Source organism: Sciurus carolinensis, chromosome 7 (assembly GCF_902686445.1).
Source record: "Sciurus carolinensis chromosome 7, mSciCar1.2, whole genome shotgun sequence".
Taxonomy (NCBI): Eukaryota; Metazoa; Chordata; class Mammalia; order Rodentia; family Sciuridae; genus Sciurus; species Sciurus carolinensis.
In genome coordinates this window covers 16,744,637-16,983,285 of record NC_062219.1, presented here as the reverse complement: position 1 = coordinate 16,983,285, position 238,649 = coordinate 16,744,637, and the positions used below count along the sequence as shown (strand labels likewise).

At 39.5% G+C, this 238,649-nt stretch overlaps 6 protein-coding genes and 1 pseudogene across 15 annotated transcripts; 2 read left to right on the top strand and 5 right to left on the bottom strand.

Moving 5' to 3' along the window:
* Positions 1 to 18,320: 18,320 nt before the first annotated feature.
* Positions 18,321 to 45,247, bottom strand: Zc3h12d (zinc finger CCCH-type containing 12D). Of its 4 annotated transcripts, none has more exons than XM_047558434.1 (6): positions 45,116 to 45,247; positions 36,688 to 37,068; positions 29,009 to 29,148; positions 25,140 to 25,374; positions 22,334 to 22,440; positions 18,321 to 21,242 (listed from the first exon to the last, which is right to left on the bottom strand). In XM_047558434.1, exons 2-6 carry the CDS (start codon positions 36,996 to 36,998, stop codon positions 20,410 to 20,412), a joined length of 1,626 nt encoding a protein of 541 aa, XP_047414390.1. In that variant the 5' UTR covers positions 36,999 to 37,068; positions 45,116 to 45,247; the 3' UTR covers positions 18,321 to 20,409. The 4 variants fall into 4 exon arrangements, with proteins under 4 accessions (XP_047414390.1, XP_047414389.1, XP_047414391.1 ...); XM_047558433.1 differs by lacking the exon at positions 45,116 to 45,247 and adding an exon at positions 44,928 to 45,029; XM_047558435.1 differs by lacking the exon at positions 45,116 to 45,247 and adding an exon at positions 42,282 to 42,404.
* Positions 45,248 to 73,892: 28,645 nt separating this feature from the next.
* Ppil4 (peptidylprolyl isomerase like 4) lies at positions 73,893 to 118,864 on the bottom strand. The gene is made up of 13 exons (XM_047558438.1): positions 118,738 to 118,864; positions 114,650 to 114,717; positions 114,504 to 114,568; positions 114,150 to 114,267; positions 107,326 to 107,468; positions 106,370 to 106,466; positions 105,549 to 105,665; positions 97,422 to 97,546; positions 95,504 to 95,570; positions 92,429 to 92,540; positions 88,376 to 88,472; positions 82,108 to 82,255; positions 73,893 to 76,062 (listed from the first exon to the last, which is right to left on the bottom strand). The coding sequence occupies exons 1-13, from the start codon at positions 118,805 to 118,807 to the stop codon at positions 75,811 to 75,813; spliced, it is 1,479 nt and encodes a 492-aa protein (XP_047414394.1). The 5' UTR covers positions 118,808 to 118,864; the 3' UTR covers positions 73,893 to 75,810.
* Positions 101,168 to 101,677, bottom strand: LOC124988407 (CDKN2A-interacting protein-like). The gene has a single exon (XM_047557905.1). The coding sequence runs from the start codon at positions 101,675 to 101,677 to the stop codon at positions 101,168 to 101,170; it is 510 nt and encodes a 169-aa protein (XP_047413861.1).
* A 4,940-nt stretch (positions 118,865 to 123,804) lies between the features above and the next one.
* Positions 123,805 to 138,893, top strand: Ginm1 (glycosylated integral membrane protein 1). Its single transcript, XM_047557955.1, is given in 9 exon segments — positions 123,805 to 123,966; positions 129,373 to 129,432; positions 129,961 to 130,057; positions 132,247 to 132,398; positions 132,920 to 132,941; positions 132,944 to 133,075; positions 134,015 to 134,145; positions 135,532 to 135,695; positions 137,740 to 138,893. Coding segments are annotated over 9 exon segments (990 nt in total). The 5' UTR covers positions 123,805 to 123,843; the 3' UTR covers positions 137,849 to 138,893.
* A 1,027-nt stretch (positions 138,894 to 139,920) lies between these two features.
* On the bottom strand, positions 139,921 to 185,584 carry Katna1 (katanin catalytic subunit A1). Of its 3 annotated transcripts, none has more exons than XM_047557952.1 (11): positions 185,322 to 185,584; positions 170,368 to 170,542; positions 168,271 to 168,428; positions 163,241 to 163,419; positions 151,136 to 151,259; positions 149,706 to 149,811; positions 148,421 to 148,579; positions 142,844 to 142,970; positions 141,865 to 141,999; positions 141,425 to 141,551; positions 139,921 to 140,297 (listed from the first exon to the last, which is right to left on the bottom strand). In XM_047557952.1, the coding sequence occupies exons 2-11, from the start codon at positions 170,527 to 170,529 to the stop codon at positions 140,099 to 140,101; spliced, it is 1,476 nt and encodes a 491-aa protein (XP_047413908.1). In that variant the 5' UTR covers positions 170,530 to 170,542; positions 185,322 to 185,584; the 3' UTR covers positions 139,921 to 140,098. The 3 variants fall into 3 exon arrangements, with proteins under 3 accessions (XP_047413908.1, XP_047413909.1, XP_047413910.1); XM_047557953.1 differs by having other exon boundaries at positions 185,326 to 185,584; XM_047557954.1 differs by lacking the exon at positions 170,368 to 170,542 and having other exon boundaries at positions 185,322 to 185,583.
* A 1,030-nt stretch (positions 185,585 to 186,614) lies between these two features.
* LOC124989799 (uncharacterized) lies at positions 186,615 to 186,713 on the top strand (annotated as a pseudogene).
* A 3,569-nt stretch (positions 186,714 to 190,282) lies between these two features.
* On the bottom strand, positions 190,283 to 236,078 carry Lats1 (large tumor suppressor kinase 1). Of its 5 annotated transcripts, XM_047559534.1 has the most exons (9): positions 235,616 to 236,070; positions 220,998 to 221,492; positions 216,447 to 216,594; positions 209,679 to 209,960; positions 208,447 to 209,429; positions 205,934 to 206,516; positions 203,032 to 203,214; positions 202,734 to 202,840; positions 190,283 to 194,376 (listed from the first exon to the last, which is right to left on the bottom strand). In XM_047559534.1, the coding sequence occupies exons 2-9, from the start codon at positions 221,346 to 221,348 to the stop codon at positions 193,867 to 193,869; spliced, it is 3,147 nt and encodes a 1,048-aa protein (XP_047415490.1). In that variant the 5' UTR covers positions 221,349 to 221,492; positions 235,616 to 236,070; the 3' UTR covers positions 190,283 to 193,866. The 5 variants fall into 5 exon arrangements, with proteins under 5 accessions (XP_047415490.1, XP_047415488.1, XP_047415492.1 ...); XM_047559532.1 differs by having other exon boundaries at positions 208,447 to 209,960; XM_047559536.1 differs by lacking the exon at positions 209,679 to 209,960 and having other exon boundaries at positions 235,616 to 236,068.
* Positions 236,079 to 238,649: the final 2,571 nt, after the last annotated feature.

The following is a 238,649-nucleotide window of genomic DNA, read 5'->3' as shown; positions in this document are numbered from 1 at the left end:
GAAAAGGCGGACCAGCTGTGGCCGAGGTGAGAGAGACCCAGGGCCCTCCTCCTCTTTACTCAAGCCTGTGCCCCATGAGAGGCCGGGAGCCCTGCCCTTTGCTAGTCCTGCCTGTTGCCGTTCGTATGAGGCAGTCAAGTGGCTGCAGGTACTGCCTCTCTCCAAGGCTCTCTTCCTCGGTTGACATTGAGCCCTCACTCAGTTCTAGGCACTGGAGATACACACGAGCAGGGCCAATGGGCCTGGGGGTTCCCAGGTTGTCAGGCTCAGAGGAAGGCAGCCCCCAAGGAGCACAGCAGCCAGGCTCACGAGAACTCCTAGTCAAGGGACCCTGAGGTTCCACACTATGGGCTGGACTTTGAAAGTTGTAGGAGTTGGGACGAGGGGGTGGGACATAAACAGAGACTGCACCTGAAGACCCCAGGCAGGCATCTGTGCTCTGAGAACTAGCACCCGCCCTGGCAGCCGGGAGTCCTAGGAGATGGAGGGAGCAGCACCAGGCCCTGCCTGGCCCTGGTGGAGCCAGAGGAAGGAGCAGCTGGGGCCTCTGGAAGGTCTAGAGGTCCTGGAGGGATTGGCCTTACCTGGCCAGAGCTGCCTCTTCCAGCAGATCACTCAGGTCACCAGTGCAGGGATGGGTGGGAGGGGGCAGGAGGTAACGAAGCAATTCAGACAGAGAAAATGTTCTAGGGAAAAGATGCTCAGTTTTCCTTGTAAACAGGAATGTGCAAACTAAAACCGCAGGGAGATACAGTTCACAGCCAGCAGTTCAGCAACAGTGCAAACGCTGTCAGTACCTTTTTGGTGAGAATGTGGGAAAGCAAGCTCTCAAACCATGAAGGCTAATGGCTTAGCAGAATCTAACGCTTGAGGATGTGTCTACTCAGCAATTTTGTTTCTAGGGAGGAAAACCGTGGAAACTCGTATACATGCTGAAGGAGAGGAGTGTAAGATGCTCATTAGAACATACTTGTAACGTCAAAAAATACAAAAATGACTTCCTGCTCCCCACCAGGGGAGCAGATGTGTGAATCGGGGTAAGTTCATACTGTGGGATCTATTTATTCAGCAATTAAAATAAACTATAGCCACCTGCACTAAACCTCAATATAGCATGTTAAGTGAGAAAAACAATTGCAGGCAGAATATATGACATTTGGCACAGCTTAAGGCAAACGACTATGTATTTTCAGACATATGTATGTAGCAAAAGCACAGAAAATAGACAAAGGATAAACACCAGCCTTGGAGTCCTGGTAACCCTAGGAAAAGGGGACAGATGGCAGGATTTAGAAGGTCATGGGAGCCTTGTAACAATATTGACAATATGCTCAGTCTTTTAAAAATTAGATGCATTCAGTGGCTAATGTTAAAATCATAAAAATCTGAGTACTAGGTAGATAGGCCTATGTTACACATTTTCTGCTATTTTCTATTTTATATGCTGCAACAGTTTTTATTAAGAAAGTTTAGGGGGCAAAAAGATGATTTGAGTAATCCAGGAGAGAATTCCACAGAAGACATCACAGAGGGGATGAAGAAGAGGGCAGGATATTAGATATGAAAAGTGGAGAAAGAGCGCAGGAAGCCCAGCAGGTGTGGGGGAAGGCATCTGCTGGAAGAGGCCTTGAGCTCAGGGTGCCAGGGAGCTGTGCAGTAGAGCTGCCGCAGCCAGCCATGGTGATGTGCATCTGTGGTCCCAGCTCTATGCAGGCTGAGGTGGGAGGATCCCTGAGCCCAGGAGTTGGAGGCCCACCTAGGTAACACTCCATCTCCTTAAAAGAAAAGAAAAGGGATGGAAGGAAGGAAGGAAGGAAGGAAGGAAGGAAGGAAGGAAGGAAGGAAGGGAGGAAGGAAGGAAGGAAAGGAGGGAGGGAGGGAGGGAGGGAGAGAGGAAGCGTTGTCAGGGAGCATGTTATAGGGGAGAGAGGGTCACCTGTCAATGATGGACAACAGAAAGGGACCAGAGCCAGAAATGCGCAGACGACCCAGCACTCAGGGCCAGCCAGAACAGCAGAAAATGGCAGAAAAAGGAGAATTGGAAATTTCAAAATATCAAAACAGCCACGATTTAAAAGCAAATAGAGGGAAATGTTCACAACAAATGAAACAGACAGAAGATTACTGTTGTTACCGGCTATGGTGTTCTCACAATGAACAAACACACTGAGATTTTGATAACCAAATAGGGAAAATACTTGAACAGACAATTCACCAGAGAGGAAACATTAAATACATGGGCCAGATGTTCATCAGAGAAATGGAGTTTAAAGGGTTGTTTGCTTGTTTGTTTCCTGTACTGGGGATTGAACTCGGGGTGCTTTGCCAGGGAGCTGCATCCCCAGCCCTTTCTATTTTTTCTTTCAAGACAGGATCTTACCAAATTACCGAGGCGGGCCTTGAACTTGTCATCTTCCTGCCTCCGCCTCCAAAGTTGCTGGGATCACAGGCGTGCACTGGCGCAGCTGAGATTGTGTCTATTCAGTGGCTGGTGTGGTACTTTGGAGGGGAGCGTGGCTTTTGTTTCTAATGAACCCTTGGCTGGTGATGGCAAGAAAAAGCGCTGTACACCTGCGCGCCTTGCAGGCAAGTGGTTTGGTGGCCAGAGGCCCTAAAGTGTCCATGACTTCACGTCCATCGAATCATTCCACTTTGGGTAGATTCTGAAAAGTTTCATACCAAAGTCACTTATATTTATAATAGCAAAAAAGGAGAAATAAATCATATTTATTTATTTATTTTATTAATGAATATTTTATTAATGAATTGTTTATTTTATTAATGAATATTAATGAATATTTCTCCTTTGAGAAAAATCTAGTTCTCACAGATCATGTTTGCAGAGTTTATGATTAGATGAAGAAATGTACTCATGTTCTAATATTATAAGAAAAAAATCATCTTAAATTATATCAGTAGAATGATCTCAACCGCATCCCTAACAATGGGAAAACACATATATTGAAAATACACTGGAAGAAAATACACCAAGATGTTAAATGGTTGATTTTTTTTTTCTTGTCACTACATTCTGCATTCCCTGTATAGGATACTTATTTCTTTAATAGATGAATGCACACACACATTTTCTTCTGAAGAAAAATTCATATTAGGACTTTTCACCTAAAATGTATATTTGGGCTTTGGTTATAGTAGGCACAGAATGAGGTAGGGTGCAATTTCCCCTCTACTGCAAAGGAGCACAAAGCAAAATCTCTGGACCAGTGAAAGTTCCAGCATCCAGCATGGGGCAAGAAATCATGGGACTTTTTCAAGGGGTCAAGTTTGGGGTCTACTTCAGTGGTTTTTAAAAAATATTTCTCTAGGGAAATGCACAGTCTTACATTCTGGACCCTATTTCCTAAGGATTGGCAGAAATAAGGAATGAGAGACTAGATCAATAAGCTATCAGCCAAGAGCCCATGCAAGTGAGGAGAATGGGAAGATAAATCCCCAGCAACGTCACATCAGGTGCCACCAGGCACACAGCTGGGTCCCACACTCCAGCATAGCAGCGCCAAGCTGCATGTGGCTATTTAAATTTATAATTAATTACAACTAAATAAAATTTAAAGTTCAGTTCCACGGTCACACTGACCACACGGCAAACCTTCAGGAGCCACGTGTCTATGGCGGCTGCCCTTGAAGATGCGGCAGGACCTTCCAGTCGGCACAGAAACAAACACATGTTGTCAGTGAGGTTGGAGGAAATCAAGGGCTTGTCCTGTGCAAAGATGACTCTACATTAAAAAATTATAGAAAAGATGCACATTAACAGATGAAAGACTATAATCTTCTCAACTGATAAAACAAAGCATTCAGGGAGTTCAAGATTTATTCATACGAAAATAAATATAGCAAGAGTAGACTGAGAAAAAGTGAAGGAAAAAAGAATCCCCTTATAACCATAATAGCAATAAAACCTACAAAGTACCCTGGAATAATGTCAATAAACAAGTTCCAATATCTGTTTAGAGAAAAATTACAAATCATTATGAAATGAAATAAAACACTAAGAGAAAACCATGGCAAAATATTAATATTCAGTTTGGGCATCTAGTATTCTCTGTGATTTTCTGTACGTTTGAAATTTCATCGTGAATTTTAAATATATTTACTTCGCCTTTCCAGGACACCGTGATAGCCACAGCTACTGCATCTCCCATCACGAAGAGCCACAATTGCTGGAAGACAAGTGTAGGTGTTTTTCCTGTTTTACAGTCAGCAGGTAGGTGTTCCCTGGTTGCTTCCCTTTAGGGGCCTTAGGGGCTGCTCTGAGGATGTGGGAAGGTGTGCCGCAGTTAAACTTGAAGTGTGGTCCCACTGTCTCCCGCCCAGGTCAACACGTGTTGTGCTACAACAGTGACACCTAGTGGTCTTGAGGGGAATCGCATGCGCTCTCAGATGGGAAGGACTGGGGACCACCACATCAATACCGTGAGTGGTGTTGGTGGCCTGCTCCTCCAACCCCTGTGTGAAAGAGCAGGAAGGACTCGGGACTGGACGGGATGACAGCTTATTAGCTCCTTTCTCAGCAGCACAGACGTGCTTCCCCTGAAGACCTGAACTACTTTAAATGTTTCCTCCCTTCCAGAAGTTAAGAGAGTGAGGTCTACTCTCTGCAGAACTTTCTCCTAGTGAAAGCCAACTCTGCAGCCATGTGTGAGCCCTTTAAAAATAATGCCTCAATCCCACATTTGAAGTGAGATTTGAGGGAGAAAACTATCTCTGTAGTTGGGTAGGGAAAATCTGCATGGGGTGGGACCACATTCCTTTCCCATTTCAAAGCAAGTTGGTTGTGATGCTCCAGAAATGCACGGGGTGGTTTTTAAAATTCATCAGGACAGGGGTGGGGAGATAGCTCAGTCGGTAGAGTGCTCGCCTTGCAAGCACAAGGCCCTGGGTTCGATCCTCAGCACTGCAAAAAAAAATAACAACAAAAAAAAAAAACAAAAAACTTCATCAAGACCGGATGAATTGTAGAGTTCGCACAACCAACTCCCTACGGAACATTTGGACGTGTTGAAATGTCCACAAGTACACGGGACTAAGGACAAAACCAGGATAAGTAGAGAATGGATTCCCAAACAGGGACCACACCACAGTTGGGGCAAACCTTTCTTCTCCCACAGACACGTGCAAGCTCTAAATCTGCAAATAACAGACTGCTAACACAACTGCTTGCTTGCTTTGACATTGAAATCATGAACAGACCCAATACTTTGCCCTTTAAACTTATTGAAAACCAACCAGCTATACTCAAAGCATGGCCACTACTCACTGCCTTCTGTTAGTTTTATAATTTACTTGGATCACAATACAGTAATAATTGCCAACATACCATACAGTAACTCTGTCAGGCACTTCATGTGGGTCTCCATTTACACTATCTTATTTAATCTTCTCAACAATCCAATATATCAGTGGGCTTTTTGTGTCTATTTTGCTGGTGAGAAAATTGAGTCCAGAGAAGCTAAGGAACTTGCCCAAGGACACATGGCAGATGGTGGGAGGTAGAGTTGAGGTTTGCACCTAGGCCACCTGAAACCAGGACCAGTTCACAAAACAGTGAGTAGCAAAGAAATCTACCCGCTCACAGCTTGCAGGTGTAATGGAAGGAACCAAGACTGGCCCCTGGTCTTCAAAATACTTACCAGCTGAGTAAGGCGTACTTGTGAGCCTCTGTTTATTTCATCTATAAAAGGGTGCTCATAACCTACCTCACAGGATCATGAATGAATCCAAAAGCTACGTAATGCAATGCATAGAAATTTAACGAAGGCTGGTGTGCCATACTACAGTGTTGCTCCCCGCTGGGTTTGGCTAATGATCCCATTTTTGGAAGTTTCTTCTTAGCAATGACTAACTTTAATCAGAAAAACTTCTGAAATTTTGCTTATTTATGGTCTTACGAAATGCTGCGCACACACTTTATGATCATCTCAAACACCAGTCATTCCTGACTCATTTTTACCAAACATGTTGCAGGGGAAAAGATTTGTTCTGGTTCTTAATTTCACAAGCCATTTTGAACGGGTGCCATGATGTGGCTGAGTTGGGTTCAAGGAATGGGATCAATAGGTAAGATCTATCTGGTTGATTATCTCATGCTCTTTCCCCTAGCATTCAATTGTCCTTTCAACAAACTCTTTTAAAAAATTAAATAGACCCATTACTGAATAAATTAATGATATTGCTGCACTAAGGTATCTTTGAGCCTGAAAAGTGTGATGTGATAAAGATGATATGTCATTGCAGATGGAATAATGTTACAAGCAATGATGCAAAATAGAAGCAAGATATTTCTTGTCATTGTTGTGGTTGTGGCTGCTGAGGGGAATGTGCAGGTTCTCTGTCGGGACCTGGGGCAGGACTCCTGTGCTGCACCCTGCAAGGAGCCCACCAGGCACAGACCCTGGGAGTCACTGTGACCCCAGCTCATGTGAGTGGCTAAAATAAGAGCAGAACCAGCTTCTTACAACCTGGCTCCAAGACTTGGAAAAGTTCCCCTGCCCTAAAGTGATCCCCTGCCCAACCTCTGAGAGCTGGTTTCAACAAAGACCTGAAGGAAAACAGTGGAGAGCACAGGGTCAGCCCAGGACCGATGAGAATCCAGTGTCTCATGGCCCCGGGATTCAACAGCTGGGTCAGCTGCAACTAGGGATCCAGATGTTTTCTCCATGGGTAATAAAGACAGGTAATTGGCAGCTGCTTTTAAAGCCCTTGAGGTGGTAATAACACTGCCGTGGATCCTAGCCCCCAGGAATGGCCAAGAACAGTCAGAACCTGGGTCTGAAGGTCACACCCATATTATTGCTCCCCGAAGTCCCCTCTCCTGTGCATGGTTTCTGCCCTTTTGGCTCCCAGATGAGCCAGGTCCTGGTAAGCTCACCTAGGAAACTGTAGCAGCAGCCTGGTCCCTCCCAGTGTCCCCACACTGGCTCCCACTCATCTTCTGCTCAAGGAGCCCTCTGAGCAGAGTCCTTAGACATTAGCCAAGCACAGTGGCGCATGCCTGCAATTCCAGCAACTCAGGAGGCTGAGACAGGGGGATCCCAAGTTCAAGGCCAGCCTCAGCAACTTAGTGAGACTCTCAGCAACTTAGTGAGACCCTGTCTCAAGATTTTAAAAATTAAAAAAGCAGGGAGGCTGGAGATGTGGCTCAGTGACAGAGCATCTCTGGATTCCAATCATAGTACTGCAAAAAGAAAACGAAAAGAAAAGAAAGCATCCCGTGCCCTTTCTCTAACACCCCCTTATCTCCCCCAGCTCACCCCAGCCCCAGGAAACCACTCATCCGCTGTCTCTAGAGAAAGAGCTAACTATTTCTTTTCATGTGTAACAAAACAACGTGTGCCTAACACACAACCCAGGATTTCATAGGCTCCGGTACTTAGGAGAGCGTGAGGCCAAGCTGGGCAGACATAAAGTTGGTTGTGGAGAAAGGCCAAGCCCACCATGGTGCTGGCAGCCTGTGCCTGGCCAGAGCCAGGAGAGGGTCTTTCTCCAGCCTGCTTTCCCTGCTGTCACTTCCCACCGTCCCCTGGTTTTTCAGTCATTCCTGGAGCCCTTATTTAGAATGCTGCCTGTGTGGCTCCTTGTCTCTCCACCAAATTGGAGCTGGGCCTAAAAGGGGAGGGGTAGGACCCACAGGGGCATTTATCAAGGGGCCAGTAAGGAGGGGAAGGGCCTGGGTGGGAGTCAGGGGCGAGGCCATCACTGCCTCTGAAGCCAGCGCCCAGCTCCAAGGGGACCCTGAGGGAGGATGAGCCATCTGGGAACAACCAAGGGCCCCGTGGCTCTCCACAAAACTCCCCCACTCACCCCTGGGCTGGAATGGACCCATGCCACACCAAGGGAGCCCCATCCAACAGAGACAGGGCAGGCAGATTCCTGGGAGAAGGCAGGGCGTAACTACTGGACGAGACGCAGGGAAGTTCATCCACAGCAGACAGGACAGGAAACTACCCTAGGGACGCACTTCATACACAGGTGTCTTTTTCTTTTAGCAGCTTTATTAAGGTATAATTGACACACTAAAAACTCTACATATTTATTTACTCATTATATTTTTTTATTTTTTATAGGTTCTTTTTAGTCACACATGACAGTAGAATCCATTTTGATATAATTATACAAGCATGGGATATGTCTTATTCTAATTAGGGTCCCATTCTTGTGGCTGTGCACCATGGTGGGATTTGCTGTGGTGTATTTGTATGTGTACCCAGTATGAACACATATTTAAAGTATACAGTGGATGAGTTTTAACACATGTATACACTACAGGTATCAATCACTACAATCACCATAGTAACACATCCATCATCCCCACAATTTCCTCAGGCCCCTTGGTAACCTCTCCCACTTAAACCTCTCCACTCCCCAATTCCAGATGACCATTCATCTGTTTTCTGCCAACAGAGATTGGTTTGCATTTTCTAGAGTTTTGAATAAGTAGTTCCTGTCTCTCTGTGTTCCTGTCTCACTGGTTTCTTCCACTCAGCATACTTATTTTGAGATTTATTAGTGTTGCCTGTATCAATAGTTCACTCCTTTATTTTGCTGAGTTGTATCTCATGGTGGAAACAGGCTGCAATTTTCCTATCCATTCAGCTCTTGATGGACATTTGGATCATTTCCAGTTTGAGACTATCAAAATAACTCTGCTATGAAAACTTATTTGAAGGTCTTTGTATCATCACGTACTTTTGTTTCTCTTGAGTCAATATCTAGGAATAAAGAGTTGGAAACACATGATAGGTTAATATTTAACCTTTTTAAAAAGCTTTAGCTTATTTTCATAAGTGATTGTACCATTTCACAAAATTGAGAATTTTGGTTGCTGTACATCCTTGCCAACACTTGGTATTTTCTTTCTTTTTAATTTTGCCCTAATATATGTGTAGTAGTATTTCACTATGGTTTTGATTTGCAGTTCCCTAATGGCTAATAATATTGAGCATCTTTTTATGTGCCTACTCACCATCTGTATTTTCTTTGGGAAAATGGCTTATCCAACATTTTAATTAGTTTATTATTTTGGTTGTTGGCTTTTAGGGGTTCTCTATGTATTCTGTATATGCATTCTTTTGCAGATACATGCTTTGCAAGTATTTTCTCCAAGTTTGTGGCTTTTCTCCTCTCTCTCTCTCTCTCCCCACCTCTCCCCAACTCTCTTCTCTCACTCTTTTATTGGAGATTGAACCCTACCACTGTTCTACATCCCCAGCCCTAGTTTCAAGTTTCACGTGTAGTCTGTGATCCATTTTGAATACATTTTTTAATATGGCACAAGTTCCAAAAAATAGTCTAAGACGTTGTGTTTTACATGTAGATGTCCAACTGCTCCAACACCATTTGTTGGAAAGATTATTTTTTCTCTACTGAACTGCCTTTGAAACTTTGCCAAAAATCAGTTTTCCTAGGCAGGGTTTTGTATAGTGTTTATCTTCCATCCTATTCCCTCATAGATGAGAGATGAGAGCCCCAATTACATAGCAGTTGGGCAGTTTGCTCAAGGGTGGAATGTTATTGCCACACATCATTCGGCCCATCTTCTCTCCCATCATTCATTTATTGAGTATGTAGTTAGTCTCCTCACTACAGACCCTGTCCTAGGGATGAAGGTATTTGCTGGCTTACATTAACTGGAGTAACCAGTCCCAAAGGGTCACCCTAAGTCACGTTCTCAGTTCTTCAGCAATTTAAGTCCTCTCCTGAAGACTTCCATCTCCCCAGAGGTCCCAGTTGTCAATCAAGTTTTCTGTTTCACAAAGGGAATCATTCTCAGAAAGAAATTCTTACACTTCCTGCCCTACTGGCCACCACTCCATACCCACAGTAGTGTCATGCTATCCCTACAGGCTAGAGAAAGAGCCAAGCCTTTCTAATTTCTCCAACCAAATTAAAGGAATCCTACACACAGAAGAGAAAACCTAAAAAAACACAACCATGATAGTATTGGAAAGGGTAAATCTTACTAGAAGAGGAGATAAGCAAATGAAATTTAGGAAATAATTTAACATTTGTAATTCAATAAACCTTCAAACCTCTAAGATGAATAGGGAGAAATGAACATAGAATATTCAAAGCAACCAAAGAAAACAAAATGAAAGGAACTAGTACATATCTTCACTAATAACACTCAGTGTAATGATCTGAATTCTCCAGTTAAAGGATGCAGACTAGCTGATTGGATTAAAAAGCAAGATTTAACTGTTTGCTGTCTGCAAGAAACTCACCTCATCAGCAAAGACATACACAGACTGAAAGTGAAAGGATGAAGAATGACATTCCAGTCAAATGGAACACAAAAACAAGCATGCAAAAATTAATAGAACACTTGTACACTGAATTCACCATCACATTAAAAAGATCATACGCCGTGATGGAGTTGGTTTCATCCCAGAGATGCAAGGTTGGTTCAGTATTTGCAAATCAATAAATCAGACCCCTGTTCTTGCCCTCTACAAAATTCAATTCAAATTTTAAAAAGACCTTAATGCGGAATTTGAAACTACTAGAGGAAAACATAGGGGAAACACTTTAAGATATTGTTATAGGCAATGGTTTCCTGAATAGGACTCTAGTAGTTCAGGAAATTAAAGCAAGAATTGACAAATGGGATTATATCGAATTAAAAATCTTCCAAACAACAAAGGAACCAATCAATAGTATAAAGAGACAGTCTGCAGAATGAGAGACAATCTTTGTTAGTTATTCATCTGACAGAGAGTTAATATCCGGAATATATGAAAAACTCAAAAAACAAGATCAAAAGAACAAGTAATCCATCAATAAGTGGGCAAATGAGTTGAACAGATACTTCTCAAAAAATGTACAAATAACCAGTAATTATATGAAAAAATTGTCAACTTCTCTAACCATCAGGGAAATGCAAATCAAACCTACATTAAAATTTCATCTTACCCCAGCCAGAATGGCTATTATCAAGAAAACAAATAACCAGTGCTGGAAAGGATGTGGAGGGAAAGGAACCCATCTACCCTGTTGGTGGGAATATAAATAAGTACAGATACTATGGAAATCAGTATAGAGTTTCCTCAAAAAACTAACAATATGGGCTAGGGATATAGCTCAGTTGGTAGAGTGCTTGCTTCACAAGCACAAGGCCCTGGGTTCAAATCCCCAGCACCACAAAAAAAAAAAAAAAAAAAAAAAAAACTAACAATATAACTACAACATGATCTAGCTATACTACTCCTGGGTATATATCTGATAGAATCAGTCAGCATACTATAGAGAAGTCTACATACCCATGCTTATCACAGCTCTAATCAACATAGCCAAATTATAGAATCAGCCTAGATGCCCATCAGCAGATGAGTGGATAAAGAAAAGTGGTATAATATACTCCATTGTATAAAGTATGTATGACTCCAGTCATAAAGAAGAATGGAATTGTGTAATTTGCAAGAAAATGGATGGAGCTGGAGAACATCATGTTAAGTGAAAAAAGCCAGACTCAGAAATACAAGTATCACATGTTTTTTTGCCAAATGTGGAATATGAGGGTCAGGGGAAGACAGGATAAAAATGGAAGGGAGACTATTAGGGAAAGGGAAAAGATGGAGGTATGCAGGAAGGGTAATAATAGGGAGCGTGAATATGATCAAAGTGTGTTATGTGGATATATGAAAATGTCACGAAGAAACCAATTTTTTTATAATTATTATGTTCTAATAATTATTTTTTTAATTGTGCATTAAAAAAAAAACAAACAAGACAAAAAAAAAATGGAGTGGGGACAATGAGACCCTGAAGAACAGTGGATCAATAGCAAACAGAGCAGGTGGGACTACTTGGATCTGATATTGATCTGCCTCGTGGGCTTTTCCAACTTGCCCTGCTCCCCACTCCCAAGTTCTGGTGGAGGCAAAAGGCGTGACTGGAAAGTGGCAGGAGAGGAAGTCAAATCTTCTCATTCTCAGTAACAAATCAGCACAAGCAGCACGGAGCTGGAGGTGGGGTCACACACTCACCTCTGCATGGATGCCCGCTAGTAACTGCTGTTTGCTTTTGCAAGCAGCTGGGCTGGTAGTTGCAATCTTACATATGTTGCAATGGGGACCAGGAGTTGAGAAAGCAAAAACTGGACTTGAGAGGGGGTTTTTGTTTTGCTGAGGGGTAACGGGAGGCAGCAGCGAAGCCCTGTTCTGCACCTCTCCTCACCCACTTCGTCCAGTGAAGGACTTGCATGGAAATCATGGTGCCCATCCCAAAGGTGACGGTGAGGCTTACCTGGGGCAACACCTAACAGCACGCACAGGCAGAACGACCATGCATGGTTCACTTTAGCTTGGTTCTGACCTATGAGGTAAGCTTGGCAAGGTTTGGATTTTCTCAAATGCCTAGAACAATCCTGGGCACATAGCAGAGGACTAAAAAATACGCTGGAAAGAAGAATGAATGGAAATTTGGAATGGACCCACCATTTGACCCAGTCATCCTACTCCCCAGTTTATATTCAAAGAGCTTAAAATCAGCATACTACTGTGAGGCAGCCACAGCAATGTTTACAGCAGCTCAACTCACAATAGCTAAACTAGGGAACCAACCTAGGTGTCCTTCAACAGATGAATGGATAAAGAAAATGTGATACACACACACACACACACACACACACACACAATGAAATATCACTCAGCTTTAAAGAAGAATGAAATAATGGGATAATATGGAATAATGGCATTTGCTGGTAAATGGATGGAGTTGGAGAATATCATGCTAAGTAAAATAAGCCAAACCCGAAAAACCAAAGGCTGAATGTTTTCTCTGATATGTGGAAGCTAATTCACAATAAGGACGGGGTTGCTAGGAAAGAATAGTTACTCTAGATTAGGTAGAAGGGAGCAAAAGGAGGGAATGAGCTATGGGGGAGAAAAGATAGAAAGTGAAACAAACATTATTACCTCATGTTCACAAATGACTGCATGACCGATGTGATCCTATAATATGTACAATCAGAAAAAAGAGAAATTACACTCCCTTTATGTATGACTTTTCAAAATGCAAAAATGCATTCCACTGTCATGTATACCTAATTAGAACAAATTTTAAATTTTTTTAAAAAGAATGAATGGAGGTTTTTTGTTTTTTTAATTTCCCCAGAAATCCAAATGGAACAGCCTTGGGGCCACAAGCCCCACAGCAAGTGCCTCAGCCTCCCTGGGCGACTCCCCCGGGGAACTCTGAGTTTCCTTCCATTCTACCATGACATGATTGTGCCGAGTCTCTCACTACGGGCTCTCTCACCCACAGGCCCAGAGAAGGAGGCCCGGGTTATACCACTCACTCTTCCCAACCCCCATGAACCCTCCGGCTTCACAAACCAGCACTGGTTGTACTCAGACTCTCTAATGAGGTTCATCCATCAGAATAAATAATAAAAATTCATTCCATTCTTCCTCAGCCCCTCAGCAGTGGAGAGGCAGGCACCTAAAAGAAGGGGAGAAGCAGCCAGGTGGCGGTGGCAGGGCAGCAGCTATGGGGACTCTCACTGGGGATTCATAGAAGGGTTACAAGAACAGGAGGGATGTGATCCAGGGCATCCAAAGGATAACTGTCACTTTGTATAAAATATGAGACTGTGTCCCGCCCAGGGTGTGAACCTGGTGGCAGGAGCCATGAGGTCAGGTCTTGGGGCGGAAGAAATAGGGAGCCCTCTCGGCAGGACAGCTCCTAAATCACTCTGGGTAAACAAGCAAAGGAAAACCTCCCCAGGGCCTCGGCTGGGCTTTGCCAACATCTCAAAGGTCAGCAAAGCCATAAATCAACTGCATTTGCACCAAACAGATCATGAAGAGTTATTTTGAAAACGACTTGGCCAAAAGAATTCCCTGGAACAGGATCAACTCAAAGAGCACAGCAGGGAAGTGGGAAACGCCATCGTCCTCCTGGTCCAAGGCACGAGGCCTTCAGGCCCCAGGCCAACGAGCTCACTCAGGACAGTCCTCCGGGCGTAGGGTCCACAGGGTGATGCGTCTTCCCCGGAACACCCACGTGGCCAGGGCCTGTGCTGCCCTGGGAGTGGCCTTCTGGGATCCTTCAGCCCTCCCAGGAGCCAGGGCCTGCACAGGTTTCGCAGCAGGGGAACAGGCTTGCCGCTCACATAGGTTCGGGACTGACATTAGCCCAGGGGTGACCAGGAACCTGGCCCATGAGAATTTCCTCTCAGTTAAACATGCATGTTTGGAGAGAAGGAAAGCAGTCTGGAAGAATTCATGCTTTGGTGTTAATCAGATGGCAATTCAAAATGCCTGAATTTTCTTCATAATGAATGTGCTTTTTATATTTGTTAAAGATAGCATTGTTCAGCAAGGATTTTTTTTTCATGTCACCAAAATGATCAGCTGTAGAAGATCTATAAAAATAGAAACCAAAAGGGAGGAAAGGTCACCGGCCATCCTAATCCCACCATCCAGCTCTATTCTGACAATCTTTCAGGGAATTTCCTCTGGTTCTTGTCCATAAGTATAATATGTATTTGTAATAACAAAGAGGTCATATGGTGTTCTTTTTTATAACCTACCTTCCTGCTTCACAATATATGCTCAACTCTTTCGATGTCATTAAGGTCCTTATACAATATCGTTTTAATGACTTAGAGTGTTTGTGGCCAAGGGAGCCAAATGTGCTGGGTCTTGTGTGCGACAGCCGCTGCAGCTGACAGAGGTGCCGTGTTTCATGGAACCCGTTCCTTCCCTTGGTTTCCAGTCATACTATCTCCCTCTGGGCCACCACACATACATCGTCATGAGAAGGCTCTCCGAGCATGTCTACCCCATGCAGACGTTCAGGCCTAGGGTGCTTTCCTGCCCCAGGAAGTTAGGTGCTGCCATGTGACTTGTTAGGGTCAATGACATGGAAGCAGCAATGATCAGGCAGAAACTGTGAGGAATGGTGCACATTTAAGAATGTTCCTCTCCCACCAGGAAGCTGGAGACGGAGCCTCCCATTGCCTGGAGCTCTCTGTGCACAGCCCTGGCCACCCTGTAAAAAGCATGCAGCACCAAGAGGACATGAACTCTGTGGTCCTGACCACCGGGATCCGGGACCTTGTTGTTTCGGTAATGTATCCTCCCTGGTCCTGACCGACAGGGCTGTTGAAGAGACAAGTTTAAGACAAGCCCACCCCATTGTTGAAGAGTCCATCAATGAGCAACAAGTAGCCATTCAAAGCAGAGCCATTGTAAGGGTGCCCCAGAGCATCATGGCAGTGCGGAAAGGCTAGCTTTAAGCAGTCTGAGGGGCGGTCTCCCAGTACTAGCATGGCCGGTGCAGACTTCCAGGAGGAAGGACCAAGAGGCCTCAAAAAGATGGGGATGTTTGTGGGCCAGGTGGGTGGGACCGAGGAGGAAGGACCTAAAAGGGTTATGTTGGAGCAAAACATGGAGCCCAGAGGGCTGACAGGTAGGTGATTTTGCATGAAGCAGGACCCTTGAGGAAATGAAAGCTGGAGACAGTCTCAGAGAGAGAGGAAGGAGTCAGACAGGGCAAGAGGAACCACATCCCCCTCCTGTGATTCCTGGGCTTTACTGAAGGGGAACTTTCCTCACTAACTGCCTCCTTGAATTACAGCATCAGAGGAGGCCTCTACTGGAGCTTGCTGTGGCCAGTTGTGATCACAGATACTCTGCATGCAAGAGTCAGTTTGCAGAGGAAGAAGGGCCTGTCACAGTTTGCTAATCCCGGTTTGAACCACCACACCCAACAGCTGTAGGTGCTGCCCACGCTTCGGTCTTGTCAGTCAGCATCAATCAGTGTCACCCAGTCAATGCCAGTCCGAATCAGTTGGTGAATCAGTGAGTGTCTGTAGGTCAGTCATTGTCAGCGTCATCCAGCCACTTGTCAGTCATTGGGTCAATGTCGCTGAATCAATGTCAGCCAGTCCATCCATGTTCGTGCCAGGCGGTCAGCCAGGGTAAGCATGACACTCACTTGACTCCTGAGCACTGTGCCCATTTCCCTTTTTGTTTATTTACCCAGCACCTTTCCAATTTCTGGAAATTAGGTTCAGTGTGTCCCTCCTCCATGAAGATAGAACTCAGGACAAATTAATTCCTGAGCTGGGACAGGCCCCAGCCCCTGATTTCCAGCTGGGCCTCCCACCACCAGACTGAACTGCCAGGATTCCAAGAGCTTTCTGAGCCCTGTTCAGAAGTGAGTCGGAGGGAACAAGGTCAGCTTTGGACCTGAAGAGCCTCTTCCTCCCTGCTGAGAGGTTTTAGTGGTGTTCACCCAAGTGCTCATTTGGCCCTGGGCCCAGGACTGGCACGATTACCAGGATGACACCTCAGGCTCCACCGCAGCAGGCCCTTTTGCCTTCCCCAAGGAAGGCTGTGCTGACTGTGGATGGGCAGACTGGCTTTTCCTAACCCAGCGCTTCTTCCTCAAACAGGACCAGAGCTGAGGGGGAGGAGTGGGGGCCTTGGCCTGGTCCCCAGGTTTGAACATGATTGTGGGTGTGTGTTTTGTCTGCCTGAACAATGTCCCCCTTTCTTTGAGAGAACTGCTCATCCCCCCTCTTGCACCCCAGTCCTCCTGTGGGTTTGTGCAGAGTTCACAACCACAACACAGGCCCCTATTCTAGCCAGAGGTGGGTGTGAGACCCAGACTGGATTGATGGAGTGCTTCTTCATCCCACAGTGATTGGTCCAGGAATAGTCACATGACCCAAGCCAAGCCAATCAAAATCCTTCCCCCAAATTTCTCTGGAATTGCCCCATAAATCCTTTAGTTGGAAGGATATGTGCTGGCCAGCAGAATGGCCCACATTGTGTGTGGGAAAGCTTAGAAGGAGACAATAAACAGAAGGAAACAGGTGCAGAAGGAAACAGACAAGAGGCGACTTACAGGGTTTCCAGCAGCTAATTCCAGCCAACCCCACAGCTGCCTCCATCCCTGGCCCCCTGCCATTTGGTTTGGTGAACCACAATTGTAGCCAAAGAAACTTGCCTAATACAAACTGTATAATTGCTGCCAGTTTTAGGCATCTCTCTTACCCATTTGGAAGTAGATAAACCAGTTTGGGATTTTCCCAAGCTCCTCAACTCCTGCCCATTAGCCCCTTGTATCAGGAGTGGGCAGGAATGGCCCAGGGAGCCCCTCAGTCCTCAGGCAAATGAAGTGGGCAGAACCTCCAGTAGAGGCCCGTCCCCAGAGCTCACGGCCTTCCCTAGCTATTAGGTGTGCGCCTCCTGGGCTCTGACCTCTTTCACCCTTGTTTTGCTATGAACACGCTGTAGAAATTGAGATGTTCTTTTGCTTATCTTGGTGACTCCAGGGAGGCCGGCTTCACAGGCATCAGGCCTGTGCAGTGATCACGCAGGGTCTTGCACTTAGAAGTACCTCACGCTGTTCTGCTGGCACCATCTTGAAATTCTTAATCATTTTGAACAAGGGGCCGTGAATTTTAATTTTGCACAGAGCCCCATAAATCATGTAGCTGGTCCTGGCTCCATGCAGTCCCTCATGGTGGAATTTGTGATGCAAGTGAATTGCTCCAGCTCCCTCGGCCTCTGTTCCCTTAGCCCCATCTTGTGTCCTCTATATTCCTCAATGCCACTCACCTTCCCACATTCCCACTCCACCTCCATAAGTGGACTTTCCTCCCAGAATGCCCCATAGCTATGGCCTCCTCCAAACTGGACCCACCCTGTCTGGCAGCTGGCCCATTGCTCTGCATTTGAGTTCCATGAAAACTCCAAGCTAGAAATCATTTTATTTGGAACAGTGCCCAAAAGAGGCTTTTCTTGCTTCTACCCCTGAACCCCCAGCATTCTGTAATTTGGCCTCACACCTTCCAGATAGAGTCCTCTGGGAAGGCTGAGCTGGGGCCAACACCGGACAGCCTGAGCTCCTCTGACGGGACAGGCGGGAACTCTGCTGCAGGTTGCGACAAGAAGAGCTGCTTTAAGAGACTGCTTCATAGGTCTGTAACGAGGATTTGAAAGTCTAGCAATTAGGTCTGTGTCCTTGGGGACAGCCTGCTGAGCAGCCAGCAAAGGTGTGTGCCTCCCACGGCTCCTTCTCCAAGGGAGGGAAAAAAGTGGCCTGGAGCCTCTCACATCCACTCCCAAGGGAGGACTAACACTGAACAGCAGCTGTGAAACCAGCCATGGCCCCAGGCCTCACACCCACGGGATTGACTGAAAACCCGTGAGGAGGGAGCCTACCCTAGAAACTGCTACACAACTTGACAACGGAGTCCAGGTGTGGTAAAAGTGATTTATTTCTGGAACACAATAACAGCTATGCAACTAGAACATTCCATTTACCCACCCCATCCATGTTTTTGTCACAAAGACATACTAAGACTTTGGAAAATTTCCAAAGGGGATTACACTTGAAATGTGCTGTTTCTTCACGTTTTTTTTTTTTTTTCTTTTGTACTTGTCTTAATCACAGCAGACCAAGGAAAATAGCTTTACAGCTTACTAAAACTCAAAACTTGTCCTCATAGGAAGCAACTTAAACATTTCCAACTGTAAATTAGCAATGTACTGATTCCCCATCAAAAGCCAGGGAAACAAAAAGCAGCCCTAATCGAGAGCGTGTCTTGTCCATCATGAGGAAAATCTGATTGATATAGGAAAAGGCAACGCCGTGGGTACAGTGTCCACCTTGAGAAAAGGAGGTGGGGAACAGATCTTGCTAAAACCATGCTGAGAATGATTTTTTTGTTTATTTCCCTTGTTTATTTGCTTTTTGCGGTACTAGGGATTGAACCAAAGGCATTATGCCTGCTAGGCAAGGCCCTACTATTGAACTACATCCCCAACCCATTTTAAATAGTTATTCTGAGACAGGATCTAGCTAAGTTGCCCCAGATGCTTCAAACCTGCAGTTCTCCTGCCTCAAGCTCCCTGAGAATCTAACTTAAAAAGAGGAAGAAGTCACGGGAAAGCGTCGCATTGCTATATCTTCATGGTCAGTATTTCTCACAGATAAGAGGGCTTGTAACAACCTAAAAATACACCGGAAAGAGTTTCCCAGTGCATTTGCCCAACAACAGGAACTTGCAGGTGTTGGGGACTGGGTTTCCATTGGCAGGTGCCTCAGCTCTCTCTGGATGGCTGCGTTACCAAGTCTGCAAATGAACCCACGAGCCCCAATCTGGAGAGCTGCCACCGTAACCAGAATGGGTGGGTGCCACCTGGATATGCCAGGGCCCCTGAGGATGCAGGGGTCCAAGCTCTGGCAGCACTGTCCCTTTCTTATCTCTCCTTAATGGGTGGGCCTCTTCTCCCAAAGCCCTAGAGCAGTAGCAGCCTGCAGAAGCAACACAAGTGGGAGGTGGTTCTATACCTCCAGGAGAGCCCAGCCCTCCACTGACTCACCTGGAGGCTTTAGAGAAAAAAAAAAAATCGTGACTCTTGGTCACCAGTTTATTGTAAGTGTGGCTTAGAAGGGCTTGTTCTGGAAACTACCACGATGGATGACTTTAAAAAAATAGAAGTGAAACCCTGAGTGAAGAAGTGTATGTATGCATACGTGCACACGCTCGCGTGTGTATGTGTGTGATGTGTTATATATCTGCGTGATGCTTGGGTGGTGTGATATGTGTGTAGAAAGTGGGTGAAGGCCCCATAAGCAGACCCTCAGGATCAAATACACCTCTAACACCCTTACCCAGCACAGTCACACAAGGCTGGGTTCCCCTTGTGAGTGAGGTTAGCAATAGCGAACGTCCAGATACCAGAACTTCCCCTGGCCACCTGACTATATATTTCAAACATTTCTTGATGCAATGAATTCAAGATCCTTTCCCGGTCTCATTGAAACTTTTGACCATGACCCAAGTTAAGTTTACACATTAACAAGAGTTGATATGCAGTCTGATGACATGCACTCTGCTCCGATAGTTCCTGTTCTGTTGAGTGTGTGTGTGGTGACCCACCTGTGGATGCCACTTATGGCTAGGCACAAACACAGCTCTGTTTAGAGCTTGGTGTGGAGCCGCAGTCCTATAATCTCAGCAACTCCAGAGGCTGAGCCAAGGCTCACAAGTTCCATGCTAGGCAGTTTGACGAAACTCAATCTCAACATTTTAAAAAGGGCTGGGGGTGAAGCTCAGTGGTGGAAAGCCCTGGGTTCAACGCCCAGTATCCAAAACAAAGATACTTTGTTTTGGACAAAGCCTTGGAGCTGCGGAACCTGCAGTCTTGGAAGCACATCCGAAATCACTCCCTCCACACAGCAGGCCCAGACCTCAGTGACAGTCACCAAGTGCCACCATGGGGCACACACAACTGAGGAACAGGAAGCAGGCTCCCCTGACCATTTGGCAGGCGAAGGGGCTGACTCAGGTCCAGGCTGGCAACTGTCGTCCACAGTCCAAGCTGCAAGGCAAGACTGGGCCATTCCATGCCGTGGATAGGTCCCTTAGGGGTTTCCCAGTGGCGTGCCAGCCCTTTGGGATCGCTGCATGACAACGAGGATCCTGGCCAAGTCGGAGAGGGCGGGAAATGATGCCAACACGCTGTCCACCTGGTCTGGAGGGAAGACGCTGCAGAGCGCGCTGCGCACCCTGGCACGGGCGTCCACCTCACCGTCAACCGCCCTGGGAGCAGACCCCAAATTTCCCCCAAAAGCGCCGTCGCCCCAAGACGACTCCGCCCAGACCGAGCCACCCAGAAAGTGGTCGGATCCGGCCCGGCGGGCCCACGGGTCGTCTGGCGGTCTGTGCTGGGGAAGCAGGTCACCGTGCAGGTCCCCGCGCCCATGTCCGCCCCCTGGCTGAACTTGCGGCAACGAGAGGTCGCTCGGGGAGAACGGCCTCTGCGGTCCAGGGAGGCTGCGCGGGCCCGCCGCCAGCGCCCCGGGGCACGTAGGCCCCGGAGTGGCGAAGATGCCCGCCCGCGAGGACGAGGGCCCGGGCGCCGGGCCGCCGGGGGGCACCCAGTCAGGCCCGAGAGGCGGGAGCGCGAAGCCGCAGGCGGGGTCGTCGCTGAAGGCCAGCCTGGAGAAGCTCGCTCGCAGGGCGGCCAGGTCCGCGGCCTGCGACGCGGGCTGGAGGCGGTGCGCGACGGGTTCCGCGGAAATCGGCCGGGCAGCTGCGGGGCCGCCCCGGGCGCTCGGTGGCCGCGGTTCCTCGGCGCCCCCGCCAGGCCAGGCCCGCGTCTTGGCGCGGAGCTCATCGGCCACAGCCAGCTGCGCGTGGTGGGGCCTCTCAGGGTGGTAGAACTTGCACTTGATGCCGTAGGTGCATTTCTTGCCTGGAGGGGCAGGGCAGAGAGGACGCAGGGTGAAACCCGGGGCCAGAAGCTGTGCGGTCCCGCCAGTACCGGCCCCTGGCTTCTCTCCATGGAGATTGCCCAGGAAGACCCCCAGGACCCCTCGAACTCTGCCTCCTACGCCCCCCAGAAGGGCTGACGATCTGGACTGGTGACTGAAGTGGGAAGGGTTCTGAAGCGAGGGCAAAATGCCCGGTGGTGCCCTGGACACAATAACCCCCAAGGTCTGCAGAGTGAGCATCCACCGGAAACTCCCTCTGACCCCCGTCTGAGACCAAATTTCTGGATCTGATGACCTTCGGCCTGTACTTCCTTAGAGACCCTGTGGACAGGGCCGACCTTGAGGATGCGGGGGAGTGGGTGCCTCGTGTGTCGGACTGCTTTTCAGTGCTACCCGGGTGTCCGCCACTGTCCACGTCCCTTGTAGTAACCACTGTCCTCTCCCTACACGCTGTTCTAACAGAGGTGGTCAAATGGACAAAAATTGATCATCTAAGCCCAGGTATTTTAGAGGGTGAAAGAGGGAGGATGGGCCAGCCTGAAGCATGGTTACCTTAATTCTAGCAAGAAAAGACTCTGAGCGCTATCCAAGGTCTTCTTAGACCTCTGGAAGCACAAAACCAAGACTTGGAGTTATTGAATAACTTGCCAAAGCAGGTTAAAGAGCTTGCTAGAAGGTCGTCTGGGATAAAGCCCTTGACTTCCTGGATAAGGTGTATAATGGCCTGGGGGAACCGAGGTGCAGGAAGAGGACATGAGGTGTGAGTGGACCAGATGGAAAGACAACTGGAGCTGGTGCATCCTGCCTCCCTGCTTCTCACACTCAGCCTGGCCCTGTGTCTGAGGCCTACATCCAGCCCTCAGACGTCCCCAGGAAATGCATCTAGGATATCTGCTCATCCAGGAAATAGCAGTCCAGAGAAGTTAAGTTGTCTCTTCAGGGTCACACAGCTGATTAAGGCTGGAACTTGAGCTGGAACCCAGACTGCTGTCAGGCCAGGACTTTTGACTACTCCTGAGCTACCCCACACCAGGCCCTGAAAAGGGCCCAAGAGGCCCAGAGAGCTACACACCATAGGGGCAGTGCTGCCAGGATGGCTCTGGGGGCCTCGGCTTCCTGCTCAGGAAGTTACTCAGGGTGGGTCCACGGCGGCCCAGAGGGTCATCAGGAGGCATGAATCTAGAAAATAAGCACAGAGGGGCAACTGCAAGACCACAGTGGGACTCACCACTGGTATTTCTATGGGGGTGGGAGTCACCCAGAAAACACCAGATGTCCTAGGCCATCCGTCCACACAGGGGGTTGTCATAGCACCTTAAAAAGCACACCCTTTCCTTTACTGAGCCCATGCAGAGCACAGCACCACCGGACCTCTCCCTGAAGTTCCTCCAAATGTGGTGCAAGCCAGCAGGGCCAGAATCAACCGGCAACTTGTTTAAGATTCAGTCTATGACTTACTCCACACCTGCTTAATCAGATTCTAAAATTGTTAAGGGATCTGTATTTTAACAGCAATTTTTATCCAGGAAAATTGAGGCATAATTGCTCCAGGGCCACCCCAGCTTCCCATTGTCCTGATACAAGATGAGGAACCTCTGTGGGGCTGAGAGCTCCTGGAAGATTTCGGAGTTGTACAAGCAACTGAAGTTTGGGTCTCTTCCTCCTGTGTGTCTTACACCATGCCAGTCACAGCTGGGGGCATCACAGGCCAAGGGTCAGCCCTACAGAGTCTGAAACACCAGCAGTGAATGGACCAAGATGCGGATTCAGAGCCTGCTGCGCACGGTACCTCAGCACGGAAGGCCTGTCCTCTGCACACCCTTGGGGCTCTGGGCCTGGTCTCAGCTGCTGGGGCTGCCATACTCTGCACAGTATTTTTCTGACACCGTTTCCCCTGCCTGCCCCTCCTCCTCCCTGGCATGGAGCCCTGACAAGAGAGGGAATGCACGCTCAGCGTGCTTAGGTCTCAAAGGGGAAAACAAAATTCCTCAGAAGGAAGAATCCTATTCAGTGATATACACCTTTTTCAGTGGATGCTTCTGTTCCCAGGAGAGGCCATACAAAGGATTATAAGTTGTAGGGGAGCTGTTTTCATGGGTCACCATCCGCCCCCCAATCCCCTGCAAAGTCAGAGAGTCATGCTGAGGTCCCACCCTGCAGAGAGCTGGGCGATTCCTGGCTTAGTGCAGCCTCTGTGGCTCAGCTCCCAGCTACACAGCCGGCTACTCAGAATTGGGTCCTGACCAAGAATCTGGGGAGCCGCCCACTGCGGTTATTAAAAGTTCCCAAAGGCTTCACTTCCTGCTCCCTCAGGAGCAGGAGCTGTGCCAAGAGGGCCCTGTGGACGTGCCCAGGGCGCCAGGGTGAGTGCCCTCGATCATAGGCGGGCAGGCAGGCCCTGCCTTCTGGCTGCCCCTTAGCAGAGGCCAGTGCATCAGGAGGACTTGGCCTGGGCCCCTGGCTGTCACCAGGCCAGCAGCAGCCATGACCCACCAGCCCTCAGTGAGGATTTCTGGAACCTACAGTTGCCAGACTTGCCAGATTCCTCTAGGCCAATACTGGACAGGGAGAGCCACTGGCCTTGTGCATCTGGAAGTGACAAAGGGGATACTGTGGGTGGCTGCAGCTGAACACCTGCCCTGGGGTCAGGAAAGCAGCTCCACCTCCTGTGCTGCAGAAGCAGGTGGCGGAGGACAACAGCCTGGTCTGGTCTGGCCTGGGAGTAACTGCCACCACGTCTGGGGCACAGTTCTCTCTAGGGACACAGGTACTCCTACTAATCCCTTTTCAAGGTGAAGAACAGTCACCTCAGGGAGGCGATCGATTCCCATGCCACACCACCTGGCAGGGCAGGGCCTCCACCACACCACACTGCCTCCCTGTGGCGCTGTGTGGCCAGTGCCGTCCTCTCCCCTCCTCCTCCCTTCCTGGAGCCAGGGTCACTCATTGGCTCACCCAGGCACTCACACACTCAGTCGCTCCTGTACCACCCGTTACCATGTGCCCCTTATGTGACGGGCAGGCTGGGAACATGGCAGGTAAATAGATACAGTCCCTGCCCTACACGTCCTGGAAGAGCCCAGCATGGGAGCTAAGCTGTGGGCGCCTGGAACAGAAGCTGCAGTGCGAGTGTGAGCCTGGCTTGCTCTGCGCCGCACTGCCTGGCGCCCAGGCCAGGCCGCTGCGCCAGGCCCCAGTGCCTGCCCTGGCAGAGGACGAGCCATCAAGTCCTCCCCACCTTTGCTTGGGCCAAGGGCTTTCTGATTTGTGCCTTGTGACCCTGATGTCCTCTCCCTTCCCCCAGCAGTAGCAGGTTGGTCCCAGGTTGGCCTAACTCAGAGGACCAATCTAGGGGTTAGGCAAACCAGGGGGTTCTCCTGACTGCTTCAACCAAGAGGTGTGGGACTGGCAGTTCCTGGCAGGTTAAGATTTTTACAGCCCAAAGAAAAGATCTGTTGCACATTCCCATATGTAATTCAAAAATTTAAAAAAAAAATTTTTTTTTTGAAATAAGTGAAAGGAAATATAACAAAGTTCAAATTTTTCCCATGGTGGCTATTCTAAAACTTACTTGAAGGATTAAATCCTAACACAAAAAACAGTTTGGGGGGGGGGTGCTAAGCATGGACAGCTAGATGTGACCCTGGGAACTTCCAGGTCAAGGACAAACTGCCTGTGGGAAAGACTGGGGCCTAAGAGAGAGGACACCCAGAGAGACAGAGGCGATGATGCAGCCTGGGGTGGCGAGTGGGTGAGCCCGGGCTGGCTGTGTCTGCAGGCTTGGCTGTGCCCACCGCCCAGAGCCCGCTTTGCCTGGGCATGGGCGGGGCTGTCTGCCTCTCCCTAGGCCCCGGACTCCCGGACCCCAGGCCCCGTACCTATCATTGACGAAGGAGAACATGAGCAGCCTCTGCTCGATAAACCACTTCCACTCGGGGTTCTCGCTCTGCAGGTCGCGGTAGTTGTCGTTGGAGACGATGATGCCGTCCTTCTCGTAGGCCACCTTCACGATGTAGCGGTCATCGTAGCAGACCACGCGCTTGCCGTTCACCTTGCGGGACGGGGTGTACACCAGCACGGCCTGCCGCTCCAGGTCCTCCAGCACGTGCTGCTCTGCGGCCACACGCAGAGACTGCACGTCAGGGCTTTGGGGAGGGACACCCCGAACCCAGGGACCTCCCCGAGCCGCTCCTGCCTCCCCCCAGTCCCAGCGGGGTATATGAAGGCCGCAAGGTTTTCAGGGAAAGAGGAAAAAACACCAGGCACCCCTCCCATTCCCTAATATCTTTTCTTCCATCAAATTTCACTGAATTTTCCAGTAGCCCAAGGTCAAGGGGGCTCTTAGCTGGAGTCCTGCTCATGTCATGACGGAGTCCAGAGAATGGTACCAACAAGGGAGAACCCCTTCAGAAGGAAGATTTCAACCTGAGCCCTGTCGTTTTCAGTTACAAGTCACATTGTCCCTACTATCGTAGACACGGAGGTCTTCTGGAGAGAGGTGTTCCTGTTTTAAGTGGAACCTGATGAAGCCTTGGCAGTGACCAGCAGCCTGGCCTCCACCTGGAAGGCTTCTGTGTGTGTCCTTCAGTGGTAACCACAGATCCATCTTCCTGACCACTCAAGAGTCTTCTTGGCCACCGTTGAGCTGGAGCATCCGGCAACTGACATCTCTGAGTGACTTGGGAATGTAATAGAAGAGTCCAGGATTAAGAACACATAGGATTCTGGGCTGAGCTCCAGTCTTAATCCCTCTCTGATGTCAGGTGGTACCTTCATAAAATGACCACAATAACACCTCCTTTACCTTCCTCACAGTGCTTGTGAGTAGCCTGAATAAGCTCAGGTGTGGGAGAGTCCTCGCCGAAACTAGGAAGGAGATGGACGTGTATCAGCTGGTGCAGATATTCTGATATCTTTCCTATGGGATCAAAGTTTGCACTCCAGGGTGTCTAATGTTTGGTCTTAGATTTGCCTTTGGAGGCATGCAGAGAAAATCCCTGCCACATATAATAGTTATTTGGAACTTAGAAGAGTATTAGCATATTCTTTATATATTTTTCTTCCCTCGAGTTTAAGTACTTTCCAATATGACATGATTTCCAGACTTGGAAAAGGTAGATAGTGCGTTTACGGGACAAAGTACAGTAATAAAAATAATACCGTGGACTTTGAGAAGTAGAAGGTGGGTCCTGCTTGGGAAGTCCCTGCCGCCAGTTAGCAGCCCTCTCCATCCCCCTGAGATGGCCCAAGTTCTGGAACTCAGTGCTTTTAAGTCCTTTGCTTTTATGTTTAGAAATGCATATGTACCAGGACCATTTTCAATGTGGTGGCAAAGTGGGCCATCGTACACACGCCCTTGCCCAGCAACTGTCTTCACTGACCACTGTGTTTATGAGGTTTGGTCCCACGATCAGTATGTTCACTGCTATTAGTTTTTGTGTAAGTCTCTGGCACAGAAGTCCAAGGAACTCTCCAGAGTATGTCTCTAAGAATTTCCCTAACTTGGTGAGTATAAAACAGCTTCTTATGGTGGTTTTATTTTGCATTTCTCTGGATACTAAGGAGATTGAGCACCTTTCATGTGTTTATTGGCCATTTATATTTTCTCTTCTGCAAAAGCCTTTTTCTTCCTTAGCTCATCTTTTTATTGGTTCATTGTCCTTGTCTCATTCATTTGGAAAAGTTCTTCATAAATGCCCCAGTTTGAAATTTACCCTTTCTTCCTTCCTTCTTTCTTTTCTTCTTTCATATCGCTCTTAATGAACAGAAGTTTTTATTATGTAATCAGATTTATTTATCCTTCTCCTATAGAATTGCTCCTGTTGTAGCTTATTAAAAATTCCTTCCCTACTCCAAAATAATTTTCCATTCTTTATCTATATTATATTTCAATATCACATAACTGAATGGCTTAAACCTACTAGTATCCTTGTTCAGACCATAAAGAATTCTTTGGGTAACCAATTCATGATGGAGAATGGAACACAAGTATGTATCCCTCCCTTCTTCTCATAAGTCCCATTGAAATGACAGTTAAAAAGGAGAGATCCATAATCACATTCAAAGTGGGCTTGGAGACAGCAGCAAACCCAGGCTTTGGACAAATTTTAGGAAGACAGAAAGCAGAGAGGACCATGCTAACCCTACCACCTGGAGGGAACCACAGCCCAGAATGTGCAGAAGACTGAAGTAGACACAGGAGTCATTTTCCCTGGGAAGCTGCAAAATACTCTAGGCAGTGGAGTGGGTAGCCGTCGGACTGAAGCAGGATGGCCAGTGGGAGGGCTGCTCACAGGCAGCTGCACAGGGACCTGCTCTCACTACCTAACCCTATTGCCATAAAAAAAAAAAAAAAAATTGAAGGCACAACTAGCAAGGAGCATGCCTCTCATCGTTTTGACCTGCTAGACTAGAACCCTCATCATTTTGTCATTGGAATATGTGACAGGCAGAGGTGTCCTATTGCCTGCCTGCTCCATACAAAACGTGCAGATGTGGAACCTACCAGTCAGCACCAATATCAGCCCTGCACCATCCCAATCTAGGAGAAAACTCATCCCAGAGGCTCGGGAGGCTGAGGCAGGAGGATCACAAGTTCAAAGCCAGCCTCAGCAACTTAGCAGGTCTTAAGCAACTCAGCGCGACCCTGTCTCAAAATGAAATATTAAAAAGGGCTCAGTGAGAAGGCACCCCTGGGTGCAATCTCTGGTACCAAAAAAAAAAAAAAAAAAAAAGACAGAGAGAGAGAGAGAACTTGTAGCACTTGCATAGGTATATATTTAACCAACCTAGCTCTTCATTCACAATTAAAACTGATTACACAGATCACCAGACTTTTGAGAGGAAAACCAGGGTGAGAAAGAGAGAGAGCTGGGGAAAGAGAGACACTAAGATGAACAAATATAGCCAACCCCAGAAAAATTTAGGTAGCATTTGTGGAAATTATGAGAACTTTTTTAAAAAGTTTTTATAAGTTTATAGAAATATTCAAGAATATACTGCATCCATAGAACAAGAACAATATTTTATTTACCAAACAAAGAGAGGTTAATAGAGACACAGCAGCAACTGGTAATCATTACCAGAATTAAAAAACAAACGGAAGACAAAAAACAACCTTTGCTAAAAGATGGGAATAGTCAAGGAACCCTCCCAGAATGACCAAGAGGCCAGCCCTCTGCATTACTATGAGCAGATGCCGACAGTGCCTCAGTATCTTCCTGTTATGAGAGCTAAACAACAACAAAACCCTGCCTGTTTAAACCACCATGTTCTATTATTTGTAGCTTAAAATATTCCTAACTTATTTGAGAATTAAAATTAAACAATTTCCCGGTTCTCAATTTCCATTTTTTTTTTTTTTTTTTTAATGAAGAGCCTGGACGAGGTATTCAGTAAGTAATGAACATTACCTACAGAAGGAAAGCCTCTTTCAGATCCTACAAACTACGAGGGATGGGATGCAGAGCCAGTCTTTCTTCAGAGTGCTAAAGTTGTGAGACATATTTGGGGAACTTAATCATTCTCAGTAAAAGATAGAGTCCTTTTCATTTATCTGTTCAACAGCTATTGTTTGAGAACCAACTATATATATAGAGAGAGAGAGAGAGTCTATATATGTGGGGTGCTGGGTGGTAGGGCTAGGTGCTAAACAACTGCATGGAGCTTTGAGTGCAGGGAGGCAGACTGACATCGCTAGACCACAGAAGAGCACACAGTGCTCCAGAGTATACCTGCCCCAGCATACCTCTGATAGGGGTGTCAGATCGTGATGGCTCTTTCCTCCAGGATGGGACGAAAACCTTGATGTAGGTGTGTCCTCTGTCCCTGAACCAGTCCACAGCCAGCTGGATTCCTCGACAAGAGAAGGCTTCTTTATTTCCATGGCTACAATGGGAAGACAAAGAAAGCTGAGGAGGCACAGAGAGCATTCCTAGGAGTGACTTCCCCTGGGAACATTCTGGATCCAAGCTCATACCCAAAAGGGAAGCAGGCAAATCTGAATTTTAAAGATAGCACATTCTCTGCATGAACTATAGCCTTTAATTAGATCCAGAAAGCTGGTGACACATACATATGGGATCCCTTGCTCCAAGGGGGAAATATTCCAAGGATTAATGGATCAGATCAGCTCTTTAGCTAAACTAAAAAGGATCCACATAAAATGGAGGAGAAGAGCCATCCACAGGAAAACTCTCACCCTGAGATGGTTATATATGCATTATTGGGTTTCCCAATACTGGCACCCAGCAATGCCACCAAGACATTGATGAGGCAGTAAGGAAAGAGTGGTGTGGGAACAGGCAGGGACTTGTGGGTCTAAGAGGCAGGAGGAGCCCTGGAAGGATTTTAGATGGGAAGCGGAAGTGAAGTGATAGTGTGGCATGATCCCATGGACATTTCTCAAAGATCAGTCGGGCAGCACTGAGGACAAGGAACTGGAAGGAGCAAGAGCGTGTGTGGGGTACCAGCTGAGAAGCGGTTGAGGCCATCCAAGTAAAATCGACAGTGACTTGGACTAAGGTGCTGGTGGTGGATGAGGGAGAAAGCAGGTGAACTTCAGAGGCATGGGGGGGGGGGGTGGAGAGCTCCATTTCCAACTGGATGTGGCAGAGACCGGAAGGCACTGAGGCTGCCTCCAGATTCACTGTGTAAGCCGATGGTGTCTGTTCGCTGGCACAGGAGTTCTGAGAGGGAAAGATCACTTAGAGGTTCGGTTTTGGACAGCTACTCAGGAGAAGGCTTTGTGACCCCTACATGGAAATGCTCAGTAATCAGGGAGGGTTCAGAGGCCCAAGTGATTACAGTGACAGGTCAACTGTGTTTAAACAGTCATCAAAGCCGCAGCGTGGACTGAATGATCTGACTGCCAGAGAGGAAGCAAGAGGCCCAGGCTGGCCCCGGAGGAACTCTGCGATGCAGTAGCTGAGGAGAGAACAAATCCTGCACAAGAGACAGAATGGGTCTATCAGAGGAAGAAGAAGCTGGGTGTCGCATCACAGAAACCAGGGGCAGAAGGCAGTGGAATGCTCTCCTAGGGACCGGTGAAGCCTAAAGGCATCCATCCAACTTAGCCAATGGGGGTCAGTGGTGTTTTGCTGGACAGGGAGACAAGTGGGTGTATATGAGATATCAAGAAGGCAAAATCAATTGGACTAGCCACAGGACCTTGGTACCAGCTATTCCTTCCCTCTCAGACTGTTCACTCTTCCTCCTCCTTCAGATCTCTTATTTATTTATTTATTTATTTATTTATTTATTTATTTATTTCGAGACTGGGTATTCCTGTGTTTCTTAGGCTGGTCTCAAGCTTCCTGCTTCCTGTCCCCTCCTCCCTGAGACCAAAGATGCCCCTGCACCAGCTCTTAGCTGCTTCTTCAGTTCCTCAGGAGAGTGTCTGCTGACCCCCTATTCCAAGCATTGGCAGTGCCAAGCCACTGCTCCCTGGCATTTAAGAACGTCAGCCCTCAGCCTGGGGTAACTGGGCCTCCCTCTGCTCTACACCACAGCCCCCCACCTTGCTCACCACTGAGTTCTCAGCACCTGGCCGCGTGCCTGGCAATTGGTAAGAGATAATTTGAATTTGTTGGGTAGACCAGTGACTGAGGGAAAAAAACCCAGGTTTGTCAGCAGCTGGAGAAGGAGAAGCCCGGGAAAAAGGGACAGTTTACTTGAAAGACCCCAAAGCAGGTGGGACATGGCATGCTCCAGGGACAGAAGAGAGCATGCGGAGTGAGCAAAGGGGAGACAGAGGCAGGGACAGGTGACTGGGTCCTCGAGAGCCGAGGTCCTGAGGGCCTGGGCAGAAGCAGCCAGCCCACTCTGGGTGGGCTACACCAAGTTTCCCTGGCCGTGCTTTCCGGTGTGGGTGAGACCTTTGCTACAGGTTTCTCGGGGGGTGGGGGTGGGTTCAGGACCGTCACGAGTTTGTAAAGCAAGAGCAGAGGGAAGACTCTGGAAGCACTGATCGGCAGTGCTGCGAGGCAGGCCCGACGGAGCTGGAAGAGAGCCGCCAGCTTCCCTCAGCCCCCTCACGTGGGAGGAAGCCAGCTGTACTGCCTGCTCTGCGCTCCCTGGCTTTGGAGAAGATCCCTCTGGCCATCGAGTCTGCCCAGGAAGATTGTGCAAACAGAAGACAGAAAATGCTGAGGGGATATCCGTGGAAAAAGGAAGAGCGCTAGTCCCTCCTGCCCCAGCAGAAGCACTGAGTGGAAGGACGCTGGGGAGAATGAGGCCGTTCACATGGTCCCTCAGCCCTGAGTCCCTGCTCCTCCCCGCTGAGCCCGGGAGAAGGGAGATGTGGAAACGCGGGTGAAGCTCCATGTTTTCCAGCACAGACTGGCAGGCTTCAAACCCCTCAGGAATCCCAGTTTCTGCAGGGCTGCCTTGGAGGAAAGTAGCCATTAGGTGATCCCAAAGCAACTCCCGAGGCGCCCTGCAGGCCTCAGCCTGGCGGGGTATCAGAATCCCAGGGGTGACCAACAGGCACCTACCAGGAGTCAGTATGGCTCACAGAAAACCTGCATGGGACCAACGACACGCCCACCTTCATCTAGCCACCCTCGCAGCAGTGCCTGGTGAGGGTCAAGACCAGCCCTCTTGTTGCCAGCAGCAGGTCTCAAAGCCCCCAGAGGCCATTCGAGGAAAGAGCATGGGGAGGGAGGGGAAGCACAGAGCCTGAGACGTCGGGAAGACGAGACGCAGAGGCCCCCGTGCAGACGAGGATACATGTTAGACTGGCCCTTCCCCTACCGAAGAACTGGGGAAGAGAGTGTCTGTCACCAGAAAAGAGGTGCATTTCCAAGCACGTGGCCGAACTGTGGGCAACGGCTGACGCCCTGCAACGCACGCATCTGTCAACTGCAGCAGTCTGTTCCATTGATTCCAAAGGAAAAATGTCACTACCACACTGATTTTTTTAAAATTATGTGCTAACTGATCTCTTTCCCAGGGCTCTTCACATGTCGTTTTAACCACTCAAAAGCCCACTCTTACTCCCTGACACTTTCAGTGGGTGCATGATTAGTGGGGGGCAGGGAGGACGTTCAGTGGTGAGGGAGAGGGAGGGAAAGGAGCCCTGGCGAGCTCCCAGTCAGCTGAGAGGCACTGACAGGCACTCTGGGCCCACGCCCAGCATCCACTGGGAAGCACATAAGCCAAAGGCTTCCGTTCCTCCACACTCCCTCACGGCCTCCGCGTGGATCCGTGAGCATCGTCCTCCACAAGGCTGTGGCTGGCCTGTCTGCCAGGTCACTTGGCACATTCATCTCACTTATCCATTACAAGCCTTTGAGGAAGTGACCTGCACCCCCATTTTACCCTTGAGGAAATGGAAACAAAGAAATGTGCCCGGCTGTCTGCCGTAATGTCAGCCCAGAGGTCAGCGAGCTCCTTTGGAGCAAAAGTGACCTGCAGTTAAAATGCTACTGCAGGGGGAGGGGAGGACCCTTCGTGGGGTTATGAACAAGCACCAGGAACCAGCTTCTCAGGCAGCCTGCCCAGAGGCCTTAGGGAAAGGGAAAGGGGAAGTGGTTGGTGAGTCAGGCAGATTTCTCCTACACGACAATTGTGCCGGGGGCAGCTGCAGATAGGGTGTTGTCATTTACAGAAACTAACTCTACACCCCTGCATCCTTGTCCCTGCGGAATTTAGGGACTTGCCAAACAGCAAGCCCCTTGGTCCCCATGGGGACCAAGGTTACAGGGAGGGAAGAAAGGAAAAGTTGAACAACGGTCCCTTGGGGGTTTGAGATGTAAAAGGACACCATCATTTCCACTCTCTTTCTTATTTAGTAAAAAAATTACCAACATGCCAAACCTTCTCACCAGTAGATCTCTGCCAGATCCAGTCAGGGGAAAGAGAGAGGGTGAGCAGCAGCTGACCTCATCGTAAGAGGAGAACTAGGTGCAGATTTAGACAGGACCCAAGGCTAACACTAACAGAGCAGATTCAGGGGCTCAGAAGCCAGTCTGACCCTCAGAAAGGGGCAAGATGAAGACAGGTGCCATTTCAGCCTGAACTCTCTTCACCGAATGATTCCTTCCTCCAGGTGTTCTGAGTTTAAAGATTAAATAACAACCAAAATGAAAAGTCAAGACATGCTTCCTTCTCTGGGGAAGGAAGAGGAGGTGAAGTTACCAGGCGGCTTCCCTCCAAGCTCCACACTTCCAAATCCCGCTGTTTCTTGATTTGCCTACAGTATGTAAACAGGTGGGGCCCTTGTGAGTTTGCCACCCCCAGCCCCCACTAAGACATGCTGCACCTGTGGCTACCAAGAATCTATGTTCTTCCATGTACCAAGATGCAGCTTCTAAAAGGCTTTCGAGGAAAGCCACCTCTTTAAAAAGTTGCTGCAGATTTTTCTTAAAGCTAGGTGTCCAGTGACTTAGTTATTCAGCAGAATGACCCAGGCTGACACAGAGAACACTCTCTCTCTCTCTCTCTCTCTCTCTCTCTCTCTCTCTCACACACACACACACACACACACACACACACACACACACGCTTAGATCTTGAAGGTACAGGAATTGTACTTGGGAATGTCTCTGGGGTGCTAGTCCATCAGAGTCACTGAGGAACACACACATGTCACCTGCAGATCCCCAGCCTTGGCAGCAGCAGGCTCCTTCCTGGTGAGGGGAGTGGGGACCTCCTGCCTCCCTCTGCAGCTGTCAGGTCCAGGGCTCATCCTGCTTGGGCAGGGCTCTGGTCAGCACAGGCAGGCTCTGGACCCAGGACAAAGGCCCAGGTGAGGGGTGGCCAGATGGGGGTCAATCTACTGGAGGTGATGGGTGGCATCGGAAACAGTACAAAATTCAGAGCTGGCACTTACTGCTCTGGGACCTTGGAAAAGTTATTAACTCTCTCTGAACCTCTAAAGAAAAAGAGAAATCCCTTTATAAGAAAATTTCACTTATGTCTTTCTATTACACATAAATAATCACCTTGAATCTTAGCAGGTTGGAGATGAAAAGGCCAACCTCTTTATTATCCAGCTCTTAATTGTGTAACTGTGTGACCGGGACCCAAGAAAGTCAGGGACTCTCACAACTGGTAGCTGAAAAGTGAGAGCTGCTCTCTCCTCATGTGGCCTGTGGACCTGGCTCCTGTGAAACCCCCATTGCAGGACACAGGAGACGTCACAGTAGCAGAATGGACAGGGAACCGAGTGCAACCTTGGACCCCACTGCCTCCCAGAACTTGCCTTTCAAAGGAACAAATTCAGTTCCCCGACCAAGTGGTTGTGTAATTTCCTTTTTCCTATCTATGGGGACCCAGGGTTCAGGGGCAAGAGATGTTTATGGGTGTGTATGCATGTATGTGTGTGCGTGTGTGCGTGTGTGTGTGTGTGTGTGTGTGTGTGATGTGTTGTGTGTGCATGTGTGATGCGCCCACAAAGGGAAGACATACTGATTAATGGAGGTGTTTTGTAGACCCCCAGGTGTGTGAAGACATTCAGGCTCTGACACATTCTTTGCAGTGCATCTGAATAATGGTTTCCATTTATATCCCACACAGATTGAGCATAAGAGGGGCAAACTAATTACAGTTGTGGGAGTGAGGCTGGAGGTGATGGGAACAAATGGATTTACCCAGGAAGCTTCATGATCATGTGCAAACAGAAGCGTAGTTTGAGTTTGAATTCCAGGCAGCAACAGAGACTCCCATCAAAAGAAAACCCTCCACTGCCACAGTATCAGAACACTAAAATTCTTCTCTGGTCCCCAAGGAGAATGCCCGTGGTCCTTGAAGTAGTCTGTTTTCCCCACAGCTATTCTGCGGTTTTGACTCGGAACTATAGACTCAAATAATCTTCTGATTTAGGCAATACCATCTTATAACCAAAACCCTCTTAGCAGGGCATGGTGGTGCACACCTGAAATCCCAGCTACTTGGGAGGCTGAGGCAGGAGGATCACAAGTTCAAGGACAAACTAGGCAACTTAGTGAGACCCTGTCTCAAAATAAAGTTTTTTAAAAACAGGGTTGGGGATGTAGCTCAGTGATAGAGTGCTTGCCTCGTATGCACGAACCTCTGGGTTCTGTTCCCAGTAACACACACACACACACACACACACACACACACACACACGCACATCTTTCTATTAATGCTCAGAGAGAAAGGAGCTTTTCTCAGCTCATTCAGAGACCAGGCTTCCTCTTACATCTCTCCCACACTTTTGAGAACCGTTAGAACCTGCTGGATTCTAAAATTGGCTTTAACAACCCAGAAATCTTAAATCGAGCAGGATTTCACAAACTCCACTGTCTGGTGCTTGCAAGGGATGTAAGTTAGAACATGAAAGTGACCTGGTGGACCAGCTCCTAGGTTCTAGGGGACGGTGGGGCTCCATCACCTGCTGATATAATTAAGCTCAGGGAGACCCAGCTGTCTAAAAACAGAGTACACACTTGGTACTCACCATGCAGGGTGTGTAGGGACAATTCCTGAGGCTGGGTTGTGTTGGGTGAAACATTTCAAAATCATGTCCTGCAATGCCAAGTCCAAAGTGAACTCAAATCCCCAGGGAGCCCTTGGGGATGCCTGACACATTCGGAGCTGCTGATAACTGCTTTTCCAAGCTTCCACCGGTAACGACTTTTAAAAAGGGAAGTGCATATATTTACAGCCATGAGTGAACAATTTCCTATGACTCTGCCCTTTGCCTGCCTGTAACTAAGCCGAGTGGTAGAAGAATCCATTTGTTTGGGCAGTGCCCCTCCTCGCTAGCTCAGAGTGCAGGAGGCTGCAGAGACCCTGGCAGGGGAGCTCAGCCAAGCCGGCACCATAACCACGTGGGGCATGATGCTCGCATTCCTGAAACACAGGAAGATGCCAAGACACAAACAGGCACGCAGCCTCTGCAGCACAAGGCGGAGGGGAGGACCACAGACAGACCCTTCTGTCAAACCTAGCAAGGGAGCTGCAGCCGGTCAGGGGCTTCTTCCCATCTGAGTCTCTGACAGAAGAGACATCTACGGACCTCTTTTGCAGAAGGGGAACCGAGTAGTTTTGCTTTCCCAAAGTCACGCAACTGGTTAGGGACACAGTTCAGAGAAAAAGCCATATCTGTCAACACCTGACCCCAGGTCCTCCCCATTACCCACTACTTTCCCCAAAAGAAGCAGCTCCTCTGGGTGAGCATTATAATAGTTGTTGAAACTTACATCAGCTCCAATCCTCACAGCATCCCTAGAAAGGGTTAATTCCAACATTACAGAGGGACAAAGTGAGGCTCAGGGAGGTTCAGCGATATACTGAAGGCCACATAGCTATTCAAGAGGTGGGACAGAGATTCAAAGCCCAAACCATTGGCTCTGAAGCTCTTTGGACTAAACCAGAGAGAAGGAATGGTTCTCAGGGCTCCTGAGAACAGGTCTCTCACCCTGCCCCCAGCTGCAGGATGAAGGAAATCAGGACATCTACCTCATCGCCACATTGCTGCCGTCGATCACTATGGGCCGCAGGGAACTGGCCGAGTCTCCGCAGTCTTCTAGGGCCGGCCTCAAGCTCCGCTGGGCAGAGTCTGGGACCCCGCAGGAGCCCCGGGGAATGAGCAGGGGCCCAGTGCTGCTGGCAGGGCTCTGCTGGGCCCCAGGGCGGCTGCCTGTCTGGATCAGTTCCTGAAGCACATCATTGACCAGGGCACCATCTCCAAGCTTGCCCAGCACCCTGACCACGTCCTCCCGGCTGTAGCCCAACTTCTGGAAGAACTCCATCTTGCCCGGGCGCTCCATACTGTGCCAGCCAGCACCTGGCGTAGGTCCTGCCCCCGACTTCCTCCTGGCCGAGTCCCACAGGCATGAGCTAAAAAGAGAAAAAGCGCCCATCAGGTATTTTCCAGGCAGTCTGGCAGCCAGGATCCCAGGTGACCGAGGGCAAGTTGTGTATCTGCTCTCTCCCTCCCGGTCTTATCTGTCAGGAAATCATGTCGAGCCTGGTCCCCGCGGGGATTTTCAGTTGCTCGATGTGGTTTGGGGAGGCACAGATACAATCACACTGCTTTTACTATGCGTTCTCTGTGGCCTTCACCCCAGCGCACCTATGCAGGGAACAGTGACCAGACCCCAGGGTGGCAGGGGCTGAGCAGGGCACCTGAAAGTCAGGACAGGCCAAGGAGATGTTTCCGAGGCTCTGCTACGGGTTTCCACCCAAACCCCCACGAAGCCCTTAGCCCCTGTGCCTCAGCGCGTGTCTGCATTTGGAGACAGGGCCTTTACACTGAGGTTGTTAGGGTAGGCCTCATCCAATGACTGTGTCCTTGCAAGAGGAAATTTGGACACAAACACACACAAAGGGACGACCACATAAAGAAGCAGGGAGAAAGGTGGTCATCTGTGGGTCACAGAGACAGGCCTCAGGAGAAGCCACCCGGATCTGGGACAGTGGATTTCCATGGTTTCTGCCCAGTCCCTGGTGCTTTGTTATGGCAAATGAACACAGGCTCCAGGATTTACACAGGGAGAAATGCCCTCTGGAAAGTTCTATTTCCAGAAAGGCAATGCTTCCACCCACCTATGTGCTTTGGCACAAACTTTAATTCAGATCACACTGAACCTTGAAGATAGAAAGTCCTAACCCATATTGGACACTTCCCCTCCGGGCATCCCTCCCTTGCCCACACCTGAGGGGTGGTGCAGGGAGGGGCTGCACCCTACAGATGTCGGAAGAGAGATGACTAAACGAATAGGACCGCTCCAGACAGACTCGGTCTGTCTTTTCTACCTCAAAGACCTACATCTTACACCTTTCAAAAAACATTTATAAGTACAGACATAACCCCCAAAACAAATTTGTTGTGAACAATTTGAACAATGTAAAAGTATAAAGAACCGGGCACATAGCACATCCCTGGTGCCTCTCCTGCCAGTAATCTGTTCCCATCTCTCCAGCACTTTCTCTGCACTGGCCTGCATGTTACTAGATCACACACATGATCTAGTATGGTTTAGGATGGTTTTGCTTGCTTTGTACATAAATGACACCATATTATATATAAAAGCTATGTGTTTTTCTTATCAAAAATGCATTTTGGGGGCTGGGGAGATAGCTCAGTTGGTAGAGTACTTGCCTTGCATGCACAAGGACCTGGGTTCAATCCCCTGTACCACAAAAAAAAAAAAAAAAAAAAAAAAAAAAAAATGCACTTTGGAATCTTCCCAGCCAGGTTACCTGACTGACCAGGTTCTGCTGATCCAGAACAGTGCCTGGCACAGCTGAATCCCAGTGCATAGTTGTTGATGAATGAATAAAAGAATGAATGGCGCTCTCCAGCATTTAACCATAAATCAAACAATGGAAATTCAGTTTTTCGCCGTTATTGAATCCTGCATGTTGAAGATATTTTCGCGTCCTCTCTCCACCCTTCCTCTTCTCCACATTTCAGGCTCCTCACCTTTAGGTGCTATCTCTGATCTGAGTCCTTGGCAGCAGTCATGCCTCTGTGGTAGGTCCCCACCTCAACTCTGTGTCCTCCGCAGGCCTCTGTGGTGCGGGGATCAGAGCACAGCTAACAATGTCAGGGTTTGGCAGGGGAAGGGCATTTCACAGCCAACCTTCTAGGCAGAGAGGCCTCCACTGCGGCCCCCACCCTCTTGCCTCCCACCCCGCTTGGCCACTGACAACGGGCACCACTGCTGAAACACGGAGCCTGTCCCCCAAGGTCACCAGTCCCTTCTAACTGTAAATCCATCAGAATCTTCACAGTCTGCCTTACGACCTTCCTGCCACTGCTGACCACTTCCCAACTTGTCGTTTTAAATTTTTGAAATTATGAACTTCCCCCAACTTGAAACTCTCTGCTCCGCCAGGTTGTGTTACTTGGCCTGCTTCTCCTCCTGTGTGTTTCCAGCTCTTTCTCTGTTCCCGCCATCAGTGCGGGGTTCTGCCCAGGCCCTCCACCAGCCCCTATATTCCAATGCGTCCCACAACTTCACATCTGGCTCCTGCAGCAGCAGGACACACACAGTTACAAATCTGTGCAGCATGCAGTTCAAACAAATTACGGTGGGACTCAGACGCTGTCACTTAACAAGCATTTGCTAAGTGTCTACGTCAGTAGCTCTCCAGGGAAGTTGGGTAGAGCACAAGCCATTTTCAGCAAGTTTGAGAGGTAAAAACCACTCCCATAATAATGCTAGGATATAATTTGTTTATTTCATTCTCATCCTCTTGAGAGTGTACAATGAACTATTCCAGAGATTACATTCTGTGTGCTATCGCAGCAGTTTAAATAAAGAAGCAGATATGAGACTCCAGCTGTCGCCTATTAAAAAGGACATTAAAGAAACTTGCAAAAAATAAAATAGGAGCTGAAGAAATAGCTTGTTTTGGAGAGCCCTCGCCTAGCAAGCGCAAGGACCTCGGTTCGAATCCCTGGCGCCTCAGAGGAAACAAAAAATAAATTAATTAATTAAATAAATCAGGGCCACTCTTCTTACTAATTTTTGTTTGTTTGTTTTGGAAAATAGAGTTATTTCTCATAAAAAGCATATCATTTAATGTAATTGATTTATTGCTATTTAAAAATAAACATTTAAAAAATTAGATTCTAATAAAGTACATTTTCTATAGACAGATATAATCTTTTAAAAATATTTTTTAGTTGTAGATGGACACAATATCTTTATTTATTTATTCTTATGTGGTGCTGAGAATGGAACCCAGTGCCTCTCACATGCGAGGCAAGCATTCTGCCACTGAGTTACAACCCCAGCCCTATAGATATAATCTTCATAAGGAAAAGCTCCTTGGGGTCCTAAGTCATCTAAGAGTACAAAGGGTTCTGAAAATAAAAGTTTCTTCTTAAATACAGACTGTTCCCACGGACATTTCCACATATGTGGTTCTATGTGGGGACCCTGGAGACAGGTGGCCATCCTCCTCGGTCCCAGGCAAGAAGCCCAGTGTGTCCCCAGCTTCGTCAGGACCTCTCTCTCAATCCCTTCCCCCATGACTCGCCTCTCCCAGCCTTGCTCTTGCAGCCTCCTTGGTTCCTTCCTCACCCACCAGCTTGTGGCTGGCTGGGAGCCAGCGTGTCTGACACAAATGTGGCCGCAGCAGCCCCTGCTCATGGTGTCCTCCCCCCACCCTTGATGACTACAAGGACACTAAATTCCTGAGCCTGCTGTATGCTCTGCCCTTGTCTAGGTGATGGTCACCAATGGCTCACCTGGCCCCTTCTCTAGGGCCACAATGAGTCTGTCCTTGCTTCTGAAGTATTCCAGAATGTTCTCATGCACATGCTCTTTCTGGTTTTGCAAACATCAAGATTCAGTTCACACATCACTCAGAAGGGACGTGCAAATGTGACCCTGGTCACCTCACCTACCACAGCACATGATCTTTGCTATCACACATCAAATCATCATGTACCTGTTTCTCAAGAGACTGAAGGACTCTGGTGTTCTGACCTCTGAGTCACCAGCACCTGGCATGATACCTTGTATATCTAAGGGGTTTACTAGATTTTTCTTTAATAAATCACCAAAACTGGAGTTGTCTTCTCTCCTCAAATATACTGTTCCTCTTGGGTTCCCAATCTGATTGAACAGCATCCCTCAGAGGCCCAAAGAAAACATCTGGAAGTCCTGTGACTCCTCTCTCTCCCTCAGGTCTACATCCGATGGGTCATTAATTCTGTTTCCTGGGCATTTCCCATAACCAGCCTCCCTTGGTGCTCACTCTGCCACCGCCCAGATCCACTCACTTCTTCCTGGAACAAACCTTGATTGATCACCTACTCTGCACCAGCACTGTGCCGGGGCCCAGCTCCATAAAAATAAAACAAGACACAATCCAGTTTCAACTTGTTCACAATCTACTCAGGAAAAACAGACCCCAAAAATGTAAACAACAAGCTGTAAATCATAAAATAAGGACAGTTCTTTTGATTATAAAAATGTGGATTCAAGGGCTGGAGCTACAGCTCAGTTGGTAGAGTGCTTGCCTTGAACACACAAGGTCCTGGGTTCAATCCTCAGCACAACAACAACAAAAAAAAATGTGCATTTCAAAATACAGGTGAGAAATGACTTATCTTCCATTGATGGCCAGGACAGGCTCCTCAGAGGACCGGGTAACAAAGGGAATGACTGGCTTTCCAAGTCATAGAAGGGCAGTGCCATCACTCCAGGGCCTCCTGGGGGGCCTCCTGATGGTGCTCCTGCTCGGCCCCACCCCACCTCTGCCAGCCCACCGCTCAGACACTTCCACGTGCCTCCATCCTGTGCAGAGAAACAGGCCAAAGCTCTTCTGCGTGGGAGTCATGGCCTTGCAATCGGGTCTCATCTACCTCCTACCTCTTGGCCACAGGCCTCTGGTCCAGCCTTGTCATCTCCCTGTGACTAGCGACCACTTCTTTCCAAACCATTGCCCCCTTAGGCTGGGGTCCAGCTTTGAACTAAACTCCAGGCAGGAAGAGGATTATTATCCAAACCGACAGACCAGCTTCACACCAGGGGTCACCCAGTGACCTGAAAGGCCTTTATTCAGGCTCCTTCCCCTGCCCAGAACATGGGTCCTTCCACCTGGCTAAACCCACTCCTATGGCGAGACAGAGTAGATGTGTATTCTCCTTATGCAGATGAGGAAACAGAGGCTCAGGGTGGAGCAGAGGACAGGTTCTATAGCTAGTAAACGGCAGAACCTGACAATCAGTAGGCCTCCAAAGTAGCATGTCACTTCGAAAAGTGCTCAGAATGGAGGTTGCATCTTATTCAAGAAAATGGAAAACAAGAATCCAATTGCCCAGGTGATTTTTCTTTGATCACAAAGGAACAGCTATGAGTCTGTTTATTTCGTAATTCTTCATTCAGATGTGACAAAACCACCAACCATTCTAACATGAAAAGATGTGGCCTTTACCCTGAGTAGGCAGGTACAGTGACCACGCAGGACCCTGGTCCAGTTTTCCACCGAGCCCCAAAGTTACCACCCAAGACTCCTTTTCTGAGCACTGTCAAAAGATTATGCATGGGTCCAGACATGTCACACAAAATTAACAGAAAGAATTCACCTACCTCAGAGACCACCCCACACACACACACCCTGCAACTTTAAAATCAACTTCCTTTTCTCTTACAAAAAATGTCTTCTAATAAGGGAAGAACCAGGGTCAGGGCTGTTCTCAGGAGCCTCCTTTGGGTGACCACCTTCCCCTTGGATGCAATGGTCCTTGAGCTCCCACACACCAGTTGCTTGCTTGGTCTTTCTATTTTTAGGACCTGAAAGTCTGAACAACTTTATCTCGTTTCCTTCCTCAATCTTGACTGGAAGTCACAAACAGCACAGATTAGTAACACAATCTTCAAAGTTGCCTCACAAGCTGGCCCAACAGTCAGCATCCCAAGGCTTTCCTCCTTGTGGTCAATCAAGGCGACCACACCCTGGGCATGGTGTGGAACCCAGGGTCAGAGCCACCTAACAGAACAGCCAAGGGAAGTGGGGGGCTTCACAGGTGGAACAAGGGAGTCAGATCAGATCTGTTTCTTCCACAATCAGCAAACCTAGGTCAGGGATCCCTAGGCCAAAGGTCTGTGACCTCTGACTGACTGGAAGAGGAGGAAACCGTGGATAAGGTAGCAGAGACCCAGCAACGCACGTGTGCAAGCCCTTCACCGTTGTAAGGCGCCACCTTCTGTATTGCAGGTGGAAATTCCAGCCTTCCTGGGGCGGAATGTGCTACCTCATTCCTCAGGTTGCAGTTGAGGAAACAGAGGGAAAGAGAGGCTTTGGTGACAGCCGGGGGGGCCCCCCTCTAGCCAATGGGAAAGACCCGTCCAAGACAGCCAACGCCCAGGCTAGAGGGCGTCCCCCAGCGGCCGCCTGAGGCCTCGGTGCAGGGCCTCAAATAAGCGCACTCCGCTGCTCCCTGCCTGGCCCTCGCTGCCACTCGGAAATCCATGACATTAGGACCACCAGAAGTCTTCCAAGTCGGCGTGCCCACAGCTTCTCTGCAGAGTCCAGGCAGAAGTTCAGGGGTTCGGCTCAGATCTCCAGTCCCTCAGCTGAGTTGTCAGTTCAATTTTGAGGAAGTCAGAGTCAGGCAAGGATTGCAGCCCACAGGACTGGTGTTTTTACTGGGTGTTTTTCTTTTTTTTTTTTTTAATTTTTCAAAAATTGTGATAAAATATACCCAAACACAAAATTTACCACTCTAACCAATTTTTAAATGTACAGATTTGCAGCATTAAGTACAACTAGTCGGGCAACTATCACCACCTTCCAGAACACTTCATCTTGCAAAACCAACTCAGGGGCTGGTATTGTGGTTCAGTGGTAGTGCACTTACCAGGCATGCGTGAAGCACTGGTTTTGACTCTCAGCACCGCATATAAATAATACATAAAAAATAAAGGTCCATTGACAACTAAAATAATACTAATAATTAAAAAAAAAAAAACTCTGTACCCCTTAAACAGCACTTCCCCATTCCCCTGCCCACCAGGTCTAGCAACCACCACTGGACTGTCTCAATGAATATGACCACTTTAGATTCCACGAGTGCAATCATAAAGCACTTGTGCTTTTGTCATGGTTTATTTCACTTGGTAGTTTCTTTGAGGTTCATCATGTTGTAGCATGTGTCAGAAAGTCCTTCCTTCCTCAGGCTGAATACAATCCACTGGGTGTCTACAGCACACATTGCATCAATCATTCATCCACCCAGGGCACCTGGGTTGTGCTCTCCTCTTGGCTGCTGTGGATCTTGCTGCTACAAACATGTCTATGCTGCCTAGTCTTTCGTTTTCTCCTCAAAACCAGTCCCCTGCTCTTCTGTATGGCTATAGGTTACGTAGAGCCATACATACAGGTGTTTACAGCCCTGATCCACATCCCAGAGCACGTCTACTCCATTCTACATCCCGACCTAGTCAGGTGGCAAGTTTTGGGCCTGGGAAAAAAGTCCATAATTGGGGCAGGGGGGGAGGGTCAGGCAAAACTAAGATTTCTAATGGCTCAGCTGAAATTTCTAATATCTTCACCTCAATCAAAGTAAGACTTACTTCAATTTCCTCAGTAGCTACACGAAGCCTATAGAGCCCTCTTAGAGAAGAATAATGTTTGGGGCCGTTGCCCAAACTTCCTGATTTAGTTTTCTCCCAGAAAAGCTGAACTACCTTCTCCCAGAAAACTAGATGCCTAGAAAACAAGTTCCAGACCAGAGAATGCTTTCATGGATACAGGGTAAAATGAGTTCTCCTTCTGATTTCATAACATTAAGATATCTATTAACAGGGCTTGCTGGGCACAGTGGGACATGCCTGTAATTCCAGAGACCTGGGAGACTGAGGCAGGAGGATCTCAAGTTCAAGGCCAGCCTCAGCAACTTAGAGAGACACTGTCTCAAAATTTTAAAAACAGGGCCATTTTCTGCCCTGAAAATGAGCCACACCAGGGTTCTACAGATTGACTCCTCACTGAATACCGATGAAAAAAAATCTTGCTCATCCGAAAAAAAAAAAAAATTTTTTTTTTAAACAGGACCGTGGATAATATTCAGTGATAAGCACACCTGGGTTCAATCCCCATTAGTGCCCCCCACCCCCAAGGGCTTTATTAAAATACTTCCAGTCTACTTACACGGAAGAGCTTAATCTTTTCCCCATAAAATCTTTGCTAAAATCGAGCAAGGATTGTTCTTAAAGGAAATTAAAGATGCTTACCTTGTTTTTTGAATTTGAGAACTTAAAATAATTTCAGGTGTATTGTTCAGGAAAATATTGACCCAAGGTCTGCTCTCCAACCTGCCCTTGTCCGACCCTGAGATTCTAGACTCTCTCTTCCCGCCCCCTCGGCTGAAGTTTGCGCAGTGCCTGCCACGTTGACTGATGGTCAGGTCACCTGCACTCACCAGCAGGGTGTGTCCCTCCGGCTCTCACAATGGACACTGGCCCAGCTGCCTGTAGCTTTCACACTGATGCTCTCCAGCCATGAAGGACTGAGCCTCCAGGGGTCCCTGGAGTCAGGGGTGAACAGAGGGTCTGGTCCACACTACTGCTAGAAGCTGCTGCATGCCAACGCTCCACTTCCTGTGTAAGAAGTCACGTTCTGCTACAAAGGTAGTTCGGCTTTTTTAAAAAAAAAAAAGGAAAGGAAAAAAAGCAATCAGATGTGGGAGGAGGGAGGAGAACTCGAAAAGAAGTTTTGCATCTCAGCATGAGTCACCGAATCAAAGTTCAACAACTACATGCAAAACATATTCCCCTGAGGGTGACAGCTCCCCGCCCCCCAGCACATACACACACCCAGGAAGGCCAGGAGAGTCCCAGAGGAAAAGGTGAACAATCTGAGGGTGAGAACAGCGGCTCCGGATTCCCACTCCTGCCTCTATCTGGGAAGAGCATCTGCTCCTGGAAGCTCCTAGGGAAAGCTGGTGCTCACAGCAACAAGGTGACAACTTGCAAGGGAGAGGACAAAGATGGCGGCAGTGTGCACAGGGCACCGGGTCATGACAGAGCCCTCCTCCACAGAGGGGAGGCTCCAGCAAGTCATGAGGTCCTTTGGAGTAGGAACCAGACCTGGGGCTCCCTCGTGGCTCTCCTGCTGCTGCCCGTCATGGAGCAGGTGGCTGTGTCTCTCTCCCTGGGGCAGGCGAAGTCTGGCCCAGGCCCACCCAGCCACAGCACCCTGCAGCTCATCTTGCTGCCAGCGTTAGGCAGCACAGAACTCTGTCTAGGTCCTGAATTTGGCAATGCCCGGCAGACTCAGGTTAAGAGGAAAGAACACAACGACACGCCGCAGCAGCCCAGCTCCTAACAGTCAACAAGGTGGCCAACAGTGACTGGCCCAAGGACACAGCCGGCCAGTGGGTCACGCCAGAGGAGAACCCGGGAGCTGGTGTTGAGGAAGTAAGAATGGAACAAGTTAACTGGGATTTATTGCTCTATTTATTTCCTGTCTCCCAAAGAAGAGTTGAAGCAGTCTAGAATATTCAAACACATATAAAATGGGGGAGTTGAAATACAACTCAAAGTGCAATCAGAAATCAATAGAAGAAAAAGAACAATGAACTAAAAGCTAGATTAAAATACTCACTGCATTGGAATACCAAGTCTATTTTTCCTTCTCTGGCATCCTAATAGATTTTCTAATAACTAGTGTCATTTGTTTACCATTTGTAACACATTTGATATGCTACTTCAAAGTGTCCCAAGGAATAATTGGGCCCATTTTGAGATGAGGTCACTGGGGTAGAGACAGGCACCTAAATTGCCCAGATTTACTCAGCAAGTGGTTGAGCCAGGATTGAAACCCAAGGTCATTGGGTTCCAAAAACATTTTTTTCAGACCGTATATACTGCCTTTAAGCTCTCAAAACCCAGAGAAAGCATGCAGAATTTTCAAGAGAAATAGATATTTTCCTGGTGTTAAATTTTAAGGGAGAGCTGGGGTTGTAGCTCAGTGGTAGAGCACTTGCCTAGCATGTGTGAAGCACTGGGTTTGATTATCAGCACTGCATATAAATAAATAGATAAATGTCCATTGATAACTAAAAAAAAAATTTTAAACAAAATTTTAAGGGAAATTTAAATCATAACGTTGAGTACCATAGCAGACAATATCTTCAGCTCCAGCCTCACAGAAGATGCTAGGGTGTTCTCCAAATGCCCATCCTTCACTGGAAGTCCAGGCAAAAGCCTCATGCCTTATCTCAGGGTGGGCATTTCTATGGGAGAAGTGAGCCAGTGTTGCCCAAGAGTCATGTTCTCTGTCTAACTAAGTAAAGGAACAGAACCTACAGACGCCTTACCTGAGGTCCCTGGATGAGGCCTTTCAAGCACATACAATATTTTTTAGGTACAGGCATAGGATAGCAACCAAGAAGAAATCCTCTGAGGGAGTGCCAAGTGGCATGGTGCCATGCACTTCATAACGGTAAACCCAGGAGGATTTACCTTTGATGCAGGAGGATCGGGAGTTCAAAGCCCACCTTACAACACAGCGGGCCCTAAGCAACTCAGCAAGACCCTGTCTTGCACTAAAATATAAAAAAGGGCTGAGGCTGTGGCCCAGTGGTTAAGTGCCCCTGAGTTCAATTCCCAGTCCCAGGAAAAAAAAAAAAAAAAAAAAAAGAGAGGATGAACTAAGGCAGCCAAGTTCAAGAATCCCAATGCGCATTCAGCAGAGGTAACACTGCTTCTGAGCAGGACTGGGGCCAAGCGGGCAGCACCTAACTGTTTCTCAAAATGGTGGGATTCGCTTAGCCATCAGACAAGGGCTTATTTGGTAGAAGCCCCTCAAATTCTGTATTTTAATTCCTGGGGAGATTATTTAGACTAGAAAACTTGTTCTTCGATTGTTTCCATTAAGAATCGCCATGCAGGCCCTTTCCCGTATCTGATCTGGGATCCGTGGATGCCCTCGCAGCTGGAATGATTCAGCCGCCACGACTCCAGGAAGCCAGAAGAATTAAGCCACCGTTTAGGTGACTTGTTGCCCACTTTATCAAGAAATGAAGTCTGCCACGGTGACAGTCCAGTTACGGGGGCAGCTGCCCTCCCGCAGAGGTCCTTAGACACAGAGCTCCGGTTCCAACCGTGCAGGGAGAAGAGGGAGAGCCAGCCCAGAACTGGCCTCGCCCGGTTTAGACTTGGCGCTGGGTCTACCCAGTAGCCATTTCTGCCCACTCTGGCCCTTGTGGTGAGACTGAGGTCGGTGCTTTCAGGAAGTGGCCCAGAGGTGACGAGACAGTGGGTGGTAAGTGTGTGGGTAGGGACCCTCACCACGGAGCAAGGCACGGATGTGCACAGGGACCTGCACCACAGAGCCCTGGGAGCCCGTCAGTGGGCCCTGGCAGCAGCCCTCTCGCTGGCTGCGTCCTGTCTGCAGCATCAGTGTATACCACAGTCCTTGGTGGTCAAGTCGTTTCCTCAAGGAGCTGAAACAGTGCATAGCTATTTGCAGTTGTGACCAGGTTGTGGTAGTTTTGACCCTTACTCTTCACTGCTTAGCTCCCCATCCACGTGTCCACCAGCACTGGGTGTGAGAGTTACTGGTCCTGCCGACATTTGGGATTGTGAGACATTTTGCTTTTGGCCAAAGTGGTTATTTTACCTTTGTTTCCTTGGCTAGTGAACTGGAGAATTTTGCACGTGGTTATTGGACATACGATTTCCCCCTTTCCTTCCTCCACTGCCCATTTTCCTATTATATAGCCTTACCTTTTTATTTGTATCAGTTTTTATATATTCCTCAGACTAAGTCCTTATCTTTTTTTTGTATATGCTTCGAGTATCTGCTGCCAGTCTAACATGTGTCTTTCAGTTTTTTTTATAATGTTTTGGGCCTACCGGTGCTTTTACTTTTGTGTAGTCAAAATTACTGACCTTTTCCTTCCTACATGTGCTTCTCAAATAAATCTCGTTTAAGAATTCTTTCCCTATCCTGAGATTGAAAAGATGTTTTCCTGTATTTGATCTATGGTTGTAAAGTTTCATTTTCTTTTTATAATCAGGTCTTTAATCATGACCTAGAGTTTATTTGATAAACGATCTGAGAAAGAACATAAGCTGCTTATAACAGGCAGTTCAGTGTCATGAACTTGGACTGTTCTGCTATTTATTAGCCAGGTAACTTTGAGCCCATTTATCTAACCTCTCCATGCTTCAGTAAAATTTGGATAATAATCTTATCTACCTGATAAGGATACTGTGAGAATTACATTCATGCTGTAAAATGCTTAGAATAGTGCCTGGTTTGTGTTCAGTGCTCAGTAGATGACTGTTAAGATTTTTGAGTACAAGTTCTTTTTTAAAATTTGTTCTAATTAGTTTTACATGTCAGTAGAATGCATTGTGACACATCACACATAAATGGAGTACAACTTCTCATTCTTCTGGTTGTACACCGTGATGTAGAATCACACCTAATGTATAATCATATATGCACATAGATTAACAATGTCTGATTCATTCTACTATCTTTCCTACCCCCTTGAGCACAAATTTTAATGAAGATAGGAATACTTGAATTTATATGGCAAAGTCTAGCACCCTAGAACACTGAAAAATTGTCAGAAGAACTATGAAGAGAAACGAAACCCACTCCCAGTTATCAGTAGGAGTGTGGGTACCCGTGACACAGAGAAGCAAGGTGGAGCAGCTGTTTCAGCACATTTGATATCTTAACAGTGTGATTTCACACCATCCACTGTGCTGAGAATATAATTACCAAACGAATGAAGTTTCTGCCTAAGTGAGTAGAGACTCGATAGCACACAAATAGTAACTGTCACATGGTAAACATGAGGCTACGCAAGGCTTGTCACCCTCTGTGCTACGGACATCTGGAGCTGAATGCATCCACGGGTTCTGCATCTGCAGATTCAACCAACTGTGGATGGAAAATACTTTTTAAATGTGTCTGTAACTGAACATGTACAGGTTTTTTCTTTTGTCGTTATTCCCAAAGCAGCACTAAATATGTACATAGCATTCACATTGTCTCAGATATTCTAAGTAATCCAGAGATGACTGAAAGCACACAGGAGAATGCACATAGGTCATAATCAAATACCATGCCAATTTACATAAGGGACTTGAGCATCCTGGGATGCCCCAGCAACTGCCCCTGGACCTGGAGGACACGTGTAATCGTGTGCTGTGGGGACTGTTCTGGGCTTTATAGGATGTCAGCAGCTTCCCTGGCCTACCACTGGCTACCGATAGCACACATTTTTCCTCACGGTGACAACAAAGAATGTCCCCTGATGTTGTCAAGTGTCCTGCTCTGAGGAGAATGGCCCCTGGTTAAGAACTGCTGAACTAGAAGGCAGGTCAGCTGCCAAAGCCCCACTGAAGAGGAACAGCCTGACTGCAGGAAGGGGTGGGGGGGATTGTGGGGAGGACTCGAGGGCTCTGTTGCCCTCAGAGGATGAGCTGCAGTGCCAGGGGAAGACATCTGGGGCTCTGGCACACTCCAGGTGGAGGCAAAGTCCAGGAGTAGACTCAGAGGCACAAGGCAGTGTGACTGGTCCCAGCGGCTGGGACTGAGGCTCTTGGTGAAATAGCTCAGCTCAGGAAGAACAGCGAGCTTTTTGAGAAAGCATTTTCACTTAAACAAAATTAATTGGATTTTTAATTGCATGAGCCTTGACACATAGGCTATTTTGTTTGGGTTTTGGGACAAAATGATTTCTATTTCTAGTGCTTGAGGTTGATAAACAGGCCTTGGTGCAGGGACGGGGTCTGGCCTTCCAAAGACTGGCGCAGCTCAGAGGATCTCCTGCCAACCACGGTGAGGAGGTAACCACCTTGCAGGGCACTCTCCATCTTACTCTGTCCTTTGTCCAACCTTGGCTACTGAATTCATGACCCTAGTGTCCAGTGTCTGGTTTACCTGGGTCTCAAACGTCTGCCCAGTGTTTGATCCTGGGGCCGTCTTCTACCTAGACAGGGAGACCGAGACTGTGTAACCCAAGTAAAATGACATTTTGGAAAATCTAGAGTTGTTATAACATGTAGCTCTTTATATATCTATGTGATCTTGATAACTATTTTTTGACAGTGATATTTTTAAAAAATTTTTCATACATGTAAAAAGGGTAATAATGTCCAGCTCATTCTACCATCCTTCCCATCCCCACCACCCCACCCTCCCCTCACTCCCCTCACTCCGCTCTGCATAATCCAAAGTTCCTTCATTCTTCCCTACCACCACCCACTATGGATCAGCATCTGCTTATTAGAGAAAACATTTGGTCTTTAGTTTTTTAGGATTGGCTTATTTCACTTAGCATGATATTCTCTAGGTCCATCCATTTACCTGCAATTGGCCATAATTTCATTTTTCCTTAAGGGAGAGTAATATTCCATTGTGTATATGTACAACATTTTCTTTATCCATTCATCTGTTGAAGGGCATCTAGGTTGGTTCCATAGTTTAGCTACTGTGAATTGAGTTGCTATAAACTTTGATGTGGCTGCATCACTGTAGTATGCTGATTTTAAGGCCTTTAGGTATAAACCAAGGAGTGGGATAGATGGGTCAAATGGTGGTTCCATTCCAAGTTTTCTCAGGAATCTCAATACTGCTTTCTAAAGTGGTTGCATCAATCTGCAGTCACCAGCAATGTATGAGTGAAGCTTTCCCCCCACATTCTTGCCAACACTTACTATTGCTTGTATTCTTGATAATTGCCATTCTGACTGGAATGAGATAAAATCTTAGAGTAGTTTTGATTTGCATTTCTCTAATTACAAGAGATGATGAACATTTTTTCATAAGTTTGTTGATCAATTATATTTCTTCTTCTGTGAAGTGTCTGTTCAGTTCCTTAGCCCATTTATTAAGGGCTATTTGCTTTATTGGTGTTAAGTTTTTGAATTCTTTATATATCCTGGAGACTAGTCCTCTATTTGAGATGCATGTGGTAAAGATTTTTTCCCATTCTGTAGGCTCTCTCTTCAGATTATTGATTGTTTCCTTTTCTGAGAAGAAGGTTTTTAGTTCGAATCCATCCCATTTATTGATTATTAATTTTACTTCTATCACTTTAGGAGTCTTGGTAAGAAAGTCCAGTACTAAGCTGACATGATGAAGATTTGGGCCTACTCTTTCTTCTATTAGGTGCAGGGTCTCTGTTCCAATGTCTAAGTCTTTGATCCACTTTGAGTTGATTTTTGTGCAAGGTGAGAGAAGAGGTTTAATTTCATTTTGTTACATATGGATTTCTAGTTTTCCCAGCACCATTTGTTGAAGAGGCTATCTTTTCTCCAATGTATATTTTTGGCACCTTTGTATAGTATGAGATAATCTATTTATGTGGGTTTGTCTCTGTGCATTCTATTTTGTACTGTTGGTCTACATGTGTGTTTTGGTGCCAATACCATGCCATTTTTGTTACTGTTGCTCTGTAGTATAGTTTAAGGTCTGGTAGTGTGATGCCTCCTGCTTCACTCTTCTTGCTAAGGATTGCCTTGACTGTTCTGTGCCTCTTATTTTTCCAAATGAATTTCATGACTGCTTTTTCTATTTCTATGAAGAATGTCATTGGGATTTTAATACGAATTGCATTGAATCTGTATAGCACCTTTGGTAGTATGGCCATTTTGGCAATATTGATTCTGCCTATCCAAGAGCATGGGAGATCTTTCCATCTTCTAAGGTCTTCTTCAATCAGTTTCTTTCTTTAGTGTTCTGTAGCTTTAATTGTAGAGGTCTTTTACTTCTTTTGTTAGATTTATTCCCAAGTATTTTATTTTTGTCGAGGCTATTGTGAAAGAGGTAGTTTTCCTAATTTCTCTTGCAGTAGATTTGTCACTTATGTATAGAAATATATTTGATTTATGGGTATTGATTTTATATCCTGCTACTTTCGTGAATTTATTTATGAGTTCTACAAGTTTTCTGATAGAATTTATTGGACCTACTAAATACAGAATCATGTCATCTGCAAATAGTGATAGTTTGAGTTCTTCTTTTCCTATTAGTATTCCTTTAATTTCTTTCATCTTTCTGATTGCTCTGACTAGAGTTTCAAGGACAATGTTGAATAGAAGTAGTGAAAGAGGGCAACCCTGTCTTGTTCCAGTTTTTAGAGGGACTGCTTTCAAGTTTTCTCCATTTAGAATGATGTTGGCCATGGGTTTAGCATAGATAGCTTTATAATGTTGAAGTATGATCCTACTATCCCTAGTTTTTCTAGTGTTTTGAACATGGAGAGGTGCTGTACTTTGTCAAATGCTTTTTCTGCGTCTATTGAGATAATCATATAATTCTTGAATTTAAGTCTATTGATGTAATCTATTACATTTATTGATTTCCATGCATTCCAGGGATAAACCCCACTTGATTGTGGTTCACTATCTTTTAAATATGTTTTTGTATGTGATTTGCCAGAATTTTATTGAGAATTTTTGCATCTATGTTCATCAGGGATATTGGGCCAAAGTTTTCTTTCCTTGTGTCTTTGTCTGGTTCTGGTATCAGGGTCATACTAGCCTCTGCGAATGAGTTTGGAAGGGTTCCCTCCTTTTCTATTTCATGGAATAATTGGAAGAGTATTGGTGTTAATTCTTCTTTGAATGTCCTGTAGAACTCAGCTGAGATCCATCTGGTCCTGGGCTTTTCTTGGTTGGTAGGCTTTTAATGGCATCTTCTAATTTCATTGCTGCAACTGATCTGTTTAAATTGTGTATGTTCTCCTGCATCATTTTGGGTAGATTATATGTCTCTAGAAATTTTTTGATGTCTTCAAGGTTTTCTATTTATTTTGAGTATAAATTTTCAAAATGGTTTCTAATTATCTTCTGTCTCAGTAGTATATGTCATGATATCTCCTTTTTCATCATGGATTTTAGTAATTTCAGTTTTCTCTCTTTGTTAGTGTGGCTAAGTGTTTATAAATTTTATTTGTTTTTTCAAAGAACCAACTTTTTTTTTGTCAATTTTTAAAATTGTTTCTTTTGTTTCAATTTCATTGATTTCAACTCTGATTTTAATTGTTTCCTGTCTTCTGCTTCTTTTGGTATTGATTTGTTCTTCTTTTTCTAGGGCTTTGAGATGTAATGTTAGGTCATTTATTTGTTGACTTTTTGTTCTTTTAATGTATGAGCTCAAAGCAATGAACTTACCTCTTAGCACTGCCTTCATAGCATTCCAGAGAATTTGATATGTTGTATTGGTGTTCTCATTTACCTCTAAGTATTTTTTATTTTCTCCTTGATCTCTTCTTTTATCCATTCATCATTCTATATAGCATGCTATTTAGTCTCCAGGTAGACTAGCTTCTATTTTTTATTTTAATGTTGATTTCTAGTTTCATTCCTTTATGATCTGATAGAATGCAGGATAGTATTTCTATTTTTTTGTATTTGCTGAGAGTTGCTTTGTGACACAACATATGGTCTATTTTAGAGAAGGGTCCATGTGCTGCTGAGAAGAAAGTGTATTCACTTGATGATGAATGAAATACTCTATATATGTACATGAAGTCTAAATCATTGATTGTATTATTTAATTCTGTAGTTTCTTCGTTTAGTTTTTGTTTGGAAGATCTATTCAGTGGTGAGAGAGGTGTGTTAAAGTCACTCAGTTCTATTGGTGTTGTGGTCTATTTGATTCTTGAAATTGAGAAGGGTTTGTTTAATGTACATAGATGCTCCACTGTTTGGGGCATATACATTTATGATTGTTATGTCTTGTTGATATATGATTCCCTTAAGCAGTGTGAAATGTCCTTCTTTATCCCCTCTAACTTTGGTTTGAAGTCCACTTTGTATGATATGAGGATGGAAACCCCTGCTTGTTCATGCAGTCCATGTGAGTGGTATGTTTTTTCCCCAACCTTTCACCTTCAGTTTGTGGATGTCTTTTCCTGGAAGGTGAGTCTCTTGAAGACAGTATATTGTTGGGTCTTTTTTTGTGTGTGTGTGGTGTTGGGGATTGAACCCAGGGACTTATACTTGTAAGGCAAGCACTCTACCGACTGAGCTCTCTCCCCAGCCCTGTTTGGTCTTTTTTTAAAATCCAATCTGCCAGTCTTTGTCTTTTGATTGATGAGTTTAGACCATTAACATTCAGGGTTATTATTGAGACATGATTAGTGTTCCTGGTCATTTCGTTTTATTTTTTGTTTTTAACTTGACTTAGTTTCTCCTTTGATTGACCTTTGCTTTAGTGTAGTTCCTCCCTTTGCTGGTTCTCATTGTTTTCTTATTTTTTTTTTTTTTCATTTCTTCCTCATGGGATATTTTGCTAAGAATGTTCTGTAGTGCTTTCTAGTTGTGAATTATTATAACATTTGTTTATCATGGAAGGTTTTTATTTCATCTTCAAATCTGAAGCTTAATTTTGCTGGATATAAAATTCTCAGTTAGCATCCATTTTTGTTAAGAGCTTGGTAGATGTTATCCCAGGACCTCCTGGCATTGAAGGTCTGGGTTGAGAAATCAGCTAAGATCTGAATTGGTTTCCCCCTATATGTAATTTGATTTTTTTTTTCTCTCACAGCCTTTAAAATTCTATCCTTATTCTGTATGTTTGTCATTCCCATTATAATGTGCCTTGGTGTGGGTATGCTGTAATTTTGTACATTTGTGGTCCTGTAAACCTCTTGTAGTTGATATTCCATCTCATTCTTTAGATTTGGTAAATTTTCTGATATTATGCCATTGAAAAGATTGTGCATTCCTTTGGTTTGTATCTCCACGCCTTTGTCTCTTCTGATAAATCTTAAATTTGTTTTTTTCATGTTATCCCATATTTCTTGGAAATTCTGTTCATGGTTTCTTACCATCTTCTCTGTGCAATCAACTTTATTTTCAAGAATATATTTTTTGTCTTCATTGTCTGAGGTTCTGTCTTCCAAGTGGTCTAGTCTGTTGGTGATACCCATTAAATTTTTAATGTTTTATTGTTTCCTTCATTTTAAGGATTTCTAATTGATTCTAATTCCTTTTTATAATTTCTGCCTATTTATTGAAGTGCTCTTTCACTTCCTGTATTTTCTCTCCAATACCATACATTATTTCAAAGATCAATCTAACCACGTATTTTCTAAACTCCTTCTGTGACATTTCTTCTACTGTGTTGTCTAGGGATTCTATTACTGGAACATCTTGGTTTGTTTGAGGCACTTTGTTCCCTTGTTTTTTGCATATTGTTTGTGTGTCTTCTCCTCTAGTGGTATGGAGTTGAGGCAATACAGATTCTATGCTATAGTCTTATAGTGTCTCTGAAACCTTCCAGTACCTCACCTTTAAGAGGGACACTAATATTAACAGACCCAATGCAAATGATATACCACCTTAAACCAAATGGCTCCTATTAAGGTGTTTATAGTTTTGTCACAATAGACAGAAATGAAGTTTGCTAAAAGGGTTTACCGTTTCAAATGATGGGCAATGAGGGAACATAAGTAGTGTAAGATGTGATGTTTATGAGGGAGAGGGAGAGAAGATAGAGGTAAAAATTTATAGTTAGAGCAAGGTAGGAATTAATAGAGGTTGGTTGTTAGTATGAGAGAAGTGAGAAAGAGCACCCAGGGAGACAGATAGGTGAGAGAAAAAAAAAAATATATATATATATATAAATATATATATATATATATCTACATACACACGCACATACAACAAAACTCACATACTATTCATACATCCTATTCTTCAATAAATTGATGCATGAAAAATATTTGGATTCAAAGATGGTAGAGGTGTGAGAGAGAGGGTGAAAAAAGAAAAAAAAAGGAGGAAAGTCTCAATGGAAAATGATTGCTTCCGTTGGCTTTCAAAAATTTTCTCAGCTTCCCTTCTCCACCAATAGGTGGGGTTGTCTGAAGTTTGATGTTAGCTCCAGTCCAGTGGGTGCTGGGCTGGTTGGGTGGGTGAGCCGATAGCAAGATGCCCTCACAGCCTCTTCCAGTCCTCCCACCTGTTGTAGCTGGTCCCTTCCATCCCTGCACACTTCAGGACTCACTGTGCTGGAGAGAACCCGGTTTTCCCCAGTTTCTCCAACCTGTGCTCCCCCCATGGAACTGCCCCTAGTCTCCTGCTTTCCACAGGCTTGCCAGACCCAGACTGGCCCTCGCAAACCCAACACAATCTGATGCACCTGGGCTTCAGCTTCCCTAGGCCCTGTCTTGCTGCAGTCCCAAGATCTCAATGCCCTTTCAACTTGTAGAGATACCAGCAGGGATGCACTCATATAAAGGAGTGACCCTGCAAAGAGGCAGCCACTAGAACACCAAACAGAAAGACCTCAGGTGCAACCAGACCTGCAGCTACCTCACTATATCTCCAGGCCCTGGCCTGTGTCCCCGGACCGAGGTAGCCACACCCTGAGATGGGGTGGTAAACCTGCAGGCGCTGGCTGGTGTCTCAAGATGGTGGCAGCTGCATGTAACCAAAACTGCAGGTACTGTGACAATGGACTTCCAGGCAACAGTGGGCAGCAGGTGATTCACTGGCGGTCTGTGGGAGGTCTGCAGACTAACAGTGGACAATCGGCAGGTGGATGTCGGGCTGTGGGTGATGAGTAGGTGAAAGGTGGGCAATGGCCAAGCAAGAGGTGGGGAAATGGGCAAATGGTGGATGATAGGTGGTGGTCACCTATCGCTCAATCACTTTTGAGTGATTCACACTCAAAAGGCAGGTGATATGCTGGCAGAGGGCAGGTGATCAGGGTAGATGAATGGAGTAAGCAGCAGGGGATCAGTGGGCAGCGAGGACTGCCTCACAGAGAAACAGTATTTCCTCTGCTTGAATCCCGAGTTATGAAGCGACAAGGAAGGCAGGCTCCCTCTCATCCGCCATCTTGGATTGCCTTTAAAGCATAGCTCTTATGGGCTGGAGTTGACTCTGTAGGAGCTGCCATTTCTAGAATTGATCGTTCTCTCTCCTAAAGCCTCAAAGAGGGTAGAAGAAGGTTTCTGCTAACACTCTTATCAGTTGCTAGGAAGAGAGACTATGAATGAAAAGACACCAGGACTGTGGGAAACAGGTAGAGGAACCCAGGTTGAGGGCAAAGACTGATGAGTGCCGATCCACATGAACAAATAAAGCCCCAATGGTATTAGCTATCAGGGGTCCTATTTGAACACTTGGTACATTCCATGTGAGAAACATGGCACTAAGGCCCAGCCCAGTGTTCTGCTCAAAGCCTTTGCTGATCCCTGGTCAAAGTACTGCAGAAGTTATTTTCTTGACCTCTGTGTGAACACCTCACTCCTGTGGTGATGGAATTGTGTCCCCTAAAAGATATGTTCCAGTCCTAACCTCCCCTGTGAGTGTAAGTTTATTTGGAGATAAGATTCTTTGCAAATGTTGTCAAGGTATAATGCAGTCACACTTGTTAGAGTGGGTCCTAAACCCAACCACTCGTGTCTTTATAAAAGAAGGGAGAGGGAGACGTAGATACAGAGATAGAGAAGGCCACACAAAGTCAGAGACGGAGATCACAGTGACGTTGCTATAAGCCAAGGACCACAGGAGAACTAGGAAGCAGCAAGGAACCATTCGTTCCTGGCGCCATCAGGAGTGTGGCCCTGACTACACCCTGATTTCAGACTGGTAGCCTGCAGAACTGTGAGAGATACTCTCCCACTGTTTTCAGTAACCTGGCTTGGGTCATTCATTATGGTGGCCCTAGGAAATGAATGTGCCCCTCCACATCAAAACACCTTCCCTCAGAGTCTTAGCTGTGGGGACCATGCAGTCCAGCTGAGCACCCTCCTGCTGTGCAATGGGAAACCAGGTAGGGCAGCTGTGGAGTGGCCCCTGGGCCTGAAGCAGTGACTGGCAGGCCAGTGAGAGCTGTGTGTATGCCGCAGAGGTTGTGCAGGAGCGGGGCAGGGTGGTGACATCTTCCCATAGCACCTGGGTGGGGGGGGCAAGGATATGGATATCTGATTTTGCTTGTTCTCAGAGAGTTACTAGGAGAAAATCATCCATGTAATAATAAAACATCTCTCATGATGAAATTAGGAATGCACCTGTCACCCACTGGGGCTATGGTAGGTACCAGGTTATTTTCTACAACATGTGAGACACTGCCTACATGCCAGGTATGTCTGATGAGGCACCTGTCCCCAGGATGCTAGCAGGCTAGCCCTCTGCCACCTGGTCTACTCAGGAGGCACAGACCACCTTGACCCTGTTTGCCCCGTATCAGAGAAGCTTTACTAAAACCTGTCTACCCATGGCCATTCCAAAGACATTTGAGCTGTTTTCTATAATGACAAATGAGTTATTTTGTGGCCAAGACTGCATGACTTTGTAGAATTATTGTTGTGATGCCGGTTCTATGTGTTAGCACTGCACCAAATGCAGCGTAGGGATGATTTCTCATCTCTGGGAAGCCTGCTTTGATGTAAATCTTGGTCTGGGGCTGTGTGGAGCGGACATTGAATGAACCATGTTCAATGCCATCTGAGGAATCTGGAGCTAGCCCTGGGTGAAGATCCTTTACAGAACTCCTAGAATCACCTTTTCCAACTCTCTGGGGCCTCCTTCTTTAGAAATGTGCTCACATTTTCTCCTATCCAACAAATCAAACCCGAGATTCTTGGTTTAGGGTTTGGTTTCCTTCTGGTCCCCATCTCTTCCTCCTATGGGCTTTCATTTCTCTCCACAGTCCTTAGCCTCAGTGAGACCCTCACACAGCTCTCCCTCTCCATCTTCATGGTTGCCACCTTCATAGCCTTTGTTCTTGATTTAAAATTTCTGGCCTGAATCCCAAACTCTCCACCAGATCAAGTAAAGGATATAGAACAAAACACTTGTTTCAGGAACCAGAGGTCATTGTGGTCTTGTTCTAGATTCACAGCATTTTTCTAACTTCTCCTTAGATACAAACTCTCTTTGCTAGTGTGTAACTCCATGTGCTATTGGGTGTGTGTATGCATGTGCACATGTGTGTGTGAGTGAACTGGTGTTCTAGGAAAAATAAATAATAGCAATGCAACTTGTTTTTGTTTTTTTCCTTTCTTTCCTCTTCTTTCCTCTTCTTTCTTTCTTTCTTTTTTTTTTTCTTTCCTTTTTGTGGTACTGGAGATCAAACCCAGGGCCTCATGCATACTAGACAAGGGTTCTACCACTGAGCTGCAGCCCTAGTTCCAGCAATACTTGTTAATTGCACACAAAACAGTATTTAAAAGCCCTACCCTTCTGCTTATTCAATGAATAAGGAATAAGAGTAGAAAAACATAAAACTGTTAACTCTTGGCAGTTCCCCTATCCGTTGTCCTGTGTGGGTAAAATTGGTAGGAATAAAAATTACCCCATGAGCAAGAAGAGTACCTGAGGTTACTTGCTTTAAAGAGACAATTTTGAAAATGAAGGGGATCTCCACATTCTATCATTTAACAACAGGAAGCTCAAACTTCTCAAATTTCCCATCAAAACAAGGTTTCATAGCAACAGTCACAGAAAGGTAGGGCTTCCGTGATTTCGATTTTACTATTTGTTATGCGTTCTTTGTGACTCAACCTTGCTGGGTAAGAAATGTCAAACTCGAGATTAATATTTTTTATGATGAATGGAAAACAAAGATGAAATATATCTTCCTGTAACAAAAAGGCAACAAATTTATTAAAATAACTTGTGAAATTATGATTGCCAACCCTACACAAAGTTTCTTTCTTACTTATCCTTTAATAGTCTCATCAAAATCTTTGAAAATTCAACTGCTAAGAAAAATTAAGCTGAGACTTCACAGTGAAGTTATAATTGATCAGCAATTTTAAGCTCAAAATAATTATTTTTAACACACACACAAAATCTGGCTACCCACAGCTTACTCAATTTTTTCAGCTTTAACAAAATTGGTAGGAATTATCACTGATGCCTACCTAGTTTAAGAGTTTCCCTAAGCCAGGCACACTGTTACATGCCTGTAATCCTAGCAGCTCAGGAGGATGAGACAGGAGGATCACAAGTTCAAAGACTGCCTCAGCTATTTAGAAAGGGCCTAAGCAATGTAGCAAGACCCTGTCACAAAAAAAAAAAAAAAAAAAAAAGGACTGGGGATGTGACTCAGTGGTTAAGCACCCCCGGGTTCAATCCTCAGTTAAAAACTGAGAGAGAGAGAGAGAGAGTTCACCTAGCAACTGGGGCTGTAGTTTAGCATGTGTGAGGTCCTAGGTTCAATCCCCAGCACTGAAAGGGAAAAAAAAAAAAAATCCACCTAATGTCTAGAGAAAGTAAAATTGAAGAAACAGGAAACGTGGTCGCTTCACCCCAGATATTGGCAGGAGTACCACAGAACTGAGGCTGCCCTGGATGGCATCAAGGATACTTGACTAACACTATGATTAAACTCACTTTCTGATGAATGTAACCATTTCCATGCCCATGACTTGTTAAAACCAGTTTCTCATAATTTGCAATTAAGAATAACTCTTCCTTGAAATGCTAGATCAGAAATTTTTACTGCTTTAATTTTTCCCATGAACTTATTAAACTTGAGTTTCTTATCAGAATGTTATTTCTTCTTTCTCACTGATACTATTGATACCGCCAGTCACCTTGACAAGTCCTGCTTCCTCAGATGTTGAAGATAAACATGAAAGAAGTGTGCTGAGGCAAGCGTAGAGTCGAAAATAAGAAGCTTTATCAAAGAAAAGTAGAACAGACTTCTCCTGGGTGGAAGAAGGGGACCCAAAGGCAGAATCCCTGGGATGAGCAAATCCCGCCATTTTTTTATAGGTTTGTTCTTCTGTTTCTACCCCCTTATCTCTCCCCTCTGCCTACATGACCAGGCCCGGAGATGCAGGTGAGATGGCAAAAAGGTGAGAAGCAGATGGAGGGGGACAAATGGAGTGATTTAGGCAGGTAGCAGCACAGGGGCATTAATTAGCAACTCCTTGCCTGCAGTCTTTTGAAAAAGGATGGTAAGGGCAGGTAAATTTGGTAATCAATGGGCTCCCGAGGTCTTTGACATTCCATGCTCCCAGGGTGAATCTCCAACTTTCCAGACACAGATGGCCTCCATTTTCTCCATTTGACCCAATTTCCTATTCTACACTAACCGCCTGTCCTCAATTCTGGCTTCACTATCACATATAACCGACATTTCTCTCTTGCTCATTCATCCTTTCAGACCACATTCTAGAATCTTCTAGATGGAGGATACTTTGATTTCTACATTCAGAATGACAATTTCTTATCTAATTAAAGTTTTTTCTGTTGATGGTCCAAAATTGTGTACAATAAGTGGAGAGGCATCTGCTTGGAATAGGGCCCACTGGGTATTCTGAACTGCAACCACCACTCCCCACACAATACCCTCATGCCAAATAAATCACAGCTAGCACTCTTTTAATTGCATTGATGAGATTGCAGGTTAGGAAAATTCTTTGCAACCCAAAAATACACTAACAAAATGGTAAAAAAAAAAAAAAAAAACAAAAAAAAACCTACAAGCCAGGGTGACCCTGCACATAGAGCTGAGGACTGGGGCCTTGGGTCACTGTGGTGAGGGCCAGTGATAGAGGTGAGGTGCTGGACCTGAAGGAGCTGGGAAAGCTGACTCTAAGATCTTCATAGACAGCAAGGCAATGAGAAGGGCTCACCATCGGAGAAAGACTAGGCTAGGAAGAACCTTGTGCAGGAGTTGTCCCCAGGTCTGCCGTGATGGGGGTGTAGGTGGGGACCTTACTAACAGACCTGTGTTCCCTGGCATTTTGCCAACCCTAGCTGAGGCACCCAGACCCCTCTGGCCTTCTGTTTCTGTGTGCTGTGGCAACGTTGGGGGTGGGCCAGGGTGTGTGAGAGGTGCACAACATGGCCAAGAACACGATGCCGCGACCCCTGGTCTCTAACACGCACCAGGCACTGGCTTTCACCCTGGGTCAGGCCTGGGTGGACCAGCGAATCTTCCACTCAGGACCTGGAACACTAAGGCATGTATATTGTGGGCCTCCCTTTTTCTCAGGACCAAGAGTCCCCAGATCATTCCTGACTGAACTCTGTGCCCTGCTCTGACCCCCATGCTTCAGGGCACCACCCCTGCATTGACAGTGCCAGTTCTGAGCTCCAAGAGGGTTTTTCATCCTTGCTGAGCTCCTCTGGCTTTTCTAGGACCCTGAAAACAAGCGTGGCAGTGACCCCTTGCTGCCTCCTCCCCTGGGCACCTGTCACCCGGGCAGTAGCTCAGACACTCCCGACAGCCCATCGGCAGCAGGGTCTCCACCACCTTCCCACAGTGCCCCTTGTCTCTCTGAACAGTGCCAGTTGCTCTTCCAAATGTGTCTGGTGATTTGGGCTCACCTCCAGGCCCGTGACTGAGACTTAGAATGGTTCCTCCACCTGGAACACACCCCACCCTCCTCCTTCCTCAGAAGGAAGTTCCTCCTGGAACTTCAAGGGGAGCATGGTCAGCAAGTGGACCCCTGCTTGCATTCTGGAATTCTGCGTCTGTCTTTTTGATATCCTAGTTGCTTCTGCTTGTGTGCTCGTGATTTAGTGCTCCTCTTGTCATCTGTGGCAGAGTGAAGGCTCCCAGGACAGACATGAGGCCCCAGGGTCATGGCTGGTGGTGGGGGTGCCATGACCCACCGGGCACAGAACAGGCCCGAGGGGGTGTCCCTGGCCTAGATTCACCTTGGTGTCAGTGGGGCCTCGTGCAGATGTCTCGTGCAGAAAAGGCATGTGTTTTTATGTATTTTACTGGATTCAGGACTCATAGGTGTTTTCAGGTCATAAACTGGAAGGGAAAGAGAAAAGTGACTCCCAGCCCTGCTCAGTGGAGACCCCACGAACACACATAACAAACCCTCACTTAAAGTCGTGGGCGAAGGGCTGCAGTACACAATTCCGTGGGGTGTGTGTGAATGTCGTCTGCCTAAGGAAGGTATTGATGGGCACCTGGCTCAATACGACATCACGAATCATGAGTGACCCCTCTGGACCCCTGCCCTATGAGGTTAGTTTCCTTGAGACTTGAATGATGCCAGCTGCCACCTCTCCAGTTGGTTTTCTTAGCCTCTGTCACAGCAAGGATCTGTGTGCTTTTTTTTTTTTTAACCACAACTCTGCTTTTGAATTGATATGCACTATTTTCCCCTGTAAATGCAAGATCAGATGCATTCACTTTTCCTCAATGAAACGACTCATTTTAGACCAAGAGGAATTGACTCATTGTCCTGGGGACAGTGTGTTGTCTGCTTTTGCACTATTCAGAGGGAGGTTCTGGAAGCCCCTTAATCTGAACCCTCTAGGGATGAAGAAGTTCGTAGAACTTGGATTCTGAAAAGAATGGAGAGAGATGGGGAGGTGAGAGAGAACACTGAGACTATTCAAAACACAAACCCGTTCTGCAGCTGAAAACATGCTCTTTTCTTTCCTTCCCATCAAGTCCTCAAAATGAACTCAGTTAATGTTCAGTAATAGTTTATGAGTGTTGTCTCTGGGTGGGGCCATGCTTCATCTGCCAATCAAACCCACCACTTCAAGAGAATGAGTATTGCTCTATTCCTTCAGCTGGAGAAATAGCAAACAGCTGGCCTCAGATAACACAACTCCCCAACAAGAGATATCACACAAGAAAACCTTTGCAAGGCAGAATGACCAGTGATGCTGATTGAAAATGCAGATTCCTGTCATCCCCCACCACCCCCCTTGTCATGCTTGATTCTGTTGTTTCCAGATGGGGCTCAGGAATTTGTATTTTTAACAATTTCCAGACTCATTTTAATGGGCAACCTGAACATACAGCCTCTCAAGGAAATAGAACTTCTGCAGGCAGCCAGTGTCCAGGCCAGTATCCACTTCCTAAGACTGAGGACTGGACTTATGGCTCAGTGTTAGAGCACTTGCCTGGCATGTGTGAGATACTAAGTTCAATCCTCAGAACCACATAAAAATAAATAAATAAAATAAGAGTTGATGAATGCATGAAGGTTTTGCTTAGAAAAATAAAGGAAGAGGTGGTTTCACATGGCTTACTCACTGCTGTCTGGGACTCTGATGGATGCCTGGCATATTTCAAAGGAACCAGAAAGTGACTCTGGGCTGACAGCAGAGTTAAGGACCTGAGGACTGCTGGCGTTGGGAGGAAAAGGGGCTGCTCTTGGAGAAGGGGGTCCCAGTTACCAAAGAGTTAGTTGGAACCCAGATATGTAAGCAAAAGCAAAAGCATCTGGACCAATGAGATCCAATTTTTGTGAACATCTCCCTCATTACACATTGAGGCAAGAGACACTTTCTAATTAACTCTGCCTTTTTGCCCCAATTTCAACTGAGAACATACACTTCATTTTGTTCGCAAGAAGATATGAAAACTGCTGAACGTGGTGGACAATGTTGGGAGTTTATGTTGTGCCAGGTAAACAAAGGTGGGCTCTCAGCCTTCAGGGTGGCCCGGAGGGGCACTGAGTGACAAAGAGGACCTGAGGTTGTCTCCTGAAGCCCTGTCCCACAGTACCTAAGGACTGAGTTTGTGTTATAGGAGGCGTGTCAGTCAGCTTTCCCTTTCTGTGACAAAATGCCTGAGAAATATAACTTAAAAGAAGAAAATATTTATTTCAGCTCAGAGTTTCAGAAGTTATAGTCCATATTGCGTGGTCTATCACTTTGGGCTTCTGGAAAGGCAGAACATCATGGCAAGAAGCACCAAGCAGAGCAAAGTCACTCACTTCATGGTGGCCAGGAAGCAAAAAAAGAGGGTGAGGAAGGGGGCTAGGGACAAAATAACAAAATCTACCCTTCAAGTGAGTTTATATCTTTAGACCCATGAGCTCATGATGAAAGAAGTATGACCAATTATTGTGATCCCCTTAAGATATTTTTTGTATTGTCCCAGTGCAAAGTGCTTAGCTTCTTTCTAAAAGTGTTAATCTCTTCAGAAACAACAGTCTTCATTGCCTCAACTTTAAATGTGCTCCTTTTCTGGTCAAACTGCAAGTTTTTCATCTTACTGTGTACTTGACTAAAAGCAGTCAGCAATAACCAGACCAGAGTCTAAATGCTGTGCTGCCTTGAAATTTTCTGCACCAGATTAGTCCATCACCTTTAAATTAGCCTTACACAAAGTCTCATGGAGTGGACGAAATACAGACAAGCTCCTTGCTACTGTGTAATACACGTGGCCTTTAACGCAGTTCCTAGTAGAGCCCTTATTCCCATCTGAAACCTCATCTGCACAGTCTTTACTCTCATATTCCTATCAGCCTTCTGATCTACCACCAGAATTGCTAAGCTCCACTTACAGAATTTGAAGGTTTTTCTAGCCTGACTTTCTGAACTTTGCTAAATTCCCCTGGAAATGAGTTCCAAAGGTCCTGAACCACAGCAACATCACAGCAATGACCTCACTTCTTGGTACCAATTTCTGTGTTAGTGAGCTTTCCATTGTTGTGACAAAATACTTGACAAAAACAACCTAAAAAAAGGAAAGTTTTTTTTTCCTAACAGTTTCAGAGGTTTTAGTCCATGATAGCCATTATTAATAAATTGCCCAGCCTAAGGTATTTTGTTTTATCAGTACAAAGAGATTGAAGCATCTTGGAATGCCTCTATTTCTCACTCCTATGGTAAGGGCAATTTTTCTGGACAAAGTATTCTTGGCCGACAGGTTTGTTTTTCATAATTTTGAATATATGAACCCACTGCCTTCCTGGTTCCAGGATTTCTGGTAAAAATCTGATGAAGACCTATGGAAAAGTTGTAATGAAATCTCCCTTCTTCAGAGTCCATAGGTGTTAATAATGTGCCACATGGTATCTCAGAGAACACAGCATTTGTTACAGTGTCACCATGTGAGGTACACTAATTATTCAAGTTGAAAGAAAAAGGAATTGACTACTACTCCAGGTATCCTGTTGGATAGATATGATGAACTCTTTAAAAGTCAAAAGTTAGGAATTTTCAGAAAGTGAAAGGAAAAGCCCATTGAAGCATCCTACAAATTTTTAATATCTAAACAAGTAAATATCAATCTTACTACAGAAAAAAAATCTGGAATCCTTTATTATTATTAAAGTGGAAAAGGTTCTAAAAGTTAAAGGACCATTTCATTCTCTGACCTCATAAAGATCCAGTGTAAGGGAATTTCAAACACTACCTGTTAGGCCCTGGCTACAACTGTGTTTTTGTTTGTTTGTTTGTTTGTTTATTCCATAAGCACAGGGAGCTCTTGGTTGGCGACCTGTTGGGAATCATAGATATTTAGCTTGTTTGGTTGGTCTGGTCTTCTGACTTTGACTTTTTGATTTGGGCGTTTACTTTCCTGGCTTTAGATTTTAATTATTTGTTAGCTTGTTTTTATTTTTTAGCTACCATCCTTAGTTGGTGGTGCCTCTTAGGATGTAGAGTGAGAGGTGAGAGCGGTCAAAGTAATGAGATTAGGAGCGTGTGGCAAAGCCTCTTGGCCAGCTCCTCCCATGAATGAACCATTATAGTGTCCGGAGGGACTTCAACCAGGTCAACTTTGCCCAGGTGCAACTGGCCTGCCATATCCTCACCCAGACAAGGTATCTTGAAAGTTCTGCCAAAGGTAGAGTAGCGGGCTGGGGAGATAGCTCAGTTGGTAGAGTGCTTGTGTCGCAAGCACAAGGCCCTGGGTTCAATCCTCAGCACCACAAAAAACAAAATAAAACATAGTGGGCTGGGGATATAGCTCAGTCGGTAGAGTGCTTGCCTTGCAAGCCCAAGGCCCTGGGTTCAAATCCCCAGCACTGCAAAAAGACAAAAAAAAAAAACAAAGGTAGAGTAGCACTTCCATCATTGTATCTGAACTGGATAAAATGAAGACTGTGGAACATTTAAATGTGACCCAAGTTTTTATTATTGTTGAAATCATTGAAAACACCCACCTTGTGATGGAGCACGCAGGTGGGGAACACACCTAACTCTACCACATCCCCGAGCCCATCGGCATGCAGGAGGAAGCCCAGAGACCATACAGGCAGGTCACATGTGCCGTGGGCTACTGTCACAAGACCGTATCGTGCACGGAGATCTGAAGCTGGCGAACAGCCTGGTGGAGGCCAAACTCTGCAATTGTGTCCTGGATGGCAGGTTCACTGCTGGGCAGAAGCTGAACATGTTCTGTCACTCTTCCATACCATGCCCTGGGAATCTGGCAGAAGAGTACAGTGGCCTTGCAGTGGATATCTGCAGCCTGGGTGTCATTCTGTACTTCATGGTCACCTTTTTACTGCTGGAAGAGCAGGGCCTGTACACGAGGTATGACATTCCCTTTTATATTTCCACTCAAGTGTCAAGTATCATCAGCCAGTCACTGATGGGCGGAACCATCACACAGGCCTACGATAGGCAAAATCATGGGGCACCTGTGACGGAGCGAGGGTGACCAATATTTAGTGACATTCCAGTGAGCCACACCCTAACCACCTGGACCCCACAATAATGACCATCTTGTTTGACATGGGTTATGACCCATATGATACCTGGGTATCTTTAGTAACCAGATAATTTGATGATGCAATGACTGTATTTCTGATGTGCCAGCACCAGACAACCCAGGAGGCAGGCTGTACGTTCTAAGTTAAGCCTGCGTCCAGAGGTTGGGTTTTGCCCACCCTACGCAGATCCTTCTGCCTTCTCTCTCCTCCTAAGGAGGAGTGCCAGTGAGCTGGCCCTTCATGTCTCCCACTTCCTACCCTCTAAACACCAGCTTTTCTTTCTTTCCTTTTTTTTTTTTTTCCCGGTGCTGGGCATTGAACCCAAAGCCTTATGCTTTCCTGGCAAGCACTGTACCAACTGAGCTACATCCCCAGCTGCCTGGAGGCCAAGCAGTAAGGGTAGAAGGGCAGCAGAAGAGCAGCCTGTCTGCAAGGGTACAACCTCCCAGCCTAGGAGCATGCTAGGAGCATGTTCCTGAGGCCACCCCACCCCAGCTGCTGAACAGTCATCAGTAGGTGTGTGCAGCAAGTAGCAAGCAGCAAGTCCTCCCAGGATGCATCATAAGAAAACTCCCTCTCCACTGGGCAACATCATGCTGGGACTGCAGCCTGTACCAGTGACACCACCAAGGGTAGAAAGCGGGGAGTAGGACTGGTGCCTGTATTCTACAAATATGTTGCCATGTGCCATGTTGCTAGCTGCTGGCCTGAAATATAAGCTCTGGATTCAGAAACAAAGTGACTCCAATAAAAGTGGACAGGTGAGACACAGACAAAACCAAGTAGGTGGCATAGTCCAACATTTTATTTTATATATGTCAATGTCATTTTCAATTGATAAATCATAACTTATACACTTATGGGGTTCAATGTGATGCTTAGATCACCAACAGAATCCATTTCACATGTATCCTTGCATTTTAAGTGGACAGCCAGAAGACTGAGCTTCATGGATCCTGACATCACAGCATGGGCATCCGCAGGCATGGACTCAAGTCGCTGCAGGAGGGAGGTGTGCACACTGCCTCAGGCTTCTCCCTACGGATCCAGTCACAAGGGCATCTGGAGCTGCCTGGAGAATGGGCCTCTCTTCACCCACCTGGGAGAGACATCAGACTGTTCTTCCCGGGACACTTTCTGCCTGCCTTGCTCTTCTGTTACATTGTTTATTCCTCCCCTGTTCTGTGAGGAGATAGTTTCTTAATAATTTTTCCCTCCCAAATCTTAGAATAAAATTGATGTTCCTAAAAGATGATCACAGGGAAAAATTAAGATATTTTAAGATATTTAAGATATAAGTAGCCAAAGCAATGTAAAGTAACTATGTAAAGAAAATAGTGAAAATGAGCAAGGAATAACAATAAAAAACAACTAGGAAAACTTAAAAAAGGAATCAAACAGAACTTCCAAAAATGAACCACTGAAGTTAAAAATTCAGTGAACAGGTTAAATAGCACATTGGGCTTACCTGAAGAGAGATGACCTGGAATACAGACCTGAAGAAATTACTCAGAATGTACCATATGAAAAATGTGAGAGTTAAAGATACAAAGAATGGAACAAGGAAGCCAACATAAAGTGATTGATGTTGCAAAAAGAAATAGGTAAAATAGAGGAGAGGCAATATTTGAAGATAAAATGGCATGGATGATTCCAGAATAACAATAAACATGAAGCCATCAGACCCAGGAAATGATATACCAGGAAAGATGAAGGCAATCCACATGTAGACACATTGTAGTGAAATTCTAGAATGCCAAAGACAAAAGAAAAAACCTTAGAAGCACCCATTCTTTTTAACAAATGGTGTAATGCAAGTGGGAGTCCATAAGCATGCACGTGTGCAAACACATACACACACACACACACACATACACACACAGAACTAAAGTACCCATAGTAAGATTTATTAAGAACATTTAGGGGCCGGGGAGATAGCTCAGTCGGTAGAGTGCTTACCTTGCAAGCAGAAGGCCCTGGGTTCAATTCCCAGCACCCAAAAAAAAAAAAAAAAAAAAAAAAAAAAAAAAAACCCAAAAACATTTAACTGAAACAAAACAAAACAAACGAAACAGAAAAACCTCAGGAGCTAGGACTCGGCTGAATTCTTATTTTTGACACAATTAGCACAGTCCATTAAAGTCCTCCCAGGGTACATTATCAGAAGAAAACTCCCTCTTTCCATCATGTGTGGCTCTGTCTCAAAATAAAATTTTATAAAAGGACTGGGGCTGTAGCTTAGTGGTAGAGAGAGCACTTGCTTAGCATTTGTGAGTACCTTACTTAATCCCCAGTACTGAAAAACAAAACAAAATGAAACCCAAAACCCCTGAACATCAGCAAAATTGAAATATGCTGTTCAGCAAAGACTATTAAGAAGATGGGGGGGCAATGAAAAGACCAACCACACAGAGAGAAAATATTTGCAAATAATATACCTGATAAAGATTAGGAGCTAGCATAAAGAACTCTCGAAACTCAAAAGTGACCCCCACCCAATCCAAATAGCATGAAGTGACATTTTACCTAATAGGATATCAGGATATGCAGATGACAAGGAGTATGAAAAGGTGTTTATCATTAGCAATTAGGCAAATAGAAATTAAAATTAAAATGAGACACACACACACACACACACACACACACACACACACACCCCTATCCGAGTGGCTAAGATAAAACAGCAACTACACAAAATGCTGGTGAGGATGCAGAGAAACTGGATTGCTTTGTATATTGTTGCCAGAACTGTAAATGGTATAACCCACTCTGGAAAATAATTTAGCAGTTCCTTAAAATCTAAATATACAATTACCATATGACCTACCAATTGTACTCCTTGCCAGTTATCCAAGAAAAATGAGGACTATGCTCACATAAAAACAACAGCAGCTTTATTAAAGTTCCAATGTGTAAACAACCCAGATGTCCTTTAATGGGTGAATGGTTAAATAAGTTGTGATATATTCATACCTGGGAATCCTATTTAGTTATGAAAATAAAGGAACTACGAACACATGCAATAATCTGTAAGAATCTCTGGGGAATTAGGCTGAGTGAATGGAAAAAAGAAAAAGAAAAAAGAAAAACTAATCCCAATAGGCTATATACTAGATAATTCCATTTGCATAAAAATTTTTTTGAACAAATTACAGAAATGGAAAACCAATGAGTAGTTGCCAGGGGTTAAGGAAGAAATAGAAGTGGCAGGGAACAGGCAACATGAGGGGTTCTTGCAGGGATGAAAATGTTTGGTGTCTTCCCTCTGTCAATGCCAACATCCTGGCTGCTCCCTATACTGCAGTTTTGAAAGATGTCCTACCGGGAGACACTAGGTAAAGGGTACATGGAATCTCTCTGTATTACTTACAATTGCATGTAAATCTTTAATTATCTTTAAATTTAAAAATGTAATTAACAACAAAAAAGCAGCCAGAAAAAGTCACATTACATCCAAAAGAATAACATTAAGAATGACAACAGATTTTTCACAGAAATAAAAAGTGAAAAGACAGTTGAATGATACCTTCAAAGTACTGGAAAAAGAATAACGGTCAACTTAGAATTGGGTAATACAGAAAATAAACTTTAAAAAACATGGCTGAATTGAAAAATAATTTTGATAAAGAAAAACTAAGAGTTTACAATCAACATATTGTTGCCAAAGGAATATGCTTCGGAAGAAATGAAAATTATCTTAGGTGAAAGAAAGGTCTGAGATGCAAAAATGGTGAGTGAAGAAACCATTTAACACATGAATAAATCTAAACAATTATCTAAATTAAAATAGTAATATTCATGTGATCTAATTTTAATATTAAAAATCACAAGACCAAATTAAAATACTAAGTGATTACAGCACAAAAGTTGAAACAGGGTTGACTTAAAGATTTCAAAGGTTCTTAGGAAGATGAGAATATTAAGTTCTGTCATCCTAGATGGGGGTGCTATAAAAATTTAAATTGAGCAACAAATATACCACTCATGTAACTTTTGAAATAATGTTTTTAGAGTTCTATTCTTTTGAGAAAAATAGGTGAATGATTAGAACACTTTCAAAAATATTTATTTCCATGTGTGTACACGTATATATATTACATGGATGTATATAAAGGATATATAATTTCTAGATTATGATTTCTAACCTATTTTAATGCACCTGTGTTAATTTCATTGACATATTCATAGAATTGAAAAATTGGCCTTTAATGAGTTAAGTATGGATGGTAAAAGTCAGAAGCAATTTCTCAAATGTGTGAAACTAACATGATTTTTAAGTTAATCTAAAAGAAAATAGAGTTGGGGGAGCCAGAAAAAGCACAAAATAAGATGGCCAGCAAGTACTATGAGAATACTACCAGCTGCTAATGTAGCTCAGTAGTAGAGTGCTTGCCTAGCATGTGGAAGGCCCTGGGTTTGATCTCCAGCACTGCAAACATAAAAACAAAAATAAAGAACACTACCACATTCAAATATGTCAGTAAACATTACAATGCACTAAACTCATCAGTTTAGATTAAAAACTTATCTAGCTATATGGTATTTATGAAGCATAGTCAAAAGAGTAATGTAAAAATAAAGGAATAGTAAGAATTTATCAGATAAGCTCTGAGCAACTGTCAATCAATAAGAAAAACTTCAATATGACAAATTCCAAAAAAAAATGTAATCACCAAAATGCTAACAGTAAAGACATAGAAATCTAATAAGAGCTGAGTTTTTTTTTCCACAAAAAGAAATACAATGTTCAGACAATTTTATAGGCAGACTCTATCCAACTTTCAAGGAACAGATAATTTAAATCCTTTTCTTCTTTTCCAAATGAAGGGTGGCAGTGAAAAGCATTCCCTACTTATTCTATAATTTGGACATTAACACTAGACAAGAGCAATAAAAAAACAAAAATTGCAGGCCATTTTCAACACTGTATTGGAAATTATAGCCAGTTAAAATCACTGGAAATCACCAATCTAGTCAACACTATACTAGAAATTTTTGCCAGCAAGCACCATATAACCACAAATAATATATAGTTATTTTAAAGTTTTAATTAAAAAAAGACTCATTATTTGCAGCTATTATTGTTCACATAACAGACCCCTAAATCCTATAAATTTTAAATATAAAAACTTAGTAAAATGGCTGAATTTAGTAGTAATAAAAAAAACTTGTCAGCAAATCAAAAATTTATTTTTAAAAGATGCCATTTACAATAGCACATTTTTAAAAAGGAAAGAGAAATAAATTCAACATACATGATCAAAAGCTTTATCAGGAAAATTCTAAGAACTAAATGGAGAAGTATGCTAGCTTAATGAATAGTGAGATTCAATATTATGAAGATTATTTTCCTGAAAGTAATCAACTATTTTAATGCTAATACAATTAAAATCCCAACAGAATTCTTCAGGAAACTTGATAAGATGGTTCTAAAATTATAAAGAACAAAGAGTTAAGCTATTTCTAACAGACAGAAGAACTCATTTAAATATTGAGACTTTCTCTTAAGTCATAGAAATAAAAGTGTTTGGTGGATCTGGGATAGACAATAAACCAATGAAATGACAAGCCTATGAAACAAAACCCACACGTCAGAAACTCATGTGACAAATAGCACTGTAGATCAATAGAAACTGGGCTAAGCTTTCAATAATGGGCTTCAGGCAACTGATTATATCCACATGTTAAAAACAAAACGAAACAAAACAAACTAAAGTAAAAAGTGAATTTGGATCCCTCAATCATAACACACACACACACACATATACACACACATAATTCAATATGGATTTAATTGTAAAAATACAAAGCTTTATATTTTTTAGAATATAATCTACTTTTATTACCTCAGAATAGGTAATTCTTTTTTTTTTTTGTGGCACTGAGGACTAAACCCAAGGCCTGTTGTATGCTGGGCAAACACTCTACCACTGAGCTATCCCACCAGCTCTGTGAGATTCTTCAACAGAATACAAAAGCACAAGACACAGAGGGAAAGGCTAATGCATTTGCCACTAGATTCTAAATGTTCTGCCTAGAATGTATACCCTAACTCTCTAATCAAACATCTACACCTAACTTCTCATTTACAGAAAATAGAGATTAGAGGGTACCATGAAGATTCCATCAAATAATTCCAGAATGAGAAAATTATAACCCAATATTAGGATAGGGGTAGGGAATGGAGGTAGGAAAACAGACCGTAAATGATACAGATGACAGAATTAACAATGAATGGTTTAATGAATAAGTACATTAAAACTGCTATTAAAAATAAACTACAGATGTTTCCTTATTCCTCAAAAACACAGAAGCAAGCAGGAGTATGTTAAGAGACAAGACAGAAAAAGGCCCATATGGAACTTCTAAAGATTAAAAATGTAATGTCCAAGGTAAACATGCTTTGGATGGGATGAAAAGACTAGATCCTTCTCAGAAGAAAACATTAATGAATGGATGCAGCAATGGAAACTACCTCACATGAAATAGAAAAAGACTAAGAAACTAAGTTTCTGTGTACTACAGGATAACTTCAAGTGTCCTAAAATACATGTCATTGGAGCCCCAGGAGAAGAGTAAGAAGGAGGGAGGGACGGAAAAACATAATTGAAGGAATAATGCCAAACGATTTCTAAATTTGATGAAAACCATAAACCCACAGGTAAACAGTGACAGAAGAAATATGAACAAAACTACACCATGCACATCAAAATCAAATTGTATACATGCAGTGATAAAGAGAACAGCGGCCTGGAGGAAAACTGACAACTTACATATAAAAGAACAAAGACAGGAATAATAGAAGTCTTCCTGATGGAAATCACAGTATCACTTAATATCCACTAGACTGGTAAGGTTTTAAGTCTGAAAGTAAGAACTGTTGGAGATACAAAGCAAAAGTAACAGAGCAAAACAATGCTGATGGGGGTGTAGCCAGGCCAATCCCTTTAGAAATATAATTTGGCATTATCTTGTAAAGATCAGATTCTCAAACCACATGACCTGGCGATATCACTCCCAGAGAGGATGTTCATAGCAGCACTGCCTGCAATAGCAAAAACAAAAAGAAGCAAACAAAACCCAAATGTCCATCAGCAGAGGAATGGATAAGTTATGGTATATATCAGTACCACACTACACAGCAATAAAAATGAAGTACTCTTAAAAAAATGCTAAACTGAAAAAAAAAGTCATAGAAGTAAACATACGTTGTACCATTTATATAAAATTCAAAAACATACAAAATTAACATTTCATTTAGGGATACATACATATATTGTAAAACTACATCAAGAAACAAGAGAAAGACAAACACAAAACTCAATAATAATTACTTGAGAGGGATATATGTTAAATGTAGGCAACATTCTATTTCTTATGCTGGATGAGGGATATACAGCTACTTATATTTATTATTCCTTATACCTTATATATACATGTTTATGTATTTTAATAATATGAAAGATGTGACTTTTAAAAAAGTAAAATTGTGAAAGATGAAAATGAATTATGTCATTTCTGTATAACAATAAAATTAAGTGTTAAAAAAAAAGGATGCATAGAAAATGTTCACCTCTGTATCTTTTGGTGCCCTATGCCATCAGTATTAATCTAAAAGGGCCATAATACTAGAATGAAAACAAACACACAGTCTTTAACTGCTTTGACACAACATCTAAACACCTGCTTTCTTGGTATTCTAAGTCAAGAAACGTGTCAGCCATTCATTTCTGATTCTTCATCTTTCATCTGTACTTAGATTTTTCTTTGTCTTTGGATTTCTTTGGACTTCTGCTTCGGTCCCTCTTTTTACTCCTTTCTCTTTCATAAGGATCTGTTTGGTACTTGGGTTTGTGACTGTTACTGTAGTGGCCATCCCTTTCTCGAGATCGGCTCCGACTTCGGTTCTGAGGTCGGTCTCTCTTTTCACTCTTTTGTTTCTCCCAACAGCTTTCTTCTTCTTCATAGTGACCAAACCCCATTTCCCTGTAGATATCCTGTCAAAGAAATGCAGAAAGAGTTAAGAGTTACCAGTAAAATAATCACTTTGTGGGCACTGTTGGTTAGTAAAACCTAGAAAAGTCCACTATTAGCAAGCTGTTATAACAACTCAAATTTAAATACTACTGTTAATGCCAAGAATCTCAGACATAAAAGCAAAATAATTCAGAAAAAAGATTTAACCATTTTACTTCTCAATCTCATTGCTTTGCACCTGCTATTTGGTTGAACTGAAGAATCAGATCCCTAACACAGAACTGAACAGCCAACTAAAATTAGAATAAGCATTTAAGGGGGATAGAGCTCAGTTGGTAGAGTGCTTGCCTATGCCTAGCATGCACAAGGCCCTGGCTTCAATTCCCAGCACCACCAAAAAAAAAAAAAAAAAAAAAAAAAAAAAAAAAAGCATTTAAAGTAACGTTATACTCAAAGTTCAGATTATTATAGTCACATTTCCACTTTCCCTTCCTCCATTCCCCAAAAGTTTCTGTCCCATCACTGATCTGCAATGAAGCTACTAATATTCCCATAAGAATTCTATAAAGATATTTAAATAACAGCAGGAAGAGGCCTTAGGTAAGCCAATCAGTCTAAAATGAAAAGAAAATAGATACTGCTTTACTTTGATCTGGCTGATTACTTTTTTTTTTTTTTTTAATTTAAATTTGGGTTCTGGGGATTGAACCCAGGGTCTCCCACATGCTAAGCACAAGTTCTATCACTGAGCCACACTCCCGGTTCCAATTAAGTTTCAAAGGGTCTTACTTCGTAACACCTCCTCTCTAGATCTTCAGATATATTTTCTATGTTTAAGCCAGGATGATACATATTTTTTAAAATTATCATTACACATTTTTAAAAAATGAGTTAAGAAACACTGGAATGCTCCATTGCCCTGGAGACAACACAATGGGTATGTTTAAAAATTCTATTTTTCGTGATTAAACAGTAGTAGTAATGTTTCCATATACAAAAAAAGCTAGTTAACAACAATTCTTTTTCTGCTGCATCTTATCTTTTAATTCAAATAAGTATCTCAGCCAGTGGTTGAAATCCAGGAAGACCAGAGCTAATCCTTTCAAGAGAGTCTGCAAAATTTGACTTTCTTAAACATTTTTTAAAGAAAAGGCAAAATTCTAAGGATTAAACTCCTAAAGCTTCCAATTCCTCCCTGTCAACATTATTATAGTAGATATAACAGTCAAGAGTGATAGATACTCATGGTTAAAGACTGGGTTTTATGCAAATGATTATTTCATAAACTGTACACCTTGCTTTGAACCTGGAATAGTTTTTAATATATAAAAATAGATCTAACATAATTATTATAATGACGGTGTTTGTGGAATATAATATTATAAACCGATTCATGATTTTCCACACAATTCAATAGCTCTTGTCATTCTATAAGAGTACGTGAAGTAGATGGGGTAGGCATATGGCTCAGTGGTAGAGTGCTTCCCTAGCATGTATGAGACCCTGGGTTCAATCCTTAGAAAAAAACACACACACACACCATACAGAAGATGAGTAAGATTTTGGTTTAGTTTTTTACCAACAATTCTCTAACAAAATACATTTGTGGGATGCCATATTTTGAATTTTGGGGGCTTCTTGCAACATATAAAAAATATAAATATCTACGTACTATTTTGCCTAAACATCTAGTATTTATTTTTATATTGGCTGAGAAAATGAAGTTTTAAAATGCAGACACTGGCCAGGCGTGGTAGCACATGTCTATAATCCCAGCAGCTCTCAGCCACTTAGCAAGCTCTAAGCAATTTAGTGAGATACTGTTTCAAAATAAGAAATAAAAAGGGTTGGGGATGTGGCTCAATGGTTAAGCGCCATTGGGTTCAATTTCTAGTATTAAAAAATAAGCAAATACTGTCAGCTGATATATAAAATTCTCAGCACATTATTATACACATAGGCACTTTAATGCTTTAAGTGTTGAGAAAGGCGGGGTGGTGGGGGAGGGAGAGAGAGAGAAAGTTATAGGGATAGGGATATAAAGTACTTGCCTAGCATATATGTGGTCCTGGGTTTGATCCCCAAAATCAAATGGGGAAAATGTTATGAAATATTTACTTCTTTAAAAAATTGAGGAAGCTGAAAAATCTGAAAAGGACCAACACTTTCAAATCACTCCTACGTGGAGTAGTTGTCAAAGCTACACAAGCTTTGTAGTCAGGCAGATCTGGGTTCAAATGGTCTTTGCCATTTAGGAGATATATTAAACAAAAAGTACTCTTGAGGTTATATTTATCAGGGAAGGTTTCATGAGGAAGTTAGAATTTGAGGTGAAGCTCAAAAAATGAAAAAAATTTACTGACTCAATTTAAAAAGTGAAATGCAAAATAAAGAGAATATAATCCTAGTGTACATATCAAGGCAGTAAAAAAAAATCCACACGTTTTCTTTAATGAATATTTAACCAAGGTTACTGGAACAATAAAAGGAGGTAAAGATGTGTGTATGTGTCTGTATTTGAGGGAAGGATAAGTCTTCATCTTGCATTATAGGAGATTAAAATCTAAAACATTTTAAACCTTAAATAAAATTTTAATTAATACTGGGAACATATAAACACACTGTTCAAACCCTCCTGAAATCCATTATGAAACCTAATCTCAAAGACTGAATAGTCAATGTAAATTTCAAAGAGCAAAGTTAATTTCAGATAAATCCCAACATAGAATTTTTAAAAAGTAAAAAAGGTTTGGGTTTGGATTGGCTACAGTAAGACTGATGGAAGTAGTGCCTGTGAGAACTGAACAGCAAGGAAGAACCAGCACTGGGCATTTGCAGGAAGACAATCTGAGGGCTGGACAGCAGAGTGGGCCCTCTCAGTATGTGCTAAGGCGCACTGTGTCTCAGGAGTGCAATCTTAACCTCATTCTAGCCGTAAGAAGAGATACTTGAGAGATCCACACAGTTTGGAGATAATTATTTAGCTGACCAAATCAAAATAAACATTAAAGTTCTAGGTCTCTCCCTAAAGTACAAGTCTTGGAGCTTATGGGGCAGCATCTTCATATCTAATCTCTGGGATTAAATCAAATATTTGATTGAATTTGAATCACTAAAATAACATTAAATCATTAAAATGACAACAAAAATACTCAAGTGCCAAATTACAAGAATACACATATTACAAAAACCCCAGTGGAGAACTGACACCGGTATGAATTCGTGTCAGTCTGGCAACCCAAAGCTGACTACTCATTTCCTGTAGCCCCGGTAAAACCCAAACTTCAACATAAAAACAATCTTTGGAATTAAGACATTGGGTGGAAAAACATAAACTTTCAAATTGAATATTAAGGCTGTCATTCAATAAAAACAATTTTAAGAAATAAGTTAAAACTTTCTTAGGAAACGACTTGCCCAGAAAATACCAAGAAATAGGAAAATCTGAGCTACACCTGAAAACTTAGATAGTACTAAAGTATTGTTGTCTTTGGGACTGAAATAAAACATACAGGTGCTGCATTTTATTAAAAAGAAGAGAAAATTAACATAGTTATGTTATTTAATCAAAATATAATACCTAAAACATTTACTTTAATACACTTAGAGGAAAGTTAGAAAACTATTATTCAGAATTTAACAAGTTTATAGTTACCAAATCCCTTAAAATTCCTCTAAAAAAGTAGTAGTGTTCCCCCCAAAATGTGATGTTTTTACTCTATGCCAAGAAGAATGTTTGCCACTGTAAGATTTATAAGTAATCATTAACAGCAGCATCAAAAGATTCATAAAGGTTAGGTGGGGACAGACTTAAAATGAAGCCTGTCTCTGAACTGTTCAGACCCTGATTACCTTAAATACACCAATGTTTATCTTAGGCTTCACTTCACCAAAGATTCCATGTACTAGTGCAGGATAAAGAACTGTAGCTAAAAACAACACATGGTTGCAGGGGAGGAGTAAGGGTTGTTTTAGCGGAAAATGTGTTAAATATTCACAGGAAGGTGATATAACCACCATTAAAAAAAAGTCTGGGATAATCTCTAAATTAATAGAGTACAGAAATTAAGAGCAAGAGACACTTCTGTTAAGAGTCTACCAGGATACTACACATGGAGTGAATTGTCTTAGACAACAGCACTGAGGAAAGAAAACTGACAAGAGTATACTCTATGTAAGAACGGCTGGAGAGCTGAGTCTGATATGAATGTTGGTTCTATTATTTACTAGCTATGTAAAACTAGCGTCCAGTAGTTTAAAGTTTTTTTTTGATTTTCATTTTCTTTGTTGTGTAATGAGAATAAAGAACCTACCTTACATCGTAAGGACAACAATGATGTGAACTATTACTGCTTTTATTATTACTGATTCACGTAAGGAATATTTGGAGAAATAGACAAAGGTGCAGTACAACTGGGACAAGGCATGAAGGAGGATAATCTGTAAACAGTTAATGAACTCTGGAAAGAAGAGATGATAACTCTGCTACACAATAGCAAAGGGTGGGAATGTATGCTTTCTGGGAAACAGGGAACCAAGAATACTTGGCAAACATTTTGCTGAACTTTTTTTTAAAATGAAGATAAACCATAAAACAGTTACCTATAAGGAGAAAAAGAAGAGGAAGAAAGAGGTAGAGAAGCTAGGTTCTTTGTATGTACTATATTGTGATTTTACTTTTGAAGCATATAGTTTTAAAAACTATAAACCAAAAACTGTTTAAACAATCCTTTAACAACAAAAAGAAAATGAAATAAATTAACTGAAATGTGAGCCCCATTAATGGCATAACCACAGGGAAACCATTACAAGTGACAAAAACAGAAACTTGACTCTAATAGTAAAAGTGGTGGAAAGAATAGCCTGCACAGAAAAATGTTTGCATACACTGTTTTTTTTTTTTTTTTTTTTTTTTTAATCTTAACAACATGCTTGTGAAGTATTATCTATTTCACAGAGGAGGAAACCGTGGCTCAGAAAGTGAACTTACTTGTCATAGTCACACCAGTGACTAGAAGTATAGAAACATGATAAGCCTCAATCCCCTGAGAGTGCAACCTTTATTCTGTCTACAATACTACATTTCTCCATCTGTGTCTTTGCTGGATATTCTCACCTTCTTCCTTAATTTCTTCCCTCCTCCCCTCAGGTTACTGAAGTCATGGTCAACCAGGGCCCAGCTCAGATGTCTTATGCGTGGTAAAACAAAATCAAGCCGGGCACAATGGTGCATGCCTGTAGTCCCAGCAGCTTGGAAGGTTGAGGCAGAACTGTGAGTTCAAAGCCAGGCTCAGCAAATTAACAAGGTCCTAAGTAACTCAGATTGACCCTGTCCATAAATAAGCCTGGGACTTGCTAAGTTGCTGAGGCTGGTGGCCTCAAACTTGTGATCCTCCTGTCTCTAAATAAAACAGAAAAAGGGCTTGGGATGTGGCTCAGTGGTTGAGCACCCCTGGGTGCAATCCCTGGTGCCAAAAACAAAAAACAAAACCAAGGAGCTGGGACGTTATTTGCTTTTTAGTTAATGGAGAAAAAAGCCTCACATTAGAAATGATCTTTTATAATCAATTCCTTCAGGGAATTTTCATTATTCTTTTAGAAAATTTGCTCTTCAGAAGAACTTTGGGATGATCAAGTTAATTATAAGTTCTGTTTTTATTTCATATATACAATATGGAAGGTCATAAATTTTTTATAGGCCATAAAACCTCCAGGTCTGCAAGCTCTGTATGTGAAATCCCTGTTGGCAAATTAAGGTAACAACCGACAAGCACATTTTTAGCAGTTACACTTGTTTTAGAGAACTCACAGGGATGGAAATTGCCCTAGTTTCACAATGTGGAAATGTATGACATAAATTACTCTGAAAATAATCATTTATAACTTAGAATAAATATTCTTGAAAAAGTCCATTACCCCTGTGCAACCATTCTAATTTTAAAGCTAGGAACTACATACCTATCCCTGTTCAGAACTATCCCTCACCTCCTAAATTATACTACTAACATGTCATTTACAAAGGGACAAAATATTTCTTTGAATCTAAGACTGGACATCTGAAGTACCTGGTTAGTATTTCTGATCGGCATGTAGTCCTCATCTTCCTTCTCTTCAGAGCAGTGCCGCGTTTTCTTCTTGTGTTTTTTACTTGTGTGTGAGTGACTTGATTTTGAGTCTTCTGCCTGCTCATCTAGTATAAGATCATATTTTGCACTGCAGCATTTAGTTAAGGGCAAATATGAGAAATGACAGATAAAACATCAAAACATGAGAATCTGGTAGACACAGGAGGTTATAAGGCCAAATGTAACTTTTTAAAGCAAACAGCAGGCCCCTCCAGGGAGCACAGCCTGCAGGGTTGAGGGGAGAGCCAGTATGAAAGTTGCTATAGACTAGGATGTCAGAGCACAGCCCCAGGCTCCCCCAAGTCAGAGGGAACACCCTTGCAGAGGCCACCTTCCACAGACCGAGATGGCATCCGTGGATTTTAAGACCCATGTGGATCACACCTGCAGAGTGCTGAGGAGTTTGTCAATGTCTGTTACACCACTGTGGACAAGCAGCTTCTCCCACCTATACATGGGCACAGCCACCCTGGTATGGAATAGAAACACTGTTTCAGGACAAGAGTCCTTCAACGAATTTTCTGAAATGTTGCCTTCCAGTGAATTCCAAATCAACGTGGTCCACTGTCAATCTGTTCATAATGAAGCCACACCAAGTCAAACTACAGTTCACATTGTGATCTGTGGAACAGTGAAGTTTGGGGGAACAAACAACTGGACTTAAATCAGAACTTGTTCCTGATTGCTAAAATAATATAAGTGTTAAAAAAAAAAAAAAAGCAAAAGCAAATAGCACCTCAGAATCATAGAGTACATGTCTAAAATAAAACTAATTAATTTTCTTTCATTACATAATAAAAAGAAATGGAAAGAACTCTAATCTTAACAGTCAATTAGTAAGTTTAAAATATGGAGGGGAAAATAAAAAAGAATGTACACAAATGAAAATACAACTAGCAAAAGAAATAAGGAAACATGGACACAGTTGCCTGTAATCCTAGCAACTCAGAAAGTTGAGGCAAGAAGATCTCAAGTTCGAGGTCAGCCTCAGCAAGTAAGTAAGGCCCTCAGTAAGTTAGTGAGCCCTAGTCTCAAAACTAAAAAAAAAAAAAGAAAAAAAAATTTAAAAATTGGAATGTAGCTCACCACTAAAGTGACCCTGGGCTTTGCTTTTAATCCCCATTATCAAAAAATAAAAATTAAAATTCAAAAAGTAAAGAAAGAAGGAAATACACTTGTTAATAATGAAAACTTAAAACTTAGAAAATAAGGTTCATCTTTAACTAGAAAAAATTAAAAATTAAGACATTATGAACCCAAATACCAGAAAAGCTATATAAAATCCCGTACTTTGAGAGGTTGAGCAGGAGAATAATAAGTTTGAGGTCAGTCTAGGGAACTTAGTCAGACCCTGTCTCAAAATAATAAATAAAAGGGCTGGAGATGTAGCTCAGTGGTAGAATGCCTCTGGGTTCAATCCCTATTACCTCTCTCCTCCGCCCTGGCCCCAAAAGAAAAGATAACAGGTACTTTCATGACTTTTCTTTTAGATTGATCCTATGGAAGGAAATTTAGCAAAGTATATCAACAATTACCATGCTTAAATTCTAATAAGAACTGACAGAAATTAAAATAAGATAAATAACAAAGATATACATATTAGAATTATTTTTAATATCAGAGTGGGAAAATAGTAATAAAAATAAATAGGGATGGGAATATAGCTCAGTTGGTAGAGTGCTTGCTTTGCATGCACAGGGTCCTTGGTTCAATCCCCAGCAACATAAAAAAATTAAATATATCATAGTACTTCAATGTGATATGTTCTAAAGAGAGTTGTTAATAAATGATAAATGCTCTAAAAATGTGGAAAGATGTTTATGAAAACTAAAAGTAAAAAAAGCTTAAATCAGAACCTGCATATACAATACAGTGATTTTAACTATGTAAGACTTAATAAAAAGCCTTCATTAAAAGGCTTGAAAAGAACAAGGAGAAATAAAAAGCATCACTGGCCAAAAGGGTGCACTTATAATCCCAGCGACTCAGGAGGCTGAGGCAGGAGAATAGCAAATATGAGCAATTCAGGGAAACCTACAACGGCTTTGCAAGATCCTGTCTCAAAATAACAAAAATAAAGAGGGCTGGGGATGTAGCTCAGTGGTAAAGCATCCTTGGGTTCAATTCTCAGTACCAGAAAAAAATAAAAATCATCATTTTTCTGGGAGAGGGAACTGAGTGAATATTTCCTAAAGTTCACATAAATACGTTACTAAAATTTTAATAATGGGGCTAGGGTATAGCTCAATGGGATACACTTGCCAATTATGATGAAGCCCTGAATTCAATCCACAGGGGGGGGAAAAAAAAAGAAAATAATGTTTAAACTATGAGGTCTTAAAATGGAGAAAATATACAACTGTTACAACCACTCCTAAAAGTAATCTCAACTTCTAAAATGGATTTTGAGGCAGGCAGACATGGGATACATGTCAGTTTTCAAAAGAAAACTTATGAGGAAGCCAAAACCACAGGAACTATTTTAACTGCGTGGGACTGGAGTAAATAGACACACTTCCTTAAGGACAAGTCTCATGTCTGTTTTCACAAAGTCAAAGCTCAAGGCTTTCCTCAAGGATGTCTCCTGTCTATATAACATCAAATAGAAACGCTATGCCTTCTACCTTTCCCCCGTGGCTAAAAATGGCTAGTCAGCCCATATGAGCCTTATTACTCCATTATCTCCAACTTCTTTTCTCCTTTATACTATGGTGCACCGCATCCAGAGTGCCTTCTGGATCTTCTCTCAGACACAAACCCAACAGCTCTCGCCTATGACTTCATCCAGTGTGTGCTTAGTACATGGGGCTCCCTTGCTCCAAAATGCTTTGCAGCAGTTCTTCAAACTGAAGGTTGTAATCCAACAATGGGGTGAAAAATCATAGGTTATGACCAGCATTTTAAAATGTGACACAGAATAGAAAATGGAGTGTATATAACATAGAATAGAAAATGGAGTGCAATGATGCCTAATAAAAATGTTATTTTATGGCAGGCACAGTGGCATATGTCTATAATCCTAGTGTCCCAGGAGGCTGAGGCAGGAGGATCCCAAGCTTGAGGCCGGTCTGGGCAAGTTAGTGAGATCCCATCTCCAAATAAAAAGGGGTGAGGAATGTAGTTCAGGGGTAGAGTGCTTCCTAGCATATATGAGGACCTGGGTGCAATCCCCAGTATCACATGCACATAAAAAGATATTATCTTTCTTAAATTATAGGCAAAATTAAATAGTCAACCAACTCAGCTATCCTCTCCCCTATATTCAAGTCATAGTTTGAACGTCACTTGATGGTTTCCCTAATCCATATTAAGTCTCATATCATACAAATGCACTTTAAAAAAAAAAAAATGGTATCTGGCTATATTGGCCAGGCTGGTCTTGAACTCATGAGCTCAACTGATCCTACTGCCTCAAACTTTTGAGTAGCTAAAATTACAGGCATGTGCCACCATGTCTAGTCCATTAATTTACTTCTTTGCAATGCTCTAGACTATTAAATTAATGGTAATTATTTTATGTTAGTACCCCTCCCACCATACTCCAACAATTAAATGCAAGTTCCATGTGGGTAGGGACAGAACCTTTCATTGCCAAACTGAGCATGTAACAGATTCTAATTAAATATTTGTTGATTACCCATTAAACTACTAAGACACTTATATTATCTCTTCCTTCCTTGCTTAACTGCTACCTTCCACTTAACCACTAAAACAAACACTTTTAAATGTCAGATCCCTTCGAAATCCTTTGTATAAAATGCAAATCTGTGAATTCACTGACTTGTTTTCTCTAATTTCTTCCCTGAGAGCTAAACTTTTCTACTATTTTTGGTCCTTTTTATTAATAATCTACATTTATAGTAATTTCTCTCTCTCTCAAGACCCAGACATATATCCCCATCATGCCTTTTAACTGATTTCAGACAACTTATCTATACATAAATTCAGAAGTCCTCTGAATTCCCTTCTGTTGCCATAAGTAACAAGGTCACTTAATATACAAAAGGAATGTAAGAAGATTGTGTCCTGTATGTGCACCTCTCTGCTAGTCTGCCTGAGAAAATAAATGTCTCACTAAAATGAAACCTATCAACTACCAAGAACATAAAGATTATCTACTGAGTCAGATTCATGAATTTCCTCTTTCCTGTTCAAAAGTCTGTCAATTATTTGACAATGGTTATCAGGACATGTCTGTCTTCTACATCATCAACTTCAGAAGGCTAGAAGCTGCATTTGTTCAATACTAGAAATATGCAGTTATATGAGTCAAATTAAACAAAATTTAAAATTCAGCTCTTTAGTCCATCTTACAAGCTCACTAGCCACATACGTGTTAATTGCCAAAGTAAATAATAGAGTTACAGTACATTTTCATCAAGATAGGAAGTTCCTTTTTGGTGCTGGGGATTAAATCCAGAGGTGCTTTACCCTCAGCTACATCCCCAGCTCTTTTTATTTTTTATTTTGAGACAAGTTCTCACTAAGTCACTTAGGGCCTTGCTAAGTTGCTGAGGCTAGCTTTGAACTTGTGATCCTCCTGCCTTAGCCTCCTGAGTCACTGGGATTACAGGCGTGCACCAATGCTCTGGCTAGAAAGTTCTATGGAACAGTACTGATTAGAGATTTACTTTCAAATATGCCTAGTTTCCTTTCTTAATTGTTAGTAATCTATTCTCTTGAACCTAGGGGTGCTTACCCACTGAGCCACAACCCCAACCCTTTTTATTTTTTTATTTTGTTTAGTTGCTTAGGGCCTTACAAAAGTGCCAGGGCTGTCTTTGAATTTATGATCCTCTTGCTTCAGCCTCCTGAGCCACTGGGATTAGAGGTGTTCACCACTATACCCAGCTAATACATTTTAAAATTTTAAGCATTTTAAAGGTATGCATTCCTTCTTTTCAGCCTCCATGAGGAAAAAGAGACTTCCCTCTACTTCAAACTCTACAACTGTGCTTCCTTTTGTTTATCCTCCACACTCCCCTCCTTCTAGCTACAGTTATTAGTGGGTAGCCTAAATAAACAACTTGAAAGATTTGGCAGATAAACCTCAAGTGTATTTCATCCATCTCTCTTATGATTTTGACTTTCAGTCATATGTCCTCTAATGCTGCTCTTTTCAGGCTAAATCTCAGCTTGTTGGTCTGTTTGCTTGTGAAAGCTTCTCCTAATGTTGATTTTGTCAGCATCCTTCGGAGTTTATCTGGCTCTAACACCTCACAATGCTTTATGCACTGCGTAGAGAGTCAACACATTTTAAAACGAACATATAAAGGTCAACCTGATATTCATCTCTCCTTAAAAAATATTTGGACATGTCTACATAGCACAGGAAAAGAGAATCCCTGAAACACCAACAGAAACAAGGAAACAAAGACATCATTTACCAGAAACACTCATCAAAGAAATAACCTTTGCAATGTGTAGAGTGATGGATTTATAAAGGGAAAAAATCAGTGAACAAATTAAAATGACATAATATGAACAGTATGTTTCACTGCTTTTTACTTGTCTCAACCTAAAACTTGAAAGAATCTGAATTAAGTAGTCAACTTAGTAGATTTCAGTTCTCCAAAAGTCAACTCTTGTATTCAACAGGAGCTCAATAAATATATGTTACTAAAATAAAATGTAATATGCAGTAAGAAGCAACCTAATCTCTTAACAAAGAACTATAGGATTTTGTTTCCTAGGTAAGGAAGTTAAACAAAAGAGAATGGTTAGCACAAAGGATTTAGCTTAGCAATAAGAAATTTCTGATTATGAGGAATTTTAAAAATTGCAATTATATACAGAAAATTAACACCTTACCTGAAGATCATTTGGAACTATGATAAGTAGAAAAAGATTTAGGTTAAAGATTCCTTTTGAACTTAACTTTCTCCATTAAATAGAGTAGAATGAAAAAGCAAAGTATATGTAAGATATTGAAAAAAGATAAGTTATATTTTTACAAACCATTTGGATTCAAGAAACTTGCCTTCATGACATTTTATAGCACTCACACAATAATCTACACATAACAGGTTATCGATTAACTGATTCTTTTAAAAAAAAATTTGTAGTTGTAGATGGATAGCATGCCTTTATTTGCTTATTTTTGTACGCAGTGCTAAGGAACGAACCCAGTGCCTCACACATGCTAGGCAAGCGCTCTGCCCCTGAGCCCCAGACCCAGCCCTGGTTAACTGATTTTTATTAAGGATACTCCTGTTTGGGCTTTACTTTATCTTTCAGAACCAAATTCGAAGGTTTATCCTGTTCCTTTTCATACTCCTTGAAATCACTTTTGGTGTATTTCCCACCTATTTATTAAGGAAATAAAAGGAGTTTAATAAGAAAAGTTACCTAATTACTTAAGAATGATAGTTCTTTTATACAAGTTATACTTTAAGAGCTATTTTATAAATGGTGACTACTGGGAAACAGAAAAAGGGTAAGAAAAGAACAAAAGAAATCATAGTAATTTAACCTCCATTATTATTTTAACTGAAATCAGATTTTGCTAGATAGCCATATACTGCCACCTAATGATATATGTGAATATTACATCAAACTTTCAAATAAAAGAGACATACAATGCAATGTTCAAGTAGATCCATTAAGCCCATGAGAGCATAAGTCCAAGGGAAAACTGAAGATATGGAGCTTGAGTTTGAAATCTAAAGGACTTATTAGTTTGAAATAAGGTGTTAAAGACCATTGATATGTCTCCGAATAGAGCACCAGGTAGGTATGTGCATAGAAGTTCACTAAAGAGATATAAAAAAAAGCGTTGGCATGAGCACAATAGAGAACCACTCCTGCTTTGAATTTTCACTTACAGGCACCTTTATTCCTCCTGAGTGCCAGAAATGAAATCAATAATCCCTTCAGGATAAGACTATTGTTAACATCCAACTACTCTCCAGTCCAGTCTCCTATCAAATGAGGATTCAGACTTCACCCATGTTCCAGCCCTGGCCTGCCTTTTCTACCCCATCAGCTACCATGAGGAAGTGCTTCTTGTGGGATGCGTCCTAGAGCAGGGTTCTGGATGGCAAGGACAAGAAAGGCAAACTGGAAATACTGAGTCTAAAAACTGCACATCTTGATTGTCAGAGTTTTAAGGAAGGGGAAACAGGAAAGAAAAGAGAGGGTAAAAGCTGAGCACGGGGTACATGAATATAATCCCAGTTACTCAGGAGGCTAAGGCAGGAGGATCACAAGTTCAAGGCCAGCCTGGGCAACATAGCAAGATCCCCCCCAAAAAAGAAGGGGGACAGTAAGTATAAAGATAAAGGTGAACCTAGTTTGTAGATTCCAGAGACTGAAAATAAAAATGGTCATCATTGTTTCCTATAATGTGAAATAGACTACAAGAGTTAAAATAAATGAAAACAGTAACAAACAGTTATAATTTTATCATTGAAAAAATGGTTTAACATGTGCCTGTCATTAGAGGAGTTTCAGCATGGATGCAGCAATTATGGTATATAAAGGGCAACCGATTAAAGTGAGAGGTTCTAAATTCAAATCTTGACTCTAGTGGGAGGTCCTAAGTAAGATATTTTACTTCTCTGCCAACTCATTCTCTTCATTATACACTAAAAATAATACCAATATTTCAAAATGCTAGTTAAATCACTGAATAAAACTGTAAAGGGAACTTATTTAGCACTGTGAAGAACACATATTCAATTTTTAAAATGTGAATCAATTATATATATTCAAAATTATCTCAGAATTAAGAGACTAATAATAAACTATGCTTATGATGGCATCCGTGAATCCAAAGCATCTTTCTCCCATGTGAGACATTTTATTTTAGAAAACAGAATGAAGAAATTCATGTGAAGTTATCTTGTAAATACACTATACTGAAACAACTTAGGAAAGGAGAGTAATGTCTTCAATGTATTGGTTTGGGAGAAAACAGGACTGAGAGAAAAAAATCCAAACTAGATTTAAGGTCTTTAAATCATCACTGTATGTGACTCTGTGTAAATTATATTAAAAGGTTATGTCTCAAATTTCTTATCAATAATGTAAAATTGGGGCTGGGGTTGTGGCTCAGTGGCAGAGTGCTTGCCTAGCATGTGTGAGGCACTGGGTTTGATCCTCAGCACCACATAAAAATAAATAAATAAAAGATCATCTACAATTAAAAAATATTTTTAAAAATGTGAAATTATTGTCAATACTAGTTTCATACATTTGAAACAAATGATAAGATGATAAAATTAGGGTTGGAGTTGTGGCTCCGTTGTGGAGCACTTGCCAAGCATGTGTGAGGCACTGGGTTTAATTCTCAGCATCACATATCAATAAATGAATAAAATAAAGGTGCATTGACAATTAAAAATATATATAAAAGTAATTTTTAAAAAAATGACAAAATTAAATTAGTTTGTGGAAAAAAAGTCCTACAAGAAGCCAGTTGGTAATACTACTAGATCAGAACTGTAACACATTGGGCCAGCAGTTTATCACTCTTCTTCTTTTTTTAAACAAATCTTTTTTGTATATATATTTTTAGTTGTAGATGGACACAATCTTTATTTGACTGATTTTTTTTTTTATGTGGTGCTGAGGATTGAACCCAGTGCCTCACACATGCTAGGCAAGGGCTCTACCACTGAGCCACAACCCCAGCCCTCATCACTGAATATACTCATGTGATGTATTGTTCATAAAGCTATAAGTATAACAAGTGAAAACATTTTGGTACTTCACCAGTTTTCACAAGTCACTTAAAAAGAGAGAGCACTGTCAGATGAGTCAAGTATTCTAGGACTAGGGAAGCATTCATGGGAGGAAACAAAGAGTAGACAGGCCCCAGACCAAGTCACTCTCTCCTACCACAGAGATCTTGGCTTCCACTGGGACTTCCTTGCCTCCTCCAGTGACTAACAATTTCTCCCCTCTCTGAATGCCCATAAGGTAACACAATCTACTTAACAATTCAGCACTTCACTACCAAACAGAAATTTCTTTCTAATAAAAAAGAAAGAAAGAAAGAAAGAAAGAAAGAAAGAAAGGAAGAAAGAAAGAAAGAAAGAAAGACTCCGTTAAAATCTTGAGAAATGGCCAGGTGCAGTGGCACACACCTGTAATCCCAGCGACTTGGGATGTAGAGGCAGGAGGTATGTGAATTCTAAGCCAGCCTCAGCAACTTAGTCAGACCCTGTCTCAAAATAAAACATAAACAGCCCGGGGATGTGGTTCAGTGGTTTAGTGCCCCTGGATGCAATCCATAGTACCAAAATAAATTAAAAAACTGGCATTTTATGTATTGATATGAACCAATCTCTTAGATGTTTTAAATGAAAAATACGAGATACAGAAACAGAATGTATAGTCAACATAGTTGGTGTTTTCCTTTTTTAAAGAAGACTATATCTATATCTACATAGACATACATGCACGTGTATTCAAAGAATGTATATGGAAAGGTACATAAGAAGCAGGTAATAGCCAGGAATTGTGGCACATGCCTATAATCCCAAGCACTCAGGAAGCTGACGCAGGAGGATCTTAAATTCAAGGCCGGCTGTAGCCAGGCCCTCAACAAATTAGCAAGACCCTATCTCAAAATAAAAAGTAAGGGGCTGGGGTTGTGGCTCAGTGGTAGAGCGCATTCCTAGCATGTGTGAGGTACTGGGTTTGATTCTCAGTACCACATATTAATACATAAAAAATAAAGGTCCATCAACAACTAAAATATTATTTTTAAAAAAGAAAGGATTAGGGATGTAGCTCAGAAGTAAAGTGCATCTGGGTTCAAACCCTGGTATCGAAAAACAAAACAAAAGAGAATAAACAGGTAAGAGTGGTTATTTCTGGAAAAGAAACTAGGTACATAAGAAACAGGAGTAGAAGAGTTTTTTTTTTTATTCTACACCTTTTCATGAATCTCAATTTTTTACTATATGACAATTAAAACACACTTAAGGAAATTTCTTAAAAAGAGTTTTTCATCTAAAAGACCCAAACCACCTTAAAATCAAAGTTACTTTGGAGACATATCAAGTCTATAGTGGCTAACTATAAGTAATTTATAATATAGGTAAACAGAGAAAATACACATATTTTTCATTAGTTTCATATACACACCTTTACCTTAGATTCTAGATGTATAAAATAAATAGCCGATGTATAAAATAAAATAATGGCAAAGGTTATGTCAAATAACATTTCTTCTAATTAACAGTACCAAGTCAAAGGCTATATATGGAAGCATACAAGGCAGAACAGAAAAAAGGAAGATAAATCAATACACCTTTTCCTTTCCATTTAACCTTTGCAACAGACTGGCTAAAATCCACATGTATTCTTCGGTCATCGATAAGTACATTATCCATTTTGAAGAATGCTTTCTCACAATCTTCTTCCTATAGTAATTAAAAAAAAAAAAAAGCACAAATCTTTATAGAAAAAATTTCTGTAACAAGAATAAATACTGAAAATATATAAAATTTATTGTTATTGAACTTAATATTTGAAAACTTCTTACACCAGATATTGTTAAATGTTTTGCATCTGTTATTTATCTCAATTAACTCTGGTAACAATCCTGTGTGGTACTAAAAGAATTTTAGAGAGATATTGAAACTGTTAAAGGTTACACAGTTGGCAAGGGTCAAAGCCAAGAGTTCCAATCAAGACAGTCTGACTATAGTGGACATAGATATACTTACCTATACAAGTTCACGCTCCTTTTTACTTAAGACCCCAAAATACTGTATCCTGAAAAGTACAAGTTGTTTTCACAAATTTGTTATTAAAAGTAACTGGACAGTGCTGGGGTTGTGGCTCAGTGGCAGAGTGCTTGCCTAGCATGTGCGAGGCACTGGGTTCGATTCTCAGCACCACATATAAACAAATAAGTAAATAAAATAAAGGTCCATTGCCAACTAAAAAAATATTAAAAAAAAAAAGTAACTGGACAGCGATATATGATCTTATGAGAGGTCAATGGCCTTTTTAAAATTCTTAGTATGAATATTCGTTTGTTTTACTGCAGAAATATTTTTCTGATAGATTATGGAATGCTGGCCCACAGGGGTATTACATAAGCCACAGATGTAATGTGTATCTGAGTATATCCACACACACTGTACCTTTCAAAATCTCAAAAAATTCTAAATTTAGAAGCATGGCCAGTGCTTTTAAAATCAGCGCAGCAGTGCACATCAGTAATCCCAGAGACTTGGGAAGCTGAAACAAGAGGATTACATGTTCAAGGCCAATCTGGGCAATAGGGCAAGACCCTGTCTCAAAAAAATAAAAAGGGGATGTAGCTCAGTGGATACAGTGTTTGACTACAATGGGTAAGGCCCTGGGTTCACTCCCTGGCACCACAAAACAAACATCTAGACAAGGTAGGCAATCAATGTTATTGCTGATTAATCTGATTATTTACACTTGGGCAGTGATTATTTACACTGTGCCATTTTCCAAAGAGAGTTTCTCAGGTAATTTTTTTCAGGATAGTATTTGCAAATACTCAACTGTCTTATATCTAAAAAAGAGTTAAGAATCTCTTGAGGGTGTAGCTCAGTGGTAGAATGTATGCTTAGCTTGGGCAAAGCCCTAAATTCAATCCTCCGGCCTCCACTGGGGGATTTTCTGCCCTGCTGCCTTCCCTGTGGAATGGAAGAAAGGCACACTAGTGCCTTTCGACAACAATGAAAAAGAGAAATGTCTTCAAAATTGAGAAACTGATTGAAAAATAAATTTAGAAGTGTAAAAAACAAAATAGTCAAGACAACCTTCAAGAACAACAAAGTTTAAGAACCCACACTACAAGATATCAAAAAGCTATAGTGATTAACACAATGTAACAGCAATATAACAGTAGTGTAAGAATAAACAAATTGGGCTCAGGGGTAGACCACTAGCCCAGCATGCATTAGACCCTAGGTTCAACCCCCAGAACCACTGTCAACAATAAAAGAAAGTACATTTGAATGATAATAAACTTTTGAAAAAGTGACTCAACGATGGAAATGTAAAATAAACCACAATAAGATACTACTACATATCTTTCAGAATAGATAAAATTTAAAAGACTGACCATATAAGGGTTGGTCAAGATATGGAGCAACATGGAGTCCCGTACACTACCAGTGGAAGTGAAAATTAATAAAACCACCTTGGAAAATTAATTGGAACTGTCTGTTAAAGCTGCATCTGCCCTAGGACCCAGCAATTCACACCTAGATATACATTTTGCAGAAATATATACATACATATATCAGAAGGTATGTTTCTAGAAATGATTTTAAAAAATAAATAAAGACAACAGATTAAGCAAAACAACAAAACTTACTTTTCTGACTTTTTTTTTTTTTTTTGGTATTAGAAATTGAACCCAGGGGTGCGTAACCACAGAGCCACATCCCCAGCTCTTTTTTAATAAAAAATTAATTCATTCATTTATTGGTACTAGGGATTAAAGCCAGGGGCACTTTGCCACTGAGTCACATCCCCAGCCCCCCTTTTTTTTTATTATTATTATCATCATTTTTTATTTTAAGAAGGGGGTTTTGCTAAGTTGCTAAGAGCTTCGTTAAATTGCTGAGGCTGGCCTCAAACTTGGAATCTTCCTGTCTCAGTTTCCTCAGTCTTTGGGATTATAGGCAGGCGCTACCATGCCCAGCACAAAACTTACTTTCTAATAGCATCACACAGAGTAGTCAAAAATTGGAAAGAGCCTAAGTATTTATTAACAGCAGAATAGAAGTCTAAACTGTTTGATATACTTACAATGAAATACTATGTCAATAAAAATTAACTTCAAAAGTAATCTTATAAATATAATACTAGCAGAAGAAGCAAGACATGACAACACAAACCTGTAATGCTCCCAACTCAAGTTAAGTCCAGAGTATCCCATGTTTGAGGTCAGCCTCAGCTATTTAGCTAGACCCTCAGCTAATAAGACTTGGTATAAATAAAATAAAAAGGACGGGGTATATATCTCAGTATATAAGGCCTTCAGTTCATGAAATTCCCAGTACCTAAATAAATAAATAAATTTAAGAATCAAGATACAAATGAACACATTGTGTTTCCATTTATATCAAATTTAAAATTAGGCAAAACAAATCTATGAGCTGGGCATGGTGGTGCACACCTATAATCCAAGCATCTCAGGAAACTGAGGCAGGGGGATCTCAAGTTTGAGGTCAACCTGGGCGATTTAGCAAGATATTGCCTCAAAATAAGAAGAGCTGGGGATGTAGCTCAGCAGTTGAGGGCCCCTGGGTTCAATCTCCAATACAAAACCAAAAAACCAAAAGTAAAACATATTAAATAAACACCGAAACTAATATTTCTGTAAATGACATACCTTTTCAAATTCAATAAAAGCATAGCAGAGGGACTCTCCTGTCTTCCAATCCCGAATAACTTCACAACTGAAAGAAAATTTTTAAAAGTGTCTTTTTTTTTTTTTTTTTAAAGGACAGTATACATTCTTAGTCTTCAGAACTAAAGAACATAATAAGACAGTTATTGAAAGACAAAATTAAGCCAGGCACTGTCATGAATGTCTGTAATCCAAGTGACTCAGGAGGCTGAGGCAGGAGGATCAGAAGTTCCAGGTCATTCTGGGCAACTCAGTGACTCTATCTCAAAATAAAAAATAAAAAGAACTGAGAGGTAGCTTAGTGGTGGAATGCCCCTGGTTCAATCCCCAGTACTGAAAATAAAGGACAAGTTAAACTCCCTCCATATTTCTCCAGATTTCTTGAATAACAATTCTTTTTATAAAAAAATATTTCACTAACCCAGTAACAAATTATCAAAATTTTACTCTAAAGACCCTACAGTCCTAAATTCCCTAAGCATTAAAAGAATAAAACAAAAATATTTAATTTTCCTTTAATAAAAATAAACTGCTATCAAAAGTTTTTAATTTACAAAGATGAATTATAATATATAAAATGCTAAGAAAGTCTGTAAAAACAATGTATATACATGCATACATATACAAATGTTTAAGCAAGTCTACACTTTGGTATTTTAATATCAATCAAGGTCAAATTTAACATTATAAGTGTAGCCATTACATGGAAATAATCTATTGTACAACAAGTGAAATGGCCAGTAAGCTGAAGTTGAAAGCACCTGACTGTCTCTTTCTTGTAGATGTTTGGACACGGGGGTCCGCTGAGGGTGAGGATGTATGATGCCTACCTAGTGCATGCCGACATCAGAGACCGGGCTCTGAAGGCACCGATCCAATTTTACTTAGGATTGTATAAGACATATATAGGCACATTACCCAATCAGGTTAACACGCTTGTTAAAGCATACAGCCTATAGGTGAACTATATGTTGAGGTAATGTAAACAAACCAGGTATGCCTAAGTAATTCTGCCCAGCAACAGGTCTGAGACAAAGGACTGGGGGATGGTAAGCTCCTGCGTACAGCATGAGGCAAGGCAGCACAGGTGAGCTCACATCACAGCTTGCTGGGATGATTGATAAGCGAGGCCTTCCCTCAGCTTCTAAATCAGCCTCAGCAGCTGCAAAGACCTTCATTCCATGGCGAGTATTTACAATTACCTCAGTTTCTCTGTCCAGAATGTTTGGCTTACTTAGACCATGGTGTCAGCTTGAGGAATGTTCCCTACACTTTCTCATGTACCATAAATCTCACTTGAAAAATATAGAAGAAAATAGTAAAATAATACATTCTAATCAATTACAAAGTAGTCATCTTTCTCACAAAAATACTGCCTTTATAGAGTTTTGCATTAGTAATGCAAGGACAATAAATCAAAAGAAAAAAATTTGGAAAAATTTAAATTTAAATAAAGTTTGAAACAGATTGCCAGTAATCTTAGGAGTTAAATGAAATAAATATTTTAAATATTAAATAGGACTGTTGAAAATTTAGAGAAATAGACCTACATCATCCTACTCATTTCCCTTTTTATTTTTAGTTGTAGATTAGATGGACACAATCATTTGTTGTTGGTTGTTTTTTTGTATTGTTTTGTTTTATGCTAGGCAAGCGCTCTACCACTGAGCCACAACCCCAGCCCTTCATTTCCTGCTTTAAACTTTTTGTGCCAGGAGTAGAAGTACCATTCAAATATTTTTTCTGTACATATTCTTTTCTACTGTTCAAACACTCACTTGTAAAAATTCACCAGCATAAAATTCAACTACAGTTCATAGACTCACCAAAAATATGTCATTAGAAAACCACCCATACCTAGATATTTCCAAATTTCTCTTTTATTAATTCCAGGATTTACCTTCTTATTGGCCCAAATCTTGAGAATATTATTTCCAGATCCTCATCTGTGGTCACAGGATTCAATTTACATACAAACAGTACATTTTCTGGAGGTTTAATATCTGCATCAGGTAGGTCTCCCACCTAAAGTATAAACAAGAATGTATGTCAATTCCTTTATTTAGTTTCCATCCTAAATACTTTATCTAAGCTCCCAACACTAATTTCCCTAAAATACCTAAATTTACTCCATAAATTACAGGCTCAGGAAAATAAATCTAGTAAGATTTTAAAATTTGAAACTATACCATTCCTGGTATTACTAATATTTTTATGTGCATGTATGAATATGGCATAATGAATCCCATTATTATGTTTGATTATAAGGCAATATTAGAAAAACAATATTTTAAAAAACAATATTAATAGCTAATATTTGCACCACAAAAAAGAACTGAGAAAATGATAAAATTGAACATAGCAAAAATGTTAAAACTTGGTGAATCTGAGTAAAAGGCATATAGAACTTATGTACTTTATTTTTCCCTAAGTTTGAAATTATCTGGGGAAAAAAATGATCTGAAAACAAAACGTTTAAAAAAATGTCAACCCATTTTTCCTTTGGCACAAACTTCCTAAACTTTCCTGTTTAAGTTTGATTATAAGTTAATAATCTTTCCCTTATAAGTCACTTGTTTTTCTTGTCAGTTGCTAAAAAGATCTTTTTTTTTTTTTGGTACCAGGACTGAACCTAGGGGCACTTAATCACTGAGTTACATCCCAGTTCTTTTTTATTTTTTAGACAGGGTCTCACTAAGTTGCTTAAGTTGGCCTTGAACTTAAGATTCTCCTGCCTCAGCCTCCTGAGTCATTGGGATTACAGGTATGAGACACTGCACCCTGCCTCAAAAGATCTTTCTTTTATGTCCAATAATTTTTTTTATTTGTTCTTTTTGGTTACACATGACAATGTATTTTGGCAGATTATACATACATACAGTATAACTTTTTCTGTTTAGGATACCACTCTTATGGTTGTACATGATATGGAGTTACCCTGTTTGTGTACACGAACACAAGGCTAGAAAAGTTATGACAATTAATTCTACTATCTTTTCTATTACTCTCCCCCTTCACTTCCCTTTGTTGCTCTTTGTCTAATCCAATGAATTTCTATTATTCCCCTCCCCAATCTCCCTTGTTATGGGTTAGCATCCACAATACAGAGAGAACATTCAGTCTTTGGTTTTGGAGGATTGGTTTATTTCACTGCATGATATTCTCCAGTTCTATCCATTTACCAGCAAATGCCATAATTTCATGCTTTTTTATGGCTGAGTAATATTCTATTATGTATGTATACCACATTTTCATTATCCCTTTATCTGTTGAAGGACATCTAGGTTGTTTCCATAGCTTGGCAATTGTGAACTGAGCTGCTATAAACATGGATGTGGATGCGTCACTATAGTATGTTGTTTTTAAGTCCTTTGGGTATATGCCAAGAAGTGGGATAATTGGGTCAAATGAAGGTTCCATTCCAAGTTCTCTAAGGAATCTGGATACTGCTTTCCATAGTGGTTGCATCAATTTGCAGTTCCACAAACAATGTATGAGAGTACCTTTCTTTCCACATCCTCACCAACATTTATTGCTACTTATAGTCTTAATAATTGCCATTCTGACTGGAGTGAGATGGAATCTCAGTGTAGTTTTAATTTGCATTTCTCTAATTGCTAGAGATGTTGAACATTTTTCCATATTTTTTTTGAAAAGGTAAAATAGCTTAAAGCATTTAATATCTAAAACAAATCAATCTGTTAATAGTAGTCACAAAATATGCTTAATATAGAAACCCACATTTATGTCTTTAAGAAAAAGTGTAAATTGTATTTTACCTCAAAACATAAATTAACCCGCTTAAAGAACCAGCAGCGGTCAAAATCATGGTGAATTTTAAACAACTTCAGAATAAAATAACAATAAGTACAGTATACTGCTTTATATCTAAAAAATGCTTACAACTTCTCATAAAAATAGTCTGAGGCAACTATTTTTTCTTTATTCTTTTACAGACATGTTCAAAACTATGGGCAACATTCTTAAAACCTTAAGTTTCACAGACTTTCAGACATTCAAATACTGTGGTCCCCTTTTCTTTGATGTGATTTATTCAGCTTAAAAAAAAAAAGCATGGTAGACAACTTAATACATTTTCACCAAATTTAAAGTAGTACAAAAATTTTAAGACTCTACAGAACTACACATCGTACCTAATACATCATTAAAAATAGAAGACAGTATTTTTTGCAGCAAATAAAACAGCATACTGGTATGCTGTTGATGCATACCTTTTTAATGTGTACTGTCATTCATAAATTATTTACAACTTCTACTTGTGAAGAGAATTAGAATGTAAATTTTCTGCAAAACTGGAAAAAAGCAATACAAAATCTGTGAAAGCCTGTGTTTTATATTGTACAAAAAAGTAAGCCAGTTTTCTCTTCAAATGCCAGATACTGTATGCAGTGATATTTTGGACATACAGATTATAGCAATTCTTGAGGATATTTTAATGCTGGCAGTAAGTTTACAGGTCTTGATTCTTCATCAAGGAGTACTAGATCTTCTATCTCACTGCCTCTGTATTTCCTTTTACATATTTTTACCACTACTTTTTTCTTAAGAAATAACTTCAATGCTTCTCTTGATGCAACTGCTTTCACATTTTCTTTGCTTTTTCCACAGTCAGTGCCCAAGTATACTGACTTGCACCTCAATTCGCATACAATACTTTCTTGAGAGCTCTTATTTTGAGGCAGATTTGCCAGTTCTTTTAGTGGAACAAAAAATACATCCAGTGTTGCTTTCAGAGCCTCAATAGCTGCTGATTCACATTGGGACTAAAGCCACCAACAGCTACTAATTTCCATGCCACTGTTTTATACAGTCTATTGAAGAAAGGTTGCTTCTGTTTCATATCTTCATTGGTTAATTTGCAACAAGAGAACTTGACAGAACTCTCACTTGACTGTGAAGTACTCTTAGAAGGCAACTGTGAGGTGCTACTCTGAGAACTACTCTTAGAAGCTAGCTGGGACACACTTGCTAAGGGATTGCTTTTGGAAACCATAGATCCACTGGTCTGGGAGCTGCTCTTGGAAGCTAACAGTGATGCAGCTACCTGGGAAGTGCTTTTGGAAGTTAGCAGTGATGTATTTGTTGAGCTGCTCTTGGGAGTTAGTAATGATGTGTCTGATGAGGAACTGTTTTTAGAAACTGATGATGAAACACTTGCCTCTAGTTTTGGAGGTTAACCCACTTGAAGCTGTCTCTAAACTAGGTTTAGAAGACAATAATGGCAACTCTACTTCTGAGCTGCTCTGAGAAACAGAGACTGAAGAACCTTCCAAACCACTCTTTTTAAGTGAGCCACTTTGTTGTCTGGAATCAGTGGACTGGGTCACGTGACTATCCACACTGGATTTCAAAAAAGAAACAAATGATGCAGAACCATGCTTATCTGGAGCTTCTGATTCCGAAGCTTTTCCAGATCCTGCTGTTGTTAGAGCTATTCTGACCAGAGATGCCAGAGCTGCAAGTGGAGTTCCCACTACTCTCTGATTTGGTAGATGACCTCCAACATGTAGAACTGTTTTCTGGCTGAGCTGATGTATGTTCTGTTTTGGCAGAAATTTTTGCAAGATCTCGCTCAATTGCAGAGTTGTTTTTTCCTTCTATGATTTTTTTTTTTGGATAGCTCTTCTACCCCTTCTTGGCAACCAGTTCGTCTCTTGCTGTATGGATTGGAACATCTGTCACTTTGATGCCTTCAGCCATACTAAGAATTTTATCCATAATTTTTTGAGGGTACCGGCACCCAAGGAAGAAGTGGTTTGCCCAGGCCATGGAAAAGGCGATGAGCTGCTGCAGCTGCCGATTGCGGGTTCCGCTCTCGGCGTCTGCAGCTTCGTCCATGTTAGCTGAGGCAGCGCCACCCTTGGGGACCAGGTCCCCGGCGTTGCGGAGCAAAAACTCCCGGTGGTGGCGCCAGTGTTTGTCAGTCTCGCCCTCGCAGCGCAGCGCCTCCACACAGGTGGCCATCCGCGGGGTCCTGCGCCATGTTGGGCTTGCAGGACGTGGACAGAGGGCACCAGCAGACACTGCACCGGGGAAGAGGGGTGCGCAGGGGCGAGCAGCCCTGTCACTGCGGCCTGCACCAGCGGCCCTCCGGAGAACGCCCCTCAAGAGGCCCACACACCAAACAACCTCCATATATTTTTTGATCATTTGTATTTCTTCTGTGAAGTATTTGTTCAGTTCTTTTGCCCATTTATTGATCGGGTTATTCAGTGACTGGGTTATTTGTTAGTTCTTTTTATATACTGGAAATTAAGGTCTTAGATCTGAGGTACTGGTGGTGAAGGTTTTCTACCAATCTGTAGGATCTCTGTACTTGTTCCTGACTGTTTCCTTTGCTGTGAAGAAGCTTTCCAGTTTGATGCCATCCCATTTATTGATTCTTGATTTTACTTCTTGCACTTTAGGAGTCCTGTCGAGGAATCTGGTTCCTAAGCTGACATGATAGAGAGTTGGCCTACTTTTTCTTAGAGTAAGTGCAGGATCTCTGGTCTAATGCCTAGGTCCTCCATCCACTCCTAGGTGAGTTTTGTGCAGGGTGAGATATAGGGGTTCAATTTCATTCTATTACATATGGATTTTCAGGTTTCCCACCACGATTTGTTGATGAGGCTCTCTTTTCTCCAGTGTATGTTCATGGCACCTTTGTCTAGGATGAGATAACTTTATGTGGGTGTCTCTGTGTCTTCTCTTCTGTTCCATGGTCTTCGTGTCTGTTTTGGTGCCAATACCATGCTGTTTTTGTTACTATAGCTCTTTAGTGTGATTTAAGATCTGGCATTATGATGCCTCCTGTGTCACTTTTTACCCTAAGGTATGCTTTGGCTATTTTGGGTCTCTTATTTTTCCAAATGAATTTCATGATTGCTTATTCTATTTCTGTGAAGAATATCATTGGGATCTTAATAGGAATTGCATTAAATCTGTTTAGTGCTTTTGGTAGTATGGCCATTTTTATAATATTGATTTAGCCTATCCAGGAAGTTGGGAGATCTTTCCATTTTCTGAGTTCTTCTACAATTTCTTTCTTTAGAGTTCTATAGTTTTCACTATAGAGGTCTTTTACCTCTTTTGTTAGGTTGATTTCGAAATATGTTCTTTCTTTCTTTCTTTTTTTTTTGGGGGGGGGCGGGCCGTACTGGGGATTGAACCCAGGGCCTTGTGCTTGTGAGGGAAGCACTCTACCAACTGAGCTATATCCCCAACCCCTATTTTCTTTTTTTGACGCTATTATATAGGGGATAGTTTTCCTGATATCTCTTTCAGCTGATATATCCTTGGTGTATAGAAATGCAATTGATTTATTGGTGTTGACTTTTTTTAAAAAAACTTGACAAAAACATTTACTGTGGGAGGTTTCTGATATTTTTCTTTGAAAATGTGAAAGTTCAAGTATACAATTAAGGCAAAGATATATTAGAAAAATACAACAAACTAAATTTTTCTCTTATATTCATGTAACAAAAATTAATCATATATTTGATTAATGCCATTAAAGAAAACTGTGATAAATTTTCCAAAGCGGATGCATTTATTTTACTTCATTCAAGAAATATATCAACAATAAAAATAGTTTTTAAGTCTTCTAATTATTGGGAAATTAAGAAAGCTCTTCCACATAATTCCTGGTCAAAGAGAAAATAAAGAGAATAAAAATTAAAACCCAAAATTAAGACCCAAAAGGAGAAGAAAAGACATATCAAAATCTATCAGAGATGGTTAAAGCTATGTTTGAGGGAAATTTGTAGACTTAAAAATGATTTTATTGTTAAAAAAAAAATAAAATGGAACAAAATACTAAGGCTCACATCTGTCACAATGCATTTGGAGCAATATGCATTCAATATTTTTTGATTTTTGAGTAAATGACTAAGTAGGCCCCACTGCTTCCATAGCTTTTCAGACTTTCTTCACTGAACTATTTTCCTTCTTCATTTCTTTGTTGATGCCACAGTTAGAATGAATAAGGTGATCAAGAATTTGCCTGTCTTTATCAGAAAGTCTTAAGGTACTCAATGATTTGAGAGCATGTGAATGAGTTTAAGATCATTAAGAAATTCAGGTAATCCTTCCCATAGTCACTTTGGTATGTGGTCTGCTTCTTCAAGCATTCTTGAATCCTCACGTAGCTGTGCAGCACCAAAGGGACCAGACCCTGAGAAGCAACTGACAGGTTTGAGCAGCATCCATACTTGATGCTAAAATCCTGAAAGCTGGAATTTGGTAATTCCATAGAAGTTCAGCATCTAGGGGTCAAGGAAGGTACTTTTTCCAGTCTAGATTCAGATTTGGGGTAGATCTCTTGGACTAGACTCTAAGTGGTGTTCTGCAAGATCACAGGAAGTGGATATGATAATGCTATTTCTCTTCGATGATGGCAGCAGTTGTTGAGGCTCAATGGTCAGATCAGTAGGGTCAACAAATCCAGTGTTGATTTTATATCCAGGAAATTTTCTTAGAATTTGTCTTGGTATTGGTTGTTCTGAAGCAATACTCTTAAGTATATATATGCTCAATTAAAAATGCATGTTGCCAGGCGCAGTGGCACATCCCTGTGTCCCAGCAGCTCAGGCAGTTGAGGTAGGAAGATCATGAGAGTTCGAAGTCAGTCTCTGCAACTTAGTGAGGCCCTAAGCAACTCAGCAAGACCCTGTCTCTAATAAAACACAAAAAGGAGCTGAGGATGTGGCTCAGTGGTTAAGTGCCCCTGGGTTCAATTCCCAGCACCAAATAAAAAATAGTGTTTTCAGTCTGGTTTGATGGCATATGCCTCCAATTCGAGTGATTTGGGAGGCTGAGGCAGGAGGATACCAAGTTCAAGGCCAGTCTGGGCAATTTAGCAAGACCCTGACTCAAAATAAAATTAAAAATGGGGTTGGGGATGTGGGGATGTAGCTTAGTGGTAGAGCTCCCTGGGTTCAATTTCCAGTACTGTAGAAAAGCAAAAGTGTATTTTCAATTTTTGTTTATTTCACTAGTTTTCTGAAATGATAACTTTTGGTATTGGTTTATTTATAGTGGTAATGTGAATATAAATTAATATAAATTTTTAAAAGAAACCACAAATATGAAAACACTTATGTAAAATAATATTAAAAACATAATCATATCCATTCATTCAAGTGTTTATTGATCACCTACTACATAATAGGCATACCTATTTCTCAAAATAAGGAAGGGAAAAAAAATACCTAATAGGTCAATTAATTTTCTACTGAATAATTATTCCCCATATGACTTCATACTCTTAGCAAGACAAAGGAGTATATGTGTATCAGTCAAAATAAATATATATATGCACATATCTGTGTATGTGTTTTATATGTTAGATATGTATTTTAACTGATATATAAAACATAATAGTTGTACAAATATGCAACAATAAATCCCATTGCTACATATAATTATAATGAACCAATAGAAAGGAAAAGAAAACAACATAAAAAGTTGTATATCAGAAGAAATATATTTTAGATTACCATTTGACTACCATGCTATTTAATTTTAATATTTGAGCAGTACAATGAAGAATCATTCTTTAACATAAAATTTAGTCCAATAAACATGCTTTAAAAGTGAGGTGAATATTAAACCATTCAAATTCAATTAATATTTATCAATGAGATATCCACTTTCCATTTTTTATAAAGGCACTTGGCACTATAATGATAATGGAACCAAATTTATTTTCATGTGTTATGTCATTCAAAATTTAATCTAGAGAAAAACTTTTTTCTTTTTTTAATTTTTTTTTTTAAGTTGTAGATGAACACAAATACCTTTGTTTTATTTATTTACTTTTATGTGGAGCTGAGGATGGAACCCAGTGCCTCCCACGTGCTAGGCAAGTACCCCACCACTGAGCTACAGTCCCAGTCCCTAGAGAAAAATTCTGGACTAAATTTTAATATTTTAAGACTACCACAAGAGTCAGAAGGTAAACTTACAATAAATATGTATTAAGTATATTGCAGATCAACTATTTGAACAAACATAATTATCTTACCATCTCTAAAAGAATAGCTTGAGTTTTGGCCTCTTTTTCTGCCTTTATTTCTTCTACTTCTTCAGCTGATCTTCCTTTGAAATCATCAATTTCTTCATCTGCTCCTATTCGACCACTCTGCAAGGCAGAAATTATTAACATAAATCTTCAACAAATAAAAAAATCTGAGAATCATGGAAGGCATTTGCTTCATTTACAAACCTCTGAAACTGATTTAAATTAATTCTATACTATTAGCCAGATTGGGCTTCTGATTTATTGGGAAATGAAAATAAACACCTATGCACATACTGTTATCCAACTAAGTGCTACATGGAGAAGATAAATAAACTTAGAAGTAAGTAAGCACCAACTTCAACCATACAGATAAAATTGGCTTGAGGAAGCCTGAAAAGCAAAAATTTATATCTAAAAATATCTGGGGGAAAAGACTGCTGTTTCACAGAAACTTCTGGGTTCTAAGTTGGCTCCAGAGTATCTCTAGTTGAAAAGTTCCCTCGCGGGATGATTGTTTAGTTTGGCCTTGAAATTATTCTCCTAATTAGAGTTAGATAATTAAAAAAAAATTTTCCCGAAGATTCGTATAAGCTTCCAGAGCTAAGGCTGTTCTGGTGAAACAGATACTAAAAAAGGAAATCGGGGTAATAAAAAGTTAACTAGAAAACTGAGTAGCTCTGTGGAAGAGAAAAACTCAACTTGTTCTAGTGTAGTTTATTAAGCAAAATAATCATTATGAAGAAATTAGTTTTAAATAGATTAAAAAGTTAAATCCATTCAAATTAACATGTATATATGTTCAATCACAAGAAGGTTATACTTACATCTAATTGTTCCTTTGTGGGTTCTGGTGATCGATCAGGAATTATTAAATCAGGAGGGTCATCAAACGGATCATCTAAAATCACTGTGTGATTTATCCTTACAAAAGTCCAAGTCAAGTGTTACATGAAATATTTCAGAATCCATATTTTATTTTCATAGATTACAGCTAATACTTAAAGATCTTTAAAGCCAAAACCCCCATTTTGCACAAAGATACTAATATAATAATTCACAGTATACTTTCACAATGAGTGTTACTATTTTTCATTTTTTGGTATATCTGTTATTCTGTATTACTTCAAGGATGCAAAGTAAATGTCTAAATCTTAATAATTTTCTATTTCTCAATAATTTTCATTAAAAATGAAAGCACAATAATTCTTCCCAACAAAAGCTATTATAAATAATTAGTACAAGTAGCTGGACACAGTGGTGCACACCTACAATCCCAGTCACTTGGGAGACTGAGGCAGGAGGACCCCACGTTTGAGGTCAGCCTCAGCAACTTAGCAAGGCCCTAAGCAACTTAGTGAGACCCTGTCTCAAAATAAAAAATAAAAAGGGCTGGGGATGTGGCTTAGTAGTTAGCCCCTGGGTTCAATCTCTGGTGCAAAAAAAAAAAAAGAAAAAGAAAAAAAATTAATTAGTACAAGTAGAAAAATACAAAAGATTCTTTTTATGAGGGCTCATCATTTTATATTAATTCACATTTTGGAATTAATCAAAAGCCAGTTGGGCTGGAGTTGTGGCTCAGTACTTCCTAGCATGTGTGAGGCACTGGGTTCAATTCTCAGTACCACATATAAATAAATGATTAAAGATCTATCAAAATCTAAAAAATATATTAAAAAAAAAATCAGTCCTATGTGTACCAGTTCCATCCATGCCACTACAAGTCAAACATCACCATATTAAAACATTCTAATACATTCAAGATAGTAAATTGTAATCACACCTGATATCTTGATATGGTACAAAATCCTTGTCAACAAAGGTCTCATTAATTTTCTTAACTATGTCCATGCCTTCTGTCACTTCACCAAATACTGTATGAACACCATCAAGGTAATCTAGATTTTCTCCTGTAGTAATAAGAAACTATACAGAAAGATACATAATAAATATAAAAATAAATATGTACACATACAAAACTCTAAAATCAGCTATATTGAACAAACAAACAAACAAAAGCCTACATAAGAGTAACTCTACATTTACCAGTACTTACAAACTTGTTTCCAGAACTAAATAAAAAACAGATTATATACAAATTACCACCATGTACACAGATGTTACCCCAATTGTTTAAAATACTTGGAAAAACTGTGGCTCATTTTCTTCAGATATAAACAGTGAAAAATAATAGCACTTACCCTAATGGGTGGTTGTGAGGATTAAACTTCCAATTAATGAAAGATACTCAATATAATCTGTTTATTTAATTTATACTTTTCTGTGGTGCTGAGAATCAATCTCAGGGTCTAGCACATATTTGGCAAGTATTTTACTACTAAGCTAGACCCCAAGCCCCAGTAATTTCTTATAAAATAAATAATAAAGGGAGGGGAATGCAGTTCAGTGGTAGAGTGCCTGCCCAGCAACTATGAAGACCTGGGTTTATTCTAGTACCACAAAAAAATTAAAAAAAGTAATAAATATTGCAAGGAAAGGGCCTACAACTGTGAATAGTAAAATCATAATGGGATTATAATATTATTTTCTTCTTTGTACTTCTCTGTATTTTCTAAATTATTCATAATGGGCAGGGCATACATTTAAAAGAAGAAAATAAATGTTTTCTGTATTGCTTCAATCCCAGGGGTATTGAACCCATGACCTTGTGCATGTTAAGCACCTCCTCTACCCCAAACTTCACTCCTAGATCTTTGTATTTTTTTCCCTTAATTTAAAAAAAGATTTTTAAATTTGTTCTAATTAATTATACATGGCAATAGAATGCATTGATGCACCATACATAAATGGAGTATAGACATCTACAAGAGACTGGAGGCCCTTTGACAGTTACCTCTATTTACTTACTTACAGCCTACACCCTTCCCCAACCTCTTGTTTACAACTAGAAATACTGTAAATAGTGATTGAACTGATCCTGTTCATTACAATAATGTTAAAGTCTTTATAGGAGCTATCTGGTTCAGGGCTGCATTTTCTCTGTATTGTGTGCTACTGGTATTGATCGCCCCTTCAAAGGAAAGGTAGTGGAAAACTCCAGGGTCATAATAAGCCTGCAAGGGGGGAAGATCTCTGATCTTCACTGCTAGAGGGGACTATATAGAAACAATATGAAAAAACAGGGGAAGAAAGTGTCCCTAACAAGCCAAGATGCTATTGTGATAGAATCCAATGACAGCATGGCAGTAGAAATGAAAGAAAAAGAGTTTAGAATCTGCATACTTAAAATGATCCGTGAAGCAAAAGATGAGACAAGAGAGCAATGCATGACCATTCCAGTAAACAGTAACAGTAAACAATTAAAAGAGCAAATGCAGGAAGCAAAAGAACACTTCAATAAAGAGATAGAGATTCCGAAAAACAAATAAACAAACAAATAAACAAATAAACAAATTAAAAACTCAATAGAAAGCATCATCAACAGAATAGAACTCATGGAAGACAGAATCTCAGACAATGAAGACAAAATATTTAATCTTGAAAATGAAGTTGAACAAACTGACATGATGTTAAGAAGTCATGAATGGAAACTCCAAGAATTAAGGGATATCATGAAAAGACCGAATTTAAGAATTATTGGGATTGAGGAAGACACAGAGATACAAACCAAAGGAATAAACAACTTGTTCAATGAAATAATATCAGAAAATTTCCCAAACCTGAAAAATGAAATGGAAAATCAAATATAAGAGGCTTATAGAATACCAGGTGCACAAAATTACAACAGATCCACACCAAGACACATTATAATGAAAATACCTCACATACAAAATAAAGATAGGATTTTAAAGGCTGCAAGAGAAAAGTATCAGATTACATATAAGGGGAAAGCAATAAGGATATCAGCAGATGTCTCAGCCCAGACTCTAAAAGCAAGAAGAGGCTGGAAGAATATATTTCAAGTTCTGAAAGAACACGGATGCCAACCAAGAATCCTATACCCAGCAAAACTAACCTTCAGATTTGAAGATGAAATAAAATCTTTCCACGATAAACAAAAGATAAAAGAATTTACAAATAGAAAGTCTGCCCTACAGACATTCTTAGCAAAATATTTCATGAGGAGGAAGTGAAAAGCAACAATACAACTCAGCAAAGGGAGGAACTACCCTAAAGGAAAAGCCAATCAAAGGAGAAACCAAGTAAACTTAAAAACCAAAAATAAGCCAAAATGACCAGGAATACAAATCATATCACAATAATAACTCCGAATGTCAATAGCCTAAACTCAATAATCGAAAGACAGAGACTGGCAGATTGGATTAAAAAGAAGGACCCAACAATATGCTGCTTTCAAGAGACTCATCTCATAGAAAAAGAGATCTACAGACTAAAGGTGAAAGGATGGGGGGAAACATACTATGCACATGGACCCAGTAAAAAAGCAGGGGTCTCCATCCTCTTATCAGATAAAGTGGACTTCGAACCTAAGTTAGTCAGAAGGGATAAAGAAGGACATTTCATACTGCTTAAGGGGAGCATAAAATAGTAAGATATAAAAATTTTATATAGGGGCTGGGGAGATAGCTCAGTCGGTAGAGTGCTTGCCTTGTAAGCACAAAGCCCTGGGTTCGATCCCCAGCACCCAAAAAAAAAAAAAAAAAAAAAAAAAAAAAAAAAAAAAAAAAAAAAAAAAAAAAATTTTATATATTTATGCCCCAAACAATACAGCATCTATGAAATCAAACAAACCCTTTTCAATTTTAAGAATCAAATAGACCAAAACACATTAATAGTGGGGACTTTAACACACCGCTCTCACCACTGGATAGATCCTCCAAACAAAAACTGAACAAATAAACTATAGAACTAAATAATCCAATCAATGATATAGACTTAATGGATATTTACAGAGTATTTCATCCATCATCGAGTGAATATACTTTCTTCTCAGAAGTTCATGGATCCTCCTCCAAAATAGACCATATGCTATGCCACAAAGAAGCCATTAGTAAATACCAAAAAATAGAAATCCTACCCTGTATCCTATCAGACCATAATGGAATGCAATTATAAATGAATGATAAACTAACAAACAAAAACTACTCCTACACCTAGAGACTAAATAACATGGTACTGAATAACAGAAGACATCAGGGAAGAAATAAAAAAATTCTTCGAGGTAAATGAGAACGACGACACAAAATATTGAAATCTCTGGGACACTATGAAAGCAGTATTATGAGGAAAGTTCATTGCATTGAGCTCATACATTAAAAAAGTCAACAACTAAATGATGTAACATTACATCTCAAAGACCTAGAAAAAGAAGACTAGATCAACACCAAAAATAGTAGAAGACAGGAACTAATTAAAATCACAGATGAAATCAATGAAACTGAAACAACAGAAACAATTCAAAAAATTGACAAAACAAAAAGTTGGTTCTTTGAAAAAGTAAACAAAATAGATAAACCCCTAGCCACACTAACAAAGAGGAGAGAGAAAACTCAAATTACTAGAATTCATGATGAGAAAGGAAAGATCATGACAGACATCATTGAAATACATAACTTAATTAGAAGCTACTTTGAAAATCTATACTCCAACAAAATAGAAAATATTGAAGATACTGACAAATTTTTAGAGTCATATGATCCTCCCAAACTGAATCAGGAAGATGTACACAAACTAAACAGATGAATTTCAATCACCAAAATAGAAGAAGCCATCAAAAGCCTACCAACCAAGAAAAGCACAGGACCAGATGGATTCTCAGCCGAATTCTACAAGACCTTTAAAGAAGAACTAATACCAATACTTCTCAAGAAAGAAAAGGAAGGAACCCTTCCAAATTCATTCTATGAGGCTAGTATCTTTGTCTAGTAAACCAGACAAAGACACATCAAGGAAAGAAACCTTTAGACCAATATCCCTGATGAAAACAGATGCAAAAATCCTTAACAAAATACCAGCAAATTGCATGAAGAAATAAATTAAAAAGATAGAGCACATGATCAAGTGGGGTTTACCCAAGTTGTGCAAGGTTGGTTCAACATTCGGAAATCAATAAATGTAATTCATCACATCAATAGACTTAAAGTTAAGAATCACATGATTATTTCAATAGATGCTGAGAAAGCATTTGATAAAATACAGCACCCCTTCATGCTTAAAACACTAGAAAAAAATAGGAATAGTAGGAACATACCTGAACATTGTAAAGGCTATCTATGCTAAGCCCACGGCCAACATCATTCTTAATGGAGAAAACTGAAAGCAATCCTTCTAAAAACTGGAATAAGACAGGGATGCCCTCTTTCACCACTTCTATTCAACACTGTCCTTGAAACACTTGCCAGAGCAATTAGACAGACCAAAGAAATTAAAGGGATACGAATAGGAAAAGAAGAACTAAAGTTGTCACTATTTGCTGATAACATGACCCTATATTTAGAAGATCCAAAAACTCCACTAGAAAACTTCTAGAACTAATAAATGAATTCAGCAAAGTAGCAGGACATGAAATCAATACACGTAAATCTAATGCATTTCTATTCGTAAGTGATGAATCCTCTGAAAAAGAAATTAGGAAAACCACTCCATGCACAGTAGCCTAAAAAAAAAAAAAAAAAAAAAAACAAAAAAAAAAACAAACAAAAAAAACTTGGGAATTAATCTAACAAAAGAGGTGAAAGACTTCTACACTGAAAATTACAGAACATGAAAGAAAGAAATTGAAGAAAACCGTCGAAGATGGAAAGATCTCCCATGTTCTTGGATAGGCAGAATTAACATGTCAAAATGGCCATTCTACCAAAGGCATTATACAGATTCAATGTAATTCCAATTAAAATCCCAATGACATTCCTCATAGAAATAGGGAAAGCAAACATAAGCTTCATCTGGAAGAACAGAGACCTCGAATAGCCAAAACAATCTTGAGTAGAAAAAGTAAAACAGGAGGTATCACAATACTAGACATTAAACTATACTACAGAGCAATAGTAACAAAAACAGCATGGTATTGGCACCAAAACAGACAGGCAGACCAATGGTACAGAATAGAAGACACAGAGACAAAACCGCATAAATACAGTCACCTCATACTAGACAAAGGAGCCAAAAACATACAATGGAGAAAAGATAGCCTGTTCAACAAATGGTGCTGGCAAAACTGGAAATCCATATGCAGTAAAATGAAATTAAACCTCTATCTCTCACTGTGCACAAAACTCAACTCAAAATGGATCAAGGACATAGGAATTAGACCAGAGACCCTGCACCTAAGAGAAGACAAAGTAGGCCCAAATCTTCATCATGTTGGCTTAGGATCAGATCTCCTCAACGAGAATCCCAAAGCACAAGAAATGAAAGCAAGAATCAATAAATGTGACGGACTCAAACTAAAAAGCTTTTTCTCGGCAAAGGATACAATCAAGAATGTGAAGAGAGAGCCTACAGAGTGGGAGAAAAAACTTTTCCATATGCACTTCGCATAGAACACTTATCGCCAAAATTTATACAGAACTTACAAAACTTTACACCAAAAATACAAAGAATCCAATCATTAATGTGCCAAGGAACTGGACAGACACTTTACAGAAGAAGACATATAGGCAATTAATAAATATATGAAAGTGTTCAACATCTCTAGTAATTAGAGAAATGCAAATTAAAACAACTCTAAGATTTCATCCTACTCCAATTAGAATGGCTATTATCAAGAACACAAACAATAACAGATGTTGGCAAGGATGTGGGGAAAAAGGCACACGTTTACATTGCTGGTGGAGTTGCAAATTGGTGCAGCCACTCTGAAAGCAGTGTGGAGAATCCTCAGAAAATTTGGAATGGACCCACCTTTTGACCCAGTTATCCCACTCCTCGGTTTATACCCAAAGGACTTAAAAATCAACATACTACAGTTACACAGCCACATCAATATTTATAGCAGCTCAGTTCACAAGAGCTAGACTGTGGAACCAACCTAGATGCCCTTCAACAGATGACTGGATAAAGAAACTGTGGTATATATACACAATGGAATATTATTCAGCCATAAAGAAGAATAATATTATGGCATTTGCAAATAAGTGGATGGAATCGGAGAATATCATGCTAAGTGAAATAAGCCAATCCCAAAAAACCAAAGGCCAAAGTTTTCCCTGATAAGTGGAGAATAATATATAATGGGGGTAGAGGGGTGGGGAGGGAGAAAAGAATGGGGGAACTTTAGATTATGTAGAAGGAAATGAGAGGGAGGGGGGTATAAAAAATGGTGGAATGAGACAGACATCATTACCCTATGTACATATATGTTACATGAATGGTTTGAATCTACATTCTGTACAACCATAGAAATGAAACAATGTATCCCATTTGTGTACAATGAATCAAAATGCTGTTTGTAAAAAATTAAAAGATAAATTTTAAAAAATGGAGTATAACTTCTCATTCTTATGGTTGTACATGATGTAGTATATTTTTAATATAGGAAATACAGTGCAATTTTTTTCTCCTAACATATATTTTTGAATATTATTAACATATTCTTTCATTACTGAATAGTTTAAAAATATAACTTTATAAGCGCTTCCAGTTCTTTATTTCTAAGCAAAGTTCATCTTACATCCATTTCCTAACCTGAGATCCATGCTGATCACTGCCATTGTTCACCATGGACACAGTGCCTTTCTTCTTGTGCTTAATTCTTGGCACTTTTTCTGCTTCAAAAAAACTTGCTTGATCACCATACAGTTGACTAAAAATACATATGATAAGGTTATAAAATATAAGTATTGTCAAAGTATAAATGCAGAAGTACTATAATGTAGTGTTACTATTTCTCTATAGAAATGATAACTATGATTCAAAATACTCCTCTCTTGATATAAACATTTAAGAACTTTCCCAAATTCCCTTCATTTTAATCATATTTTAAAATGAAGACTGAAACATAAGCAGTTCTTGTTTTCATTTAAAAATAAAAGAACTTACCCAAAAATAGACTCTCCTCCTCGGCCAGTCCCTGTAGGATCACCAGTTTGTATGATAAAATCCCTCTATAATATTCAGAATTTTTTATTAATTCACAGAGTTTGCTAGGTTCCAATAACAAAGGACATAACTAACAACCAACTCACCTGTACATTGTGAATAAGGCAATAATTGTAATATTTTATTTTGCACAATTTCAGGAAATTCAAGCAGGCTGAAAGACAGTAAATGAACAATTTATTATAGTAATCTATAAATTTGGTTTTAAACAAGTAAAAGCACAGTTAGTACAATTTAATATCTAAATTACTATTAGAAGAAAAACAATAAATTCCAAAGCCATTAAAAAGGCAACATATGTAAAATTATCTTTCTTTTCTGACTTTTTGAGCAACTCAGTTAATGCATGAAATTGACATTTATCTGGAATAAGCAAATATTTATTGATATACTAATTTTAGTAAGAGAAGAAGTGATTAAAGAGGACACTATGAGGGAAAGGATCTAGTAGAATATATGAAAATGGGTACAGGTGACATAAATTCTAGAGAATCAAACATCTAGGGACGATTTTTTTACACTGATTAAATAGTACTTCACAAAAATTCATGTTAATCATGAACAAGTTTTCTTGTATATACTTCCTGACTTATTCAACATTTTTGTGTACCTTCTAAATGTTTAGCACTACCATTACAAATGTGGTCTCTGCTCTCAACAAATTCACAATCTAGTAGTTGAGAGAGATGTTAACAAGTTCTTAAGACACAAATTTACAAGGTAAGATATATGAGGCAGTCTCTGCCCTCAAGGAGCTCACCTTAAAGTAGGGTCCTTACAAGTGAACACAAATAGTTATAATACTAGGCATACCTAATAGCATAATTTTTTTGCCACTTAAATAGTAAAATGGTAAAAAGTACTTTAAAAACTTGCAAGGGTTCAAAAGAGATTGTTTCTGGCTGAGGAAATTAAAAGACCTCATGCAGGTCCTTGGGTAAGCATTAAAAGATCTGGACTATATTGAAACATCACGTGGTATATGCCATAAATATGTGCAATATTTATATGTCAATTAAAAATAAATATATAATAAAAGAACTGGGTGATCATTTCATGCTGGGAATATATTATGAAAAAACCTAGGAGTGGGAATTTAATTTTGCAAGGAGGGTGGAATCCAAAGATCAGTCTAAATTCTACAATATTCTGGTATTACAGAGTAATAGTGAAAATTCTGGAAAGATGGTGGCCAAGGTGTTGGACAGTCTTGAATATTGGGTTTTCAATTGTTTTTCTTGAAAACATTTCTGAACTCACTGCTAAAAGAGACAGAAGTAATCCTTTTACTAGAAAACAAAAATAATGAACCTAGGCAATGACCATCAATAGCTGCCAAAATCTTTAAATGAAAAACTGATGAAAACACTTTATAAGGCCTGAAACCCTAACTTAAGTTTAACATCCGAAAAAGAGCCAACCAAACATCAATACCTCCTGAACTGTGATGCAGGCAAAAGTACACTTTACTTTATATGAAACATTCTTGCCCAAAACATTAACCCTAAATCTGATCAAGGTTCTGAATCTAAACAATTTGGAGAAAATAGAAGTGATAGAATATGTCAAAAGACACAAAAGGGAAATAATCATCCAAATCCAAAATAAAATTCTACAACACAAATGACTCAGATTCTTTTTTTTCAAGAAACTAGCGGGGGGAAAGGGCAGGGGGGTATATAAGCTAAAACATTTAAGAAATACACCTGTTAACATATGTGTGTTGTTGAGATCCCAGTTTAAATTAACCACATTTTTAAAATGTTTATGAGCTAAGAGGAAAGTTTAAATAATACCAAGAAATTACTGCTAGCTTTTTAAAATATGATAATAATTTGTGGTTATGGTTTTTCTTTTTAGAAACACATTATCTTAAAAAAAATGCTGAAGTAATTTAGTAAGTCCAGTGGAGGTGGGGATATCATAAGGAAACAAGACTAGGACTGGTTATATGTTGAGAACTGTTAAACAAAGATGGTCATGGAAATATGAGACTTCATTTACATGATTTATAATAAATTATTTATAATAAAAAGTAAAAAAAAAAAGAGGGGAAGATTGGCTATACTCACTATCAAATGATAAGTAGGTATACATATAAATATATATACATGTGGACTTGGGTTTTTGGTATTTCAGGCTACCTATGCAGAATCACTGCTTGCTAACTATACTGTAAGATGACCCTAACTTCCCTTTAATTCTTCACAACACTGGGAAAAGAGACCCATTCATTTTGTCTATGCTGTACTACATGGACAGAGTCAATGGAACTTAAAGGAAAGCAAAATCAAGAGAGAAAAAAAAAAAAAAACAAATACAATTCCCACTGGGTAAAGTGGCATATGCCTGTAATCCCAGCGACATGGGAGAATGAGGGAGGAGACTGCAAGTTTTGCGTTCAGCCTCAGCAAGTTAGTGAGACAAAAAATAAAAAAGGACTGGGGATATAGCTCAGTGGTTCAGTGCCTCTAAGTTCAATGCCCAGTACCAAAAATTAAAAAATAAGTAAATAAATAAATAAATAAAACCAATTCCCTAAAACATCCTTTTGTGTGTGCATGTGTATTGCTGGGGTTTCAACTACAACATCTCTTGAACTCACAGATTCAGTCACCCTTAAAGCCAAGCTTACTCCAGTAAGTAACATAGGCAATTATTTTGTTTAAGCCAGTTTTCCTTGCATTTCTGTCACCTGCAAAGAGTCCTAGCTAATACAACACAATTATATGCATGAGCCACTACAATTAATCTCTAGTGTGCCTCAAAGTGGAAGACACTGTACTGGGTACTTAAGACACAGAGATAATTAAGGTACAGTTCCTGCTCTCATTGCAGTACATTCTTGAGAGGAGATAAAACTTGCAAATAACTCCATGACAATTGGTAAATGTCATAATGAGTGTCATATGACTTATAAAACTACCTGAGGCAGAGCACAAGGAACAGATCTAACTCTACCTAGGGACCAGGAGTGCTGCATAGATGAAATTGTGCTTGATCTGAGATTTGAAAAAAGCAGGGCTCTCCAGAATAAACGTGTAGAGGAATATGGAACCGGGCAACAGTAAAGAATGGCAAAGACTAGGAAGAATAAGTGTTTCGGTAGGCAGCAATAGCTGAGTGTGGGACAAAGTATGGTGTAGTAGGCGGCACTCTTTGTACAGCATTGCAACCAGATACATCCTGACAGATGTGCACTCCTTGGGGGCAGGACCCTGGCTGTAACCAATCTCTTTTGGTCTCCAGCACCTCCTAAATCTGAAACATTCTCCACACTGCTGCCTATTATTTTTCAAAGAATGCATGCTCTGCAAGGTTCAATCCTGCTTTTAAAATCTTCAAAGACTCGTCCTCAGCATGGCACACTGGACAGTTCAGGACGTGACCTAATCTTGTCCGACCAGACTCCAAGTCAACTATTCCCCTTCACATAATCTCCTTCCAAACTACTTCCCAATTCCCAAAAAGTCCAAGCAAACTAGGAAGAAAACCTTCATTCCCACTTACCTTTGAAAAAGCTAGTTCAAGTGTTCTGCAGTCCGCTTACTTCGCGTCTCCCCACCCCCACTAGAGAAGAATGACTCCCTCCTCTGGTTTCCATAGCAACTTACAAGTTCCTGCACAACAACTTAAGACGGATTCGCGCGTCGAAGTCTCCCAATGGAGAATCGGACCATAAAGGGCAGGACGCCTAGACTGGCGCTTAGCCCAGTAGCCTGGCAGCCTCTGTCCACACCTCTGGGCACTGGCTTCCTCCCTCTGCAAGGGATGCGATGCCAGCCCTCGCTGTGCCATGCACGTCCTACCTGATTTCATCAATGAAATCAGGCTTAACTGATATTCATCAATGAATATTTGCTGTGTTCCTCTCAAGCGCAGAGACAGCACAGTGAACCCACAATAGCATGTGCGGCTCGCCTCACCCCCAAAGACAAGTGATGACCGCAGCGCCGGCACCCAACAGGCCACGCCGAGACATCGGAGAAGCGCTGCTACCTTCAAGCCAACTCCCCTCACAAAAACTTTTCTAAACAAGGCCCGCTAATGAAGCGGTGTGGCGGCGGGCACCAGGAGCCCGAGCCAGGGCCTCCGGGGAAAGTGGGGAGCAGAGAGGGGAAGTGGGGAGCGGGCTCGCGGCCCCGGCCTGGGGCGAGCGGGACGCGGGCCTCACCGCGCGGCCGCTCCTCCGTGTACAAGTCGATGACGACGTCGCCCAAAGTGGTCTCCAGCAGAACAGCCATGGCGCCGGCTCCTCCTCAGCAACAAACCCCGGGAGGTGCGGCGCTGGGGATTGACAAGCGCAGCCCGACGTCATCTACGCCACGCGTCGCCCTCGGCGCGACGCAGGTGCGTCATCCCCCCGCGCCACCGCCCTCTTCCGGGCCGCTTTTCCCGGTTGGCTCGTCAGTGCCTGGTCCGCCCCGCAGAGGTTCCTCTGGCGCGGCACTTTTGAAAGTCCGGGTTGGCCCTTGAGGACCCGCGTGCTAGCCTGGCTCTCAGAGGTCACTCTATAGGATTTTTGTGTCCCTTTTTGTGCCCATATTCAGAAAAGGGAGGTCCTCCTGGCGGCGGGGTCTTCCCGACCTTCTTTTCCAGGGTCTCCTCTCTGCTTTACATCGAGAACTTCAGGCTCGAAGCTCACCGTTTGCTCCTGGGAAAGGTGACTAGCAAGGAGTTTGTTTTTCCAGCGAATCCTGTCTAGGGGAGCGACTAAACCTGGTGCTAGCAACACAGGGCGAGTGCTTTGTGCGACAAGCTAAAAAATAATAGGCGTTACCCCTAAATCTCTACTGGTGGGTTGAGTACTCAAAGGAGACTTAATCAGAACTAATTCTGACTTCTCTTTGGGGTTTTGGGCCCTACCTATAACATTTTTCCGTGTAGAGTTTACTCTCCACTCTCCTGGGCACCAAACTTGCTCTCTCTCATGCATCCTTGCTCTCATTTTGTACATACTAATGCAAGTCCGGGATGTATACTGTGACCGATCATTGGCAAATCCAAGGAAGACATGGGTTTTTGAGGGTAAAATGAAGATTACATTAATTGTTTTGAAATGTTTTACGCTAAAAGACTAAACAAGGTGGCATCAGCCAAGGTAGACATCTGGCAGAAGTATTCTTTGTGAAAAGGTATGCAGGTTAAGGTTCTTGTAAACTTTTTCCCTAGGCATATGTTCTTGAGAGCCCTTCCTTAATGGTCTAGTGACTTCATTTTGTTAGGTTTTGGGATAAGTGACTCCGTCTTGATTCTAGCAGCTTTCACACTTAGAACCTCCAGTAACTGTAACCTCATCTGACTATAAGCCAAAGTTTTTATAATAGTTTACAGGCTTTACATGAACCTCTTCTACCCCATCTTCCCGTTTTCTTTCCTTTACTCTGAAACCACACTAGCCATTTAGCTGTTCCCGGAACACTCTGGGCATAGAGCTGCTTTGAGGCCTTTTCACTAGCTGAACTCTAGTTGGAGTCCTCTTCCTTCAGTTATTTGCATGGCTCTTCTTTCTTCAGGTGTTTTGCTCATGTCACCCTTTCAGTGAGGATTTTCCCTTACCACCATAGTTAATATTAACATAACAGCTTTCTATCCGTGGTACTTTTCATCATCTAATATGGTACTTATGAATTTGTTTGTTTATTGTTGTTACAGTGTATATTCCAGAAGGAGAGTCAACTTTGTTTCTTAATTCTTAGTGCCTACAGGTTTTTCATGGGGAGTTTTATTTATTTATTTTTGTTTCATGGTACACATGTGGAGTATAACTATCATTTCTCTGGTTGTACATGAAGTAGAGTCACACCATTTGTGTAATCATATGTGTACACAGGATAATGATGTTTGTCTCATTCTATTTCCTTCCCCCTGCCTCCTCCACCCCTCATTTTCCTCTATACAATCCATCCTCCCTACCTTCCTGCCTCCCCCACCCCCCATTATGTATCATCATCCACTTATCAGAGAAATCATTCGGTCTTTGGTTTTCTGGGATTGACTTATTTCACTTAGCTTGATATTCTTCAACTTCATCCATTTACCTGCAAATGCCATAATTTTATTCTTCTTTATGGCTGAATAATCCATTGTGTATATATACCACAGTTTCTTGATCCATTCATCTGTTGAAGAGTGTCTAAGTTGCTTCCACATTCTAGCTATTGTGAATTGAGCAGCTGTGAACATTATGTGGCTGCATCACTGTAGTATGCTGATTTTAAGTCCTTTGGGTATAGGCCAAGGAATGGGATAACTGGGTCAAATGGTGGTTCCATTCCAAGTTTTCTGAGGAATCTCTATACTTCTTTCCAGAGTGGCTGCACCAGCAGTGTAGGAGTGTACCTTTTTCCCCACGTCCTCTTCAACACCTATTGTTGCTTGTATTCCCATGGCGAGTTTTAATTGGTAGATTTAAAGCAAGCAGGCATGAGTTCCAGTAGGTCACACTGTAGCTCAGAGTTGGTCACTATGGTTTTATCTGCCCGTCTATGGGGGGAGGTCAGTAGGGCCACTCAAGCAGGCTGCATCTGCTGCCCCCTATAGAGATGCTTAACAGGGAGCAGTGGTGTGAGACAGCTCTTTAGATCATCCACACTGAAGAACTAGGAGGAGGTGTAGAACTGGAAACCATGTCAAGGGTGACTGAGCTCTGCTTCTGTTTTGAGAAAGTCCACCTTATATTCAGAATGGATGCCATTATATATCAAATTATATCAGTTCACTACAGTGTCAAAGAAGATAAATGAAAATGAAGCCTAAAAAGTTTTACCTACCTATCAGATTACTATGAAATCATATCTAAATAGATGTGATTAAAATTATTTTTACCTCCACTATTTGTTATATTTTCACAGATGTCCCCCACTTTTTCTTTCTTTTTAATATGACATATTTTTTCTTTTTTTTCAATGGTACTAGGGATTAAACCCAGGGGCACTTTACCACTGAGTCACATTTCCAGCCCTTTTTGCTTTTTATTTTCGGTCTCACTAAGTTGCTGAAAGCCTTACTAAATTGCTGAGGCTGGCCTAGAAGTTGCAATTCTGCCTCAGCCCCCTGAATTACTGGGATTACAGGTGTATGCCACCATGCCCATGCCCATGCCCATGCCCAGCCCTGACAAGATCTCTCACTAGGATACTTTTTTTTCCCCCCTCCCCAGAGCTGGGAATTGAACCCAGGGCCTTCTACATGCTAGGCAATCACTGTACCACTGTGCCACCCCCCTACCCTGAAGGATAGTTACTTTGACATGTTATTTTCAGGATTTTTATTAGGGTACTAATCAAGCATAATTTACAGTATACTTTTTTTAAAATTTAAACTTTTATTTTTACAGACTGTGTTTTGATTCATTGTACACAAATGGGGTACAACTTTTCATTTCTATGGTTGTACATAATGTAGATTCACACCATTTGTGTAATCATACATATACTTAGGGTAATACTGTCTGTCTCATTCTACTCTTTCCTTCCCCCACCTACAGTATACTTTTTTAACATCCTTGGGAATGACTCTCTCTGTACACCTTCAGGTTGTTCATACCAGTTAGCTGGGGGAGCAGACAGTAGGAGATGCATCTTGGCTGTGATACTTCTCTGTTCTTGTGGTAGTAAGAAGCAAATATGTGCCACACTTTCCTGTTTCTCCATTTCTTCCAACCCAGTTCATACTTTTAGAAAATCAATGAATGGAACATTTTTTAAAAATGTTCTTATATTTTTAATGGTTGATGGACCTTTATTTTATTCATTCATTTATATGCGGTGCTTAGAATCAAACCCAGTGCCTCACACATACTAGGCAAGTGCACTACCACTGAGTCACAACCCCAGCCCCTAAATGGAACATTTTTTTGCTCCATGTGTATGTGTGATGCTGGGTGTTGCATCTAGGGCTTTCACATACGTCAGGCAAGTACCACTCTGCCACATCCCCAGCCCGAATGGAACATTTTATAATCATTTCTATAAACATATCAAAATAAACTAAATTATGATGTTAAACTTTTAATATGAACCAGTATAATATATTTGCTGAAAATGCCAGGGCTAAAAGTCATAGCCCCATCACTTGCCATTCTGTAACTTGGGCAAAGCATTTAATCTCTATAAATATGTTTTAGATATAGAAATGGCATCATAATTTATCACAATCAATGCTGGCTGCTGCAATGATATTTCTGAGTTGTTTTTCATATGAGAAGCATCACCCATCATGATGGGTCTAGTAAGATTCACTTCTAAATACATGGATGAGAAGTATACTGTAAAAGCAGTTTTTAAATATCAGATATAAGGTAAAATTTGTGAATGATTTTTAAGAGATATAAAAATGCATATCTTTGTTTTTTGCCCTCCCTTTTGTCCTCTCCTGGGGGTCTTCAGGAAGTTCAAATATATATAGTTAACACTGATGGATTGCCACTTAAGCAACCGCGGAGTTGTTTTACAGATTAATATAAAAGTCAAGTATGCCAAGCTGAGTCTAATATCATTCTAATGGATGACAAGTGAATGAAACTTTGTAACAAGATTTGTTTAAAGTTTTGTTACAACTCATCACAGTTGTGATGTAGTTTTTTTTTAAATTATGGGACATTTTAACATGAAATTCCATGATATTTGTGCATACATATAGCAAAACAACAGTGTCGTACAAAATAGTAAAATTGTTCACTGTAAAATAATCCTGTCAACTATTTAGCCATTTTTTAGTCAACAGGCCTCAACTGAGGGTCTTTAACTAGCTTTGTACTTTCGTTACTCTCTTCCTGGATTTCGCACCTAACTCAGAAACTTGGGTGCTCAGGGAGACCCCTGTACTTTTTAGAACTGCCCAGGGGATTCCCACATGCAGCCAAGGATGGGAACTACCCATTTAAAAAAATATTTCCCTTCTAAATGTGAAATATTTTACTTTTGATGCATAAGTGTTCTTAAGTATTAGCATTGTTTTCATTTTACAGATACAGGTACATGTGTGTATAAATGTATACCAATTACAAAGTAATGGCAACGAAAGGGCTTGCATTTGTTTAGATGGGAACTTTTCTCCGAAGCAGACCAGCGGTGTTAACACTTGGTCTTACTTCCCCGGACTTGGTCCCCGGATTGAGCGGCAGCACGCGTGCGCAGTCTGGTCTTCCAGGATTGCCGGGCCGTGGCAGCTCCTAGCGCCTGCGCAGTCGCCGTGGGGGCAGGCCGGTCCCTCCCCTCTGGCCCCGCCTCCGGAAGGTCCGCTCCGCCCTCCCCGCCCGAGGCCCGGGTTGTCCAAGATGGAGGGCGCTCCCTCGGCGCCCCTCGCCCTCCGGCTGCTGCTGCTCGTGGCGTTGCCGGCTCCCGGGTGGCTGACGACGGGTACCCGGGAGCCTCCGCCGCAGCCGTCCGGAGCCCCGCTGGTAGGACACGGCGGGTGCGGCTGGCCGTTCTTCGAGTCATACCTGTGGGGAGGCCAGGTCGCCCTCAGCGATGCCCCTCACTTCGCGCCGGGGAGCCGGGGCTGTGGTTCGACCCCAAAAGGAGGAGTGAGGGGAGGCACTATAGGAAATGGGTGGTGTGGGAGCCAGAGGCGAGAGAGCGAAAAGGAAGGAACGGATAGGGGCTGAGCCTCGGGCCGCAAAACTTCGAGACTCAGCGCTCCCAACAGTTGCTCCTCCTGCTGGAGCCTCACCGTCTCAAGTGCGCGCTCACCCGTGACCTCAGGCTTTTGTTATGGTGACTTCCTGGGCTGGAGCAGGCGCTAGCCAGGCAGTGTTTGTGCTCGGGAGGCGTGAGATCACCCAGCGAGTGCATTTCCAGGCCACCTGAGGCTGCTCGGCTGGCGATGAAGGAGCTCCTTCCCAGGCTGCGGGGTCTGAGAAGGAGAAGCTGAAGGTCTGACGCTTCCCGACTTGCTCAGCTCCTTGGTTGTGTTAGCAGTGGTCCTTCAAGTGTGGTGGGACTGTCGGCTTCGGCATCACCGGGGAACACGCTTGGGCCACTCTGGGGGCGGGGCCCGCAGTGTGCTAGGTGACTGAAGCCGGTTGAAGTGAGAACCTTTGCATCTTAGTATTCCAAAGCAGCTGATTCTGTTTGCCAAGGAATTGCCTTAAGTTGTTTAGTAAGGAAACGTCTGAGGCTTTTAAAATGCAAATTTTCCCAGAATGATAAGAAACTAGGAAGGTACATCTAGATACAGAGGTAACTGATAAATGTCACTTTTTTTTTAACTTTTAATGTTTTAGAGTTGCGGTGTTATCTCCCTGGTATAAAAATGACAAACGTGTCTGTTTTAGTTCTGCTGGCACATTCCAGGGAGCCGCAACATTGAGAGCTCCTAAAGACCACTTATATAAGAAATTATATGTGTATTAAAGTTGTATATATTAAAAATAGAAATGCCATAGACAAGCACCAAGAAACAAAATAAAATGAAATAATTTTAAAGTTAGGGAGATAATGACTTTGTTTCCCCCTTTTCCCAATTGAAAAGATTCATCATTGTTACATAGGAACCCAAAACACATTTGGTTCTGTCTGTACAATCTGGGAAAAAAGATTTTAGCTGAAAGTTTAAGTACACTGTACTGTGGGCTGGCTGTTAGTGTCACAATTTCAGTTCTCTTTTCTTAGGTTTTCTTTCCACTTTTTGGAAAGTTCAGCTCCAAACTCACAATTTCATCAATTAAATGAATGCAGAACAGCTAGAAAACCAGTCTCATTATTTGGGATATAAATATGAGAAGCTGAAAGCATTTCACCCAAGTTCCTTTTCAAAGTTCAAAATTTTTCAAATGTACAGAAAACTTAGAAGAATTTTACAGTGGCCCTCCATGTTAGATAAGTGCTCTTCAGTAGGACGTTGTGTAATGATTGTTGATATCTGTTCTTTCCATTGCAGTAACTACAGTTGTGGTCACTGAGTACTTGAAATGTGGCCAATGTAAATGAAGAACTGGGTTTTAAATCTTTTAATTTAATTTTAAATAAATTTATGTAGCCATGTGTGAGTAGTGAGTGCCAGATTTTATTTCTAGACTACTATTAACATTTTTCTGAACTTAACTTTGTCATATATCTGTTCATCTGTCCAACTTCGTATCCAGCCTGATATAAACTTAAGAAAACTGGTTGAAGTCAGGAAAAATTTTCCTGTCTCCTTCAGGACTCACATTTACTATATTCTAAGCATTTTTATTTTTTTGTATGCATTTGTCCGATGGTAAAATATTTAAAGTTTTTGTAGTATATATATATTTTTTTCTTTCCCTTTTTGGTATGGGGCACTTAACCATTGAGCCACATTCTCAGGTCTTTTTTATTTTTAAATTAGAGATAGGGTCTCCTAAGTTGCTTAGGGCCTCACTAAGTTGCTGAGGCTGGCTTTGAACTTGAGATCCTCCTGCCTCAGCCCCCTGAGTTGCTGGGATTATAGGTTTGTGTCACTGTGCCTGGACCTAGTACATTCTTTGAATGTTAACTTGGTCACCAGAGATATTTAGATGACAATATATTTTGAATGGTACTTGTTTCATATTTTTCCCTCAGACTTACTTTAAACCAGCTGTTGATTATCTTTTTCTTTAGGAAGCCAGTTGTGTCCCAGCTGGGCAGCCAATGAGTGAAGAACTGAAAATGGGTGGGGAGAAACTTCAGTTTCGACACCCACTTTCTAGGCATACACAATCCTGGCTCACTAGCCTGAACTTCCAGTTCAATCAGAGGTTTTTAGAATAAGAAATCTGAACTGTCTTTGAACTTAGTTTTAGAAGGCAGTAAAGAATGGAATTCCCAGGGCTGGGATTGTGGCTTAGTGGTAGAGTACTTGCCTAGCATGTGTGAGGTACTGCGTTCGATTCTCAGCACTGTATACAAGTAAATAAATAAAGGTTCTTCAACAACTAATAAAAAACATTTTTTAGAAAAGAAGGGAATTCCCTTCTGCACTGAAGTCATTCAGAAGGATCTAAAAGAATTAATATTATTTTATTGGTGATGTGATTTGAACCCAGGGCCTTGCACATGCTAAGTGCATATTTTACTGCTTACCTACACCTGCAGTCCCCCAAAAAGAATTAATGGAACTTTATGCTCTGGAAATACAATGTGTTTGTGTCTGTTAATTGTCTTTTATAAACCCTGCATTTTCTAGGCAAGTGATAGGTTTATGTTCAGTAAATGACTAACAATGTAGTATAGGTTTGCTCCTGAAAGGCAGAAGCTGAAAAAGATTTCTATTCTGTTCTATTGTTGGAGTTCTTTCTAGGCTGTGAGAGCAATAGTCTGCAGTTAACAGATTTTCTAGTTTGGTAAAAAGAACTTTTGACTGAACTTTGGATAAAAAAACAATGTAGCCACCAGCTGGATGACTTATTGAGTGACATGTTTTAGAATTTTCATTAATACCAACAAGCTTACTCTAGGTCGAGGTGAACCGGGAGGAACTGGACTGGTTCTGAGCAATCACTGGTTGCAGAGCTTCCTGGGTTTTTAGAATAGTTGGGAAGTGCACCAACGTGGGGTTAATTATATGGTTGGGCCTTATGTAGTATGATTCCTCCACCAATTGTCCTTTGAATCAGCCATCCTCATGAAATCATGTCAGTCTTATTCTCTAATTTGTTGGAAATTGTAGACATGTCACGTGGGGATATGTTTTGAGAAATGTGCCCTTCGCTGATTCTGATGTTCTATGAGTAGTATAGAGCACACTTACGCAGAGACAGCTATGCCAACAATAGGTGATACACTTGTATGGGGCCGCTGTCATATGTAGTCCGTTGTTTACTGAAACATTATGTGGTGCATGACTATAAATATAAGGTATTAGGGATACTCACATACCAAGAAATACTTGTGTATTTTTTATTTATGGGTAATTTTCCTATTTTTAAATTTAAGAATACAACCCAAGGATCAAATATTTGAGAGGAATGTATTGTTTTGTTCTAAGATAACAATGTCTTGCGTGAAAAACGTAGGAAATAGCCAGGTGCAGTGGCACCTGTCTGTAATCCGAGCAGCTTGGGAGGCTGAGGCAGAATTTGTGAGTTCAAAGCCAGCCTCAGCAATGGTGAGGTACTAAGGAACTTAGTGAGACCCTGTCTCTAAATAAAATACAAAATAGGATTGGGGAAGTGGGTCAATGGTTGAGTGCCCCTGAGTTCAATCCCTGGTAGTCCCCACCTCCTTTTCCTAATAAAATTAGGAAATAATTTATTAACAAAGGAAAGATTGTAGTTCCTGTGGTCAGTGTTAATACTTTGTGAAATAGTGCTTTCTTTTCTACAGAAAGCATGCCATTAGTAAACTTAAATATTTGGGTAGATTGCTTTTGATCATACCTTAAGATAGTCAATGAAAGTGTACACTGTATATTACTTGTCCTAGAGACACATTCCAGAATGGTCAGACCACCTTTGTTTGTAAACAAAAAGTTGTTAACAACTCGGGTGTCCATGAATAGTGGAATAAATAAATAGTTAATCCTAAAGTGGGATGGTGCATAAAACAGTGTAATTAGTGATTGTGTACATCAACAACTTTGTGTGTGTGTGGTACTGGGGATTTGACCTAGGCACTCTTATCACTGAGCTACATTCCAGCCCCCTTTTGAAGAATTTTTATTTTAACAGTTTTGCTAAGTGGCCCATTCTGACCTCAAACTTGTAATCCTCCTGTCTCAGCCTGAGGGATTGCATCACTGCACCTGACATGCATCAACTATTTCAAATAGAAAGAAACAAGTTCTGGAAGAATACATAAAATATTCCATTTATATAAAACTTAGAAACAGATGAAAGTATATAATATGTTGTTGGAGATACACAGTAAAACTATGAATAGAAGCAGGAAATGATTAACCTAGAAATCAGTATAGAGATTCCTTCTGAGTTCATGTACTAATGTGTAACAATGAATTCCATCATTATATGTAATTATAATGCACCAGTAAAAATGTGGGGGGAATAAAAGAGATTCTCTCTGAAGGGAAGAGAGGGCTTTGACAGCTTTATGCAGGGACTTCTAAAGCATGAGTAATATTCTAGATTTTAACTAATAGTTACATGAGGATTAATCTTTTTAAACTCTACATTGTGGTTATATTCTCATGTATGTGCTATATTTCACAAATGGAAAAGTGTATAGATTATTTAAAAAATTTTTTTAGTTGTAGATGGACGCAGTACCTTTATTTTATTTATTTATGTGGTGCTGAGGATTGAACCCAGTGCCCCACGCATGCAAGGCAAGTGCTCTACCACTGAGGTACAACCCCAGCCCAAAAATGTATAGATTATTTAAAAATTGAATTGTGAATCAAGGCATAAAAAGTCTGTAATGAAAATGTTGATTTTTGTTTTATTGTTCTTTGAGGGGGTTTTGTTTTGTTTTGTTTTGGCATCCCTGGAGATTGAACCCAGAGGCATTCTACCTTTGAACTACCTCTTTTTTTGTTTGTTTGTTTTTTGTGGTGCTGGGGATTGAACCCAGGGCCTTGTGCATGTAAGGCAAGCACTCTACCAACTAAGCCATATCCCCAGCCCTGAACTACATCTTCAGCCCCTTATTTATTTTTTATTTTGAGACAGGGTCTCACTAAGCTTCTGAGATTGACCTTGAATTTGTGGTCCTCCTACCTCAGCCTACCAAGTTACTAGGATTATAGATGTATATCACTATATCCAGGAATGGTTTTTAAAAATATTCTTTTCATGCTTTTATAAGTGACAGTACAATAAAAATAACAGGTGGGGGGCAAGAAAAAGAAATGTTATTCTCAATTTGTGAAATGCATACCTGTCTAATTTATGTTTGTTTTGCAGGATGGCATCAAAATTAATGTAACTACCCTGAAAGATGATGGGGAGGTGTCTAAAGAACAGGTTTGTTTCCTTTTCATAATGTTTTTAATGTATCAGTTAGCCAACTGTAATGCAGTATATTTTATTTTTATTGTATTTGTTCATTTTCTGTTGCTATACCAAAATACCTGAGCTAGGATACTTTATAAAGAGGTCTGTTTAACAGTTTAATTAACAGTTATGGAGATTAAAGGGCTTGTTGCTGGAGTCAGCTTGACTCTGGGGAAGGCCTTGTGTCAGATGTCACCACAGTGGCGAGAGCACCTGTTGGAGCCAAAGATTACATTGCCAGATAGGAAGCCAAAGAGAGATTGGGGTCCCACAATTCCTTGTGAGGACATGCTTTCAGCAACTTACGAACTTCCAAGTCAACCCACATCTTAAAACTTCTGCCACCCAACTCTACAACACTGACCAACCCTCCAATACATGAACAAACAACATCTAAACCATAGCACCTATACATGTAATTTAGACAATGTATTTTTGACATGAAGAGTTTGTCATTTATAATCCATTGGAATTAATGTATATGCTGCTTTATTTAAGGTTGTTCTTAACATAACCTATGAGAGTGGACAGGTATATGTAAATGACTTACCTGTAAATAGTGGTGTAACCCGAATAAGCTGTCAGACTTTGATAGGTGAGTACTACTAAATCATTTCCAAAAGTATTGTTCTTAATAATACTAAATTAGTAAAATTCTTAGATATACATTTCCATTTTAAAGCAATAATACATATCATTTCTCTAATATATAATGCCATTGTGCTTAAAACTCTGTTCTTTATATTGATTATTGATGCAATGTCGACTCTTTTTTTTCATGAGATTGGCATTGATGGAACTGCATTTCCAGCAGGGTGATCAGTGTAAGCATGTGTGTACTGAGGTGGGATAGCAAAAGCTGAAATCTTGGGGAAGTACTTATCACAATTGGAAAAAATGAACCGTTGGTATAGTTGTCAGTTTCTTCTACCCTCATGTCAGTAGAATATTTTTCTTTTACCTTTTAAATTTTTTGAATTGTTTAAAGATAAAAAATGTTACATTGAATAGACCATATTATTCAAATGAAAAAAGGAATATGAATTATCTCTTGTGCTGTGCTGTTTGTCAGAAACAAGGGAGTAGTCCCAGCCCTTAACACAGAGAGAGGACTCATACAAAGGCAAGCATCACTGAGGGCCATTTTCGAAAGTTGGCTACCACAGTAAGGAAGTCAGAATGTGAAGGACTTCTGTTTTTAATTAGTTTTAATTTACAGTAGGAGTATCAGATTTGGGGACTGAAGAGTCACCACTGTGATGTTTTTGTATGACTGCATTTTCTCACTCCCTCTCTTGTGCCTTAGGCTTTGGGCATACAGACATGCTGACAAGGCTGTAATGGGGATCAGTGAGTCAATGGTTAATTAAAACACTGACATGGAAACAGGTGTGGTGATACACACCTGTTGTCCCAGCATTTGGGAGGCTCTGGTGGGAGAAATACTTGAGCATAGGAGTTCAAGACCAGCCTGGGCAACACTATGATAAGCTGTCTGAAAAGAAAAATAAATGTAAGGGACTAGGGCTGTATAACCCAGTGGTAGAACACTTGGCTAGTGTGTGCATGGCCCTGGGTTTCATCTCAGTACCTCAAAACAAACAAACAAAAAACAAAACAAATAAAAAAGCACTAAGGTGGACCCTGAAAATGGAGGCGTTTTACAGTTACAAGTGTCATAGGATATTGGGGCTGGAGGTTAGGTATGCTAAAGAGGGAGCCACAGCCCCAGATAGGAGCCCGAGGGAAGACTAGTCACAGAGCTACCAGAAAATTCATGGGGATACCACTGACAGTGTTTGAGCAAGAAGGTTATGTAATTAAAATTGTTGTAGTGAGATAAATCAGGCAGTGTTGCATGAATGGTTTGGAGGGGGAGAGACTACAGGGGAAAAACTAGTAGCCCATTATAATTCTGAGTGGATAGTGAACTAGATATAGGGATAGTCCAGACAAAAGGAATACCCTTGTAAAGGCATAGAATCAGTTTAAACTGCTAGGTCTGCATTCAGATGTATATCTAGGTTCCTGTTTGATAAATCCTTAGATTATTTGAAGGACAACTAAATGCTCCTTTTGTAGTGGTTTCATTGGTGTGTGTTGCTTTATCTTTTTCTATAGCACTTTTTACCTTAATAGAATAGCCACTGTGTCCATAAAAAATTACAACACTACACCATTGGGGTTGGGGGTGGAGGTATGTTCCTAGCTAAAGAGGAACATGGCTAGTACCTGCCTTACCCGTCCATTATTAGGGAGTATTATAGGTCTGTCCTATTCTCTTCCCCATTCCTGCTCTCTCCAAAAGTAACAAGTCACTTTTTGGGGAAAGGATTGAAAAAAAAAAAAAAAAAAACTCACAAAAACAACTTATGTTGGGCCTTTTCTGTCACAGGGTTTTGTGGATGAATGTTGTACTTATTTTACTAAAACTTGGAACTGACTGTGTCTTATGGCTTGCTTTGTCCATGGTTATACCCTTTTGGCTCCTCATTACCAGCCTGTATAAAAGGGATAGGAAAGATGTCACTGGTGTAGTGTTTCTTATAAAATTGAAAGACTGTCAAGCATCTTCCCTTTTCAAACAAGCATAAGACCTTGTAAGGATTGTCAAGTCATCTTTGTTTTTATAAATCTGAAATAGTCTTAAGGTTAGAGATGAAGAGAGCCAGGGGAAATGGTTTTCAATGGTCTTGTTCCATGTAAATGTCATCAGAATAATCAGATTCAATAACAAATTTGATGACAATTTTTGCTCAAAGCTGTCACTACTTTTTTTTATAGTGAAGAATGACAATCTGGAAAATTTGGAGGAAAAGGAGTATTTTGGAATTGTCAGTGTAAGGATTTTAGTTCATGAATGGCCTATGACATCGGGTTCCAGTTTGCAACTAATTGTCATTCAAGAAGAGGTAGTAGAGATTGATGGAAAACAAGTAAGATAGTATGCTTATTAATTGGGAATTGTTAAGATTTCAATTTGTGCTAGGTATGCATGTGTTCAGTTATTTGTTTCTGACTTGATAAGGAAGAAGCTACCCTAATATTGCCTGTATCCAATCATATAGCTTTTTTATTATTTTAGCATTTGAAGTATATTAGTTTTTTAAAAATTTCTTATTTGTACATGTTTCTGTCACTTAACTGTTATGAACATCATTAAGCAAGAAGTAAGTGAAGAGATTGAATTTGGTTCATAGTTCAGCTACCATTTCCTCTCAGTAAGTCTATGTATAAATGAAATGGAGCTGAGATTGAGTGAGTGCTAAGGCACACAGGAATATGATTTAAATTGCAAATTAAAGCCCCAAGTGGGAGTGGGGGGGAATAGGAAGTAATTGTCTAAATAGGTAAAGTTTTTTAGTTACAGAAATCAGGGAGGAAAATTGACTTTTAAATTTTCATGGTACTAGGCTGTTATTTAAAATACAAGGTACTTATTTTTTTTATTTCATAGGCTCAACAGAAGGATGTTACCGAGTTGATATTTTAGTTAAGAACCAGGGAGTACTCAGACATTCAAACTACACCCTTCCTTTGGAAGAAAGCATGCTGTACTCTATTTCCCGAGACAATGACAATTTATTTACTCTTCCTAACCTCTCCAAAAAAGGTAATTTAAAAGGCCATTATCTAAAATATTAAGGAAAGTATTTCTTTGGTTAGTGTCTATGTTATATGCTCTTGAACTTTGTACTTTTTGTATTATTTGTAAAAGCTGCCATATATGTTTAATTACAGTTAATGTTTGGAAATAAGCATCTTGAAAAAATCCTTAAGGAACTGGTGTGTAGCCCAGTGGTAGAGCACTTGCCTAGCGTGCATGAAGCCCTGGGTTGGTTTCTAGCACCACAAACGAAAAAGTCTCATAACATGTATTAGTATGTATGTCCATTTAAGGACTTCAGGAATCTATTTTGAGCCTTAGTAGAATGTGATCAGTGCTGCTGGTGTGGTGACAATATCCAATAATCACCCATCCTTATTCTGGGTACTCATCATAAAATATAAGAATATTGTAAAGGTTCATTTAAAGGAAGAAGTGTTCATTTTTCCATTGAAGGCTATAGAATTTTAAAATTTAGACTTTGTGGGGAAGGGATATGGGAGTAGGAAAGATAGTGGAGTGAAACAGACATTATTACCTCATGTACATATATGACTGCATGACTGATATGATCCTACAATACATACAATCATAAAAATGAGAAATTACACTCCATTGATGTATGATTTATCAAATATATAAGTGCATTGTGTCATGTACAGCTAATTAGAACAAATTAAAAAATTTTTTTTAAATTTAGACTTTGTATGTGACTAAGTTACAACTTCTGATAAGTGTCTGTTGCCCTTCTGGTGCTTAAATCAGTGAATAAAATATTTTTTTTCTCCCTTTGTAAAATGTATGTACCGCAAAAAAAAAAAAAAAAAAAAAAAATAAAATGTATGTACCACTATGCTGCATGTTGTTGGCATAATAATCTTAGGACTTTCAGAAGAGACACCAGCATGCTGCTAGCATCTTGGTAACTTTGTTCTTCCTCAGTAGAAAGTGTTAGTTCATTGCAGACCACCAGCCAGTATCTTCTCAGGAATGTGGAAACCACTATAGATGAAGATGCTTTACCTGGCAAATTACCTGAAACTCCTCTCAGAGCAGAGCCTCCATCCTCATATAAGGTAAATTGAGCCTTTAGTGTTACAAACATTTATGGCTAGGGTGAAGAAAATAGTAACATTAAAATGAGGAAGAAACCATGAAGATTAGAACTGTGGAGCCTTAATAATTGACTCATATTTCTGTTTTATTCTTTAAGCTTCATTTAATAATAATTAGTCATGATTATCAAGGCACTGAATTTCATTTGGTTGGGAATTTCTAGTTTCATAATTCTCATATTTCCATTTTTCTTTATAGCTACTACTTTGTATACACACAGGTACATTGTGCCCCCAGGATCTTGTGTGGTGATTAAGCACAGGTGGTTAAAAGTATACTTTTTGGAGTCAGGTTGCCTAGGTTTGAAACCTGGTTTGCCATTTACTAGTTGTGTGACAAATTTTTTACCTCTCTAACCTGTTTCATTATGTGACAAATTTTTTACCTCTCTAACCTGTTTCATTATCTGTGCTTAATCTATAAAGTAGTATGAAGTATTTCATCAAGTTGTAAGGGTGAAATAAGGTGGGTATTATATATAAATATGCAGTGGCACCTACTAAGTACTCATATTACCCTAACATGTATACTGCTGACTAGGAACTAAAGTTCAGAAGTACCTTGGTATCTCTCCCTATTAGTTAGTCCCTTACCCAAAATGGTTTCCATTTAAATGAGTAAAGTCTATGGTTAGCCTACAAAGAGAAGTTAACATTGAAGGTTAGAATTGCTTCTTTGGAGTTGATGAAGAAATCTAGGTCACTTTGGCAATTTGAACTATGATACGCTCACCCTATCTAACCCCCACCCCCACAGCAGGCCAGCCCCAGAACAGTCTGTCTTCATATCTCATACCATTAGTGCTACCTTAGGTTCTTCTCTTGCTCTTCAAGAAACATTTTGTACACAATGAACCTCCCACCTGTTCTAAAAGCCACGAATAAGTTTGCCTTTCTCTTCTCTTGTTTTCCAGTTACTTGAAACAGTTCATAGTGTACAATCCTAACCAATCATGTCAGTTTTTTTTCTTTCACTTGATTTGTAGTTAAGACTATAGTATAATTTTAAAGGATACTAACATATTTGTTTCTGTATTTTTGGAACATAATTTTTTAAGTTTGTAAATAACTTTATTAAGGTACATTTTAGAATAAATGCAACTGCTTAAAATATACCATTAGTTTTTTATATTTTTTTTTTTGTGCGAGGGATTGAACAGAGCCTCAGGTGTGTAAGCACTGTCACTCAACTGTACCCTCAGCCCTAAAAATACATTTAGTTTTGATAATCATGTAACCAATAACACAGTCGAGATACAGAGTATTTCATCCACTGCTAAAATATTAAGAAATTAAAAATTTTAAGGTTTGTGGAAGTTCTACATCTAATCAAAACTCCTTTTTCAGGTAATGTGTCAGTGGATGGAAAAGTTCAGAAAAGATCTGTGTAGGTTCTGGAGCAGTGTTTTCCCAGTGTTCTTTAAGTTTTTGAATGTCATGGTGGTTGGAATTCTAGGAGCAGCTGGGGTCATAACCATCTTAAAGGTGTTTTTCCCAGTTTCTAAATACAAGTGAGTATTTCTTAATTTTGAAACATTAGTATTTTATTAAGAAGTAAGTTATATTTAGAGAATATAAAAATAAGGAGGGATTTATACCCAAAGGATTTAAAAGCAGCATACTATAGTGATACAGCCACATCAATGTCTATAGCAGCTCAATTCACAATAGCTAAACTATGGAACCAACCTAGGTGTCCTTCAACAGGTGAATGGATAAAGAAATTGTGGTACATATACACGATGGAATGTTACTCAGCCTTAAAGAATGAAATTATGGCATTTGCATGTAAATGAATGGAACTAGAAAATACCATGCTAAGTGAAATAAGCCAATTCCAGAAAACCAAAGGCTGAAATGTTCTCTCTGATAAGTGGATACTGATCCATAGTGGGTAGTGGGCAGGGAAGAATGAAGAAACTTTGGATTATGCAGAGGGAGTGAGGGAGGAGGGTGGGGCGGTGGGGATGGGAAGGATGGTAGAAGGAGACATTCTTACTCTATATAGATGTATGAACAAAATTAAAAATAAATAAAAAATTAATAATGGTGATGATGGTAAGAGAAATTTTAAAATTTGTGTACTGCAGGGAATTGTTATGTGAATTAACGTTCAATAAAACTATTGCAAAAAATGAAAAAAAAGGGAAAAATAATATACATTTTTTCACATGATAACTTTCACAAGTATTATGTTGAAATGCTAAAAGAAGCCTGGACAATACCATTCTGTATATAGTATGCTCCAGAATAGGCAAAATAAACATATGGTAGGAATTTGGTTTTTAAAAAAAGAGGGAAAGAAGTGGGAGGGAAAAGAACACTTCTTTCTGTCAAAGTATTTTGAGCTTCAAATGTGAATAAGACAGGCTCTTCTTTTTCTAAGAACTTAAAGTCTAATAGGGAGAGAAAGGAAACAAATGTTTATAATGCGAAGTGCAGTGTATATGGCCAGAAATCAACAAGAATTCACTGTGTATTTTCAACCCCAAAGTATCAATTTAAAATGCAGTTAATTTCAGACTGGCAGGACACTCATTGCAGCACTGTTCCTAATAGAAAATAAAAGCAAAACCAGAACTAAATGGCTCATAGGCAATGAGATTTTCTGTGGCCCAATAAGTCCAAAATCTGCTGGGGTTGGGGAGTTGTGAAATGTTTGTTTTACCCAAATTATTGCAATGAGAGGATAACATTTCTAATGAGCAGGCATGAGAGTAAGAGTGAGAGTTTTCCTCCTTTGATACTCAATTTTTTTCCCGCCACTGTACTGGTGATTGAACCCAGGACCTTGTACATGCTAAGCAAATATTCTACCACTGAACTCCATCCTTACCCATTTTTTTTCTTTCAGTTTTTTAGATGTTGATAGACCTTTATTTTATTCATTTATTTATATGTGGTGCTGAGAATCAAACCCAGTGCTTCACACATGCTAGGCAAATGCTTGACCACTGAATTACAACTCCAGTCCCCCAACCCATTTTTAAAATTTTATTTTAAGATAGGGTCTTGCTAAGTGACCCAGGCTGGCCTCAAGGTTGTGATCCTCCTCCTGCTCTGCCTCCTGAGTTGCTGCCATGATAGCATGTGTGTTACCATGACTAGTTACTGTTACCTTTTAATAAGACCTTCGCTTGCTGGTTAGGGCAACTTTTTCTTCTTTGTTCTTTTCGTGGGCCAGATGCAGTGACCCATGGGGCACTTTACCACTGAACTACATCCCCAGCCCTTTTTAAAATTTTGAGACAGGGTCCCATTAAGTTGTGTAAGGCCTCTTAAGTTGCTGAGGCTGGCCTTGAACTTGTAATCCTCCTGTCTTAGCTTCTGGGATTGCTGAGATTACGGGCGTGTGCCACCACAACCAGCCCTTGTATTCCTTTCTGTTACTTCAGTCAGTTTGGTAGAAGTGAATTTGGGGCAAAGTTATAAAAATGTTAGAAGCAAAGTATTTAACCATAGATAAATATAACCTTGAAGTAGCTAGCCTTATCTTACACAAAACTGTTGATGGAATAACTATTTATTTTTGATAATAATCATCTTATATTTCAGAGCGATTCTTCAGATGGATAAAGTGAATGTGATACCTGTTACAACCATCAATTTATATCCAGATGGCTCTGAGAAAACAGAAAACCTTGAAGATAAAACATGTATTTAAAAATACCATCTCAATCATGGACTCTGAATTTGTCTATTGTTTCCAAATTTGCCACTTCAATATAATTTTTAAAAAAATCTAAGAATCAGTTAATGCATAGGGAAATTCCCAAAACCTAAGACTTCCTAAAAATTGACCTTTACAGTGCCAAGTTAAAGTTCACCATAATTATTAAGGGCTCACTGTTCATATGATGAATTGTTAAGGAAAATTTAAGCAAAGTGTATGAAAAGACATGTGAAGAGATTTTGATATTACCAAAAAGGAAAGAAAAGGTGAAACAATGCCATGTGCCAATTAAATTCAAGGTGCCTTTGATAAGGAAATTATATCCACTTAATTAATATATGACTTTATGAAAAGCACTTTATGAAATTCTAATTTAAAAGCTCAAGAACTTAACACTTATTTTTGTATTCAATACAATGTGCCTTTATATTGTTTGTGACTCAGTATAAAAATCACAGAAGTATATCATGATTTGATTATATCCTGTACCAAGACTACTTGCCTTGAATGCACCAGGATTTAAAAGTAGTAGTGACATGTTCTCACTCTAAAATAAACTTTTTTTGAAGAAAAAAGAAGTGTAGCTCTTTTGGTTATAATTACATTAAAACTTTGCCCAGCTGAGAGCTATGTAGAGGTGTATGTCAATTTTTTTTTTTTCCATTTAAACTAGCTGAAAGCAAGACTTTGTTCAGTTTATGACCCTATTAATATCATGACATTAAACTGTGCCTTGTCTTGTGGTTTTAAGTACAGTGCTAGTGCTATTTATCCTACAGATATTTTCTTACGTTTTTCAACCCATCATTCATTCATATTGACTTTTTTTTTAATGTGGCTCTGGGTATGCCCAGCTCATATTGATGTATTTTAGCAATGTGACCTGAGTAGATAAAACTTACCTTTATTCCATGTAATACTTGCTATTTCATATCATTAAAATTTTTTTATTTTTTAGCTGGGTATAATGGTATATGCCTAGAATCCCAGGACTAGAGACTCTGCTACTGAGCTAATACCCCAGAGCATGCCCTTTTTTTTTTTTTTTTTTTGGTACCAGGGATTGAACCTAGGAGTGCTTAAGCCCTGAGTCACATCCCCAGCCCCTTTTTATTTGACAGGGTTTCACTAAGTTGCTAGTAACAGGTGTGTGAAACTGTGCCTGGCCAATACTTCACTTTTTATGCCTTTCTTCATTCCATAAGTTGTTCAAAAGCACTAGCTCTAACTCCAACTGATAACAAGGTCTTATTTTATCCATTAACTATAAGCTTATAGGGCTGGGGATATAGCTCAGTTGGTAGAGTGCCTGTCTCACAAGCACAAGGCCCTGGGTTCAATCCTCTGTACTGCAAAAAACCAAAACAAAACCCTATAAGCTTATAGTTAGAACAAGAGAGGAGACCATGTGCTCTGTTGAAGAGGATAGGTACTTTAGTCAGCAGAGTCCTATCCTGGCTTCTGTTCTTTGCAGTGAGACTTGAGACCACAGTAAGGTACTCATTCTCCTTTAGAATCTCTTTTCTGTGGTTGGGATAATAACGGTAAACTATTTTCTTGTATGCAATCAAATGGAAATCTTACCCTGAATTTTATACCATTAACTTTTTTCCATTTATTCATTTTTATTTATACTATTAACTGCTCTTTTTGGTATGCTTAGTATCATTAGTGAATGGGTTTGACTAGAGTACAATGAACAGCATAGGTTTAGAAATACCTAGCTGCCTGCAGCACAGTAGAATAAAGTTGTTCAGACAACTTAAATTGTACTTTTTTTTTTTTTTCCTTTTAAAAATGCAAAGTGAAGAGTCTTACTCTTTGAGAAAGAGGAGGCAAGGCACACTCTGTCTGGCTTCACTTTACTAGCTACTTGTGTAAAAGTGGTCAGTAATTTTCAGTTATCCACTGGTGTCTAAGAAGCTAGGGCCAGTCTTACATTCCTCCACAGGAAGAATAACAGCAGCAGACAGTGGGAGAGAAGATGTTATATTTAGAAGTGCATAAAAAGATAGTTCCAAGTGAATTAATAACATTTGTGATCAGTGAAATAAAAACCAGGCACTGTTAAAACAAATTTGCAGCTTAAAAAAAAATTGCCTTTATTCAGAATTATAAGGATTTTAAAAATCTTACCATTATGAAAGTTTAAAAAAATATAGCACTCAGTGCAATGAAATACTAAATTTAATTATTTTTCAAAGACTTAAGGCAGATTTCTCACAGTTTACATGTGAGAATTTAGCATGATCCAAATTCAAATATCCATTTCTCGTATCTTTCAATGTCTGCAGCAGATACTGATTTAGAAACCTTTTTTAAAGCCATTTCAAAATCTTCCATAGTTGTAGGCATGTGCATTTCTTCTCTTGAAAGATTTCGAATTTCTTCTGGGGTCAAACCCTCAATACGCCTTCTCATTGCCATCAAGGATGCATCCCTAGGTGTTTTTTAAAAAAAAAAAAAAAGTCACAAAGTGTTATTTTGACTAAACAAAAATTTTTCACTGCATGTAGTGTAACATTCTCTAAGATCTTATTAAACATGTTGTATTGCATCAGATCTTAACATTGGAATACAAGGTCTATTCTGAATTTTTTTTTAGCAATTAAATCATTCATGATGAAAAGGATGCAATCAATTTAAGTCACTGCTGTATAAAACAAGTTTTAAAAAGGCAAAAAAGCTAGCCATTACAAGTATTCAGTGAAGAATAAACACCATAGAGACAGAAGAGAATGTTAATTAGAAAATTACATAACATATATCCATGTAGTATAAAAGATAAATGATCAAGTTAGGTGGTTTCTCCTTTTCCTTCACATTCAAGTTCTTTCCTTCCACCATCTTTCATCCTTAATTGTAGCCACCACTTAAGCAAAGGCAGCAATATAGCTGCTTTATCTGTGCACACATCATCTCAGACCCCCAAGAATCCCACTTGAGATGAGGAAGCAAGGGCAGTCAAACGCCTTGTTAAAAACTCCTTGTTAAAAAGCAAGGGGTTTGAGCTGGGCATATAGCTCAGTTGGTAGAGTCCCGGCCTTGCATGCACAAGGCTTGGGTTCAATCCCCAGAAAAAAGCATTTGAGCTAAGACTTAGATTAAGATAAAATGTAGCCACATCACCTGGATTAGTTTTTTTTTTTCATCCTTACTGTTTCCACCATCACATTTAGGATATGTTCACTGAAAATAAGACTACTACTGTACTCCATGCATGTGCCAAACTAATGTATTTCACATCATTTCTCCTATAACAATATAGTGAAGGAGTGTACCAATAAACTTAATATCCAAGACAATTACTCAGTTCCTATTTAACCCAAATTGTTCTAACATTAACTTCTTAAACTTGGAGTTTTCAAATGAACCGTGGGGAAAAAAGAAAGCTGTGGATTCTTCACTGATATACAAGATACCCAAATATATTAGCAGCTGCTAACTTTAACTTAAAATTTATGACCCTACCCTAAATAGACTATAATTTATCTATCTTAATGCTATATGAAAACTTTGTAAAAAGTGTGTAATCACAAAAACCTTTGCTTTCAAAATAATACGTACCTGCACACATTGGTAATGTCTGCACCTGAATAACCTTCCATGTTTTCCGCTATACTTGCAAGGTTAACATCATCAGCCAATTCCAGCTCACGCAGACTTATTCGTAATAGTTCCTCCCTGCCTTTTGCTATAGTAAAAACAAATTTTAAAGTGTAAGTCTTCAACATAAACATAGTGTATTATTTTTTTCTCAAGTCTACTTTGATTTGCTTTCTAATTCTTAGAGCCCTTTTGCTTGAAATTTCAAGAGCTGTTCCTCACTGAACTTTTGCTTTCCCTAAGTTATCAAGGCTTCTAGGTTCTGGAAGTAGCCAAACTAGTAATGTAAAGAAAAATAGCTTACATTTGTCTCTTTGTTAATACAAAATTCTAAATTAAGAAAAACAACAACAACAAAAAACTACCAGAGTGTTAACAGGAGCTTTGAGACAAGATGATACCTGATGGTAGAGGAATATAGATTCGCTTTTCAAGACGTCGTCTTAAAGCCTCGTCTATATCCCAGGGAAAATTAGTAGCTGCCAGAACCATAACCATTTTGGAAGGGTCATCATTTTCAGAAGCACCTCCAACACCTAGTAGAAGGGTCAGGAGAGAATAAAAAGACACCTATTAGCACAACACAATATTTGGCACAACAATACACAGTAGTGTAGTCTTCAAGCCTCCTTAAGACTTAGAAAGCTAACTGGTAAGTAGGTGACTGTATAATCCAAGGAAAATGAGTTTTTGTAAAAGTATGCAAAAATATGACTTGGAATAGACTATAATCAATTACCTATCAGTAATTGATTCAATTACTGTATTCAATTACTGTATCAGTAATTGATTCAATTCAAGCTCAGTTCAATTACCTATCAATTTAGAAAGTTTCTCAAAAGCATATATACCTTCTCTTAGGCCAATTTATCTGCACTTATTTCAATTTCATGGTCAAGAATAAGACATTAGTATATATTCTAAAGGGTGTCTTACAGATGGACATTATTTTTCCTTTGTTCTTTCTTCTTTTGGTAATGGGGATTAAACCAAATGACACACTATGTTCCCAGCCCCACCTCCTTTTTTTAAAAATATAGGTTAAAATACAGGATCTTTCCAAGTTTCCCAGGGTGGCCTCCTGCCTCAGCCTCTCTAGTCACTGGAATTACAGGTGTGCGCCAACACTCCTAGCAGGGGCTATTATTTCAGACGTGTCACCACTGCCACTGTACCATATGTACTGCTATTAATCAATCTCTGGGCATTATTTACCAGCTTCCTCTAGTCCACCTGGCATTATGAACACCATAATTAAAAGTTAAAAGCGACGCACTATGACTAAAAGGTTAGCACTACAGGCAGAGCCTGACTCACTGGAGCTGGAGACACCTGGCAACCTCCCACCCTGAGTTAATTCATGCATAGACACATATCTACCATCCATCTGAACCAGCAGCTCGGCTTTCACCCTTCGGCTTGCTTCATGCTCTTCAGAAGTTCCTCTTCGACTACAAATGGAATCTATCTCATCAATAAATATGGTGGCTGGAGAATAAAATCGAGCCTAAAGAAGAAACCATGCAACAACAAATTTTTATTTCACTTAAAAATAACCGGCAGGTTAGCAATTAGAAAATGCCTGAGGAGGCTGCCATACTGTGCATCTTTTCCTCTTGCCCTAATATTGGGGGAAGAAGATAGAATAACTAAAATAGAGCTTCTAATGCAGATGTACATATTTAAGTATGACAATAATACAAATGGCTACATATATTTGAATGACATACAGGATTATATCATACACTAATAATAATAATGGGTAACTATCATGGGGAAACATTAAACACAATAGTGTCCAAAAGTTCTAGAAAAAATTTGGTTTTGGAGAACCATTACCTTAAATAAAATCATTTAGAGTTCTTCCAAGAAATTCTAATTAAAGTAACCCTTTTTTCATCTGACTAATAAGTATATGTTAACACTGTGGGGAGTGGGGTACCGGGGATTGCATGCTAGGCAACTGCTCGACCACTGAGCTATATCCCCAAGGTTCTCACTAAGTTGCTGAGACTGGTCTCAGACTTACAATCCTGTCTCAGCCTCCAGAGTTGCTGTGATTGGAGATGTGTGCCACTGAGCCCAGCAATATTCCCAGCCCTTTTTAAAAATTTTATTTTGAGAGAGTCTTGCTAAATTGCCCAGGAGGGCCTTGAACTTGTGGTCCTTCTGCCTCAGTCTCCAAAATAGATGGGATTACAGGGGTGTACCACCACACCTGCCTTATCTTAATCTCTTCAGATATTAAGTAGAATAGCAGTTATAATTTGCATATTTTAGTATAAATGGAATGATACAATATATAGACTTTCATGTCTTTTTTCATTTATCATAATGTTTTCATTATGTTGTAGGATGTATGCTTTCTTTTTGTTGCTCAATAGTACCCCCTAGGTTTATTTTTGTACATTAAACACATTTCTTCCTCAAAATAACAGGAAAGATTAATCTTGATCCATTAAATAGGTCTTAGTCAAGTATTAAGCTATGACAACAGTATCAACCTTCTCTTAAAGAGACTGAAGATGCAACTTATTATGATTTATTAGTTTATTACTAATCAGTAAACCAAATGTTCAAACTAATGGAATCATTACACAAGAATATTTGGAGACAGTGGGCGCAGCAGTGCCCCAGCGGAAGGTGCTACAGGACTCTGCTTGGGCCCTGGTGGCAGCGGTGTCTCCTTGAAGAGCCTGTGCAAGCATGAATATCCCTATGAAATATAGATGAGCATCTTAAAGACAGTGCACTCCTGACTTAGGAATCAAAGGACTGTGGCACCACTTCCAACCTCCTAGGGCTTTCTTCATGGAAGAAAGTATCCCAAAAGATGCAGCAGCAGGACCAAGCCTCCTGACTGTCTCCCAGAAACCAAGTGGATTTTTTCAAGCCACATTCAATTGATAGGATGAAAATGTTTAAGAGAAGGCTATCCCTCACTCTTCAAGAATGCCAGAATATTGGTAAATAATTATCTGAATTAGTGGAATAAATGGCTATTGAAGAAAACAACAGCAATAATAATAGTACATATTTGGGATGGATAAGATGCTTCCCCCATTTAATTACTTTATAAACAATGTGAATTTACTGTCTAGAAAAGTCATAATAATGACCTTTTATTTCTCTCTCTCTTTCTCTCATTCCCTGGTGTTTTAGGAAACACAACATTGTATAACTTTCTCTTGCTTACTTGAATATTCCACTTTCATTCCAACATTTTTACTATGCCTGTCTCAAGACATAATAAATTATTCCATCCCACATTTCTGTTTTTTACTAGTTCATAAATAATGATATATTGCATAATATTTTACTAATTGTTAAATAACTATTTTGACATTTAAATTGACATGTAAATATTTTTGCTAGTCTTATAACCTAAATTAATGCAGTTTAAAAATGCATAGAATATTTGTGAAATTTGTGGTCTCAGCATTGTTTTTCAATGTGTTATATGCATATTGACTCTACTAGATTCTAAGGTTCATCATGAATAAACTTTATTGTTTTTTCAATTTTACTAAAAAAAAAAAAATATTTGAACAAAAATGATGAGCAAAGTTTCTAGAAAACAACTTGAATGAACAAACAGCATTTTAAAGTTTTCTCTAAAAATAGTCCACAGCGGACTAGTGAACATAAAAGACTTGAACATGCAATCATACTGGGTCTATCAATTCTTTGAAGCATGAAGCTATAATCTAGTATCCTCTAAGAGGCAATTAACCATTTTGAAGATGCCTCCAAAAAATGGATTTATTTTTAGTTTGTTTATTTGGAAAATCCAAATATTTAAATTCCACTGTATTTTCTAATTGAATATTTAAAATTCTAATTCTTTAATTCCCTCCAGAGGCTTAATTTCATTTTTAATAAATTATTTGGGCTTTAGGTACTATGTATAAAATTTTTGTACTTCTTTTCAAGAAGTGGAGAGAGAATGAACTTTTCTTCATTAAAGTATCCAAAAAAAAGTATCAATCAAAATTCTAGCTAGGAACCGTCTACCAACAAAACTTAAATTAAAAAAGATTAAATTTCAATCCATGTGCTGCCACACCAAGCAGAAATATTGCAAAGAATCACCTTACTGATTTTCTCAGGTTCTAAAGGTATGGAGGAGCATCTGACTTCAAGCAGAGGCTATGTGCCACACTGGTTTGGGCTGGCCTGGGAAGATGCTGTGGAGAAATTTTCAAATTTTCTGACTGCACAGCACCAAGAGAAGTCTTCTTTTCATTTGGAGACCACTGCTGTTTTATCATATGCCAATACTTCTGAAGAGGCTCCAGAAGATGACTGAGGCTTAGCCAATCAGATCACTCCAATTCTCTGACCAAAGATGATGGTTTCAGGTCTGGGCATGTGACTCAAAACTGTCCATTTACCACTGCACTCCTGCCTGAATAACTGGAAATAAGGACTAATTGCCCTGGGATTACCATAAGGACACTAAAAAGAAGGTTTAGGCTTCTGATAGCTATTTTAGTTACATCACTGGGCCTGCCTAAACTCAAAGCCAACCCAGAGGTCATGAGAGTTATGAGAAAGATTCATGAGGATATCTGAACTGATGGCTCTTGCAAGTCTAATATTTAAAAGTGACTTCTGAAAATTCCCAGTTACATCATTTTATATATATATAAAATTCTTGTTTAAATCATCTGATTGGGGGCCCTGTAAGCACAAGGCGCTGGGTTCAATCCCCAGCACTGAAAAAAAAAAAAAAAAAAAGAATACACGTAAATCATCTGATTGGGTTTCTGATAATTGAATATAAAAGTTCTTGGCAATACCAAAAAAATCACACAATTACTTTTTTTGTGTGTCTGTTACTATATTGTTTGAAATCTGGACATTTTCACCAAATTTAAGCAGTCTTATTTAAAATACAGGTCTTGAGAATTGCTCAACATTCACTGCGGGATTCTGGGGGGACATGTTAACAGAGGTGTCATCTGTAGCAAGTCAAAACCAAGATATAAAAGGCAGTGCACTTTTATTTACTCCTTGAGAAAATGAGGCCATGATGAAGAGGGGAAAGAGAATCTGGTTTCAGTGAATGTCGTCTAAACCAGAGCAGAAGCTCCAAACTGTAGGCACTGGTTTGTGCCTGAGCCAGTGATCAAGTGCATAACTCAACAATATACTCCAAATAAACGGAAACTTATTTAACAATGGTTAAGATTTCCCTAGGCAACTCCAGGGTGGTCAGCAAAAAATGTTTTTGATAATGCCATCTAAATCTCACTATAAAAAATAATGCAGAGCCACCAGTGAAATTCCACATCAAGTACAAACACAAGAATGGGATCCTAATTAGAATAAGTTATACTCTATGTTCGTATAGTATGTCAAAATACACTCTACTATCGTGTCCATCTAAAGAGTACAAATTAAAAAGATAAAATTTAAAAAAAAAGAAAAAAAGAAAAATTTCTTATCAAAAAAAAAAAAAAAAAAAATGCAGGGCTGGAAATACAGCCACGAGACCCTGGGTTCAAGAAAAAGCAAATTACCACTTAGTAAAGGTATACTCCCACAGAAGAAAATAGTTTTATTTCATACCCAGCCCTTTTCAAAATTTTTTATTTTGAGACAGGGTCTTGCTAAGTTGCTGAGGCTGGCCTTCAACTTGCGTTACTCCTGCCTCAGGCTCCTAAACACTGGCATTACAGGCATGTGCACCACACCTGGTAGAAAATAGCTTTCTTACATATAAAACCTTATACTAGAAAATATACCAAATAACTCTTAAATAATAACGGCTATTTTTATTGAGCCCTTATGAATCAATTTATTTTAAGTAACTTATATGTATTAACAGGTATCACTCTAACATTACAGAGATAAGTTTTATATTAATATAGATAAAGCGACCAAAGATCAGAAAAGGGGAGGAATATGAACCCAGGCCACCTGATTCTAAAGACTCCATACACACCCCATTTCACTCTATTTAACTTATTTTTTTAAGACCAAGTTATTCCAGAATATTAGCAATATACTTTTCCCCCTCAAGCAATGTACAAATTATTTTTTCAAAATGATTAAAGAGATTTTCAATTAGATTCCTGTTTTGCTATGGACTATTATATGTCATTACCAATCTGTTAAAATTTGCCTGCTGGCTTATAAATTGTTCAAGAGGAAGGAGAAAGCACATGAGAATTACAACAAATCTTTTCAGAAAATGGGTAAACTAAAATTGTGAAGACTTTAGTTTGCTTGTTTTACTTTGGAGCTTAGGGAGGAAGATTTGGTATATTAGTAAGGCCACCTAATGTTTTGTCCACTATGATTAAGAATTCATGTCTTTGTCACTGTCTATATAGTTATATAACTCTGTCCTAATACATAATACATAAGCAAGACTGAAGTAATCAATGGAGCTTAACAAGTCTGAAGTATAAAAGGTTGCTGAATTCAACTAAACACTACAAGAACTTGTTGAATTGTATTTCACTACTGGTACTTATATTTGTGGAAGTGGAATAAAGAAAAATAAACTTAGAAGAAGAAGCAAAAAACTCAATCCAAAGATTGGGTCATTAAACTTAAAGGTATTTGGTACAGTTAACAGACTACAAGAGATCTAAATTCTCCAACTATTTAGGATTCTCACCTTTTGGCGCTGTTACAACACTGCATTTACCATATCATAACTAAGACTGATTTTAAAAAATAGTATTTTAGACCCCTATAGCAGAGCAGTAATGTTGACTGCACATGTGAGCATGCACATAAATTAGCAGATATGGTTCTATCTCTGAAGAAAGCAGACAAAATGAAATTCAAGTTACTCATATTTGTAAAGAATGATACACACAGGAAGATGACTGAACAGAATGTCATTCTGACTACTTAATCTACACACTAGAGACAGTTACAACTCATTTTCTCTCCTTTTAGAGGTAAAAAATGAATCACTATTGGAGCTGTCTCATTTACCATTTCAAACAAAAGACGAACAAGCTTCTCAGACTCTCCTCTGTACTTGGAAGTCAGAGTTGATGAAGAGACATTGAAGAATGTTGTCTTGCATTCTGTAGCTACTGCTTTAGCAAGAAGGGTCTTTCCTGTGCCAGGTGGGCCAACCATCAATACTCCCTGATGGAAAGATAACAGAATACACAAAAGATTTATCTGTCATTGTTCTTTCTCCTTTCTTGCTTTGTTTTTGAGATGGGTTATCCCTATGATGCCAAACTGGCTTCAAACTCCTGGGCTCAAGCAATCTTGCTTTAGTCTCCCTAGTAGCTGGGACTACTGGTATGAATCAAGTCATAATAATCACATTACTACATATCAAATTTCAAACAGCATATATGTTAAAAAAAGGGACAAACAAAAATAAATAGGATATTTATCATAGACCTACTTTTTCTATTACAAAAAAAAAAGATAATCACATTATTGAAAATTTGGAACTCAGAGGAAAAGTAGTTTATAATATTAGCATCTGGATTTATTTCCTAGTCTATTTGCTCAGCCACATTAGGTTATTTTTTTGCAGTTTACTTAAATATATGTATAATTGTGCATCTTACTTCTCACTTAACATTTAAAGAATTTTAAAAAATAAAAATGCTATTACCAATTAACATATTTTCAAACTCTAAGAGTTTTTTGATGGTTTCTTGTCATATCAGCCCATAACTTTAAAAAGGACTCAACAGATGCTGATATTTCTCAATTTCTTAAGAACAATAGCAAAAATACAATATGACAATATGTAATATGACAAATGAAACAGGAGTATTTTTTATTCACCAAGGTCATATTTGCAATATAAGATCATTCTAAATCTGCTATGTATACGGTTTCTGAAATAATATTTATTTCTTACTCTCATGAGTGTGCTATCAGGAACTGAACCCAGGGCGCTTATTAAATACTGAACCACATCCCCAGCCCTTTTTATTTATTTATTTTTATTTTGAGTCAGGGTCTTGTTAGGTTGCTGAGGCTGGTTTTGAACTTGTGATCCTCCTGCCTCACCTTCCCAAAGTGGCTAGGATTACAGGCATGTGCCACCATGCCCAGCTTACTCTAGATATCTTGCAATAGGTTTTGGTTTAAACAAAATTTTGAATAACACAATGCATACTTTTTAATTTAAAATTTTCTTTATTCCCCTTTCCTCCTCCATTTTCTACAGTGTGCATAAATAGTGACTCTCGATAGCAATGCACTATCATTTACTTTGTTGATGCCATACGAATAATAAACTTACTTTCCATGGTCTTCTAATGCCTTTAAAGAATTCTGGCATCCACATTGGTAACACCACAGCTTCCTTCAGCAACTTTTTAGCCTCTACCAAATCAGCAATATCATCCCTGAAAGAGAAGGTAATTCATCAACAGTCCCTTAGATTATATATTTAACTCTATGTATACTGAGAACCACTGACAGCACACAATTGTACACTGCTGACACAATGTCAAGACTCTCTCTGGGCATTGGCGAACTAATATATTGTGATGAGGCCCACCGCACCAATCAGTGTACATAAAATTGTCTTCAATTCTTGGCAGTAATGGTTTTCACCTTGGCTTATTAGAACACTGGCTTATAAACCTCTTAAGTAAACATCTGAGTTATCTCATCTGAAATGCTTGGTACCAGAAATGTTTCAGATTTTAGTATATTTCCATAGATACCAGTTGAGCATCCTAACTGCAAAACCTAAAATCTGAATTGCTCCAAAATCTGAAACTTTTTGAGGGTCATGTCTATGCTCAAAGGTTTTGAATTATTTCAGATTTTTGACTTTCAGATTAGGGATGCTCAATCTGTACTATCATGCCATATCATTTTAAATCCCTGCTCTTATGATGCTCACTCTATAACCTCCCCCCAATGATTTAGAAACAATTAACTCATTCAACAACAACAAAGAATACAAAGGGCATAAAGCAGAGACAGGCTGTAATACTGCTGCTTTGCCTCCAACTCTATTAAAAGGCAAATGCCACAGTTAAAGAGTATCACAAAGATTACTATGAAGTCATCCCTAACCACTAGAGCACCTACCACTACTAATGGTACACAGATCAATTTTATTATGAAAATGAATTTTCACTGTATAAATATCAAATACCAAAAATTTTTAAGTAGTACACAAATTTGTACCTAATAATCATTAAGGTTTTAATGGAAAATATATAACAGAATATGCCTAACTTTGTGGTTTTGAAATGGGCTTTAATTATGCATTGTGATAGATTACAGATATTTTATTTGAAATAATACTAATAAAGTTAATAACTACTGCTTTTAGTAAAAGGACACCAAAGCAACATTTGTCAAATGCTATAGATAAGCAAGATACATGCATAAAAATCACTGGCTTCTCACCATTAGAAGATGTCCCAAAAAGAAGATGAAATTTCTAGGATTTTATTCTCATTTTAAATATAATTTATTAATTTTAAAAAATCTTAAACAAATTGGTATAACCTGGGTTCAAGTGAAGTGCTTTATTATGTGTCCTGCTCATATTGCATATACTGTGGTTCTGTCTTAAAGGATAGATCCTTAGTACATGCTTCTTTGCTTCATCTTCTGTTCCAAAAATCATCATTAGCACCTAATGATCTTAATTTTTCTTTTTTTTTTTTTTTTAACAGCACCTAATTATTTTATTGTGATATGACTTACCATCGAACATTGGGATTCTGAGAAATTATGTCTCTTTCCAAAGCTTCTACTAAGTCCTTATCATATCCAGTACTATCAAATTTATTTGTCTCTGGTTCTGTAACAGCAGCAGGTGATTTGTTCTACATCAGGAGAAAAAAAAAAAAAGCTTTTGACTGAAAGATAATTCTGTGAATCAGAAACAAAGGTGGAATTCAAGTGATATTCTTCCTTCTTTCTTTTTTGGTACTGGAGATTGAATCAAGGGGACCTGTACTGCTGAGCTACGTCCCCAGCCCTTTTTTATTATTTTTTATTTTGAGACAGGGTCTCATTAAGTTGCTTAGGACCTTATTAAGTTGCTGAGGCTGGCCTTGATTTAGCCTCCTGAGTAGTTTGGATTACAGGTGTGTGCTACTGTGCCAAGCTAGAAGGTACTTTTCTTTTCCCCCATACTCTACTGACAAAACACAACAAATCTGAACTAAGCTACACCCCAGGCATTTGTATTTTTTTACTTTGAGACAGTGTCTCAATAAACTGCTGATGCTGGTCTCCACCTTTTTGTGATCCTCCTGTCTCAGCCTCCAAAAGACCTGGGATTACAAGTGTGTGCCATCACATGCTTTTGCAGTGTTTTATTTTATTAGTTGAACTAGTGTAATCTCCTTTAAGTACATACTGATTCAATAATTTGCTCCTCAGTAGGAGATGGGGAAACACAGTAGAAGGATTAAAAAGAACCTAGACTATTTCTGTCTCAAATTAAAGCTGAAAATGAAGGCTAGGTACAGTAGTGTGTGTCTGTAAGTCCCAGTTGAGGTGGGAAGATTGCTTACACCCAGGAGTTCCAGACCAACCTCAACAATATAGGGAGACTTTGTTTAAAAATAAATAAATACCAATCAACAAATGGGCTAAGGAAATGAACAGACACTTCACAGAAGAAGATGTACAAGTAATCAACAGATATATGAAAAAATGTTCAACATCCCTAGTAATAAGGGAAATGCAAATCAAAACTACCCTAAGATTTCATCTCACCCCAATTAGAATGGCGATTATCAAGAATACAAGCAACAATAGGTGTTGGCGAGGATGTGGTGAAAAAGGAACACTCATACACTGCTGGTGGGGTTGCAAATTAGTGCAGCCACTCTGGAAAGCAGTGTGGAGATTCCTCAGAAAGCTTGGAATGGAAACACCATTTGACCCAGCTATCCCACTCCTTGACCTATACCCAAAGGACTTAAAATCAGCATACTACAGAGATACAGCCACATCAATGTTCATTGCTGCTCAATTCACCATAGCCAGATTGTGGAACCAACCTAGATGCCCTTCAGTTGATGAATGGATAAAGAAACTGTGGCATATTTATACAATGGAATATTACTCCGCAATGAAGAATGATAAAATTATGGCATTTGTAGGCAAATGGTCAAAATTGGAGAATATCATACTAAGTGAGATAAGCCAATCTCAAAAAACTAAAGGACGAATGATCTCGCTGATAAGCGGATGAGGACATATAATGGGGGGTGGGAGGGGCTAGCATTAGGTTTAGGGTTAGGTTTAGAGTTAGGCTAAGGAGAGCGGTAAGAATGAAGGAAAGAAGGACTGTATAGAGGGAAAAGAGGGGTGGGAGAGGTGGAGGCGAGGGGAAAAATAAAATAAACATCATTACCCTATGTAAACGTAAAAAAAAAAATAAAAAATAAATAAATAAATAAATAAATAGCTAAGCATGTGACCCAACTTATAACCCCAGCAACTCCAGAGGCTGAGGCAGGAGAATTATAAGTTTGAGACCAGGGGCTGGGGAGATAGCTCAGCTGGTAGAGTGCTTGCCTCGCAATCACAAGGCCCTGAGTTCGATCCCCAGTACCACAAAAAAAAAAAAAAAAAAAAAAAAAAAAAAAAAAAAAGTTTGAGACCAGACTCAGCAACTTAGCAAGGCCCTAAGCAATTTCGGGAGAACCTGTCTCAAAATAAAAAGGGCTGGGATATGGCTCAGTGGGGGTTCAATCTCCAGTACCTAAACAAACAAACAAATATATTGAAGAGATAAAGGTACAGACAAACGAACTGACTAAATAAATGATTAGGAAATAAGCTGTTGGATTTAAAACCAAATATTTTAAATCTGTCTAAATTATAAACACAAAATCACCAATTAAAAATGAGAGCTGTTTTTGGAGGACCAGGGATGTAGCTCAGTGGTAGAGTGTTTGCCTACCATGCATGAGGCCCTGGGTTTTGACTCCCCAGGTCTACAAAACAGAACAGAACAACAATCACAAAAAAAAAAGCTGGGTTCTCATTTCCAAAAGACGGAACAGATGTACTTTTCACTATTTCTACCACTAGGCAGAACTAAACCCCTAGAACATTATATATAAAATAAACATAAGAACACTCAAGGGTTGAGAGAAGGCAGCAGAAGGGCCAGGGAACTTGGACATGGAATGAGTTCCTTGGGAGTTCTTTTTCTTTCATATATCTAGACTTGGGGCTGAGAAGCCAGCAACCTGGAAACACCAATATGGATAAACAAAAAAAGCAGCCCTGTCAGAAGTCTGTTCTCCTTAACCAAAGAACTTGGTTGGGAGCTGTAGACAATAATCCTGCACTCCACAGAACAGCTGTGGCCCTCGTACCAGATAGACCAGCAAAATGGTGAACCAAAGATTCTCTTGGAGTTTTGGTTTCTTTTGGAAACCTATTATGAGGTACTTCAACATCCCACCAGGTGGCATGAGAGGCCAACTTAAGAAGCTGAACCTTTCATGCACACCAACCAGTAACAACCCACCTCCCACCACTCAGTGAAGACCTCCACCAGATGGCAGTAAGTGAGGTACTGGGTAAGTGTCAGAGGAGGACATACAGAGAATCACAATGAGATCACCCCATCACAGTGTCACTGGAGGGCATGTGGAGGGCTTCTAACAGTTCAGCAACAGTAAGACCTTTGCCAGGGTCAGAAGAGGCCAGCTGGGGGATCTGGACTTTGCTTCTTCCTCGCAGCACTGGTACCCCTACTGTCCCCCACAGACCACTGTTAGAAAAAGGAGTAAAACAGGTTTAAATCAGATCGAGAGTCTCATAACAATATGCAAAAGGCCAAGTTTCAATAGAAAAATCACTCTTACCAAGAACCATGAAGATCTCAAACTAATGGGAAAAAAAAAAAAAAAAAAAAAAGATAGTAGATGCCAAGAACAAAATGACACAGATGTTAAGAGTTTTCTGAGAGAGGGCTGGGGTTGCAGCTCAGTGCCTAGCATGTGTAAGGCACGGGTTTGATTCTCAGCACCAAATATAAATAAAATAAAGTTCCATCGACAATTAAAAAAATTTTACTAAAAAGAAAAAATGAGGGCTGGGATGTAGTTCCATGGTAGAGCACTTGGCTACCATGTGTGAGGCCCTGGGTTCATCCCTAGTACTGAGAGAAAAAAAAAAAAAAAGTTAAAATAGTAATGATAGGGACATATTATAAATTGCTTACAAAATAAGAATCCATGACCCTGGCATGGGTACAATGAAGAGAAAGAAGACAAAGCTTTTCCTTACAGTAGAATGCTAATTAATTAACATAGGAGAAATAATGGCATTAGAAAACCACAATTTTGCAATCAGCATGGAAATAATTTAGTCAAGAATCACAGAATGATAAAGCAAATAGATGAAAAGTTGATGAGAAGCAAAATATTTGCAGTGTCAAGTGTCTCCTCAGAAATTATTACAAATGTCAAATATTAAGCACAGAGCAGAAAAAACTGGCAGACACCACCCTAGTCAAGTGATCCAATTTATCAGCAGTAAAAGGACACACAGACATCCTGTGCTTTATGAGAACACAATATCATTCCGGTGGTATGATAATCTAATCGTAAGGAAAATCAGACAAACACAAATGGACGCACATTTACAAAATAAATAACCTGTACTCTTCAAAAATGCCAGTACAAAAGAGATAAAGGCTAAGGAAATGTTCATATTAAAAGATTCTAAAAATCAAAATTTAATACAATGTATGATTCTATGTTGGATCCTGACCCAGAGTGATACAAGGGAAGAACTGTAAATAACTGGCAGTTTCATGAAGGCCTGCAGATTAGAGGACGGCACTGTCTCAAGTAAAACTCAAAGATTTTGACATTGTACCATGTTGATATAAAAGAAAGTTCTAATAATTAGGAACTACACTCTAAAATAAAGGGTAAGAAGCATTAAATTAGCAACTTATTATCAGATGGTTCAGAAAAAAAAGATATACAAAGAAAAGAAATAAGACTTTTTCCCCTTGGGAGATCCAAGATGGAGGACCAGAGGGAGGCTGCGTTCCTTTTCGATTCGTTAACTCAGGTTTCAAGCAGAGGATATCTGTTTCTTGGTGAGGCAGTCTTTGCTGCTTATCGATCCCCTGCTGTTTACCCCATCTGTCCACTGCGATCACCTGCAGTCTGCCAGCATAGTGACTACTTTTTGAGGGCAGATTGCTCACTGACTGGCACCTATCATCCTCCATTTGCCTGCCTCTTGCCTACCCATCACCCACCACCCGTTGTCCACCTTCCAGATCATCAGCTGGTGGCCAGCACAATGACTGCAGACCTCCAGTGGATCACCAGCTGCCTACTGTTACCTGGAAGTCCACTGTCACAGAACCTGCATGTTTGGTTATATGAGACTGCCACCAGGACCTGTAGGATCCCTGGTCGGACTGACGGAGCCCCATCTCCAGGACCCCTCAGCCCCACCAAACATACCCTGCCTCCAGAACACCCAGACCGACTGATCACACCTGCCTCCAGGACCCCTCAACCAGAAAGACCACACCCTAGTTCCAGGACCCCTGCCCGACAAACCCCAATCCACCTCCAGGACCCCTGGCTGACCACGCCCACACCCCGAGCTGCAGCTCCCCATTTGCCAACACATTTGGAACTCAGAGCAGCCATCTTGTATTATCCTGGAAGCTGTAGCTCCCATTGTTAGGTGGGGCAAATCCCATCCTGAGAGGCCTGCTGGAGACAGGAAGCTCATTGTCAGGTACCTCTCACACATCAGGCTACTGAAGACTGGGAGATTGAATACTATATGACTCTTATAGTGTAGAGGTTTTTTCCTACTTTTTGAAAATTTTTAAGTTTTATTTCTTTACTTTTCTTGCTCTATTTTCCTTTTGTTTACCTATTTTGTCAGAGTCTCTTTCTCCCTTTTCTCATGCTAACAACCAACTTCTTTTGATTACACTTTCACTCTTTCTAAGATCTAGAACTTCTATACACGCTTTTCCTAATCCACTAACAGTTACATCCAACACCCCTCCCCATCCTCTTTGTCCTCCATTAGAAATTGCAGACCTTATTGCAAATCTGTTATACTGTAGATAATACTTGAACTCATTCTGCTTATTATGACAATATTGTTAATGTCTTCATAGGGGGCTATTTGGTTTAGGGCTGCATATTGTCTGTACTCGGTGCTAATATTGATCTCCCCCTTAAAAAAGAGGTTTTGGAAATCTATAGGGTCACTATAAGCCTATGGGGGGGAAACTGCGATACCCCAGATCTGCACTGCTAGAGGGAAAGATACAAGAACAACACAAAAAAACAAGGGAATAAAATGATCCAAACAAGCCTAGATTCTACATTAATAGAATCCAGTGACAGCATGGTAGAAGAAATGTCAGAAAACGAGTTCAGAATATACATAATTAAAATGATTTGTGAAGCAAAGGATAAGAGAGCAAATACAGGCAACGAATGATCAGTCCAATAAGCAGCTGAAAGAGCAACTGCAGGAAGCAAAAGATCATTTCAACAAAGAGATAGATTCTAAAAAAAAAGCGGAAATCGTTGAAATGAAACAATAAACCAAATAAAAACTCAATGGAAAGTATCGCTAACGGACTAGATCACGTGGAACACAGAACCTCAGACAATGAAGACAAAATATTAATCTTTTTTTATTATTATTCTTATTATTTAGTTTTTAATTTTTTATAGACTGCATTTTGTATAATTGTACACAAATGGGGTACATAATTTCATTTCTATGGTTGTACACAATGTAGATTCATACCATTCATGTAATCATAAATGTACATAGGGTAATGATGGCTGTCTCATTCCATCATTTTTCATACCCCCTCCCTCTCATTTCCTTCTACATATTCTAAAGTTTCCCCATTATTCTCTCATTCCCATCCCCACCCCCATTATAAATCACTCTCCACTTATCAGGGAATACATTCGGCCTTTGGTTTTTTGGGCTTAGCTTATTTCACTTAGCATGATATTCTCCATTCCATCCCATTTATTTGCAGTACGGAGAATCCTAAGAAAACTTGGCATGGATCCACCTTTTGACCCAGTTATCCCACTCCTCGGTTTATACCCCAAAGGACCTAAAATCAGCAAAATATTTAATCTTGAAAATAAAGTTGATCAAACACAGAAGGTGGTAAGAGATCATGAACAAAACCTCCAAGAACTATGGGACATCAAGAAAAAGACCAAAGTTAATAATTATTGGGATTGAGGAAGGCACAGACACAAACCAAAGGAATGAACAACCTATTCAATGAAATAATATCAGAAATTTCCCAAACTGAAGAATGAAATGGAAAATCAAATGCAAGAAGTTTACAGAACACCAAATGCACAAAATCACAACAGACCCACACCAAGGCACATTATAATGAAAATGCCTAACATACAAAATAAAGATAGGATTTTGAAGGCTGCGAGAGAAAAGCATCAAATTTCATATAGGGGAAAAGCAATACAGATATCAGCAGACTTCTCAACCCAGACTCTAAAAGCTAGAAGGGTCTGGAACAACATATTTCAAGCTCTGAAAGAACATGGTTGCCATCCAAGAATCCTATACTCCGCAAAACTAACCTTCAGATTTGAAGATGAAATAAAATCCTTCCATGATAAACAAAAGTGAAAAGAATTTACAAATAGAAAGCCTGCACTAAGAACATTCTCAAGAAATATTCCATGAGGAGGAAATGAAAACATCAATGTAGGTCAACAAAGGGAGGAACTACTTTAAAGGAAAACCCAATCCTAGGAGAAACCAAGTCAAGTTAAAAACCAAAAATAAGCCCAAATGACCGGGAATACAAATCATCTCTCTATAATAATCCTGAACGTTAATGCCTAAACTCATCAATCAAAAGACATAGCCTGGCAGATTAGATTAACAAGAAAAGACCCAACAATATACTGCCTTCAAGAGACTCATCTCATATAAAAGATACACACAGACTAAAGGTGAAAGGATGGGAAAAAACCTACCACGCACACGGACTCAGTAAAAAAGCGGGGGTTTCAATCCTTATATCTGATAAGGTGAACTTCAAGCCAAAGTTAATCAGAAGGGATAAAGAAGGACATTTCAAACTGCTTAAGGGAACCATAAATCAGGAAGACATAACAATCCTAAATATCTATGCCCCAAACAACGGTGCATCCATGTACATCAAACAAATCTTCCTCAATTCTAGGACTCAAAGAGATCACAACATAATAATTCAGGGTGACTTTAACACACTACTTTCACCACTGGATAGATCTTCCAAACAAAAACTAAACAAAGAAACCATAGAAGTCAATAACACAATAACTTAGACTTAATAGACATACAGAATATTCCATCCATCAATGAGAGAACACACTTTCTTCTCAGCAGCACATGATCTTTCTCTAAAATAGACCATATGTTATGCCACAAAGCAGCCCTTAGTAAAAGCAAAAAAAAAATAGAGATACTACCTTGTGTTCTATCAGATCACAATGGAGTGAAATTAGAAATCAATGACAAAATTAAAAAAAATCACTCCAACACTTGGAGACTAAATAATATGCTATTGAATGAAAACGTAGATAACAGAAAACATCAGGGAGGAGATAAAAGAAATTCTTAGAGGTAAATGAGAATGATGATACAACACATCAAAATCTCTGGGACACTGTGAAGCAGTACTAAGAGGAGAATTCATTGCACGGAGCACATTCAAGAAAAGAATAAAAAGTCAACATTTTATCTCAAAGCCCTAGAAAAAGTAGAACAACAGCGAAAGTAGTAGAAGACAGGAAATAATTAAAATCAAAGCTAAAATCAATGAAACTGAAACAAAAGAAACAATTCAGAAAATTGACAAAAAGTTGGTTCTTCGAAAAAGTAAACAAAATAGATAAACCCTTAGGCACACTAACAAAGAGGACAGAGAAAACTCAAATTACTGAAATTCCTGATATTAAAGGAAATATCATGACAGACACCACTGAAATACACAACATAATGAGAAGTTACTTTGAAAATCTATACTCCAACAAAATAGAAAAGATCAAAGACATTGACAAATTTCTAGAGACAAATGATCCTCCCAAACTGAACCAGGAAAAGAGATCGACTTCAAGCAATGAATAGAAGAAGCCATCAAAAGCCTACCAACCAAGAAAAGCCCAGGACTGGATGGATTCTCAGTCGAGTTCTACAAGACCTTCAAAGAAGAACTCATTCCAATATTCCTCAAAGTATTCCAGAAATAGAAAAGGAGGGAACCCTTCCAAACTCATTCTATGAAGCTAGTATCATCCTGATACCCAAGTCAGACAGAGAAACATGGAGGAAAGAAAATTTTAGACCAATATCTCTGATGAATATAGAAGCAAAAATCCTTAACAAAATTCTGGCAAATCGCATACAAAACATATTAAGAAGACTGTGTACCACATCAAGTGGGGTTCATCCTGGGGATGCAAGGTTGGTTTCAACACCTGGAAATCAATAAATGTAATTCATCACATCAGTAGACTTAAGATGAAGAATCATGATTATTTCAATTGACCATAGAGAAAGTGTTTGACAAAATACAACACCCCCTTCATGCTTTAAAACACTAGAGAAAATAGCGATAGTAGGAACTTACCTCAACATTGTAAAGATTATTTATGCTAAGCCCGTGGCCAACATCATTCTTAATGGAGAAAAACTGAAAGCATTCCCTTTAAACACTGGAACAAGACAGGGACACCTTCTTTCAGCACTTCGATTCAACATCATCCTTGAAATAACTAGCCAGGAGCAATTAGACAGACCAAAGACATTAAAGGATATAAATAGGAAAAGAACAACTCAAGCTGTCACTATTTGCTGATGACCTGATTCTCTATTTAGGGATCCAAAAAACTCCATCAGAAAACTTCTAGACCTCATAAATGAATTCAGCAAAACAGCAGGATATAAAATCAACACACATAAATCTAAAGCATTTTTATTCATAAGCGATGAAACATCTGAAAGAGAAATGAGGAAAACAACTCTGTTCACAATAGCCTCAAAAAAAATAAAATACTTGGGAATCAATCTAACCAAACAGGTGAAAGATCTCTACAATGAAAACTCCAGAACATATTAAAGAAAGAAACTGAAGGAGACCTTCGAAGATGGAAAGATCTCTCATGTTCTTGTATAGGCAGAATTAATATTATCAAAATGACCATACTTCCAAAGGTGCTATACAGATTTAATGCAATTCCAATGAAAATCCCAATGATGTTTCTCATAGAAATAGAGAAAGCGATCAGGAAATTCATCTGGAAGAACAAATGACCCAGAATAGCAAATGCAATCCTGGGCAGAAAGAGTGATGCAGGAGGTATCACAATACCAGACCTTAAACTCTCCAATGGAGCAACAGTAACAAAAACGGCATGGTATTGGAACCAAAATAGGTAGACCAATGGTACAGGATAGAAGACACAGAGACATACCTACTTTAAGTACAGTAATCTCATACTAGACAAAGGTGCCAAAAACTTACAATGGGAGAAAGATAGCCTCTTCAACAAATGGTGCTGGGAAAACTGGAAATCCAAATGTAGTAAAATGAAATTAAACCCCTATCTCTCACCCTGCACAAAACTCAACTCAAAATGGAACAAGGATCTAGGAATTAGACCTGAGACTCTTCATCAAATAGAAGAAAAAAGTAGGTCCGAATCTCCATCACATTGGTTTAGGACCAGATTCCTTAACAAGACCCCCTAGCTCAAGAAATAAAAGCAAGAATCAATAAATGGGATAGATTCAAACTAAAGAGCTTTTCTCAGCAAAGGAAACAATCAATAATGTGAAAAGAGAGCCTACAGAGTGGGAGAAAATCTTTTCCACACATACTTCAGACAGAGTCTTAATTTCTAAAGTTTATAAAGAACTTAGAAAACTTTACACCAAAAATACAAAGAACCCATTCAATAAGCAGGCTAAAGAACTGGGCACGTACTTCACAGAAGAAGATACACAGGTGACCAACAAATACATGAAAAAGCGCTCATCATCCCTAGTAATTAGAGAAATGCAAATTAAAACCACCCTAAGATTTCATCTCACTCCAATTAGAATGGCTATTATCAAGAACACAAGCAATAATAAGTGTTGGCGTGGGTGTGGGGAAAAAGGCACACTTGTACATTGCTGGTGGAGTTGCAAATTGGTGCAGCCACTCTGGAAAGCAGTATGGAGATTCCTCAGAAAACTTGGAATGGACCCACCATTTGACCCAGCTATCCCACTCCTCAGTTTACACCCAAAGGACTTAAAATTAGCATACAACAGCGATGCAGCCACATTAATGTTCACAGCAGCTCAATTCACAATAGCTAGATTGTGGAACCAACCTAGATGCCTTTCAACTGACGAATGGATAAAGAAACTGAGGTATATATACACAATGGAATATTATTCAGTCATAAAGAAGAATAAAATTATGGCATTTGCTGGTAAATGGATGAAGCTGGAAAATATCATGCTAAGTGAAACAGGCCAAGTCCAAAAAACCAAATGTTTTCTCTGATAAGTGGATCACCATATATGATAGGAGGGCGGGGGGGGGGGGGGCGGGGGGTTTGAAGAGAAGAATGAAGGAACTTTGGATGCAGTAGAGGAAAATGGGATGGAGTAGGTGGGGGATTGAAAGATAGTAGAATGAAACAGACAGTATTACCCTATGTATATATATGATTACGTGAATGGTGTGAATCTACATTGTATACAACCATAGAAATGAAAAGTTGTGCCCCATTTGAAAACAATGAATCAAAATGCAGTCTGTAAAAGTAAAAAAATTTTAATTAAAAAAAAGAAAAAAAAATTTTCCCTTAAAAAAAAAAAAGAAAATAAATAAAAAACAAAACAGGCAAAGTATTAATAATTGGTAAAATTAGGTCAAATATATAGAAATTCTTCAAGCCATTCCTGAGGCTGATCTGCTAATTTGAAACAATATCAAAATATAATTACAAATAACAGTCAAAAGTATTTGTTGAATGGTGACAGGGAAAACTCCCAGCCTGGGTGTAGGATGTCAAAGGTTTTATGACCATTCTGGCAAACTGATCATTAAAACTTACTGAAATTTGTATAGTCTTCATTTTTTCTTTTGGTATTTTTTTTAAGTCTTCCATTTTTAACGTCAAAAGACTTAAAAGTTTGCATACTGCAGTGAGGCAGCCACATCTATGTTGTAGCAGCACAATTCACAATAGCTAAACAAGGGAACCAACTTAGATGCCCTTCGATAGATGAATGGATCAAGAAAATGTGGTATATATACACAATGGAATATTATTCAGTCTTAAAGGAGAGTAAAATTATGGCATTTGCAATTGCAGATAAATGGATGGAGTTGGAGAATATCATGCTAATGAAATAAGCCAATCCCAAAAAACCAAAAGCCAAATGTGTTCTCTGATATGTGGATGCTGATCCACAATGGCAGGGGTGAGGGGTGTGGGGGAATGAATGGAGGAACTTTGGATTGGGCAGAGGGGAGTGAGGGGAGGGAAGGGAGCAGGGAAGTGGGAAAGATGGTGGAACGAGATTGACATCATTACCCTAGGTACTTGTATGATTGCATGAATGGTATGACTCTTCATCGAGTACAACCAGAGAAATGAACGGTTGTCTCCATTTGGGTACAATGAATCAAAATGCCTTCTGCTGTCATGTATAACCGATTATAACAAAATTTTAAAAAGTCTTCATTTTTAAAGATAAAAAATAATTCATTTGTGAATATCAGTACCATTTACCTTTCCTCTCTTCCTTTATTCTGTTCTTTCTTTTCACGACAACGAACAGCTTTCCCTCTATCATTGTGAAGATTTTGTGCAGATGGACGGTGAACTCTGACAGTTGTATTTGGGCGGTTACCATGTGGTTTAGGGTCACTGTACTGAGGAGACTGGCGTTTTCTAGGTCCTGGTGAGGGTCTAATCAAACAAAAATCATTAAATCATCATCATATCCTGGATTTAGTTCAAATATGAACATAGAATGTAAGTTCAAGTCATGAACTAAAGAAAGCAAGGTAAAAACTGAACAGCAAGACAGGAATAAACAAATCTCAGAATACTGAAACCTAAGACCTGAAGTTTCAATCTGATATGGTGGTTGTGATTTAATGAGCAAATGCAGGAGAGTTACATTATAGAAATAATGAAGGGAAAGTAATGGACACCTACTTAAAAAGGACAGTGCTGTATATAAAATATGAATGAAAAATTAGCCTAAGTGCTGGAAAATGAAAAAAGAGCAATTATCAGAGAAGAGTGTTTTATTTAAAAAAAAAAAAAAAAAAAAGGCAAAGAAAATGGCACAGAGCCGGATGCGGTGGTGCATGCCTGTTATCCCAGCGGCTTAGGCAGCTGACGCAGGAGTATCACAAGTTCAAAGTCAGTCTCAGCAACTTAGCAAGGTACTTAGGCAGCTCAGTGAGACTCTGTCTCTAAGAAAATATAAAAAGGCTGGGGATGGGAATGTGACTCAGAGGTTGAGCATCCCTGAGTTCAACCCCTGGTACCAAAAGAATAAAAAGAAGAAGAAGAAAAAGAAAATGGCACAAATATTGAATTCATATTCATCCACTGATATAAGCAATTTGGTGTCATTTTATTTAAATACATCATAATTATCATGCTTTAATTAATAAAGTTTTAATCATTTTCCATTTTAAAAAAACTGGTATCAGCACTAGCTGTGGACAGTTGCAGAACTCATGTATGTTTACATACATCATCTTTATTTCTGTGTCAGAATTTGGACATCTGAAATATTTATTAGGCTGCTACTATGCTCCTAGACATCACTGGGCCCATTAAAAAGGGGCAAAAAAATAAAAAAGGAAGGGGATCCTGTCCTCAAATACCTCAGAGTATATTTCAACCAAAAGAAGATATTTAAGACTAGAGAAGTCTACCAGAAGATGTGAAACGGACCTAATGCAAAGCAACAGAAACGGCCTCATGAAGACAGAAAATAACCCGGGCCTGTAAACACAGGACTTGAAGTAGACAAGAGGGAACAATTGCAGACAAGAAAATCCATAAAGAAAAGCAAAGAAATAAAAATGAACTCAACCAATGTAAAGGATTATAAAGAGACAAGCCTGGGCTGAGGTTGTAGCTCAAAGGTAGCACACTTGCCTCACACATGTGAGTTACTAGGTTCAAGCCTCAGGACCACATAAATATAAATACATAAAATAAAGGTATTGTGTCCATGTACAACAACAAAAAAAATTTTTTAAAGGAGAGAGAGAGAGAGAGAGAGAGAAGTCTGACAGGTAATGGTGAGGATTAAGAGACGGTATTATAGGTAAGGTAGTTTGGTGAGCAGATGATATGAACCAGTTCAAGACTAATCTTTCTGAAACACTTGCAGTGGATTCATCCAACTGCCAACAAGAAGCCACTGAAAAGGTTCAGTTTTAGACTAACACTGAAAAAGAGATACTGATAAAATGCAAAGTGCAGGGAGACGTTCGTAGGTGACAGATGTTAAAAAGACATGAGGGCCTAGCTTAAGGTAGTAGCAGGGAGAAGAGTCTGAGAGGTGGCCTTTCTCAGGTGGCATTAAGTGGAGACCTGAAAAAAATTAAAGAACAAGTCACCAAATATTGGAGCAGAAGGAAAGGGAAGTGAAAGCACTGAAGCATTCATATGTGTGGCTTGTTTAAGGAACAAAAACAAAAACACCTCATCTATCCTTATTTCTATTTCTGAAATTAAGAAAAAAAATGTGGAAAAAGGTTTACTCACAGACATTCACTGAAACTTTATTTATAGTAATGAAAAAATGGAAAACAAGCAATCAGTACTTGGTTAACTACACAGGTTACATCCACCCAGAAGAGTAGAAAACAACCTTTAGAAACTTTAGAAAGAGGCAGAGAAAAACGTTTGACATTGCTTCTAAATCATCAATGCTTACCATATGAAGAACACATCAATGTACCTAAGATTAAGTTTCCTCATCAGAAATTTATATAAAGCAATTAATGCACTGCCTGGCACATGGTAAATATGCAGTGATTATTGCCTATTAACCTTTCCTTAGAGAGGTACAATGTTGCTGGGTGCAGTGGCACACACCTGTAATCCAGCCACTCCAGAGGCTGAGGCAGGAGAATCACAAGGTCCAAGTCAGTCTCGGCAACTTACTTAGGTCCTAAGTAACTTAGTAAGATCCTGTCTCTAAATAAAATAGAAAAAAAAAAAGGAGGGCTGGGGATGTGGCTCAGTGGTTAAGCACCCTGGGTTCAATCCCTATAACAAAATAATTAAATTTAAAAAGGTACAATTGTTGTGAATTATGGATATTACAACTACTACTGTGAAAATAAACAATTCATAAAAAAAAAAAACAGAAAGAAATAGGCTAGAATAACTGTGATTTCCTCCCTACTTCCGTGAATCTTCCTATTTTTCTTTCTTTTTTTTTTTTTTGTGGGGTGGGCACCAGGGATTGAACTCAGGAGCACTGGACCACTGAGCCACATCCCCAGCCCTATTTTATATTTCATTTAGAATCTCACTGAGTTGCTTCGCACCTTGCTTTTGCTGAGGCTGGCTTTGAATTCCAGATCCTCCTGCCTTACCCTCCCAAGCTTCTGGGATTATAGGACTGTGTCACCGTACCTGTCTATATTTTTCTTTAATGAGCCCATTGTACTTTTTAAAAAGTGAATTATGAAATGTAACAGAAAATACAATTTATATGAAACTGCTTATGAGCAAGGAAAAAGATAGTACATATTCAAAATATAAAAGGAATCAATAACATATAAGAAACGATAAAAGAATTAATACTTTTATCTGGAACTGATAAAATTGATTCTTTAAGAATCAAGTCATTAATTGATCTTAAATGCAGGCATATTTTGGTATGGGAATTCTCAAAGTGTGACTCATGGACCAGAGGCATCAGAATTACTTGCAGATTCCTGGGTTTCACCTGCTGTTACATATCAGATTCCCTCAAAGTGATGCCTCCCAAATCCACATTTTTTTAACTGTTTTCCAGAGATCGCATGTATGCTAGTTGGAGGACTATTATGGCAGAGAGCCAGCTGTGAATCATTATTATAAAATGCAATATATCTGGGCTCAAATGTTAGATCTGTCAGTATTGGTTTTATAATATTGGGAAAAAGTTACCTAAACACATGTAGCTTCGTTTTTTCCTAAATTATAGAAAATATATGAATTACTTGGAAGGTTAAGTGTGAGAATAAATAACATAGCAGCCTAAATAGTACTCAGAATACTCTGGATGCTCAATATCCAGCACAATCAAAGTCTAAAAGTTACCATGACAGAATGTTCAAATTGAAAACCATCTAAGTCATGTCCTAAATGCAAGGTTCTCAAGCCAATTGTTAGGGGGGGCAAAGAATCCAGAAGTCACAATGTTCCTTCCAGAAAGACATGACACATTTATATATTTAAATCCACAATACAAATTTGGAAATCTTTTATGTGTGTGAAATAGATAACTGACATCTACCTGCATGCCTGTCTGTTAAAAATTAGCAGTGAAACTAAGCATGACTGGCTGTTGAAAACATTTCAGTAACTACCAATTTCATTAATTTGTTCATTTGCAGGCACTTGGTTATAGGAAACTGGGGGGAAGATGCCAGAGGAAACCCTAAAACAGACATTTATCTTTTATTTTTCCTCTGTGAATTAAAAATGCCACATTTTGCCAAACCTGGTGGCACATGCTTATAATCCCAGTGACTTGGGAGGCTGAGGCAGAAGGATCCCAAGTTCGAGGCTGGCCTGGACAACTTAGTGAGACCCTGTCTCAAAATAAAAAAATAAAATAGAAAGGGCTGGAGATATAGTTCAGTGGTAAAGTGCCTCTGCATTCAATCCCCAGTATATAGCCAAAGAAGAAGGAAAAAAAGCCATTTTTCAATTTTAGCTTATACTAAATAGCAGTAGTCAGAAAGCTTGTTTAAGAAACACTGTTTGCATAACTACTTCCTCACCTAAGAAAAACCTGAGGGTTTGAAAAATTCTATTATTTTCTCAAAGCCAGAGATGGTAGCAAAGACAGAAACGGAGCCCAGTTATTTCTTCCAGTCCTATTTTCCTTCCATAAGATAACATCGTCTCTGCTAATGTTCAGCTCATTCACAAAGACGTTTTTGTTTGGTACTGGGGATTGAACCAGAGGTCCTTAACCATGAGCCATGTTACCAGTCTTTTTTACTATTTATTCTTTTTTTTTTTTTTTTTTTTTGGTGCTGGGGATCGAACCCAGGGCCTTGGGCTTGTGAGGCAAGCACTCTACCAGCTGAGCTATATCCCTAGCCCCTGCTTTGAACTTCCAATCCTCCTGCCTCAACCTCCTGAGCTACTGGGATTACAGGCGTGTGCCACCTTGCCTGGGCACAAAGGCATATTTTTTACTTATTTCCACCAAAATGTTAATTCTTGAAATAGGTCAGAGTCACAAGGTACACAATTCAACAATTATAAAAGGGTATTTCAGAATGTCCCTCCCATTCTTATCTGTCAGCCCCCAGTCTTCCTCTTAGATATGACCAATGCTCTGTTTTTTTTGGACTGATTGATTTCTTTTTTCTTTGCAGTATTAAGAATTGAACCAAGGGGCGCTTGACCAATGAGCTACATAGCCAAACCTTTTTAAATTTTTTGTTTTGAGACAGGGTTTTGCTAACTTGTTTCCTGCCTCAGTTTCCTGATATGCTGGGATTACAGATGTGTACCATCACACCCAACTAACTGGTTTTCTAAAAGGTCTCCACTTACCTTCTTTCGACAGGTACAGGCAAGGACCAAACTTCTCCCTCAGAAGCCGGAAGCTCATGTTGTGCAGCTTTCAAGGGAGTGCTATCCAGTTTAAAGCTCTCTAGTGTTTTCATGATATCCTTCACATGCTTAGCTTCCACATTTATTTCCTGCCAAACCTAGTTTCAAAGAAATAACATGTTTTTTAAACTTCTGTAACTAAGAAACCATGGCCAACATTAAATAGCACCATTTATTAGAGATGTTAGAAACCTCCATTTTGTTACCATATATCCAGTAAAGCACATCCACATATTCTGTCAAAATTTTAATAATGGTTCCTTAATTCTGTTTTCAATGGCAAAATTAATTCTGTTAAAATGTATTAAATTAAACAGTTAATTAAACTGTTACTTAGTCTTTATTACAACTGTGTAACAAATTCAAAGTTAACTAATGTTAACATTTGACAAAAATAAAACATTTGCAAGTTGTCCTTTGATAGTTTTTATGCTATTTAATGACCAAAACCCACTAAAATTTCATAACTCAAATCTCATGGATTCAATATAAATTAGAAAGTAACAATTTTTGATTATTAAAACTCATATCAAAAATATGGACTCAAAAGACAAATGTCTCAATTTACATACAACCAAAGTACTTTTAAATGGCAGTCTTGATTCAATTTAAAAGCTATAAATGGTAATGATTACACATTACTAATCTATATTATTGAACTATACTTAAAATGGTTTACTTGGTCAATTTTGTTATGTATATTTACTAAAATTTTTAAAATGGAAAAAAATCCTCTGTGTGTGTGTGTGTGTGTGTGTGTGAGAGAGAGAGAGAGAGAGAGAGAGAGAGAGAGAGAGACAGAGAGACAGAGAGAGACAGAGACAGAGAGAGAAAGGTAGGTACTGAAATGAAGTTTAGATAAAGCCCCCTTGGGTTTAATCCCCAGTACTCAAACAAACAAAACCAAAAAAAACACTTAAATGATTAATTTTATGTATCTTTACAAAATCTTAGCTTTTCAAGAAAAAGTGTCTGGCCTAACAACGAAAAGTCTAAAGAGTCTTTCACTAATAGACTTTTTTTTTATTATCGGGGATTGAATCCAGGGGTGCTAAACCACTGAGCCACATCCCTAGTCTCTTTTTCCTTTTGAGACAGGGTTGATTAGAATCTCACTAAATTGCTGAGGCTGGCCTTGAACTTGCAATCCTTTGGTCTCAATTTCTCAAGTTGCTGGGATTACAGGTGTGTACCACCAAGCACACACCAAGTCCAGCACAAACTGAAGACTACTTATGAAATGAAATTTTCCCCTTTTGGTAATATAAAGGATATGGAAGAGCACATTTAGGGGAAGAGGAAGAAGTTAAGTCCAAAGAGATAGAATATTTCCCACTAAGAAATCAAAGACAAATACAGTAGAATATTTAAAAAGAACTTAGGGAATAATATTCCATCTAGAAGATCAGTTCAAAAAGACCATTAATTTTTGTAGCACTCCTTTACTGTTGTGACAGATGAACCTTGCTGCAAATGTCACCCTCAACCAGACTCCTAAATTCTATAGTTTCTACCTATAAATTTCTGTTGATGCTCAGTGGTTAAAGTTCCTCAAATGGGATTCAAATATGATCTGCATTGTAAAAGTTCTATAGGGAATATGGTACCTAAGTGAGATTTGCGCATCAACTGCAATTTCAACAATAGCTTAACATAGTCAACTCTAATTTTAGGTAAAAATCTAATCTAAAAAAATTTTTAATCAAAAAATTACTTCCTAAAACTTCTAAAATAAAATGTATTTTAACAGAATAATTAAGTAGAGCTTATAATACTACTAAAAGTAAAAGAGGATTATTACTAATATATTAAAAAATTTCAAGTAACACTACAAATCCATGTAATAAATCATACACTCCTTTTTTTCCCCTGCAATGCTGGGAATCAAACCCAGGGCACTGCATATGCTAGGCAAGTGCTCTACATAAATCATATACTCTTAATGTGTAACTTTATGTAGCATTGATGATTAGATCTAAATTTTCTCTTAGATCCAATGTACACAGCCATTAAAACTTATAGTATCATGATCCTCACCTGTTGCCATTTCTGCTGGAGGTATGTGTCTTTGACTGAGTATAGATATTTGTTCATTTGGTCAAGAACTCCCTGATAATAGACCATTGCAGAGTCGTAGTTTCCCAGCAATGCATATTCACGAGCCAATTTTACATTCTCACTAATCATAAGAAGACTCATACTCAACTGTAAGCTAAAAAAAAGGGGGGGAAAAAAACCATTTTCATTATACAAGTACCACAGAGTTTTAAAAAATTATAGTTTCCGGTGTTTACTCAAGAAGCTCACACAGATAGTACTTTCAATCCTTATACATTTGCTCCTACCCTTTCCATTCCTTAAAGAAATATCTTAGTTCTGACATCCAAACCCTAAACCCTACCGATGTGTCACAGACCAGTTCAGATAGCAATTCTCTCAGTTGTGTACTTCCCAATTCCTATGTTCAAAAATAAATGTTTCCTCTTCCAAAGTTCCTTGGTACTTGTCTATAGTTACTCCATATGTCTTATCTCTGTTATATTGAGTTCGTGGGTTTTTTTCTTTTTTCTTAGTATTGGGGATTGAACCCAGAGAAACTCTACCTCTGAGCTACATTCCCAGCTCTTTTTTATTTTTATTTTGAGAAAGGAACTCACCAAGTTGCCCAGGCTGGCCTAGAATTTGTGATCCTCCTGTTTTAGCCTCTGGAGTAACTGGGATTACAGGCATGTGCCACCATGCCCAGGTTAAACTAAGTCTTTGAAAACAGGATATGTACTGAAAGATATGAGACTACAGCCTCAGTGCATGCCACATGATCTTACTAAACATCTGCAGACCTGGAGGATCACAAGTTTAAGGCTATTCTCAGCAATTTAGCGAGACCCTCAACAACTTAGTAAGACCCTGTTTCAAAATAACTAACTAACTAACTAAATAAATAAATAGGTAGGAATGTAGAAGGACTGACCGGGGTGTAGCTTGGTGGTAAAGTGCCCCTGGGTACAATTTCCAGTATCACATAAACAAACATCTGCAGAACCAAAGTTGAATGTTACATCCTGTTTTGGAGGCAGTATCAAGTTACAAAAAATCTATGCATTTTGAAATTATAAAAGTCATCATTAGAATTATAATTCTGCCACCTTTGTCAAGACCCTTACTTTTTTCTAAGCCTCTGTTTTTAAATCTTGGATAGCAGCCAGGCATGGTGGCACAATTTAGCAAAATCTTAAGCAATTTTGTTAGACCCTGTCTCAAATTTAAGAACAGTAATAGAGAAGGGGGCCGGGTACAGTGGTTCACACCTGTAATCCCAGTGGCTTGGATGATGAGTTCAAAGTCAATATCAGCAACTCTGTGAGGTCCTAAGCAACCTAGTGAGATCCTGTCTCAAAAGATAAAAAGTCTGGGGATGTGGCTCAGTGGTTAAATGCCCTAGGTTCAATCCCTGATACCACCGCAAAAAAAAAAAAAAAAATTGGGAAAGGGGCTGAGGAGGTAGCTCAGTGGTAAAGTGTCCCTGGGCTCAACTGCCAGCACAAAAAAACAACAAAGCAAAACAAAACAAAACAAAAAAAATTGGGATAGTAACTACTTACTTCTATTTTGCAAAGTCAGTGTTCAATTAAAGTTAAATGCATCCTTCTGGAAACTTTCTACAAATTAGGACATAGCCTAATCTTTACACTTAGTAGAATATGAATATACGGACATAGACATAAATAATTAGTGTAGGCATTTATAAAAGTTGACTGTGTTAATGTGGACAGTGCTTGCCATTATTTATTGACTAATCAGAAAAGAGAATTTCAAAGTTAGAAGGATCTATGTGCTTTTTATTTTTTTATTTTTTTTTATTTTTTTTTTTATTTTTTTTTCTACAAAAACATTTATTGATAATATATATCAAAAAGTTTGAATTAAAAGCAGACATAAACATACTAACCAACCAATATACTATTGATACCATATTTTTAAAATGTAGAATTCTTGGAAAGTAAGCCTTAAAATTTTTTCAAGTTCTAAAGTTCTTTTTTTTTTTTTTTTTTTTACGTTTACATAGGGTAATGATGTTTATTATATTTTTCCCCTCCCCCCCACCCCTCCCACCCCTCCCACCCCTCTTTTCCCTCTACACAGTCCTTCTTTCCTTCATTCTTACTGCTCTCCTTAGCCTAACTCTAAACCTAACCCTAAACCTAATGCTAGCCCCTCCCACCCCCCATTATATGTCCTCATCCGCTTATCAGCGAGATCATTCGTCCTTTAGTTTTTGAGATTGGCTTATCTCACTTAGCATGATATTCTCCAATTTCGACCATTTGCCTACAAATGCCATAATTTTATCATTCTTCATTGCGGAGTAATATTCCATTGTATAAATATGCCACAGTTTCTTTATCCATTCATCAACTGAAGGGCATCTAGGTTGGTTCCACAATCTGGCTATGGTGAATTGAGCAGCAATGAACATTGATGTGGCTGTATCTCTGTAGTATGCTGATTTTAAGTCCTTTGGGTATAGGCCAAGGAGTGGGATAGCTGGGTCAAATGGTGTTTCCATTCCAAGCTTTCTGAGGAATCTCCACACTGCTTTCCAGAGTGGTTGCACTAATTTGCAACCCCACCAGCAATGTATGAGTGTTCCTTTTTCACCACATCCTCGCCAACACCTATTGTTGCTTGTATTCTTGATAATCGCCATTCTAATTGGGGTGAGATGAAATCTTAGGGTAGTTTTGATTTGCATTTCCCTTATTACTAGGGATGTTGAACATTTTTTCATATATCTGGTGATTACTTGTACATCTTCTTCTGTGAAGTGTCTGTTCATTTCCTTAGCCCATTTGTTGATTGGATTATTTGTATTCTTCGTGTAGAGTTTTTTGAGTTCTTTATAGATTCTGGAAATTAGCGCTCTATCTGAGGTATGGTTGGCAAAGATATTCTCCCACTCTGTAGGCTCTCTCTTCACATTTCTGATAGTTTCCTTTGCTGAGAGAAAGCTTTTTAGTTTGAATCTATCCCAGTTGTTTATTCTTGCTTTTATTTCTTGTGCTATGGGAGTCCTGTTAAGGAAATCTGATCCTGAGCCAACAAGTTGAAGATTTGGACCTACTTTTTCTTCTATAAGATGCAGGGTCTCTGGTCTGATTCCGAGGTCCTTGATCCATTTTGAGTTGAGTTTTGTGTAGGGTGAGAGATAGGGGTTTAGTTTCATTCTATTGCATATAGTTTTCCAGTTTTCCCAGCACCATTTGTTGAAGAGGCTATCTTTTCTCCATTGCATATTGTTGGAACCTTTGTCTAGTATGAGAAAATTGTATTTATTTGGGTTTGTGTCCATGTCCTCTATTCTGTACCATTGATCTACCTGTCTATTTTGGTACCAATACCATGCCGTTTTTGTTACTATTGCTTTGTAGTAGAGTTGAAGATCTGGTATTGCAATACCCCCTGCTTCGCTCTTGCTACTGAGGATTGCTTTAGCTATTCTAGGTTTTTTATTCTTCCAGATGAATTTCATAATTGCTTGCTCTATTTCTGCGAGGTACATCATTGGGATTTTAATTGGAATTGCATTGAATCTGTATAGAACTTTAGGTAGTATAGCCATTTTTACGATATTAATTCTGCCTATCCAGGAACATGGGAGATCTTTCCATCTTCTAAGGTTTTCTTGAATTTCTTTCTTTAGTGTTCTATAGTTCTCATTGTAGAGGTCTTTCACCTCTTTTGTGAGATTGATTCCCAAGTATTTTATTTTTTTTCGATGCTATTGTGAATGGGGTAGTTTTCCTAATTTCTCTTTCTGAAGATTCATCACTTATGTATAAAAATGCATTGGATTTATGAGCATTGATCTTGTAACCTGCTACTTTACTGAATTCACTTATGAGTTCTAAAAGTTTCTGGTGGAATTTCCAGGTTCCTCTAAATATATAATCATGTCATCAGCGAACAGGGATAGTTTGAGTTCTTCTTTTCCTATTCGTATCCCTTTAATTTCTTTGGTTTGTCTGATTGCTCTGGCTAGAGTCTCAAGGACGATGTTGAATAGAAGCGGTGAAAGAGGGCATCCCTGCCTTGTTCCAGTTTTTAGGGGGAACGCTTTCAGTTTTTCACCATTTAGAATGATATTAGCCATGGGCTTAGCGTAGATGGCCTTTATAATGTTTAGGAATGTTCCCATTACCCCAATTTTTTCTAGTGTTTTGAGCATGAAGGGATGCTGTATTTTATCAAATGCTTTTTCTGCATCTATTGAAATAATCATGTGATTCTTAACTTTAAGTCTGTTGATATGGTGAATGACATTTATTGATTTCCGAATGTTGAACCAACCTTGCATCCCTGGGATAAAACCCACTTGATCGTGGTGCACTATCTTTGTAATATATATTTGTATGCGATTTGCTAAAATTTTGTTGAGAATTTTTGCATCGATGTTCATTAAGGATATTGGTCTGAAATTTTCTTTCCTTGATGTGTCTCTGTCTGGTTTAGGTATCAGGGTGATATTGGCTTCATAGAACGAGTTTGGTAGGGTTCCCTCCTCTTCTATTTCATGGAATAGTTTGAGGAGTATTGGAATGAGCTCTTCTTTAAAGGTTTTGTAGAACTCGGCTGAGAACCCATCTGGTCCTGGACTTTTCTTTGTTGGTAGGCTTTTGATGACCTCTTCTATTTCATTGCTTGAAATTGGTTTATTTAAGTTGTGTATGTCCTCCTCGTTCAGTTTAGGTAGTTCATATGTCTCTAGAAATTTGTTGATGTCTTCAAGGTTTTCTGTTTTGTTGGAGTATAGATTTTCGAAATAGCTTCTAATTATGTTTTGTATTTCACTCGTGTCTGTTGTGATGTTTCCTTGTTCATTCCGAATTTTAGTAATTTGAGTTTTCTCCCTCTTTCTCTTTGTTAGTGTGGCTAAGGGTTTATCAATTTTATTTATTTTTTCAAAGAACCAACTATTTATTTTATTAATTTTTCCGATTGTTTCTTTTGTTTCGATTTCGTTGATTTCGGCTCTGATTTTAACTATTTCCTGTCTTCTACTACTTTTGGTATTGGTCTGCTCTTCTTTTTCTAGGGCTTTGAGCTGTAGTGTTAACTCGTTTATTTGTTGATTTCTACTTCTTTTTTTGAATGCACCCCATGAAATAAATCTTCCTCTAAGTACTGCTTTCATAGTGTCCCAGAGATTTTGATATGATGTGTCTTTGTTCTCGTTTACTTCTAAGAATTTTTTTATTTCCCTCCTGATGTCTTCTGTTATCCATTCATCATATAATAGTGTATTATTTAGTCTCCAGGTATTGGAGAAGTTTCTGTTTTTTATTCTGTCATTTATTTCTAATTTCAATCCATTATGATCTGATAGAGTACAAGGTAGTATCTCTATCTTCTTGTATTTACTAACAGTAGCTTTGTGGCATAAAATATGGTCTATTTTAGAGAAGGATCCATGTGCTGCTGAGAAGAAAGTGTATTCATTCTTTGTTGGATGGTATATTCTATATATGTCCGTTAAGTCTAAATTGCTGATTGTGTTGTTGAGATCTATAGTTTCTTTATTCAATTTTTGTTTGGACGATCTATCCAGTGGTGAGAGAGGTGTGTTAAAATCGCCTAGTATTATTGTGTTGTGGTCTATTTGATTTCTGGAATTGAGAAGGATTTGTTTGACGTACGTGGATGAGCCAATGTTCGGGGCATAGATATTTATGATTGTTATGTCTTGCTGATTTATGCTTCCCTTAAGCAGCATGTAATGTCCTTCTTTATCCCTTCTGACTAGTTTTGGTTTGAAGTCCACATTATCTGAGATGAGGATGGATACTCCAGCTTTTTTGCTGTGTCCGTGTGCATGGTATGTTTGTCCCCATCCTTTCACCTTTAGTCTATGGGTGTCTCTTTCTATGAGATGAGTCTCTTGCAGGCAGCATATTGTTGGATTTTTCTTTTTAATCCAATCTGCCAGTCTGTGTCTTTTGATTGATGAATTCAGGCCATTAACATTCAGGGTTATTATTGTGATATGATTTGTATTCCCAGTCAATTGACTCATATTTGTTTTTGACATGATTTGGTTTCTCCTTTATTTGGCTATTCCTTTAGGCTAGCGCCTCCTGTTGCTGATTTGCATCGTTGTTTTTCATCTCTTCCTCATGGAATATTTTGCTGAGAATGTTCTGTAATGCTGGCTTTCTTTTTGTAAATTCCTTTAGCTTTTGTTTATCATGGAAGGATCTTATTTCATCGTCAAATTTGAAGGTAAGTTTTGCTGGGTATAAGATTCTTGGTTGGCATCCATTTTCTTTCAGGGCTTGGTATATGTTGTTCCAGGCCCTTCTAGCTTTTAGGGTCTGGATTGAAAAATCTGCTGATATTCTTATTGGTTTCCCTCTGAATGTAATTTGATTCTTTTCTCTCGCGGCCTTTAAAATTCTGTCTTTATTTTGTATGTTAGGTATTTTCATAATAATGTGCCTTGGTGTGGGTCTGTTGTAATTTTGTATGTTTGGAGTTCTATAAGCCTCTTGTACTTGGTTTTCCATTTCGTTCTTCAGATTTGGGAAATTTTCTGTTATTATTTCATTGAATAGATTGTTCATTCCTTTGGTTTGTTTCTCTAAGCCTTCCTCAATCCCAATAATTCTCAAATTTGGCCTTTTCATGATATCCCATAGTTCTTGGAGATTCTGTTCATGATTTCTTACCATCTTCTCTGTTTGTTCCACTTTGTTTTCAAGGTTAAATATTTTGTCTTCAATGTCTGAGGTTCTGTCTTCCAGGTGTTCTATCCTATTGGTTATGCTTTCTATGGAGTTTTTAACTTGGTTTATTGTTTCCTTCATTTCAAGGATTTCAGTTTGGTTTTTTTTCAGTATCTCTAACTCTTTATTGAAATGATCTCTTGCTTCCCGTATTTGGTCTTTTAACTGTTGATTGGTGCGATCATTTAATGCCTGCATTTGCTCTTTCATCTCCTCCTTCAATGTCTGCATTTGCTCTTTCATCTCCTCATTAGCTTCCCTGATCATTTTAATTACGTACATTCTGAACTCCCTTTCTGACATTTCTTCTGCTGTGCTGTCATTGGGTTTTATTGATGTAGTATCTAGGTTTGTTTGGGACATTTTCTTCCCTTGTTTTCTCATAATGGTCAGTTGTCAGTGGGACCCTGAGATATTGCAGTTTTCCACTATTGGCTTATAGTGTCCCAGTAGATTTCCAGTGTATCACCTCCCAGCCTTCAGTAGCCTGATGTCTTGGAGGAATCTGATAAAGCAGCTCATTCGAAGAATACTGCCCCTAGCCCCCTACTGGTTCCACGTTTTGGAACTGGCTCTGTGCGGAAATGCTCTCACTGTGGGCCTGCACCGTGCAGCTGGCCGTGTGGGAAGAGCCCACTGCCGGAGTGTGGAAGACTACCTTGGGAAGACTCAAGCTGCCCTGCCCGGCTCTGCTAAGCCACCTCTATCTGGGCCTGCCACCCGGGCCGAGCTTTACCCAGTGGGCAGACTCACCCGTGGCTCCACTTCAGTCCGAGTCTCTCAATGCCTCCCCTTCTTAACTCCTGGGTTGTGGAGCGACCGGGGGTGCAGTCTCCCTCTAGGCCGCCATCTTGGGTCGCCCCGTGAAGAGAGCCCGCAGCCGGAGTGGGCAGAGCCGCCTGAAGAGGTCTCCGGCTGCCCTGCCCTTATCCCTGAGGCTGATTGCAGATCGAGGCTCTCCGCTGGTTCTTTGCAGGAGTACACTGCACTGCAGCGGCTCCGGGACTCGGAGCCTGCTCTGTTCAGACAGGCTCTCACTAGCGGGTCAGTTCCGTTCCGAGAACCTGGAGAAGCTCTCTATGTGCTTTTTAGAGTGTAACAATTTGAATTTTGATTGGGGCTATCAGAATATTAAAGAAAAGCAAATATGAAACACTGGTAAAAGAACTGGTATTGTTACTTATGAACTCACTGTGTGTATAAGTTAAGTTGTTTAAAATAAATGAAGTTTCAAGTCTGGGAAACTAAAATGGTGAAGAAATCATGAAAGATGAGAAGAAAGCTGAGGAGACAGAACTACAAAAGAGAATTATTTTTTACTCCTTTTGTACCTCAGTAGGATATCCAAATAGATGTGTCTTATAGATTAATGAAGATATCTTCTAAATGGGGACCCTTCTAACTAGATTAATTTACTCTAGCCAGAGGTATTTTCTTTTTTTTTATTTGTTCTTTTTTGTTATACATGACATTAGAATGTATTTTGACATATCAGCCATATATGGAGTATAACCCATTCTTGTGGTTGTACATGATGTGAAAGTTACAATGGTCCTGTATTCCTATATGAATGTAGGAAAGTTATGTCTGATTCATTCTACTGTTTCTCCCATTGCCACTCTCCTCCTCTCCCCGCATTCCCCCCTGTTCCTTTCAGTGAACCTCCACTCCACTCCCTGCCTACTGTGAATCAGCATTTACATATCAGAGAGCACATTTGGCCTTTGGTTTTGGGGGATTGGCTTATTTTACTTAGCATGGTAGTCTCTAGTTCCATCCATTCACTGGCAAATGCCAGAATTTCATTCCTCTTTATGACTGAGTAATATTCCATTGTGTATATGTACCACATGAGAGGGATTTTCTAAATTGTGCTAATGCTTATTTTTATTTTTCATTTTATTTTCATTTTATATTTTTGTGATATTGGGGATTGAACCCAGAGCCTCAAGCACTCTACCACTAAGCAACATCCCCAGCCCAAAATTGTGCTTCTTGACACCCAACTCCCCACCCCACCCATGGTTAACACCAAGTGACACAACAAAGTTTAAATCTGATACAAAAGACAATAGTTCTTATGGTCTGTATATTTACTTTCTTTACTCCTGAATCAATTTCACTCTCGTAAATGTTCCAGAGAAAGATTACACAGATCCCTAAAGTCTGTTAATGATGGAACTCTTTGAGAAATCAAGGAGTTGGAGCCAGCCTAGATGGATTCCCTGCTAGGGGAATGTTATGGATACCTACTGTGGAATACCAGAGCAGATGGTATTAACAAGTTATAGATAGCAATATGGACAGATCATCAAACTGTATAGTTGGGTTAAAAAAAAATTGAACAATGCCTAAATCTCAATAGCATTTCAATAATTAAAAAATACATATAATGTATAAGCACTTATTTTTAAAGGATACATACATAGCCAAGAATAAATGTATATATAGCACACATTGGCCTATGGAGGGTGGGGAAGGAATTTGAATGCAGAAACTAGATGAAGAATAGGGCAAAACAATAAATACATATTATACATATGTATAATATAGGGCAAAACAATAAATACATATACAATAAATACATCAGCTCATCCCTACCAAACACAACAACAACAAAACTTTTAGCCATCTTAGATGCCCTGGGCCTCTAACATGACTCTCCATTACCTCTGCTTCTTGGTATCTATACCCTTTTGTAATTATCTCCCCTTAAATGTGTACTTTAACAAATAAGCAAAAATAATGGAATTTCACTTTTCAGACAGTGACTTCCATCTTGCTCAGTCTTTCTGGCCCACTCAAAGAAAAACCAGTTATCACACAGTGAGCTTCCCTACACAGAGGTTCACATGACAAAGAACTGAAGGAGGCCCCAGGTCAATAATTAGCAAGGAACTGAGACCCTCAGTCCAAAAGCCCACAGGGAGTTGAATAACAATAATGGGATGAGCTTGAATCCTCCCCTTCTGTTGTAATGACTATAGCTCTGATTGACATTTTGATTACAGCTTTGTCAAAGACTCTGAATCAGAAGCACCTACTAAATCATGCCCAGATTCCTGATCCAAAGAAACTGTGAGGTCATAAAGGTCTGTTGTTTTAAGCCATTAAGACATGGAGTAATGTGTTATGAAGCAATATACTACGAATTGAGGTTTACGAGTAACTTAAGACTGGGCATCTGATGTCCAAAAGGAAAGAAAAAAATGAAAAAAGAAAATTCCATTACCTAAATAGTGACTCCTGGGAGTCATGACCACTGATATAATGTTCCATCTTAATAAAAGCTCCATGGTCATGATCATGGAGGGCTCTCTTTTGTTGACTGATACATCCCCAGTACCCAGAACCATCTTAGCACATGGCAGATCTCAATAAACCTTTGAGTGAGTGAAGGAATGCATGAATACTAAGAGGGTTTCCTTTAACTACCAAGATTTCTTACTTAGTTCCAGACCGGACTCTAAACACTCTTCACATTCCTTGATCTTCAGCTCATCCCTACCAAACTGGGATTACAGCTTGATTACTGTGTGATTAAGTTTGCCCTGAAGGCATCCTTGTCCTACAGTGACACCTAATTAGGGCTATGGTGTTAGTACAACTGGGGTCAGCTGCTGGAAGTAATAAGCCCCTGAGAGAGGGGCTTGGATTAACTGGTTTCTAATATCACACTCTCCATCATCCCGCCCCCATTCCTTAACGGACTCCTCCAGATTTTTCTTCCTTTTCTCTCATTAAAAAAAAAAAATAATAATAATAATAATAGGGCCTGGGGAGATAGCTCAAGCGGTAGAGTGCTTGCCTTGTAAGCACAAGGCCCTGAGTTCGATCCCCAGCACCCCCCCCAAAAAAAAAGAAAAAAAAAAAAAATTTACATTAGAAGCCACATGCAGTGATGCACACCTATTGTCCCAGAAATCTGGGAGGCTAAGGCAGGAGGCCTGCATAGCGAAACCCTGTCTGAAAATAAAAATAAAAAGGGCTGCAGATGTAGCTCAGTAATAGAGCACCCCCAGGTTCAATCCCCATTGAACCCAATACCCAGCCCCTACAGATCTACAGTAATTGGGTATAGTGGTGCAAGGCTATAAATCCAGTTACTGAGGAGGCTGAGGTAGAAGGATGGAGAGTTCGAGGCCAGTCAGGGCAATTTAGGGAGATCCCATCTCAAATAATAAATAAATAAGGGCAAGGGATGTAGCTCACTGGTACAGTGCTTGCCTAGCACAGCAGGAGGCACTGGGTTCAATCTCTGGCACCACCAAAAAAACAAAACAAAAACGAACTACATAAAATTGTTATTTATGTCTAGGTGGTTCTTTTTTGTTTTGTTTTTGAAGGCAATGGCTCAATGACCCCAAACTCACAGAAGTTACTCCACACCTTCTTCAAAGTTCCTGTGTTTTCAATTTCCCTTTCTAGTCAGATAAATTCCTTTCGGAGCCAAAGAACTGACGTTTTCTAACAAACAAATATAAAGTCAATCCAAGGTTACATTAATAAATGACCTGAAAAAGTCCTTGGCTATCAAAGAAGCAATGTGTTTACAGATAATAATATCAAATCAATCTTAGTTCACCTAATGTTAGAAAAAAAATCTTTCCCATTCCTCTGGTAACCTAAGTCTAAAACACCTCCTCAAGTGAATGTCAACACTGTAAATTTATGAGTTTCTCCAACTTCCTTATCATTGTCCTTATCAGGGCTAAAAGTACACTGCAGGAGGACAGAAACTGGATCTAACTAGTGTAATAACTGGCAGTATTTGAAAGAATGAATCTATTTGGAAAAAAAGCTGACAGATGAAATGTTAATCATTATGAAATATAAACACTACCTACTGGCTCAACATTAAATAGAATACTTATACAAATGAGACTGTCTCAAAATTCAGTCTTCGTTACATAGATCATTAGAGAGAGAGGGAACCATAGGCTATGCTACCTTCTCTCGCAGTAAGTTTTTCTTTACATTATTCTAACAGAATACTTCAGTATTTATGATTTAGTTAATGACTAAATTCACTTATTTAAACTGAGCAAAATACAAGATGGTATTTTAATTCAAGTATCAGAGTCAAATTATTTATGTATTTATTTGTTTGTTTGTTGTGGTATTGGATATTTCACCCAGGGTCTCACACCACTGGGCTATACCCTGAGTCATCTTTCATTTTGAGACAGGGTCTTGCTAAATTGCTTTAGACTCCAAAGTAGCTGGTATGACAGGCATGTGCCAGAGCACCCAGCCATAATTGAAATTTTTAAATTAAATAATAAAATCTCAATTTTACAGCAAAGTTTCTGGCAAACTTAATATCTGATGTAGTATAGGTCTCCACAAAGACAAATTTTTTTAAAAACTTTTGTCTCCTTTAGGATTTGGAAAAAGCAAAGAGACTGAAAGAGAACATGTAACAGACCCAAATATTTGAGTTCTACAATTCCTATTCTCTCCCTGAACAACAAATGCAGGACCCTCCCTATTCCACACTAAAAAAAGATACCTTGCCATTTTAATTTCTTAAGGAATCTTAGGCTGCATTCCACTGATACTACAGTTTTTACAGTAATGTGTGTAAGTCATTCAAGAAATATTTAAGGAACACCAAATGACTGAATTGCAAGGAATTACACTGAAGGCAAAAAACAGGACAGAATTAAGACTTTGAAATTTTTGAAATTTAGTGGAAAAATATCACCTTATTTATTCTAGGTTTCATCCCCTCTCCCCTTTCCTCTGGCTTACTAAGTAGAAACAAAAAGCACAGACTAAGAAAATCAACATCAGGGCTACAGGTGTAGTTCGGTGGTAGAGTGCCTGCCATAGCATGAGCAAGACTATGGGTTCAATCCCCAGTATCACAAAAAAAGTGTACAGAATTCCAGCATCAATGTTGGAAGGATAAAAATGTTTATAAAAAGATTTATCTGCACCAGGCATAGTGGCACAAGCCTGTAATCCCAGAAGCTCACGAGGATCACAAGTTCAAAGACAGCCTCAGCAACTTAGGCCCTAAGCAACTCAGTGAGACCCTGTCTCTAGATAAAATATAAATGTGGCTGGGGATGTGGCTCAGTGGTTAAGCGCCACTGGGTTCAATCCCTGGTACCTATCCCCCCAAAAATTTATCTGCAAAATTTACTTCCTTAAAACAAAAACAGATCATAAAACCCAACCATGCATTTTCCTGTAGGCATTTTATGAACCATGGGTATGTGGTTAAAAGTACCAAAAAACTGACAAGGAATATTTAGAATGTTCATCTCTGGGACGGAAAACAACCATATGCTAATTTACAGACAGTCAATGATGTTTATGAATAAGCAAAATAAACGAGTGACCTGTGAACAATTAAAGTATGGCATACATTTATCTTACCTTTATAATCATGATAAATACTCAAGCACAAGAAAGTTATCACTATGAAAAAGAAGCACCAAAAAGAAATTGCTCAAAAGAAAAAGTCTACTACATATGTATTCAGTAAGTTTTCTTTCAGTGTACCCTGAATAAAATGAACAGATTAGTGAGTATAACAACGAAAAAATAATTTAAAAACCATATGTGGGCTGGGGTTGTAGCTCAGTGGTACAGCACTTGCCTAACCTGTGAGGCACTGGGTTAGATACTCAGCACCACATACAGATAATAAAATAAAAGTCCATTGACAACTAAAAAAATATTAAAAAAACACAACCAAGCCCTATCAATAAACACCATAAGCAAAATCTATTTAGCATGTTATCAACATTGACCATACTGATTTGATACACTATCTTTTTTGAGCAGTTAAGCTTTAAAAAAAAAAAAAAAAGAAAAAGAAAATCCTACAAACCATTGTTGTAACCAAATTTAACAAAGTTAATAGAGTAAATTCTACAAGACTCTATAATCCTCATTATTTCAGAATTGTTGTACCAGAGTCAAAAAAAAAAAAAGGTACAGAATTCCTTGTAAACTACATAGCATGTCTAGTACTCAATCTATAAAATGTGGAAGATTCTTGAATAATCTATGCCACAATGGAGTTTTTTGTTTTTGTTTTTGTTTCTTAACCGGGGATTGAACTCAGGGGCACTCAGACACTGAACCAAATTCCCAGCCCTTTTGTATTTTATTGACAGGGTCTCAATGAGTTGCTTAGGTGCTCCCCAGCCGCTGAAATTACAGGCCTGCACCACCGCGCCGGGCAGGAGTTTTATATAGCTTTTTGTAGTATAGGATTGTTGAACGTTGATCAGCACTGCCTTTATTGTTTTTAGGCATGATACAAAACATAATTTGCTAATGTAAACACAAGACAAAGAGTTTTGCTCCTAATTCTTTTAATTACAAAAAACATCTTCAGAAAGGAAAACAGCGCTGTATATTAACGCCTGTATAAACATTACAAAAATATTTGATACCTGGAAAGGTGTCTTTCATAGTGACTTTGTGACTATGAAATAAACCTAATGCACACATTCTAAAACATCAAGAATGTTTTCCGCAGTAGCTAAATGTCAACCAATTACAAAGAGGAAGACATAAAAGAGTTTTCAAAATAAAAGGGAGCATCATTGGGCTGCTGGAAGTCACTAATATAAAAGCAGCACTTCGCAGTTAAAAGAGGAAACAACTTACGATTAAAGGAGGTCTCGAGGCACTTAGGGATCCACGTTTATCTTTAATTTGTTACCACATAATGTACTGTATGAAACAAAGGCTTTCAGGGTCAAATTTTCTAAACGGTTCCAACTACCTAAACAAAAAGGGCCGTAAGCCTCCCAGAGGATGCTGGGCTTTGACACTGTCACACCAACATCACAAACTGTAAGAAAGGAAGCTGAATCCCAATGTCAGTTTTCTGAATTTTTTCAGAGTGAGGTTTTCGAAGTTGGGGGTGTGAACAAATTCTGGAAAGGACCAGTCCAAAAACAGAAAAAGAAAGAAAAAGAAAAAGAACGTAAAACCCGATCGCTGGTTCGGTAACTTCTCTAACTACAGGGTGGACACAAGGCTCGGCAGGAGCCCTCGCCGTAAGTCCCAGCTGGACAGGAATTCTCGGTAAGGGGACTGTCGGCTTAGCCCCAGGCGTCAGGGCTCACAGCAAGAACCCAAGACCCGGGGGCAGTCTCAGGCGGTAGGGGCGGCGCGCTCTCCACGCAGGCCCAGCGTCCCTCACCTGGCGGCACGGGGGTCGGGTGTCCCTAGAGTACTCACCTACCGAGGCCGCGGCGCCGCGGGACGCGGCCCAACGCCGCCGGAAGGCAAGAGCCAAGCAGAGCTCCGGGCGGCGAGGAAGAAGGGCCGGCACAGCCCCCACCGCCCGCTGTCGCTCCCGGCCCGGCACTGCCAGTTTTAACCGTCACCACCCACCGGTGCCAGTTCTTTTCGCCGAGTTTGAAGGCAAACCCTCCAGGGTCACTTCCGGTGCGGAGGGCAGCCTCAGCGACTCGGCGCACGCGGGGCGACGCCCCGGGAGCGAGGACGCCGGGCGGCGTGCGCGCGTCGGGCGGTACCGGCGGGGCGTGGCCGGGCGCTGGGGCGCGCCTGCGCATTCACGCGCCGCCCCTCGCGTCGGCACCGCAGAAACCTGAACTAGTAATTACCTCAGAGTCGTTTTCGAGCGCGTGCTCGCTTTTCTTCCCATTTGACTTTCTGCCGACTCCTCAGAGGGGTTGGGAAGTCAAAGTGCCTGTTGTACAGGTGAGTGTCAAGGGTCAAGCGGCTCGTTTATGACAAATCCTGTTTTAGAACCTGGTAGAATGGCTGGGGCCAGTGTGACAACATAACAGGATTAAAATAGGCGGGGTAGAGAAAGATACTCGGGCAGGCTGCTGATGGAACTTTTTTCTTCTTGATTTTGGAGCGGGGGAGGGCTTCCCGTTTTAATATAACCAGACAACAAATAAAATATGTCTCACAATTTACAGACACGTAAGGGACAGTGCTGTTGGTCGCTTCCTCCGGTCTCAGTCTCCATCCTTTACCTCCCCATGGAGTGGAATGGAGGCACTTAAAAAGACACGTCTGCCCTTAGGAGTCCATGGTAATTAAACTTTTAATATTAACACATCCCAGTCGGTTAATAAAGCCTCATACACAAGCAATTCAGGGGAAATACGTTTATTCAGGCAACAAATACTGAGCAACTACTCTGTGCCAGTGTTTGTCACTGAGGATACATGAACAACAAAATAGAATGAGTGGTGAGGCTTAAAGTCTTGTAAAATCCTCACCTAAACCGGGTGCAGGGGTGCACGCCTGTAAACTAGGTAGTAGGAAGTACGAGGTAGGAAGATCGCAAATTCCAGACCAGCCTTGGCAACTTTGTGAGACTCTGTCCAAAAAAAAAAAAAAAAAAAACCTATTTTTTTAGAATCAAAAATCAACTCGGGGGTGCTGGAGTTGTAGCTCAGTGGTAGAGCACTTGCCTACTATGTGTGAGCATTGGGTTCTATTCTAAGCACCATACAAATAAATAAGGTCAATCAACAACTAAAAAAATTTTTTTTAATTAATCAATTCTATATGCTAAAATTGGACCGATAGAGATAAGCATGGCCCCTGTGCAAGGATGACAGGCAAATTCGTGAAGCATTCCATATTAAAAAAAAAAAAAAAAGTTACCCTGATAGACGAATTAATCTTAATGACCACAAAGTTATGCTAACTTACAGAGCCAATTTACAATTTAAAAATTTATTAAAGGCCAGGTCCGGTGGAGGACACCTGTAATCTCAGCAGCTCAGGAGGCTGAGGCAGGGGGTTCGCAGTTCAAAGCCAACCTCAGCAAAAGCAAGACACTAAGCAACTCAGTGAGGCCCTGTCTAAAAATACAAAATAGGGCTGGGGATGTGGCTCAGTGGTCGAGTGTCCCTGAGTTCAGTCCCTGGTACCCTACGCAAAAACAAAAAACAAAAAACCTTATCAAAGGGCATAAGATGAATACATATGGTGGTATTCCATTTATAGGAAATTCTAGAACATGCTGGACATGGTAGCACATGCCTGTAATTTCAGTGACTCCAAAGGCTGAGGCAGGAGGATCAAATACTAAGCCAACCTTAACAATTTAGCAACAAGATCCTGTCTCAAAAAATACTATTAATAATAAAGGCCTGGGGGGGTTGGGTTCTATAGTAAGGGTTGAGTAGGGTTGTGATCAGTGGTGATTAGTGTATTTATGTTCTTGGGGACTGCAAAAAAAGCAGAAATGTTCCGAGGTGAGGTAAAGGAAAGCTTCAGTAGGAGAGGTGGTTATATGGGTGCATACATTAAAACTCTTCCAACTATACACATAAAATGGATGCGTTTTATTGTGTGTAAATTACACCTCAATGGGGATTTTTGTATCTTCAGTAAAAAGACAAACCTCCAAAGAGTATTTATTATTTTTTCTTCTTCTTCTTCTTTTTTTGCAGTATTGAGGCTTGACCCCAGAGGCACTTTACACCTGAAGGACATCCCCAGCCCTTTTATTTTTGGAAAGACAGGGTCTTGCTAAATTGGGAGACTGGCCTCAAATTTGGGATCCTCCTTAGTCTCTCAAGTTGTTGGGATTACAAGAGTGCACCACTATACCCACCCATTCAATTTCTTAATAAGTTTTATTAGTCAAGGAAGAATATCAGTATGCTATAGTAACACCTAAATTATAGAGGCTTCAAACAACAATTTTTCCTTATCTAATCTGATCTTTTATTTTTGTGGTGTATGCCAGTCAAGCACTGTACTTCTGAGATACCCCCAGTCCTTCCTTTCTAGCTCTGTATGTTCATAGCTGGGTGAATGCAGGCACTGAGACTCTTGGCAATGAAAAAAGGAAAAAAGAAAGGGAAATAAATTGCAAAGCTTCTGACTGGATGTGACACGTCAATTCTGCCCACACTTCTTTGGCCACAGCAAGTGACATGGTCACCTGACTGCAAAGGGATGGGATTGCACAACTCTACATTGTACTCTGGAGAACCAGAATATTGGGTGTCATCTTCACAACTATCCTAATCATTTTCTTTTCTGGGACTCAGAAAATTTGAGATTATATTTTCCTGATGAATGGTCAGATTTACTTGGCAGAATTTTAGGATACCTGAAGAGAAGTTATGGAAACAGAGGTATTATGATAGGTGCCCCTGAAGAGCTTAAATTTTATTCAGCAGGCAAAATAGAACCATTAAAAGTTTTCAAATGAAGGTGTAAATTACATACAAGTACGAGGAGTAGTTCGGTGGCTTAGAGTAGGAAGATTTAGAGGAGAGAGAAGATTGGGAGAAAAATTGGGAGGGTATTCTAGTCTGGAAGCACCAGATTCTACCCTGGAATTACAGACAGGAATGACCATTAAGACCACCTCCTAACATTATACATTTGTTTATTGTCTTTTTTGTTCCAGGAGACAAAATTACAGATACTCTTCCATTTGACTAGAGAAATGTATAGCATGTTGTATGCAATAATTAAATATTTTTAGAGTAAATAAATGCAATCATTTAAAAGTTAAGAGATTTTTGGTATTTCATCAACCTAAAAGGTCTTTCAAGTCCAGTTTAACTTTGCTTAGGTCATGGATGCTTCTGGGACTTTTCCTCTTCCAAGGGGCAAATCCCCTTAGAATATGCATGATCTTGGTTCTACTCCAGGATCTTAATTATTGATGTTTTGTATTTTCCCCAGAGTTCATAGATGTCATGTATAATAGAACAAATTCATTAAGAACTAACTTGGGTCATATCAGAAGAAAAATCTCAAGTAGGTCAAGTGGGTGATAGGTAATAAACTTGAAGGAAGGACTGGAATGAAGTAAATAAAGAGAATCTGAGAGGCAAAAGAAATGAATTTCATGATGAATGAATGGGAGATGGTCAAAGTAAAAAATATTCTCCTTCAATTATACACTATTAGGGTGTTTGGCAGCAGTAACAATTGGAGTTGAATGTGTATTTTTTCAAACCACCTGTACTGGACCAGTCTAGGATGGACAGACAACCCAACTTCACACAATCCCTCATGTAACTGGGTTTCATTCATTTTGCTCATCCACAATTAATCACTAGTGTTTTCCTAGTTTTTATGGACAAAATAGTCACCACTGTGTTCATGCTCCATCCTGTGGGAAGAGGGAAACAGCAAGTAGAGGACAAGCAATATCAAGTGAAGAATATGTAGAATTTGCAGATACCCTGTCAGTCATATCCCAGTGACCATCCCAATGATGGTCATGTCGCCACACAAAACTATAAGGGAATATGAGAAACATGGAATCTAGTGGGACAGTCAATGCTTGAAGGAGGGACTCTTGTTAGTAAAAGGAAGAATGGATACTAGGGGACAAAAGCAACTTCTGCCACTATTTAATCACTTTGGCAGATAAGTATTTGTGAGAATTGCCTTTCAACCTCCCATAGAGCAAATATCTCTTCCCCAGGGGGAACAACCAAAAGTTCCATCCAAACTCTTGATCTGTCAGAATCTCTAAAAGGAAGAATAACTCTCTCTCTCTCCCTCTCCCACCCTCCTCTCTCTCCCCTTACTTATATAAGCAGATGTATGGGGCACAGGGGGTGGGGTGGGGGGTGGTGACCATAGCAAAGTATAGTCACAACTTTAAGCATGCCAAATGTAGGTCCACAATGTAGTAAAATGAATCATAGAAGTACTGCAATTTGTGTCGCCTATATAATAGCCTCATGTAGACTTGCCAGGCACAGTGGCACATGCCTGTAATTCCAGCAACTCAAGAAGCTAAGGCAGGATTGCAAATTAGAGATCAGCCTCAGCAACTTAATGAAACCCTGCCACAAAATAAAAAAACAACTGGGGATGTAGCTCAGTGGTAAAGTGCCCCTGGGTTAAACCCTTAGTACAAATAATTTTAAAAAGAAAAGAAAGAAAAACAAGTCTCATGTAGACCTGTCAGATTTACAAGGAAATGCAAACAAGAGTATAAAAAAAGACATAACAATGATGGTAATGCTAGAAGAGAGGAAGAAAAACTCAGTATTTATCAATGTAAAGTTGATAAAACATAATTATGTATTTTTTAAATCTGGTAGTCATTTCATGTGATAAAATACTGTAAGTAAAACTAGTAAGAAATTCCTCATTTTAAAAATTATAAAATATATTTAAATAATATCAAATGAAGAGTTGAATAATGAAAGCATATTAAACTGGAAATCTGAAGGAAACCTTGGAATATTTATTGTACCTATTCTAGAAAAAATGAAACATTATACTGGATTATGCTGTATACAATTTACTTGAACCTAACTAAATACTATCATTAGTTACATATATTTTAATTCCAAAGCATCACATTTTCAATCATATATTTTCTGAGAATATAAAGATTAAAATATATTTCTGAACAAAAACAACATATTTAAGCAGCTTAAAAGTTATTTTTCCACACATAACTGAATGATTTGAATTTTGCTTTCTTTTATTATCCCAGCAAACATTACACTAGAGGAAATGATTGGGAAAATACAAATAGATTCATTAAAAACAGGCTGATTATTCATTCTATTACATTCAGAAGTATGCAAAACAAATTAATTATATTGCAAAGCTGTAATTCCTTTTTCTAACAAAGCATTGTTTTATAAAACTGTATTGTTGCCATTGATTCCATTTTAATACAAAATACTTATGTACACAATACAATATAAAAGTAAACCGTGTAGTGCCTTCCACAAAGGGATATATTAAGGCACATTACAATATACTAGTATGTTGACCCAAATTACTTTTTGATTTAGATTAAAACAAAACAGGGTAAGTGTTTCACTTTAAATACCAAAGGAATTTTTTGTTTATTAAAGAAAAATTTCTAAAGTACCTTGGGTAACAGCAGCAGCAATATCTAAAAATCCTCCCACTGTATTCTCTAATTTCTAACATATTATTAAGTCAGAATAAAACATTTCCACTCACAGTTTTGCACTTTGCAACAGCAGAAGGTAATAACTTTTTTAAAAAGTCAATCTCAAAGTGACTTCTTAGTCATACATTCTATAGTTCTATTACAAATAAGAAAGTAGAAAAGATACAGCAATAGGGCCTGCCTTAAGATGTCACTGGATAGATAATACATAACAGTATCTACAATTACATAATTACAGAACACACTTTATAAATACTATGTGATATGCATAAAAAGGGTAACTACAAGAAAGACAGCAAGTGTTTTTAATGAGAAAATTATTTTAAAAAGGAAACATGTAGAACCAATGTTTTTACTCCATTTCAATTGAGAGCATCCAGATTTTTAATTTGTTCTCATCTTTTTGGTTAGAAGCACCAGAATGTATAATGGAAGAGCTGGATGTGGTTAGGGTATAAGATGGCTATTAAGTGTATTCAAACTATTAAAACAACATATACCAATGGCTTGTATACTGCTTCAGACAAGCACAAAAAGCTTATTCTGTCAGAGGAAAATTTAAAAGAATAGAGTTTGTAGTGTCCTACAATTGATGAAAAGGGGCAGTACAGATTGTGAGGAGGTGGAGATGGGTAGACAGCACCTTAAGTGTTCCTATATTGTAAATGTAACAAAGTTGTTTTTCTACTGTATTGCACCACAGTCCAGAAGTAAAACAATTAAATGAAAATTTAAGTAAATCTGAATGAAAAAGCTCAAAGAACAATGTGAGTACCAAACTAAAAATAATTAACTAGTTTGTTTTGCATAGGATTTTATAGAACTAAACAATGTTCCATGAAGTGAAGACTGCCATCTTATGGTAGTACATTCTTAAAATTCTTGATCTGAAATCCTTCAGAAATATTTCTCTATCAAGCTTGAAATGAGCCAAACATTTTAGTGGCCTCAAAATGGTGTGTCTAAAACACCTTAGCTTTCTTCCAGCAAGAGAGAGGTATTCAATAGGGTCATCTTATCACATGCTACAGACCTTTACCATCCCAAATTATCAGTACTTAACACAAGACATATTAATCTCAGTATTGATCAGTAAATTAAAAGTGAAGTTCTTAGTTTAATATGTCAATTTTCTTACAGGACAGAGGTCCTTACCCTGTACTTTGACAGGTTTTAATATGCCCCGAATCTCCTAAAATTGCATGCAACATTTTTTGCATGTGTTGCTGTATACTTTTTTCTGAGATGAGAATCCTTGGCTTTCATCAGATTCTCAAAAGAATCAGTGACCCCAAAGATCCATTAATACACGGCAGTGGTTAAGCTGAGCTCTGAGAGGGCCACCTATCGAAAGGTGGGAAGTGTGAACTAAGGTTTTCCCCTCCTCCCAATTCAACCAAGACAGCTTTCCCTTTAATTTTACTACACATATGGTCTCCATTAGCTTTTACATGAAGGAAGTTGAAAGTCTGTAAATCACTAAGTTTTGATAAAATAACTGCATATCAATGAAGCTTTTAAGCAAAGGCAATAAAATACAAACTTTACTAAGGTTAGGATAGAGCCCAGTTCCCTTTCCTAAAAGATCATCTATATGTATTTGGTATGAAACCACCATTATATAAATAGACATATTGAAAAACATTATTAATCTTAAATAAGTTAGGACTTGAATTTTCTAAGAACACTATGTAATTTTTCCTGATTACTAAAGGCCATCACAGTTAAGAGTTAATAATTATTTTTCTCACCAGTTTATCTGTCCTTAAGTAAAATATTGTCAAACAGCCACATTTTCCTTTGCCAAAAACAATCTGTATATGCAACACTATTCTAAAAGAGGACACTTACAGCATTGATGACATAATCAAAACTAGTCACTGTATAGAAAAAGTACTTTTTCCTTCCTGGTGCTGGGATTGAAGCCAGAGCCTGGATGTGAGCTAGGTGGGCACTCTTCCACTGACCTACATCCTCAACCCCTAGAAAAAGTACTTTAGTGAGTATGCACAAATAATTTCTAATCAAAGTTTTATATAAACTGAAAATAATTTCTCTGCTTAGGGTGGTGGAACTTTAAAATTTCAAAGTAAAAATATGGAAGATCTTAGCTTTTAGTATTTGAAAATTTTGATTTATGGCAACTTTGTTCCCTTTTAAAACTTGGAAGCAGCATTAATACCAATATGAAAGAAAACATTTAGTGCTTTGGCTTCTTTGAAAGCCAGTAATTATTGAGAAAAAAAATGCTAGATGAAATACTTCAGAGGGAGGAAAAAAGAAACTTTCATTGTTTTTCCTTCTGATGAACAAACTGTTTCCAATCTGTATTTCTTGTTCCAGCACATGACTTATATGGATTATCATTAGCCTGGGAAAACTCTCCACAGTGATGGCTTAATTTCTCTAGCCTATTTTGTACCCAAAACAAGGTTATGAGGGAAAAAAGAGCTCTGTAAATAAGGGTATGTTTCATATTTGGTTAAAGCAAGATAAAACTAAAACTGTTTACAAAAAAAACTTCAGAAACTCTTCAATTTTAAAATTATTTAGCATATATACAAATAGATACCAGGTTTCTTCTTTTCAACAAAGCACTATTTTTTTATTTTAAGTACTTTAAGTACCAAGAACTGACTATAATATTCAGTTCATAATTTACTTTCCTTATAACAATTTTTCTACATTACTGATTTAAAAGGCTGGAATAAATTAACATTTTAAAAGAATTTCCCATAGTTTAGGAAAATAAAATATTGTACACAGAGCACACATACATAGCTCTGCCACATTTGCATAATTTTTCTCTCAGAACTTCAAAAAATCCTGCATCTCAGGTCTTTTTCCAAATCCTCATTACAATTATTTCCTAGTGTGTTAAACATACACTAGATCACGATTTTTAATCTCTGAGCCTGTTTGTTGATCATCTTCATCTGACGGTTGCTCTGAGCTTTGTGAATTAATGTAGTCATATTCAATAGGCTTTGGATAATTATATGGGTAGCCATTGTCATCAAAAAACCTCCGAAAGGTAAATTCATAGAAAGCATGTTCAGGGTGCTTTCCATTTTTATACCATCCGTTGAGAGTGTCATTTACATTTTCTTCCTCATTATCATCACTCCATAATTTATCAGGATCAACAGGATCAAAATTTGATGTATCTGTTGGGTGTGTGATTTTAGGAATGTACGAAGCAGACTGCTGCCTCAGATCACTGGAAAAATCAATTGTTTTAAAAAAGGGATGGGCTTTTATTTCATCAGCACCATTCTTCCCTAGGCGATCTTCTGGTCCTCGGCAAAGTTTGATGATGAGATCAGAGGCTTCAGGACTCAGTTTAGCTTGTGGAGGAATGTGAAGAGATGTCTGCCAATTGATAACCTTTAAAGAAGATTTTTTTTTTTAAATTAGGAGGGAAGAGATGAAAACCAAAAATTTCTTCCAAGTTTTATACCAGTCTTAATGGACTATTCGTTATTTTAAATAAATTACACAGTATTTTGCCCTTCATACATTTAATAATGAATCACTGCTGAGAAATAACTTTTTCTCCTTTCCCCTCCTCCCTAGGCAACATACGCTCACACCACAAGACTCAGAATGTTTTTTGTACCTACTCTGTTAAGTCCTTCTGGTAGAAATGACTACTTCCACTAATTTATTCTGCCTCCCCTAAGCCATAAATTTACTTCTGTTATAATATTTCTAATACTATTGTGGTACCTATTTGTCTATATCCGATTAGAGTGCAACATTACATAAGGCTAGGAATTATGTTTTAATGTTGTATTTCGCAGTACTTGGAAAATTGCTGGCACAATCTTTGTACTTCAGGTTTTGAGAATAAAATGGAACGAAGAAGGAAAAAATGAATGTCAAGTGAATTCTCAGAGGCAGAGGAAAATGATAAAAGACTCAGAATATAATATTAAATAGATTTTGGTTACATCTTGTTAATTGGTCAAATGTATTGTTATTTAACTTAGACATCATAAACCTGAGAGGGACTCAGTACATATTTATGAAATAAATTAATAAATGAACCCATTTTTTCTTATTCATGATAAAGGAGCTAATGCGGAGGGAAGAAAAATGAACTCCTCTAGTAGTTTCTGTTCATTTTGAAGTTTCATCCTACGATAGAAAAAGGAGATATTTCAACTTAATTTTTCTTTTGGGGGGGAATCAGGAATTTTTGTTCATTGATATTTCCCCCCCCTATTTTTAAATTGGTGCATTACAGTTGTATATAACATAATGTTTTAAAAATTCTTTTTGGAAAAAATAATGGAGTAATATTTATATGTGGTTTCATTACTTATTTCAGATAGAACAAATGAAAATACACAATCAGTGGGATGTTTTTCTTTTTTCCTTTTTTCTTTATTTTGGTACTGGGGATTGAACCCAAGGGCACTTTATGACTGAACTACATCCCCAGCCCTTTTTATTTACTTATTTATTTTCATTTGTTGGTACCAGGGAGTGAACCCAGAGGTGCTTAACCACTGTGCTATATACCCCAGCCCTATTTTATTTTATTTTTTAGTACCAGAGATTTAACCCCGGGTTGCTTTACCACTGAGCCACATCCCTATCCCTTTTCATTTTTTATTTTTGAGATGGTGTCTCAATAATTGCTTAAAGCCTCACTAAGTTGCTGAGGATAGGTTTGAATGTGTGATCCTCCTGCCTCAGCCTCCTGTGTCGCTGCAACTACAGATATGTGCCACCACACCTGGTTTATTTTTTATTAAAAGGAACATTCAAGAATTTTTAGTTTGTGGTTAAAAGACAAGACATATCAAAAGAAAGAGTTAATTCAAAGATGGGTCAATATAATTATGTAAATTGAAGCACTGAGAATAAACTTGAATAAAAATAAATGAAGCATAAGGGACAGGAAGGACAATAGCAAATGAATACCATATGTATTATTATACATATTAGCATCCCAGAAAGAGAGAAGGAAGTCAAGAAATATTTGTCATCTATGAATAGAAGACATAACTTGATGAAAGACATCAACATATAATTCAAGAAGTTTAGTGAACCTTGAACAAGAGAAATATGAAGAAAACTACATATAGGCACATCATAGTCAACCTTCAGAAAATCAAAGAGAAAAAAATTCTACAAGCAGACAGAGAGGTTCCAGTTTTCAGTAAGAAATACTAGGTATACTCTATCTTATCTTTCCAACAGAATGCAGCTATAAAACCCAGAGAGAATATTTGAGGAGCCAGAGAAAATAATAGCCTATGAAATAAAAAACAGCAAAGAGGATCCAACGTATCATTGAACCTGGTGGTGAGTTCACCATTCTTCTCTTGTCTCTCCCAATCTACACTGAAGGTAGCCCAAATCAAACAGGAGGCACCAGAGTTCTAGGTGATGCCCTCCTAGTTCAGGCTCAGGGAGTTCCATGAAAGGAGTTTCTTGGCAGCAATACAGGTGGCAAAAGGTCCTGTAGACACTGAAAACTTTTGAGAGGGAAACTTCTTTTCCAACTGAAAATAAACTCATGCAACATGTAGCCTCAAGAAGGTGGTTTGAGCCTGTAATCCCAGTACTTCAAGAGGCTGAGGCAGGAGGATCACAAATTCAAGGCCAGTCACAGCAATTTACTGAGGTCCTAAGCAATTTAGTGAGACCCTGTCTCAAAAGTAAAAAGGGTTTAGGGATAATGCTTATCTCAGTGGTAAAGGGCTCCTGGGTTCAATCCCCACTACCAAAAAACAAGAAAAGAGAAGGTAGGCTAGGGTTGTGGCTCAGTGACAGAGTGCTTGCCTACCTAGTACATATGAGGCATTGATCCTTAACACCTCAAAAAATAAATAAAAAAGATATTGTGTCCATTTACAACTTTAAAAAAAGAGAAGATGGCTTAAATATCTGTTGCTTATTTTCTCTTTCCCTCTGTCCTCTTGCTACCTTGTCCTGGATGCTGGTGCATTTACGTGACATATATGGCAGAGTGGGGAAAAACAAAGCCGCCTTTTCTGATTAGAAAACTGAAAAGGGGAGCTCCAGGGAACTGGAAAGTACTGTGGACATCATGGGGAGGGGAAGAGATGAACCCCATAAAGTTGTTTATGAACTACTGAGCTCACCCTTCGAACTGGATCTATGTGGATCTGATCACAAAGAATATACCAAAGTCAAGCATGGTGGCACCTAACTCTAATCCCAGTGACTCAGGAGGCTAAGGCAGGAGGATCGCAAGTTCGAGGTCAGCTTTAGCAACTCAGTGAGACCGTCTGAAAATGAAAAATAAAAAAGGCTGAAGCTAATGGCAGAGCATATTCTGAGTTCAATAGCCAGTGGAGGGACAAAGTTTAAGATGCTTTAATTAAGTGAACACTGAATAGGATAAACCCTAAGAAATCCATGATTTCTTACATGATTACAATACTAAAAATGAAAGAAAATAAATTATTAAAAATGGCAAGAGGAAAATACTGTATTACTTGAGGAATATGAATGACCACAGATGTCTTATTAAATCATAGAGGACAGAGGAAGTATATATCTTTAAATGCTGCAAGAATTAAAACCATACTGCTATGGATTTGAATACGGTTTGGCCCCAGCAAAACTCACGTTGAGGCCTGGTTCCCTATGTGACAGCATTTAAAAGTGGTAAGGAGTTTAAGAAGCATTTGGAGCCAGGTGTGGTGGTGCATACTTGTAATCCCAGTTAACTGGAAGGCTCAGACACGAAGAACCCAAGTTTGAGGCCAGCCTGGGCAACTTAGTAAGACTCTGTCTCAAAATGAAAAGGGCTGGGGTATAGCTCAGTGGTAGAATGCTTGCCTATCATGTGCAAGGTCCTGGGTTCACTCCTTAGTACCACAAAAATAAATAAAGACAAAATTTATAGAGACATTTGGGACATTAGGGTTCAACCTTCATGAAGGCATGAATGTCATCTCATAGGAATAAGTTAAGAGTTCTCATCCTGAGGGACTGGACTAGATACCACAGAGCAGGTTATAATAAAGCAAGGTGCTTTTTTGTTTATCTCTGCACATGGGTGCTTCTACTTCCAACTTCTGCCACATTATGAAGCAGCATAAGGCCCTTACCAGATAGGGCCACACAATCTTGGGACTTCCCAACCTCCAGGATGATGAGCAAAAACAACCTCTTTTCATTATAAATGACTGCATCCCTAGGTATTGTTTTACCAAGAGAAAATGGACCAAGACATATCAAATGATAATATCCTAAGGCAGGCAGAGTAAACACATTCTAAACTTAAGGAAAATTAAAAGATCTTAATCTGTTGCCAGCAAACCTGTTCTAAAATATTTGCTCAGGAAAGCTCTTTAGACAGAGAGAGCTGATACAGAATGAATCTTGAAATATCAGGAATACAGGCAGAGCAAGGAAAATGCTAAATATGCATCTTTTTGTTTGGTACAAAGGACTGATCCTTTTTACTTTTTATTTTGAGACTGGTTCTTGCTAATAAGTTGCTGAGGTTGGCCTTCAACTTGCTATCCTCCTGCTTCAACTTCCAGAATAGCTGGGATTACAGGTATCTGCCACCATGCCCAGCTTCTTCTTCTCATCTTGAGTTCTTTAAAATAAGATGTTGGTTGAAAGCATAAACAGTAACACTGTTAGATATGATTTTAAATGTATATAGGTGTAGTATATAGCTACAACATAAAGGGTAGAGCGTAAAGGGGTCTATGTAAGAAGTAGCAAGGTTCTACATTTTTCTCAAAGTGGTAAAATACCAATTCTATGCAGACTGTGAAAGCTTAGTATGTATTTTCTAGTCACTGGAACAACCACAAATGAAACTACAAAGGAATAGGAAGTCAAAAAGCACAGCAGAGGGAGAAGTCACAGACAATGGCCTTGTCAGAAGGTTTGGAGGTCTGCCCTTTCATAAAAACAACCATTAAACTGTAAAATCATGACTAGAATAAACTATTTTGAAATTCTAGAACCTATTCAGACATATACAATAACCAGGAGCACTACATGAAGGGAGAGACTGTTAAAATTTGGTAAGACAGCAGCATATGTGATCCAAGTACCATCTACCATTCCTCTGAAGGACCCATCAAGATGCCTGTGGTTGCTTCAACCCTTTCTGGAAGATTTAAACAGACACACCTTTATCCACACAAGAAAATCTTTCAGATAATTGGCCTGGGTTATTTGTTTTCTTACTCTTTTTTTCTTTCTTTTTTTTTTGGTTCTGGGGATTGAATTCAGGGACACTCAACCACTGAGCCCATCTCCAGCCCTATTTTGTATTTTATTTAGAGACAGGGTCTCACTGACTTGCTTAATGCCTCACTAAATTGCTTAGGCTAGCTTTGAAATCACAATTCTCCTGCCTCCACTTCCAGAGCCACTGGGATTACAGGTGTGCACCACCATGCCCAGACTGTTTTCTTACTCTTGTACTTTGAACATTCTTTATATAGTATAGTTAAAAACCCTGTGTTGGATATGTAAATTGTACACTGTAGTGTGTCTTTTCATTTTCTTGACTGTCTCTGGTAGAGTCAAACTTCTTAATTTTTATGAAGTTCAATTTATCAACATTTTATTTTATGGATTATTATTTTGGTGTCTTTCCTAAGAACTCTTCACCTAACCCAAAGCCATAAAGTTTTTCTCTTGTGTTTTCTCCTAAAAGTATTACAGCTGTATGTCATTATCCCTTCATGTCTGACTCCCATTTTTATTTTTGGTTTTAGTACTGGGGATTGAACCCAGGGGTACTTATCACTGAGCTTTATCCTCAGACCTTTTTTACTTTTCTGAGACAGAGTCTTGCTAAGCTGCTTAGGTCCTGGCTAAATTACTACGGCTGGCCTTGCATATCCATCCTCCTGCTTCAGCTTCCCAAGTCACTGGGATTACAGGCATGCACCACCATGTCCAGCTGTATGACCCACTTTGAGTTCACCTTTGTATAAGGTAAGACCAGTTAAGGTTCAGTTTTTGGTTTTCTAAAATATGGCTGACCAGTTTTTCCTATACGGTTTGCTAAGAACTATCCTTTCTCCCTTTGTACCTTGGTTAAAATATCGAATAGGCTAGGTGTGGTGGCGCACACCTATAATCCCAGCGGCTCTGGAGGTGGAGGCAGAATTGAGAGTTTGAAGCCAGCCTCAGCAATGGCTCTAAGCAAGTCAGTGAGACCCTGTCTCTAAATAAAATACAAAACAAAACAAAACAAAACAAAACAAAAAGTCAAATAGACATATTATTGTGGTGCTATGCCTGCATTCTATATTTTATTTCATTGAGCTATGTGTGTATTCTTTTGTCAATATCACACTGAATTACTACAGTTTCATAATAAGTCTTAAAATAAGGTAGTTAATTCCTCCAACTTTGTTCTTGTTAAAAATTGTTTTTGGTCAGGCGTGGTGGCACATGCCTGTAATAACTAACTGCTTGGGAGGCTAAGATAGGAGGATAAGCAAGTTAGAGGCCAACCTGAGCAACTTAGACCTTGATTCAAAATAAAATTAAGAAAGGGTTGGGAGATGTAGCTCAGTGGTAGAGTGCTGGAGTATATGAGTGAGTACCTTGGTTAAAAGGTATTTTTACTATTCTAGTTCCATTATCAATCACTTCATACAAGTTTAAGAATCAGCTCATTTATATTTACAAAAAAACTCTAAAAATCAATTTGAGGCAAGTTGATAGTTTTACTATGTTGCGTCTTCTAATCAATGCATGGTATGTATCTCCACTTAGGTCTTTCTTGCTTTCTTTCCATGGGATTTTGTATCTTTCAGCATAGAGATCTACTTAGCATTTCATTTTGGGCAGTTATAAATAATATTGTTCTAAAATTTCAGCTTCCAGTTGTTCATTACTGAAATACAAAAATAAAATCGCCTTTTATGTGTTTTCTTATATCCTACAACCTGGCTAAACTCACTTATTACTTTTATGAGTTTCTTGTAGAATTCCTGAGATTTTTCTATAGAAAATTATATACTATATGAATAGGATAAGATTTTGTTTCTTCCTTTCCAATCAGTGTGCCTTTTATTTCCCTTCTTACTATATTGCAATGGCTAATAATAAGGCTTTCAGAACATGAGATTGGTGAGAACAGACATCCCTACCTCATTCTCAAGCTTAGGAAAAAACATTCAATTAAATACACACAGAGATATGCATATACTTACAAATGTGTAGATGTATATGATATTAAAATGAAGATAAATAAAGACCCTTTGAAAAAAGGAACCTTATGAAAATAGAAGGGAAACCTACAGAGGATGGGTGGGTATTTAGAGAAGGAAGAAGAGGGAAGGAGAGATACAAGGGAATGAAACGGACCAGGTTATGCATGTATGAATGTATCATACTGAATCTCACTATTATGTATAACTATAGTGCACAAATACAAAGCTAATTTTTTAAAAAGATACATTGAGATAAACTTGAGGGAACACTTTCAGTAGACCTATACTATAGGGAATTATAGTAAGTTTTAAAATATATTTAATTCAATGACAGAAGTTGTGACACCTTGAGATGGGATCATAGAAGAGATGCTTTCTTAATATACTCTCAAAGAATAAGAATGATCAAGAGTTTACCAGGCTTCAGAAAGGAGAGAAAGTATGGGAGGTGGAAGGAAGTTAAGATACTCCAGATAGAGGAACAGTATAAATAAAAAAAAAACAGAAAAAATTTGGATTTTAACCCATGTACTAAGGAAACAATAAAAGGTTTTCAATGGGGCAAAGTATGGTCAAAATTGTGGGTAATTTCTGAATTAAGTGTAAGAGGTATTTACTAATGAAGATATAGGTGTAGGTTTGTAGTTTGGGGCTAGAATGTGCGGGAATGAAGATAAAGCTAGGAAGTAGTAGCTGACAAGGAGTAAATGGAATAAATCTAGAGACTAAAGAACTTTATGAAGACAAAATAATTAAGTGTGTGTGGGGGCGGATACGAGAGAGTATAGTTAGAGAGTATGTGAGGGTCAATGTTAGAGTACTGTGATGGCAGGATGAGGAAGATGGGAATTCATATGTGGAATCTTTTTCCTCCTTTCTCTCTCTTTCTGTGTCACACTACCATGGACTGCAACCTCTGAAACTGAAAGCCAAAATAAACCTTATTTCTCTCTTAAAAAAAAAAAGAATTCATGACTGAATTTTAGTGGGTTCATATACCCTTATAAATTCATTCTTTAACTCCAGATTAAGATACTCGTCGTGAAATACAGATTGAGCACCCCTAATCCAGATATCTAAAACCTGAAATGCTATATGATCCAAAACAATTTTAGTGCTGACATGATGCTGCAAATGGATGATTCCATATCTGAACTCACATGATGATTTTTGTTCAAACCAAAGCACAAGGGCTGGGGACACAGCTCAGTGGCAAGAACCTGCCTAGCATTTATGAGGTCTTGGGTTTGTTGTTATTTTGGAATAAACAACATAACAAAATAGCCACAAAGACATACCAAAAATATTGTATAAAATTACCTTCAGTTTATGTATATATGGTGTAATGAAACAAATGAATTTTGTCTTTAGACTTGGGTATCATCACCAAGATATTTCATTATGCATGTGCAAATATTTGAAAATCTGAAGAAATCTGAAATCTGAAACATTTCTGCCCTTGAGTGCTTCAGACAGGGATACTCAAACTGAACTAATGAATAAAGGTGCTTGATGTAAGGACTCTGTGATAATGCTTTTGGTATAGATTCTATACCTTACCTTCATTTGTGTTTCTAATGGTGTTTGTGCCAAGAAAGGAGGTTGTCCCACCAACATTTCAAAAAGTATAACACCAACACTCCACCAGTCACATAACTGTGTATATCCTAAAGATACCAAAATTCATAGTTATTCATAAGCACTCTTATAAAAATGCTCACAATACAACTAATATTAACATTAGTCCACCAATTTACACTGTAAAATCAATATTGTCATCATAAGCCTGAAAAATAAGGCATATTTTATTGTTAATTTTGGTGTGTCTATTGAAATTATTTATTTAAAAATGCTTTACCTGTTCGCAGCAATACTTCAGGTGCAATATAATTGGGAGTCCCAACCAAAGAATGTGCTAGACATCGCTGGTGCTGGCGTGCAGCTCTCCGCTCTAATGGCTTTAATCTATCTCCACATCGACAGTTTGAGGGATCACCCCATTCATTACTGAAATCCATGCTATCTTGTCGTGGATGGTCACCTGTATAGGAAAAAGAAAAACAATTAATGAAAGCAACAAGGATAAAAGTAAACCTAAAGTCTTGTTTAATCTGATATCATGAACTCTCTTGTGACAATCTGAGCCACAAAATATGCCAAATCACTGATCATGTTTATTATTGACTAGGGCCTGTTTTCTGAGATATGAATAAGAAAACTTTTATATTATGAAAAATGCAAGACTCAGTAATTTATTTAAAGTTATATGATAACAATATAAGCCATAAGTAGGTAGGATCACGGATGTTATTCGAGCCTGGCATGGTGGCACATGCCTGGAATGCCAGTGACTCCAGAGGCGGAGGCAGAAGTTCAAGGTCAGCCTCAACAACTTAGTGAGGCCCTGTCTCAAAATAAAAAATACGAGTTCAGTGGTAAAGTCCACGAGTTTAATCCCTATTATATACATACATAAAAGGCAAGACTATTCCTTTACTATTCTGGGCAAAATTTCAAATTACATCTGTGGTTCATTCATTCAACGAATGACGTTAATAAAAAATAAGGTTCTTCTTTCAGGCACTTTACATTCTAGTATGGGAAGAAACACAACAAATATACATATAAAAACTGATTGTGGGGTTGAAGGTACAGCTTGGTAGAACAGACATTTTACAGGCGTAAGACCATTGGTTTGAACCCAGGCAAACAAGAAGAACAAACAGGTGGTGGCACATGCCTGCAGTTCCAGCTACTCAGGAGGATAAGGCAAGACAATCACTTGAACCCAGAAGTTTAGGAGTTTAAGGCCTGGGCAACAGAGCAAGTAACTGTCTTTTAAAAAAAGAAGAAAAAAGAAAAAAGAAACTGAATCATTCGACAGAGAGTCAACACAGATGATAAGACAAATGTGACTGGACAGATACATTAGAGTTGTAGATTAGGTGGCTGGGGACACAGATTGAGAAGGTGGCATTTGCTAAGGCATAAAAAGTTGGGTGTGAGCCAGGTGCAGAGGTGGACACCTATAATCCCAGCAATCTAGGAGACTGACACACAAGGATTACAAATTTGTGACCACCCTCAGCAACTGAGTGAGACCCTGTCTCAAAACAAAAAATAAAAAGGGCTGGGGATGTGGTACCAAATTCCCAGTACCATTAAAAAAAGGAAAAGAAAAAAGTTGGGTGTGGGGACACATGCTTATAATCCTAGCCATGTGCGAGGATGAGGCAGAAGAATCATAAGTTTGAGGTTAGCCTGGGCAGCTTACTGAGATGAGGGAAGGGGGAAGGGGGAAGGGGAAGGGCTATTACAGGTAAGCTTGGACATGGTTCTACAGAGAAGTAAATAAGATTCAGGGTATATTTTAGTAATGGCATACACAAGACTTTTTGATGGATGAATCAGATGTGGAGACTGGGAAAAAATAAATCAGGAGAACTAAGTGGGTGTTGGTGGTGTATAATTTACTAATACTAAAATGGGGAAGACTCAAAGGAAGCAGACATGGGTATGGTATAGAGTTCCCTATTGCCAATGATCACTCTGAAAAGTCTATTGGAAATCCATATGGAAATACCCAGTAAATAAATGGATACAGAAATTGGTCATTTCAGAGAGAGACCATTTCTAAATAGGAAGATTTAAAAGTCATTGAATATATATAGCATTTAAAGCTATGACAGGATGAAGTCACCTAGAGTTATATCTGAAATTAACCTAACTATAATAATCATCTGGGAAGTTTGATTACAGTATGATTTCCATTTTCCAGTGAAGATTTTTACTCAAAGGCTGGAACAGAGCTTATTTTAAGACCTCCAAGTAATAATTAGGGTGAATCTGGGGGGACACAAAATTCCACCCATTTAATATCAACCTGCTTGTGTTCATAGAAGCACAGAAGGATTGTTATGAACATTAGAATATATGTAAAGTACTTCATACATAGTAAGTATTCAACAAATGTTAGATCAACTTACACTTCCATCAGCGCCTGAAGGAATCTTGGGGAGGCAGTGTAATGTGGTAGAAATAACATGGGCCCTGTAATCAGACAAACCTAGGTTCAAAGCCTAGCCCTTACACTTAATTTGTGTCTGACCTTGAGCAAGTTACTTATCTAGCTAAGCCTGGTTTTCTTCATCCTGCCTCACAGTGTCACAGGATTAAACAGAATGTGTGCATTAAGTAAACTATATAACAGTTGCATAAAGGAATACTAAACAGCAGTGAAAATAAATGATACATATAATAACATGGAGAAATCTCAAACATATAAAAGAAGCCAACACAGAATACAATAAATGATACATTTAAATAAAGGTTCAAGAGTAGGCAAAATGAAATAATATAATGTACATGTTGTTTAAGGCTATATATGTATGTGATAAAAATTGGAGAAAAGGAAAGATCTGATTATAAACTTTTAAAAATAGTGGTTATCTCTGGAGGACAGAAAGGAAGTGATTAAGGATTTGTAAAATACCGATTGTTAAATATGGGGCTTCATTTTAAAATTATTTTTAAAAACACCATCTATTATTTCAAAATAAAAAGTTTTAAATAGCTTAATATTTAATCAAATTTAATAATGTTTCATTTTTTAAGTCTAAGTGCCTAAATAATTCACCCAAGTTTATCCAAGAGTCAAGACCTGACCCAGGTCTTTTGGATCCCATCCAGTAATGATACCATCTTATATTTTACTACATAAATAAATCACATTGTTATAAACTAAATTTGAGTTTGCTTACCACTCTGATAGTACTTGGAATCATGTGTCCATCTGAAGCCAGTGCAGAGGCCGAAGTCAGTCAATTTAATATGACCATCACGATCAATCAAAATGTTATCAGGCTTAATATCTCTATGAATAAAACCCATTTTATGAACACTTTCGACTGCACAAGTAAGTTCTGCTATGTAGAACCGTGCCAGATTTTCTGGAAAGATGCCCATTCTAATTAAGAGGCTCATCATATCACCCCCGGGAATGTAATCCATCACAAAGTATAAATTGTCCTTATCTTGGAATGAATAATATAAGCGAACTACCCATTCATTGTCAGCTTCAGCCAGTATATCTCTCTCAGCTTTAACATGAGCGACTTGATTTCGAAGCAGAACATCTTTCTTTCGAAGAGTTTTTGTTGCATACAAAGCCTTAGTATCTACTTTTCTTGCTAGACACACTTCACCAAATGCTCCTATTCCTAGTGTCTTTATCTTCACAAACATAGACTTGTCCATTTTAGCCCTTTTAAGACGAATGTAATTAGACTCTTTTTGGCAAAGCATCTTTCTCATTTGATCCTGGGCATCTTGAGATAATCCAACCTAGGTAAATAAACTAGATGTTAAATGAGGAATTGTCATCTTCAAATATTCAGTATTAGAAATAGCTTAGAAGAAATTCAGGCATATATTTAAAGGTTAAATGCACAATAATTTTTAATAAAGCATGTTAGAAATCTAGAATGTATTTCAGAGAAAATTAAATGATCAAGTGTAGCTTAAGAGATAGTTAACAGAATGCACAATGTAAGTATGCAAATTCAGTTGAGGAAAACAAGGAGGATACCAATAGTCAGTTTTCTATTCTTCTCTAATCGAACACTCAAAAAATAGCTTCCCAATGTGCAATAAAACACATGTCTGTCAACATGCACTCTCAACTGTCTCCATGCATATTCATCCCAAATGATGAGGTTAGATTGCCTTCACTAAATGCTGCTTTTTGTGGATGTCTAGGCCTTAAATATTCTTCCTCTTATTTTATCCTACATGAAAAGAAATTCTTCCACTCCAAGCTCATTTATTCTAAAAATAATTTTAAAAAAATGGTGTATTACAACGAACAACAGAAGAATGCCTTCTCTGCCCTACCAACCCTTTTCCTGTTCTCAAGAATTATGTGGTAGTCACTGATAGTCTCTTTTTCATCTTTCTTAAAGCATTAGAGAAAGGGTAAGACTCAGCTCATAGCTACCACAAAATCTAAGTGTTTCTATCTCATTTAAAAGGGACACAGTAGTTATAAAGTATCTTTTAGATATTTTGGACTATTCAAAAAAAACAGTGGGTATGACACACAGATAGAAATAAAGAAAGAAAGAAAAAAAAACTTCTAAGTAGATACGGAATACCTGAATTTAGAAGGATTTCTTTTGGCTAATTAAGAACTAATGAATAACGATCTAACTGAAGGGTCTTTAGAAGAGGAATTCAACTAGAAAAGTAGGGTCTAATTTTAGAAATGTCAAGACTAATTAAAATACAGCAACCTCATGCTTCTGTTAGGATGCACATTTCCATGCAGTATCTTCTAAGAAAGGGTGGCATGCCAAACTTAGTAATATAGAACTGTTTCTCTTAAAATCTTACTTGCCTACACAGTAATGGAGGCTACAGAAGTCAGCAAAGCTTCCAACACCATAAAAGTTTAAATCAGCTATTAGTGAGAGTGAAGAGGAAAAAGGAAAAATGAACTAAGAAAATACATACAGACAGATTTTAGTTAGAAATCCTAAGAACTACAATATGGATAGGTCGTGGAAACTATCATGGATTTTTTCATCAAACACAATTCAGTTTATAGTAAGAATAACAATGCTGCATTATAAAATCAGATTCAGGATAATCATTTTAAAAGAATAACTTTCTGAAGTACAGGAAGTTGTTAAATCACAAGTTTGAGCTTCTTGGATTTTGAGTGGTAGATATAAGATTAGAAATCAAATCTTTGAATTCTAAGCACATGATAAAAATGATGATACTATGTAATACCCAGTGAAGAGATTTATGTGGATCACAACACAGATCTATGAAAGTGGAAGTTTATATTCTGACAATAAGCACATTTCTCTCTAGATCACTATTAAAATGAAATTAGAAGAGGAAACTGATGAGATATATCTCTGACACTGTGACCCAGATATTTCTCATTGATTTTTGAATGTTGTAAGATAATGTACAAACTCTAGAAAATAACCCCTACTTCGATTTCTGTATAAAAGGTTTATATACACCTAAACCAGTATATTATAAATTATGTATTTTTTAAATTTAAACAAGAACTTTACTACAGGAAATTCTGAGTAACTCTTGAAATACTAAAATAAAAAATGCTTTAAAGTTCATTCACTTAAATAACTGATAATATATTTTCCCATAAGAAGTAAGAAATATAGTGGAGCACAATATTTTAAAATAAATATCCAGGAAACAGATGATTAGGTATAAAAATAGTTATTTTAAAAAGTTTTACCCGCATCATTTCGTTCTCTAATTGTTTTTTACGATGCAGACGTTGCTGATGAGATTTGAGGACATTTTCTACATGTTGCTCCATAAAGAATTTAAATGCCTGAGGAGAATAACTCTGAATACGAGATTCCCTTCGCTCTTCATCTTTCTTGTTTTTCCTAACGGTGATAGGTGAAGTTGTAATCTGTTTCTTTTCTTTATCCCCACTATCAACATTTTCAAAACTTTTCTCACTCTCATCTTCATTGGACAAGCTAGGCTGATCCTCTTTACTAGATTTATTTACAGACTCATATGGAGGAACAGATGGATTTTGGTGTAGCAGATGTTTTGGATAAGGTGGTGGTGGACCTTGATAGTTTGGAGCTTCTGCAACAGGTGGCTTAACAGTCATATTTGAAGTAGTGCCCTCAGAAAAAGGGCTGGGTTGAACAGTCTGAATTGGTTGTGGTATCCACGAAGGGTGGGTAGGTGCTAACGCAGTCTGTAGCTCTGGTTTTAATACACGCATGCTTTTCACAGGCTGTTGAATAGGAGCTGGCGTGATCGCAGTGACTGTTGTAGCTGAAGGCTGAGAATTAGCAGAGTGACTTGTTCTATTTCCTAAGGGATTATTAAAAGAATTTGACCTCACTGGTATGTTAGGTTGCCATGTAGGAATTTCATGCCCACTGCTTGGGGATGACTGGGCAGGAGCAGAAGATGACTGAGGCCAAGCTGTCTGCAGTCCAGGTATATTAATGTTATAAAGTTCCAGGTTATGACTGTTTCTGTTTGGCACCATCATAGACTGAGGAATATTCCCATTCGCATATGATGAAGGAGCAGCAGACCCCCCTGTTTGTAAAGCAGAAGGGCTTGGTCCATTAGCTGGGGTCAGAGGATATGGAGGGGGTGGCTGCCGATTCACAGTGCCAGCAGGGACAACATTTTGGTGTATCATAAAGTCAGTCTGACCACCACCATTCTGAATTCCAGGTCTCCCTGGTGGAAAGTTAAATTTGTTAGAACTCTGCATGATGATTGGTTGTCTCCCCACAGGAACAGAATTAATGCCTCTCTGTCCCTGGTTAGGAGGATTCATAGGGGAAGTATTAAGAGGTGGTGGAGGGTAGCCTTCCTGCCATGCCCCAGGTGGAACAGGAGAGATTCGGGAGATTACATATTCCATGTTCCCAGAATACCTCTTTGTTTGAGAGTTTGGTTCCCAAGATAGGGGAGGTGGAGTTGTACCTCGTGGAGGGGGAGTCTGGCCTCTTGGAGGTGGTGGAGGAGTAACACTCCTTACTTGAGGTGGTGGTGGGGGGTTCACTCTCTGTCCATTGCTAGGGTGAGCTTGAGAAAATGCTGTTATACCAGATCCAGACAAAGGTCTTCCTACATCTGTCTGTGAGTTGGGACTTTCAGAACGGTAGACCACACTTTCTCCTAGAGGTGGGCCATGTCTCTGAGGAACTAAAGATTCTTTAGAGCCTTTCCAGCTTTGTTTACGGTTAATTGATTGTTGCACACTACCTATGGTAATAAAAGAGAAAAAAATCATATTTTTAACCTCTTGCTTCTGAAAACTTCTGATAAGACTAAATGATATTCAAGTCTCTTTCAAGAATTAAGAAATTGGGAGGCTGAGATGGGAGGATCCTAAGTTTGAGGCCAGTCTCAGCAACTTAGTGAGACCCAAATAAAAAATGTAAAAAAGGGGGAGGGAGTTGGGGATGGAGCTTAGTGATAAAGTGCCTTTGGGTTCAACCTCCAATAATAATAATAATGATAATAATAAAGAAAATGGGAATATGTTCAAGAGATCTATTGTACAACATGGTGACACAGTTAATAACAAAGCATTGTATTCTTGAAAATTGCTGAGAGTAGGTTTTAAATGTTCTCACCATCAAAAAAAAAATTATGCGAGGCATTGCATGTTAACTATCTCGATTAAGCCCCAAAAGAAAAATTATACAGAAATAAAGTTTATTTATTTTTGACTACTACATTCTCATGGCTCAAAATTTATAAGGTACAAATGATACCTACTTTTTTCTCTTAGCCCACACATATCATTAGTTCACTGAAGGTAACTAATGTCATCAGTAAGGTGTATGATGGGCATACAAGTTAGTAGTATACTTTCTATGTAGTATTGTTCCTGTTTTGTTTTGTTTTGTTTTGTTTTCTCATTTAAAAAATGAAGGTTCTGTATCAGCATACAGGAGGATTCATGGGGGAAGTGTTAAGAGGTGGTGGAGGATATGTTATGCTGGGTGTGTGGTGCATGCCTGTAATCCCAGCAGCTCAGGAGGATTGTGAGTTCAAAGCCAATCTCAGCAACTTAAAGAGACCCTAAAGAGCTGAGCAAGACTCTGTCTCTAAATAAAATATAAAAAAGGGCTGGGGATGTAGCAGTGGCTAAATGCCCCTGGGTTCAATTCCTGGTCCGAATAAATAAATAAAAATAATGTTATCATGGATTTTCCCCCCTTCTGTATGGAGTATCCTAATTTATTTGATCAGTTCCCTAACTAATGGGCCTTTAGTTGTTTCTAGTCTTTTGCTTCACACACACACACGTACAGCAATGAAAAATTTTGTGCAAGCATCATTTCATTATATATATGCACACATATCTGTAGATAAATTACTAATTTGAAACTACTGAGCCAAAGGGTATGTCCATTTGTAATTTGACAGCTACTATTTTTTGGTGGGGAGGGGTACTTTACCACTGAGCTATTCATCTCCAGATCTTTTTATTTTTTTATTTTAAGATAGGGTCTTGCTAAGTTGCAAAAGCTACCTTGAACTTGCAATCCTCCTGCCCCAGCATTCAGAGTCACTGGGATAACAGACATGCACCACCATTCCTGGAACTACTACTTTTAAGTATATTTTAACATGGCTTTTAAAACAGAAAAAGAAGGGCTGGGATCATGGCTCAGTAGTAGAGTGCTTTGCCTACCATGTGTCAGGCACTGGGTTTGATTCTCAGCACCACATACAAATAAACAAAGGTTCATCAACAAATAATAAAAAATATTAAAAAAAAAAAACAGAAAAAGAAGAGGAGAACCAGCTGAACATTTCATAAGGTATAGACTTTACAGAATCTGCCTTTGATGGAATTTCCAAATAAATAAGAAAATAGACAATATATTTTTAAAAGCAGCATTTAAAATGGAACAGTCTGTTCACTCAAAAAATATATATATATGTGTATAAAACACTGTTGAGGCTCAGAAAATGATACCGCAGAGATCTGACATGCTACACTGCACAGTGTCAGAACCAAGGTCTCCCCTGACCTTCCTCCATCTCACTATGGTCAGGGATCTTCTTTCTTGGAAGCATTTATCTGACTAAGGGAAGTTCTCTTTCCAGAAGGAATGCAGTTGTTATGAAATCTCATTAACCAGGAAGGATTAACCACTGGAGAAGAGACTGAAACTCAAATATGAAACCTAGAGCCCAGAAGAACTTTGTTCCAGGTCACTGTCTATTCTTGGACTCATTCATTTTCCCTAAAAGAAATACCCACAAATTTGAAAGGTCAATATTTTCCTGAGAGAAAATGTACGTAACAATATATGACCAAAAAAAAAAAAAAAAAAAAAAACCAAAATAATAAATGCTCAGAATGTACAGTTTAACACTCTGCTTTATCTAGGCTGGGGCAGCATTCTGGATCTGTGACTTCAGGGAAAGTTATCTCTCTGGGTAAGCCAAACAAGTCCTCTAGCCATCAGGCCCACACTTTCCTCAGGTAGCCAACTGAAGTTAATGCCATGCCACACATCCATTTTTTATGAGTTAAAAAAATGTTTTTAATTTAAAAAAATGTGGAGCTGCATGGATAGTTCTAATTCATAATTTTCCCCCTCATTTTTTAGTTGTTGCATCATAGTTGTAGATACTGATGGGATTTGTTGTTATATATTTGTACATGCAAACAATATACACAATATAATAATATAATTTGGCTAATATCACTCCCCAGCACTTCCCTTTTCCCTCCCTCAGTTACAATTTAAGTCCCAATAACCCTGAAGTATTACCATCCCTCTGTCCTGTACCTCCCTGGTGCCCTCCACATTTTCCCAAACCTTTCTAACATGCTTATCAGGCCTGCTCTGCTCCACAATCAGCCGTGTTCATGTCTCACTATTTTCTGCTGCAGGCTTTCTTCCTGCCATACTAACACTAGTTTTCTTCTGCTGATGTTACTTTCCTCCAAGCCCTTTAAAATTAAGTTTCAAAATAAATAAATAAACTGGGCCAAAAGGAGGGATTCTATTCTGTCTATGCTCTTCTTTTTTGATTCCGGATCATGACTATTTTTTTAAAAAACCCTGCTCTCTTGAAGTTCATCCTGTATGAGAAGGTTCATTCTCACTGAATGAACTCCTACTCCCTTTCTCATTCATCCTCAGCTTTGGCATTCTGTCTGCCTAAGACCTGCCATCATGCTGTAACCACAGTATCCACAGAGATGAACTGTCCAATGCCCTCATCTCTCAGCTCCTTGACCTCACTCCATTCTATCTCAATTATCACTCTCTCAGATCACATTTCAAATTTTGAGGTCACATCTGCTCTTTGAAAACCACTAATTCAAGGTTTATAATCTTGGATTACTACTTCGTTTCCATCTCTTTTGTTTACTCCTACCACAAAAGTTCTTTGACCTCATCAAGATCTCCAATATCAATCCCTACTTCATCAGTCTTCCTCTTTCTTTATGGAACACTTGACCAAATTCAAATCCATGGTCCGTTATTTCTTCCTTCCCTCTGTATTCCATTCCCTCTGTCCTCCTTTCTATTCATTCATAAAATACTTACTGACATCTACTATATGCCAGGTATTCCTCTAAGCAATTCAGGTACATTAATGAACAGAATAATACCCCTGGACCCATGGAATCTACATCCTTAGGGGAGGACACAGACAGTGAACAAGTGAATAAACAAATAAGGAAACATCAGGGCAAGATAAATTCTGTATGTGTTAACATAAATGGTGTCAAATGAGAATAACAGGAGGACAGAAAGGGATAAGATTCAGCAGTCAGAAAAGGCAACTCTCAGAGATGACATACCAATTCACTGGATAATGGTCCTGAGTTGGGAGCTTTTTATTTTCCAAGAACAAAATGAAACCCAGTATGGTCAAAGAGCAGTAGATGAGAAGAGTGGTACTGCATGAAATGAGAGGTAACCACACTATGGAGAGGAATTTGTAAGGAATGACAAGTCAGTGAAGGCAGAGTTAGAGTATCCTCTGATGAAGGATTTAAATAGCAATATTATCTTTCTACCTTATTTTGTACTTGGTTAATAAAACTGTGGTCATGGGAAATTTCAGCTATCTACTTTTTGCCCAATTCTATTAGAAAAGATGATGATGCAATAGGTAGATTGATTCTATTATAAATTCCTGATTAGCATCCTCAAAGGATTCAGCATGACCCAGAAATCTTATTATTTCTTTGGTCTCCACTAGTGCCATCTTCAGTCTCCTGAAATTATCTCCCTATTCCTAACTCATGACTAAGCAAATGAGTTGATTTTCTACTTCAGAGAAAGGATGAGACATCAGAAAGTAACTTCCTTATCTTCCCTATGTAACACAGGCCTGTCTGCTCCTGTGATAGCAGAATGACTATTGCTCTTTTTAGCTAATCACTCATCCTGTGCTTTGGACCTATTTCCTCTTGGCTTCTCATGAACCTTATTGATCCTTCTTCCTTGAATATTTAAATTCATCCTCCTAACTGAAATTATCTAGTCATCTTTTATACATGTCTATGGGGGAGGCTGATAGGGATGAAGAGTTTATCTGGAAACTCTCTGTACTTTCTACTCAATTTTGCTGTGAACCTAAAATTGTTTTTAAAAAATAAAGTCTTCTAAAAAAGAACCAAAAAAAAAAAAGAAAGAAAGTAACATCTAACTAAATAAATAAGACAGCTTTCTCTACTTCCATATAGGCCTCTACTTCAAAATGTTATTGAGAGCTGGCCTATAAACTGATATTGGACTACCATTAGTGAAGTATATAAATTGAGATTAAGAATTGAACTTTTGGGCTGGGGATACAGCTCAGTTGGTAGAGTGCTTGCCTTGCAAGCATGAGGCCCTGGGTTCAATCCTCAGCACCGCAAAAAAAAAAAAAAAAGAATTGAACTTTTGCCAGGTGTGGTAGCACAAGCCTGTAATCGCAATGACTCAGGAGGCTGAAGCAGGAGGATTGAGAGTTCAAATCCAGCCAGCAACTTAGCAAGGCCCTAAGCAACTCAGGGAGACCCTATATCTAATAAAATATAAGAAAGGGTTGGAGATGTAGCTCAGTGGTTAAGCATTCCTAGGAACTGAAAAAAAGAATTGAACTTTCACAGAAATTTGACAGAGCAATCTGATGCCTATTAAACCTTATAATAAATATTTGGATTTATACTTTGTCATTTTAAATTTTGATTTTCTAATTCATTTTTATTGTATTTTATAAACTGATTAATTCATAATTGGAAATTAAAGAAACCCAAGAACTTTACCACAGACAATCTGCATCTTCTGATCTGTAGTCACACACCTCATTCACTGCACCACAGGCCCCACTAGATTATTTGAGAAGCACTATTCTCGCTGATATCCTTCCTTACTCTCTTGTCACAGAAAATTTTCTTGAAGAGTTGCTATCTATTGGCCAGGCATGGTGGTGCATACCTCTAATCTCAGAGACTTGGGAGGCTAAGGCAGAAGGATCACAAGTTCAAAGCCAGCCTTGGCAAAAGTGAGGTGCTAAGCAACAAAGTGAGACCCTGTCTCTAAATAAAATACAAAACATAGCTCAGCTGGTAGAGTGCTTGCCTCATAATCACAAGGCCCTGAGTTTGATCCCCAGTGCCGCAAAAAAAAAAAATACAAAACAGGGCTGGAGATGAGGCTCAGTGGTTAAGTGTCCCTGGGTTCAATCCCTGGTACCAAAAAAAAAAAAAAAAAAAAAGTTATTTCTGTTCTTTTCTACCTTGTATCACATTTATTCTTTAGCCCCCTCCAATATGAATTATGCTCCCACTACTGGAGAGACAAGTTACCTGACATATTATGAACTGTGATCTCTCCCAAAATCCATATGTTGAAGTTCTAACCCCTCATTATTCCTCAAATGTGACCACATTTGGTAATTAAGGTTAAATGATATCATTAGGGTGAGCTATAATGCAATATGACCTCTGTTTCTGTATAAGGAAATCTGCACAGGCATAGTGACACATGCCTATGATCCCAGAGGCACTGGAGGCAGAGGCAGAAGGATCACAAGTCTGAGGCTAACCTCAGCAACTTAGTGAGACAGTCTCAAAAGTAAAAACAGGATGAAAGATATGGTTCAGTGGGTTCAATCACCACTACCCAAAAATATATATATATTTACATACTTAAATAACAAAGAAATTTAGGGGTATGGTATATTAAGTGAATAAATTAGGATTTAGTATAACCCTGCTCCCCACCTTTTTTTTTTTTTTTTTTTTGCCTCAGCCACAAGAATCAAATATACACATATAGACCTACTCAGATTTCCCATGGGAAAGACAGGGAATGACATATCAAAATGTGGAGTTACTAATAGTGATGTTTTCTTTTTACTTAATTCTTATCTAAATATTCTAAGATGAACACATTTTACTTTTTTATAGTAGGAAAAAACATGAAAAGATTTGTATGATGTTATGTTAGGGGCAAATTATACATTTAAATCATGATACAACCAGTCAAGTAGTTTGCAGACTAGATTGCTGCTTATTAGAATTACCCACTAACTTTTAAGTGTGAAAGCTTCACCCTCAAAGTCATTCTGGTATAACACTATAACTTTATATTGTTAAAATTTGAGACTTTGATTTACTGGGTTGCTTTTAAAAATTCTAAGACCAAAGACTTGATATACATAAGTGTTTAAAACTGTAACATAATGAGACTAGAAAAAAAGGGTTTGATGAATCACCTGGTTTCATGCTGGCATTAATAGGTCTAGCAGCTGCTGCAGCCATCTGCTCCCGCCGAGGATCTTGGTAACTCATTTTACTAATGAATTCAATTGCTGCTTCTATACTTCTGTTATTAGTTTTCTGAAGAGCTTGTACAACCATATCCTGATATGAAGTTTAAAAACAAAAAAGAAAGAAAATTTAAATCTTTTAATTAATAAAAGGAAAGAGCACTGAGTTCTAACAGGGAAATTCCTAATTAAGAATGACAGAGCCCCAGTTCTTAATATTAAAATCCTATTTGCAACTATTAAAAACAAAACAAAACAAAACAAAACCCTCCCAAAACAAGGACCAAACTCAGGACTTTGTGTGTGCTAGGCAAGCACTGTGCCACTGAACTAAATCCCCAACCCCAAAAACCCCAGTTTCAAATTACTAAAGGTAAACAAAGCAAAACCTCAAAACTTGAAAATGTTTCTTAACTATTTTCACCTTCATATAACATGTTATTGTTTTCTTCTAGGATTAACTTCCTCAGGGTACAATCATAACATGATTTCGGTTATTTTTCATTCTCCTAAACAGAAACTACCAGAATGTTTAAAAAAAAAAAAAAAAAAGGTATCCATCAAAATAGATAAGACATTTCTATATCATTAAAACATTTTATCAATCACCTTTGCCACTATGTATACTTGTAAAAGAGTCACACAGTTCTGGTTTTTATCCTCTTAAGAAGTTACATTTTCTGAGAACTATGTTTATAGGGATGAAAAATACAGGAAAAATGGTAAAAGAAAATACTAAACTAGATATAATTATGTAATGATGACTTTGGCAAATTAGATAGTATGATGCAACAAACACGATTTGGAATCAGACTGATCTGAGGTTGAGTTCTAGCCACTCTACTTGGTTACTGTGTGAACTTTGGTAAGTTAACGTTTCAAGTCTGTTTCTTCAGCTCTAAGAGGTTATAGGGTTGATGTTGATGTGAGGAGTAAATAAGAAAATGCATAAAGCACAAAAGTGCAGTACCTAGAGCTCAAATGCGGTTGTCCTCCTTTATGGCTGGTCCTTTAAGTTAAACTTAAACGTAAATTATACACTAATATATGACATGCTTTTTTCAAGAGGGAGGCAACAACATACTTGTTCTAGAGGATTTAGTATTTTCAAATGATACCTAAAAATGAGAAATGGCTTAGAAAGACTAATGGGTGAACAGGTTGCTAACAGATGTTAACATTCTATGTAAAATGGCTGGAAGATCAATGTAAGACCAACAAAAGAAGGGTTTTGGTGGAAACCTACTGCCTAAGATCCATTCTTCCTTTCTTGAAAATGCTACTGATCTTGTTACTGGAATAATTTTGCTCTCTCTCATTTAGGTCCTGGTCCTTGTATCCTGTTTCCTAGGGAGCCCATATGATACTTGTTCTAGAGCATGCTGCCACTAACAAGTAAAAGTTGAGACTAATAAAAAGTCCTAGGCACTGATCTTTAACAGTGTGAGCCAACGACAGCTAAAGTGAATTGCTATCTTGTTTAAAGAGTTACTTTGATTTTTGTTAGAAGTGACCAAACTCAATCCCAACTGAAACAAAGGTACAGTGTGGTCACATTTTATGCCAATTAGACTCTGCAAATTTGTAATGGTATACAAAGAAATTAATGAGTCTTATTTTGTATGCAAATATGAAAGAATACAAATCACCTAAAATTAAAATTCATGAGGGAGTGCTTAATTTTAAAACTGGTTAAACCAGTGAACTATAACTATGCTATTCCCTATTACATGGCAATGCCACCTCCACTGGCAATAAAATTGGCACACCTTGTTCTTTTTCAATACCATGGAAATGATGTTCTTAATTGCACTGGAATTTCAGACTCTGAATTTTTTATTATGCTGGTATTTATTATTTATTTATTTATTTTCTGCAGTATTAGGGACTGAACTTGGGCACTCTACCACTGAGATTCATTCCTACCCTTTTAAATTTTTTTGAATTTTGAGACAAAGGTCTCACAAAGTTGCAGACGCTGGCCTGAAACTCACAATCCTTCTGCCTCAGCCTCCCAAGCTGCTTAAATTACTAGCATGCATGGCTTTTATTTCTTAATATTTATAGTTATGTTTTAAACTATTGTTTGTATCTGTAACATCAACCATGGTTTCATTAAGTTGGGGTGTTAGTGCCATTGTAAAAAAGAATTTCCTCCAATCATTCATTTTGGAATAAAATTCTTACGTGACAAGAAAACATTAGGGCAACATAATTATGCCTATTTTTCACGTTTATGAGCAAAAATAAAATTCAGTAAACAGTGTGATGGTACATGACTATAATCCCAGTGACCTGGGAGACTGAGGCTAGATGATTTCAAGTGTGAGGCCAGTCTGAGCAATTTAGCAAGAATCTGCCTCAAAATAAAAAAAAAAAAAAAAAGGAACTGGGATGTGATACAGTTAAGTGGTAAAGTATCCCTTGGTTCAATCCAATACCACAACCCCAAAAGAAAAAAAAAACCCCAGTGATTGTATATTATGTGCATCAATCCTATTTAATGTTTATTCACATAAGGAGATTAATCTTGAAATATTTGAGCTTTTAATTCTATAGTTACCAGAAACATTCTTAAAAAAAAAAAAAAAAAAAAAAAAAGAACCTGCTTGGCATAGTTAATAAAATGAAAACTGGGTAAGAATTAAGTTCGGCTTTGAACAGTATAAATTGTACAATATGATGGGAAATTACCAGAATAAGTAATTCAAGGAGGCAACAGAGTAGAATGCTATATATATTTTTTTTAATTTTTGTTTTAGTTGTCAATGGATCCTTTATTTTATTTATTTATATGTGGTGCTGAGAATCAAACCCAGTGCTTCACACATGCCAGGCAAGCGCTCTACCACTAGCCACAACTCTAGCCCAGACTGCTATATTCTTTATATCATAATTACCATAAATAATACCAAATCTTCATTATTTGGACAAATGAAGAACAATAAACAACTAAATGCTTTTACAAGGCAACTTTGCTTTAGGGTTATTGTGTCATAAGGCAAAAAAGAAACATGTAAGTGCACTAAAGCTAACACATCTTATAATGCAAAGCAATTACTATAATTATTGCTAATAAATAAAGAATAGGACATTAGGGGTAGAGATGTAGCTCAGTGATAGAATGCATATCTAGCATGTGCAAGGCCCCAGGCAATCACCACCACTGCAGAAAAAGGGACTGGGGGAGAACAATGAACAACGCCTTGTATTTCTTAAAACTAAATTAGAAAGAAATTTTTAAGTCTCTGAAAGGTATGGTCCACGTATGGTATGACTTACTACCTGACTGATGGGTTCACACATCTATATGATGATTTATCTCATCTAAAGCATTGCCACTTAAGGGCCTTCATAGCTATGTGATTTGATAAACTGTTTATCAATATATACGATAGGAAAGAATAAGATCAATGATTCTCTTTATTCTTTTTCCTTTTGGCTAAATTGGAAGAAGGTGCTCTGGAGAATCTCCAGAAAAACATTTCCTAGGTCCTTTCCACCTCCTATCTCTATTTTCTGGTACAAATCTAGTATTTTTAAAATACTCAAGTATGAAATTGATAGAAAATGATATTAGTCAAATAGTAAGTAGAATGAGCCAGAAAAAAAAAATCCCTTTTCCATTTGTGTAGTTATAAATATCCCTTTTTATATCCTTTATTATAATTCATGCTTTGGTTCTCATTTTAAAAATTAGTCATGTACCACCTGATGTATCATATTTATGTTCATAAATATGATATATGGATGGTCCCTTTAGGGCTAGGTGTATAGTAGCCACACCATATAAGATTGTGTAAGTATAGCCTGTATTCACTCAAGAATGAGACTGCCCAATAGTTCTCCCTTAAGTCTTGATTGATGTATGACTGTATAGAGAAATTTAGATATGTGTTCACCAAAATATTAACACTAATGAAGGAATTTTAAGGGTAGTTATCTTTTTTTTTGCGGTACTGGGGATCGAACTCAGGGCCTTGTGCTTGTGAGGCAAGCACTCTACCAGCTCAGCTATCTCCCCAGCCAAGGGTAGTTATTTTTATCTCAAATGATTTCTGACACCTAATATATTCATTCACAAGATATGTGATCATAGGAAACAAATTTTATTATTAACCTAAACAAAACAGGATTAAATTTGCATGCTATGAAAAAATTTCAATATAAAAATCTGGCACAGTGGTGTATAACTGCCGTTCCAGTTACTTAGGAGAATTCCAAGTTTGAGGTGGGTGTAGATAACATGGTAAGAATGCATTCCCAAAAACATTCAGAATTAAGTTCTGAAAGTAAATATTAAAGCTAGGTGGCATAGGTAGCTTTAACTGAAATTTCAGTACTTTGGAGAAATATGTGATTTGGGCCACAACGTTCTTTACTGATGGAGTACACAAATTTATATAAAGTCACTCAAAAGAAGTATTTCAGCTTGAGCATACCTAAAGTGTTTTGTACAGGGTAAGAATCCTTCCTTTCATCTTAAAAAATTCTTACCTCATCAAATCCAGCAGCCTGCAAATCTTGAAACATTTGTGGATTAATTTCTGAAGTACTCCGGGAGGAAGAACTTGTTTCATTTGCAAATGGTAGTAGAGAGTTTCGAATTTCTTGCAAGGCTTTATGATATGTTCCAAATTTGGGTGTATTTCTCACTTGCCGAGGATCTTCAATTGACATTTTGTTCATGTTATGCTCAGCCTTAGCAGCATCAGATGGTTTGGATAAATTCCTAAGGGATTCCCGAATTTCTTGCAACATTTGTCGACTACTGCCAGTGTAATTACTGGCAGGAAAGGTCTTAGGCCTCATTTGTCTATATCCTTCTGGCTTTTCACTCCTCTTCATGAAAACATCTATATATGTAACCCACACAAAGGACTTTAAGAGCCACTTGATAGATTCAGAGCTTTCTCTTGAGCAAAAGTGAAAATGATCCTTTGAGAAAGTCCCCAGGAATGTTAAAATTCTTTACAACTGAAATAATTAACCCTATGAAAGAAAAAAATAATAAATTAAAGCCATACAATGAATTTTAAAAATAGTACCATTTAGGAGGGGAAACCCTCACTGATATAGGAGTTAAGAGATCAGGTTATAGTTTTGGCTCCATCTCTGTGCTTATTTCCAAGTCTATAAATGGATTAACCTTACTTACTTCCATCAATAGTTACAATGATTTAGAAAAATAACTGTAAGAGAACTTTACTAAGCATATAAAACATTCAAATGCAAAGGATTACTAAGTGAACAATACAACAGGCAACCTCTCAATAACTTCACCTAGTAGCTCCAATTTTAGATTTATAAATTAGTATAAGATTTTCATTAGAAGAAAAGGTACTGCTGCTTTAAAAAGGTTTTTAGCTGGGTGTGGGGGCACAAATCTGTAACCCAAGCTACTAGGGAGGTTGAGGCAGAAGGATTCCAAGTTTGGGGTCAGCTTGGGCAACTTAGCGAGATCCTATTTCAAAATAAAACTTTTAAAAGGGTCTAGGATGTAGTGCAATGGTAGAGTTTTTGCATAGCATACACAAGGCTCTGGGTTCAACTGCCAAAAAAGTACAAAAAAAAGAGTTACTTAAATCACTAATCTAGAAGTTTTCTTCATGCTTCTAAAAGAAATGTTTGGGTTTATTCTCCAAACTGCAAAGACAGTAAGATTATCAACAATGAGACTGGGAAAGGATTACTGAAGTCAACTTCTTAGTATTCCTCAGTTATGCATGCATGTCTTCAACACACTGAAAGAACAGTCATTTAGAGTCTACTTATATGTTTCCATTGATGGGAAAAATTACTAACTCAAGAAAGTCAGCTAGGTCCAGTGGCATACACCTGTCATACCAGCAAGTCAGGAGAGTAATGCAGAAAGATTGCAGGTTCAAGACTAGCCTCAGCAACTTAGTAAGGAGTTCAGCAACTTAGGGAGACCATGACTCAAAATAAAACAGGCTGGAGATTTAGTTCAGTGGTTGAGCACTCCTGGGTTCAATCCCAGTGCAAAAACAAAAACAAAGGGCTAGGGGAGATAGCTCAGTCCGTAGAGTGCTTGCCTTGCAAGCACGAGGCCTTGGGTTCGATTCCCAGTACCAAAAAAAAAAAAAAAAAGAGTGAGCCACCCCATTTGTGATTTGTAATAATTTTGTAATAACTGTTAGAAAGGTGATCTTCATGAGAAGCATCATGAAATCTCTCAGTGCCTGTGGATAGCCCGATACTGATCAGTGCTAAACAATTCTGCCTGTGTTCTTTTCTAGTCATCCTAAAATTTCTGGCTATCTCTACCTTGTAAGTGAACAAAATCAAGTTCAGTTTCCATAAAACAGTATGGAAATGGTACTGCCAGGATTTGAAACACTGTCCTTATCATCTATTGGGAGTCTATTTCCATCCTCATTAAAGGTAATTATCACTCATGTTACATAAAGATGTCTATAGATAGATATGCAGATATCTCTTTCTTGTCATTTAAATCTCTGTCCTGTTTCTTTCTCAGAGCCTTTTCCTTGGTCACCTGATTTACCCTGTGGCTCACCCTTCCCTACCCCCCCATACTAGGAATTAAACCCAGGGCCTCACACATGCTAGGTAAGCACTTTACCTACTGATTTATGTCTCCATCCCTTTTTTTTTTATTTTACTTTCTTTTGAGACTGGGTCAGATGAAATTGTCCAGACTTAGTTGTCCAGACTGGCTTTGAACTTGTGATCCTCCTCCCTAAGCCTCCAGGATAGCTGGGTTACAGGTATGTGACATCCATGTCGAGCTGTTTCATTTTCTTGACAGTACTTATCACTATCACTTATCACAGAATAGCCCTACTTGTTCATCTGTTAATTGTTCACTTCTCCTTACTTAAATAAAAGCTCCAGTACAGGACTGTTTCATCATCACTGTCTGTGTACTACCTGTAAGACAGCCTGGCAAATAGTGAGTACTTAATAAATGTATACATACATACTGAACAAACGAAATAAACATGCACATCCTAAACATCCCCAGTTCCTTTAACATCCCCAGTTCCTTTAAGTTCATTTTAATCAACTCTTTTGGATACAATCTTACTTTGTCAGAATTCTTTAGATGCTAGAAAAGCATAGCACATAATAACAGAAAAGCAAAGAATGGGACTCAGGTACTTGTTCAATTCATTAATTAGCACTGGGGACTTAGGCACAATTTTGCTGCCACTGATGCTTGAGGTATAATGGCTGGAGTAACATCTATCTTATCAGTTAAACAAGAATTAAAAGGAACAATACAATGCAACTACAGGTATATACATACAAGTATGTGAAGATGTAGGATGTTCCTTGCAACATCATTTATAATAGCAAGAGGACTTCAACCTAGATCAATGGAGGGGTATTCAAGTAATTCATCGTAAATCTATATAATATTTGACTAAGTCAAAAAGAATGATGTACTTTTATCTAAATGCACTGATGTGAACAGATACCACAATATTGTTGGTTTTTTTTTTTATTGTTTTGTTTTGGCAGTACTGGAAGTTCAATCCAGGGTCTTGTACATGCTAGGTAGGCAACTACATGCCCAGTCCTGTTTTTACTTTTTATTTTGAGATAGGTTTTCACTGAATTCCCCAGGCTGTTCTTGAACTTTGGATTTTCCTGCCTTAGCCTCTGAAGTAGCTGAGATTACAGGCATGTGCCATCATGCCCATCCATAACATATTCTTTTTGTGTGTGGTACTAGGGATTGAACCCAGGTTCTCCAGCATGGTAGGTAAGCTCTCTGCCATTGAGCTACAGCCCCAGCCCCACAATGTATTTTTAATCAAGAACAACAACAAGAAAACAACTTAGTTCCAAAAGGTTCACATTTTAAAAACTATGAATAAAGTAAAACCTAAAAAAAAAGCAAGCTTCAAAAACAAATATATTTCATGTTCTAAAATATATTACAGTGACGGTTGCACAACTCTGTAAATAAGCTAATAACACTGAATTACATATTTTAAATAGGTAAACATTGTTATGTAAATATTTTTTTAATTTCTAAATAATTATTATAGTGAAATACATAACATAAATGTGCCCTTTTAACCAATTTTTATAATTTATAACTTAACAGAGTTGTTAAAATAAACCCACTTTTTATTTTAAAAAATTTATATTTTAAAAAATTAATTATATTCCACATACACACATATTTGTAACAGGACTGAAACAGGACAAAGACCTATTAACAGACCACCAAAAGTAGTTTCTTAATGGTTTTGCATGATTTATAAGTATTTTTGTGGTAAAATAGCTAAATTAGTTATGAACTATCAAGCAACATGACAAGTAGCCCACATTTCTCCATTTTGTTTAAAAAAAAAAAAAAAACTTCTGTCACACTGTCTTACAGAACACTAAAAATTATGCACATTCTATCTACAACATAACCCAATCTAGTGATTCATCTCATACACAAAATTAGGACATACCTTATACTTTTTTGAAGGAAGATGGTCCCTAATAATAATTTCTTTTCTAAGTCTTCCCAAAATATTAATTAATAACTTACTGATAAATTTTTCTACGCTTAAAATTTAGTTCACCATCTAGCATTTGCAGAATTCACTTGTGGCCTTTTCTGAAAGTTAAGATATTTTCTGTAGCTGCTGGATTTTACCATTTCTCAAAGATTAAAGATTAATAGTAGTTGTGCAATTTCACATGTCAATTCTCTCAGTATTGGGATTGCAATTCATTTATGCTGTCTATGTGGCTTTCTTTTTTTGGTGTGTGGCAGGGTGGGCTCTGGAGATCAAACCAGGAGGGCTTTAACACTGAGCTACATCCCCCCTCCTTTTCATTTTTTGTTTAGAGACAGGGTCTCCCTCAGTGGCTTAGGACCTCAATAAATTGCTGAGGCTGTGATTCTCCAGCCTTACTCAGCCTCTCAAGTCACTGGGGTTACTAGCTTGTGCAACCAACCAGCACCCAACTTAGGTATTCTTTTAATGTTACACGTATTTTAACTATCATTTTTATTGTTGTTGCTGCTGCTGTTTTACTGTTTCCAAGAAAATAAACATAGTTTTGCTTCTCTTAAACACAAACAAACAAAACCCCAAACTTCCTTTTCCCTAACATGGGACCTGGTCAACAGTAGGAACCACATTACTGCTTTGTTCAACATCTGTTGAAGTCTATTATTAAATGCAGGTGACTCCTCTCTTCTTTTTACTGCTGAGAAAATAGTTTTATTGGGGCTGGGGATGTAGCTCAGAATGCCTGAGGCCCACAGACCACCACAGAGAGAAAAAAATAGTTTTTTTGTGTTATCTAATTATAAAAAGATGTGGGGTTGGGATTGTAGCTCAGTGATAGAGCACTTGCCTAGCATGGGTGAGGCACCAGGTTCGATCCTGAGTACCACATACAAATAAATAAAATAAAGATATTGTGTCCATCTACAATTTAAAATATATTTCTTAAACAGATGCATTCTTATTGAAATATTCACATACGTTATAAATATATAAAGTAGAAGTCTTTTATAATTTACCTCCCTCTACAGAGAATCATTATAGTGAGTTGAATAATGACCTCCCCCAAAATATCTACCTCTTAATCCCTGGAAGTTGTAAATGTTACCTTATTTGAAAATGGGAACTTGGTAGATGTGATTAAATTAAGAATTTGGGTGTGGGGTGGGGTAAAAATAAATAAATAAGTAAACAATCTCACCTGAGTGCAATTACAGATGTCCTTGTGAGAGGTGTAAAGAAATTTGGGGGGCTGGGGAGATAGCTCAGTTGGTAGACTGCTTGCCTTGCAAGCACAAGGCCCTGGGTTTGATCCCCAGCACCCAAAAAAAAAAAAGAAAGAAATTTGGTAGACACAGAAAAGGAGGCAATGTAATGATGGAGGCAGAGAATGGAGTGATGTGACCAGAAGTCAAGGAATGCCCACAGTCAACAGAAATTGAAGTGCCAAGAAACAGTTTCTCTCCTAGAGCCTTTTGAAGAAAAATAACCTTGCTAACACCTTGTTTTTGGACTTTGGTCTCCCAAACTATAAGAGGATAAATTATGTTGTTATATGCCACCAAGTGTGCAGTGATTTTTTAAACAAGCCACAGGAAACTAATATAATCACAATTAACACTGCACATTCTAAAATGTACTACTACTAACTGCCACTAACCAAATACACAAAATGTAACATATTAATCTTTTACATAAACATGAATTTACAAGAAAAGAATGTAGTATTGTCCAAATTTGCCATATTTAATCTTATTTTCCGCAGAGCATTTTATGAGATTCATGTTCTACAGAATAAACTTGAAAAAATGCTGGACCAGAGAGATTCACTCTTTCTGTTCTGTAATTCTGTACTTTGGTGAGTTAACTCCTAACATTGCTAACATCTAAGTGAGCATGGTCACAGAGATATCTGAGTGCTAGTATGTGTGTAATAGTGTGGTGTAGGTTTAAATAAATGAACTTATTTTATCTCTTTCATGTACATGTTGAAATACTTGTCAATAAAACAATGTCTGGAATTTATTTCAAAACAATATAGTTGAGGGGGATCATGAACTGAAATTAATTTTCATGCATGTATGAGTTTGTTGGAATGAACCTAACTACTATGTATAACTATAAAGCGCTGACCAAAAAATATGTAGTTGTGCACTGAAATGGATGGGAACAAAATAGAAAATTTCTAACACTCCTTCCTGTTTAGGTGACAATGCAGGTCACATTTTGAGACACTGGCTTCATAATATTAAGGGAATGTAGATCCCTAAGGCACTGTGGATAAAGACTCTCTACTGACAACCACTGAATTTTGTGTGCAAAACAGAAATCTCTGTTGAGTTAAGCCACTGATATTTGGGATTATTATTCGTAATATTGTGGAAATAGACAAAGACTGCCCAGATGAAAGCAAGTAGAGGCTGCTTATTCAGAGCACCTATAGGAAGAAAGTTACCTACTATCACTTGTGCTTGGTAGATTCAAAAACAGGCAGAAGAGTGGGAAAGCTTTATAGCAAAACAAAAAAAAAGACAAGGTATGTGTTGATATAGATTGTTGCCAAGGGGAAGTTGGAAGTGGGCTTACTAGAAAAGGCCATCTTAACTGATTCATTTGAGAAGTCTATCTAGTTTTCTCTAATTGGTACTGAATTGGAAGTAGGCAAAAAAATTAGGGAGACTGGTAGTTACTGACCAAGTCCAGACTATTTGGACCCACTGCTACAAAGGATGTGGGTCAGAGTTGTAGTTATATACATGATCTGACCATTGTCTATTTGTATATTCAGTTTCTCATTATTCTAATACAGAAATTGGTAGCTAGAAGTAGGTGCTACTACAACAGAAACCTATGCAGTATTAGCTTAGTGACCAGCCTAAGGGCTGTGAGGATACTGATCCTGGACACTGGGAAAATGGAGAACCATGATTCACAGTGGCAAAATATCTGGGAAAGCTGTTGCCTATAATAACTTACAAAGTGACGAGGAACCTATCGTAATCCTACGAAAAGAGTTTGGAAAAAACAATCTCAGAAGCATATACTGATTGCTACTGGCTATTGGCAAAGTACAGTTATGTGCCACAAAACAATGTTTCAGTCAGTGAAGGGCCACATATTTGAAAGTGGTCCCATGAGAATATAATGGAGTTGACAATTTATTATCAGGTGACATCACAGCACAATGCATCTCTCCCATGTCTGTGGTGATGCTGATGTAAACAAACCTACTGTGATGCCAGTCAAATAAGACAGCACTTACAATTATGTACTACATAATACTTGATAAATGACATTACTGAGTTATTTACTATATTTTCTTATCATTAGGGTGTAATCTTTCTACTTATTAAAAAATAAAGTTTACTGAAAACAGTATGCAGGTTAGGCCAGCAGGAGCCTCATACATCTTTGTTCACTTCATCTCTTGGGTACATTAAGAGACCATGTGAAGCCAGGTGTATGGTGGTACACACCTACAATCCCAGCTATTCAGGAGGCTGAGGCAGGAAGATACCAAGTTTGAGGCCAGGTCATGCAACTTGTCAAGATCCTGTCTCAAATTAAAAAAAAAAAAAAAAAAAAAATTTTTTCTTTTAAAAAAAGAGCTAGGGATATAGCTCAGTGGTACAGTGCTTATCTACAATGTATGAAGCATACTAGACAATTCCCAGTACCCCCACTCTCTGCAACACATACACAAAGAGAGACCATGTGAGTGAGTGATCTATATCATCTGGGTTTGTGTAAGTGCCTCTATGATCTTTGCACAATGATGAAATTGCCTAATGAGACATTTTCCTGATTATATCCCCTTGTTAAAGTAAAGCATGACTGTACTATAAGTAAAAAATTTACTGTAAGTAAATAAGTCAAGAAAGCAGCAGTTAATTTCAAAGTAGAAATAGATGGCAATAGAAAGAGTTCAAAACTGAAGTCTTTTCCAGGGTTAGAAAAGCAGCTTGCTCCTGGATTCCAAACAAGAAGACATCTGATTAAAAGAGAGCACAGATGCTGAAATCTCTTACCTAAGAAAGTGCCTCAGTGGTAAATATCACACTAAGGTTGTAGCCTTCCCACTCAGACCTAATAGCCTCAAATAACCAACTGAGAAGAGGAATGGAAGCTCTCAAATTTCTGGAAGAGGTTAACACATGATCTTCGGTGTGGTTACTCACACATGGAACTGATTAGAACCAAACAGAAAGAACAGAATAGTCTTAATGAACTTTAAGGAATGTTTGTTTAAAAAAAATTTTTTTTAAATAACCTTAAGTTCAGACTCAAAAAAAAAAAAAAAAAAAAAAAAAAAAACTGTGACCATTCAAAATTTAAAACCTTTGGGTCCTTAAGTTCTATGAGCGTTAAGCTAGCTGAGAAAGATCTGGATCTTACAGAAGGGGATTATTCCCACAATTTAAATGTGGCCATGGGTGAGAATGGAAAGAAACATCCCAGGAGGTTCTAAGACAACAATGGAAAAGAGGGTCTAAAAGAATAATGGACAAGGCTCATGGAGAATAATTCATTAGTGAGCTCTTGCCATGTAATCAAATCAAGGTCCAATCAAGGAAATCTCCCCTACCTCTAAGACTGGTTGCCTTTTAGTGCTGGTGGCTTATACAGTATCTGCCGATAGAGCCAGACGCAGTGGCACGTGCACATGAGGCAGGAGGATGCCAAGTGGGCAACATACTGAGACTCCTTCTCAAAAATTTAAAAAAGTTTTTAAAAAGGCTAGGGACATAGCTCAGTGGTACAGTGACCTTGGGTTTAATCCACAGTATATCGAAAAAGGAGGAGGAAGTGGAGGAGAGGGAAAGGAAGAGGGAGGAAGAAGAGGAAAAAAGAAATAATAATGTCTATGGAGATTTCAGTATTATTATAGACCAGCAATTGCTGTTTATCTCCCATTCTCCTTTTCTGATAATAAGAATATTTACTATTGCCCTCTCTTGCTCCACCACTGTAAACTGGTGACTGAGTGGGAGACAGAGAAAAGGAAGTGTTCAGAACTTAAGGGGACAATAAGAATAAGAATGAAAGTTTGAGGGGCTGGGGATATAGCACAGTGGGTAGAGTGCTTGCTTTGCAAGCATAAGGCCCTGGGTTCAATCCCCAGCACCGGGAAAAAAAAAAAAAAAAAAAAAAAAAAAAAAAAAGCAAGTTTGTGCAAGGTAGATTACTTCCTAGGTCTCTGGACCAAAAGGAGCCCTATCTGGACCCAAACAGAAATAACTGACATGTGGACAACAGGATGTATGAATCTAAGATGCTGACAAAAGTACACCATAATATTATGAACATCTTTGCAGAGCAATAAGTATATGTCCTTGATCCTAGGATGCATGTTTTCCATGTTTTCCCATATTGTAATATTTCTGAAATTGAATATCTTAAAATCTATATTAAAAGTTCCAACTGCTAAGAAGAGAAGTTCTGGAAGAACAAATACTGTACACGCCTAACTTAACCATAAATAAAAAGTGAAATCTCCTTGTCACCTCTATTGTATTATTTTCATTCATGGGACAGCATATGAGTCTCAAAACATTTTTAAAAGACTCCAGTATAAGATAGCATTTTGTACACAGAAACTGTCATACAATAGGCAGTGCAATAAGGCATGGATAATTGCCAAATTTAGGCAAGATCACAGAACTGTCAAAAGTAAAACAGATTCATGAAGCATATGAAATACCTATCAAAACCTTTGGAACAGTGGCACACACCTTTAATTCCAGCTACTGGGGAGGCTGAGGCAGGAGGACTGCAAGTTTGAGACTAGACTGGGCAATTTAATGAGACCCTGTCTCAAGTTTAAAAAATGGCTGTGGATGTAACTCAGTGGAACAGCATTTGTATAGCATTCAACAGGTCCTGGGTTCAATCCACAGGACTGCAAAAAAGGAAAACAAACAAACAAACCACATATATACATACACATGAATATATTTATATATACACTCAATTACAAAAACAATAAAGAGGTTGAAGACAATTAGCTAGTTATATGCTGGGTATTGTCATAAGCCTGTAATTCCAGCAGTTCAGGAGGTTGAGGCAGGAGGATATCAAGTTCAAAGCCAGCCTCAGCAACTTACCAAGGCCCTAAGCAACTTAGCAAGTCTCAAAAACACAAAAAGGGCTCAGTGTTATGTGCACCTGGGTTCATTCCCTGGTACCCTCCCCCTCCAAAAAATTTAGCTTGTTATAAAAAAACAACATGTCATCAAGATGTTTTGTTAACTACCCAAAGCTCAAAGTAATTAGAATCCTAGATTCTGAATGTGACACGATTTTATTATGAGAAATGAAAATTGTATACAGTTAACTGGATAAATACATGCTACTGATGATTAATAAAACCATGTTCTTTCCCCTAAAAATTGTTACTAAATAGATGGTTGTCTTACATTCAATGCTATTTCAAAACTAAAAAAATGACAACTCAACCTTTAAATAAATGTATATTAATTTCATCATGTATTATAATTTACCTGTCCCCTACTGATGCACATTTAGGAGGTCTCCCACCCCTTTTTTTTGCTATTATAAAATAATGTTGCAAACAAACAACTACTTAAATTACTGGTATTATTCTAGTTTTGAGGATAAGTGAATTCATTTCATTATGTTTTATAGCATACATGCATATAGCACATTCCTCAGACATATCAAAATTGGTTGCCAGGCATAGTGGTACATACCTGTAATCCAAGTGACTTGGGAAGCTGAGGAATTTCATGGCCAGTCTTAGCAAATTAACAACACCCTGTCTCAAAAATTAAAAAGGGCTGGGGTATAGTTCAGTGGTAGAGCTCCCCTGGGTTCAATCTCCAGTACCAAAAACAAAAAACAAAAACAAAAAACCAACAACAAAAAATTAATAAAAATATGCTGCAATAAAAATTCTTGAGCATTCCTTAAGATAAATTCCCAGAAGTAAAAATACTGGATCAAAGTGAATGCCTATGGCCAGGGGTATAGGTCAATGGTACAGTGCTTGTTAACATGTCTGAGGTCTTGAGTTCAATCCCCAGCACTGTGCAAAATAAGAAAAAACTAAATATGTGTGTATCATGTGTTAAAGAGAATGCATATTTAAAATTCTGATATTTATTCTTAGAATGTCTTCCAGAAAGGCATACTTATCTATAATTCCTTCAACAAGATATGGCCAATATTAAAATAATCAAATCTTACTAATCTTTATTACAGTGATATATGTCAAAATTCAAATTAATAACAAAGTTTTTTTTTTTTAAAGAACTCTTCAAAGAAGCCAGGTATGGTGGGACCTGCCTATAATTCCAGTTATTTAGAAGGCTGAGGCAGGAAGATCTCAAGTTGGAAGTCAACCTGGACCACAAAGGGAGTCCTTGTCTCAAATAAAGGAACTCTTACCTCTTTGACAGTACAATGGTGCTAGATTACTCTTCCTAATTAACAGTTCTAATCATGTCACTTTTCCCTATTAAATAACATTAAATTACTCCTTTAACTTAGTGGTTCTGGAGTCACATTGCCTGCTGTGACTCCCAGCTCTGTCACACACACTAGCTGTTTGACTCTGGGCAAGCTTCTTAACCTATGTGCCTCAGTTTCTTCATCTTCAAATAGGGGCAAAATTAGGTTCTATCTCATAAGGTTTTGTGAACGTTGAATAAATTTAGTACAAGTCAAATGTTTAGAACAAGCATCTGATGCATTGTTAGTTGTTATCTGCTTATCTCTGACCCATACTTCCCATTATCCCCATACTTGTACCTTATACTCTAATTAAACCAAATTACCGACTCTCAGATAATATGCCTTATGCTTTTCTACTTTCATGTCCTTAATCATATCTTTACTTTTTTTTTTTTTTTTTTGTACTGAGAATTGAGTTAGGGAGGCTTTACCACTGAGCTACATCTCCAGCTCTTTTTTTCTTTGGACAAAGGGTCTTGCAAAGTTGCTTAGGGCCTCACTAAATTGCTGAGGCTGGCCTTGAATTTGCAATCCTCCTGCCTCAGGCTCCAGAGTTACTGGGATTACAGGCAGGCACCACCTCACCTAGCACATCCTATTTATTCTTATTGGGAGAGTCACTGATATATTTCTTCTTGTAGAATTTATACCCAACCTTCAAGACCTCACTTAATGCAAACTTTCACTGCATTTCCATCTATTATCCTTTCCTGAAAACTATATTCTATTTGCATGATTTAAATAAAACATGCTTTTGTTTTCTTACTTTTTCCTACTTGGTTCAGATTCATAGAGCATGACTGATCTATCTATATGTTCAGAAAAAATATATATATGTGTGTGTATATATATATATATGTATATATATATGTGGTTAAGACAAGGAAATGAATTCAGAGATGTAAAGTGACCTTCACAAGGTCATGTAGTCAGCTGGATAATGCGAGGAATGGTCTCCTTACATCTAACCCAGTCCTGGGCTGTTTTCCTCATATCTACATCTTGAATTTCCTATAGGTAGAGTAAGATTCACTTATGCTTTTAAGGGACACAAATTATTTAGACTAAATAGATAAATTTCAATTGTTTTGAAATTTAAGACCCCTTTCAAAAATACAACTATCAGTAAATCCAAATACATATTGTTTCCTTGTCCAATTTAGGAAAAAAACAGGCACCATTACATGATAAGATTTCAAAGTGTCACCTTGGGCTGAATTATGAGAACAGCAATGACAATTGGTGGTGTTTTTCAGAGAGTAATACTCACAAATCTCTTCACATAAACATTCTCTTTCATTTACTTTCTAAGAACTAACTGATTAAAAGTAAAAACAAATGGCCCACGCCTGAAATCCCAGTTACTAGCTTGGCTGAAACATAAGTCTTGCAAATTTGAGGTCACCCTGGGCACTCAGCAAGACCCTCTTGCTAAGTTAGTCAAAATAAAAAAGGATGTACCTCGAGGTAAAAGCCCCTGGGTTCAATTCCCAGTACCACCAAAACAAACAAACAAAAATGAAAACAATAAGTATATTTTTATCTTCATGCTGCAAAAAGGTAATTTCTGCCTGACAATGTTGCTAAAATGACTAATAGTGGTGTTAAAAAAAAAAGTCCCCTACTAATGTCAATATCACATCTAAAATAACTAAGGGGAGGAGAGAATGTTCCAAGATTATATGTACATAGAACAAGGACTAACATTAAATCAAAAACAAAAACTCTGCCTATAAGTAAAAGCCAGATATCATACATTAAAAAATGTAGTGGAAGTGTTTAATTATTTTGGGGAGAAGCAAGGCATATTCAATCAATAGGCACTGAAAGAATGTGCCTTTTGCAGCATGTCTATGAACTAGTTTCTTGCAATAAGTTTATCAGAGGAACAAAACGCTACTTAAAAATCAGTCAAATTTCGCCACTGCAACCTGCCTGTCTACTTATTCAAAGGTAAGAGAAGTTGGGCTCAGTGGGGCAACTTGTAATCCCAGTGGCTGAGAAGACTGAGGCAGGAGGATCGCAGTTTCAAAGCCAGCCTCAGCAAATGTGAAGCGCTAAGCAATTCAGGGAGACACTGTCTCTAAATAAAATATAAAATAGGGCTGGGGATGTGGCTCAATGGCCGAGTACCCCGCCCACCCCCCAAAAAAGGTTAAGAGAAAACCTTGGTTAAGGCAATCACAATCATACGTATCTTAGCAAGGAACATTCATTCCAACTACAATGTCCTACATTTTCTTCCTCATGGAGCAAAACGGATAACCATTTTCAACCTTCAATAAATAGTTCATAAAAGTCTGACAAGTTTCATGATCTCAGGCATTCAGATGCATTTCCAAAACTGGAGTGATAATATTATTTGTGTTATAGATGATACTTATCGCTCACTGCACTCAGGAATAAGTTCTAGACGATGACACACATTTTAAGTCATATTTACATGAGTCGACAACCATTCACTTTGTTCCCTTATGAATGACTTTCAATTGAAGAAACCTGAGAATCGGGTTAAATAAAATCACCCGAGACTCATTCTTGGCGCTCCAAGTTCTGCTTCGAGTTACAATAAACAATGATCCCGAAACTGTCTTTCCGTCGTCTTCTGTATTTATATACACATTCCTAGTCCATAAAGCCACCGCCATCGCTCCCTCCACTTCCAACAGTGCAGTGACCTAACGTTGGAGCGTATGGAAAGGGTCCCACGATTTCTTCGAGTTACATCCAAAGACACGGCCCTCTGCGATTCAAAGAGCGGCAGTGGCTCCTTCGACGCAACCTTTCTTCGGAACCCCCTTTCCCTTTCCTACCCGCCGAGGCGCGGCGGGGGGCGGCCGCCGCGAGGCCCAGCAAGGCAGGCGCTTCGCAGTCTGACCTGCACGTCCGAGGCCGAAGAGCCTGGGGCTCTTCCTGCAGCACCGGGTGCGGCCAACCCTCGCTTCCCCAGGGCAGGGCTCAGTTCAGGCCAAAGCTACCAGCCAAGTCAGGCCCGGACCCGGCCGGCTCAGCCCGCCCGTCCGCGGCAGCCCCTGGACCCCCGCCAGCGGGGATGGGCGTGGGCCCCGGCGGCCACCGCCCGGGCAACGCTGACTCCGAGAGAGTGAGCCCCACCCGCTAGGCCAGCCCCGGACTCACCTGCAGGGGAGAGCGGGGCTCCCGGACAGCGGCCTCGGGCCGAGGGCCGGCGCCGAGGCGGCGGGGACGCGTCCCAGGGGCCCCGAGTGTCCCGGGTGGCGCAGGGCCTGGAGAGAGGCCGGTGGACTGCCGCGGGCCAGCGCGGCCCGTCGCGGGGGTCGCGGGGACCTGGCTCTCCCTCAGCACCAGGCCGCCGCCGCCGCCGCCATTTTGCCTTCGACTCCGTGTCGCCGCGGCCGCCCTCCGCTGCAGATTTACCGGATGTGCGCATTTCCCGGCGGCGCTTGCGCGGGGGCCGAGGACTGGGGGCTTCGGGCCGCCCGGCCGCCGAGAGCGAGCGCGCCGCTGGCGGCCTCGCCGCGCAGGCCGGTCGCCCGCCGCCCTGCGCGTGAGCGAGCGTCGCCCCACTACGCTCCGCCCGCCGCACCCGCTGGCGTGCGTGGCAGGAGACTCCCCGCCCGAGCCCACTCGGCCTACGCGGTAGCTCCCTCTATCCAATCGAGCTCTTTGGACGGAGAGAGCGGAGACGCGTCTCCAGGAGCTCGAGTCTCAGGAAGAGCATGAGTTGCGCGCAGAAGCCTCGGGTGGACTTCAGGGTTCGAGATTCCAGGGCTTGAATAACATCTGGTTCTGGCCGAGCACTCCTCCCGCAAGCCTGTGAGCTCCCAGCACCCGTGTGTGCTGCAGCAGCCCGAGGACGCCGTGAACCGCGAGCCGCCGGTCCCTAGCAGAGCAGCTCGGACTCGCCTTGATTGGAGTAACGGTGACGGTGTGAAAAGAGGGTTTTATTTGTTGTTAAATTGAATTGTAAGTCTGGGATGGAATCATTCAGTCTGTGGTGTTTGAAGATACTGTCCACCCTTTGAAACAGAAAGCATCTTTGCCAGTTTCGCCTCTTGAAAATAGATACAATTACTGCTTTCAGATATCTCCTTTTGACGTAAATATACTAGACTATGAAAATTAAAAGCCTACTTTTTATCAAGTTAAATTAATTACTGGCTACTGTATCCCTAAGTTCATATGTGAAAACCCCTGTTGAAGGATTCTATTTCATGCTGGACAAACCTGTAATACCTGGAAGTCTGAGGCCGGAGGATCATAAATTCAAGGCCAGCCTGGACAATTTAGTGAGATCCTGTCTTAAAATTTGAAAAAAACAAAAAGGGGTGGGGGTGTAGCTCACTGGTAGAGCTCTTGCCTAACAGTGCAAGGCCCTGGTTTTAACTGCCAGTATGGCAATAAAAAGAAAAACGGTTTCAGCTGGGGATTCACCCCAAAGTTCCCCGGTTCAAATAAATTTAAAAATTTTCGGGACTGGGGAGATAGCTCAGTCGGTAGAGTGCTTGCCTTGCAAGCACAAGACCTTGGGTTCGATCCCCAGCACCAAAAAAAAAAAAAAATTTTTTCATAAGCAAGCACAGAGTTTGTAGGATGTAGAGCATATGGCTCCAGGTGTGTCACTAAGAAGCCCCACTAGGTTTTATTTTCTTCAACTGGAGGAGTAGGTAACCTATAGAGTGGCTCTTGGCCCCAAAATTGTATGCTATATGTAAGGGTTTTCTTGCCCTGTCCAAAAGGGTTATTTAACTGGAGGAATATACTACCCCCAGAATCTTGTCACTGTTAAGAACCCATGGAACTACTTCACGTAAGCTCTCAATGCTCTGTAAGCCTAAAGGAAAATACCTCCATAAACCATTGTCTTTGGGGAAATTCCTAGATAATTAAAGGAGTTCAATAAATTGTTCTGTGCTGGTCTGGAGGCTTATTGCTGTCCGGTAAGGGGTGAGAAGAATGAGAAGAAATGATCAGGAAAGGAGCTGCAGTTTGTAGCTTAGTCACTGGGTAAAGCACTTGCCTAGCATGGTGAGGCAGTGGGTTTGATCCTCAGCACCACATAAAAATAAATAAATAAAATAAAGGTATTATGTCCCGCTACAACTAGAAAACAACAAATTTTTTAAATGAGCAAGAGGACTGGGGATACAGCTCAGTTGGTAGAGTGCTTGCCTAGTATGCACAAGGCCCTGGATTCAGTCTCCAGCACCACCAAAAATAAAGATCAGGAAAGAACAGACAAAATGAAAAGTTGTTGGACTGTGGGTGCTGATGGTGATAAAAGGCCAGGAAAATGCTTACCTGTGGGTATTGGATGTTTGAGAATGGCTTTGCATTTAAAGATTTTTGTATTATTGTGATGAAAAAACCCTTGATCCAGCCTACTTAGTTTTAGCTCTTTGATGCTTCAGAGGAATAGGGGCTACGTGTCATGCATCGGTGACAGATGGTAGAGAGGAACAAAGCAAGTACACATGGAAGAAGTCTGGAAACCAGCCCAGCCCTGAGAACATAAGACCTCCCCAAAATTAATATAATCTTAGGGGAAGACTCCTAGCACAGTTCACACAGAAGGAATGGAGAGGTGAATTTCTCCACCTCCTTCTGCCTTCAGAGCGGAAAATCTCAATAAATTACTTGGATTTCTCCACTGACTTTTCTTTGCCCTCCCCTCCCCAATTATTCAGATATTTATATCATTATAGACCCTAGATACTTTATACTTATTTTGTTGCTCAAATTGTTCCAGTTTTGTCCACTAGTGGCTTTCAGTTGGTGTCTGTATCTCTGTCATACCCCACTACAAGGTGCTTCAAGCTATGTCATATTTCCTGCTCCATCCTGGAATCATCACTTCTCTAGTAAGTCCTGGTTTCTTTCATTGCAAAGTGGTATTCAAAACCAAATCTGGGTTCAAGTGTGCCCATTACTATTGGGTATCATTGCTTCCAGGACTTCACTAGTTGAGACTTTTTTTTTTTGGTAGTTTAGTTTTACAGGTGTGGGAGCTCAAACCCAGACTTTGTGCATGACTTAAGTTTATTTTATACTATGCAGGGTTCTGATTTGTTGAAGCTTTTATTTTTATAGTCTAGTGTTAATTACAATTTAGCTTCATAAATCCATGGCCTATACAAAAATTAACATTGAGAGTTAATGCATTTGGGATTGAGGTCAGTGGTGCCTAACCCCT

Excerpts from the sequence above, each read along its gene's own strand:
- Lats1 (XM_047559532.1), bottom strand. The coding sequence starts at position 221,348 with ATGAAGAGGAGTGAAAAGCCAGAAGGATATAGACAAATGAGGCCTAAG. Across the intron at positions 209,961-216,446 it reads TAATGCCAGCATGAAACCAG|GTAGTGTGCAACAATCAATT; the intron begins GTGATTCATCAA and ends TTATTACCATAG. Across the intron at positions 206,517-208,446 it reads TAGAGAACGAAATGATGCGG|GTTGGATTATCTCAAGATGC; the intron begins GTAAAACTTTTT and ends TTATTTACCTAG.
- Ppil4 (XM_047558438.1), bottom strand. The coding sequence starts at position 118,807 with ATGGCTGTTCTGCTGGAGACCACTTTGGGCGACGTCGTCATCGACTTG. Across the intron at positions 105,666-106,369 it reads CCACAAAGGAACAATTAGAT|AGTGGTCGAATAGGAGCAGA; the intron begins GTAAGTATAACC and ends TCTGCCTTGCAG. Across the intron at positions 92,541-95,503 it reads CTTTTATTGAATTTGAAAAG|GAAGAAGATTGTGAGAAAGC; the intron begins GTATGTCATTTA and ends TAATTACTATAG.
- LOC124988407 (XM_047557905.1), bottom strand. The coding sequence starts at position 101,677 with ATGGAGGTTGTTTGGTGTGTGGGCCTCTTGAGGGGCGTTCTCCGGAGG.
- Zc3h12d (XM_047558434.1), bottom strand. The coding sequence starts at position 36,998 with ATGGAGCGCCCGGGCAAGATGGAGTTCTTCCAGAAGTTGGGCTACAGC. Across the intron at positions 22,441-25,139 it reads TTCTCCTTCGTCAATGATAG|ATTCATGCCTCCTGATGACC; the intron begins GTACGGGGCCTG and ends CTTATTTTCTAG. Across the intron at positions 21,243-22,333 it reads CTGGCAGCACTGCCCCTATG|GCAAGAAATGCACCTACGGC; the intron begins GTGTGTAGCTCT and ends CTGCCCCTCCAG.
- Katna1 (XM_047557952.1), bottom strand. The coding sequence starts at position 170,529 with ATGAGTCTTCTTATGATTAGTGAGAATGTAAAATTGGCTCGTGAATAT. Across the intron at positions 142,971-148,420 it reads TTCGTCTTTTGTTTGAAATG|GCTCGATTTTATTCTCCAGC; the intron begins GTAAATGAGACA and ends TTTCTTCTTTAG. Across the intron at positions 141,552-141,864 it reads CTATATTCCTCTACCATCAG|CAAAAGGCAGGGAGGAACTA; the intron begins GTATCATCTTGT and ends TTTTTACTATAG.